At 45.5% G+C, this 238,325-nt stretch overlaps 2 protein-coding genes across 4 annotated transcripts; both read right to left on the bottom strand.

Annotated features, from left to right (window-relative positions):
* Positions 1 to 5,220: 5,220 nt before the first annotated feature.
* Positions 5,221 to 34,860, bottom strand: SMPD2 (sphingomyelin phosphodiesterase 2). Its single transcript, XM_030221861.1, has 11 exons — positions 34,228 to 34,860; positions 32,212 to 32,335; positions 29,968 to 30,064; positions 26,631 to 26,707; positions 23,621 to 23,714; positions 22,747 to 22,836; positions 15,182 to 15,264; positions 12,804 to 12,936; positions 9,462 to 9,566; positions 8,670 to 8,826; positions 5,221 to 6,736 (listed from the first exon to the last, which is right to left on the bottom strand). The coding sequence occupies exons 2-11, from the start codon at positions 32,259 to 32,261 to the stop codon at positions 6,387 to 6,389; spliced, it is 1,236 nt and encodes a 411-aa protein (XP_030077721.1). The 5' UTR covers positions 32,262 to 32,335; positions 34,228 to 34,860; the 3' UTR covers positions 5,221 to 6,386.
* Positions 34,861 to 44,353: 9,493 nt separating this feature from the next.
* Positions 44,354 to 225,796, bottom strand: TEAD3 (TEA domain transcription factor 3). Of its 3 annotated transcripts, XM_030220895.1 has the most exons (15): positions 225,746 to 225,796; positions 160,970 to 161,099; positions 141,768 to 142,022; positions 79,234 to 79,298; positions 77,983 to 78,045; positions 77,792 to 77,854; positions 67,481 to 67,492; positions 66,114 to 66,257; positions 65,271 to 65,314; positions 58,584 to 58,645; positions 55,757 to 55,890; positions 49,852 to 50,025; positions 49,012 to 49,152; positions 48,730 to 48,882; positions 44,354 to 47,324 (listed from the first exon to the last, which is right to left on the bottom strand). In XM_030220895.1, exons 2-15 carry the CDS (start codon positions 161,013 to 161,015, stop codon positions 47,211 to 47,213), a joined length of 1,470 nt encoding a protein of 489 aa, XP_030076755.1. In that variant the 5' UTR covers positions 161,016 to 161,099; positions 225,746 to 225,796; the 3' UTR covers positions 44,354 to 47,210. The 3 variants fall into 3 exon arrangements, with proteins under 3 accessions (XP_030076755.1, XP_030076756.1, XP_030076757.1); XM_030220896.1 differs by lacking the exon at positions 77,792 to 77,854; XM_030220897.1 differs by lacking the exon at positions 77,983 to 78,045.
* Between the last annotated feature and the right edge of the window lie 12,529 nt (positions 225,797 to 238,325).

Here is a 238,325-nt window from a genome sequence, read left to right as displayed (position 1 = left end):
AATTCAGAAAATCATTAAAGACTCATCTATTCGGAAAGGCATACCCGACTGACCCCACTTAAATGCCTCAACTCTGCAACCTTTCACTACCAAAGAATCGTATTGGACATTATCAAACCCTCCTTACCTTTAACCCCACATGTCTGAATCTTATCCTCCCTATTCCACCATAACATCTTTCGTACTTGTCCCCTAACCGACTTGGCAAATGCCTTTACGGTACTATGTAAGCCACATTGAGGCTGCAAATAGGTGGGAAAATGTGGGATACAAATGTAATAAATAAACAAACAAACAAACAAACAGGTAGACTCTACCATCACAGGCTCCCCAATACTAACCTATTTGGAGAAACTGCCCTCCTGAGAAACCCTTGAATACAGACTCCAAATTAGAATTAGCAGCACTGCAGTTCTGCTAAGCACTAGAGGAAGATTTTCTCCTTCAGCTTTGAGGAATGTGTATCTCTTAGATCTTTGCAGTATGAACTGTACCGGAACAAATGTAATAAGCAGACCCTACACTACTAATCATTTCTATAGCGCTACTAGAGCTATGCAGCGCTGTACATATTATACGCAGGTACCTCCCCAAATAGTCTTAGTAAAGCGAGGAAAAGACCATAGAACCCGTCCGTAAAATAAGAAAAAGCATAGCTAGGGGTATGCACAAGCCCACCCAGCGGCAGCACCACACTGCTCTCCCCCCCCCCCCCCCCCCCCGTGGCATCCCAGTATCTGCTCTCCTGTCTCTGAACCCCATCCTTCCCCGGTGTCATCAGTGCCTGCAATTCATTCCCGCTGCTTGCGCTGGCCCCGCAATCAGCTGCCGCGTTCTGCCAGACGGGAAACGGGCAGTGACGTCAGCAAGGGTGGGATGCAGCAGATGGAATCCTGCGGATCTGGTGCAGGCAGCGAGAATGAATCACCGCAGGCGCTGAAGAGGCCTGTATGGTACACCTGGGAGGGACGGGGTTCAGCGACAGAAGTGCAGATGCCGGGACGCTGCGGAGGAGAGGGAGATGTGGGGTAGGTGAAAAAAAAAATCTGTGGTGTTAAAAAATATCTCCTGGAAGATATTTGTTGTGTGGTGGTGGGGTGGCACATGCGTGTGGAAGGGGCCCATCCAAAATACTGCGTCTGGCTATGCCTATGATGAAGCCTGGTAACAACCAAGCTCCAGGCCCTCAATAAAAAAAAAAAATGTAAAAGGTGGCTCACCTCATATGTATATATGAGCAGTGCTGCAGACGACGTGGTAGAACTATAGAAATAACTAGCAGTAGGAGCAGAACAGGTGAAAATCCAAGCTAAAGTCATGAGAGACCCAACCTATGCTGCAGGCTTACAAAGCACGGCAACCGCTGGGACAAATACTTTGTCTGAAACTGAAGCACTGCTTGCTAACAACTTCTAGAACATACAGAAGGGATTTAAATTAAAAGAGAAATCTATTGTGTAACATTCTGCCACACTAGAAACTAAACGTACTGGAATGAGGGAGCAAGTATCAGATACCACATCAGTACACGCATACCTTCTCCTAAATGCCCAGTTACCTAATTCTAGGACAGTCCTGGATTTCTGACCACCCGTTCCTGGTGCACTATGGGACTTGCACCACTGATTTTAATGCACTACAAATCCCACAATGCTTTGGGGGGTAGGACTAGGAACTGGGTAACACGGCATCCCTGCCTTCTGCTACTTAAATCCACACGTGCACAAGGAGAGGCACAACACAACAGACACTGCTGTATTTGAGCAAATTCAGGAACTGAGCACGAGTCTGTATGCCTGTCACTTCTCTGAGACATAGGACTAAGTCTGGGGCTACCTCAGAAAGAGCAGTAGGGACAAATTTCAAATCATGTTACGCAAGGAACTGGACTAGCTGAAAACTGTCCACGCCGTGCATTCTCCGTCTGCAGGGTGCTTTACTGGTTACCCAATTAGCGAAGCACCGATTCTAATGCACTAAGGAAATGAGAGGTTCACATACAGTTCAAAAAATAAATTCTATTCCAGGGCTGGTGCAAGTGTGTTTAGTGACCCTTCAGCCTTCTTCCTCACCCCCTCTCACCACAAAGACTTTGATGAATGAACTCAATCATGATCTCCCTGCAACAAGTCAAGAATACAGAGCTGTACATCATACTTTTAAATACTACACCTCCCCTCCTTTCAAGGGCATTTCTAAGGTCATTTACCCAGCTAAAGGGGCTATTTGAAAATATTCTCCCTTCCTACAGGGAGGCTGTGACTGTAACAAGTGTTGTGCTTTGAGTGCAGCAGCTCCTTGATGAGCCCCCCCCCCCCCCCCCCCCCAAGCTGCACTTTAGGCAACTCTGGTCCTCAAGAACCCCAGGCCGGTCAGGTCATCAGCATGTGCACAATGAACATGCATGAGATACATTTGCATACCCAGGAGGCACTGCACATTCGTTGTGGATATCCCTGGCCTGCCTGGGGCTCTCCAGGCAACTGCCTAATCTTGCCTGATTAGGCCAACCCTACTGTATCCTTTTTTTGTTGGAATTATTTCATGTTCTGCGTATAACTTAAGCTAAAATATAGACCATCCTTGGCAGAGCCTAGTGGTTAAAGCACTAGGCTGACAAGCAAGGAAGCCCAGCTCAAATCCTGCTGCTGTTCCTTATGATCTGGGATAAGTCACTCAACCCTCTAGATTGTGAGCCCTCCAGGGGTAGGGCAATACCTAGTGTACCTGAATGTAACTCACCTTGAGCTATTACTGAAAGAGGTTTGAGCTAAATCTAAATAAATACAATTCTGGGTGTCCGTTGAGATAACAGTTCTGTGCTAACGCCCGGGTCCTACACGGCAGTCTTATCCATACAAATATTACAACTCCCACTGGGATCTGTGAAGGTTCACATTAGAAATAAGCGGAACCCTTGAGACACTAAGGGGTTAATTCTCTAAAGCAGGCATGAATATTTACATACAACTATTATACCTTAGCTCAAATACAATAATCCACACACACCCTGGAGACAAATAGTCACTGCTACAAGTCCCAGCCTACACTAGGATAAACCCAGGACCGGATCAACCCTGTCCTGCGAATCTGGATCCAGTTGGCAGCCTTAGAGTAGGGGGCTTACTTTCCTTTCTACTACTGTTATGCAAACAGACTATGTCACTTTTATCATACATGCAACCCACAGACCCTCAACTACAGGATACAATTACAGCCAGAATCTGGCAAACGGAACTGCAAAGCCAAAGGAGCCAGCCTCTGGAGAAAGAGAAATGCACATTGCCCAAGGCTGCCAGAAAAGAAGACAACTTATCACTAAAGAACGATTGGGGAAAATCTGCAAAAGCTGACCAAAATGTTGGCCAGAAATAAAAGCAGAGGCATTACTGACCACCACCAGAATCTGCAAGACCTCTCTCAGGGCCCTCTGCAAATCTTTCCTTATCAGTCTGGAATGTATTACTTTGGTAACGCACGCACAAATTGCCATTCAAGCCAAAAAGAGAACGTGAGTGAAGACCACCACCGACTGAACATGCCCTGCACTGTGAACTTGGTTACGGCTTTCATTTGCTGTCTAAGTCTGGTGATCACACAACGCAGATTTTACCTACCATTAGCGATACTATCGGAAGGGTTTTTTTTTTTTTTAAAAGACCAATCTTTAATGTCACAAGGCAAGACATCACAGATTTTGTTCATTTATTTACTGAAAAGACTCCTGAGGCAGGCCGTTTGGCCGAAACACAGGTCCTGTGTCGAGTCCATTATCAATAAATCTTCTTGAAGTACTGACCTTGTTTCCTTTGTTTCTGGAGTCCGTGGTCTATTTCCCACTTCGTTCACTTCTGCTACACACTGTGGGATCTTTGAGTTCTTCACCCAGGTGGATTTCTTCTGCGTCGTGAAGACACACACTGCCCAAAATTCAGCCCGCGGCATTTGAGCCACCCACAGCCACGGGTGAATTGATCCCAGATATTCAATGCCAGGGCAGAGGCAGCTCCCGGCACTGAAGAGCCGGAGATCAGCTGTCACCTAGAAGTTAACTGGGCACCAGCCAATATTCAGATCGGTGCCTTGTTAACTTTAACGCGTAAGTTATGTGGTTACTTATCCAGTTAGCCGACTGAAAATTAACGCTACCCATTTAAGTAGGTGCTCTGCTCCCAGCCTGCCACTATTCTAACCGGCCAGTTAGCAGTGGTATTTGATGGCAGTAACCAGTTAAATGTTGCTACATATCATGTGCTGGGTCGCTTATGGGCTCATTTTCAAAAGGACACCCATCTTTCGACATAAATCCTCCCACCCTGTCAGACTGTCATAGTAATGCTTGAATGTTTTCACTTATATACACTGTCAGCTAGCACATTTGCTTATTTCCAATCTGACGAAGAAGGGCAACCTTCGAAAGCTAATCAAGAAATGTATTGTTATGTCCAATAAAAAAGGTATCATCTTATTTTCTTTTCCATGTTTTATTTTGTTTGATTTCTATTGATAACCTTAAGAGTGGACTAACACGGCTACCACACTCCTCGACATAAATCGGAAGATGGGAGTCCTTCTCACGGGGTCGTCCAAATCGGTATAATCGAAAGCCGATTTTGGATGTCCCCAACTGCACTCCGTCGCAGGGATGACCAAAGTTCAAGGGGGCATATCGGAGGCGTAGTGAAGGCGGGACTTGGGCATGCCTAACAGGACGTCCTCAACCCATAATCGAAAGGAACAAGGTCGTCCCTGCCGAACACTTGGACGACTTTACCTGGTCGTGTTTTTCTTACAACCAAGGCACAAAAAGGTGCCCAAAATGACCAGATGACCACCGAAGAGAATTGGGGATGACCTCCCCTTACTCCCCCAGTGGTCATTAACCCCCTCCCACCCTCAAAAAAACATCTTTAAAACTATTGATTGCCAGCCTCTATGCCAGCCTCAGATGTCATACTCAGGTCCATCACAGCAGTATGCAGGTACCTGGTGCAATTTTAGTGGGTGCAGTGCACTTCAGGAAGGCAGACTCAGGCCCATCCCCTCCTACCTGTTACATTTGTGGAGGAAACAGCGAGCCCTCCAAAACCCACCAGAAACCCACTGTACCCACATCTAGGTGCCCTCCTTCACCCATAAGGGCTATGGTAGTGGTGTACAGTTGTGGGTAGTGGGTTTTGGGGGGGTGTTTTGGGTAACTCAGCACACAAGGTAAGGGAGCTATGTATGAAGTCCACTGCAGTGCCCCCTAGGGTGCCCGGTTGGTGTCCTGGCATGTCAGGGGGACCAAGGCACTACAAATGCTCGCTCCTCCTTATCGTTTTCTTGATAATGTGATGGCTGATGAGGAAAATCCATTGAGCTGCTGAGCACTTGGTTTAAAAATAAAATAAAAATATATTTTTTTAAAAACCTTGCATTTGAGGATTGGTTGAAATTAAACAGGAGAAAATATTTTTTTTTTCACTTAACACATAATTTGTTGCTGGAGGATGTGGTGAATGCAGTTAGCCTAGCTAGGTTTAAAAAAAAAGTTCGGCCAAATTCCTAGAGGAAAAGGCCATATATTAGTAAGGTAGACTCAGGGGAAACCATTGCTTATCCAGCACACAATCTCTATATTCACCACTGCTGGAAGCAGGATACCGGGCTTGATGGACCTTTGGTCTGACCCAACATGGCAATTCTTATGTTCTTATATAAAAATAAACCAGTAGACAGTGTGACTTCTAAACAGCCCTCGGTTCAGCCCCCACCCCATACATTTTCTATGAGAAAACTGACAAGTTTACTCCCCCCACCTTCCTGACAAAGGCTTACCACCATATAAGTCTTAGTTCACCTAAGGTCCAGTAATTTAGAAGTAACGAAAAGGAGAGACACACATACTTGACGATCCTGTAAGTCTTTTCTGTGAACTGAGGCTAAAAGCAGGTGACGTCCATTTTCAGCCTTGATCTAATTCTCAACAGTCCAAAGAATAGACAGAAGGGTCTCCCCCCCATCAATGACCTTGTAACCCAATGCCACTCACTGTCTGCCTGAGCAAGGAAAAAGGGTTGTTAGCTCACTCCCTCTTCACTCCCATCCTACCCCCTCTACCTCTGATGTTACTGGGATTTGGGAGGGCTAAAGTGAGAGCAGAACCTACATTGGCCTAGTGATCATTTTCTGTAATGTTAGAATAAAAGCAAAAAGTGACAAGCTATACCCCTCCCCCCTCCAAAAAAATAAAAAATACAGGATAAGGAAAACAGACAATACTGAAAAGAAGTCTGGAAGAAGTTGCGAGTTGGAGGGTAAGATGAACATGTGGTCCCATGCTAGCACTCCTACAGGCAAGTCCAGAAGGTTGGTGGGTTCTGCTGACACCCAAGCTTGATGCTTCAGCCGCAGCTCAGTTTCTCCTGAAGGACCTGCACTGCCAGCCTCATCTGCGCCTCTGTGCCCTGCAGCAACCGGACCTCAATGGTGTGAAACACGTAGACAATGGTGGAGACCAGCAGCACTGCAAAAGCCAGGAAAGCCAACACGTAGAAGGAGAACTTGGGGAAGGTATGTCCCACCTCCGACCCCAGGAAGGAAAGCAGACTCATGCCTCCCTGCAGGAGCAGCAGAAGCAGGCCCAGTACGGCCATGCGGCCTGAAGAATAGCGCTGACTTTCTGCTGTGTGAAGGCCCACCCTCATCTCGGTGCGGGCTTCGTTCACAGTGTCCACCAGCTGCGGGTTAAGCTCTGAAAGAGAAGAACAGGGCAGCCGTGATTACCAGTACCTGCTTCTGTAGGTGGCATCCCTGGTATCTGAACGGATGATAGAATTATTGGGGCCCGATATTCAGCTGCCGGTGACTCGCTGGTGTTATCCCTGGAAATTCATATCCAGCCTCTGGCACTGAATTTCCCGGTATATGGATTTGACGAGAACATAGCGTTTTAAGTGCAATATTCAGCATTTATAACCTGCTATGGCGAACCACATATAGATAGGACTGACTTTTATGTGGTTACCTTGTCCAATTAATGGACCGATGATCAGAAACAAACACAGGCGCTAGAGGCCAATAGAGGTGTATAAAATAATGAGTGGAGTGGAACGGATAGACGTGAAGTGCCTGTTTACACTTTCCAAAAATACTAGGACTAGGGGGCATGCGATGAATTATTTAAAACAAATCGGGGAAAATGTTTCTTCACTCAACATGTAATTCAACTCTGGAATTCGTTGCCAGAATATGTGGTAAAGGCAGTTTAGATTAGCAAAGTTTAAAAAAGGTTTGGACGGCTTCCTAAAAGAAAAGTCCATAGACCGTTATCAAATTGGACTTGGGGAAAATATTTCTGGAACAAGCAGCATAAAATGTTTTGTACTTTTTGGGGGGACCTTGCCAGGTATTTGTGACCTGGATTGGCCACTGTTGGAAACAGGATGCTGGGCTTGATGGACCTTTGGTCTGTCCCAGTATGGCAACACTTATGTACTTAGGATTCTGAATGGAATCTTGCTACTCTTTAGGGTTCTAAATGGAATGTTGCTATTGTTTGGGTTCCTGCCAGGTACTTGTGACCTGAATTGGCCACTGTTGGAAACAGGATGCTGGGTTTGATGGACCTTTGCTCTGTCCCAGTATGGCAATTCTTATGTACTAGTGCCATATTAGCGCCTGTGTTTGCTCCGCCTGATGATCAGAGCCCATGAGCGTAGGTAATAAACGCGCTTGCCGGCTCTGAATGCTAATTGCATGCAAACAAGGGGATCCCACATTCCTACCTCATGATCAGAGCCAAACAAGGGCGTTGCTACTGCTGCAAACCCTACGCCAGCTCGGAGTTGGCGTTAGGGTTTGCAAGGAAGGGAGGGAGGAATGAGGGAGACCCACTGAAGAGGTTTGACAGGTCCTAGCATTTTTGAAAACAATAAAACAAGTGATTCACATCTATCCGTTCCACTCCACTCATTATTTTATAGACCTCTTATCATATCTTCCCTCAGCCGTCTCTTATCTATGCTGAAGAGCCCTAGCCGCTTTAACCTTTCCTCATAGGGAAGTCACGTCATCCCTTTTATCATTTTTGTCATCCTTCTCTAATTCCGCTGTATCTCTTTTGAGATGTGGTAACCAGAACTGCACACAGTTTTCAAGATGCAGTTGCAAAGACATTATAAACAGTCTCATTTTTTTCTTTTCCATTCCTGGACAAAGAATGGGGAGCCCCATGTCTCATAATTTAACTTAAAAATATACATTTCACTAATACGACATACATAATATAACAAAGGGATGATGCAACGAAAATGATTGGGCAGACCCAGAGCAAACTGAGGAACCTCCTTTGGCCACTGCACAGTTAGTCTGTGGATGTTGCAAAAGTCACTAAGCCAGCCAGACAGCAGTTAGGGGGTGCCACCCTGGTTGCAGCACATCCCCAAACCATGATTTCCAAGGGTATGGCAGGGGGGACTAGACTCTTAAGAACCAGGGAGAATGCAGAGCCAGGATGCTGGGCCAGGTGAGTTTTTGGTCCGAGTGGCTATGAGGGTGTTTACGGTCTGTATGTGAGAGACACAGATACGACATCACATCAAACCCTCTGGACCTTTCATGTGAACTAAGCAACAGCAGCTGAATGGCCAGCATGCAGGAGGTCGAGGGATGGTTTGTAGACTTACCTTCTGCCTTGACCGGTGGACCCTCTGCCTGTCCTTGCTTCTCCACAACCAGTGTTGCCATCACTGCCTCATGGTCAGAGTAGGGAATGGTCTTCCCTGGTGCCGTCCCTTTGGTGGTCGTCAGATATTTGCATCTCACCCTGAACTTAGACAAACCCTGGAAACAGAACTCGGGATGTAGATCAAAGTTCTCTAAACCCCCTTGCACCTCCATGTCCACTCATTCAAATAGAAGACCCCAACCGAAACATCTAGAGCACATGGAGACCCAGATAAAAACCCTGGAAACTCCTTCTAAATCTCCCATGGGTTCCCCTAGGCTTAAGGGATGATTCAAACAGCCAAACCAGGAGCAGTTCACAGGTTACGTAACATTTTGCAGTTACACAGCAAACCAAGGCAGATAAAGACCTCCTATGCCTTCCCTTGCTCTTGCAATTGACCATCGCCATTCACCCAGTACAGACCAGAATAGAGTTCTTGAAACCAGGTTCAATAATGATTCACAGATGATCTGGAGTAACTTGGGTCAATGGCACACCATGTGGCCAAGCAAGAGAATTACAACTGTCCTCCCTTTATGTAGTTACCTTGGCCAGTTAAGTGCTGAACCTTAGGAATTAACCGGTCAAGTGCTGAATATTGGGAATTAACCGGTCAAGTGCTGACTCCGCCCCCAGAACACCCTCAAAGTAGCCGGTTTCACGTTGGCTCCTATAGGGAGTTATCTAGAACAGCTGTTCCAAGGGAGGAGAGCCACCAGTTCTGTGGCACTGTTCAGAAATCCTTTACCTTGTACAGGATATAGTCGATGCGAATTCCATGAGGAAATGGCTCCAGCTCCTTTTGGCTGGAGTAGCAGTTATTGGGCAGCAAGGTACATCCATCCTGGGAGCCCTGAGAAGAAAGACACCACCAATTTCAGATTAGGGGTTCTCAACCCCAGTCCTCAGGACACACCCAACTAGTCAGGTTTTCATAATACTCACAATGAATATGCATGAAATAAGGAAAGGAAAGGGGAGAAAGGGGATGGGATTTGATATATTGCCTTTCTGTGGTTACAATCAAAGTGGTTTACATATTATATACAGATACTTATTTTGTACCTTGCCCAGAGTCACAAGGAGCTGCAGTTCCCCAGGATCAAAGTCTGCTGCACTAACCACCAGGCTACTCCTTCACTAGCAACATTCCATGTAGAATCTCATACAGTAGCAACATTCCAGAATCTTGTTAATGGGACTTGATATACCGCCTTTCTGAGGTTTTTGCAACTACATTCAAAGCGGTTTACATATATTCAGGTACTTATTTTATACCAGGGGCAATGGAGGGTTAAGTGACTTGCCCAGAGTCACAAGGAACTGCAGTGGGAATTGAACTCAGTTCCCCAGGATCAAAGTCCACTGCACTAACCACTAGGCTACTCCTCCACTAGCAACATTCCATGTAGAATCTCAAATAGGGAAATGGAAATGGGACTTGATATATCACCTTTCTGTGGTTTTTGCAACTACATTCAAAGCACTTTACATATTATGCACAGGTTCATGTTTTGTACCTGGGGCAATGGAAGGTTAAGTGACCTGCCCAGAATCAAGGTGCTGCAGTGGGAATCGAACCCAGTTCCCCAGCTTCAGGCAGCTGCACTAACCACAAGGCTACTTCTCCACTCCAAATAGATTTGCACACAACGGAGCCAGTGCATTCATTGTGGATATCTCAAAAACCAGACTGGCGTGGTGTGTTTTAAGGAATGGGTTGAGAACCCATTGTCTAGAGCAGTGGGTCTCTCAACCCAGTCCTCGGGGTACACCCAGCCCCGTCAGGTTTTCAGAATATCCACAATGAATATGCATGAAAGATTTGCACACTGAGGAGGCAGTGCATGCAAATTTCTCTCGTGTGTATTCCCTGTGGATATGCCATGATGAATATACATGAGATCAATATGCAAACAACTAAAGCAGTACATGCATATCGATTGTGTAAACCCTGATAACCCGACTGGGTTGTGGCTGTTGACAATGGTTGACCACCCCTGTTCTAAACATTTACCTACAGCAGCTCCTGCTGGTAAAGAAACTTAAAAGGACTACTTGGTATAAAGAAATCAGCTGGAAGAGGTCTGGATGGGAAGGGTGGTAAGCTCCCACATTAATACAGCTGGAAAAGTTCTGAGCAGAGTGTAGCTACCACCGAGCGATCCTGGCAACATGCCCAGAGCTGTCCAATGATAGGGGCCACCTGTAGTTGAACTCCTATCCCCTTAACAGTTTCAGCATCCCTCCCATCCTCTGTGCTCTCCCCCCTCCAGCTGCGAAAGGGTCTATCATCTCCCTGTCCCGCCAACGCAAGTGGGCTGCCAGTAGAGGCGGCAATAAAAACTGGCTGCCTCCAGTCCGGCTCCATCAGGGCCTTTCCTGGGCAGTATTCCACCTCTCTGATGCAGCTTTCTGTGCATGGGATGTAGCACGGGAAAAGCCCTGGTGGGGCCAAGATGGAAGTAGCCAGTTTTCAGTGCTGCCTCTACCAGCGACCCACTTGAGTTGGGAGGACTGGTGGTGGTGGTGAGGGGATGATGGAAAGATGCCAGATATGGGGGGGGGGGGGGGGGGGGGGGAGGGGGAGGGGAGAGAGTGAGACTGCTTTCTGAGACCTGGAGCAACGAGGACTAGGGAAGAGAGTGAGACTGCTCTCTGAGACCTGGAGCAAAATACAGGGGGAGAGAGAGGGGGGGGAGGGGGGGAAGAAAGAGAGAGGAGGGGGAAGAGAGAGAGAGAGAGAGAGAAGGGGGAGAGAGTGAGAGATGTTGGACCGGGGGGAGGGGGAGAGTGACACTGGACCAATGGAGGGAGGGGAGGATAAAGGAGATGCCGGAGGATGGGAAGAGAACAAACAGAAGTAGGAAAAGATAGGGACACAGTCTGTGCATTGAGAAAGCATAGGAACAAGGATGCAGAGAGGTGATGCTGGACAGAATAAAAAAAAGGAGTACAGAGGAAAGATGCTGACTATGGAGGGAGGATAGGGCCAGGACGAACAGAGACGAAGAGAAACATGAATGTTGGACACAGAGATGTCAAAAAGGACAGGAGATCCTTGGACAAGAGTTAAGGAAAAAGAGAAAAGCAGAAAAGAGACACTGGGACGAAACCAATACACAGACAACAAAAGGTAGGAAAAAATGTTTTGTTTTTTTTATCTGACTTAATTGTAATATATCAGCTTTGGAAAACGTGCATCTCTGATATCTTGCATTTCAGTTTCTATTTCTATCACTGTGACAGGTTTTCTATGTAGGTCTGGAATGTGTTTAAGTTTCTTCTCCCCCCTCCCCTGCTCCTGGTCCCCACTATCTTGGAGGACATAGTGTTACAGGGGGGGCCTATCTTAATTTTTCCACCCAGGGAACATTCAGTCCCAGCTATGCCCCTGAGCCTCTGAGCTCCCACGTTAATACAGCTGGAAGAGATCTGGATGGGAAGATCAGTGCGCTCCTGTTTTAACAACAATACTAACTCCTGCCAAAACAGGCCAAGTACAGAAGATAAGCAAGGTTTATCTCCCCTCTCTGAACAATGAGGGAAAGCAGGGGCGGACTGACCATTCAGGCAACCGAGCAGTGCCCGAGGGCTCACCGTACACTACAGCCCTCCCCGGTCCTACCTTTAAAAGACACGCTGCTGGTGATCTAGTGGCCTGTGCGGGAGGGGGGGGGGGGGGTGGACGGACATGTTCTTTCCTGCCCGGCACCGCTGTATTTTAAAAATGGTGGCCAAGACTCCCTGTGGAAGTCTCGCAAGACTGTTGAGACTACCACGGGAAGTCTCAGCTGCCATTTTGAAAACATGGCGGTGCTGGCAGGCAGGGGAATAGCGGCAGCGCAGCGGGCAGGAAAGAACATCCCCCCATCCCCCCCACAGACACCACCAGACCACTTCAGGTAGGATCGGGGCAGCAGCAAGGCGGTGGGGAGGGTGTCGTTCGGGGGGGGGGGGGGGGGGCCCAGACCACCCTCAGTCCGCCCCTGAGGGAAAAGCATGTGAAACCTTTAGTGTGTGGAGGGGAGAGCGGACTGAGGGGTACATTTAAAAGCGATAAAAAAAACATGACTGCTCATTCGTTCACCTCAAACCGTTCCGTCTCTACAAAGGCATCATGAAGCCCTGTCCACTCACGCAGCAGTCTCATGCCCAGGTCTCCAGGATGCATGTTCATATCTCCAGCTATTATCAACACATCTGCTCCCTTTGAAGTGTGTCTGAAAGAAAGGCCCAGAGTCACATTGCTGGAGACAAAAATACAAAAACTCACACTGTACTCTGAGCCCAATCTCTGATTAGGGACCTGAAGCGTTTCATTGCAGCCAGAATATCGGAGAATTGTGCACCAGCATCACTCTTTACCGCAGGGGTTCTCAACCCAAACCCACAATGAATACACATGAGACAGATTATTAGCATACAACGGAAGCATGGCATGCAAATCTCTCTCATGCATATTCCTTGTGGATCCTTCAAAAACCACAACGACGAGAACTGGAAATGGCCCAAAGAGCAACGTGCAGCCAAAAAAACCCCTTCAAAAAGGTCCTTTATTAACAACAGTTCACAAAACATTTCGAAGACCTTTCTGGCCGCACGCTGCTCTTCTGGCCACCTCCACTGTTTCTTGCTGTGCTTCAAGGCGTGAGATTGAGATACGAAAAAAACGAAGAGGGAACAAAAACTAGACGGAGCTGAGTGTGCTCCAAGGACTGGGTCGAGAACCCCTGCTTTAGAGCGTCTGCCACTGGGACAAGGAAACACAAGTCCCTCACTCCTTTTCTGTCCCTTATATTTATCTTACTATTTATAAACTTTTATATAAAATTCATCAATTCATTCTAAGGTTTATCGATTTTTATTCAGGATCAAAGAACCCAACATCTAACAACTGAACAACAAGTCTAGCAAAAAAACTGGGTAACATATGATCCCATTTTATGAAAAACCTCCCACTACCACCCTTCCCCCACAACCCTATTTTCCCATTCGAGTTTTAACGGTTTTATTCAGGTTTCATCGACTCATTCTAAACAATTAACCACAAAACCTAGACTATCTTCAAAACAAACAGCATCAATTTAACTGTAAACAATTTTTATTGAACAAATGAATAAAGTACAGAAATTCAAACAGAAACATGTGTTGGTCAATATTTTTACAATTTTCATTTCTAACTGAAACCCCCCACCTCCCACCCCATCCTGTCCTGTTTAACAATTTTATTCCGGATCAAACAAATCCAACATCAAACAATTAATCAACAAGGCAACAAAAAAAATCATACAGCAAAAGTCGGATAACCCGTGAGCCCAGTTTTGTTTGTGAGAAACTCCCGCACCCTCCCCCCTTATTACCTAACTTCCTGTCAAATATGACAGGTACACACAAGATCACCCCTCTCTCCCTCCAACCCTGCAAGACCCGTGACTTAAACATAAGCTGAGATGACCCGGAACCTGAACTCTTATGACCCTAGGACATCTGTAAAAGGAAGTATCCAGTAGTCCCAAACCACCCTCACCCACCCAAGCAGAGAAGCACAAAAGTACCCCCAATAGAACAGTACCAACTTAGGAAACACTCTGAAACCTGTTCAATACTGCACTTCTTGCTTTATGGGAGATGTTGAAAATGACAATTCCAAATAGACATAAAAGCCCTTCTTCCCCTTGGGGAATTCCTAACAGCCCTTGTCTCCCATAACATAAAGGACAGCATCAATTTAAAACTATCTCACCGTAGCTATAGACACCATCTGCTATATCCAACTTTGCATATCGACCCCATACTTTCATCACACCCTGTGCTAGATTCATACTAAACTTCTCAGAAGATACGATGAATACCAGGGGCGTAGCCAGCCTTCCGTGGGGGAGGGGTCCAGAGCCCGGGGGGAGGGGGCACATTTTAGCCCTCCCCCCGGCGCTGCCCCCCCCCTCCCGTCGCAAACCCGCCGCCGCTGCAGCCTACCTTTACTTTTGCTGGCGGGGGATCCCACTCCCCGCCAGCCGACGTCTTCTTCTCAGTCGCTTCCTGCTCTTCAATTTGTTTGCTGACGTCCTGCACGTTCAGGACGTCAGCAAACAAATTGAAGAGCAGGGAGGACTGAGAAGACGTCAGCTGGCGGGAGTGGGATCCCCCGCCAGCAAAAGTAAAGGTAGGCGGCGGCGGGGGCGGGTTCGCCGGGAGGGGGGTCCTGGGGTGAATCTGCGGGGGCCCCGGCCCCCTCAGGCCCCATGTAGCTACGCCACTGATAAATACGCCTCCTCACTTGTGTCTTAAGTTGCTTTTGAAAACCCTTTATATCCATCACAAACCTAAGAAACTGAAGCAACAAATTCCAAAGACAAAGCCCCATGGCAGAGCACAATCTAGCGCTCACACACCGTGCTCCATGACTAACATCCTGCTAAGGGAGAAGAAGATACAGCAGAGCAGATCCTGGACCTCCCAACTCACCGAATGAACTGGCCAAGTTCCCAAGCCTGCAGCACTCGATGCGGGAGATACCTGTCCTTCTCTCGGGAATACTCGGCATGGAGCTGGAAGAAAAACGCACAGAAGGTTGGGGGGGGCTGAACAAGTTATGAATTCTGATTAGTTGCACGTGGTAAGCATTGCTCCCTCTAAGCTGTGTGGGAGTCCTCCACCTACAGTCCTGCCAGCAGGTGGTGCTGTTTCACTATCACACTTTCAATAGTGAGGGACAGGCCAGCTCTGCAGGATTCCAGGGAGCCTGCTTGCCCCAAGCAATTGAAAGCACAATATTGAAGTACTACCCCCTACTGGCAGTAATACAGGTGGAGAACTCCCACATAGCTTGCAAAGGTTTTCAACCCAGTCCTCGGGGCACACCCAGTCAGTCGGGGTTTTCAGGATCTGTCTCAATGGGGATATCCTGAAAACCCCGACTGGCTGGGTGTGCACCGAGGACTGGGTTGAAAACCCCTGGAGAGGAAACAGTGGTGGTGAGAAGAGAAAACATTTCAGAAGTGAACTAAAGAGAGAGGAAGTTACAAATCCTGGTTTACATCTATGCACGGCCAGACTTTCACAAGCCCTTATCTGTACAGCAGCTGCCACTCTATGGACAAGTGACCCCTCCGCTAATTTTCAGTGGTACTATTACGATAGTTCTTCATAGCCACCTTGGGCATGTTTTCTTTAAGTAGCAAATACATTTTATAAATGAACACGTGTTTTTGAAGGGGGAAAGAAGTGACTATGGCAACAACTGACCAGGACGGTTCGAAGCTTGCTATGTCAAAGTCCTCCTTCACTTGCTCTTTTATCCTTTGACTCTGCTTATGAGCTGTCCAACCTCAACAAAGAAGCACATTTTCACACCCAGGTTATAAACTAGGGCCAGTTACATTCGTAAGTTAACTGGCAAATTATCTAACTGGCAGCAAGAACCAATAATCGTCAATGACTGGTGCTAACCACTGACCAATTTTGTAGCCGCCCTCAAAACTGGTAAGTGGTCTCTGTCATAAAGCATATGGGGACAGATTTAAGGCTATCAAACATTGGAAGAAAGGCGGAAGAGAGGAGATACGAGATGCTTAAATACCTCTGTGGCATTAATGTACAGGAGATGAGTCTCTTTCAAATGAGGGAAAACTCTGGAATGAAAGGGCACAGGATGGTTACAGGCTCAGGAGTAATCTAAGGAAATATTTTTCACAGAACGGGTGGTGGATGCATAGAATCGCCTCCCGGTGGAGGTGGTGGAGACGAGGCCAATAGCCCCGTTCACTAAAATCCTAGAAATCAACGTCAGCAGACAATCTACTGCATATATAGAAACATTTTCAACACTACATCAATCACAAATTCGGTTTCAGAACCGCGCACAGCATGGAAACCTTACTGCTCGCCATGACCACATATATCAAACTAGGAGACTGGGATGTTTGACCACAGAAACCAAACTCTGGAAAGGTGGATTCTTCAAGAAACAAATGTTTATTAAATCAAAAGACTTGACACAAACGTTGTGTTTCGGCCGCTAGGCCTGCATCAGGAGTTGCCAAACGCCGAAATTTTACTCATCGCTCACTGTGTTTTTTTGCGAAGGTCTTTTTAATGACCAACTTTATTCAATATTTCACTACATCCGTGCATCAGATGCTCTCCACTAACTGAGACTCCTGATGCAGGCCTAGCGGCCGAAACACAACGTTTGTGTCGAGTCTTTTGATTTAATAAACGTTTGTTTCTTGAAGAATCCACCTTTCCAGTGTTTGGTTTCTGTGGTCAAATATCCCACTCTCTCTTCTATTTTGTGTTTCTCCGTGGGACGTTCGAGTTCTCCGCCTTCGGCGGATTATCCTGAACACATATATCAAACAACATCTCTGCAGGGGCGATCAAGTGGTCCTACTCCAGTTTGACATATCTGCAGCTTTCGACGCTGTAGATCACACTGTATTGCTTAAGCGGCTTGATCGAATAGGCATATCCGGCCCCTGTCTTCAACTGGTTCGAGTTCCTAACAGGATCTACTCAGTCAAGCAAAACCAACATATCTCACACTCCTGGCTCCTGGGATGTGGTGTGCCTCAAGTCTCCCCTCTCTCACCCATCCTCTTCAATTTAAGGCCTCACTGGGATCTTTACACCTAGGCCTAGGCGAACTCCTACTGTCCTATGCCGATGACATCCTGCTTCTAATATTGCGAGATCAAAATCAAGATCCCACTCAATCCATCACAAAGGGTCTGAATGACACTCAGAAGTGGGCCCTGACAAGTAAACTGAAACCAAGTCCGCAAAAAAAACAAAATCCTTCGGTTCCAAAATCCAGGTACCTACTTCAATTATCAGTAGACAAAGACACAGCACTCGCTGTCCACTCCAACTCCTCCCTGACAATCTCCTCCCACATTAACCATCTCTGGAAAGCTACCCTGTTCAAAATGAGAAAGCTTCAACTAATAAGGTCACAGTTCAACCAGAACGCCTTCACACTCCTGGCCCAAATGCTAACCCCGCCACGTGTCAGGGGAGATTTTTCCATTCATGTAAGACTCTTTGATTATTGATGAACAAGAGACTCAAGGTGGTCACATTGGCGGCTTCATATGCCGGCTGAAGAGCTATCCAACCCCTCGTTCAGGTAAGTGGATTTTATTTTATTATTTTAGTATTTCGGATTATCAAAACTATTACTGGTGCAATGATTGAATGAGGGGTCAAGAGCTTCAATAGTGCCAATAGCTATATCAGCTGACACCACCACTGATTACTGAGCACTTATTATCCATATTCTCTATATTTTATTGTTAAGTATTTGACAATTGCATGATTGAGTTTATTTATTTATTACATTTGTATCTCGCGCTTTCCCACTCAAAGCAGGCTCAATGCGGCCTACATAGTAATAGTAGTAGTAATATTACAGAGTATTGATGGAGAAGATGTAAGTGAAGTATGGCAGAATAATAAAAGAAATAGGGTAGGTAGAGATGGGTGAGGGAGAAAGGAATGAGCATGGGATAGGTGAACATGGGAGGAGGGGTAATGGAGTCAGGAGGGATGGGTAGATGGGTTCATAAGATTAGTTTGGGTTAATTGGACAGGCTTGTTTGAATAGGGTTTTTAGTGATTTCCGGAAGGATAGTCACTGATAGATCGGATGGGTCTGGGGAGGGCATTCCATAGTTGGCTGCCTAAGAAGAGTTTATCATTAAAACTTACTCTTCACTGGATATTAAAACACTAGTAAAAAAGGCCCGTTTCCTAAACCAATGAAACAGGCGCTAGCAAGTGGTTTTTTTTGTGTGTGTGTGTATGTGTCACAGAGTTATTTTGTGTGTGTGTGAGTGTGTAAGGGTGCGGTGTGTGTGCAGGTTGTTGATGTATGTCTTTTTTTGTTTTGTTTTGTTTTTTTGGTTGGGGGTTGGGGGATGTGCTATGCTGTGCTGGCAAAGTGGGTTGGATTGGTGTGTGGCTTTGAGGGTGTGTTTCTGTTGTATTGTGTGTGTGTGGTTTTGTCTGTCAAGGAGGTTTGTGGAGGGGGTCTTTCTGTTGGTGAAATGTAAATGTGGTTGTAGGGGGGTCAGCCTTTGTTGAGTGTTGTTTTTTTTTCCATGGGTTTTTTTTTGTGTTGTGCTGAGGCAGCAGTGTTGTTTTAGATGGGCGGAAGGTAGAGGAGCACGTTCTTTGTCTGTCGGTATTTTTTGGCCGTTTCAGGGCTGCTGTAGGGGAATGCTGGAAGAGAAATGTGCTGTTGGAAGCAGCGCCATCTTTTTCCATTGGGCTGGGGTTCTGGGCATCCTGGAGGTGGGTGACGGCTTGCCTGAGGACGGGGATGGTTGTTTTAAGTTGGCGGAAGGGAGAAGAGCACGGTCTCCGGCCGTCGGGGGGTGATCCGGTATGTTTGGTCCATTTCAGGCCGGTTGCAGGGGAATGCTGGAACATTTATGCGCTGCAGGAATCAGCGCCGTCTTTTTCCGGGTGCTCGGAGAATCCCCGAGGTGGGAGACAGCTTGCCTGAGGCTGAGGATGGTTGGGCACGTCCTTGGCTGCTTCGGCAAAAGGGGACGAGGAAGGGGGTGGGGAGTTACCTGCAGCCGCCTGAGAAACCATGTATTCTTTGTTTGTTTTGTATTATTAGTTTGCATTTCTGTTGAAGAAAGAGTGGATGCCTTTCGAATGATGGAGGTGGTGCGTCGGTGTGCGGTTGTTTCGTTAGTTTGGCAGCCAGTCTCCAGCGATTCCTAGGCAGGGAAGTACTCCTCCTCCCCCTTCCTTGGTCGCTGTTTGCTGCTGGCTGGGTCGCGGGTAATCCTTCCAGCTGGGCCGCAGCTTGTCCTGTTCGCCCACGTCCCAGATGGTGACGGGCACGTTGTTTTCCGGCTCCTCTGACTCCATGTCAAGCGATCCCAAATATAGTCTGTGCTATAGGCCCTCTGGCACTCATCAGTACTGGCATTAGGCATTTAAAAATTTCTCCCCCCTCCTCCCCCAGTCTATTTTTGCACATACCCACAGCAGGAATACTCTTCTCTCGTTCCAGCGGTGGTTCTGTGCTCTCTGTGCTGCACAGATAATGAGCCATTCTGCTGGGGAATGCTCCTCCCTTATTGTCACGTAGTTTCCTCTGATTGGTCCGTCTTACGTTGCCTAGTGTTGCCTGGGAACGGTGTTGTGATGGTCCTTTGTGTTTCAGAATGTTGAGGGTGTTTTTTCTGATTGGTCTGTCATGCGAGGGCGGGGCAGAGAGACATGGTCAGTGTTGTGGCTTCACCACCATGAATCCATGAACCCTTCAGTGAGTGACTGAGTGACTTCAGAACGTTGTCTTCAGAATGTTGAGGGTGAGTTTTATTATAGTAGATATTGACTACTGTAATATTCTGTTCCTCGGCATCAGATCACACTATCTAAGAAAACTTCAAATAATTACAAAACACGGCAGCAAGACTGATCCTCAAACTAAACAGGTATGACGGTGTCTCTGCATATCTAACTAAACTGCACTGGTTCCCTGTAGCTGATCGAATTAAGTTCAAAGCTGCCTGCATCATCTTTCAAATCCTACACAGTATCACCTCCAACTTACTGATCAGCATCACATTACTACACCTGGCCTAGTCCAAGCGACTTAACAGAACAACTGTTCCTACCTTCTTTGTCTTTCAAAGACACTCGATTCCGCAAGACTTTTAACTCGCTCTTCTCGGTAGCCAGAATCTCACTTTGGAATCTCCTACCAATTGCAATCAGAACAGACGAACCCCCTACCTTAGCTTTAGAAGGAAACTAAAAACATCTCTCTTCCCAAAAACTCCTCCCTGACTTTCCATTACACCATCATGCCACGAAGCCTTCCGATAACCCTCCCATTCTTATCTCAGGCTATCGTGTCTCTACCTAATTTGATCCCAACTGTGGTAAACCACACTGAAACCTTAATGGGGATTTTAGCGGTACAGAAGACCAGCCTTGAATCGAATTTGACCGAATTTAAGAAAGCGTGTGACACACGTGGGATCTCGTAGGGATAGGAGGAGAAAGTGGTTGCTGTGGATGGGCAGACTGCCGTCATGTTTCTAACTGCACAAGCAGGCCGAGGCGCAAAACTCCCGCAATAAAGCCAACAGCACAGAACCCACAGCTGCCAATGCTCAAAGGAAACAGTATTCAAATTATATGCGCACTGTAAAAGCAAGGTGGGGGGGGGGGGGGGGGGGGGGAGAACGTGCCTGGCAAGTGGGCAAATGAGCTGTTGTGCGCATGCGGCAGGCAAACCCAAAAGCGAAAGGAAAAAGTCACAGCGAAGGAGACAGAAAAGATGATGGCAAAAAACTTCTACTGGACTCTACAAAGTTCACAGCATAAGTTTAATTCTTAAAACGTGGACTGGACCCGAGTCGTGTTTCGGCCGCTCACGCCTGCCTCAGGAGTCCCTGTATGTTGTTGCTTAAATAATTTCTGGAAGACGTAACAATCTTCTGAAAAAAATGAGCTGGTAGCGAACTCTGTGGTACGCTGTCGCTACTGGACAAGCGCCTTCTCTAAGACGCCTCAAACCCAAAAGCAAAGCACACATTAGCGCCTTTAAGTATCAGCTCTTCAATTTTTTTTTTTTTTTGGAAGGCTTATATTTAAGCGCAGGAAACAGGCGCCAATGTGTACTTTCACTTTTGAGTTTGCTCGGACTCATGCACACTTATTTCTTAACACTGGTGCTTACAGGCTTGCATAGGCTTTCTTCCACTTCCAAAAGAACATCAAAACTGCCAGTGCCGGTGTTATGTTTGAAGATCGGCCCATTGGTCAATATATAGAAACATGGGGGCCCTTTTACTAAAGGGTTCATGAGCGGCAATAGGAACTACTGCCAGGCTACCGCAGGGGCCTGGCGGTATTTTCCATTTCCAGCGCTACAAAAATATTTTTTTATTTTTGCAGCACTGGTGCTTACCCGGAGGTAAGCACAAGAGCCCTGGCTCACATACCGCAAAACCATTTATTTAAAAAAAAAAAAAAAAAAAAGAAGAGAGACAACCTTTTTCAAGTCCAAGCTTAAAGCCCACCTCTTTGACGCCGCTTTTGAGTCCTAACCACTGCTCACTTGCCTGTACCTTTTATCCCCCTCCTCTCTTTAATTCCCCTTACCTCTTAGTTGTTCTGTCTGTCTGTCCTACTTAGATTGTGAGCTCTTTGAGCAGGGACTGTCTTTTCATGTATGGTGTACAGCACTGCATATGCCTTGTAGCGCTATAGAAGTGATAAGTAGTAGTAGTAATGTAGAAGCCTGCCCTTGCAGATCAGCAACGCGGCCGCGCAGGCTTCTGTGCACGTACGTGCAGGATGTCAGACTCACAGAAACAGAAGCCTACGCAGCCGCATTGCTGATCTGCAAGGGCAGGCTTCTACATGGAATGTTGCTAGTGGAGGAGCAGCCTAGTGGTTAGTGCATGGGATGTTGTTACTATTTGAGATTCTGGAATGTTGCTATTACTTGAGATTCTAAATGGAATGTTGCTACTATTTGAGATTCTACATGGAATGTTGCTATTCCACTAGCAACATTCCATATTTAGATTGTGAGCTCTTTGAGCAGGGACTATCTTTTCATGTATGGTGTACAGCGCTGCTTATGCCTTGTAGCGCTATAGAAGTGTTAAGTAGTAGTAGTTAAGAACATGCACTGACGCTAATGCAGGCCCCATTTTACCGCAGCTTAGTAAAAGGACCACTTAGTGCTGAAAATCTACCGTGCGTAACAGCAGGCAGGTGTGGATAGCACGTACACGCTAAGATTCTAGAATAATGTCAGGTACATGCAAAATGGCAACCGGTCATTTACATCAGCGTAAGCAGGCCATGCCTAAACGCTGGTGTGAAAAAGTCCACCTACGCTAGTATTACTATAACAGAAGTTACGTGTGTAATTGCCAATACAGAATTTGAAATGAGCGTAGCATCCTAGCTCCTAGGTTTCGGCAACCTTCTCTGAATTGCGTCCTGAATCTCTTTCCTTCTTTTCCCCCATTTTGCTGCTCACTTACGTGTGTGACGTAAACATTGCAAACCATGTCCCTGATGTTCAAAATGAGCAAACCCACTGATTTGCCGCAGAACCAGTCTCCGTGCTGAATCTGAAAAGAACAACAAGAAGTGGAGATATTCAAATAGCGTTTAAAAAAAAAAAAAAGGACACAGACCAAACAGATACCAAAATCACACAGTACACTACTTTCCCTGTGATCCCACCATCAGCATGACTTTCATTAGCTCCTGCATGAAAATCCTGGATGGAGACACCTCAGTTCTTACCAGTGATGGTACAGGTACTGGTATGGGATGGTTGGTAAGGCCCAGTCCTGGAACACTCACCATCTGGCCAAAATACAAAACTTACCAAGCATGAGTTTTGTTTTTGTTAAAGAAAACAAACCTCCGCAATGGTAAAACCAAGAGAAAGGCACAGCGAAGGTGACAAGGTGGATGGTGCCGCTCGTACTTATGTGCTACAGTGACGTTTCTTCGCCAGAGCGTACTTTGGCTTTACTAAATATTTCAGATTGTCTCTTCAGGGACCAACTGAACATCAATACACAGGGACTCCTGAGGCAGGCCAGAGCGGCCGAAACACGATTCGTGTCGAGTCCGGTCTTTATCAATAAACTCTTGCTGTGAACTTTTTTTTTGAGTCCCGGAGTAGTTTAATCGACATCATCCATCTTGTCACCTTCGCTGTGCCTTTCTTTTGTTTTTGTTAAGCATGGCTACTTGGAGTTCATCTCCAAATTAGCAACACATTCTTGAATTCCTCCCCCAGCACACCACAACGGCTGCTCTTGGTCTCTTTCTCTTTTTGCACCCAGGACCGGGTTTCTGATTTTTGATATTAGACAGTGGATAAGCACGTTTTACACTCACCATATAAGGGTAGCCATTGAGAGAATAACAGTACAGGAAGGTGTCCAGGATCGCGTATCTCGAGAAGGCGCAAAGCCCGCTGCCAATAACACCACTGCAAGACAGGAAGGGAAGTTCATATTGCCTCTCTTTCTTCCCAGAAGGAAAGACAGCCAAGGTAGTTCTGCATTTTTGTTCAAGAATCTCCCTGTAATCCCATTGTAGGAAGCTACGGTTTTGGAAAATAACATCTTTAACAAATCAGTCCTTCCTCTTTTATTATAAGGACAGCTTCTGATATACACAGGAAAGCACCGACTGCCTTCTAAATACTGCACATTTAATTTGGCAGTGCTCTTTCCTGTTTTCCTCACTGTCCGGGGTGCCAGTGTTGCAGGGGCGGCCCAAGGCAACCTGCCGCTGCCCCCGCCCAGTCTGGCATCTCCCCCCTCCCTCCTCAACCTTCTTCCCCCCCGTTTACCTTATTTTATTCTTTTCCAAGAGGCAGAAGCGATTCCTGCAAGCTGCCCTGCCACTGGCACCGGCCTCTGCTGCACTGCGTCCCGCCTCTGAGGAAACAGGAAGTTACATCAAGAGGCGGGCACAGTAGGGAGAAGAGGCCGGAGCCAGTGGCAGGGCAGACTATGGGAATCGCTGCTGCTGCTGCCACTGCCGCCTTTTGGAAAAGAAAAAAAAAACCAAGGTAAACTTGGGGGTTGAGGAGGGAAGGGAAGAGTGCCGCCTGAGCCCCCGCCTCAGCTGGACTAATGGTAGGGCCACCACTGCAGCATTGGCTCCCATCAACCCCAAATGGGCTCCCCGACTCTTTCCCCCAAATACACGCTCTCGCCTTTTTTTGACGGCTTGCAGCTTGCGCTGCCCAGTGGCGTAGCTACGTGGGGCCTGAGGGGGCCGGGGCCCCCGCAGATTCACCCCCGGACCCCCCTCCCGGCGAACCCGCTGCCGCCGCTGCCTACCTTTACTTTTGCTGGCGGGGGATCCCACTACAACGTGCAGGACGTCAGCAAACAAATTGAAGAGCAGGAAGCGACTGAGAAGAAGACGTCGGCTGGCGGGGAGTGGGATCCCCTGCCAGCAAAAGTAAAGGTAGGCTGCAGCGGTGGAGGGTTCGCGGCGGGAGGGGGGGGGGGCGGCAATGTCGGCGGGGGGGCGGCGCCGGGGGGAGGGCTGAAATGTGCCCCCTCCCCGGGCTCTGGACCCCTCCCCCACGGAAGGCTGGCTACGCCCCTGGCGCTGCCTATACAGCATTTCTGTTTTCTGTCAGCAGGTTTGAACCATTTGGTGCCTCAATTCCAAGAGAACAGTGTGAGAATTTGGGAACTGCAGAGCTCGGACCCAATAAGTGCGATGCTTTGTGAGGGTACAAACAGACTGTAAGCCTCCTGGGGCAGGGAAATATACCTACTGAATGTACTTCGCCTGGAGCTCGGGCTTGGAAAGGCAAGTAATCTAATAAAAATAAAGTCCAAACAACTACTGTAAATCTCTCTGAATCATCAGCAGACACACTGTGGGCTGGGGACTGCACGCAGCACCCAAGGGAGAGAGTTTCTATTTTCATACTGTGGCAAAACAGGGAATTTTCCTGCTTGTAATTTGTACAGCTCTTTTTTATGATGCGCATTTCCCTTGTTCGGCCAGCAGATGGTGTCGTTACAGAAGTGACAGTTCTTTCTTCTCGTCTAAGCTCCGAGGAAAAGCAACCTGCACTGCTGTTGGCCAGAGGCCCCTCAGTGTTTATGCTCTGGGTTCTGATCGAATCTGCTGGAAACCTTTAGTCTCAGAGGGGGAGTGTGAAAGGTACAGACCTCTGTTCTGAGACCCTGTTCAAAAACTATGAGCAGTTAATTTTCCTGAATAATGGTCCACCTTGGGGGTCAGCACTCAAGAAAAAGATCTAGGTGTCATGTAGATAATAGGCTGAAATCTTCTGCTCAGTGTGCGGCGGTGGACAAAAATAGCAAACAGGATGCTAGGAATTATTAACAAATGGATAAGACCAAAAATGCTATAATGCCTCTGTATCGCACCATGGTGCGACCGCATCTTGAGTACTGAGTTCAGTTCTGGTTGCCGTATCTCAAAAAAGATACAGGGGAATTAGGTTCAAAGAATAATAAAGGGGATGGAACTCCTCTCGTATGATGAAAGGCTAAAGAGGTTAGGGCTCTTCAGCTTGGAAAAGAGACAGATGAGGGGAGACATGACTGAGGTCTACAAAATCCTGAGTGGTGTACAACGAGTAGAAGTAAATCAATTTTGTACTCGTTCCAAATGTACAAAGACTAGGGGACACTCAACAAAGTTACAAATAGGAGAAAATATATTTTCACTCAATAAATAGTTAAGCTGTGGATGTGGTAACAGCAGTTAGTATATCTGGCTTTAAAAAAGGTTTGGACAAGTTCCTGCAGAAAAGTCCATAGTCTGCTATCGAGACAGACAGCTGCTTGCCCCGGGATTGATAGCATGGAATGTTGCTAATAATTGGGTTTTTGCCAGGTACTTGTGACCTGGCTTGGCCACTGTTTGGAAATGGGATACTGGGCTAGATGGACCATTGGTCTGACCCAGTATGGCTACTTTTATGTTCTTATGTAGTTAGTTTAATATTGATTCCTGTGTAATTTATCTGTTATCATTTGCTAATTACATCTTATTCATTCGTTCACTGTTCTTAACTTGTTATGATAACAGATCAATTCATTTATTAGCTCTTTTTGTCCTGGACTGACTAAGAATCCTGGTGGTTTGTGTTTTGGTTCTGTGGGTGCTTTCTAAGAACTGTGGGACCCCTGGAAGTGTGGCTCCAGTGTCCTTAGAAACCACTGGGGAATTAAGTTGTGGGTGGGAGACTTGCCCAGAGGCAAGCATAACCCAGCCGGCGGGTGGAAGGGTAAACCAGAGTACAGCACATGCACAGGTGGTAGTGGGCCTGAGCAATGCTGGGACAGACCCTCTAGGTGGTGGCAGGGTTAGCCCCAGGTGGGTGCTAGGTGTTCCAACGTACCTCTTGAAAAGGTGGGAAAAGGGGTGACTGCTGGAAAGCCGCTCTTTCAAACGGAAGTAATCTCTCTCGCTCCATATCTGGAAAAGGGAGAAAGAAAAGCTTTTAAAAAATGACTAAGAGGGATTCCATCTCTCTGAGCTGCAGACTAATTTTAATCAGCAGAAACTAATACAAATTCAAGCAGTTACAGCAAGTATACCAAACTCAATGTTTTTTAAAATGTGGAGCAATTGGGGCACTGAACATATTTTTCAGTAATTTAGTGAACTTCCCCTTTAAACTTAAGCTCCTCCTCTTTGGGCACACCCAGCGATGTGCTACCAATTTCTTAAAGGGGCTCCCCCTTCCCCAAGTTCTGCTCCACCACTTTTTTAATAAAATGCTCGATTTCAAATTGGGGGGGGGGGGAGGGGGGGGGGAGAAATGTAGTCCTCCCTCTGCCTCAGATGTGGGCATGCTATTAACCCCTTTTACCAACTCTTTCTGGCTTTGCCCTAACATACAAAACTTTCTGGATGAAAATTAGATACTATCTCAACTCTGTTCTGGCTGGAGGAGTCTGTGGAACAACTTTCATTGGACAAGTTTGAGATCTACCATAGCAGACACAAGGGTAATATTTTGTTATTTCGCAAAATGTGCCTGCTGGCGAGCAAATGTATTCTTCAATATTGGGTGAAACTGGAGACTCCACATCAGGGGCGTAGCCAGACCTCGGCGGGAGGGGGGCCAGAGCCAGAGGGCACTGTTTAGCCGCCTCCCCCGCCACGTTGGACCCCCCGCAACCGCAACCCCCCCTGCCCCGCATCAGGTACCTTGTTTGCTGGTGGGGGTCCCCAATCCCCGTCAGCCGAAGAGTCTTCTTCAGCGCTGGTCGACTCCGGCGCCTTCTTTGTGTGGTCATCTGTTTCTGACGCCTTACATCCTGCACAGGGGTGATGCACCCAGAAGGAGAAGGGACTAGGACCACCAGGGCTTTAGGTCTTTGGCAGGGACAGAAAGGGGGGAGGTTTTTTTTTTTTTAAATTAAGAGAGAGGGAAGAGGTTGGGGTTAGAGCTGCGGGGGGGATATGACATGGCCTCATTTGCCTACATTTGAATGCAACTGGTGTTGCTGTCCGGCGAGTTTGCTGTTTCCTACGGTAGGGCCTTTTGAGCATTGTGCACTGCTAAACACGAGCAGCGCTAATGGTCTCTAACCCCTGTGTTTACTTCTGCGCATAGGGGCTTTATATCCTCTGTTCCTATCTCCCGCGCGTGTGAATAGACCAGCCCTGGATTTTAACGTTCGCTGCCCTTTGTATTTGTTCTGAAAAAGGAATTCTCTGGGTGATATTCAGCCTCCAGAGGTCAGTGATTTTTAAAGCCACTGACAGCCATTGGCCCTGAATAGTCAGGTCTTTGGTGGACCCAGAAGTTATTATTATTATTTGTTACATTTGTATTCTACATTTTCCCACCTATTTGCAGGCTCAATGTGGCTTACGCAGTACCGTAAGGCATTCGCCATGACGGTAAAGAACAAACACAAAGTGGTATTATGGTAGAATAAGGTTCATGTGTTACAGGTGCCAGCCAGTGTTCAGTGCGAAGAAGATAGGACTGCATTTTATGAGGTCCTGCTTATCTTCTGCTCAGTCTGCGGTGGCGGCCAAAAAAAGCAAACTGGATGCTAGGAATTATTAGGACATGGATGGTGAATAAGACCAAAAATACTATAATGCCTGTATCGCTCCATGGTGCATCCACACCTTGAGTATTGAGTTCATTTCTGGTCACCGTATCTCTGAAAAGATACAGAGGAATTAGAAAAGATTCAAAGAACAGCGACCAAAATGATAGAGGGGATGGAACTCCTCTTGTGTAAGGAAAGGCTAAAGAGGTTAGGGCTCTTCAGCTTGGAAAAGGGACAGATGAGGGGTGATATGATTGAGGTCTACGAAGTCCTGAGTGGTGTAGAACAAGTAGAAGTAAATCGATTTTTTTACTCATTCCAAAAGTACAAAGACTAGGGGACACTCGAGGAAGTTACATGGAAATACTTTTAAAACAAATAGGAGGAAATATTTTTTCACTCAAAGAATAGTTAAGCTCTAGGATTCTTTGCCGGAAGAGGTGGTAACAGAGGTTAGAATATCTGGGTTTAAAAAAGGTTTGGACAAGTTCCTGGAGGAAAAGTCCACAGTCTGCTAGTGAGACAGACATGGGAAGCAATTACTTGCCCTGGGATTTGTAGCATGGAATGTTGCTACTCTTTAGGGTTCCAGAATCTTGCTACTCTTTGAGATTCTTCACGGAATCTTGCTGTTCGTTATGATTCCGGAATCTCATTACTCTTTGGGGTTCTGGAATGTTGCCACGATTTGGGTTTCTGCCAGATACTTGTGACCTGGACTGGTCACTATTGGAAACAGGATACTGGGCTAGATGGACCATTTGTCCGACCCAGTATGGCTACTTTTATGTTCTTATGTGGGCACCAGCGCTGAATTTTGCTGAAGCCCACATATCTTCCAGGTCTGCTGTGTCTCTGGACAGTGCCATAGTGGTCAAAGGTGATATTCAGAGCCACTGCCCAATTAAATGCCACTGAATATTCCCTCCTAGCCCGATGACTGGAGTTTAAGTGGGCATCATCTTCTCCTGCCTGCTTAAACCCCTCTGAGTATATCACCGAGATGTTTCCACTATTCATGATATATTGTAAGCCACATTGAGCCTGCAAAGAGGTGGGAAAATGTGGGATACAAATGCAATCAATCAATCAATCAATCAATCAATAAAATAAATAAATAAAAAAGTGTTAACACCAAAATCCTAAAACCAAAAAGTGCCCAGAAAACAAAAATTAGATATTTGGTGTAGACCAAGATTATAATGTCATACACTGTACTGGATACAGTCTGTTAGAATCTCAAAGCCACAGCTCACCTGCTAACTCAGGGGTGGGCAACCTTTATATACAGAGGGCCACATGAATGTCAAGGATTATCCCTGGCAGGCCGCACCATTATGTAATGGCAGAACCGGAAATGCACAGAGCTCCATAGATCGTCTGTGATAAATAAATAAGTAAACCTTTAGCTAAAAATGATGGGGAAAAACAGCTAGAGTGACTATTTTGAAAACATCTGCAAAATACAGTATTTATAATTGCCAAAACTCTGGTTCATGACATTTTCTGAGTGCACTTCCCGTGCTCTCACAGGTTGCAAAAACATTCAATGGCGGACCACGTTCGGCCCACAGGCCACAGGTTGCTCACCTCTGAACTAATTGAACTTTGAAGACCATCTCACTCAGTCTGACCCCATCTTCTGCCCCTGTAGGTACTTACCTCCTGTAAGAGGACAAGGTCATAGTGTTCCTGGCTCAGGAAATCTCCAATCATCTTAATACGCTCTTCTCGCAGTTTGCTTGCATAACGGATGGCCCTGGTAAGCAGAAATGAAATTTGGCAGTGTTAAAGTAGGACTTCCTTTCTCATTCTATGTGATACCCCAGGAGAAAGGCTGTGTATGGCATTGGGAGGGGGGGGGGGGTATCCTTCCTTCTGTTTCTGTCCATTATGGACTAAATAAAAGAATTTCTGATGCTTCTATTTCACATCTGCTGAGAGAATGAGGGTATCAAGTTACCTCAGAGCCAAGGTCCCCAATGCTCAAAAGTAAACGCAGGTGCTAGAGGCCATTAGTGCCGAATTGGCACCAGCGTTTACCAACGCAGGATGTTCAGAGGTCCGGAGCACGGGAAGGAATAGAGCAACGAGTATGCAAATGCATGCTGATGAGCTCATTTGCTATTGCTCCCCAATGCTCATCGGGCCCAAAGAAGGGCGCTCCTCCCGCTGCAAACCCTACACCAGCACGGAGCTGGTGTAAGCTTGCAGAAGAGGTAGCAGAAGGCAGTTCTGCTTTCATTTATACAGGCTCTTCAGCTTTTGACCAACCACAAATCTCCCTGCAGTCAGCTTCATTTTGCCTGTCATTTTACACAGCTCAAAAAATTGAAAAATGTATACAAATTTTTTACAAGCCAAAAAAAAAAAATCCCCACCAGAAAAACAGAAAAAATATATATGTATTTAACCGTTCTTGAAGCCAGCGACAGTTGCATTTTCTGGACTCCATGTGCAGATCCCAAAGATTGACTCAACCGGCAGCTCTTCCTCCTCCTTCCCTCCGTCATTCTGGGCGTGCGCTTAAGAGCTGTGCTTGACGCATAACTCTTGAATGCATGCACCGCACGCAATCCTCTCCCTAAACTCCCAAATGCTCAACAGTAACAGCGTGCCTAAATTTGCATATAATTAGTATTGAGCATTAGGGGGAGTTCCTTCAACACGCTGATCTGGTGTTGAGCATTGGGGCTCAAATGAGGTAAAAAAAAAAAAAAGACCCCACCTGCCTTCAATGTGGCTCAGAGAGACACTGAACACATCATCTCAAGGTTCAACACTGTCCTGAAAGGTGCTAACACAGCCACCAACTGTTTCACTCCAAGATTCTCAATAGAAATCAAACAAAATAAAACATGGAAAATAAAATAAGATGATACCTTTTTTATTGGACATAACTTAATACATTTCTTGATTAGCTTTCGAAGGTTGCCCTTCTTCGTCAGATTGGAAATGAGCAAATGTGCTAGCTGACAGTGTATATAAGTGAAAACATTCAAGCATTACTATGACAGTCTGACAGGGTGGGAGGATGGGGGTATCAAAGCATATCATTGATATTCTAACAGGATGGGTGTGGATAGGTGAGGGGTGGGGTGATCAACAGAGACATACAGCTTTATGGTTTATAATGGGCTAGGAACCTCAGATCCTTGTTAAGTCCTTTCTGTTGGGTGTTAAAATATTCAATCATTCTGACTTCAAAGGTCTTACGTTCTTGTATGGTTTTAAAGTTACCTTTCAAAAAAGGTATCAACTTATTTTATTTTCCATGTTTTATTTTGTTTGATTTCTATTGATAACCTTAAGAGTGGACTAACACGGCTACCACACTCCTCTACTCCAAGATTCAAATCTACCCTGCCCTGAAAGAGATAAACTCTTGGTCTTCAATCCCAGTCCTCGAGAACTGCCAACAGTGTTCAAGGTATCCTTAATGAATATGCATAAGAGAAAGACACACGCCTACTACCTCCACTACATGCAAACCTCTCATGCGTTATTGGGATGTTCTGAGAACCTAACCCACTGGCAGTTCGCAAGGACTGGGAGTGAAGACCACCGGAGTAAACCCACACTCCCCCCACACGGAAGCTGTGATCTTTTCCTAATGACATTGTTTCAAAAGTACAAAGAACTAGAGCCCACCAGCCCCAGGATCTTATCCCGATGGACTCCACTACTACTCCTCATAATCCACCATCATTCTCCAAAAGCAGGGCAAGGAATCAGGGCTAGCCTGGGACAACTATGTCCTCCATCTGTGACTAGTCTCAATCTTCTTAGAAAGGAGGAAAAACCCAAGAGGAACTGAAGACAGGCCTTCTCACTCTCTGCCTTCCCCCGCCCCCAACCTCTTTTTATGTCATCTTTCGGGAAGCAGAGCCTGAACTCTGAACTCACCAGCAGTTCAAATTAAACACTCGAAGCTGGAGAGCAGGCTTGGTCTCCATAGTGAAAGGGAGTGCCAGCTGCTGTCTACCAACCTCAGCTCGCACAGATGGAAGATGGTTATTTTGCTGCAAACCTGAAGAGATACAGTAGGCAGAGAAATGTCAGTCAGGAGGTACAGAAATTCTCCCCCCTCCCCACCTGCTTCTTAGCATCCTCTGGACCAACTCTTTCCCATGACTGCCTCTGAATGTCCCAAAAATGCCTTTAAATTATCAGGAAGATGCTCGGCCAAACAGATCCCCAGTCTTGCTCTGAGTGGAGGAGTAGCCTAACGGTTAGTGCAGTGGGGTGTGAACCTGGGGGACTGGGTTCAATTCCCACTGTAGGTCCTTGCGACCTTAGGCAACTCATTTAAGACTCCATTGCCCCAGGTGTAAATGCTTAGATTGTGAGCCCACTAGGGACAGAGTATCACAGAAAGGCAATATATCAAAAACACGACCCTTTGGTCACGTTATCTGCTCCCGCTTTCTTCTGCCTCCCCCCCTTCAGTATCCTTTCAGCCAAACAGGATGGCGTATATCCCCAGATTCTATATAGCATGCCTAGAATTCTGCGCCGAAATCCAGGCAGATTCTATAACCATGCGCGTAACTTAATTGTTTTTTAACAAGCTAATTAGCATTGATAACAGCACGTAACATACAATGATGAGCACTAACTAGCAATAATTAGAATTTACATGCACAACTCGCTAAGTGTATTCTGTAATGCACTGCGCTTAACTTCTAACGCGCACAGACAAAAAGGGGCGTGGTTATGGGCGTTCTGAAATGTACACGCGTAGTTATAGAATACAGACCTCTGTGCCTAAATCTACGTGCCGGGATTTACGCCATGTTTTCACTGATGTAAACGGAAGCACGTAGTTTTAGGCGCTGGGATATCAACTAAGCGTGTTCCGTTGTACCGCATCTAAATCTTGGCGCCGCTCACAGAATACACTTAGGCGGAAATGTTTTCCACACGGATTTTTTTTAGGCACCATATACAGAATCCCCCCCTAAGGGCTGCAGGGTCTACCTATGCCTGATACCCCACTACACAGTGCTTTCAAATTCTCCACCTGTTCTGTAGTCTCTTATCTCACTTCCCACCCTGGAAGCAGCAGCTCTGTTCAGTTTAAGGAAGCAGCACAAACCAATATAGCCAGAAGTGATGACAGTGCAAGAAACCTTACAGCAGATAAGGAAGCCTGACAAGCAGCAGCAGTACAAGGGTGAAAAAACCCCAAATTGTAGATCACAGACTCAATGCAAACATTTCTTCTCTTTCTTTTGGATTCTGAAATCTGTTTTCTCAGCTCACACCAATATTTCAAAATATTTATAAGAACAGAAGATGCCCTTGGTAAACCTTGAGCTCGACTCTAGCCCTACTCAGCTGGAGATTTTGTCATTTAGACTCAACAATTATGATTATCCCTATATCATCCTTCCTAGAACAATTCTGCACAAAACAGACGTCGAATTTAGGTCCACTTACATAATGAGGGCAATTTCTAAAGGTTATTAATACTGGTTTATTAATATTGGTAAAATGGCTATTTGAAAACTTACCACCTTCTCTGCGTGCAAAAAGTCTGTGCCGATGATTCTTTGCTTTTGTGTGACTGTCAGAGAACCTATAGCACTACTTTGGCTGCAGCTGCTCCCTGACGCCCCCCCCTCCCCTCCCCCAATGAAGCTGCTACACTAGTCGACTTCCTCCTTGTCTAATGTAATGGGAAAAGTTAAAGTTGGCCCTGGAGGACCCTTATGAACCTATTAGGCTGGGAGAGGAAGAGGACACACACATCCGAATACAGACACAACTGCAACCAGAGACAGAAAATAGTTTGCAAGAGCTCGTCCCTTGCTAAAATACAGTAAGAATATAAAAGTGGTGTTAGAGAAATTATTTAAAAAAAAAAAAAAAAGAACAGAAAGGAACAAATTGAATAAACAGGGCAGGCAAGTGACTTACCTCAGCTTCGTCTCCGGTGGATAATATTATTCTTGCCCTGACTCTTGCACCAGGACACCTGTTGCTTTATTGTTATACAGCGATGACGACGACAATAAATAAGCCAAGCCAGGCAAGTACAATAGCTAAAGGAAACTGATGTCCCCATAAAGCTTATTATAATGTAAGCGGAGAGAAGAAAGAGCCCAGATAACGTGAAAATATGGCATCAGGAAGCATGGACTGATGTCGCTCGATGACCAGACCTTTCGGTATCCGCTGTATGTGTCGGCGACTCGGCTCTAGCTAACTCCTGCACGTCTCTGGCTCTGCACTGCGGAGGAGCACACCGGGATCTGTAGTTCGTGCCCTCTGCAGCAGCAAGTTTCAGAAGAGTCCGTCGGAGCACGTAAAACTACAAGTCCCGGCATGCAGAGCGCCAGCCGGCTGGTGGTGGAGGATCCCTGCTGCAGGAAGCGGTCGGGGCGGCTGGCGGCGGCTATGTACAGTGCGGTGTAGTGGGCCACTACTAGTGCCGCTGTACCGGGAGAGGGGAAACCGCTGGAAGATTCAGCACCCATTGCCCATCCCCCATTGTAGTACTGGAGGTGGATTGAGGAGCGAAACTCCGTGCATCCGCCTTTGGGACGGATTTCCTCTTCTATCACCACCTGAGGCAGGGGGACTGATGCAGAAGAGTTTTCCCGCTTACGTCAGCGCTTTGATGCCAATGCTCAAAAGTTAAAGGCAGTTTATTAAAACTGTCTTGCTATACTGTGTAAACCAGACAAGTGGATCTAAGCAATTTACAATACTATGGGGTCCTTTTTACTAAGGGGCGTAGCCAGATTTTGGGTGGGCCTAGGCAAGAAGTGGGTGGGCACCAAGTGTTCTCCCCCACCCCCACCACAAAAATATCTCAGCTGGTGAGAAAACGCTTTTTTCCACTTTGATTTACCATCAGGAGGAAGTCTTCAGCTGATCGCACTTGGGATCTCCACCAGCTACCACTAAACCTGTGCTATTGTTGGGTGGGCCTGAACCCTAAGTGGGTGGGCTCTGGCCCACCCGTAGCTATGCCACTGCTAAGATAAGCTGAAAAAATGGCCTGCGGTAGTGTAGGCTTGTGTTTTGGGCATGCACATACCTATTTTTCTGCATGCCTGCAAAAAAATGCCCTTTTTTTAGGGTTCCTTTTACTATGATGCGCTGAAAAGTGGCCTGCGGTAGTGTAGGCGCGTGTTTAGGTGTGCGTGCGCAGATCCATTTTTCAGCGCGCCTGCAAAAAAATGCCTTTTTAAACTTTTTGCTGAAAATGGATGTACAGCAAAATCAAAATTGGCGCACATTTGGGTCTGAGACCTTACCGCCAGCCATTGACCAAGCCGTAAAGTCTCATGCGGTAACCGGGTGGTAATGACCTACGCACGTCAAATGTCATTTGGTGCGGGTCCAAAAATAAAAATGATTTTTCAGATGCACGTATCCGACATGCTCCAAAAATGAAATTACCGCAAGAGCCATGCAGTAGCCGGTCAGTAACTCCATTTTGGTGCACGTAGACGCTTACGCAGCTTAGCAAAAGGGCCCCTATAAATCTTGAAAATCCTGCCAGAAAGGTGGTTGTAATAGTCCGTACTAGCTAAAAGGGTAACATAGTAGATGACGGCAGAGAAAGACCTGTACGGTCCATCCAGTCTGCCCAACAAGATAAACTCATATGTGCCGCTTTGTGTGTGTACCTGACTTTGATTTGTATCTGCCATTTTCAGGGCACAGACCGGAGAAGTCTGCCCAGCACTAGCCCCGCCTCCCGCCACCGGCTGTGCCACCCAATCTCCGCTAAGCTTCTGAGGAACCTTTCCTTCGGAACAGGATTTCTTTATGTTTATCCCACACATTTTTGAATTCCGTTACCGTTTTCATCACCACCTACCGTGGGAGGGCATTCCAAGTATCCACCACTCTCTATGAAAAAATACTTCCTGACATTTTTCTTGAGTCTGCCCCCCTTCAATCTCATTTCATGTCCTCTAGTTCTACCGTTTTCCCATCTACGGAAAAGGTTCGTTTGCGGATTAATACCTTTCAAATATTTGAACGTCTGTATCATATCACCCCTGTTTCTCCTTTCCTCCAGGGTATACATGTTCAGGTCAGCAAGTCTCTCCTCATAAGTACATAAGTAGTGCCATACTGGGAAAGACCAAAGGTCCATCTAGCCCAGCATCCTGTCACCGACAGTGGCCAATCCAGGTCAAGGGCACCTGGCATGCTCCCCAAACGTAAAAACATTCCAGACAAGTTATACCTAAAAATGCGGAATTTTTCCAAGTCCATTTAATAGCGGTCTATGGACTTGTCCTTTAGGAATCTATCTAACCCCTTTTTAAACTCCGTCAAGCTAACCGCCCGTACCACGTTCTCCGGCAACGAATTCCAGAGTCTAATTACACGTTGGGTGAAGAAAAATTTTCTCCGATTCGTTTTAAATTTACCACACTGTAGCTTCAACTCATGCCCTCTAGTCCTAGTATTTTTGGATAGCGTGAACAGTCGCTTCACATCCACCCGATCCATTCCACTCATTATTTTATACACTTCTATCATATCTCCCCTCAGCCGTCTCTTCTCCAAGCTGAAAAGCCCTAGCCTTCTCAGCCTCTCTTCGTAGGAAAGTCGTCCCATCCCCACTATCATTTTCGTCGCCCTTCGCTGTACCTTTTCTAATTCTACTATATCTTTTTTGAGATACGGAGACCAGTACTGAACACAATACTCCAGGTGCGGTCGCACCATGGAGCGATACAACGGCATTATAACATCCGCACACCTGGACTCCATACCCTTCCTAATAACACCCAACATTCTATTCGCTTTCCTAGCCGCAGCAGCACACTGAGCAGAAGGTATACGTCTTGTAACGCAAATCCCATACCATTCTTGTAGCTTTTCTTTGCACCACTTCAATTCTTTTTACTAGTGAGCGCATTAGCATGAGACTTTTGGTCACTGCTGCTGTGCACGATCACTGCCTCTGTTTTGTTTAGACTGGCCAAAACAAGTCTAAATGAAACGTTGCAAGCCCAGTTCGAGCATCGACCACTTCTCTCATGTTTACATGTATTAGTAAAACACTGCTGACAATTTTTGAGAATCCATTATGGAACACCTTGGGAGCATTTCAGCATGGAACACATATTTGTTTGGGGAGGGAGTAGTAATGGTGCTAAACCATTTGATCATTGCTCCCTGCTTGATCAGCTCATGTCCCTGATGATGGTCCACCCCATTCCAAAGCGTGCACGCTCCAAAAGATCATGAGAAAGAGGAAAGGATATGAGACATGATGGAGTTGGAAAAAAATAAACATTACAATTAAATATGAAAAAAAATATTGTCAATGGAAAGAAGCATTGAAAATCTATTCAGCAGGTGAAGAAAGCTACACCTGATGAAGTGAACTCTTGCCCTGGAAAGACTGTCCAGCTTACTTTTGAAAGAGATCACCGCCTATCTTCCGACACAAATTGGAAGATGGGCGTCGATCTCCTGAATCCGACCAAATCGGCATAATCGCTTGCTGGTTTTGGGCGGATTCAACTGTGTTGCGTCGTGGAGCCGGCAAAAGTTCAAAGGGGGCGTGTCGGCATGGTAGCGAAGGCGGGGCGGGGGCGTGCGTTGAGATGGCCAGCTTCGCCCGATAATGGAAGGCCCAAGTCCCTAAAAAGGGCCCCAACTGACCAGATGACCACCGGAGGGAATCGGGGATGACCTCCCCTGACTCCCCCAGTGGTCACTAACCCCCTCCCACCCTCAGAACAACTTTAAAAACTTTTTTTGCCAGCCTGTATGCCAGCCTCAAATGTCATACCCAGCTCCCTGACAGCAATATGCAGGTCCCTGGAGCAGTTTGTAGTGGGTACAGTGCACTTCAGGCAGGCGGACCCAGGCCCATCCCCCCCTACCTGTTACACTTGTGGTGGTAAGTGTTGAGCCCTCCGAACCCCCCCCCAAAACCCACTGTACCCACATGTAGGCGCCCCCCTTCAGCCCTTAGGGCTATGGTAATGCTGTAGAGTTGTGGCCAGTAGGTTTTGGGGGGGGGGGGGATTTGGAGGGCTCAGCACTCAAGGGAAGGGTGCTATGCACCTGGAAGCTAATTGTTTTTTTAAATTTTTTAGAAGTGCCCCCTAGGGTGCCCGGTTGGTGTCCTGGCATGTCACGGGGGCCAGTGCACTAGAAATACTGGCTCCTCCCACGCCCAAATGTCTTACATTTCGCCGGGTTTGAGATGGCCGGCTCCGGTTTCCATTATGGCTGAAAATCGGAGTCGGCCATCTCATCTAACCCTGGCGAGCGATTTCGAAAATACGCTTGGTTCCGCCCCTTCGCGGAGCCGGCCCCGAAGATGGCCGCCCATCGATTTGGCTGGCGCCGTTCGATTATGCCCCTCTATGTCTCAAAAAAAATATATGTTAAGTCCACTTCATCAGGTGTAGCTTTCTTCACCTGCTGAACAGATTTTCAATGCTTGTTTCCATTGACAATATTTTTTTTCATATTTAATTGTAATGCTTATTTTTTTCCAGCTCCATCATGTCATATCCCTTCCTCTTTCTCATGGTCTTTTGGAGCGTGCACGCTTTGGAATGGGGTGGACCATCATCAGGGACATGAGCTGATCAAGCAGGGAGCAATGATCGAATGGTTTAGCACCATTACTACTCCCTCCCCAAACAAATGTGTGTTCCATGCTGAAATGCTCCCAAGGTGTTCCATAATGGATTCTCAAAAATTGTCAGCAGTGTTTTACTAATACATGTAAACATGAGAGAAGTGGTCGATGCTCGAACTGGGCTTGCAACGTTTCATTTAGACTTGTTTTGCCCAGTCTAAACAAAACAGAGGCAGTGATCGTGCACAGCAGCAGTGACCAAAAGTCTCATGCTAATGAGCTCACTAGTATTAAGATGAGCTCATTCCCGCAACCCTTCCCAGAACCGAACCCAAGCCTCCCCCCAACCTAAAAAAACTCCCCGGTGGACCCCTCCCGACCCGACTTCCTGATCCCCCCCACTCCGAAAGTACCCTGGTGGTCCAGTGGGCCTTACAGACCCCCTCCCCTAGTGAACACTGGCACTGGTGGTCTACTGAAATCCCACCCCTCCACATACCTTTAGTTGGAGGCAGGAGGGATGCCTACTCCCTCCTGCCTCTGAGCCTGCCCTCATCAAAATGGTGGTGCCCAACTCCTTATATGGTACTTAGGGGCGGGGGAATAACAGATATGCCCAACAAAATTGACCAGAATCTCAGTTTCACAAGTGCAGAAGCAGACTTGATAACGTGTGGTTTTCATATTTAAGAACCTGAGTGATCTGGTTTCGAAAAGAAGTTACATGAGAGGGAGTAATGTTTGGAATATGATCCACAGGCAAGGTCCAAACGCTTTTCAGCGAGTACCTTTCAGGTGACACAAACCACAAATTGACACATTAAGTGTTGAAAAGGCCTTTATTGTGAATCAAACTAGTCTCGACATGGGCCATGTTTTGGTTTATGGCCTTGATCAGGAGTCTAAAAACAAATAAAAAACATATCAAAATCATATATACATATATCATAAATGAAGAAACCTCTCTTAGATTTACATTCACACACAAACACACATCATATTCAAATTAACAGACAGAAATCTAAAACACAAAAACTATCTTCATTTATATGTATATATGATTTTTGATATGTTTTTAGACTCCTGCTGCACCTCAGTGTCAAATGTGTGGTTTGTGTCATCTCTGCTGTTTTTTTTATAATTTTGGTCTGTATCAGGAGGAAACACAGAAATGAATGCAGATACGTGTTTTACAGGTGCATCATTTACATAGTAACATAGTAGATGACGGCAGAAAAAGACCTGCACGGTCTATCCAGTCTGTCCAACAAGATAAACTCGTATGTGCTATTTTTTGTGTATACCTTACCTTGATTTGTATCTGCCATTTTCAGGGCACAGACTGTAGAAGTCTGCCCAGCACTAGCCCCGCCTCCCAACCACTAGCCCCGCCTCCCACCACCGGCTCTGCCACCTGATCTCCGCTAAGCTTCTGAGGATCCATTCCTTCTGAACAGGATTCCTTTATGTTTATCCCACGCATGTTTGAATTCCGTTACTGTTTTCATCTCCACCACCTCCCGCGGGAGGGCATTCCAAGTATCCACCACTCTCTCCCCATTTTTTCTACCAGCTTTATCTTTGTTCCCCAGTTTCCAGGAGTCTCCTCCTTTTATCTTATATTTCCCTTAAATTCCAATACTGCTTTTGCCTGCATCGCTTCCATGAGGGATTATTCCATGTATTCACCCCACTTTCTATGTAGAAAAAAATGTTTCTGGGCTCCCTTGTCATACCCCTTGGCCCTGCCATGTATTTGCCACCAGCAATATTCTTGCCTCTTATGGATTATTTATGCTCCTGAAGTAAGTGAATGTCTCTATCTCCACCTTCTCCATGATATAAACAGTAAATTAGCAGAAATTATCAAAAATAATAAATCCAGACACCTTTCAAGAAATAATTTTAATGTGTTTCAGCAGGCTCAGCTTCTCCGAGCATCCCACGTTTTCCTCTTTGAAGTTTACAGATAATAGTAACACAACAAATATATGATACAACCCCATCACAGCTGGATTTAAAAAATACACAAAATTTATAATACATAAAAAAGTATATTTTCCATCGTGGACTGACACAGTTCTACCAATGATACCTGGCACTCTGGCAGTTTTCCGGAAGTTATTAAAAAAAATACATACATTGAAGAAAAAAAAATGAGATAAAACCCAAGAACAGTACTTCATGTGTGAGTCATAAATACATTGGTTTTCATTAGGTGGGGTCTCTGCGTATGCTCATTTTCATGCATGCAGGGGGTTCCTGCGGCTGGCAGCAGTGGCTGAGGAGCACTGCCGGCGGCCGCCCACGATGTAAGGTCTTTCTGCGAGGAGGAGGTCTTCGGCTGGCAGGGCTTGGAGATCCCCACCAGCCACACTACAGGAGATGGCTTTTTTTGTTGGGCCTGAGCCTAAAGTGGGTGGGCCCCGGCCCACCTGTGGTTACACCACTGTTCCAGAATAGCCCTATGGTTCCTAAACGTGTGCATTTATGTGCACAAAGGGGCGTGCACCCTTCAGTGCCTTGTTCTAGAATCATCCTTCATGTACCTCATCTACACAGCTGAACGATGTAATATGGAGCAGCGAAGCAGACAACAGAATATACCCTATCAATGTCTTAATGCCAAAGAATGAAAAGGAGGTATAAGCCCTCTTAGCAGTACAGTAATACAAGGCATGTTCTTAGATTGTCAGGAGCCCTCAATTTTGCATTGTAGCTTTCCAATGTAAAATACATGTCTTGTTGCTCTTATGATAAAGAATGGGTCACTGGGAGCCTCTGAAACATAAAAAAATAATCTGATTGGACAAAACCGTAGGAAGTAAATCCATTGAAGCCCAATCTAGACTTGAGTGTTAACTCTCTGTGGCTGTGAAGGTGCTGCTTCCGCATTAGCGAATTGGAAACCATAGCAATGAGAAGCAGGAAGCAACCCAAGCTGGGACACCAGATAAGATCCAGAAAGAAAACTGCGTCTATCTGCAGGACCAAGCAAAAGTTGTCAGGGGAAGTTAGCACCAGGTTATTTCCCTTGCCTCCACTCTACACAGGAGCCAGCTCTGTGGGTGCCAGTAGGTGCTGAGCACCCCCAATATTGAGCACGCTCCTTCACTATGTCCAGGGAGGGATAATTTGCATTATTTTTGGCACCCTCAATCATTTTAAAATGATGGCGCCTAGGCCATTCTAAATCAGTCATTTGAATCCAAGCCTGAGGATGGGTCTTTCCAGGCCTTGGTACATTCTAAGGAAAGAAGAAAAGGCATGTGGGAGGACGCCCCGTCTGCCCGTGCTTAACATGGTGGAGACCACTTGCGGAATCGGGCCTGCAACACGCCCTCCTCAGCCAGAAATGAATCAGGCAAGGGTTTAGGGGACTCCCTTCAAACGTCACTGGTGATGCCTAGGGAAGTCATTGGAGGCCGGCCTGCTGGAGGGCGAATCTCCCCTACAATATGCCCCGGGCCTGGCTTAAAGAGCCTGCTTCCATTCCAGGAACTCCCTCATCTCTTCAGACAAGCTGGATTTTTAATGCATGGTTTAACCACTCGGCAACATGGATAGAATAGATAGAGGCTTGTCAGTCAGATCCTCTTCCAAACACTGGAATGGATCAACCCAACTGTTTCCCAATCTCCCTCCCCAACCCCTCCAACTACATTTCCATTGACATTCCAGATCAAATTAAGGTCTCAACCAAATGCGTCCCACCCACTACATTAAATCTCATTTTGGAAAGAAATGCTCATGTACAGGCCAGTTCAACAAAGAGGGAACACCGAGAAATCTGAATACTAGAAATACCAAGAAAATATCATTAAGCGCTGCTTCAATTCACGTGGTGGGTAATTTTTCAACAGGGGGCTTAGTAGGAAGTCCAAATAGATGCTTATTTTGTGGAACCTATTTTTATAAAGACAACAGGTGCCCATTGGGCTAATTTTCAAAGCACTTAGACTTACAAAGTTCCAGAGGTTACTATGTAACTTTGGTAAGTCTAAGTGCTTTGAAAATACGCCTCTATTGTGTCTTTCTAAAATAGTAACATAGTAGATGACGGCAGAAAAAGACCTGCACAGTCCATCCAGTCTGCCCAACAAGACAAACTCATATGTGTATACCTTACCTTGATTTGTATCTGCCTAATTCAGGGCACAGACTGTACAAGTCTGCCCAGCAGTATTTCCTGCCTCCCAACCACCAGTCCCGCCTCCCATCACCGGCTCTGGCACAGACCGTATAAGTCTGCCCTCCACTATCCTCGCCTCCCAACCACCAACCCCTCTTCCCCCCACCTGCTCTGCCACCCAATTTCGGCTAAGCTTCTGAGGATCCTTTCCTTCTGCACAGGATTCCTTTATGCACAACCAACAACTGTGGGTAATGCGCCTGGGTACATTTAGACCTGTTCCAGAGCTGATGTAAATTTACACACATAGGGAGAAATTTTATATAGGGTGCCAAAAAATGCACTATTCTATAAACCATGCTTAATGTTAGGCACAGTTTACAGAAAATAGCACGCCCGGGAATTGTGGCTAACTTTAGGTGCGCACAAGATAGAGGCATAGGGCAGATCTGCATTAATTACTAATGACTGCCAATTAGCACTTGTTAACACCAATAATTGATTGTCATCATCTATTTAGGCAATTAGTTTATGCGCAGATCTGTGCCCAAAATGGCAAACCCAACTCTGGGTGACCTCTACGGAATCTGGTCACTTAAAGTTAAGCGAAGCAAAGGAAACAGTGGATCCAAAAAAGTCCTCTCACAAGTGGTGTCTCCTTAAACAAGTTCTTTATTTCAAATCATCATGTTTTAATGATTTGAAATAAAGAACTTGTTTAAGGAGACACCACTTGTGAGAGGACTTTTTTGGATCCACTGTTTCCTTCGCTTCATTGTTTTTCTGTGGAGAGAACACCTTCTGTGTGTGTTCACTTAAAGTTAAGCACCAGGATGATGCTTTTAAGAAGTGCGAATTCTATATCAGCAATTACTAGCAGAAGTCTGCAGCAGGGGCATAGCCAGACTTCGGCGGGAGGGGGTCCAGAGCCCGAGGTGAGGGGGCACATTTTAGCCCCCCCCCCCCCGGTGCCGCCATCACCCCCAGCATTTTTGACCCACCGCCACCACCAACTTTGACCCCCCCCTGCCGATGACCCTCTCGACCCCCCTCCCGCTGCCAACCCTCCCCTGCTGTCGCCTACCTTTGCTGGCGGGGGACTCCAACCCCCGCCAGCCGAGGTCCTCTTCTTCCGGCGCAAGGCTTCGTTCTGTTTCTGTGAGTCTGACGTCCTATGTGCAGGACGTCGGACTCACAGAAACAGAACGAAGCCTTGAGCCGGAAGATGAGGACATCGCTGGCTGATCTGCAAGGTTTCGTTCTGTTTCTGTGAGTCTAACGTCCTGCACCAGCAAAGGTAGCAGACAGCGACGGCGGCTGGGGGGGGAGGGTCGAGAGGGTCGTTGGTAGGGGGTCCAGGGCCAAATATACAGGGGCCCAGGCCCCCGTGGCCCCACGTAGCTACGCCCATGGTCTGCAGTGAGCACTTATGTTAGGTCAATGACAGGTGTAAATGCTCATGCCTAATGCTGTCAGGTGCATAACTGATCCTGTTCTAGAACCTGACCTGCCCATATCCATCCCAGGTCCACGCCCCTTGCAATTCCATGCTTTGGATTTTGCGCGTAAAGAATACTCACAGAGTAGTTACGCGTGTAACTGCTAATTACTGCCAATTATAGTCAATAATTGGTCATCAAAGCTAATTAGTAGCTAATTACTGAATTAAGTTACACGCATAACTGACACTATTCTCGAACTTGTGTTACTTTGCACGCTAAAGCATAAAATTGTGCACACAAGTTGAGTGAATTAAGGGGATATTGTATTAAATATGCACATACTGTGTGATTCTGCCTATGTTTCATCCAAACTCCTCCCCAAACACGCCCTACAGTCAGATCATGTCAAAGCACGCGTCAGCAATTCTCTGCACCTGCTTTATATCCTCCTAGGGTATTTTTTTAAATAAAAGCCCTTTTCTGTATGTCAATGAGGGTTTAACCACAAAAAAAGTTTATGCAATTACTTCCTATGTGTTTAATGTCTGTTCAAGCACCTTTCAGAAAAAAACAAGTATATAACCAAATGAAAACATAGATTAAGTAAAGGGAAAATAAAGTCTGGCATACCGTGAAACACACAGAGGTTCAAGGGACAGTAAGCAAGTAAAAGGGATTACGAACATGTGAAGATTAGAATTTTTACTGCAAAAAGTCTCCCTTCCTTCCTGGCAGAGACAGCCAGAACCTTTGCCATTTACCTTTACCTCACACACCTTTGTAACTAGGTGCCAGGCTCCCATTTTCCTACTCAGAGTGTGATACTTGGCCCTACCAGGGAAAATCGGGTAACTTAATTGAATAAAGATGTCAGAAGGCTGGGACAGTATTGCTGTGGTCAGTTCCTGATAGATTTAAGGCTTCGGGGAAATGTGGGGGGGGGTTCCCTCCACAGCTATGTGGGGACTCAGAAAAATGTGGCTTGTGGGGTCTGAATCTGAATTTACGCCACTGGCCTTCCACTTTTCTATCCCAAAATAAAATCATGCAAGTGGCCTGCTTACCACTGGGTTATGCTCTTATGGTACGTCACCTCAAAATAAGTCAAGTCCTCCCTACCCCCAACAGTTCAAAGATCAGGCAACAGTTTAGCTATTCCCCATCTAATTTCCGATTCTCCTGCTCATTCCGGCCAAACCCACAGTAAGACGTCCAAAGAAGCCGCTCTCACACAGCAAAACTGCCAGCTCTACCAGACAGCGAGAAGCAAGAAACAATACAACAATGCAGAAGGGAAGCGATGCTACTTCATCACCTTATTAAGAGAGAAAGTACAATCCTAGTCATATCTGAGACCAGGGCTGTAGGAAGGTACGTACAGCCGGTGCAGCCACTCAGGACAAAAGGGAGGTGGGGGTACCAAAACTGTGCCCTATCCATTAACAGCCCTGCTTGCTTAACATCTTCCCATGGGCCCACAGGCCCCCTACATGCACCTTCCTATAGGCCCCCCCAGCCCCACCTGATGTACCGGTGGTCTATGGTAGGGTGGGCAGCAGCAACAGCAAAGCCCACTCACTGCTACCTATGCCAGCTGGTTTCAAAATGGTGGCCATGACCTCTAGTGGTAGTCTTTCGACCCGGGGAGCAGGCCTACGAGGAGATGGGTGCACGCACTGGAGGGGGATGGATGCTCTGGGGGGGAGGGGCAGGGAGCAAATCACACAGGGTGCATTTGTACCTTGCTATGACCATGTCTGCAACATACAAAAAGCCTTTTGGTTTAGCTAACACTGTACCTGTAAGTAAGTACATAAACATTGCCATACTGGGAAAGACCAAAGGTCCATCAAGCCCAGCATCCTGTTTCCAACAGTGGCCAATCCAGGTCACAAATATCTGGCAATCCCTGTTCTCAGTCTCTCAACCGTTTGAGGAGGTTCAGTTGTTCTCTAATTTTATGCAATACAACTCATTTTCTCCTGCCTGCAACAGGCTGTTACAGAAGTAGCAACTACAGTTTTGGAGACACAGAAGACTACAGGCCTCACTACAGCACAAACCAATTGTAATATGCTTCCTATCAGCTCCTAAGGCCTGTAAGAAGGGATAAAACATTGTACATTGTCTTCTACCAGACCAACAGTCAAAATCAGTCAGCAGGCGATGGGGTCCACACCAAGACACAACCATCAACATTGTGCCCTTGTGTGAGGCATCAATATGGCACCAGCTCCCAGCAGTCCACGACATCTGCAAGTGCATCTGAATCTTTAGCAGGGAAAGGCAGGGCTTCTTTGCATTTCTCTAAAATTGATACTGGAAAAGACAGGATCGCAACAGAGTCAACACGGGGTCCCCTCATCCACCACATGTCGAAGGATGGAAGGGTTTATATCTCCTTATATTGCTGAACAGACTCATAAGTATTGCACCTGGGGGGAGGGGGGGAGGGAAGTGCCAGAGAACTCCTGAGGTGTCTACAATGTCTTCCGTGCCGTCTTCCGCTCAGATCCACAGACACATCACTTTTCAGGTGTCAGAAGCGGCTCTTCGTGTCCTTTATTATTTTTTTCTTTGCTTTTTTTTTTCTTTTATTAAAAAAAAATGTTCTAAACAGAACATGTTTGTGAGTGAGAAACAGTTTTTTGGCATTGCATTAAAAAAAAAAAATATATATATACATACATATACATATATATATATTTTTTTGTGTCAGGCACTCCTTGTGGACAGATCTTCAGAGGTCCTTCTAGTCCTTGACTAGCTTGTACACATGATGCTGAGCTCCGTGCTCACTGGTGGACACCTCAAAGACAAAGGCGATGCACAACAACGTTTCCTGTGTGTCCCTGTTTGTAACAACCTGCAGGGTAGACACAGAAAGAAAGGGACAATCATTACAGGTGGGGAAGAGGCAAGAAACAGTTAGACAGATGTCTTCTATGGTGAAGGGGAAAGAGGGCTTTTGGTCTCTATTGGCCAGATATGTAAAGAGACACGCAGCTGGCACTGATGCCAGTTGTGTAAGTCTTCCTTTTTAACATATTCGGCTGGGTTACGCGCATAACAGCTGTATGTTAACGGAGAGATGAGGCTGGGGCGGGCCAGAGTCAGGCTGAAAAGTTATATGGGGAACGTCAAAATTCTGTCACCTTTCACATAACTTCACTGTATAGGTCAGAAAAAATAACACTGACGTGGCCGTCCTATAAATATATATTTAGAGGTGCTACTTAAATGCATAATATCAATGAATATAAGAATACATGAATAACATAACATAGTTAATGATGGCAGATAAAGACCTGTACGGTCCATCCAGTCTGCCCAACAAGATAAACTCATTTTACATGGTATGTGATACTTTATATGTATACCCCAGTTTGATTTGTCCTTGCCTTTCTCAGGGCACAGACCATAGAAGTCTGCCCAGCACTGTTCTTGTACTAAAATTTCTGAAGATTCTGGAATCCTAAAGAGTTACAAGATTCCGGAATCCCAATTAGTAGTAACATTCCATGCAGAACTCCAAAGAGTAACATAGTAAATGACGACAGATAAAGACCTGAAAGGTCCAGCCAGTCTGCCCAACAAGATAAACTCATTTTACATGGTATGTGATACTTTATATCCAAGTTTGATTTGTCCTTGCCATTCTCAGGGCATAGACCGTAGAAGTCTGCCCAACACTCTTCCTGTACTAAGCTCTGAAGCTAACGTTGAAGCCCCTTAAAATTTACACTCCAGCCCATCCTTATCCATTCAGTCACGATCAAGGCACAGACCATAGAAGTCTGCCCAGCACTGTTCTTGTACTAAATGTTCTGAAGATTCTAGAATCCTAAAGAGTTACAAGATTCTGGAATCCCAGTTAGTAGCAACATTCCATGTAGAACTCCAAAGAGTAACATAGTAAATGACGGCAGATAAAGACCTGAACGGTCCATCCAGTCTGCCCAACAAGATAAACTCATTTTATATGGCATGCGATACTTTCTATGTATACTTTTATCTGGCAGCCACTGTGGTTGAAAATCAGGCCTTATATGTAGTACAATAAATTCACCCCAAGTACTGTCCACCCAAATGGGAGGGAATGTGGGACACAGGGAGGCTGCAAGGAAAACAAGAGTGAGGTGTGATGTCAGATATTCTCCATCATTGATCTATTACTCTGGAAGGTAGAGAAAGTGGACTTGGGTGTTGATAGATGAGGTTGGAGGTGGAGGTGCAGTAGTGTGCGTTTCATACCCTCATGTCTTCGTTACCTGTAGTATGGTGAAGTTCTCCAGTACGCTATTCATCATGTACTTCTCCGGGAGGTGCTTTAACTTGTGGATAAAATTGATCATGTATTCACACATGGGTGACCGGTGAATCCGATACACGAAGCGTCCGTTCTCTAGCCGTGCATATTCCGTCTATAAGAACAAACACCCATTAAAACAAAGTAAGGAAGCACCGAGATCCAGCCAGTTCCTTGGCTCTTCCGAGTCCTTTTCTTCCTCTACTTCTCTTCAATCTACCTCACCCTGAGCTTCAAGACTTACCTCCACCTTCTCGACAACTTGTTTCCCAAAAGAGCAGACTTTGGTTGAGACAGTGATGGTCATGTTTTCAGTACTGCTGTACTGGCTGCTCACACCATAGAAAGCACCAGGGCCATCTTGAATTGTGCTGTTTAAATCCGCCTGCAGAGAGACAGGAGGAGGCTTATGAAATCAGACCCTAACATGAGTCACCATGAAAGTGGAGTGGGGGAAAAGCTGGAAGGCAAACAAGTCAGGGATTGAAAGTGAGGTGAGAAAGAGATAAGGAATAGAAAAGGGGGGGGGGGACAAGAAAGAGAAAGAATATGGAAGTTAAGCCCTTTAAATAAACAATAATCCCCCCCCCCCCCCCCCGATATTCAGCAGCATTCGACCAGCCAAGATCAGCACCTGGCCAGTTAAATGCCAGAAGACCGGCTATCTGCCGATACTCAGTGGTACATGGCCAGAATGATAATTCTCCATGAAAGTACAGAGGGAGTTTATTCCAAAGACTGGGAGCCAAAAAGAAAAAGGCAGAGTGCCGAGTGGACTCGTAATGTGTCACCATTCGGTGAGAATCCAATGATTTAAGAGCTCAAACCACTATCCGGATACAGTTAGCAATTTTTCTGGTCTAGCTTTATCCAGGTAATTATCCGATTAACGGTTTCAATCTCGCCACTCTCTGGATCATTTCTGGCTCCCACACACCACCTTGGCGCTTTCTGAATAAGGCTTTGAATATCGGGCCCTGAGTATTCAGCTATTCAAAAATCAACCGTTTTAAACACACAAATCAAATTCCCAGTTTTCCCTCAGAGACTCCCAATAGGCCATTGTTGTGGAAGTAAATCTTACCCAGAATTTGACCAGGAAGGAGGAGTTTTGGGGTCCTTTCTCGTACAGCTCCTTCAAACCACCTTTCTTCTCAGGAAACTTGTCATAGATCTGCCGGATATCTACTGCCTCGAGCACAGGGTCGCTGTACGAGGGATTCGTCTGGCCGATATGCACAAAAAGATGTTTGCTGTACTGTGGGGAGAAAAGACAAAAGAGATCCTGAATCACAAGACACACACTCTGAAAGCGATCGCAAGTGGTTTGGGACGTCAACACTGCACCCCAGAAATCCCTCTCACCAGTCACTAGAAAGAGACTTCCTGCTTTTTTGGCCTGCTCCTGCCCATATGGAGCACCTGACATGCAACGATTCACAACCACATAGAAAATTGGTAACATGGGGCAGTTCCGATTCGGTTTGACTTTTTTTGAGAAGCACAAAGATTGTGGTCAAAATGGACACGTGATAAGAATGTTTTTTTTCCACCCTTGTATTTTAGTGATCACAGTTAGTTATTTTGCTCACTTTTTGATTGACAAAAATTTTGTTTTGTTTTGAAAATTCATAATTTTTCCTATGTTAGTGACATGCTATAAAAAGATTTTTCTGGGAGCGGTGATGATTTTTGTCAGTCACTGTTAACTGGTAGTTTAAGTGACTGATATTTTTTGAGCACAAGGTTTTTTCCTTCTTCAATTTATATTTGTTATGGTATTGATTTATTTAATAATAAATATATGTACAAGTAAGTCCCAGTGCTATTATATATGTTTGTCATTTGACTGGGTCTGATTTTTTTTTAACAATTTTATGAGGTGTTCCTGTAGTTTCTTTAAGAAACACATAGCTGGAGGAGCTTGTGGTGGTGGGGGGGGGGGGGGGGGGGCTCTTGAGGGAAACTTTCAAAGAGTACACATAGGTGTAAAATACCCAGGCACTTTACCACATGTACCTGCAGCTAACCTTTGAACAGAAACTAGCCAGCATATAGAGTGGAGGCCAAAAGCGCCTACAAACTTTCCGTCCGGTATTCAATGCTGTTTAACCAGCCAGGAACAGCTCCTGCTCCCTCATGATCAAAAGCAAACGCCGGTGCTAGAGGCTGTTAGCGCCATACTAGTGCCGGCGTTTGCTACCGCCCCATGAAACAACGCACTCGAGGGCTCTTTGCGCAAGTAGCATGTAAATACATGCTAAACAGGGCTCAGCGCATTCATCCCCAATGATCAGCGACCAGCGCGCCAAAATTTGGGTCGCTGGCTGCAGCAAACCCTACGCCAGCTCCGAGCTGGCATTAGGGTTTGCAGATCATTGGGGAGGAATGGTGAGCCCTGTCCAGCATGCAGTTGCATGCTGGCAGGCCCCCGTTCCCCCCCCCCCCAAAGCAAACCTGCCAACAGGTCTCCAGCCCCCCCAAACCCCCAACTAAGGTAGGGGGGCCGGGAGGGGGTTGTCCTTTACGCTGGACCACCAGGGATTGGTCGGACAATGCTGGGGGTGGGGAGTTGGGGTGGGTTGGAGGTCGCTGGGTGGGAGGGGGTTTGGCCAGCGGCCACTAGACCACCAAGGACCATTTTCTGGGGGTTTGGGGGGGGGGGGCTGGAGACGCACCGGATCTCCAGCCCTCCCTGAACCTGGGGGGGGGGGGTGGGATCGTCAGGGGGACCGGAGGTCTGCTGGACCTCCAGCCCCTGTTGCTCGGGGCAGGGGTAGTCAGGGCCTGGTGGTCCCATGGACCTCTAGCCCTGTGTTTCACAGGTTTGGGCTTTTGACAGCCCAGACCTGTCAAACAAGTGCGGGAGGATTGTGTTGAGCGCGTGCTCTGGCACAATTTCCCCGCACTTCTACCCCATGATCAGAGATAATTGCGTGCTTAAATTTGCATGCAATTATCTCTGATCATCGGTGCGGTAAAGCCCCGCGCTGTTCCAGCTCTATTTTAGAGCACCGTTTGGAACAGCGCAGGGCTTTTGATCATCTGCCTGCTGGCCAGTTAAATAGTGCTTAACCAGCTATCTGTGAACATTCAGCAAGAGATAGCCGGTTATCTCTTGCTAAATATTTGCAGTTAGCACTCAGTGGCTAACTGGTGATATCGCGTGATTGGATATAGCCAGCTATCCACTAACATTCAGCAGATCACCGGCTAAGTTTGGCAACCAAATCAGGCCGCTGAAATAGCAGGCCTACCTTTGGCTTCTATAAACTTAACTGGCCAGCACTGAATACTGGCTTGGCCGGTTAAGTTTAAACTGGCCCAAAATAAACTGGATATCCGATTCTGGTCACTGGAAATAGCCCCGCACTGAATATCCGGGCTCACCGCTGATCGTGGGAGTTAGCTGGGCTCTCCTCCCGCAGTAAGAATATCGATCCCTTTGTGCCGGCTATTTGTTTGGATACCAGGAGATGGGGGAGGGTGTGAAACTGCAGATCTACTTTTGGAAAACTCATGTGCGTTAGTCTGCATAACCAAAATCGCTGCTGGAAATGCAGTTTTAGCTAGGCAGAGAAGCACAATTTTCAAACAGGCCAATTAACCTGAATAAATGGCTTTGATAATTGCCCAAAGCAAAAACAAAAAAGGAGGTGAAAACCCTCACGAAACCGTGGGATATAAAACAAAAAGTGAGGAGAATGGATGAGGATACTAACACTTGTATATTTATTCACTTAAAAATTAAAAAATAACAATGTACATGAAGATGACCCGACACGGCCGTGTTTCGGCCAAAAGGCCTGCCTCAGGGGTCTTTGCAACCTTGGTAGATGTAACTCGGAATGTGTACTCCAAGGGAACTGTCGAGACACAATCCTCTTAGGTCTCCTCTCTTCAAAAAGGTATATATAAAATATATAATTGCCCTCCACTGAATGACGGTCACTCATCCTGGCCTGCCCTGGCCCCCAGAAGCACTGGTGAATTTATTCAGGTTGATGCCCAAAGGCAGCGAACTGTAAACCAAAAAAACCCCCCAAAAAACAACAAAATCGGTGTCACAAGCACGATGACAGAAGGACCTTCTGTGGTCTTGAAAGCTCAAAAACATCATTTTTAGATAATTCTTAGATCACAATCTAATAGCCTGGTAGCAAATTATCATCACAGCGAGTTAATAGTAAAAAAAAATCAACACTCCGTGGGATGGTGACCACATAAAAATACATGGATAAGTTATCTGTATAAATCCATGTGCAAGCATTCAGCCATGTATTTCTATAAGTCAGACTGCTGAATATGGGGTCCTAACTTTATACAGAGAAGTTTATGTTTACATCATTTTTATTACTGAATTATATCAAACAAATGCAGATCTTCCAGGTCAAATACATAACAACCAGTGAATCACAAATCCTCTAACACACTCCCTTCCCCCCAATAACCTCCCCCCCTCCCCGTACACAATGGCTCCCACCAGTCCACCTACTACAGGTATTACAAGTTTAACATAGCTGCGTCCTCGAACTAGAGAAGTTTATTTATTGGCATTTATTAAACCACCTTTATGAAGTGATTCACCCAACATAAAACTTACAAAGACCAAATATAAACATAAATACAGTCAATGAGGTAAACTTAGAGATGGCTGACTAAATCCTAGTAATAGGACTAATATGAAACAGTATCAGAAACCTACACATTAAACAGCACTGTAATACGATCATATAACAGAAATACGATAAAAGTCAGGACTGTTATTTCAGTTAAAAGGAAGTGGGAAGTGGACCAATGACTCCAGGGAGACAGGATACTGATGTATAAAGTACCACTTTATTCACAGACTCGACACAGCACCGTGTTTCGGCCACAGGCCTGCCTCAGGAGTCTTAAATGATTCTGGTACTAGGAATCGTCTGAAAGTTAGGTTCAAGACCTTTGAATGATTGAAACAGATACTTTAAAGTCTCTGTGTAGTCTGTCAAAAGTAAAACAGCTGTTTTACTTTTGACATTCCCTCACAAGCAGTCATACGCTGTTTTACTTTTGCCCATGACCCTCCACAGTCATGAAGCAGAATGGGGAAAGCATTATGTGAGCATTGGTATAAAGGAGCAGAGAGAAGGGCACATGCTTAACCTACATGGGTATCCCTACTTTGGGAGTAAAGCTTGTTCACATTTGCTGTCTTGTTGTATTCTAATGACTGGGAAGTCTATATCACAACACTAGAGAGGACAGGGGATTTGGCTAGAGGATGAGGGAGAGAGGGGAGGGCAGGGGCGGGGGAGGATTTTGGCTCTATGCTTGGGGATACCTGATTATTCGGTTATTTCATTTCTACTCTTCTAAATATTCGTATAGTTTTAAGAGTTGGAGGTGGAATGTTAATTCTATAGGAACATGGGGGGAGGGGGGCTAGGCATTTTTGGGTGGGGTATTCAGGGGGAGTTTTTATAAGTGTTATAAAAAAAAAGACGATCTGAAGCTGATTGATTTGTGTATTCATTGTGTTTGTTCTTAGAGCTGGTTATGTTTGTATTTGTGATTCCTAACTTGTACATTTTCATTTTGATCACTAATTAAATTGTTTGAAAGCAACCTGCACAGTGCCTCTCCCCTAACGTTTCATGTGGATGTGCTCCCCAGGCTGTGAGGGCTGGTGTTTGGGTGGTGGGGCTAGTTCTGGGCAAGACTTCTACGGTCTGTGTCCTGAAAATGGCAGATACAAATCAAGGTAAGGTATACACAAGAAGAAGCACATATGAGTTTATCTTGTTGGGCAGACTGGATGGACCGTGCAGGTCTTTTTCTGCCGTCATCTACTATGTTACTATCCTGCTTATAATCGAAAGAGAAAAACGCCTATATTGCGACCCAAATCGGGAGATAGACGTTTATCTCCCAAAAACGAATAAATCGGTATAAGCGAAAGCCGATTTTGGACGTTTTCAACTGCACTCCGTCGCGGATGCGGACAAAGTTGATGGGGGCGTGTCAGAGGTGTGGCGAAGGCGGAACTGGGGCGTGGTTATCGGCTGAACAGAAATGGGCGCATTTCACCGATAATGGAACAAAAGTATGTGTTTGTAGCTAGAATTTAGGGCACTTTTCCTGGACCCTGTTTTTTCACGAATAAGGCCCCCAAGAGTGCCCTAAATGACCAGATTACCCCCAGAGGGAATTGGGGATGACCTCCCCTGACTCCCCCAGTGGTCACTAACCCCCTCCCACCACAAAAAATGATGTTTCACAACTTTTTATTTTCACCCTCAAATGTCATACCCACCTCCCTGGCAGCAGTATGCAGGTCCCTGGAGCAGTTGTTAGGGGGTGCAGTGGACTTCAGGCAGGTGGACCCAGGCCCATCCCCCCCTACCTGTTCCAATTGTGCTGCTTAATGCTTAGTCATCCAACCCCTCCAAACCCACTGTACCCACATGTAGGTGCCCCCCTTCACCCCTTAGGGCTATAGTAATGGTGTAGACTTGTGGGCAGTGGGTTTTGAGGGAGATTTGGGGGGCTCAACACACAAGGGAAGGGTGCTATGCACCTGGGAGCTGTTTTACCTTTTTTTTTGTTTTTGTAAAAGTGCCCCCTAGGGTGCCCGGTTGGTGTCCTGGCATGTGAGGGGGACCAGTGCACTACAAATCCTGGCCTCTCCCACGAACAAATGCCTTGGATTTATTCGTTTTTGAGCTGGGCACTTTCATTTTCCATTATCACTGAAAAACAAAAACGCCCAGCTCACAAATTGTCGAATAAAACATGGACGTCTATTTTCTTCGAAAATACGGTTCAGTCCGCCCCTTCACGGACCCGTTCTCGGAGATAAACGCCCATGGAGATAGACGTTTTCGTTCAATTATGCCCCTCTATATGTTACTATGTTGAAAGCAACCTACACGGGCATCCTTAATGGAAGCTATGGGCCTACGCACACTGTGTGCAAAACTTGAGTAGAGCATGTGAAGGATATTTACCGTGTCAGGATCCCGCTGTACTTCCATGAACGCGGAATACTCCAGGAGGCGCAACTTGGCTGAGGCAATCGTACGATCTTGCCAGGCTGGAACGGCAGATGCAGATGGTGGGAGAGGTGCCAGGGGCTCAAAATCTGAAGGAGGCAGAAAGAATTCAGACTTTCAACGTTCTCAAAAACATTTGCTACATCTGTCTTACAGAAGCAAGAATATCAGCATTCAACACTAATTAACTGGGCAGGAGAGGCTCTTGACTATTCGGGTCTGACAGAGGCCAGCACTCAAAGAAGTACTGACCCTTGCTGGCTAAATACTGCCCTCCTCAATTCTATAAGTTAGTCTTGCTGGAGGCACAGCTGTTGATAAAGGATCAATAAACTTTATTTATAACACTCAGGGCAAGGTTCAGTAAATGGTGCCCAGAATTAGGTGCTATTATGACCAACGTTAATAGCAGTGGCGGCCCTAACCTTTAGGCCAACTGAGGTGGGGGCCTCAGGTGGCACTCTCCCCTTTCTTCCTCAGCCCTTTTCTCCACGTTTACCTTATTTTTTTCATTTCCAAAAGGCGGCAAACAGCGGCAGCGATTCTCATACTCTTCTTCCTACTGCGGCCCGCCTCTTGATGTAACTTCCTGTTTCATCAGAGGCGGGATGCAGTAGAGCGAAGAGGCCGGTGCTGGCAGCAGGGCAGCCTATGGGAATCGCTACCGCTGCCGCCTAATGGGAAAGAATAAAATAAGGTAAACGCAGGAAAGAGGGTTGAGGAGGGAAGCGGGGAGATGCCAGACTGGGCGGGGGCAGCATCTCATCTCTGCCTCAGGCGGCAGATGGCTTTAAGCCGCCCATGGCTGATAGTATTTTGTAAAGGGCATTCCGCGCAGAGCGCCCTTTATGGAATAGTAGCTTGGGGCACTTCCTGCGCCTAACTTTGGGTGCAAACACTTATGCCTGCTAAAGGTGGTGTAAATGCTCAAGCCTAACTGATGGCAGTTGGATGCATAAACCCAAGTATTCCATAACATCGTACCTAATTTCTGGGAACACTCCCACCTGCCCATGCCCCTCCCGTGGCCGCGCCCCCTTTCGAGTACCACACTATGAAATTTAGGCACATATGTTATAGAATAGGGCGTAGCCCAGATCTGTGTGTAACTCCTAATTACTGTCAATTAACTCCAATAATTGTGACTGCATACTTCACTAATTAGTTTACGCATGAATCTGCAATCTGGGCAACCTACACAGAACCTGAGGGTTAATCTACAACATACATCTGGATTTCCGGCTATTAACCTTCCTAGTTATTGAAGGGCAGGGTCTTCCTAAATATATTTAACGTTCTCTGATACGTAGTCATAGGCAGAGTTTTGTAAACACTTACCCCCCCCCCCCCCCCCCCCACTGGTTATGCATCTGCAATAGAGGACCTGTGAGCTCCTCAGGATATATCACTTTAGGGCACATATTTACAGTTGAATTCTGCTGCTTTTTTCTGTTTCAGGACAGATATTTGAGGCCAGGTGACCTGAGAAGATGGATCCTACTATGCACCACGAGTCAAGCAGCTGCCCTGCACTTCTGCATATTGAGGGGAGGGGGCTCTCTGGAGCCTTCTCACATAGGAACCTGTTAGATGGAGCTAGTTTATTGCCATTAAGTAGGCGGGGTCTTTGGCAGAGGGACCAAAGCCTCGTGCAAAGGTCAGAACCCCAAGCTAGCAAGGCTTACTGGGGACCCCAATACTTTTGCACTTCTTACTCATATCAGCTCTGCAGTAGCTTCCTTCTGTAAACTGTTAGCAATGTTTGGTGAGATTAATTAACTCCTCGAGATGCTTCTACGTCACCTGCAGTTTGAGAAGGAATGTCATATGCCACTGGTTCTCAAACCGGTCCTGGGGGACCGCCAGCCAGTTGGGTTTTCAGGATATCCCTCGTGAATATGCATGAGAGAGATTTCCCTATAATGGAAGCAGTAGGCATGCAAATCTCTCTCATACATATTCATGAGGGATATCCTGAAAACCTGACTGGCTGGTGGTCCCCTAGGACAGGTTTGAGAACCACTGCTATATTCCACTTCATATTAGACAACCTGTAATTGGCAAACGTTTGAGCTCTGCAAGTATGTCCAACAGGGGTTTATATTTATTAATTTACTTTGTGGAAATTTGTAGTCTTCTAATCCAGGAGAAGTTTCCTTCTCTTGGCAGTGGCAATAAGTTGTGTTTGTGTACACACCAGGATGAGTGTGTTACTCATATGACCTTATTTTCATCTGCAAGCACGCAGCTGTGCACCTTGACTCTGCTGAGTGCATTCGTGTTTGTTCATGCCAATCTCTGAGGGCACAGGTGAGTTTCTGAAAATATGTGCCTTTCAGTTTAGACTTGGTATTCTAACAGGATGGGTGTGGATAGGTGAGGGGAGGGGTGATCAACAGAGAAATACAGCTTTATGGTTTATAATGGGCTAGGAACCCCAGATCCTTGTTAAGTCCTGTCAGACTGTCATAGTAATGCTTGAATGTTTTCACTTATATACACTGTCAGCTAGCACATTTGCTTATTTCCGATCTGAGGAAGAAGGGCAACCTTCGAAAGCTAATCAAGAAATGTATTAAGTTATGTCCAATAAAAAAAGGTATCATCTTATTTTCTTTTCCATGTTTTATTTTGTTTGATTTCTATTGATAACCTTAAGAGTGGACTAACACGGCTACCACACTCCTCTACTTAAGTTTAGACTTGGAAAAGGGAGAGGATACGAATCATGCTGCTATCCTTCCAGAAATGACCAGGGTCACTGTGGGAACAATTTACTTACTGGCGAGGGATGGAGGCATGGGTGCCTGGATGGGGTAGTGTGGTTGTGCAAATGGTTTAATGCTGGAAAAAAATACAAAAAGAAACACGTTAATACCGAATGTGGAACTCTCACAACCTCCATAAACTATTATCCTATCATGTTGACCTGTTATTCCCCATAAAGACCTTGTCCATCTCATCCCACACACTAAGGGCTAGATTCTATATATGGTGCCAAAAAGAATCTGCACAACAAAAAAGTGCTATTCTATATCCCGTGCTTAAATTTAGGCCCGGTTTATAGAATAACGCTTAAGCCCAGGAATCGTGCCTAACTTTAGGCCTGGCCATTTTTACCAATTGAAATGTGGCGCAAACGTACATGTCTACATTAGGCGTGTAGCCCCGTTATTCAGTAACAACACATGTTCATTTTAGGAATGTCCCCATTTTGCCCATGACCCTCCCATGCGCTCCCTTTATCAGATTGCACATAATTTATGCATGTAAACGCCAATTAAATCTAATTAGTGCCAATAATTGCTTGTTTACAAAAAAACAATTATTGGTGCTAATTAGCTCATTGTTCAATTAAACTGCGCATGCAATTTTTGGCAACTTTTATAGAATTAGGGGTTAAGCCTCCTTTTTTTTCAGTCTTAGTATTTTTATTGAGTTAATTTACAGAAGAACAGCATAGAACAAATCAGTGTTATAATAAAAATGTACAGACGCAAAGAACGTTAAAAAAAAAAAGGGGGGGGGGAATTTATGTTTAACACTTCTCAGCATGCATCTTTAAAATAAGTTAGCAACAAAGACCACTTCTCCTTGTACGAGGCAAAACAAAGTGATTTTTTAGCAAGGAATGTTTCATATATATAAGTTTGAAACACTAGATTCCACCAGTCTTGATGTGTGGCTTGGTTCAAAGTCTTCCAGTGCATGAAAACGACCTTCAAGGCTAAAGTGAACAAGGTATTTTTATTTATTCATTTATATCCCACATTATCCCACCTCTTTGCAGGCTCAATGTGGCTTACAATACATCATGGATAGTGCAAATGAGAAGAGAATTGACATTTGGTGTTACAGAAGGATTTTGGGTTACATGGTAATAATGGAATACATGATAGTGATATAACAAAAGGCATTCTTAACATTTCTGGATATATGTGGGAGTTTCATTTGGGTTTAACGTAGATCCTTTTCTTTATTCCAGCCTACATTCTTTTTTGATCTCTATGGGGCCCTTTTACTAAGTCGCCCAGCTACTACAAATCAAGGTAAGGTATACACAAAAAGTAGCACATATGAGTTTATCTTGTTGGGCAGACTGGATGGACCATATAGGTCTTTTTCTGCCGTCATCTACTATGTTACTATGTTACTGCATGCCCCGGGCGGTAATTCTAATTTTTACATGCATCCAAAACGCATGTCAGAAAATAATTTCTATTCTCTACCGCGTGGCACTAACCAGGCGGTAATTGGCAGTGTAAACACTGACAATTACCACTCGGTTAACGCATGAGACCTTACCACCAAGTCAATGGGTGGCGGTAAGTACAAAGTAGTGCTAAATAAGGGTCATTAATATCAATTAAAGCCAATTAGCACTCACTTGACCAATTAAGTTAGGTGCTGTTATATAATTTGCATGAGCAATCTGACACACTAGGTTGCAAAATTGTGCACTCAGGTTTACAGAATTAGGGGATAGGCGTCACTTAACGGCCTTTTTACTAAGCAGAGGTAAAATGTGGCCTGCAGTAGTAGGCGTATGCATTGGCCGTGTGCCGGACCAGTTTTTACCGCATCTACAAAAAAGGGCTTTTTTTTTTTTTTAATGGGACGGGAAAAGAGCCTGTGGTAAAAATGAAACCACCATGTGCCCAAAACTGGCCTGAGCCCTTAACGCTGCCCACTGATCTAGCGGTAAAGGCTCATGCGCTACACGCGCGGTGACCGGTTGGCGAGCGGCAAGTGACGATTACCACCAGAACTGGTGTGCATAGGAGGAAATAAATAATTCATCTACGCGTTTTGGGCGCGTGCCAAATCTGAAGTTACCACCAGGAGGGCGCACTGGCCTGGCAGTAGTCTCATTTGGGTGCACGCGGCATGTGCGTAGAACCTACCGCAGCTTAGTAAAAGGGTCCCCTAGTTTTCGCCTTCACAGCAAGCTGAGCTTTACACAACCCCGTTCACATTTTATTTTTTTTCAATGTTAATATTCAAAGTCACATGTTATAGGCATGTTTTGCTATAGCGAAGGAGGGGCTTATGAGGAAGTATACGCCCATTTGTTCACATGTGTGTGCGTAGGACACAGCAAGTTAGTGAGAGGAGTTGGGACCAAAAAGAGCAGCAGTGGAAGTCTGTGTCTTTGATGCCCCTGTACAGGGCCGGTCAAACCCAGTAAGTGGGGTAAGCACCCCGGGGGGGGGCGCCTGCCTTCAAGGGTGCCGCTGCAGCGCTGCACCGCCATACCGTGCCACCCTTGGGGGGTTTAAATCTTTTATTTACCTCTGTCCCAGCGGCCACGTCATTTCAAAGCCTTGCCCGTCTCTAGCCTTTCCTCCCTTCGTGAGTTCGTTCCCTCAGAGTCCTGCCTTCTGACATCATTTCCTCTTTCCTCGAGGGCGGAACTCTGAGAGAACAAACTCACGGAGGGAGGGAAGGCTAGAGACGGGCAAGGCTTTGAAATGACGTGGCCGCTGGGACAGAGGTAAATTAAAAAAGACTTAAACCATGCAGGGTGGCAGGAAGAAAAAGGGGGATGTTGGGGGGAGAAGAGGGCGGAGATGCTAGACGGGGCGGGCAGGGGGGGCACCAGAGACCCTAGGACCGGCCCTGCCCCTGTACAGCAAATCCGCTCTCCCTGCTGCTTCAGAGAGTTGGGGACGTGGCTGCTGTAAATTTCTAGTGATGCCATTGAGCTTTTTGATGGTGGCCGAGTTGGTGGGCCAGATGGTTAACTGAGGTGAAATACTATTGCATGTCACAATGGTGGTTTAGCACTTTTTAACTTGAACATTACTAAGGTTCTTGATTAAGTGCAGGTGGAGCAAAGCTGACCCATGGCAATTTTCACAGGTATGGAAGCTGGAGATTGAAAATAGAGAGCTGCAGGGGAACGGGGTCCGAGGCAGTTCCTGCGGGGTTCCCGCGAGGATGGAAGCAGTTCTGCGGTCTTCTCGTAGAAGTGTAAGCTGCACCTGCACCAGCCTCTCATCTACCGAATACCAATTTCTTTGAGTGCTGTCTTCTCCTCTTCTTCTTCCTTGCTTTAACAGCACAAATGTGGAAAGTCTTCCATTAAGGTGGTAGAGTCACAAATGATGACGGAATTCAAAAAGGCGTGGGATGAACACATAGGATCTCTAATTAGAAAATGGAAGTTATATAAAAGCTAACCTTAAATGGCTGCATGTGTGTGGATGTGTCAAGTGACGCTTAGATGGCGACTCTGGCTGTGATGAACTAGGGCTGATACCTGACAGACTTGTATGGTCTGTGTCTCATACTTGGCAATCTGGTTTAGGATGGGCTGGAAAGGGCTTAGACAGCAACTTCAGTGGCTGGAACATGAGGACAGTGCTGGACAGACTTTTACGGTCTGTGTCCCACAAAAGAGAAGATGAATAGACTGGAGTGGGCTTCAACGGCAACTCCAGTAGTTGGAACATAAGGATAGGGCCAGATAGACTTCTGTGGTCTTTGTTCCAGAAACACGAAAGAAAGACCATAATCAAGTATATAATATCACACTCGTTGATTTAATGATGATTTGATCATGAGTGTGACTATTGGCAGAGTGGATGGACCGTTCAGGTCTATTTGCTGTCACTTACTATGTTACTATTAATCCTCTTTGCTACCAGGCTGGTGCACAGACCTCAGCTCTGACACAGGCACGAGAATCAGATGTCACCTGACCTACTGGCACGTGCATGTGACGACCTCTCAGCACACAGTGCAAGTGAATCGGAGACAAGTCTTACATGTGTGCACCAGAGTGTTCCAACTTCCGTTCCTTCCTTGCCTACAGTGCTGTGGCTCAAATCCAGAGAGAGACTGAGGGAGCTGACTGGAATTTTCTTTTATGTACCATTAAATTCTTACGGGGATGGGTGGGGATGGGTTAAATTCTTGCGGGGACGGGTTCAGATGGGTGGGGATGGGTAAGATTCCAGCAGGGACGGATGGGGACGGGTAAGATTCCAGCGGGAACGGGCGGGGATGGGTAAGATTTCTGTCCCCGTGCAACTCTCTAATTGAAAACTAATCTCCTTCTACTTCAAAGCATAAGCCAGCTCCAAGCTCAATTCTCCCTCTCAGGCACCTTGAGAATCTTTATTCCCATCACATAGTCCCTCCTTCTCTTCTCTCAATGGATCAGTATTTATTTATTTATTTATTTATTGCATTTGTACCCCACATTTTCCCACCTTTTTGCGGGTTCAGTGTGGCTTACAGTAAGTTATGAAGACTGGAAGTACATTTTGTTACAGCTCAGTTATGGATTACATTATGAAGTGTTATGAGACAAGTTTTGTAACAAGGAATATAATAATGGAAAAGATCATTGAGACATTGGAAGGAAAGAACGGGAAACTAAGTGGGGCGATACATTGGAGGGAACCCGCGGGAAACAGGTATGATTGAGGTAAGTTTGCGGGAGATGAGAAGGTGAGGTAGGGGAAGGGAATTCAGAGTGGCTGTAGTGATGCATCGTTGGACAGTGAGTGCGGTTTTATGTGTTATGGTTCTTTCCGTAAATTTCCTCAAAGAGGTGGGTCTTCAGTAGTTTGCGGAAGGTTTTTTGCTCTTGAATCGTTTTCAGGTTGCGTGGCAATGAATTCCAGTACTGCGTGCTCATGTAGGAAAAGGTTGACGCGTGCAGTGTTTTGTATTTCAAGCCTTTGCAATTAGGGAAGTGGAGGTTGAGGAAAGTTCTGGATGATCTTTTGGCGTTTCTTGGTGGTAAGTCTATTAAATCCGACATGTAGGCTGGGGCTTCACCGTGAATGATTTTATGGACTAATGTGCATACTTTAAAGGTAATGCGTTCTTTAAGTGGGAGCCAGTGTAGCTTCTCTCGTAAGGGTTTTGCACTTTCATATTTTGGTTTTCCTAAGATGAGTCTGGCTGCTGTATTCTGGGCTGTTTGGAGTTTTCTCAGTATTTGCTTTTTGCAACCTGCGTATAGTGAGTTGCAGTAGTCCAGATGGCTGAGAACGAGGGATTGCACCAGGCTACGAAAGACGGATCTTGGGAAGAATTGTCTTATTCTTTTCAGTTTCCACATGCAGTAGAACATCTTTTTGGTTGTGTTGTTTGCCTGAGTTTCGAGTGTTAGGTGGCGGTCGATAGTGACTCCAAGGATTTTTAGCGTCTCTGAGATTGGAAGGTTTAGTGTTGGTGTGTTTAAAGCGGTGAATTCTTTCGTGTTGTATTGGGACGTGAGTATCAGGCATTGAGTTTTTTCTGCATTTAGTTTCAAGCGAAAAGCATCTGACCAGGTGTTCATGATGTGTAGACTTAAGTTGATTTCACTGGAGATTTCTTTAATGTCTTTTTTGAAAGGGATGTATATAGTTACATCATCGGCGTAAATATATGGGTTGAGGTTGTGGTTCGATAGGAGTTTCGCCAGGGGGATCATCATTAGGTTGAAAATGGTTGGTGAAAGGGGAGATCCTTGTGGTACTCCACATTCGGGTGTCCAGGCAGCAGACGTGGTTGAATTTGATGTGACTTGGTATGATCGTTGAGTTAGGAACCCCTTGAACCAGTTTAGGACATTTCCTCCAATACCAAAGTATTCAAGTATGTGTAGTAGGATTCCGTGGTCGACCATGTCGAAGGCACTTGACATGTCGAATTGTAGGAGGAGTATATTGTTGCCGGTTGCAATCATTTGTTTAAATTTAGTCATGAGGGTAATCAGTACTGTTTCTGTGCTGTGATTCGACCGGAATCCTGATTGGGCATCATGCAGTATTGAGTGTTTGTTTAGATAATCTGTGAGTTGTTTAGTTACCATTCCTTCGGTTATTTTGGTTGTTAGTGGTATGGATGCTACTGGTCTGTAGTTGGTTAATTCGCTTGCGTTTTTCTTTGTGTCTTTAGGTATTGGGGTGAGTAAAATTTTTCCTTTTTCTTTAGGGAAAAGTCCGTTTTGTAGCATAAAGTTTACGTGGTTCGTTAGGTCTGTTATGAATTGTAGAGGAGCTGATTTCATAAGGTTGTTTGGGCATATGTCTAGTTTGCAGTGAGATTTGGCGTATCTTTTTAGAGTTTTCGAGATGAGATCTTCTGATATTAACTCGAAGTCGGTCCAGGTTCTGTCTGCTGGGTATGTTCCGGCTTCTGGGTCTAGGCATTCTAGAAGTGTGACGTATTCGATAGGGCTGGTGGGTATTTTAAGTCGTAGTTGTATGATTTTCTCTTTGAAGTATTTCGCAAGGTTGTCAACATCTGGTATGTCTTTGCTGTTGTTTGTAACTGGTGTGGTGTCTAGAAGTTTGTTCACAAGGTAGAAGAGTTTATGTGTGTCATTGTAGTTTGGTCCTATTATTGTTTTGTAGTGTGATCTTTTAGTCTGTCTTATGGTGTATTTGTATTTCCTCCGGAGTAGTAAAAGTCAAAAGGAACAAAGGAAGGAGAGAGAATATTATTCAATGAATTATTTACTCACTCCTGAGACGGTCCAGGTTGCCCTGGGATTGGGCTGCTCCAAAACTGTGTAGAGAAAAAGACATTAAACGTTAAGAACAAGTCCTCCCTATGGTGACAGCTGACAGAATAAAGTAAGACAAGGTGAGTAGGGGGCTCCTCTCACCCTCCCAAAACAGCACTCTTACCCCATGCCTACAATAATTCCTACTAAGTATGGATGACATTAGTAAAAGGACTCACAGAAACAGAAGCCTGCGCAGCCTTCTACATGGAATGTTGCTAGTGGAATAGCAACATTCCATGTAGAATCTCCAATAGTAGCAACATTCCATGTAGAATCTCCAATAGTATCTATTTTATTTTTGTTACATTTGTACCCAGCGCTTTCCCACTCATGGCAGGCTCAATGCGGCTTACATGGGGCAATGGAGGGTTAAGTGACTTGCCTGTGCCTGAAGTGGGAATCGAACTCAGTTCCCCAGGACCAAAGTTCACCACCCTAACCACTAGGCCACTCCTCCTTTACATCTTGTGATATACTGTGAAAATTCAATAAATAAATTTTTAAAAAATTGTGTGGGGGGGGGGGGGGGGGGGCTGGCCCCCAAGATCCCCGTGGCTACGCCACTCTGTCCCATGCAGTAATCAGCTGGAAAAGACTATGAGTGACTTTGGTGGTGCGGAAGGGGCTGGGACTGGGAGTAGCTGCAAAATGACGCAAAAGGGCAGGGAGTGGGACTGGGGATGCCACCTTGTCTGCCCGGCACTTGTGATACCTGAAGAGACTGGAACTTAGTACGAAAGGCTAGAAATAATGGAAAGATGCAGTGGTTCATGGAGATCTTCAGTATCTGACTCTTACCCTCGAGGCAGCAGAAAACACAGCTTGCGGGAGAGGAGGTGGAGGGGGTGCATTGAGTTTGCTCTGCAGAACGCTGGCCGATACTATCTGAGCGGATGACATGGAAGCCATACTCTGTAGAGCCTTGTCTTTTGATAACTGATCCTATCACGACAAAAAAAAAAAAACGTCAGCCGTAATCTGGATTTAGCTTCCACCTTTTCTCAATAATTCAAGGCAAGTTTATTTATTTATTGTTCACTTGTATCCCACCTTTTCCCACTCATGCAGGCACAATGTGGCTCACAAAAAATTAAGAACATTTACAATGTAAGGGGATAGTGCAAGAGGACAAAGAATAGACAGAGGTAGCAGCATCTAACAATGGGAAACTAAGGAGGGTAGAGATCAAGAAGGGCACATCAATTAGTTACTTGCATGTTGACGACCTCATGGCAAAAGAATATTAAAGCAAAGGAGACACAAAGGACAAAAGACAAGGAGAATGACAGAACAAGGAGTTAACGGAGAGAAAGAAAAAGACAAAATCAGGTTATAGATATAAGTGAGTTTTGTCAGGTGTAATGTCAGAGACATAGGATGAGAAAAAGACCCAAGGAAGAAACAAGAAAAAAAGTTCAAACCAACAATTTTGCACAGATTTTCTAGCACTTCTGAGCTTTGACTGTTAGGAACAACCTCACAGGGTCATTTTCAATAGAGTGGGTGCCAGGCCCAAGCTCTGCCTCCTTCCCAAAGTTTAGACTCTATTGCTAAATTTTCACGGCGGTTATTGTACCAGTATCATTAGCTGAAAAGCAGGAAAACTGACGTAAAAAAGATTGAGGGACAGAGGAAAAGATGGGAAACTGCAGAGAAGTACCGAGAATGAGAAAGAGTTCAGCGAAGTGAAAAAGGAAATAAAATTAAGGGCCCATTTTACAAAGCTGCGGCAAGAGGGGGGGGGGGGACCCTGCACTGGCGTTGGCGTGCGCTTTCGACACGCGCCGAGGCCTCCTTTTACCATAGTGGGTAAAAGGCAAGTCTTTGTTTTTCTCAGGAAATGGCTATGCGGCAAGTGACGCACTTGTGCGGCCATTTCGGGGGGGGGGGGGGGGGGAGCACTTACCGCCACCCATCGAGGTTGCGGCATGGTCTTCCATGCTAAACATGATTATACACCAGATATGACGAACGCTGGGGACAGGAACTTCCGCCAGGCTGCTGCAGTAGCCCGGCAGTACTTCCCTTTTAGCGAGCGGTAAGCCCGCGTTGGGCTTACTACCGCTTTGTAAAAGGACCCCTCAGAGAAACAGTAGAAGAGACAGTTAATAAAGGTGGAGGAAACAAGGAGAGGGCATGTGACACAATAATACAATCATACTTACCAAATTCATAGCCTGTGCAAAACAGAAAAAAAAAGAGCCATTTTAGTCACTGATCTCTGAGCCATTCCATTATTTGCCTGTTCTTTTAATTTTTTTTTCAGAGAAGTAGTCGCCTTTAGTTTAGCCACCCGTTTTTATTTATCCCAACTGACTTTGTATCACGCATCTTGACCCTTCTGTATATCTGCACTTGGCCCCTCAGCTGTATTTATTTATCTCATTTACAGTGGCGTTCCTGGCCTGGATGGCACCCGGGGCGGAGCGCCGATGTGTCCCCCCCCGGGTGCAGCGCGTCCCCCCCGCTAGATGACACCTCCCCCCCTCCGGTGAAATGACACCGCCCCCCCGGGTGCATGCCGCTGGGGGGGGTGCCGTGGCGCGCGCCTGCTCCTCCGAGTTCACTAAACTTCGTTCGCTGCAGCTCCCTCTGCCCCGGAACAGGTTACTTCCTGTTCCGGGGCAGAGGGAGCTGCAGCGAACGAATGAAGTTTAGCGAACTCGGAGGAGCAGGCGTGCGCTGCGGCACTCCCCAGCGACGTGCACCCGGGCCGGACCGCCCCCCCTTGGTACGCCACTGCTCATTTATACCACACATTTTCCCAACTGTGTCAGGCCCAATGTGGCTTACATCACACTGCAAAGGCGGATGCCAATACAGTAAATTAAGCTAATACATCATGAAACCTACATAAGACATAAAGGAGAGGATGGGGAAGAAACGAAAGGAACAGGGAAATCAGGGGAGAGAAGGGATGGGTGGATGTGTCCAAAAATTGTCATGATATTGTTATGAATCAAGTAGTGGAGACACATGTTGAGTCCTTGGGATAAGCTTTTCCAAATAACAAAGTCTTTAGAGATTTTCTGAAATTTAAATTGTGGTGAATGTTTTTTTTATAGCTTTTGGCAAGGAACTCCATAATTGTGAGCTGATGAAGGAGAAGGATGAAGCATATGTGGATTTATACTTAAGCCCGTTGCAGGTTGGATAATGAAGGTTAAGGTATGAACGGAATAGTCTTAATGCATTCGTCAGTGGCAGGCTGATTAGGTCAATCATGTAGTCAGGGACTTCACCATTGTAGAAAAGCATTGGTATCATATCTATATTATCTATATATATAAAAGGCAACCCCAACGTTCTGAAGCCTCCACGGAAGTTGAGGCGCCCGAGATATCCGGTGTGCCCTGGAGTGTCTGCACCGCCCTCGCGTCAAAACATCATGACGCGTCAAAACGTCATGACGTCGAGGGCGGAGCTATTTACACTCGACGGCCGAAACGGCCCACAGCGAACAAGGCAAGTAGCTTCCAGGGACGGAGGGAGGGGGCCCCTTGCTAGCGCCCGTTTCATTCTGCTCAGAAACGGGCATTTTTTCCTAGTTTAACATATAACGTAGCAACATAGTAAATGACGGCAGATAAAGACCTGAACGGTCCATCCAGTTGCCCAACAAGATAAACTCATTTTACATGGTATGCGATACTTTATATGTATACCTTTGAATGTTCTAATTGTGTGCTTATTTAATGTTTCATTAGTATTATGCTTGCATCGTATTATATCTCTGTTACTTGAATTCCAGTGCTGTTAAATGTGTATATTTTTGATCTTGTTTCATGGTAGTCCTATTTCTCTAGATTTTGCGTGCACTAAAAATGCTAGCGCGCCTTAGTAAAGGCCCCCTCAATTTGCTGTTTTCAAGTTTACCTCATCTATTGCATTTATGTTTATACTTGTCCATTTTACTATTGTTATGCTGTTAACAAAATTGTAAGTTTGATGTTAAACTGTACCCTGCCCTGGGCCTGCCCTGTTCACGTATGTAACTAAATTAGCTAACTGGCACTAAACTGGGATTAAGTACCCATGATTGGCATCAACAATTACTAATTAGCACTAATTCATAGTTACATGTGTAAATGACTTGTCTCTGTATTCTATAAACTTACCCCCCCCCCCCCCGATATCCAGAGCTATTTAACTGGACACAGCTGCTGACTGCTTAAATAGCAAATTGGTACCTAAACGCTAATATTGAGCGGGAGATAATATTAGCGGGTAGCACCTACTGCATAACGGGCTATAACACATGATTTATCCAGTTAGGCGCCAATATTTAGCTCCTAACCAGATAAGTTTAGCAATCAACTAGGACCACATGAAGGTGAAAGGGGATAGACTCGGAAGTAACCTGAGGAAATACTTCTTTATGGAAAGGGTGGTGAATTTATGGTACAGCCTCCAGGTGGAGACAAAAACACAGAAACAGAGAAATGTAGGTAGATAAAGACCATATGGCAGAGGATTCACTCCTGCCCATGTTGGTTCAAATCGCAAAATGGCTTCTGAGATTACTGCGGGAAATCTCAGCAGCCATTTGGATTGGAGCAGCACACAGGACAGGAATAAATGGAATTTGTTCCTGCTCTCTGAAAAGGGCACTAAACCACCAGGGCCACTTCGAGGGAGCAGTGCACGGGGCAGGAACAAGTGGGGTTCGTTCCTGCCCTCAAAGAGACAACTACACCACCAGGGCATCACTAAGGTAGGCCTGAGGAGGGCCTACAGGTAGTCGGAAGGGAAGGGGGGGCATGGGAGAGAGAGGGTCACAGTGGGGGAGAGAGAGGGTCAGTTTCAGCTGAAAATGCACAGGCATTTTCGGCCAAAACCTGAACCTGGATTTCAGGTCGTTTTCCATGCCGAATCTGAAACTAAAATTCTGTCAGCTTCTAATTGAATATCTGGTTCTAATTCACCTGCTTCAAATAGCCCATGAATCTGCTAACAGTTTTAATACTAATCTTTAACCTACCATTAAAAATAGCCATAAAATCTGAGGACTGGAGTGTGGCCAGTTTTTAAAAAGAGTTCCAGTAATGAACCCAGAAACTATAGCTGGGCGAGCCTGACGTTGTACCAGGCAAAATGGTAAAGGTTATTCTGGCCATATAAAAAGACATGGCCTAATGAGATAAGTCAGCATGGGTTTCGCAAAAACAAGTCTTGCCTTACCAATACATTAGATTATCTTTGAAGCTGTAAACAAACATGTGGATAAAGGTGAGTCAGTTGGTATAGTGTATTTTTATTTTCACAAGGGGTTTGACAAGATTCCTCACGAGAGATTCCTCATGAAACTAAAAAAGTCATGGGATAGGAGGGAATGACCTATTGGTGAAAGAATAGGAAACAGAGAGTAGAACCAAATGGTCAATTTTTGAAATGAAAAAGGGTAAACAGTGGAGTGCCTCAAGAGTCTTGAGAGTGGCACCTGTGCTGTTTAACATATTCAGAAATGATCTGAAGAAAGGCGAGAAGAGCTCCCCCCCCCCCACCCCCCCCCCCCCCCCCAGAAGCTTTTCCCCCTCTAACTAGTGCTATACATCTCTGGGGCTGGAATTGGAAATTTACAACCTCCTCAATCCGATCTGAATTTGACACAGTTCTTGGAAAGCTCAATGGACGTTATTACGGAGAGGACTACACTGTTGGTGTCGTTTGCATTAGAACTAGACCGTAATAACATATTCAGACTATTTTTTCGTCATATCTCCACACCTTTTCTTGGTTCAAAAATTCAAGTTTTCCCTGATCTCTCTCGAGAGACGCAGAGAAGAAGAAAAGCTTTTTTATTATTGAAAGTAAGGGTCCTACAATTAGGTGGGACCTTTATACTTAAATTTCCTTGTAAATGCTATATTTCGTTGGAATCTACTAATTATATTTTCTTTGATCCAGATAAACTTGCAGAATTTATTGTCAGTAAAGAGTAATGCACTGTTTGTTTGGATTGTATGCTTTATCGGCTGCCCCGACTTGATTTCTTGCCCTTCCTGTTTGCAAAATGTTTTCTGCATTTGAGTAGACTGAAGCGGGAAGCCGCTTCAGCTATACCATTTTAGTTTGAGTTCCTAGTTCTTGGATCATTTAAATGTGGACTAACAACATTTATATTTTGCCTGATTGTTTTGTTCAATCTTGTACATTTCTTTAAGTCTATATTATGTTTGAGACATAAATGTAATGATTAAATTGAATTTAAAAAAAAAAAAAAAAGGAGAGAAGAGTAATGACACCAAATTATTCACAGTCATCAAATGGCAGAGAATTAGAAGAAATTACAGAAGGATCTTTTGAGGCCAGGAAATCGGGCATCTATAGAGCAGATGGAATATGGACAAACAGAAAATGATGCACGAAGGGGAAAATAATCTTAACGATGGGTTCGATATGCTGTGTACCAGGCTGAGTCACGGTCAACACCCAAGAAGGAATGACTGCTGACAATATGTTTAAATGTTCAGCCTAATGTGCTGAACCTGCCAAACAAACAATTACAACATTAAGGATTGTTATAAAAGAATGCAGAACAAAATGGGGAATATCCTTATGTCTCTGCAGAGGTCCATGGGTGCAACTGCACCTTGAGTATTGCGTCTGTTCTGGGCAAAGGAAAATGGGACTTGATATACTGCCTTTCCGGGGGGGTTTGCAACTATATTCAAAGCAGTTTACATTGTATATACCAGGGGCGTAGCCAGACTTTGGCAGGAGGGGGGTCCAGAGCCCGAGGTGAGGGGGCACATTTTACCCCCACGGCACCTTTGACCACCCCCCCCCCCCATTTTTGACCTCCCTGCCACCGCCGCCACCACCACCACCTTTGACCCCCCCCCCCCGGCATCAACCCTTTCGACCCCACCTTCCCACTGTCGGGTACCTTTGCTGGTGGGGGTCTCCAACCCCCGTCATCTGAAGTCCTCTTCTCCAGCGCGGCCGCGTTGCTGATCTGCAAGGGCAGGCTTCTGTTTCTGTGAGTCTGACGTCCTGAACGTACAACGTGCAGGACGTCAGACTCACAGAAACAGAAGCCTGCCCTTGCAGATCAGCAACGCGGTCAGACTCACAGAAACCTGCCCTTGCAGATCAGCAACGCGGCCGCGCCGGAGAAGAGGACTTCGGATGGTGGGGGTTGGGGACCCCCGCCAGCAAAGGTACCCGACGACGGTGGGGGAGGGTTGGTGGCGGGAGGGGGGGCTAGAGCCAAATCTACGGGGGCCCATGCCCTTGTGGCCCCACGTAGCTACGTCCCTGGTATATACAGGTACTTATTTATACCTGGGGCAATGGAGCTGCAAGTGGGAATTGTACCCAGTTCCCCAGGATCAAAGTCTGCTGCACTAACCACTAGGCTACTCCTCCACTCTAGATATAGTGCAACTGGAAAAGGTTTGGAGAAAGGTGACATAAATGATACAGGAGATAGAACACCTCCCCATGAAACAAGGCTACACAGGTTAGGGCTCTTCGGTTGGGAAGAGTGACAGCTGAGAAGGAATATGACAGAAGTTTATAAAAAGATCAGTGGGGTCAAAGGGTTCTACAGGGAACAGTTGTTTATCCTTTCAAACAGGGTTGCAGAGAGGGTGGGGTGGGGGGGAGAAATTCCCTGGGCTCACCTCCAAGGGGGGAGGGGCCTGGTGCCAGGGTCTGTCTCTCTCCTGCTCCTGTGTGTCAGGACCTGGGTGATTGCATTAACACAATAACCCAGGTCCCGGTACACAGGAGCAGGAGAGAGACAGACCAAAGGAGGAGCAGACACAGGAAGGTAAGGGGGTGGGGGGGGGGCAGCCTTGCCCTGGGCCAGGCTCTGTCTCTCGGCAGCCCAACAGTAAAACAAGAGGACACGCCACGAAACTCATGAGCAGCACATTGAAACCAAATTGTAGAAATTGCAGGATCCGATGACCGAGGAAGCGTTCACAGCGACTAACATAGTGGGGCTCAAAAAAACCTTTTGGACAAGTTCCTGGGGGAAAGTCCATAAAATATTATTGGGTGGGTAGACTTGGGACACCATTGCTCATTCCACACAGATATGGAATGCACTACCTATGGCCCTGAAAACGCACGGACAACTTAACTAGTTTTCGCAAATCCTTGAAGACATACCTCTTCAACAAGGCCTACAAAAGACATCCCTAATGAATCAAATCACTCCTTAAAACACCCAAGTGCTCTAAAACACCTCTCACGCGACCTTAACTAACATCTTTCTATCTAAACCCTCATTTACCCTCAGCTTATTACCGACTGTATCTAAGATTATGTAATGACTATATCATACTAACACCCTGTAAGCCACATTGAGCCTGCAAAAAGGTGGGATAATGTGGAGGTACAAATGCAATGAATAAAATAAAATACAAAATCTACTTTTTGGGACCTGGACACAGGATGCTGGGCTCTGGACAGATCTCAGTCTGACTCAGCGTGACTTTTCTGATGTTCTTAGGATCTGAACGTCAGCTTCCCATTCTGTAACTAATGAAGCCCGTTGGAGGAGGCCACTTCCGAACACTAAGGAGCTCTAGTGAGGCTAGAAGTGAAATCCACAAGGCATTAATACTTAGGAAAGAAACTCTTGCTGCATATTCTGCGTCTTTTTTTTCAGATCCACTTTCAAGGAGATCTTACTGGGTAACTAAGGACTTATCCAGCTGGAATCCTTTAATCCAGCTCAAGGCAGACACAAGCACTTTTACCTAGATTAAAATGAGGAATTCCTGGTGTAGGGGGAGGGGAACGCAGCTGGGTTGGGAGAGTAAATTCCAGGCGTAGATTGAATTTTGCCTCTGTTCCTCCACCTGCAGAAATGGCAGGGCAAAGTACATGGGGACTTTTGTAATTTTTTTTTGTTTTGTTACATTTGTACCCCGCACTTTCCCACTCATGGCAGGCTCAATGCGGCTTACGTGGGGCAATGGAGGGTTAAGTAACTTGCCCAGAGTCACAAGGAGCTGCCTGTGCCTGAAGTGGGAATCGAACTCAGTTCCTCAGGACCAAAGTCCACCACCCTAACCACTAGGCCACTCCTCCACTAGCAACATTCCATGTAGAAGTCGGCCCTTGCAGATCACCAATGTGGCCGCGCAGGCTTCTGCTTCTGCTTCTGTGAGTCTGACGTCCTGCACGTACGTGCAGGACGTCAGACTCACAGAAACAGAAGCCTGCGCAGCCTTCTACATGGAATGTTGCTAGTGGAATAGCAACATTCCATGTAGAATCTCCAATAGTAGCAACATTCCATGTAGAATCTCCAATAGTATCTATTTTATTTTTTGTTACATTTGTACCCCACGCTTTCCCACTCATGGCAGGCTCAATGCGGCTTACATGGGGCAATGGAGGGTTAAGTGACTTGCCCAGAGTCACAAAAAGCTGCCTGTGCCTGAAGTGGGAATCGAACTCAGTTCCTCAGGACCAAAGTCCACCACCCTAACCACTAGGCCACTCCTCCACACAGGTAATGGCTTAAACAGGTAATTTCCCTAGGGAAATTCATTTATACATCTGTGATTCTTCTTATTCTGATCTCCATTTTGTTTCAGAAGACCAAACCATGTTTGACAGGCACTGCCAACTTTATGAGGCAATGCAAATCAAAGGACGCTGCTGCTCTCTTCGTCACTAGAAAGTCTCCCTACCCCATGCAGGAGTCATACTGAGACATTATAGCACGGATATCGCATTATAGCATGAATAAGGATGGATGGACTCAGGGAAAGATGTTTTTAAAATTGTTTTTTGGCCATAACAAAATGTGAACACTCTGAATGAAAAGGGTAAAAATGGAAGAGAAGCACATATAACAGGACAAAGAAATAGAAGAGGCACATAAGATCAGAAAGATGATATTTTGACTGGTTTTACCAGTACTTTCACTGTCACAATGGCTTTATGTGTAGCTAATTGCCCAATTAAACATTTTGATCACAGTTAATTGCATTTTTAATCATTGCCTGGATGGTGCTGATAGAATTTCCTCTCGGACTGCCGCTGCACTATTCAGGCAAGTTAACTGGTCAGTGGCAATATTCAGCCCTCTATCTAGATAGCTAACCAGGTAGTGGGCTGAATATTGGAGGGGGGGGGGAGTTTTGCCAAGTCTCCCCTCAAAGCCCCTCCCCCAAAGATTATTCCCCCTCCCAAAGCCCCAACCCAAGAGCATCCACCCCCCGTCAAAGCTTCCTCAGAGTTCCTCAACCCTCTCCCACAGCCCCTCCAAGAGCATGCCACCTCCCAAACACCCCCCCCCAAAAAAAACCTTCCCAATCCCAAAGACCCCCCCAGAGTATCACCCCTCCTGAGGCCCACCTGTCAGGAGCATCAACCCCCTTCCAGACCTCCCTGGGCCTACCTTAACAATGCCCTGGTTGTGTGGGTAGATGATTAGGCCATCTCTAGGTTCAAAATGGTGGCTGCAACCTTTAGAGGTAGCCTTGCAGTAATACCGTGAGGAGTGTTCAGGAGAACTCTTTGGAAGGGCTGTGAGAGGAGGGTAAATGTGGAGGCTGCGGTAGTCAGTGTTAATGGCTTTAATAATTTTAATCGCCGTTAGCATTCGTGCATTAATCGTAAACATTAACGGTGATTAATCAACAGCACGACCTCACTGACCGCTCTCATCATTCATGCCCAACGGCCCAGATTTATAGAGAAGGCAATTCGAGCCCCTGGGTAGGGCTGAGATTTGAGGAGGTCTCAGGAGTGGCTTGCACAGGGTCATGCAGTCGCACCTCTGGAGCCCTCTCAGCAGAAGCTTTGAAGGGGGCTGTGCTGACGCTGACCCGATGCCACCTAGTAACACCACATCAACAGATGTGTGAGCAGCGTGGATTCAAGAGGGCGCAAATCAGGAGGGGTGAAAATATTGCTCCCAGACCACTATCTCCTTGCAGTGGCGATGCAGACGGGGTGGGGGGAGGGGTCACACAGGGCGCAACTACAGCTCAGTACGTTCCTGCCACACTTCCCCTGAACCCAAAATTGAACATGCAACTTTAGAGTCAGCGTGGTGATTTGAAATGATTTTTTTTCAATACATCCGTTGTATAACTGTAGTGAGATATATCACAGCTCTGACTGTAGCATAATTACATAAAATTACACGCTTTTAACTGCACCTGGCTTACAGTCTATACCTAGCTACCTGCACACGTGTAATTACACTATAGCTCACATCCTGTCATGCCCTGCTTAAATGTTTTGTTAAAGAATTTGCTCTTTCTTACTAAGAACATCTTGTCTTTCATTCTGTTTCTGTCAGATTTACCTGTACCTTCAAGGTACCCTCTGATCATCACAGACAAGGTGAAGACATTTTACAGTACACTCTATCCCCAGCAGAGAACCCCTGGGGGTACCTCTGCATATAAGCCGCCCCCCCCCCCCCAGAAGAGACAAGGCACAAGTATGTCAAGCTATAAGAAGTGAGGGAGGGTTAAGCAGAGAGACAAGCCTCAGCAGAGCCCACAGGGACAGATCTCCGGCTCCATCTGTGTCCCGTCAAAGGGACGGCCTACTTCCCCAGATACCATTACCCTCCTTTGGGGAGTTAAAGCTTCACCATACCACACGGGCTCCCCTTTCTCCCTGCAGACATGTCCTTTTCTCACCTCTTGTCATTGGCATTCCTTGGTCGGCTGCCACCCGGGGCAGATCGCCGCTGCGCACCCCCCTTCCCCTGTGCAGCGTCATCCGTCCCCCCCCGGGTGCAGCACGACACCCCCCCAGCACATCACCTCCAAGCCCCTCCCCCCTCCGGGTGCATTCTTCTTACCTGCTGGGGTGCTTGGAGCAGCCACATGGCTGTTGACTCCGCTGGTACCCTGGGCAGAGAGAGCAGAGAACCAGTGGAGCCGACAGCTGTGCAGCTGCTCCCTGCACCCCTCCCGCAGCGTGCACCCGGGGCGGACCACCCCCACCGCTCCACCCTCGGTATACCACTGCCTCTTGTCAAACCTTCCTGGGGGCAATCTTTAACACAGAAAACATTAAAAAATAAACGAGAGGAGGAGGGGAGGTGTGTCGTAGCAGTAGGTAAATAAGGGAATGGGGCGTACACAGGAAATGGAGACCCCAGAAGGTGGTAAGGGTCAACGTCCTTCCCCCCCTCTATTGGGATCAGCCCAGATCCTAGTCTTACAGCTTTTGGATGGGGTGAAGTGTGGCTCCTGTCTTCCCACTTTAGCTGAATGGTTCCCCCTTGTAAAGGGCTATTTAAGAAGGGCTTCGGAACTATGTGAGATCCAGCATTAGCTAAGACACCCATGCTGTATCCCAGCACTGTGCCACATCCGGACCCTCTGTCTCTCCGAGGCTCGCTGGAAGCCAGAATCTGTTTCAGGAGCAAAGAGGAAGGGAAGATGTAAGGCAGCACAGCTGAAGCAGAGCCCAGCCCACAGACAAGCGTGTTAGTTCTCAATACAGCCAAAAGCTGGTGGGGATTGCGGGGAGGCCCATACCTTCAGCTTGGACTGAATCTCACGAGACTTCCGTCTTGCTAGAACCTGCAAGTGGCTAGAGACCTGCAGAAAGAAAAGCAGAGGGAAAAGGAAAACAGCAGGGCCGTAAACCAGAGGAGAAAAAGAGGCGGAAAGGAGGGGCTGCCCATGCTCACACGCTAAGGGGCCCATGGGCAGGGTCGCCAACGTACCTTGATGCCAACCTGGTACTCGCGCACCTTCTTCCGTGCTAGGACCTGTATGTGGCTGGACACCTAGGATCCGCCAATGCGTTCAAAGGAAAACACAAACAAAATGAAGACATTAACCCACACGACTGACACACTGGCTAGCATCCTCGCTTACGGTGTTCACTTGATCTCTTCCTCTCACTTCGTTCTTCTCCTAGGCTTTCTGAGTCCACCTACGGTTAAAGACTGATGACTGCTGCTGGAACCAGACAGAGCATAAGCCATTTGCATAGCTCTTTAGATTCACTCTAACCATAAACTTCAGCACGTCCTAATGATATTCTAATATTCACCTTTTGTACCTCTTAACCAATGACTCTCAGTCCTCTACCTTGGTGTGCTCTTCCTCTGACTGTCTTGCCGGTGAGGTTCCATTGCTTGCTGGCATATGCACTTAACTGCAATAAAACAAGGAGAGACCCCCTCCGTACCAGTGCCTGTCTACCCCTCATCTGCATTCCTTGCTAGTCCAGATTTAGGTTTGTGCGTGGTAGAGAGAGACACAGCTTTGCCAATGCATTTCTGTCCTGATCTGCTCCTCTGATACGGAGACCAGGACCCACATAAAGCTCTGCCAAAGCACCTCAATCCTGCCCACTAGGACCTCCTGCTACCTCTGTATGGAAACCATGACCCCATCCACAGCTCTGCCAGTGCAGCTAACTCTTCCTGGCAGCACCTCCTGCTGCTCCAATGTGGAGAGAACATGAATCTATAATACAGCTCCGCCAATGTACCTCCAGCGCTGCAGCACTTCCTGGTACTCCGGTATAAAGACCATTTCCCCACAGATAGCTCTATCAATGCACCTCAGTCCTGACCTGCAGCACCTCTGCTACATACCCACATCAATGCATCTCAGGCCTAGCTTCAGAACTCCCTTTTTTTCCAGTACTGAGATCCACAACCAGCTGTACCAGTCCCGACCGGTATCATCTTAGCAATTCACATGCCTGGAGTCTGCATGGCCTATGACTGTCTGTGCTATGCCAGTATTTCTGTAAGCATGAGGTGGGCCTAGACATCTCCTGAAAAAGGAGTTGATGTGGCCATGAAGGGAACAGAGAAATCCCAGAATCCCTCAGCACTCAACACAGGCTAAGGGGGCCTGGAGATGGCTCTATTCTTCTCCATAGGCCTGGATCATCCAGCAGGTGAAATCTTGGAATTAAACGAACACAGAAGCAGATGCGAAAGCAGCTGGAGATTTACCTGTTTTCTCGTCCGTGTCTTCCCTGTTCGTAATTTGATGTACCTTGCAATCAGTTCATTACGACCTGTAAGAAGCAGAAGATAATAAGGAAATGCCTTCAGCCCCTTTTCCCTCACTTATACTCATAGTTAACATAGTAAATGATGACAGATAAAGACCCGCATTGTTCATCCGGCCTGCCCAACATGGCAGCCAGAGCCACACCCGCCAATCCGTGCAGGTTACTGGAGCAGTCGGCAATTTACCACCATACCAGCCACATATACGATGCACTTTTGGAACACAATACCCCCAAATAGCATGCCAATAGTCCAAAGAGTGGTTTTATTATGGCTGCAACCAAGGGCGTAGCTACGGGGGGGCCACGGGGGCCTGGGCCCCCGCAAATTATGTCTGGGCCCCTGGTTTGGCTGGCAGGGGTCCCCAACCCCCGCCAGCCAAAGCCTTCTTCAGCGCCGTCTCCGGCGCAGCCATGTTCCTGCCCTGCTCTTCTTGCTCCTCCTGTCCTGTGCACGCTGACGCTCCTCAGTTTCACGTAAAGGAGCGCCAGTGTGCACAGGACAGGAGGAGCAAGAAGAGCAGGGCAGGAACGTGGCTGTGCCGGAGACGGCGCTGAAGAAGGCTTCGGCTGGTGGGGGTTAGGGACCCCCGCCAGCAAAGGTATTTGCGAGGCGAGGGGGCGTGCGAGAAGGCGTGAGGTGAGGCGGTGGCGGGGGGGGGGGGGGGGAGAGACGAAGTGCGGTGGTGAGGGCGGGGTGGCACTCAAAATGTGCCCCCAACCTCAGGCTCTGGCCCCCTCCCACCATAAGGTCTAGCTACAACATTATCAATACATGATCATTAAACCAGCAATCAACAATATTGCTAACAACATTTTACTAGTAGGATTCCACCTCTGAGAAGCTTTTTAGCTTCTTATGGAGTTAGAGGAATGGAAGGGGAGGGAAAGAGTCACATTTGCCAAACTTCCCTATGTAGAAACATCTTTTGTGTCAAAAATAAAACTTGAATTAACCTCTCTCCAAAGCTGCCCCGTCTTTGCTTGGAATACATTTCCCTTTCTTCACGTGGAGGGGGCTCTAACAGTATAGCCTTTGCCTGTTATTCTGTATATCCTAATTCTTACAGATTCTCTGCACTGGATTTACATTCTTTCCAAATTGTTATGATCCTATCATGCCCTGCCCCTTCATGTTGAGTTGAACACATCCAAACGGTTTCTCTCTTGGTCAGAAGGTGGCGCTTTTGCACAGGAACTTAAAGTGGAGTGCATGGAAGGTGTTGTGGAGTACTGTTAAGCATGTATTTTTATTTGTTACATTTGTACCCCGCGCTTTCCCACTCATGGCAGGCTCTATGCGGTGGGCAATGGAGGGTTAAGTGACTTGCCCAGAGTCACAAGGAGCTGCCTGTGCTGGGAATCAAACTCAGTTCCTCAGTTCCCCAGGACCAAAGTCCACCACCCTAACCACTAGGCCACTCCTCCACTCCTCTTGAGGCAGTGGACAAAGAAATTATATATATAAGAAGTGATATTAACTGTTAAAATCTGGGGTTTAAAAGTGGTGTTTGAATTCCTATTTCAAAATCAGCTTTTTACTTTGCAACTGAAGTGAAGGTATGCCAGATGTTTCATATTATTTCAATGTCTAGCTGCCGAGCTAAGGTTAGGAAAGGTCAGTGAGAAATGCAACTCTGTCCCTTGTGAATTGCCAATGCTAGCTGGCACAGCTGTAAACTATTATGACTGAACAAAGGAATGAGCTAGATATATTGTAGTTTACAAGATAGAAAATACTATTTAGAGAGAGGCAATAGATTAGTATTTAGAAGTTCTGTTTATATTTAGGATATGTCTTATAAGAATGCTTATTTTAGAATATGTTTTATTCTCTGTAATTTCTATGTAGGATGTTTGTTCAACTCTGTGTTACTTTTAAAATGATCCTTTGTCTGCTGTTTAAGGCTGCAGTGAGGAGATCAACATGTGTTTTGAGTTTTCTGTGGTCTTAGCTAGTTCTGTGTATGGAGCTGAGAGGTGAAAAAGGTCAGAACTAGTCAGCTCTCTTCTCCTTGATTAATTATAGGTAAAATGCAGGAATGGTCTTGGAAGTAATAACCTGATATGTATGCTATTAATTAAGATTGGCTTTTGACCTCTTTAATGAATGCCAGAGTTTAGTTAGCAGTTAGTACTAGGAATATGAGAAATCAATCATAATAACATGTAAGAGACTGGAGACCAAATGTCTGGCTTAAGGGGCCCCAGGTCACAGGTCAGTTTAGGATGTCTGGAACCTATGTAACTGATATTTCAAAAGTAATGATTGGTTGAGGCAAGGTAGCCAATCAGTTTCTTAACCAATTGGGAGTAAAGGGGGCTAGGCTAGGAGGAGGGCTTAGGACCCTATTTAAGTGGGAGCAGAAGCAGTTTACGTCAGAAGGAGCTCAGAAGAAAGAGAAGGACAGAAGGAACAGACAGAAGAAGGAGACAAAGACACAGAGAGCTGAGAGAAAGACCCAGAGAGCTGAGAGAAAGACATAAAGAGCTAAGAGAAGAGAAGAGAGCTAGAACTGATGTCCTGCTTTGTTTGCTGGCAAATAAAGAAGATTACTCTCTCATTCTGGTGTGTGCTGTCTGACTCCTGAAGCATCACAAATTCCTATCTCAATTCCTGCAACAATTCTTGGTGGCAGCGGTGGGATCATGAATCCTGCATTAATCCCAGCACCCAACTGACTGGAGAACATTCGCCGGGTATGTATTTTGTATTCTGTATTTTGTATTGTAATCCTAGCTAGGAAATTGTAAACCAGCCCCTCAAGAAGGAGGGAAGGAGAATCTGATCAATTCTCAGCAAAGGCCCTAGTACCTTCTAGTCGCGGGGACTAGAAGCGAAAACGCTTGAGCTTATCTGTATCTGAGAAATCTGAAATTGTTGGGTGGGATTTTCTGTATGGAATGTGTGATGCGTGAATGATTAACTGAGTGCGGACTTCTTATAGCTGCATTTCCAATTAACGCGAGTTCAATTGGTCAGCAACGGAAGGAAGCGATTGTTGTCTGTCTACCTAGTGTCTCGAGAGTGCAGACCCCTTACTGCATTCTCAAAAATTCCCTCCCTTTTGTGTGTTGTAATTGTAAGCATTATGGGTGGGACATCATCTAGACAAATTGTTACCCCCCTAGATTGTATGCTTAGAAATTTTAAAAAAGGTTTTTTAATTAATGACTATGGACAGACTTTAAGCTCAGGTACTTTAAGAACCTTGTGTGAAGTTGAGTGGCCATCTATGGGAGTGGGGTGGCCCCCTAGTGGCAGCTTAGATATTGAAGTAATCCGGAAGGTCTACAGCATAGTTGTAGGAGAACCAGAATATTCTGAACAACTCCCTTATATAGATTCCTGGGACAGCCTTGTGACTGACCCTCCCTCGTGGTTGAAAACTTATATGGGATCCCCAGTAAAATTCATGTTAGGTCGTGTTCAAAGAAAGATTAGAAAATCTAAACTAGAAGAGGGAAAGAGCCCCAGGAAGCTTACCACCCAATCGGTGGCTTCCGCCCCTACCCTGTCTGAGAAACCCATACTCTCTGATGACCCCTCAGACCTTGAGCCACCACCTTATGGCCCATTGTTGGGGTTCCGTGCCACCCCTAGAGATCCACGCCGCCCAGCCCAAGCCTCTCCAGCACAGGCTTCTCCGGATAGTTCTTCCCCTCCTGTGCCAAACCTGCCACACCCTAGGTTGGACTTTTCACCTGGCCTCTACCCTTCTGTGCCACATCCTCCCCTGTTAACCTCCGAAGACCCACTTTGGGCTCCACTCCCTGACTCCTCAACTCCTGACAGCCCAGCCTCTCCCTCTAGTACCCCTACCCACTCATTAGGGGCCCGGCATCCCTTTCAATGGACTGAATCACCTGTGACCACCTCTCAGTCTATGAGTACCCCTCCCCATCCCTCAGGGGTTCAACACACCTCCATTGAATGGGTTAGACCCGCTGCAATTACCTTTGAGCATGATAGGAGGGTAGCTCCTAGCTCTACCTCAGATTCCATTCCCACCTCCTCGAGAGTTCTGCCACTTCGTCAGGTAACTACCACTCGACCGGATCCTAATAATCAGGGTCAGGTTATACAGGCACAGGCCTATCAGTATGTACCCTTCACAACCACTGATCTCCTGAATTGGAAGACGCATTACCCCTCTTATACTGAAAAGCCTCAGGCAGTGGTGGACCTAGTGACTAGCATTATGGCCACCCATAACCCAACCTGGACTGATTGTCAACAACTTCTCCTGACCCTCTTCACAACTGAGGAGAGGCGGAAGATTTTGCAAAATGCTGAGGCCATCACGCGAGAGCGTGTTCCCGACGGGACACAGGATCCAGAGGGATGGGTTAGAGCTCGGTTTCCTCGCGCAGCTCCAGCTTGGGATCCAAATGATGGGCAGCACTATGAACTGTTGTCTGGCTATTGCCGGGACTTACTGGAAGGTATGAGGAAAGGCATAAAGAGGCCCATTAATCTGGCAAAGGTCTCTGAAATTCTCCAAGGGGCAACTGAATCCCCTGGGGCCTTTCTAGAGCGACTAATTGAAGCCTACAGAACATACACCCCATTTGACCCTGAAGCCCAAGAAAACCAGAGAATGGTGAATAGCGCATTGGTGGCCCAGAGTATGCCAGATATCCGGAAGAAGTTGCAGCGTCAGGAGGGATTCGCAGGGATGAATACCACCCAGCTAATTGAGATCGCAACCAAGGTTTTCATTAATAGAGATCAGGAGGTGCGCCGAGAGGCTGACCGGAAGATGCAGAAGAAGGCCGACCTTTTAGCGGCAGCCATTACTAATTCCACCCTTAACCGAGGTCGACCTCTAGCTAATGGGAAGCCAAAGTGGGACCCCGGACCACCAGCCAGGCCCCGAGATTCCTTCAATCAATCCCGGCCAAGGGGGGAGAATCCCAGACCAAGATTGGAGAGGGATCAGTGTGCCTATTGTAAGGAAAGAGGGCACTGGAAAGATGAATGCCCCCAGAGGCGCCAGGGACTGAGAAGGGGACCAGGAGATCGAGGAAGCCGAGGCCGAGTTCGAGAGGGAAGATATGAGCCTCCTGAATCTGACATCATCGGGATAGCCGAGATGGCAGAATGGGACGAATAGGACAGACCGGGTTCCTACAAACTGGGCTCCCAGGAACCTATGGTCAAGCTAACTATAGGGAGCCGCTCAATTCCATTCATGATTGATACAGGAGCTGAACATTCTGTTGTGACGGAGCGATTAGCGCCTGTGTCTGGAAAAACTGTCCGAGTGGTGGGAGCCACGGGGGTGCAGAACCGGAGGCCCTTTCTGACAACCCGTAGATGCCAATTAGGCTCACACATAGTCACTCATGAATTCTTGTATATGCCAGACTGTCCAATCCCTTTGTTAGGTCGAGACCTGCTGTCCAAGCTTAGGGCCCAAATTTCTTTTGACTCTGATGGCCAGACTTCAGTCTCCTTTCGGCCCCCAACATCCAGCCCTAAGGGTATATTGAGTTTCTGCTGCCCTCTTGAAGAAGAATGGCGGCTGCATCAGTCGCATGGCCAAGTTGACCTACCCCTGGCAGACAGCTTTCAGGTCAGTGGGGTATGGGCAGAAGATAATCCCCCAGGGTTGGCCCGAAATATTCCTCCTGTACATGTAGATTTACTTCCAAGTGCCCGGCCAATCCATCTTCGCCAATACCCAATTCCCAGAAAGGCTCTGGAAGGGATTCAAGCACATTTGAATCGTCTGTTATCCCATGGAATTATTCGACCTTGCCAGTCTCCATGGAATACGCCACTATTGCCAGTTCAGAAGCCAGGGACTGAGGACTACCGGCCAGTCCAAGACTTACGAGTGGTCAACAAATCCACTATCTCATTACACCCTGTAGTGCCTAATCCATATGTCCTGCTAGGATTGATACCTTCTGGAGCTACCCATTTCACGACACTAGACCTAAAAGATGCCTTCTTTTGTATTCGGGTGGCCCCCGCCAGTCAATTGCTTTTTGCCTTTCAATGGGAAAACCCAGTAACAGGAAGGAAGCTTCAGTATACATGGACCCGCCTGCCACAGGGGTTCAAGAATTCCCCCACCATTTTTGGGACAGCCCTAGGACAAGACCTTAAGACTTTTAAATCTGAGCCTTCCAGGCGAGTTTTACTCCAGTATGTAGATGACCTCCTGATTGCAGCAGTGACCCAGGAAGAGTGTTTTGAGGCTACTAGAGAATTGCTGGAGCTACTCTTGGATGCAGGCTATAAGGTCTCACGCTCAAAGGCCCAACTCTGTCAGTCAGAAGTGAAGTATCTGGGCTTCTGTATTTCCCAGGGAAGTCGGAGACTGGATGCTAGTAGGAAGCAAGCGGTAGCTGCAATCCCCCAACCCAAGTCCAGAAGAGAAGTTAGGGAATTTCTGGGAGCAGCTGGATTCTGCAGAATTTGGATTCCAAATTTTGCATTGATGGCGAAACCCCTTTACCAAGCCACAAAGGGGGGTGAAAAGGAACCATTTGAATGGGGACCTACTGCTCAACAATCCTTCATTGCCATAAAGAAAGCCCTACTCCAAGCCCCTGCGTTAGGCCTTCCTGATGTGGAGAAACCTTTCTCACTGTATGTCCATGAGCGACAGGGGGTTGCTCTGGGTGTGCTGACCCAGATGATGGGATCCTGGCAGAGGCCTGTTGCATACCTGTCTAAACAGCTGGATGGAGTGGCTAAAGGATGGCCAGCCTGCATGAGGGCCATTGCAGCAACAGCCTTACTGGTCCAGGAAGCTGATAAGTTGACCTTGGGGCAAGAACTGGTTGTTAAAGTCCCCCACGCAGTTCTTACCCTCATGGAGTATAAGGGCAACCACTGGTTTACAAATAACCGCATGGTTAAGTACCAAGCTAGCTTGTGTGAGAATCCACGGATACACCTGGAAACAGTGGCTACATTCAATCCCGCCACTCTTTTGCCAGCATCTGAGGGACCACCGGATCATGACTGTATCCAAACTATGGATGAAGTGTACTCCAGTCGACCAGATCTTAAAGATGTTCCGTGGAGGGACCCAGATGTAATTTATTTCACAGATGGAAGCAGTTATGTGGAGAACTCCAAGCGATTGGCAGGCTATGCTGTGGTGACAGAGGACAAGGTGATAGAAGCAAGAGCCCTGCCCCAAGGAACTTCAGCCCAGAAAGCAGAACTTGTGGCCCTCATACGAGCTCTGGAGCTAGCAGCAGGACTGGTGACCAACATTTATACTGATTCTAAGTATGCTTTCACAACCCTACATGCTCATGGAGCTTTGTATAAGGAAAAGGGACTCATAAATGCTGCAGGCCAACCTGTTAAGTATGGACCCGAAATACTTCAGCTGCTAGAGGCTGTGTGGGCCCCTAAGAAGGTAGCTGTCATTCATTGCAGGGGACACCAAAGAATAGATACTCCAGTGGCCCGAGGGAATCGCCATGCTGATCGGGTGGCCAAGGAAGCTGCTCGAGGACCCCCAGCAAGTATTGTGACCCCCCTGTTCCAAATTCGATTGCAAGAATGGACACCTATGTATACCCAAGTGGAAGAGAAATGGGCTCAAGAAGAAGGTGCAGTAAGGAGACCTGATGGCTGGTTACATCTCCCTGATACCAGAGTTCTGGTGCCACGCCACCTAGCTTGGCCTGTAGTGTCTCAAGCTCATGACCTATCACACTTAGGGAAAACAGCACTAGCCCGTCTACTCAGTCGAGTAGTGGTGCTGGAAGGATTGGATAGTCTGGTTGCCACTGCCTCTGCCCGATGTACTCTCTGTGCCCAGAATAATGCTCGTCAGGGACCCCGTATTCCACCAGGAGTTCAGTCTAGAGGTCTAACACCCTTTGAGTCCCTAGTTATAGACTTCACAGAAATGCCCAGGAGTGGTAGGTTCCGATACCTCTTAGTCATGGTCTGTACCTTTTCTGGGTGGGTGGAAGCATATCCTACAGTCACTGAGAAAGCCACAGAAGTAGCTCGAGCTCTCCTTAGGGATGTCATCCCCAGGTATGGACTGCCCCTTGCCATAGGTTCAGATAATGGTCCCGCCTTTGTTGAAGCTACACTTCAGGCCCTGTCCCGCGCATTGCGCATTACCTGGAAATTGCATTGTGCCTATCGTCCCCAGAGTTCAGGGCAGGTTGAGCGAGCAAACAGAACCTTGAAAAATAGCCTAGCAAAGATTTGTCAGGAAACCCAACTGAAATGGCCACAGGCACTGCCACTAGCCCTCTTCCGCCTCCGATGTACCCCAACTAAAGGAACAGCCCTCTCTCCCTTTGAAATTGTGTATGGGAAGCCCCCAGCCATTTTACAGGGAATTAAGGGAGACATAGGGATTTTAGGGTCTGCCCAGGTGCAGGAGCAGGTAGCCCTCTTGGGGAAGATAATTTCTGAGCTTCAGTCTTATGTGAGAGAAATAAACCCTGTCCCCTTCCAGGCTCAGGTACATTCCTTCCTGCCTGGGGATAGAGTTTGGGTGAAAGACTGGAAGCTCCAGCCTTTGGGGCCCCGATGGAAAGGACCTTTTACTGTTTTGCTTTCTACCCCTACAGCTGTGAAGGTCGCAGGGATTACTCCATGGGTCCATTGGTCTCGAATTAAGTCTGCTGATCAGACTGAGCCCAGCACGGATCAGACGGAGCCTAAACAGTGGAGAGCAGAAAGTGATCCAGCGGAGCCATTGAAGTTGCGCCTGACCCGAACCAAAGAATCTACTAGCTGAAAAGAAGGGTCAACTGCATACTGCAGGAGCGGCTGAACTTCGGCTTCACACTGAGACTCTTTCTTGCCTGATTCTGGCTTTCTTGGAATTTGAAAGCTTGATCCTTGTCAGTTGAGGGTCTATCCCAACTGGTATAAGAACTCAAAGACTGAGAACACTATATTAGAGTAATCTGTGATTAGCACAGACTGTTGAAATATTATTGCTTAATTAGTTTGCTGTATTTGTTTTAGATTAGGAAGAAAGAAAATGTTAGTAGTTTGGATGCTTTTGTTGTTTTCTACTCCTTGCCTCCTTGTTCCTAATACCCCAACTCGCTCCAACCTTTGGTTACACTCAGTCCAGGAACTAATTAGCCAGGCAAAGATTACTTCCCCTTGTATTGTGTGTTCCCGATTTTCTCCTTATACCACAGATGTCCCAGCTGTTCCTGTCCCTGTGCAACTCCCAGCTCTTATACCTCCCTACTTTTCGAGTTCAGGCCCTTGGAGCCAGGATTATACTTGGTGGTCCTTTTATAATGCTACTTCCCCCTCTGACTCTTCTCTAAGGCCAGTTTTTACGTCTCCCTATCCAGCTTCTGGAGTGTTTTGTTTAACAAGAAGCATCTCAACTGTTCTTCCCATTCCCTGTAACTATACTAATGTTCTCCTAGAGAAGGAGGAACCTGTGTGGGTAGTTTCTCCAGGTACTCCTATGTGCCCTACTACCATACCTGTAGATTATGACCAAGATGATTATCTGGCTCCTAACTATACTACTGAGAAGACTATAGTGTCCCATCCTATTTTCTACTTTCATAAGTCCCCGGGGGATGAAGGGGTTGCATCATATGAGCGGTCTGTTACAATTGGGGATTGGCACCTATGGTGTGCAAAGTCTCCATTTCTTCTTCGTTCCCCCTGGGATAGGGGCTCGCATTATGGGCATCCTAATCTCCATCCTGTGCCTACATTTATTGGGAACTTTCGTCGCCCTCTCCTTGGTCATTACTGGCTCTGTGATAATGTCCTCCACATGATTCTTCCCTCCACATATGATTTTTGTGTATTGGTAACCTTGAATTATTTTCCTAAAGTTATTCCTCTTAAGCCGCTATCCCCGCACCGCTCTAAGCGAGAGGCTTTGTCCTTACCCTCCTCCGTTGCCACAGAGGATGAGGCGATTGAATTAGCCCTCCAGTATATTAATTCTACTTATCCTCTGACTAAAAAGAGACTTGTAGCCCTTTCTGCCACGGCCTGGATTCCAATTGGGGGCCCGGTAGCGGGTATTACTGAACTAGGTATGGCTACCCGGAGACTTCAATCCCTACTCCATGTTTTAGTTCATGAGCTGAACGTGGTAGTCAATGCATTGCAGGATCAAATTAATGAATTAAGTATAGTTTCTCGGTATAATCGTATGGGCCTTGACTATCTCTTTGCAGCCCAGGGTGGTCTCTGCACAGTGCTAAATTCTTCAGAGTGCTGTACTATTGTCATAAATAGGACGCATGTAGTTAGGCATGCCATGGATAAAGTCCTACAGTTGGCTAGCCTTAATGTGGAGGATTACCGAGGAGGGTTAGATCTTACCTCCTGGTGGTGGTCATTGACCTCCTGGATACGTCCCTTGTTCATTTCCCTAATAGTCTTAGTTTTAGCAGGGTTTTTGTTTTGTTTCTTGGCCTCATGTGCTTCGGCAGTATGCCGTCGGACCTTAACAAGTAGGGTAATGGTAATTCACAAGTCTATTCCTAGTTAGGATCACTATAGTCTCCAGAATTTGAGATGTGAGACTTATCTCTGCATAAGCTGATTTTAGTCTCAAAGGGGGGAATGAGGCAGTGGACAAAGAAATTATATATATAAGAAGTGATATTAACTGTTAAAATCTGGGGTTTAAAAGTGGTGTTTGAATTCCTATTTCAAAATCAGCTTTTTACTTTGCAACTGAAGTGAAGGTATGCCAGATGTTTCATATTATTTCAATGTCTAGCTGCCGAGCTAAGGTTAGGAAAGGTCAGTGAGAAATGCAACTCTGTCCCTTGTGAATTGCCAATGCTAGCTGGCACAGCTGTAAACTATTATGACTGAACAAAGGAATGAGCTAGATATATTGTAGTTTACAAGATAGAAAATACTATTTAGAGAGAGGCAATAGATTAGTATTTAGAAGTTCTGTTTATATTTAGGATATGTCTTATAAGAATGCTTATTTTAGAATATGTTTTATTCTCTGTAATTTCTATGTAGGATGTTTGTTCAACTCTGTGTTACTTTTAAAATGATCCTTTGTCTGCTGTTTAAGGCTGCAGTGAGGAGATCAACATGTGTTTTGAGTTTTCTGTGGTCTTAGCTAGTTCTGTGTATGGAGCTGAGAGGTGAAAAAGGTCAGAACTAGTCAGCTCTCTTCTCCTTGATTAATTATAGGTAAAATGCAGGAATGGTCTTGGAAGTAATAACCTGATATGTATGCTATTAATTAAGATTGGCTTTTGACCTCTTTAATGAATGCCAGAGTTTAGTTAGCAGTTAGTACTAGGAATATGAGAAATCAATCATAATAACATGTAAGAGACTGGAGACCAAATGTCTGGCTTAAGGGGCCCCAGGTCACAGGTCAGTTTAGGATGTCTGGAACCTATGTAACTGATATTTCAAAAGTAATGATTGGTTGAGGCAAGGTAGCCAATCAGTTTCTTAACCAATTGGGAGTAAAGGGGGCTAGGCTAGGAGGAGGGCTTAGGACCCTATTTAAGTGGGAGCAGAAGCAGTTTACGTCAGAAGGAGCTCAGAAGAAAGAGAAGGACAGAAGGAACAGACAGAAGAAGGAGACAAAGACACAGAGAGCTGAGAGAAAGACCCAGAGAGCTGAGAGAAAGACATAAAGAGCTAAGAGAAGAGAAGAGAGCTAGAACTGATGTCCTGCTTTGTTTGCTGGCAAATAAAGAAGATTACTCTCTCATTCTGGTGTGTGCTGTCTGACTCCTGAAGCATCACAAATTCCTATCTCAATTCCTGCAACACTCTGACCCACAAAAAGGGGGGAGGGGTGGGAATAAATTAGCACAAGTATGAAACTTGCCTTTTTCTGTTGAGGGGCACAGAACCTCACCATCCCAAAACTCAAATGGAACTGCATACAGGTCTGTCATCTCACTTCCAGTCAACCAGAACAGGCTGATCCAGAGCTGGGTTTGTCCCATTACATGCATGGATTTTTGGCTCGGAATTTCTTGATAAACTCAACGAGAAAGTCAAAACAGCACATCCATACAAGGAATGGGATAAAGCAAGACCTAGATCACCATGTTTGGATGACTCAATACAATTACAAGGAAATACTTTTAAAACAAATAGAAGGAAATATTTTTTCACTCGAAGAATAGTTACGCTCTGAAACTCACTGCCGGAGGATGTGGTAATGGCGGTTAGTGTATCTGGGTTTTAAAAAAAAGGTTTGGACAAGTTCCTGGAGGAAAAGTACATAGTCTGTTATTGAGATGGACATGGGGAAAGCCACTGCTTGCCCCAGGGTTGGTAGCATGGAATATTGCTATTAATTGGGTTTCTGCCAGGTACTTGTGACCTGGATTGGCCACTGTTGGAAGCAGGATACTGGGCTAGCTGAATCATTCGTCTGACCCAGTATGGCTATTCTTATGTGTCTGTCACCATAAATCTGTCTGGGTGGGTCCTTTAGGTCTGTGTAGATAGGGTATGAAGGAGGACAATAAAAATGAGAGGTATATTTTCCATGTTGGACAGCACAATCAGTTCCATTATTGCTTGGGCTTAATGAAGACCAGTCAACCATTGAACCTTATCTTGCTCTGTAATCCTGAGCCACCAAATACACCTTATCAAAGGAATAAAAATGATTCTTGGAACTGTCGAATATTCATCCATTTTTAAACACAATTATATACACACAAGCATATAAACATACAAGGGACATTCTGAGGAGGGAGAAGCAGATGGAGAGGAGGATGTGAGCAAAGCAAAGAGAATGGCATCTTCGAATTTGAAGGCGTATTTTCCCTCCCCTTTCTCCAATCATAGAAAAAGGAGGACCAAAGTCTGCAAGGTCTTTCGTGCCCACATGAGCAAATTCTCCAAGATAATTACGTTGGTAGTTTCCCTTTACTACTACTACTACTACTATTTAACATTTCTATAGCGCTACAAGGCGTACGCAGCGCTGCACAAACATAGAAGAAAGACAGTCCCTGCTCAAAGAGCTTACAATCTAATAGACAAAAAATAAATAAATAAAGTAAGCAAATCAAATCAATTAATGTGAACGGGAAGGAAGAGAGGAGGGTAGGTGGAGGCGAGTGGTTACAAGTGGTTACGAGTCAAAAGCAATGTTAAAGAGGTGGGCTTTCAGTCTAGATTTAAAGGTGGCCAAGGATGGGGCAAGACGTAGGGGCTCAGGAAGTTTATTCCAGGCGTAGGGTGCAGCGAGAAAGAAGGCGCGAAGTCTGGAGTTGGCAGTAGTGGAGAAGGGAACAGATAAGAAGGATTTATCCATGGAGCGGAGTGCACGGGAAGGGGTGTAGGGATGGACGAGTGTGGAGAGATACTGGGGAGCAGCAGAGTGAGTACATTTATAGGTTAGTAGAAGAAGTTTGAACAGGATGCGAAAACGGATAGGGAGCCAGTGAAGGGTCTTGAGGAGAGGGGTAGTATGAGTAAAGCGACCCTGGCGGAAGATGAGACGGGCAGCAGAGTTTTGAACCGACTGGAGAGGGGAGAGGTGACTAAGTGGGAGGCCAGCAAGAAGCAGATTGCAGTAGTCTAAACGAGAGGTGACAAGGGTGTGGATGAGGGTTTTGGTAGAGTGCTCGGAAAGAAAGGGGCGGATTTTACGGATGTTGTAAAGAAAGAAACGACAGGTCTTGGCAATCTGCTGGATATGAGCAGAGAAGGAGAGAGAAGAGTCAAAGATGACCCCAAGGTTTCGAGCTGAGGAGACAGGGAGAATGAGAGAGCCATCAACAGAAATAGAAAACGGGGGGAGCGGGGAGGTGGGTTTGGGGGGGAGGGCCAGAAAACTGGCCCTTTGAAAACTGCCTTCCAGATTCTTGGGTGCACCTATCCGTAGGCTTTACATAATAGGCGGGCTACTGAAAAATAAGGGTTCTCAACCTAGTCAGGTTGCCAGAATACCCACAATGAATATGCATGAGAGAGACCAGCAGACAATGGAGCAGGCTTGTCCAACCTAAGGCCCGAGGGCCAGAACCCGGCCCACCAAATGCTTTTTTCTGGCCCTCAGAAGTTTGGTAATTCCTTGTGGTGCTTACAACAGGATTCTTCATTTGACTCGGCTCTCTGTAGCTGAAACTTATGGACAGCAAAGTCATGGTGGGGAAGGAAAATAGCAAGGCCAAATCAAGGTCAGGTATACATATGAAGTATCACATCATACCTTAAGTAATGAGTTTAAATTGCTGGGCAGTCTGGATAGACCGTATGGTTCTTTATCTGCCATTGTCTACTATGTTACTATGATAGAAAAAGGTTGGACAAGCCAGCAATGGAGGTAGTGCATGTAACTTTATCTCCTGCATATTCATTTGTGGATATCTTGAAAACCAGACTGGCTTGGTGTGTCCCGAGGACTGGACTGAGAACCCCTGGCATAGAGTGGCAAGCTGAGCAATGTGCTATGACCCACAACATACTATAAGAGTTATAGTCGTATAGGAATTATCCAAACAGCTTATGTAGTGTGGATGAAAGAAAAAGCAGCCAGAAGAAAGGATAAATCATGAGACATTTCCTGGGTATTTTTGTACAATCTGTGTGTTGTAGAAATTTTGTCCGGTCAGTCTCTTTTCTGTAGTTTTGCTGAAGGCTCTTCTATAGCTGCAGGTTATCTATGAAGTCTGTTTTTAAAGGTGCTGGTTGCTTTAAGAAGAAAAGGGGATTGTCAGGTCTGAAATTCAATATCTTAAGGGGCATCTAAACGTTTCCAGTGCTCCTTACATGCTTAGAAAGGCGACTTCTCAATGTCCCTTTTCTGCTTTTTGTTCTGGTTTAATCCCTAGTCTTTTAGGTTAGATTTTATAAGGGATTTAGAAAAAACCCACCAATATTGCTATGGTATTTTTATTTATTATGACTTATTTTCATAGTCTGCAAATGGCGTACCTACCTTAGTTACCACTTGGGCGGAGCACCCCCTCCTCTGAGCAAGGGGGGGGGGGCATCGAGCAGGCAAGCAGCTGTTAGCTAGGCCTGTCCCCGCCTCCTCTGGTCAACTTCATGTTCCGGGGCAGGGGCCTGGCAGAGCCGTCAGCTGCTCACCTAATTGGCACCCCCCTTGCTGTTTGCACTTGGAGCAGACCCCCCACCACCACCCTGCCCTTGGTACACTAGAGGCAACGTGATCTACAAGGCTGTTCATGGTGGATCACGACATAAGCACACCTGATCATCAGACTAACAAAACACAAAAGGGTCAATAGTTGAACCCCACAGCTACCCCTAATTCTATATAGTGCATCACCAGCTAGGCTCCGAACTTGAGGAGCTGAAATGGAAGTTTGGCGCCCGAACAGGGATAACTGCACTTAAGCACTAATCTGTAAGTAAGCACCCAAGTGGTTTAGCAGATAACCGTAAAAGGGAATGAGTGTGGGCGGGGCACAGGCAGGTCACACACTTAGGCGCCAACTTCCGGATTCTATATAGTGCGCCTAGAGATCTGCGCCGAAATCCAGACGTATTCTATAACAATATGCATAACTTACTTGGCTTAGCAAGCTAATCAGCGCTGATAACAGCTTTTAACAAGCAATAATGAGACTAATTGGCAATAAGTAGAATTTACGGGCACAACTCACTTATAAGTATATTCTGTCATGAATGCACACAGTTCAAAAGGGGTGTGGAATTGGGCATTTCGTGGATGTTCCAAAATTTATGTATGTAGTTACAGAATATGGCCCACTGAGCATAGTAACATAGTAACACAGTAAATGACAGCAGATAAAGACAATCAGGGGATTTATGCCATGTTTTCATTGGTATAGATGGAGGCAGGGCTTTTTTTGAGGGGGTACTTGGGGGTACTAAGTACCGGCACCTTTTTCATTGTCTGCTAAAATTGACCCATGGATCCCAAGTTTTAATGAAAGAGCTCAGGCTCCACACACCAATTCTGCCTTGTCATAGATTCTGTGACTGGTTGCAGGGGACCTGGCTATTGTGGGGTGGGTCCTTCAGTGATCACCCCACCCCTGAAGGGTGGCCTAGCATTTGAGTACCGGCACCTTTTTTGCTAGAGAAAATGCACTGGATGGAGGTGTGTAGTTTTAGGCACTGGGATATCAACTAAGCGTATTATACATACCCCGCCTAAATTTAGGCGCCATTTATAGAAAGTCGGAAATGTTTACTGTGCGGAGTTTTTAGGCACCTTATATAGAATCTGGCTCTAAATTTATAGAACATTGTATGTCGCATACCTAGGTGCCAACATTTAGGCACTACAGGGTTGGTATTCAAAGCGACTTAAACAGTCAGGCGAGGCTCCTGGCCATTTAAATCATTTGTCCGGGGCTATGTGGATAGTGCCACTGAATATATCTGATTAGCACCTAAGCCAACACTGGCTATTTGTGGGCACCGCGGGGGTGGAGTCAACACTTATCCAGTTAAATGCCGATATTAGCACTTAACCAGATAAACAGGACCACATAAAAACACAGGCCCCAATATTTAGACTGCAGGAGATAGTTGGATATTCAATGCCGAGCTGTTTCTGGTGACCGGCAATGAATATCCGGGGTTTATCCAGCCTGTTTGAAGAAAACTGGCAATGTTGATATTCATAAGAAACAAGATGGCAAGCGATCCGCAAAATCCAACGTGGAGACAAACAAAGCAGATCAATCAGTGATATGGTTCAAAACTTTATTTTCAGAGATTCGCCTGACACAGACTGTGTTTCGCCCACAAGGGCTGCGTCAGGGGCTAATAGTCCAAGCAGGACATGAGATTGAAACGTGAAAAACCAGCAGGGTGCTTTCCTCAATCAAGGTGAGGACATCAGCTCAATACACAGGGTAAGTCTGGTCGCATCTCTCAGCTGCTGAAAATAAAGTTTTGAACCATATTACTGATTGATCTGCTTTGTTTGTCTCAATGTTGATATTCAGACATAGCTGGTTATCTTTAAACCAGTCAAAGATATACCAGGGTTTGAAGCGGCCAACTATGACCACCAAACCTGGTTTAAAAATCAGCAGATAGCCAGTGATATCGTGTGATACAATCAGTTATCCACCAGCTGCTAACCGTGGATAATCAGCAGAGGATAGCCAGTTATCCCCAGTGGCAATCCACTATTCACCCTCCGGCATTGAAAGAAGTGGCCATTTAACCCTACCTTCTTTTTTCAGTCCAATAACCAATTCCTAATCCACAACAGAACATGGCCTCCTATCCCATGACTTTTTCGTTTTCTCAGAGGCCTCTCACGAGGAACTTTATCAAAAAGTTTTCTGAAAATCTTGATACACTACATCAACGGGTTCACCTTTATCGAAGTGTTTATTCACGCCTTCAAAGAAATAACGCAAATTGGTGAGGCAATTTACCCTCTGGAATTCTAGAATGTTGTGTACCCAAATATATGACTAGTGCGCAAATTTGTGTGCACACCTTAATGAATTAATTAGCTGCCAATTGGTCTTAGCAATCAATTCTTGGCTATAATTGGTGTTAATTGGCACACATTGGCACTGAATGGCAGTCACATGCCTAACTCTCCCTTAGTTGGTATTCTATAAACTGTGTGTTCAAATTCCAGTGTGCAGAGCTCTAAGGGGACATGAACCTGGGCGGAGCATGGGTAGGTTGGGGGCGTGTCAGGCAGTTACGTGCGTAGGGTATAGAGCATTATGTGCCTAACTGCCAACCGTTAGGCATGAAGATTTATGCCAACCAATGAGTTAGCATACAAGCTTGCTGCTAAAGTTAGATATGTAAACGCGGAATTATGTTAATGTTCACAAAGAAAAATCCCACTGTCTTTGGTAAAAAAGGCAAATATATTGTACAATAACCAAGACTGAAAATAGCTAGCGATGATTTAAACCAGGGGCGTAGCCAGACTTCGACGTGAGGGGGGGGGGGGGGGTCCAGAGCCCGAGGTGAGGGGGCACATTTTAGCCCCCCCATCCGGCGACGCCACCTCTCCCCTGTCCCTTTTGACCCCACCGCCGCCACCACCAGCTATCTTTGCTGGCGGGGGTCCCCAACCCCTGCCAGCCGAAATCCCCTTCAGTGCCGGTCTCCGAGTCCGGCACGTTTGCTGATCTGGATTCTGTTACGTGCAGGACGTCAGGACTCACAGAAACAGAATCCAGAACAGCAACGCACCGGAGACCGGCGCTGAAGAGGACTTTAGCTGGCGGGGGTTGGGGATCCCCGCCAGCAAAGGTACCTGATGGCGGCGGGGGGAGGTTTGGCGGCGGCGGGAGGGGGGGGGTCGAATGTGGCGGGGGAGAGTCGGCAGGGGGGGGGGGTGAAAGCATGAAGGCCAAGGCTAAATCTATGGGGGTCCATGCCCCTATGGCCCCACCTAGCTACGGCCCTGATTTAAACCCACACTGTTAAACAGTACACTGAAGTGATACTGCTACAAAATGGGACTAAATCAAAAAACATGAACTTATCTTTAACGTTTTGTCGGCACTCTGTGAATGAATCCTTATTTTGATTGCTCGAGGTACCGAAACCACTATTGAGTCTCCGACTGCCTTCCCCTGAAAACGTCCGACACAGCGGGTTTCAAAAGCTCTTTCCTCAGGGACTCGGGTTAAAGCCAATATAGAATTTGCACTTAGCGCAGATCATCCTGGTATCTAACTTTAGGTGATCCATAGGGAATTACCTCCATAGGGACCAATTTTGTATAGGGTACTAAAATGCAGCTGAAAAGCTGGGGCGCTAATCTCTAGATTTTATATAGCGCGATTTAAGTTGTACAAGCAAATCTGGTTGTACTCTGGATTTGCACACGCAACTTAACTGTTAACCATTTGCTCAGTGCCAATAATTGCCTCTGAACAAGCAATAATTGACACTAATTGGCATTAATGAAAATGTACGCGTACAACTAAGCGTATTCTATAGCATGATGTGCCTAAATTCAAAGTTGCACAGTTGAAAAGGGGGCATGGCCATGGGCATGGAATGGGTGAGTTGTGGGCATTTCTAAAATCTATGCGCATTTTTATAGAATACGCTCGGCTCGTATCTAATTTATGCATCAGCATTTACACCCAAGTTTTACTTGGCGTTAACTACCCTCAACTAAATTTAGTCACGTGAAGGGGTGCTTGGCGTATTCTATAATCTGTGTAGAAATGTAGGTGTACTTTAGAGAATATGACTAGCCAGCTCATTTTCGAAAGTGATCGTCGGTCATCTTCCGACACAAATCGGGAGATGGCCAGCGATCTCCTGAAACCGGTCAAATCGGTATAACTGAAAGCCGATTTTGGCCGGCGTCAACTGCTTTCCGTTGCGGAGCCGGCGAAACATCAAGGGAGCGTGTCGGTAGGGTAGTGAAGGCAGGACGGGGGCGGGACGGGGGCATGCTCACGAGATGGCCGGCTTCGCCCGATAATGGAAAAAAAAAGCCAGGCTTGACGAGCATTTCGCCGGCTTTTTTTTCACGCCCAAGCATCAAAAAGGAGCCCCAACTGACCAAATGACTACCGGAGGGAATCGGGGATGACCTCCCCTTATTCCCCCAGTGGTCACCAACCCCCTCCCACCCAAAAAAAAAACAACAAAAAAATTTTTGACAGCCTCTATGCCACCCTCAAATGTCATACCCAGCTCCCTGATAGCAGTATGCAAGTCCCTGGAGCAGTTCTTAGTGGGTGCAGTGCACTTCAGACAGGTGGACCTAGGCCCATCCCGCCCCCACCTGTTCCACTTGTGGTGGTAAATGGGAGCCCTCCAAAACCCACCCAAAACCCACTGTACCCGCATGTAGGTGCCCCCCTTCACCCTTAGGGCTATGGTAAGGGTGCAGAGTTGTGGGGAGTGAGTTTTGGGGGGATTGGGGGGGGGGGCTAAATAACCAAGGGAAGGGAGCTATCCATCTGGGAGCTATTTTTATTTTTAGAAGTGTCCCCTAGGGTGGTGTCCTGGCATGTCAGGGGGGCCAGTGCACTACAAATGCTGGCTCCTCCCACGACCAAATGCCTTGCATTTCGCAGGGTTTGAGATCGCCGGCATTATTTTCCATTATGGCCGAAAACCGATGCCGGCCATCTCAAACCCAAAAGGCTCTGACATTTGGCCGGGCCCAACCGTATTAGCGAAGAAAAAGATGGCCGGTCATCTTTTTCGAAAATACGGTTGGCTCCACCCACTTATGGTGCCGATCTCGGAGATGGCACAATTCTCCCGCACTTCTACCCCATGATCAGAGATAATTGTGCTGCTTAAATTTGCATGCATTATCTCTGATCATAGGTCTAATAGCACCCTGCGCTGTTTCAGCGCTATTTTAGAGCACTGTTTGGAACAGCGCGGGGCTTTTGATCATCTGCCTGTCAGAGACTTCCATTCAGAAATTTAAAATAGCTATTAAGACATGGCTATTTAGGCAAGCTTTTCATTTCAATTAATTCTAGGTAATTATGCCTGGATCCTATATATGGTGCCCAAAGCTGGGCGCCGATATTTGGGCACTGATCCAAGATGTGCGTCCAACTAAACTGGCTGAGTCAATAATTGGGTGCTAATTGGTACCAATATGAATTTGTGCACACAACTTGCTACACACTATAACAATGTTTGCCCAAATCCCATAGCACGCAACTGAAAAGTGGGCGTGGCCATTGGAGGTGCAAGGCAGTAGCGTAGCCAGACCTCAGTGGGCCAGCAAGTGAACCGGGTAGGCATGACCCGCATTTCCTCTCTGGCTGCTACTCGTCCCCGCAGCATTAAAATTCAATACCTTGGCTGGCGGGGATTCCCGGACCCTGTCCGCTGAAGAATCCCTAGCAGTCTCATCCTCGCGGCTGGCTGTTAGCAGTCCATTTACAGCTGCCGACACCAGCACTGCACCACTCCAGGCTCCCATGCATGCTCAGTTCAACCAGCATGTCCCATGCACACATGCACGGGGGTGGCAACTGAACTGAGCATACACTCATCTTTGAGTGCCCATTACAGAATATCATTGAGTACAGTAATACCTCGGTTTTCGTTGACTTCGGTTATTGTCGGTTTCGGTTTTCGCCGATTTTTTCCGCGAAAAATGTGTCTTGGATTTCGTCGGCGTGCCCACGCAACCTTGCTGCTAATTTTGCGAAAACAAAGGGCGACCCACGCGTTCCCCTGCTCAGTGTGGCGTTGTTTCTCGTTGTGTGAGCATCACCCCGCGCGTCTAGCCAAACAATTCTATTGCTTTCCAGTGTTGATTCATATGGAAATAATTGCCTCGATTTTCGTCGGTTTCAGATTTTGCTGATTTTTTTTGGGACGGATTATCGATGAAAACCGAGGTATCACTGTACCAGTTTCATACGTCCAAACTATTGAAGGCCACTTTTCACTGCAGCTCAGCAAAAGGGCCTCACAATTTGCACATCTCTGGCATTTAGGTGTGAGAACCGGCTGGCATTTGTGTTCTAACTGGTTATACTAGTGTTCTACAATGGAAAGTAGGCACCACATTGATTTGGGTGTCTACCTATAGGCACACCGTTATAGAATTGCCCCCTTAGGGTCAGGTTCTATATATGGCGCCTAAAAAATCTGTGCAAAAAAAACATTTCAGCCTAAGCGTATTCTATAAGTGATGCCTAGATTTAGGCGTGGTATATAGAATACGCTTAGTTGGTATCCTAGCACCTAAAACTATGCACCTCCATTTACACCAATAAAAACGGGGCTTAAATCCTGGCGTGTGGATTTAGGCGCAGAGGGCCATATTCTATAACACACACAAATTTTGGAATGCCCAAGAAACACCCATTTCCCCGCTCATAACCAAGCCCCTTTTCACCTGTGCACATTAAAATTTAGGCACAGCGCGTTACAGAATATGCTTAGGGAGTTGTGCGCGTAACTTCTAATTAGTGCCAATTAGCGATCATTATTGCTTGTTAAGTGCTGTTAATAACACTGATTGGAGCCAATTAAGTTATACGCGCTGTTATAGAATACACTTGGATTTCGGCGCAGAACATTATAGAGAATCCAGGGGTTAGCGGCTGCCTGTAAACTTAGAAACCACTTTGAATATTGGGTCATTAGGTTGAAAGCATTTGAGACAGGGAAATAAATACTCAGTTCCCCTCGAACTAATACTGAAAATCTGTCAGCTAAATCCAAAGTATAAGACTGGATCAGAAAACAATGACGTAGACCAGAGAAGAAAAGAAAAAGAACCACTAATCTTTCTCCATCTTTTGCCTCTGCGTAACTTTAGTGCGTTTGGCATTTTCCACTCGGTTCATCCTAATGCGAAGCAGAAGAGTGCTTTCTGCAAAAGACTTTTTTTTTTTCAGGCCAGCTGTAGTCAATCAAACTTTCTACGTCACAGCAGCTGTGGGGTCTTGGGGTGGGGGTGGAAGACGAGGCAGTGTGGGAAACTTTCCAGTTTTATGTTAACAGCGGAGATCGAGACTGGTTGCAGAGGATCGTTTTCAGTCCCATGACCAGGGCTTCTACAACTAAAAGATGAAACTTTTCATATGAGGAGGTGGAAGAAATCGATGGGAGGGGGGAGGAGACAGGCAGCAGTGGGGGGCCAAAAAGGAAAGGGAAATCCATGAAACTCTGCATGTGAAGTTACAACTCCTGCCTTCTCCTCATGTTATTCAGAATTCTTAAGCAGCAGATTTCAGAGGTCTTCTGTAATTCATTGCAGCTCAAACAACATGGGACACCTAAAGAATTATCATGCTGGGTGTTTATACACCCTCTAAATGAGATCCCACTTCTAGCAAGGCAAAGGCTTAATTAACCCTTTGTCAGGACCAAGTGGGAATTCACTTCTTGCAGCAGTACATTAAATGGTGACCACAGAATGCTGGACTGGGCAGCTATGGTAGCCATAGGAGCAGACTCTGGGTGCTTGAGCACCCCCAACATTGAGAAAATTCCTTGTATGTGTCCAGGGAGGGGTTATTTCCACTGGGCTTAGCATAGGAGCCGGCTCTGTGGGTGCTTGAGCACCCCCAACATTGAGAAAATTCCTTGTATGTGTCCAGGGACGGGTTATTTCCACTGGGCTTAGCACCCCCAATAATTTTGAAAAGTTGGCTCCTATGACGGTAGCAACACTATGGCATGAGGTTCTCAGGTTGCTCACCCCCCAGGGAGCTTGAGAAAAGAGAATATAAGGACCTGAACAATCCTGTTTTAATTGATAACACTTCTAACCTCCCCCAGTGGCTCAACCAAAACAATAATGAGAGGCTGGCTTTGTCTGGTTGGTAAGCGCCAAGATAAGAGTCTAAGACCTTCTGAGATTGCAGTCAAAAATAATGTGCCCTGGGCAAGGCAGACAGTTTTTTTTCTCATGTGATCTTACATGTCCTCACACACCCCTTCCTTCTCCCATTCCCTACAAAGAAAAAGCGGAAATATGACACAGATGTGGTATTGCATCTCAGCCAATGTACCAGATTTTTATGCCGCGCTTATTTTTAAAATGGATTCAATCCAGTTGTGGTTTCTTTTTCTTTCCGAAGGAAGCATGGGGATTTTTTTTTTGGGGGGGGGGGGGGGATTATTTCTTGTACTGAGCTCTAGCAGTCGAACTGGTCCTGGGGGTAACTGGAGTCTTGCAGGATGTGAAATCTGATATTCAGTTTTGTGTGATATTGAGTTACTGTAGTTAGTTATGAAGTAGTTGACTACTTATTCACTATCCCAGTAACTGTAATTAATTACTTTTGAAGAGTAACTACCATATGACATGACATGACAGAAGATGTGGTTGGTATGAGTTGGTCAAACCTCCTTGAAATAAGGATCAAGAGATGAAGTTATGCAATATTCACACTGGGGTTGTGTATAAGATGGCTATTTACCTCTTCGAGTACCATAAGGTTTTTACCATAAGTATCCTTGAATGTGGTATCGGTAAAGGAAAAGCAATTCGTTACTCTAAGCAGGTAACTGTAATCAGTAATCAATTACTTTCCTAAGGGGTCCTTTTACTAAGGTGCACCGAAAAATGGGCTACGCTAGTGTAGGCATGTGTTTTTGGCGAGCGCAGATCCATTTTTCAGCGCACCTAAACAAAAGGCCTTTTTAAAATTTTTGCCGAAAATGGATGTGCGGCAAAATAAAAATTGGCGCGTATCCATTTTGGGTCTGACACCTTACCGCCAGCCATTGACTTAGCAGTAAGGTCTCACATGGTAACCATGAGGTAATCGTCTACGTGCGTACAATGACTATTACTGCCCGGTTTCTGCCACGCGCAGGAAAATAAAAATGATTTTCTGTTATGTGTAGCGGACGCGCGTAAAAAATGAAATTTCCGCCCGGGCCTCACGGTAGTCGGGTGGTCACGCCAATTTGACGCATGTTGGGCGCATGTAGGTGCCTATGCGGCTTAGTAAAAGGGCCCCTAAATTAGTAATTTAAGTACTGTAACCAATTACTTTAAGCCGAGAAGTAACTAGTAACTGTAATTACTTTTGAAGAGTAACTAGCACAACACTGCTGATACTGGACTACTCATGTGAGGTTTCAAGACCATGCAAGGTCCCTTTTCCACCCACCTAAGATGTCAGACCCTGCAGAGAAACTAGTCTGCATTGTATCTTCCAAATTTACATCCCTTACCATTTAAAGAAAAGAAATTTCACTGGGGCACTTTTTTACTACTGTTAAAAAAAAAAAATCTTCTGATTTCAAAATTGCACTTTCGTTTCATTTACTTTATTGCAGTAAAAACGTAGCCAATCCTTAGTGATAAGACGACTCTATACCGAGTTTATACGCAGAATGAGGCCTGCTCAGTAAGGATTTTCCCCGGTGTCACAAATCAAAATGTGAATATGCAGTGTAACACTGTGTGATGATAAGATTGCAATTTATTTTGCCAAATGTAATAAATTATAATTTTCTGGTGCCTCCAGATAACAGCAGCTCCCTTCAACTAAATTTACTTATGGGTCCATTGGGTGATGCAGGTGAAAAAGACTTGCAGTTAATGAGTTTATGGTCTTTCTTTTCTAAGTCCTTTTTCCTTTACATTATATTTGCTTGGTTTCCAGCCATGTAACAAAGGTACCTTCATCTGACCCTGTCCAAAGTTGTGTCCTTCCAACCAGTGTGGTGTACCTAACCTTGCAGATTTTAAGTGTGTTTGACAGGATCCTGTAATCTGAGGAATGGTTGTTCCTGTAATCTGTGGCCATTTCTTAGTTGGCCATAGACCACAAAATTTGGGAATACATGTGCTCTTCATCCTTAATGAGTGAAGGAGTAGCCTAGTGTGGTTAGTGCAGCGGACTCTGATCCTGGGGAACATGGGTCGATTCCCACTGCAGCTCCTTGTGACTCTGGCCAAGTCACTTAACCCTCCATTGCCCCTGGTACAAAATAAGTACTTGAATATATGTAAACCGCTTTGAATGTAGTTGCAAAAACCTCAGAAAGGCAGTAGATCAAGTCCCACTTCCCTTTCCCTATTTGAGATTCTAGATGGAATGTTGCTACTATTGGAGATTCTACAAGGAATGTTGCTATTCCACTAGCAACATTCCATGTAGAAGCCTGCCCTTGCAGATCAGCAACGCGGCCCGCGCAGGCTTCTGTTTCTATGAGTCTGACGTCCTGCACGTATGTGCAGGACGTCAGACTCACAGAAATAGAAGCCTGCGCGGCTGCATTGGTGATCTGCAAGGGCAGGCTTCTTCATGGAATGTTGCTAGTGGAGGAGTAGCCTAGTGGTTAGTGCAGCAGACTCTGATTCTGGGGAACTGGGGTCGATTCCCACTGCAGCTCCTTGTGACTCTGGGCAAGTCACTTAACCCTCCATTGCCCCTGGTACAAAATAAGTACCTGAATATATGTAAACCGCTTTGAATGTAGTTGCAAAAACCTCAGAAAGGCAGTATATCAAGTCCCATTTCCCTTTCCCTATTTGAGATTCTAGATGGAATGTTGCTACTATTGGAGATTCTACATGGAATGTTGCTACTATTGGAGATTCTGTTTCTACTATTTGAGATTTTACATGTAATGATGCTATTCCACTAGCAACATTCCATGTAGAAGCCTGCCCTTGCAGATCAGCAACGCGGCCGCGCAGGCTTCTGTTTCTGTGAGTCTGACGTCCTGCATGTACGTACGTGCAGGACGTCAGACTCACAGAAACAGAAGCCTATGCGGCCGCATTGCTGATCTGCAAGGGCAGGCTTCTACATGGAATGTTGCTAGTGGAGGAGTAGCCTAGTGGTTAGTGCAGCAGACTCTGATCCTGGGGAACTGGGTTCGATTCCCACTGCAGCTCCTTGTGACTCTGAGTAAGTCACTTAACCCTCCATTGTCCCAGGTACAAATAAGTACCTGTATAAAATATGTAAACCGCTTTGAATGTATTTGGAAAAAAAACACAGAAAGGCAGTATATAAGTCCCATCCCCTTTCCCTAATGCTTGACCTGCCACTGATGCTGAGTAGAAATTCCTCCAGACTAGAAATCTGAAACTTTTTAACAAATCTCCACTGGATGAAATGTGTAGACTCTCTGCTTTCTTTTCAGGCAGTTAGGTCGGGTGAAGACGTTTCTCCTTCGATATTGCAGGTGCAGGAGTGTTTAGAGTTTAGACGTCGACTTGTTTCAAAAATTGGTGGGGATTTAATTGTATTCAATTTTTTTATGACTGTATTCTTTTATGATTAAGATTTTTGATATATTGTAAATCCTGGTTTGTCCCTGTTTTTATTCTGTAATCTGCATCGAACTGTAAGGTTTTGCGGAATAAAAATAAACTTATGTTATGCGAGATCTTGTCGGGCCAACGTTTAAGAAATGCTGACCGCTGCTGGATGAATATTGCTCCCTAATATTTTATTATGAATAATAATAACATAAATGGCTTCCATTTCCTTGGTCCTTTTGGAGTTGGGAAAAAAGAAGAAAACACAAAAGTACCCCTATTAATTACAGCAGTATTTAAGAAACTAAAATACAAGATTGCAGTCAGATTTTCAACAAATCAAAGGATGGGTTTGGGCTAGAAAAGTATTAGCAATGTGCACACTTCCAAGCAGATAACATGTTTTAATGCTGGTACTGCCACTTTAAGAAATATGTGAGGCCTTTTTATACATCTGTCTTAATCTAGGGACAGCCCCGGCCCCCTACATATAAGAGATAATCTGCTATCTTGTGCAGTTGTGTCTGTCTCTTCTTACGGTGTCAATATATGTGCCCTATTTACCCTCCCTCACCAAAGTGTTTTTGTGTCTGCCTGTCACTATGGAGTAAGGGTAAATAATTCTTCCACCTGTCTGTCTCATTATCTGCAGCCTACTCGTACTTTTCTCTCTATAAGGACTATATGAAATTGTCTCTCTCTATAACCTAACAGCTGTACTGCCTGTCCTTACAGAGTGCCTGTGACTGTTTCATACCCGCTTATTTTTTTGGCTCTGGAACCTGTAGGTAGGTATTTTTGTCTGCACATAATTCCTGAAGGTGGCGCTGTAACTTTTCTGTGCACTTGGCCGGAAGGTCTTGCTTCCTTACTTCCCTACACCCATCACTTCCAGGCAAAACTGTTTTCTTGGGTCCTATGATTCACCAGAAGCTGTGCTGTTCCTTCTGGGAGGGCCATGTCCTCCTCCAAATTACCACATTCTCCAAATTCCACTCCCCTGACACCATAAAGTCAACCAGTTGGATGGCTCTGTTAAAAATAACCTAGTGGGACGGCTTCCTATCCAATCAGCATGGAGCAACAGCAGCATACCAACCCATGGTTTAGTGGAACTCAAGTTACACCTGCTGCCTGGAGTTCAGCCCAAAACCTCCGTGTTACTGCACGCTCCCCCATCACAAGAGGAATGCCCTTCCTGTCTCTTCGCACACTTGGGCCATGAGCTGCTGTTTTTTATTCGCCAGTGCAAGGCACCTTCTTCAGCACTCATAGGCTAAAAGACAGGTTATCACAGGTCAAGGTTCTCCCTACTGTCAGCCTCGAATCAGGGAGTCCTTTGCCTGTGGTATTCTGAGTCATGCTCCATATATTTTGTCTTGTTCTAATTTTGCAGTCACATAGGAAATATCTGAGTTACATGTCCAGTCGCTTTGCTCTTTCAGGGCTTAGATTCTTTGAAATTCTGTGCACTTAGGCACAATGGGAGTAAACATATATAAAGCATCATCCCCATATAAAGCCAGATTTACATGTGGAAAATGGATCTGATAAAATTGTGCAGCCCAATAAGCATGTATAAGCATGAATGCCGACATGATCAAGGGTGCCTGTATGTGTACTGCACGGAGGCATATGCGGAAGTGTATTTTAGGTGGAGCTTGGGCTGAGCTGGGTGAATTTCTTCAACAAGGCGTTAAATAAATCCTAATAAATGTACATTCCATAGAGCACACTCATGCATTTATATCAACTTTAGAGAAAGTGTAAATTTGTGCATGGGAATGTCTGTGCTGCTGGTACTGGCTTACTATTTTAGAGCGGAGCATAGGCATCTATGTCCATTTTTTCAATTATTCCTTGAAGCAGTGGCTTAGTTATGTGGGGCCACGGGGGCCTGGACCCCCCTGCCAACAACCCTTTCGACACCCCCTCCCACCGCCAATCCTCCTCCCCGCCGCCGTCATCTTGGGCTACCTTTGCTGGTGGGGGACCCCAACCCCCACCAGCCGAGGTCCTCTTCTTCCGGCGCAAGGCTTCGTTCTGTTTCTGAGTCTGACGTCCTGGTCAGACTCAGAAACAGAACGAAGCCTTGCGCCGGAAGAACAGGACCTCGGCTGGCGGGGATTGGGGTTCCCTGCCAGCAAAGGTAAGCGACGGCGGCGGCGGGTTGGCGGCGGGAGGGTCGGGTCGAGAGGGTCATCGGCGGTGGGGGGGGTCAAAGTTGGTGGCGGCGGCGGGTCGGCGCCGCCGGGGGGGGGGGCTAAAATGTGCCCCCTCACCTCGGGCTCTGGACCCCCCTCCTGCCGAAGTCTGGCTACGCCCCTGCCTTGAAGGCTATAATTTAGGGCCCCTTTTACCAAGCTGAGGAGCTTTTACCGCAGCTGGTAAAAAGGCTCACTTTCCTAAAGGAAATGGCCGTGCGGCAAGTAAAGCATTTGCCGCGCAGCCATTTCGGGGGGGGGGGGGGGGAGCCCTTACTGCCACCCATTGAGGTGGCAATAAGGGCTCCCGTGTTAACCCGGCGGTAACTGGGCAGTGATTACTGCTGGGTACACTCCGGCGCTACAAAAATAAATACATTTTTGTAACGTAGGAAATGATAGCGTGCTAAGTGTGGGAAGTACCTCCGGCTGCTGCAGTAACCCAGAGGTACTTCCTGTATAGCAAGCAGTAAGCCGGTGTTGGGCTCACCGCTGCTTAGTAAAAGGAGCCCTTAGTTGCTTGTATGACTTTTTGATTTTTTTACGAGTTGAGTATGCCTAAGTTGGACAGTTTTGTGATAGCTTTTATAAATTACACATAAACCCCTGGATTCTATATATCACTCCCAAAGTTGCTCACTATTTTTTAAAGGCCTTTCGAGAAGAATGACGTGCATTTAAATGCTTGTTTTACAGCTAATTGGGTTGATGTATTGATTGTTGCTGGTTTTTGCTGTTTGTTACGTTTTATGTTTTTATTGATACTATGTATGGGTTGTTTTGTTACCCGCTTTGGGTAAAGGCAGGATACCACTAAAATAAATAAATAAAAAATAAAACTGCACGCTGAATGCAGTTAACTGGCTTTGATTAGAGGTTGCGCATGCATCTGGCTAAGCACTATTCTATAAGGATCGGTGCTCGACTTTTCTAGCGTGTATCTGAAAAGGGGGCGTGGTCAGGACATTCTAAAATGTTGCAAGTGGAATTACATAATTTGGCCTAAGTGAGCCTAACTTGGGTGCTGGCATTTACACCTGGTTTCTGCTGGCGTAAATCCGACATCTAAAGTTTAGGAGCGGAATCCATGCCTAAGCGCTATTCTATATCACGGCATGCACCCTTTATAGAATAGCACTTAGCACAGTGGCATCTAAGTTTTGGCACTGTTTACTGAGTTCTCTCCAAAATGGGTGATTCCGTAACACTGTGCGCACGCACACACGCACACATATAGGGGCTCAGAGGGTGCCTATCTGGTGCTTATTCTGTAAAAGAAAATTGATGTCTACTTTCCTTTATAGAGTACAAGCAAAAACGCACGTTTCGGTACAAATGAAATGGGCCCTAGGAAGGCTGTCGTCTAAGTGTTTTCTCGTCTCTTTCCCCTCCCCTCCATGTCTACTACTATTACTTATCATTTCTATAGCGCTACTGGACGTACGCAGCGCTGTACACTTGAACATGAAGAGTCAGTCCCTGCTCGACACAGCTTACAATCTAATTAGGACAGACAAACAGGATAAACAAGAGATAAGGGAATATTAAAGTGAGGTTGATAAAATAAGGGTTCTGAACAAGTGAATAAGGGTTAGGCGTTAAAAGCAGCATCAAAAAGGTGGGCTTTTAGCTTAGATTTGAAGATGGCCAGAGATGGAGCTTGACGTACTGGCTCAGGAAGTCTATTCCAGGCATATGGTGCAGCAAGATAAAAGGAACGGAGTCTGGAGTTAGCGGTGGAGGAGAAGGGTGCAGATAAGAGAGATTTACTCAGTGAACAGAGTTCCCTCGGAGGAATGTAGGGAGAGATGAGAGTGGAGAGGTACTGAGGAGCTGCAGAGTGAATGCACTTATAGGTCAATAAGAGGTAAAAAGGGGTCTCGGCATACATCAAAAATAAGCATTGATGCCAGCGCAGGCCCCCTTTTGCTGCAGCTTGGTAAAAGGGGCTCATACTTCTTTAACATAAATTTCACATCATTTTTAAAATGATATTTCATTTTTCTAAAACAGTACACCTATCATCTTTTTATATTTCTTTTTTACTTTAACACCTAGGTTCTAGGAAACCTTTCTTTGGCACGGACTGCAGTTTGTAAGCAGTTATTGTAATATGCAGTGGGATCTTGCTCCTGAAGAAGCTTTCATTGAGCGAAACGGGCGGCTCTGTTGAGCTCTATGAAGACAAGTTCCACTTGAAGTTTGGCTTAGTGTGCATTGTGCCATAGTTGCTGAAAGGTGTTCAAGAAAAAAACCAAAATATATAAAACGATGATAGGTGTATTGCTACAGATATTTCAAAAAAATGAAATACAATTTATGTTAAAGAAGTATATGCATTGGTAATAGATGTGAAATTAATTGATTTGTGTATAATAATTACCAAGACTGTAGCTTGGAGGTTTTTTGACTGATGACTGTACCTTGTACGGTGTGTGTCAGGCTCTTCCTCGTGAGAACCTTGACCGAGGTCTTTTTCCGCCTTTAAATAACGGGTCATCTTTTTATTAACCGTTTGACTCACTTCAGAGTTGCAGTTATTTTGAAAATTGTGCTCATTATTTGTGTTAATTACGTTGGGGGAAGGGGCATAAGGCTGAAGGTTCGCTCAGGGTGTCCAATGCCCTTGCAGTAGCTCTGCACAAACGGATTCAGGATCTTCAACATTTTGTTGAAGATTTCATCTGTACTGCATCTGTTTCCTGCTTCTTTGTTGGTCAAAAATGAAACTCTCTTGAACTTAGCTCAATGTGCAAAAAAAAAAAAAAAAAAAAGAGCAGTGAGGCAATATTCAGGTGCGCTGAAAAATGGACTGCGCTAGTGTAGGTGTGTGTTTTGGGTGCGCACAGATCCATTTTTCAGCGTGCCTGTAAAAAAAAGGCCTTTTTAAAAATTTTTGCCAAAAATGGACGTGCGGCAAAATAAAAATTGGCGCACGTCCATTTTGGGTCTGAGATCTCACCGCCACCCACTGACTTAGCAGTAATCGTCTACACGAGTAGAATGTCGATTGCCGCCTGGTTTCCACCGCATGCAGGAAAATAAAAATTATTTTCCGGCACGCGTTGAAAATGAAATTACCACCCCTGCCGCGTGGTAGCTGGGCGGAAACTCCAAATTGATGCACGAAGGATGCACGTACGCACCTAGGCGGCTTAGTAAAAGGCCCCCTCAATGGTGGCTCATCCACTAACTCTGTTTTCAGCCGATTTATCTGCAAAAGTCAGATCACTGGACACGAGATCCTAAATTTATCCAGGTAAGGACAGCTATTTATGTGGTCCTCCTACCTATCCAAAAAAAGTGTGAATTTGATTGCATTTGAGTATCAGGCCATCCAGCTAACTCTCGGCCCTGCCTCTGATTTGCTCAATTTATGAATCACCCCATTTTCAAGCAACTCGGAACAATATACAACGAAGTAAAACAAAATACACTAAGAAGTGAGCATGGGAAGATGGGAGCACGGAGATGGGAAGGCGGTAGAATGAGAGGGCATGACATGAGATTGAAGGGGGGCAGACTAAAGAAAAACGTCAGGAAGTATTTTTTCACGGAGAGGGTGGTGGATGCTTGGAACGCCCTCCCGCGGGAGGTGGTGGAGATGAAAACGGTAACGGAATTCAAACATGCGTGGGATAAACATAAAGGAATCCCGTTCAGAAGGAAGGGATCCTCAGGAGCTTAGCCTAGAATGGGTTGCAGAGCCGGTGGTTGGGAGGCGGGGCTAGTGCTGGGCAGACTTATATGGTCTGTGCCGGGGCTGGTGGTTGGGAGGCGGGGATAGTGCTGGGCAGACTTACACGGTCTGTGCCCTGAAAAAGACAGGTACAAATCAAAGTAGGGTATACACAAAAAGTAGCACATATGAGTTTATCTTGTTGGGCAGACTGGATGGACCGTGCAGATCTTTTTCTGCCGTCATCTACTATGTTACTAAGAAGTGAGCAGAGATACGGTACAGCTACAGTTTATTGATTCTGCTACTATTCTTCTCTGGTGGGGTGGGGGGTTCTTTCTAATGTTAGTGCCAGCCTACTTTATATGTCTGTATTATGTATTTCTATTTCCTTGGTGCCTGCATATTCTCTTCAGTCCCTGTTTCTCGCTTCCATTTCAATGCCAGTATGGCTCTGGTTTCTGGTTTTCCCCTTGCAACACCTCTGAAATCTCTTTTCACTGCCGCCGCTGTGCCTTCTCTCAGGCAGTCTGTTGGTCCTGAAGGGCTGGGCTGGGATTTCAGATGTTCTGGGGACTGAAACCTGACAGAAAGCGAGTCTGGACTGGCCCTGACAGACCGCTTTTCAAAGCAGACACACCTGAGCCTGGGGAGAGAGGGAGAAGGAGCAGACAGAGAGAAAAACCACCGCAGAGAGAAGAACAAAGGAAAATAAAGAGCAGCACAGAAAAAACGATATAAAGCAGCCTAAGATCAGGAGAAGACCACCACCATTTTAGTTGGGGAGAGGGTCAAACAATCCTCTCTCTGTCCCTGCCCTCCCCCTGCCAACAAGTTGCCCAAGTTGCTGATGCTCTGAGGAGCAAAAAGGTGACAGGATCACAGCCCCAGTGGTCCATGCCATTCTGCTGCCTACAGAAATGGCACTTTCTGAAAACTAACTTACACACCCACTTTCTAGACTACAAGTGTCCTTCCCTCAGGCCATGTTCTAGAACAGCATTCTAGAAAGCCAGAAGAGGACCACCCGCCTTCTCTATTTGCAGCAATATAACCATATTAGATTTTCAGCCGCTTTTGATGTGCTTTTCTGGCCTGAACAATATTGCTACAAGTGACCACAAAAGCACAACACAATTAGGGGTGTAGTTATCAATATGGGGTGTTATTTTCACACAGGACCCATTTTATGCAACGAGACCTAGTTATTAATAACATCTTAGCAGGTGCCCACGTTGATAACTTTCTCCCCTTAAAGAAAAAAAGAAATGTCTCTAGAAATCAAAATCACTGCTATGTGTAATAAACGTGAGTCAAATACAGGGCAATCAAGCCATTGTGACATCACTGATGAGGTCGGTTCTTAGGTATTGGTGGAATGAGGCATTATGACATCACAATATCAGCGTTACCAGAGACTGAAACTCTTCCCATTGCTTGAAGGGTGGTCCAGTAAATTCTTAGGAAAAAATATATAATTTTCCTATATATATATATATATATATATATATATATATATAATATTAGGAGGGAAATTATATATAGTATTATCTGTCTTTTGAATCAACATTTTGGAATGTGTTGACTGAACATGATAAACCATAGAAAGTATCCACTGTGAACTTCTGCTCTGAGTATGAGAAGGCTGGCCACCATACACTGATTTTCTCTCTGAGAGTGTAGTTATCCAGTTATCAAAGTGGGCTACTGTCAAGATGGGCTATTTTACCACTAACTCAGGCTACTTTAGCATAGCTCCCATTTTTTGCAATGATACCAAAGTACTAATAATCCGGGTAAACAGCAAAATAACACGTCTTAACGGTCAACCACATTGATACTACACCCTCAGAGAGAAAATCCGTGTCTAAAATGGTGGCCAGCCTTCTCATACTCAGAGCACAAGTTCACAGTGGACATTTTCTTTGGTTTATCATGTTCAGTCAACACACTCCAAAATGTTGAATCACGAGACAGATTATATATATATATATATATATATATATATATATATATATATATATATATATATATATATATATATATATAATTCCCCACCCCCCTAAGAATTCACTGGACCACCCTTCAGGCAGCTCAAGTCAATCAAGGCAGTTTGCATTCTAATATATAATGAAAGAACAGAAAAACAAACACAACAAAGAAAAAGTCCAATTCCTGTATCTACCGAGAATTAGACCACTATGGGGGAACTTTTAAAACTGTTTTACCACAGAGGCTTATGAACAGAAATAGCCTCTTAAAAATTGTCTAACAACATGCAGGTGAGGGTATGCATACAACCTACTTGTGCATAGGTTTACCTAAATTAAGGGGAGGAAGCAGCATTTATATCCCTATTTTACAAACCACACATGTATGTGTATAAGATAACCCGGAAAATGTGTGCGTGTACTTTCTGTGTAAGGACTGAAAAATTTACTGTGCAGTATATCAATTTAACCAATGAATTAACGCACATTAAGTCAATTAACAAGTGTTAAAAAGTTTTTAACGCACATTTTAAAATGTTATTACAGGCAGAAGAGAGGTTTTCAAAGGGTTCTTACGTTAGATCACCCTTCTGGCTGGGTGGTGAACTCTGATGATGTGATTAATCAGACTTACTATAAACATCTTTATACGCCTAATGTGACTCAAACTTTAGACCCTGAAGCGTAACAAGGGAGCATGGATTTACTCTGAGGCATATTTTCAAAGCACTTAGCCTTCCAAAGTTCCATTTTGTCTCTCAAACTCGCAATCAGCTAGGCTGAATAGATCAATAGAGCCAGATGAAATTCATTGGGCAGTCGCGAACAGTGCACTTTATAAAGCTCCAGGACCTGATGGATATAGGGCCAAATTTTATAAGTTATTATTGGCAGATATACGACGGCCTTTAGCAACCAGATGTTACCTCCTTCCCTACGAATGGTGGAGATAATTGTTTCCCCAAAATTGGCAGGGATTTCACTTATCCCAAGTCCTATCGCCCTAAATCATTGAGTTACGATGAGTAAAATCCCAAGGCTTTAATTTAGAAGATCAAGCAGGGAAAGAAAATAAATCAGAGATTTTCAAAAACTATAGACAACCTTCAATAATTTTGATATATTTATATATTATATTATATTTATTGCATTTGTATCCCACATTTTCCCACCTATTTGCGGGCTCAGTGTGGCTTACAATACATTGTGAATGATGGAAATACAGTTTGTTACAATGCGATTATAGGTTACATTGTGAAGAGTTATGGAAGACAAAGTCAAGTCAAAACATCTTTGGGGCATGGAAATTATTGAATGTGACATTGGGGAGATGATAGGATGATCGAATAATAGCAAGAGGGCGTTAGGGTATGACAACTTTATTTGTGGGTAGATTTTAGGTGTGGAGAGAATACAGGGGAAGAGAATTCAGAAGAGAGTGTATTGATGCATTTCTATTAGTGTGTATGGAGTTCATGTGTTTTGGTCCTTGCAGTAAGTTTTTTCAAAGAGATAAGTGTATTGATGCATTTCTATTGTATATATATTGTAGCATAAGAAAGCAAAGATTAGCAGCACAAAAGCCTCTAGGTGCAAGCAGATCAAAGCAATAAGACATGTATTCAATGTATATCTAGCCAGAAAAGAATTAAGCTATATAAGAAATATATATAGCATTAAGATGATGAAACAGGTAAACATAAGAAGCATGAAGTTTAAAAGTAAGCTCTGATTCCTCTATGTTACTTCCAAAATCCGTTCTTATCAGCCACTCCCCTGGATAAAGAAGCCTTTCTAATTACGAGCCAGGTAAAATACAGCAAATAAAAATTTAGAGTCAGCAATCCAACACCTATCCAGCTTGGTCTGGAAGAAGTATGCATGTAATAATAATAAACAGAAAACACAGACCAGGAAGTAATCAAGAGACAAATTCAAATTCTCTCCACTTCTCCCACCAATTTTCTCTCCTCCTGTTCTTCTCAACCATCTCATAGTGACCTCTGGGGATTTGAATCTTGGTCAAAGACACTGCTCTCCCAGGGTCAGATTTAAGATTTTGGTTCTCATAAGTAGATAGGTAGGATTGGACAGCAGGAAAAAAGGGTCACCCTGGAGATCTGGGAATGGGGGCTCAAAGTGGCACTGCTGTAGTGTAGAGGATGGGACAGGGAACCACAGTAACCGCAGGGATGGAGACAGAGCTCGAAGGGACAGATCCCACGGGGACGAGGTGGGGACAGATCCCACAGGGACGGGGAAAGAGCCTACAGGGCTCTAATTGGAAGGGTAGAGGGTGGTGGTGGGAAGGAGGGTTATTATAGCTGCTCACTGGTATTATTGTTTTCTATTTGTAATTTATAAACAACAGTTGCACAGCATATTATTCCTTTTTATACTTTAATAAAAAGATTTAAATATAAAATCATAAGTGTTCAAGGCTTCTGTAGATGAGGACAGAGCCCACGGGGATGGGGCGGGGATGGAGACAGGGCCTGTGGGGATGGGGCGGGGACGGAGTGCGCAGCGGACAGCGGATGGAGACAGAACCCACGGGGACGGGGACAAACTTTGTCCCCATGTCATTCTCTAGCACAGTGCTACAGCAAAGAGGAAAAAGGTTTTTCTTTGGCCTGAATGTTTGATGCCTTCAGAATTTATCATCTTAGGCAGCTCACTATGCTTAAATTTGGGCCTTCTCCTTTCTCTCCCTCTCCTGGAAACCCCAATCAAAGCTACAGATGCCTCTTTTCCTTCTCAGTGGCGTACAATGGGTCTTCAGCACCAAGGCCAATGTTGCACCTCCTCAACTTACACTACATCACCATACTTTTGATTTTTTAACTTCCAGCTCCTGCAGTACCCTCTCAGGCTGACGCCAGGGGCCATAGCCCCTCACAACTCCCTGTTGATACATCAATATTCATCTCTCTCTCCCTTTCCCTGGGCCCCAATCCCCTGAAGATGATTCTGCTGCCTCACCCCTATTCCTAGGCCTGCTGTCTAAGAAAACACACAAGCCCCAGGTGAGTGGCAAGAGTATTTTCAAAAGTCTGCAAATTTTAATATTACATTTATGTCGGTAAAAACAAACAAAATCAGATATTAACAGAATTAAGCTCCTGCCTCAGGCTCAACAATTTCTTCCTTTTAATCTGTTTAGATCTTGCAGTATCTGGGTCAGGGTGAAATTTAACACCAGGAATAAATTTCCAGCTTTTAATGATGAAAGTTTCCACACCCTTAACCTGATTTCATCAACAGCCTCAGACAAATATGGACTAGCAAAAATGTAACATACAAGGGATACGGTTGAGAGAACCTGAGTAAATTTAACGTTGTGCCAATTAACTAAGTAAGAGTTATTACCCGTCTTTATGAAATGTACGATTGGTTTAATATCTTTGGTCTAACATCTATCTAAAAAGTACAGTACAGGTTTTTAGATAATGATTTTATGCCCTGAATTTGGTCAAGCTTGGAACTACAATTTGTTTTGGAAAATCAATTGTTAAAATGAGGGTGTCCAATTTGTAATGAATCGATATGAGAAAATATTTGGAGTGTGAGGGGAAGTGTGGTGGGAGGCTCGTTGTTGGTATCTGGTGGATTTAAGTGGAGGTGGGGCTCAGTTGTGCACTGAGGCAGGCTTGTAGGTAATAGGCATTGGTTGCGAGAAGATAGGGAAGGGATGAAGTAAGTTATGATACTGAAGAAGTGAAGCGGCACAAAAGGTAGGGGATTTAAGTTGTGGTAAGGGTCGGTGGCTGAGGGAGATTCTCAGATATTGGTGAATGTTTCTACGGTTAAACAGCAGCTTCTAGAGCAGATGTGGTCTAGAGATCTACCTATAAGACTGTTTAATGCTTGTTCCGTTCAGACTAGAACTGAAGCGATTGTTAGTTTGGCACAGTACGTAAAGCTGGACATTTTGGGAATTTCTGAAACTTGGCTGTTGTATTATGATGTTATATTATTGAATTAGTTGTGCCCATTGGGTTTTGTGCGTGTTCATCAGCCTAGGAAGGAAAAAAAGAGCAAGGTTGATGTCTTGCTGATGTACCAGTTCTGAAGCCTTTGTGAGGGGAGGAAAGGAGGGGTGCACTTTTCAGTTAGTACCCCCAACAAGATACATCCACATTACTCTCACACACAGCAAACTCATCCATTGGGACCTTGGACTAGCTGTCTTAGAGATTCCTCACAGTTACAAATCGCCTCATACTTCCTCTTGGCCATAACGTCAAGGAAGGCACTTGAAAAAAGTACATAGCAAACAGAGGCTGAATAGACATATAGAGCTAAGATCTGGGCTAGCTATTTGGACACCGTTCTTGCCCCACTTCCCCAAATGGTTACCATGGAACCGTAGACAGCAGCAATAACCAAGCCACCAAATCAATTTGTGGCACTGCCCTAAGGGAAGAGATTTTATGTCACAGATATGTATACCAGAGTAGGTAGAAAGAGGGAAGACAATAGACATTTAAATACTGCAGCAATACAAATAATACTGGGCGTAAGACGTACAAGAGGATCAAAGGGAACAGACTAGGGAGTATCCCAGAAAGCCAGGAACAGGCACAGCTGATCCGAAGCTGTGAAGCAAGGAGAGGAAAACCATAGATCAAATAGGCCATCAGGTACTGTGCTAGACAGTAAACTGGGCAGACTAGATTCTCCTTACGATTCATATTTGTCCTAATATTGTGTTTTGCTCTTTTATGTTCCGCAGGTGATAAAGTCATTTTACAGATATGTTTACTGCTCAAAACAAAACACTTTCCAAATGAAATATAATTTCAGTACCGTGCTACAAAGAAACAAGAGATAGGCAATTAGTGGGCTCAACGTTTAAAAAGATGAATCCAGGTGGCAGCTCCAAGGTACATTGTAATCCCAGATCAATCATGGATTTTCAGCCGTACAATGCGGATGCCACTGAAAATCACTACAAACTGCCCTGGTGCTGTCCGGATAACGGTCTGTGGGCGGAGCATGGAGTTATCCAGATACTGGTGATATTCAGGGGTCAGATCAGGTTCAGTTTATTTATTATCTACCATAATAAAACTCACCCTCAACGTTCTGAGGACACTGACGTCAGTGAAGCCAAGCCCTGACTTCCTTCAAAAAGGTTCGAAGGTTCGTGGTGGTGAAGCCACCAAAATCCCTCCGGGCCCCGCCCTCGAGGGCGGAGCAATGGCAGAACAACGAAGGGGTTGGCAGGGAGGGAGGCAGGGAGGGGGGAAATCGCTCCGGGCCCCGCCCTCGCGTCAAATGTCATGACGGTGGGGCCCGGAGCAATGGCAGAACAACGAAGGGGTTGGCCCCAGGGAGGGGGGGGGGTTGTTGGCGACGAAAACCTTGCTAGCGCCCGTTTCATTTGCTCTGAAACGGGCCTCTTTTACTAGTAGTAACATAAATGTTGGCAGTCTATCCATTCTGGTCTACAAGGTGGCCAGAGTTGCATCTTCATGATTAAAAACTGGTCTACTTAAGCTCTCTCTCTCCCTGCCAATTTTGGGGCACAGACTGTGGAAGTCTGCCCGGCCCTGGTCCTACTTCCCGACTACTGGAGTCAAAGCTGAAGCTCGCTTCAGCCTTGATCCTGACCTGTTTTATGCCATTTATGGGACTCAGACTGTATACATCTGCCTGGCATTGGTCTAGCTTCCCAACCTCTGATGCCTGCCACCAAAACTCACTCCAGTTATGAGGTCATTTAAAGTTTAGCTTTAATTGGATTCCATCCTTTTTCTATATAGTGATCCTCTATGTTAATACTACCTATATAATGAACATCTAAATGGTTTGCAAATTTCTTAAAATCATGGGCAAGAGAATAAAAATAAAATAAAACATAAAAACTCTTTTACATTCTTAAGGTTTGAATCACAAGACAGGAATGGAAGGGAGGAGGGGGGAGAAGTTACAATGTTATTTAAGGTATGAGGGAGGAAGGTGAGACAATAGGGCAAAAACAGGTCTTGTCTGTTGTAGGCCAGGAGCTGAGTGAAAATTAAATCATACTTAATAAGCTGAAGGGAGCAGAGATATCACAAAGTCGGGGACGGGGAAAGTGAGGGAGATAAAAGAAAGGGAATGGGGGATCAGGTGAAGGGAGATGAGAAAGCAAAAAGGTTGTCCTAAGTTATCCACTTAATTAGCCAGACACCAGCCCTAAATATTGCCATTATCCAGTTAAGAACGGTGATAGCTGGTTCACCCACGGGGTCTTTTGCTAAGCGGTGGTAAGCCCAATGCGGGCTTACCGCTCGCTAAACAGGAAGAACCACCAGGCTACCACAGCAGCCTGGTGGTAGTTCCCACCACCCCCCCCCCACCCCCCAGCGTGCGCTATTACAGTGGTGGTAATTGAGCATTGCGCGTTCACTTGCCGCACAGCCATTTCTTTAAAAAAAAACCCAACAACATCTTTTTACCCACTGCGGTAAAAGGGGCCTCAGCGCGTGCCAGAAACACACATTGACACCAGCGCAGGCCCCCTTTTGCTGCAACTTAGTAAAAGGGACCCCCCCCCCCCCCAGTTATTCAGTGCTGATCAGCTAACAGTGTACTGTATATTCAAGTATAACTTCAAATGCTGCGGCCAGTGTTTAAATGAGCAGAGTCTGAATATTGACCCGAATATTTTTGATGACAATTTTCACTGTCTTTTCCTCCCCCCACCCCCACCCACAATGGGCCACAAAACTTTCCTCTGCCAGTTGAATGGTCCCTGAAAGCTTTCACTTAATTCTAGTTGCTGTAAATTTGAGTCAGGAGCCATCGAGAACAGACGCTCTCATAACCCCACCTTCTCCTCCTTCCCCTCCCCCTTCTACCAAAGAAACCGGGTGAGGAGTGGACTGAATTCTGCCAGAAGGGAGGGAATCTGAACTGAAAGTAGCTATTAAAAAAAAAAAAAAAAAAAGAGAGGGAAACTGAGCTGCTGTGGCTTTAAGCTCCTGCCAGATGTCTCCAAGAGGCTGGAAAAACCAGTTTGCACACTCAGTTTATTGAAATGAGGCCAAATTTCTCTTGGCACTCAAACTATTCCTGGAGAAATCCAAAAAAATGTGCCATTTTAGGAATCCCAGGACTGTGAAGAGCCTTCTATCATCATTCCATGATGAGGGAGGGAGGGAGGTAGAGAGAGGGGAAAAGTTTCTAATCAGGACAGGGTGGGTAGCCAAGCATGTAGGGAGACAGAATGTGTGCACAGAGCTAACAGGAAAGAGAAAGTACGGGACAACAGATCTTTTCTGTGTGAAACTCTGACTGATCTTGGGCGCTTTTTTTTTTTTTTGGAAGGGGAGGAGTTTTCATAGAGGAAGGGAATACTGTACTCCTAAATTCCTTTCTCTGAGACTGGGCCATGGCTCTAGCGATGAATGCAAAAATGCTAGTAAAATCATGACACACAGCTGCAACAGATTTGAAGCGCAAGAACCACAACCAAAGGCAACAAGGAGTGGGTCATGGATAACGGAGATCAACCACAGGAAATCACAATGTAGAATTTAGTGAACAACCCAACAGTTTCAACCCAAGAATACAATCTAACTTAGAGCTGGAAAACACACTGGCAGCACGCACAAGTAGGGTGCGTGCCACCAGTGGAATTTTTACAGCTATAAGGAAGATTTGATTTGAACTGGGGGTTTTTTGCCAAAATTTGGCACCTCTTTCACTTGTGATTTTTTTGCACACATCACCTATGTTCTGTGATCATCCAACTTTGTCCCCAGAAGCAGGCGAAGGTCAAAACACAGTCCATGTCGGGTCGCTCAATAAACTCCGCTTGGCGACGGATTGACAAATTTCCTCTGGTTGATATCTATTATCCATGGCCCACTTCTTATCTGTCGGTTGCGGTTCTTGCTCAAAGTAATAATAAAACCAGAAATTTCTATGGCAAAAATACCTAAAATTATTTCTCCTCTTGGGCTTCTCTTTTCCCTGTCTTTAAAACCCCTCAGCCCAGACAGTTCTCAATGTGACACGGACCTGCACTGGCCAGATCCGAGAACCCGAAGAATGTCTCCTTCAAGATGATCCCTCAGTGTCCTTCTTTGTTCTCAGCAGTGTCTTCCTTCCAGAGGATGGAATGCCGTCAGTTCTGTGGAATACCTGCCTCCAGCTGGATCTGACGTACAGTAGACTTCAGCAAGAGTCTGCTGAACTGTAGGGCCGCATCAAAATGACATCTTTTATTTTTTTTTCTCTCTCTCCTCATAAAGCAGCATACTTAGGTGGCTTTGGAGAACTGTCACCAACCAGACAACAAGGGGTGCCACCTCCGAGGCATGCCCTTGACATTGTTTTAATGAGCAAGGGCTGCTGAAGCAGTAGCAGCCTATCTTCCCAACCTCCCCAGATCTAAGCGCACTGCATACCTAGGCCTGATTAGCCATGACAGGTGAGGGATTTGTACTCAGATTCGCACAGCGTTCAAGTATACAGAAAAGCTCTGCAAGGTTGGTTTAATATAAACTACCAATTCCTTCAGGCTGTTATCGTTTAATATAAACTACCAATTCCTTCAGGCTGTTATCAACTTTTCTCCATTAATAAGAGACACTCCATTTTCATAAGCTAAATTTAAAGCATTCCTGAGAAAATGCAGACGCCTCCCCCCCCCACCAAGCATATTATTTATTTGGATTTATTTACAGACTTTTTGAAGGCATTCACTCAAGGCGGTGTACAGTAAGGATAAATCAAACATAAGCAATAGACAATTAGAGCAGTAAAATTATTCAAATAACAATACAAAGTATGGCATAGTATACTACGTACAATGTCAACACAATACGTAATAAAACATTTTAATAGACAGCGTAGGGTATAAGCAAAGATTAGCGATTGGCTGCCAAAATTAAGTCTTTTGACTAAAGCTGCCTACAGGCGGTGGGACCCTGTTCAGACAAGTATTAAAGCTTCAGAACCTGAGAAGCATGACATTTGGAGAGGTCACAATACAAGAGGAGGGAAATTTTATAAGCAGAAAAGGCACATGGGCAGGCTATGCTGTGCCTCTTTGATAAAGGTGTTCATCTCTCGTCTTAAAGGAAGTGAAGGCTTTAATATCACAAAAACCTCTAACACTCCAGCCATACAATAATTCCAAATAAACTACACTGTTCAAAATAAACTTATAATAATGATGAGTCTTATAAATGCTTTTTCATCTTTCTTTTATCTTGTTTTTACTGTGATGGGGCCCATCATGCCCAATAAATGCAGCAACTTCACTTCCTCTCCTCCCCTCCCCCCCTCCTTTTACAAATCCAATGCTAGTGGCTGCTGGTGCAGTAATGCCAACACAGCCCGTTGTGCGTGCAAATCTGGTCGTATTCTGGATTTGCATGCACAAGTTATTTAGCAAGCCAATCAGGGCTAATTGCCACTTAACAAGCAATTATTGACACTAATTGGCATTAATTAGGATTTACACACAACTGTTTAAGCGTATTCTGCAAAGTAATGGGTGTAAATTCTAAGGCACATAGTTGAGAAATGGGCGTGGCATGGCCAGGTCATGGACATTTAAAAACTATGTGCATTGTTATAGACTATACCCGGTCTGCACCTAATTTATGTGTAGGTATTTCACCTCTTAAATGTCGCCTTCGGCACCTAATCACTACACCTCTTCTCAGGAAATCTTAACTACCCCAACTTGACATTTCGTCTGAGCAGGGACCGTCCTTAGTTATTAATTTGTACAGTGCTGCGTAACCCTAGTAGCGCTCTAGAAATGTTAAGTAGTAGTAGTAGTAGTAGTATGTATTTACACCAAGTTTTACTTGGCATAACTACCCACGACTACATTTAGTCACACGAATGGGCGCTGGGCATATTCTGTAAACTGCGCATTACACCTAGGCGTATTCTTTTCAGCACCGATTTTTAAGGTGCCATATATAGAATCTAGCCCCATATGTTCCCATTTCCTACTTCCGTGCACATATACCTCCAGGGCAGTTTTATAAATGTATAACATGATGCCCAAATTGCTTATAAGGAAAAGGGGAAAGAGGATGGGACTTGATATACTGAAGTTACAATCAAAGTAGTTATATAAATATATATATATATATACCCCAGTACTTATTCATAAGATTACCCCTATAATGAAAAGGCATGAAAGAAATATAGAAGATATCAGGAGAAAAGGACCATTTGTTCAACCTGCCTATTGTGTGATCAAAGATCCTACTTGATCCTGTGGTCTTCTCCCTCCCCCTGCCATTAAGGTCCCTGTATGTGTGTGTGTGTGTCCCCTGGAGTGGGGGAATTGAATCTCCTGGACCTACGTCAGAACAGTGGCATAGCTATGGGTGGGCTTGGGTGGACCCAGGCCCATCCACTTTGGGCTCAGGCCCACCCAGTAGTAGCAAACCTATGATGTGGATGGCAGGGATCCCCAAGCTCCACCAGCCAAAAACTCTCTACAACTGTCCCTCCGGCATACCTTGTAAATAGCAGATCTTCACCTGCAGTGAGCGGCGACTGATACATACTGCTTCTACCAGCCCCACAGCCTTCCCTCTGATGTATGCGGAAACAGGAAGTTGCATCAGGGGGAAGGCTATGGGGTCAAGATGAGCAGTGTGTATTAGTTACTGCTCGCTGCTAGTGAAAATTTGCTATTTAAAAGGTATGCAGGGGAAGGGGGGATGTTTGAGGGGCCATACGGCATGCAGGTGAGAGAAGGAGAGACCAAATCACTTGTGGGACAAGGTGGAGTTCTTCTGCCCACCCATCTTGGGCCCAGGCCCACCCAAAATTGGGTGTCTGGCTACGCCTCTGTGTCAGAAATCACATCTTTGGAGAGCTTCAGGATTTAGTGTTTTTTGATAGCTAGACTCTGACGTGGTTTGTTTATTTTTAACTCTAGATGGAATAAATGTATTCCAAAGGAAGGTACATGACAGTTCAAACCAATGGAGATTTTCAGTCACACGCCTTTTGCATGATGCTTTGGTAACCAGGTAATCTATGTGGTAAAAATAACAACCAAACCAGCAAATCCAGTCAGGCATGGAGACACTTAAGAGAAAGAGAATGAGATAATGATGAAGCCAAACACAGGTGGGGGTGACAGAGAGAAAAGGCTGAACAGAAAGACAGTGAGAAAGGAACATACAAGGAAAGAGACAGGCACACTTTGAAAATAAAGATCACACCCAACAGGAAGACTGACAAGAGAATGTCATGAAGATAAAATGAACAGAAAAATGAGGAGACAGAGACAAAGGAGAAAAGACATCCATAGGAAAGGACTAATATAGGGGGTGGTGGAAATGAAAACGGTAACGGAATTCAAACATGCGTGGGATAAGCATATAGGAATCCTGTGCTGAAGGAATGGATCCTCAGGAGCTTAGTCAAGATCGGGAGGCGGGGCTGGTGGTAGGTAGGCGGGGATAGTGCTGGGCAGACTTATACGGTCTGTGCCAGAGCCGGTGGTGGGAGGCGGGGATAGTGCTGGGCAGACTTATACGGTCTGTGCCAGAGCTGGTGGTGGGAAGCGGGACTGGTGGTTGGGAGGCAGGGATAGTGCTGGGCAGACTTATACGGTCTGTGCCAGAGCCGGTGGTGGGAGGCAGGGCTGGTGGTTGGGAGGCGGGGATAGTGCTGGGCAGACTTATATGGTCTGTGCCCTGGAGAGCACAGGTACAAATCAAAGTAGGATATACACAAAAAGTAGCACATATGAGTTATCTTGTTGGGCAGACTGGATGGACCGTGCAGGTCTTTTTCTGCCGTCATCTACTATGTTACTATGTATGTTAGATGAGAGAGAGAGAGAAAGATCACCCTTAGGGGTCTGTGGTGATTCAGTAGGTGAGGAAGAGACCAGATGAACCTGTAGGTTTTCATCTACCACAGGGTGGTGGGTGGGCCAATTTTTGGTGCAGTGCGCACAAAAGCACCCTACAGACTTTGAACCTCCCACACCAGAAAGTAGTTATGGTGATGGGGCTGGCATGGTGGCTCAGGTGGTCAGTGCTGTACGCCTTCACGTGAAAGGTTTCAAGTTTTCTCCCTGGTCTGGCCAGCGCCAGGGCTCATATAAAGGCCGAGATCACAGTCCCAGGCATTAGAGGGTGCTCTGGCCATTGTGTGGAATGCATTTTCTCATGCCTCCTTCGCTCTGGGTACTTTAGTCTCAGGGTTTTAATTAAAATACATGTTCTTAAATAAACACATCACTATCGTAACCGATTCAAACATTTCCCATGGGCTATTCTGTGAAGTGATGCATTCTGTGGTATTACTATGGGGCCCTTTTGCCACCCAGAACTACCACCGGCCCAACATGGCCACCGGCGGTAGTTCCGTCTCGAGCATGCACCACTTATGGCGCTACAGAAAATAATTCCATAATTTCTACTGCGGCGCTAACCCGACAGTAATCAGGAAGTCAGGCAGCACCGGGTTACCGCTGGGTTACCGCCACATCAGTGGGAGGCGGTAAGTATTCTCCCCTCCCCCCATGGCCACGCGGTAAGAATAATCTTACTGCATAGCTATGTCTTTTTTAGGGGATTTTTACCTGCTGCAGTAAAAAGGGCCCTGGCGTGCGGCAAAAATGACCCCCACCATTACCTCAGGGCCCTTTTTACTGCACCTTGGTAAAAAAAAAAGACCCCAATGTCATTTGTTATCTACTCGGCAGGTTTTGAAGCTTCTAGTACAGAGAGGTTTGACGCTTCTTTTCACGGAGAGGGTGGTGGATGCTTGGAATGCCCTCCCGTGGGAGGTGGTGGAAATGAAAACGGTAACGGAATTCAAGCATGCGTGGGATAAACATAAAGGAATCCTGTTCAGAAGGAATGGATCCTCAGAAGCTTAGCCGAGATTGGGTGGCAGAGCTGGTGGTGGGAGGCGGGACTAGTGGTTGGGGGCGGGGCTAGTGCTGGGCAGACTTATATGGTCTGTGCCCTGAAAATGGCAGATACAAATCAAGGTAAGGTATACACAAGAAGCAGCATATATGAGTTTATCTTGTTGGGCAGACTGGATGGACCGTGCAGGTCTTTTTCTGCCGTCATCTACTATGTTACAGCTCTTGCTGAGAAGTTTGTCAGTCACCATGACCTCCTTTTACAAAGCTGCGCTACCAATCAGCAGAGCGCTGAATGGAAAGAAGCCCATGGGAACAGAATGGGCTTCTTTGCATTCAGAGTGCCGCTAATCGGTAGCGCAGCTTTGTAAAAAGAGCCCCATGACAGGGAAAAGCAGAACAAGTCTTTCAGGGATTATTTTTTATTTACTATCCTAGTACTTATTTCTACAGGATTTCAGAGGAATTAGTTCAATGTTTTGCCTGTATCAAAATTAGAGGTGGGCAAAAGGAAAACCAGGAAATACAAAAGCCCTCAAAATCCTTTATTAACTCACTCCAAGGTTTCTTAGAAGAAACAATCAAATCTAGACATATATGTAAAGTCTCAATAAAGAACATAAGAGTTGCCATGCTGGGTTAGACCAGTGGTCCATCTAGCCCAGTATCCTGTTTCCCAAACAGTGGCCAAGCCAGGTCACAAGTGCCTGGCAGAAACCCAGTTAGCAGCAACATTCCATGCTACCAAACCCGGGACTAGCAGCTGCTTCCCCATGTCTGTCTGAATAGCAGACTATGGACTTTTCCTCCAGGAATTTGTCCAAACTTTTTTTTAAAAACCCAGATATGCTAACCGCTGTTACCACCTCCTCCGGCAAAGAGTTCCAGAGCTTAACTATTTGTTGAGTGAAAAAAAAATTTCCTCCTATTTGTTTTAAAAGTATTTCCAAGTAACTTCCTCGAGTGTCCCCTAGTCTTTGTACTTTTGGAACAATTTCTGCAAACAAACCACAGCTCTGCTACAGAATGAGCTGCCAGAGGATTCTGAACATGGCTGTGCGGTCTCTAAATTACAAAGAGCCATACCCACACATCCCAACATGAACATCCTGCTAGACTTCCCTAGGAGTATACAGGCCAGTCTGGAGTTCTGCACCAAGACAGCAGAGGGTCTTAGTCGTTCCCGTTTTGACTTTTGGTTAGTTCCCCCACAAATGCCTTTTTCTCCCTGCCCTCACCAAACCTCCTAAAGAGCCATGGGAAGGAATCTATAAAGGATGACTTCAGTCCCCACAGAGAATTTTAGCATACAAGAGTTAACAAAACTCACTAGAAAAGCCAAAGGATTATTAATATACATTTCATATACACTTCCACCCCCGAGATTTCAGGTTTTCCACCAGTTTCATCTACCTTATACGGAAACATGACCCCTAGCAATAGTAGCGTGAGATTACTCTTAAGGGTGTCATTTTGGAGATGGTACTCACAGGGCAGAAGCGAGTTGGGATTGCTCCTGCCCTAGAACCACTGGACCATCAGGTACAGGGGCACAGGTCCTGGGTGATAATGGGGGGGGGGTCCTTTGGGGGGAGGTAATGTGAATCAGGGGGGGTCTTTTGGGGGGGGGGGTAATGTGATCATTGGGGGGATAGCAATGGCCCCTTTAAGCTCCAGCCCAGGAGCATCGGGCTGTGGTTTCGAGGCCCAACGTTTCCTGTATTTATCATCATCTTATGGCCATAATATGACTTGTGGTGTACACAGTGTTCTAAACATAAGAACAGCCATACTGGGTCAGACCAATGGTCATCTAGCCTAATATTTTGCTTCTAACAGTGGCCAATTCAGGTCACAAGTTCCTGACAGAATCCCAAATAGTAGCAACATTCCATGTTACCAATCACAGGACAGTCTATCCCATGTCTATATCAATTACAGATTATGGACTTTTCCTCCAGGAACTTACCATTTTTAAACTATGATATGCTAACCACTGTTACCACATCTTCTGGCAATGAGTTCCAGAGCTTAACTATTCTTGGAGTAAAAAATATTTCCCCCTATTTGTTTTAAAACTAGTACCGTTTAATTTCACTGGTTTTTACATAGTAATGAGCTGCTTTACATGCATTTGTATGCAGGGCCACCCCTGCCCCCCCTTGGGCTGCTGCTGCCACCCCCGCTCCTTCCTGCGTTTGCTCCTCCCTCGGTCTGTCACTCTCCTGCTCCTGTGTGCCCGGACCCAGGTTGTCCTGTTAATGCAATCACCCGGGTCCAAACACACAGGAGCAGGAGAGAGAGACAGACCGAGGGAGCATAACCTTCTGCCTACCTCCAGAAGCCTTGCTAGCGCCAGACCCGGGGAATCTTGCCCCCCTCTCTCGGCAGCCCTGTTTGTATGTTTTGCATCTCATTACCATGTGACCTAAATATCTCTGGTTTAGGGCAAGACAACCTGCCTTAGAGCTCTTTAAGTCACATTAAGGGGCTAATAACGCAGATTATTGCCCTAACACAGCTTTCTAACCTTCCCTAAATCATGTTTACAGAGACATTTGCATTCCAAGTTATTTCTTGTAGCCCCTCCCTTTCCCCCCCCCCCCCCCCCCCCACCAAAAAAAAAAAAGATTGTATCAGGTCCATCCATACTACTAACATCAATGCACCTTTGATCTTGCCTCACACTCCTGCTGGTTTAGACCTGCTCTGAAGTTATTTATTTGGATTTTGCTCACACCTTTTTCAGTAGTAGCTCAAGGTGAGTTTCATTCAGGTACTCTGGATATTTCTCTGTCCCAGGAGGGCTGACAATCTAAGTTTGCACCTGAGGCAATGGAGGGTTAAGTGACTTGCCCAAGATCACAAGGAGCAGCAGTGGGATTTGAACTGACCACCTTTGGATTTCAAGATCAGTGCTCTAACCACTAGGCCACTCCTCCACTAGCAACATTCCATCTAGAATCTCAAATAGTAGCAACATTCCGGAATCTCAAAAAGTGGCAACATTCCATGTAGAATCTTCAATAGTAGCAACATTCCATATTTTTATTTATTTAGATTTTGCTCACACCTTTTTCAGTAGTAGCTCAAGGTGAGTTACATTCAGGTACACTGGGTATTTCTCTGTCCCAGGAGGGCTCACAATCTAAGTTTGTACCTGAGGCAATGGAGGGTTAAGTGACTTGCCCAAGATCACATGGAACAGTAGTGGGATTTGAACTGGCCACCTCTAGATTGCAAGACTGGTGCTCCAACCACTAGGCCACTCCTCCACTCAGGGGGTTTGGCTAATATCACCCAAGCAAAAATTGCAGGAAACAAGATGACAAAAAGCTGATTTCCTAAACATAAACTAGCATCCTACTAGGGTTGAGATTTCCAAATATTCCAGTACCTATCCTCACCTATGATAAAGAGTAATGGGCTTAGGCCGAGCAATGTCAATCTGTTAACGACACAGACGGAAGTGCTGGAATTTGATTTACAGGGTAAGACAAGGGAGTTATCACCACTGCAATTTCCCCCAACTTTTCCTGTACTACCTAGATAGCTAAGGCAAACAGAAAAGGCCAAGGTTAATGTGCTATTAATAGACTCACACTGACTGAGAGGGTTATATTACACCCCTCCAATAAACACACTCCTCAAGCTTCTTTCGATTAACTAGAAGCCCTTGAACGAGAGGTCTTGCTACTCAGGAGTGATCAAAGAACATTTTTTTTTGTTACATTTGTACCCCGCGCTTTCCCACTCATGGCAGGCTCAATGCGGCTTACATGGGGCAATGGAGGGTTAAGTGACTTGCCCAGAGTCACAAGGAGCTGCCTGTGCCTGAAGTGGGAATCCAACTCAGTTCCTCAGTTCCCCAGCACCAAAGTCCACCACCCCAACCACTAGGCCACTCCTCCACTGTTGCTACTATTTGAGATTCTAATTCCACTGGCAACATTCCATGTAGAGGTCGGCCCTTGCAGATCACCAATGTGGCCGCGCAGGCTTCTGCTTCTGTGAGTCTGACGTCCTGCACGTACGTGCAGGACGTCAGACTCACAGAAACAGAAGCCTGCGCAGCCTTCTACATGGAATGTTGCTAGTGGAATAGCAACATTCCATGTAGAATCTCCCATAGTAGCAACATTCCATGTAGAATCTCCAATAGTATCTATTTTATTTTTGTTACATTTGTACCCTGCACTTTCCCACTCATGGCAGGCTCAATGCAGCTTACATGGGGCAATGGAGGGTTAAGTGACTTGCCCAGAGTCACGAGGAGCTGCCTGTGCCTGAAGTGGGAATTGAACTCAGTTCCTCAGTTCCCCAGGACCAAAGTCCACCACCCTAACCACTAGGCCACTCCTCCAAAGGTAGTAAATTTGTGGCTGGTGGAGACAAAGACTGTACAGAAAGTACGGGACAAGAATAGAGAGAATCTATGATAGAGAGGAAGAGATTGAAGAGCTTAGCCGTTGGTGAGAATGGACAGAGTGGATAGAATGAACTATCATCATTTTTATCTGTCTGCCTCTATTGTTCTTTGCCCTTTAGAGAGATCATTGGTTTTTGGGTCCAATATAGGGAAAGGGAAATGGGACTTGATATACCACCTTTCTGTGGTTTTTTGCAACTACATTCAAAGCAGTTTACATAGTATATCCAGGTACTTATTTGTACCTGGGGCAATGGAGGGTTAAGTCCAGAGTCACAAAGAGCTGAGTAGGAATAAATAGAATCTCCCCCATAGTGCCACTGGCTGAATATCGACCATCTCTTAATTTTTCAAAGAAGCCAATTTAGGAACATATCTCTTAAAAGTTAAGAGCGTAAATCTTTTGAATGTTGGGCATATACACACAACATTATTATTTACGTTTTATATATTTTTTTGTGTTTAGTCATATGACTATTTTTTGTTTTGATTTCTGTCTGTTAAGAAATGTTATTTTGGTTTGGATGATTTGACTATTGTAGTTTTGTCTCTACGTCAATATATGGCTTTGTTATGATATTGTTGTAGGAAATTTTAATTTCTTAGTGTTTTTTTTATTATTTATTTATTGGCATTTATTAACCACCTTTATGAAGAGACTCACCCAATGTGATGTACAGCATGTACAGTTTAACATAAAACTTATAATTTTGTTAACAGCATAACAATAGTAAAATAACCAAATATAAACATAAATACAATAAAGGAGGTAAACTTGAGAACAGTAAATTCAAACCTTATAATAGAACTACAGCGAAACAGTATCAAAAATATACACATTTAACAGCACATGAATTCAAATCCATATAATTACGTAGGTTCATTTTGTAAGCCACTTGGGCATTTGCAAGGTATAAATTTACATAAGTACATAAGTAAGTAATGCCATACTGGGAAAAGACCAAGGGTCCATCGAGCCCAGCATCCTGTCCACGACAGCGGCCAATCCAGGCCAAGGGCCCCTGGCAAGCTTCCCAAACGTACAAACATTCTATACATGTTATTCCTGGAATTGTGGATTTTTCCCAAGTCCATTTAGTAGCGGTTTATGGACTTGTCCTTTAGGAAACCGTCCAACCTCTTTTTAAACTCTGCTAAGCTAACCGCCTTCACCACTTTCTTCAGCAACGAATTCCAGAGTTTAATTATACGTTGGGTGAAGTAGTAGGAAGAATCCATGTGAATACAATCACAAACTTTTGCTCCAATGCCAAAATCTTCCCAGATTTGTGACTCAAGATACTTCTGGTTTAGGGGTGGGCAACCTTTATACACAGAGAGTGGCACGAATGTCAGTACTGTCCCCGTGGGGGCCGCAACATTATGTAATGTCGGAAATGGAAATGCACAGAGCTCCTCCATAGACCTTTGATAAATAAATATGTAGAAATTTAGCTAAAATCTACGGAAACAAACTGCTAGAGTGACAATTCTGAAAATATTTGTGGAATACAGTATTTATCATTGCTAAAACTCTACTTAATGGCATTTTCTGTATATACTTCCTATCAGTGGTGTAGCCACGGGGGACCTGAATAGAATAATATATGCTAAGATTTTACCACAATATGATGTTTATGAGCTACTACTACTACTATTAAACATTTCTATAGCGCTACTAGATTTACGCAGCGCTGTACAAATGAACATGAAAAGACAGTCCCTGCTCAACAGAGCTTACAATCTAAATTGGACAGACGAGCAGACAGCTAGGGGTGGGGAAATTGCAGTGGTAGGGGTGATAAGTGAGGGTGTTGAGTAAGAGAGTCATGGTTAGGAGTCGAAAGCAGTAGCAAAGAGGTGGGCTTTAAGCCTTGACTTGAAGACAGCCAGAGACTGAGCCTGACGTACTGGCTCAGGGAGTCTATTCCAGGCATAGGGAGCAGCGAGATAGAAGGAACGGAGCCGGGAGTTAGCAGTGGGGGAGAAGGGGGATGACAGGAGACATTTACCCAGCGAACGGAGTTCACGGGGAGGAGTGTAGGGAGAGATGAGAGCGGAAAGGTACTGAGGAGCTGCGGTGATTTAACCAGAGCTGACATTGTGATGTCATAATGCCTCAGTCCACCAATGCCTAAGAGCCAACCTCATCAGTGATGTCACAATGGCTTGACTGTCCTATACTTAGCTCATACTACTATTAAACATTTCTATAGCGCTACTAGACTTACGCAGCGCTGTACAAATGAACATGAAAAGACAGTCCCTGCTCAACAGAGCTTACAATCTAAATTGGACAGATGAACAGACAGCTAGGGGTGGGGAAATTGCAGTGGTAGGGGTGATAAGTGAGGGTGTTGAGTAAGAGAGTCATGGTTAGGAGTCGAAAGCAGTAGCAAAGAGGTGGGCTTTAAGCCTAGACTTGAAGACAGCCAGAGACTGAGCCTGACGTACTGGCTCAGGGAGTCTATTCCAGGCATAGGGAGCAGCGAGATACAAGGAACGGAGCCAGTACGTGGGGGAGAAGGGGGACGACAGGAGACATTTACCCAGCGAACGGAGTTCACGGGGAGGAGTGTAGGGAGAGATGAGAGCGGAAAGGTACTGAGGAGCTGCGGTGATTTAACCAGAGCTGACATTGTGATGTCATAATGCCTCAGTCCACCAATGCCTAAGAGCCAACCTCATCAGTGATGTCACAATGGCTTGACTGTCCTATACTTGGCTCATAGCAGTGATTTAACCAGAGCTGACATTGTGATGTCATAATGCCTCAGTCCACCAATGCCTAAGAGCCAACCTCATCAGTGATGTCACAATGGCTTGACTGACCTATACTTGGCTCATACTACTACTACTACTACTATTAAACATTTCTATAGCGCTACTAGACTTACGCAGCGCTGTACAAATGAACATGAAAAGACAGTCCCTGCTCAACAGAGCTTACAATCTAAATTGGACAGAGGAACAGACAGCTAGGGGTGGGGAAATTGCAGTGGTAGGGGTGATAAGTGAGGGTGTTGAGTAAGAGAGTCATGGTTAGGAGTCGAAAGCAGTAGCAAAGAGGTGGGCTTTAAGCCTAGACTTGAAGACAGCCAGAGACTGAGCCTGACGTACTGGCTCAGGGAGTCTATTCCATGCCGCTTTACTGCTATGACTGGAATAGTATGGATGCAAGATGCCACGTCATGGTACGTGATTTAGTTCACCCAAATGAGTCAGTCTCATATTTTATTGGAAATAACTGATAAGTTCTTTCAGAGTCAAGTGTCCACCCAAACCCTTGGAATCCCATGAAAGTCATTACATCACCAATAGGTCAAGAGACTGACACCAGCATTTTTCCAAGGAGATAAAGTATTTCAAGGAAGACTGATCAAAATCAAAAGCTTGTTAGCAACTTCTACAGTTTCCATATGGGATGCGTCAGAAGCAAAGGGGGAAGAAACAAGTCCTGAGATGGAAGTGGTGGAGACCAGCATTGTAGTGGAATCCAAATCAACACGAACGTACCTAAATCTGCAGTACCCAAGCTGCAAAGGACTCAAATACAAATCAACTTACGCATCCAGTTTTTCCTACATAAGCACACAACTGTGGAACGCATTACCAAAAGCCTTGAAAGCTACGAACGACCACCTAAACTTCCGGAAAACACTAAAAACTAACCTGTTTAAAAAGGCATACCCTACCGATCCAACATAAATGCCTGATCTCTGCAACACAACAAAACTAAAGAACGTAATGGACAGAACACAACTCTTCCGTTGTACGATTCCCTAGTGTGGCTGTGACGCATGAACTTTATCTTACCATAACATCACTTTGTATTCCGGAGTCTGTAACGCCTCTCCGGTACTATGTAAGCCACATTGAGCCTACAAATAGGTGGGAAAATGTGGGATATAAATGTTAACAAATAAATAAATAAATGCCTGACACAGATATAGAAGGCAATGGTAGGAAAGGTTTGAGGGGGGGGGGGCAAAAGACAAAGGGGAGAGGGGAGAACAACCAACACTTGCACAAGAATGGTAGTTTATCATTGACTGCTGCTAGTATGTGACGGTAGATAAATACCCGAATGGTCTATCCAGTCTGTCCTACACTCACTACCAATTCATGATTAAATCAACAATGAGCGTGATATTATATACTTGATCATGGTCTTTGTTTGGCATTTCTGGGCCACAGACCGTAGAAATCCATTCATCGCTGTCTTTTATGTTCCAACTACCCATCTTGCCATTTACGGGACCCAGACCATAAACGTTTGCCCAGCGCTGTCCTCAGTTCCAGCTACTGAAGTTGCCGTTGAAGCCCTTTTCACCCATCCTAAACTGGACTGCCATATACAGAACACTGACCTACAAAGTCTGGCCGGCACTGGCCTTAGTTCGCCATAGCCAGAGTCGCCATAAGTACATAAGTATTACCATACTGGGACAGATCAAAGGTCCATCAAGCCCAGCATCCTGTTTCCAACAGTGGCCATCTAAGAGTCACTCGACATATCCACACACACACACAGCCATTTAAGGGTTTTTTTTCATACCATCCATTTTCTAAATAAAGATCCTCTGTGTTCATCCCATGCCTTTTTGAATTCAGTCACCATTTTTGTCTCTACCACTTCCATCAGGAGAGAATTCCAGGCATCGACCACCCTCTTTGTGAAAAAAAATTTCCTGACATTACTTCTATGTTTACCACCCCACAACCTCAGCTCATGTCCTCTAATTTTACCGTTTCCCCTTCTCTGGAAAAGATTTCTTTCTATATTAATACTTTGCAAGTATTTAACCGTCTGTATCATATCTCCCCTGTCCCTTCTTTCCTCTAGGCTATACATATTCAGATCTTACAATCTCTTCTCATATGTCTTCTGGCACAAACCCCATATCATTTTTGTTGCCTTCCTCTGCGCATTGCTTCTAGTCTTTTTACATCCTTAGCAAAATATGCCCTCCAAAACTGAATGTAATACTCCAGATGGGACCTCATCAGTGACTTGCACAGGGGCATCAAAACCACCTTTCTTCTGCTGGTTATGACTCTCTCGAAGTAGCCTAGCATCCTTCTGGCTATGGCCACTGCCTTGTCACATTGTTTTGTCACTTTAAGATCCTCGGACACAATCACCCCAAGGTCCCTCTTCCTCTCTGTGCATATCAGCATCTTCTAGGGCATTCAGCTCTCTTGGATTTCTACTCCCCAAATGCATTACTTTGCACGTCTTTGCATTAAATTTTAACTGCCAAACATTAGACCATTCTTCTAACTTTTGCAGATCCCTTTTCATGTTTTCCATTCCCTCCGGAGTGCAATCAAACAATTCAATCAATCAAATTTATTTTGCAGCACATGGTAAGAGTGTGATTATACATCTCTCCTCATAGAGCGTATAAAGCTACACTGAATGATCACAGCTTAAAATGCGCACAACCTGGAGCGACATTGGGACATATGTTTTGGCTATGCCCTATGGTACTTAATTTCTGGAAGACTATTGGCACTCATGTTTCAAGCTTGTGGAAGTCATGATGGACCCTAAGGTCACTTCTACTGTTTGATAAACGTAACCTCATTACCCCCACTCCAAAAGGCTTCGAAAGTTTGGTGAAACGATCTGTACCAATGGAGAAAAACTGTAGCTTTCAATGTTGGCTGCTCCCAGAACCGCCTTCTTTATCCTAATGGTGTATACCAATGATCGTGCAAGCGTCTTTGGAACATCACGAAGTTTCAAACTTAGATCCACCACTGGGAAAACGAGGGAAGGGACCCGGGAACCCCTGAGTTTACCATCCTAGAAGCTGGAGAAGAAAAGGCCTTTATCTCCTAGCCTCTCAACAAGATTCCCCAGGTACAGAAGGTAACAATCCCTTTTTTTTTCCAAGTAAAGAAAGAGAGAGAAAGACTAATGGGCTCACCTCCTACCAGCTGGAGACTGAGCAAATACTGAGGCTAGGGTCACATGGCCAGGGCTCTTATTGGCTCTCTAGAGTCAGAAGTTTCTCAGTCTCCACCTGCTGGAAGGCGTGCACAACCCATCAGTCCAATCCTGGGCCAGTCTGGAGGGACGCTAAGAAAACGATTTTGCTCTATCTGGGAACCTTTTTGGAGCTCGCTCATCTCAACTGCCTGGTGTTCCGGCTGCACCAGAATGAGGCTTGGAACGTACGAAGAAAGGCAGTTGGTGCACCAGAATGAGGCTTGACATGCCCAGAGAGGCCTCTTTCAGTGAATTCCAAGCCTCATTCTGGAGATACCACAGATTCTGACTACACTCCTGTGGGAATCCCACGGCAACTTCTTTCATCCCCATGGAACTTCTTTCATACCCATAGGAACCCGTGGGTTCTGCGGGATTCCCGCAATCCCCATTCCTGTGCAGCTCTCTACCTACCACGCCCTTATCACGCAGTAAAAGAGCGCTGAGGCATTCCGTGGCAGTGTTCTGCTTAGAACGCACGTCTGGGGGCAGAGAGTAGGCATGCCTGCACAAATCACGTAGCACAGGTACATTACCGCATGCTACCTGATTAGCGGAGTAGCACGGAAGTCCTTACCGCCTCCTAAATAGGTGGCAGTAAGGGCTTCCGGTGGTAATGGCCATGCGCTACACGTGGCCATTACAAAAAAAACCCCAAATGCATCCATTTTACTGCCACGCTAAAAATGGCCACAGCGTGGGAAACCCAAGCGCTGAGACCAGTGCTGGCCACTTTTTAGCACCAACCCCTACATTTGTAAACTGTGTACCCTGACTTATGTTTTGGATAGGCTGTACCTTTGTTGTTTTTCTTATCTACTTATGTTTAGCTAATAAAAATTAGTATTCTAGTCATTTCCACGCGTATTTGGACTATGTTCAGACTATGCGCTATTCTATAAACATGCTCCAATATTTTTTTTTAATAATTCATGTTTATTGGCATACCAATTAACACAGTGATATACATAGTCAACATGTGGTTATCACAACAGAAATTCCAGTTAACATTTAAGAAAGTTGTGCCCTTTTTTTAATTTCCTCCCAACTCTCCCCCTTTACCTAACAGCCTAACCCTCGCCACCCAAACCCCTCCCCCTCTCCTCCCCCCCCCCCCTCATTCTTAACAGTTCTGTCATGTACTTCACAGGTAGGCTGCACAGACAGCACACATACATGCAGAGAGTATTTATTTATTTATTGCATTTGTATCCGACATTTTCCCACCTATTTGCAGGCTCAATGTGGCTTACAGAGTCTTGTTATGGCATTGTCATTACAGGATATCAGATACAGTTAGTGATGTGCTAAGATTAAGTAGGGGAAAAGAAAATAAAGTACTGTACTCATCATTTATACCACAGTAACATTAATAACGTGATAATGTACTCCTCGAGACCTCACAAGACCAGCACCAAATCAGACCACGTTATACAAAGCATCAAAACATTTTCCATATTCATTCCTGAGAGTTCTCTGCTACCGTCGAGAGGAACGCAGAGAAACTCAACTAGCAGGCAAGCAAGCTGTTCCCCACAATAGCACAGTCCTACGGATAGATGCAAAGTGGAAGATCTATAGTTTTCCACTGTTTTGAAGATTTGACGTGTAGTGTTGTAGATCACGTTCCGGCTACATTACATGGAGGATACAGTGAGCAGGGGTTTTTTTTACAGTTAGAGCAAAAATAGATGTTTACTTTCAATTTTACTGTACCTGCTGGCTTAATGCTGCTATTAATCGGAAGGTATTTTATTGACGGACTTACTGCTATCTGAGTTTCCTGATTCTGGATAGGTATTTTGGATTTGTAGATTGTCAGGCTGACTGACATCAACGCTTCACCAAAGACCGATTGGCCGAGGTGGATATCGGAAATACTAGCCAGAAGCAAAACATGGCAAGTAAAGCTGGTTAATGAATGCTTCTCCCTGACGCAGTTACAGCGAAACAGGGGCTCCGATGGGTGGACAGATAAGTGCTCGACTAAGATAAGATTATATTGAGTATTACAGAATTAAATTATATGCCAAAAAAGGAAGGAGGTTTTGAGTCAATGATTGAATAATGCAGCTCAAAGGATTCTGTTAGAGCTGATCTTTTCTAAGATCCTTTCTCCTCATTAAAACAATCCTCATTGAATGCAATTTTCCTTGGTATCTGATAAGAATATAGTCACAAAATACTTCACTGGATTTAATCATTTAAAGTTATGTTTTTAGGGAGAAAAGTTTAAAACTCCATGAAGTGTGATAATTTCAGCTGGGAAAGCAGTACAGCGAAGGTGAAGTGAACGCTGAGCTCATCCTTCTGAAAGACGTTTTGTCTCTGCTTGTGGTCAGTTGTGTAATATGGAGGAAATCTGAGATACTGGAAAATATTTGTGAAAATGACCTGCAGTGCTTCTCAGCTCAGTCCTGAGGGCACACCAAGCCATTTGAGTTTTCAGGATATCCACAATGAATTTGCATGAGATTAATTTGCATACACTGGAGACCCATGATATGCAAATTTGTTTCATGCATATTCAATGTGGTAATCATGAAAACCCAAGTGACTAGGTGCACCTCCAGAAGAGGGTTGAAAAGCACTGATCTAGGGTAGCTAACCCTTAAAAGACTACCGTCAAACCAACTCCACATTTCAATAGCTGCTTTGCATGATTATGGATACTTTTCTCATACATATGTGCTTATATCAGCAGTTCCCAAACTGTGCTCCGCGGTGAACTCTCAGGGGTGCCACAGCAAATCCCGCCTCCCTCCCATTCGAACCGTTACTGCTCCCCCCCAGTCCAGAGTCTGCCTCCTCTCTGTCCCCACTCCCTCCCCCCCCCCCCCCCCCCCCACATACACCCATCCCTGTCACTGCTGCTTTACATGATCAGCAGCAACGGTGCCAGAACAAGCTACAGCCACGGTGGCCAGACTCTTCATACACGCGGTTGACAATCCTGCCCCCTCGAACATGACTTCCTGCTCCGGTGCACAGCCGGCAGCCGCAGGTATGGGAAGTCCAGTCCCCTGTGGCTGCAACTTGTTTTACCGCTGCTGCTGCTCATCTAGAGAAGCAGCAGCAGCGGCAAGGATGGGTGGGTGTGGGGGGAGCGGAGGCGGAGAGGAGGCAGACGCTGGACTGGGGGAAGAAACAGAGAGGGGGCTTAGACTGGATGGAAGGGGGAGTGCAAGTAAGGGCAGAGGCAGAGGCTGGATGAAAGTGGCAGAGAGGGAGGGATGGACGGAAGAAAGCAGGAGTGCAGACATTTGATGAAAGGGGGAGAGAAGGAGGGCAGATATTAGATGGAAGGGGACAGAGGAGGGCATGCATGGGAATGCAGGTGTTGGTGGCTGAAGCATGCCACCGATTTGCTTGCTGCACAAGCAGCATGGAGCTCTGGCCTCAAGCAGCTGGTGGGGCTTAAGCATCCCTGCCAGCAAAGGTAGGACTCAATGCTGGTGGGGTGGGGTAGGCTGGGGGGAGACTTGAGAGGAAATTTGTAGCCTAGGGGCGCTATGATCCGAGAAATTTTGGGAAACACTAGCTTATATCATAGCTGATAAAGAAAAGCAAAGGGTGACATTCACAGCTTCCGTAATTAGATGATCCATATGCAGAATTAGAAGCTGACTGAAACCAGAGGTTTTGGTCCTGTCTGAAACCGAATCTGCGGTCGAAATCTGCAACTCATTTTCGGCCAGAACTGGATTCACTCCTGCTCATGCCATTCCCAATTCCAAAAAGGTGGCTGTGACCTCCTGTGGCAGTCTCACGAGGCTGCTACCATTTTCACAATGCAGCCAGCGGGGGCTATTGCCTCAAACAGGCCACTAGACCACTGGGGATTTTAAAAGGTAGGCTCGGGGAGGGACTATGAAGGGGGGGAGAGGGGGGGGTTCTATCGGTGGGGGAGGGGAGCGCTGGCTCGGGTGAAGGATGGGTTTGTGGTGGGGGAGGGGGCAGGGCTCGGTCTTGTTTTCCGCTGAAAACGCACAGGCGTTTTTGGCCGAAACCCAAACCAAAACTGAAATTCATTGGCCTCTAATCAGAAGACGGTATGACATGTCAGGGCCATTTAGTAAAGGGGGCGATTCTATAACCGAGTGCCACAAGTGAGGTGCCTAGAACCCCCTCCCTACTCATCTTCAAATCTTTGCTCAAAGCCCACCTCTTCAATGTTGCTTTCGGCACCTAACCTTTATACCTTTCAGGAAATCTAGACTGCCCCTATTTGACTGACTGTACATTTGTCCTTTAGATTGTAAGCTCCTTTGAGCAGGGACTGTCCTTCTATGTTAAATTGTACAGCGCTGCGTAACCCTAGTAGCGCTTTAGAAATGTCAAGTAGTAGTAGTATACGGTGACTTGAGCACTAACCCTACAACAGCATCTTGACACCAAGATTCCGTTATGAATCCCTCCCCCATGAATGCCCCCTTGCATTTATTGGTTGCCTACATTATAGAATAGCAATGAGAATGCCGCCTGCCATTTACATGTGCAAGTGTACTTTTACTCGTAGTAATGGCGCTTACCTAAAAGTAGACGCACAAATGACGCCTACATTTAGGTGATCAGTTCTAGAATGAGGGGGCTGTATGACTAAATATGGATTATTAAACACATTGGAAAGCATTCAAAATCCTTTGAGAAGCCCAATCACCACAACAGCTCTGATGTACTGACTAAACAATTTCACTCACCGTACATCTTCCCCTCATCGGATAGGATGATTTTGCGCCTTCCACAGGGGGGGTAGATCGCCAGTGCCTCCTGGAAGCTCTGCTCGATATCTGGACTCCACACCCCTTCGGCATCATTGTCCAAACCCTTCTCCATGCCATCCTGTCCGTCTTCCCGCCCCTCTCCGGGGCTGCCATTGGCATTCCAGCTGTTGGAAGCTATTGTGATGGCTACTCTGGGCTCCAACCCTGAGCCCCGAATGGCAACTCCAGAATCTGTTGAGAAACACATGGAAAGAATGGATTAATATATACTTTGAAACCGTAAAAAACTGAAAACCCTACTCTCTGACAAGTTTTAGCTATTTATGATCTATACGAAGTCATGCAGAATTGAATTCTTAACACCCACACTCCCTGGCTTCCTCCTTTTCTTCCTGCTTGGTGCAGCCTCTTACACTGTAAACCACTTTTTTTTTTGTTACATTTGTACCCCGCGCTTTCCCACTCATGGCAGGCTCAATACGGCTTACATGGGGCAATGGAGGGTTAAGTGACTTGCCCAGAGTCACAAGGAGCTGCCTGTGCCTGAAGTGGGAATCGAACTCAGTTGCTCAGTTCCCCGCACATTCCATATAGAAGTCAGCCCTTGCAGATCACCAATGTGGCCGCGCAGGCTTCTGCTTCTGTGAGTACGTGCAGGACGTCAGATTCACAGAAACAGAAGCCTGCGCAGGCTTCTACATGGAATGTTGCTAGTGGAATAGCAACAATCCATGTAGAATCTCCAATAGTAGCAACATTCCATGTAGAATCTCCAATAGTATCTATTTTATTTTTGTTACATTTGTATCCCGCGCTTTCCCACTCATGGCAGGCTCAATGCGGCTTACATGGGGCAATGGAGGGTTAAGTGACTTGCCCAGAGTCACAAGGGGCTGCCTGTGCCTGAAGTGGGAATCGAACTCAGTTGCTCAGTTCCCCGCACATTCCATGTAGAAGTCAGCCCTTGCAGATCACCAATGTGGCCGCGCAGGCTTCTGCTTCTGTGAGTCTGACGTCCTGCACGTACGTGCAGGACGTCAGGCTCACAGAAACAGAAGCCTGCGCAGCCTTCTACATGGAATGTTGCTAGTGGAATAGCAACATTCCATGTAGAATCTCCAATAGTAGCAACATTCCATGTAGAATCTCCAACAGTATCTATTTTATTTTTGTTACATTTGTACCCTGTGCTTTCCCACTCATGGCAGGCTCAATGCGGCTTACATGGGGCAATGGAGGGTTAAGTGACTTGCCCAGAGTCACAAGGAGCTGCCTGTGCCTGAAGTGGGAATCGAACTCAGTTGCTCAGTTCCCCGCACATTCCATGTAGAAGTCAGCCCTTGCAGATCACCAATGTGGCCGCGCAGGCTTCTGCTTCTGTGAGTCTGACGTCCTGCAGCCTGCGCAGCCTTCTACATGGAATGTTGCTAGTGGAATAGCAACATTCCATGTAGAATCTCCAATAGTAGCAACATTCCATGTAGAATCTCCAATAGTATCTATTTTATTTTTGTTACATTTGTATCCCGCGCTTTCCCTCTCATGGCAGGCTCAATGCGGCTTACATGGGGCAATGGAGGGTTAAGTGACTTGCCCAGAGTCACAAGGAGCTGCCTGCGCCTGAAGTGGGAATCAAACTCAGTTCCTCGAACCTCAAACTGGGATATGTGCGGTATATAAACTGTAGACTAGATGAGAGATAAGTGGGTAGGAACTTCTCCTACCCAGTCATCTCCCACTGAATATCGGTCCCACTATATTTTCATAAACTAATTAAACAAATGTCTAAGGGCCTGCAGAAGCCCCTTCTTGCTCACCCCGGACTGGCTCCCATCAATTTTCCTTGCAAGGTGCCTGCTGAGGGTCCCATCACACTATGGCCTACAATCGCTCTCATCATTTACACTGCTTAGCATCATACGATCTTAGGGTGGTCAAACAGATCAAAAGGGCGACAGTTAAAACCAGAAGGAGAGAAATGGAGAGAAGAATCTTGACGTAAGGAGTGAAAGGAGATGGGAAGGAAGGAGATGAAGTTAAGTCTAAGATGACAAGTGCTGTGCACTGCCATGCAATAAAGTGCCGGATTCAGTTCCTAGGTTGCAACCTCTACTCCCTGGGTCAGTTGGGGTTAAGGATAATGTGCGAGTGGGGGAAATCAAAGCCCATGGCTACAAGGTTCTGAAGGGAGCCAAGCTACATGGCCCCGGGTCCAGAATGATCACAGTAATGACCCAACTGAGTATTCTGGAAAAGGAGGGGGAATTATCAAAGAGGGGAAAATCCCCAGGTAGCGTAAATAGCACCTGATCTCAGCCTGATTCTGATTGATCTAGATAGTAAAAGAGCATAAGGTACAAAAAAAAGGGGGTGGGATGGGGGGGGGGGCTTGCCTCCCCTAGAAGTAATACCATTACTATGGATGAGGCGGTGTGATTTTAGAAACTGGTACTGTTTTGGGGCAGGAGTGACTACGGGTTGTTCCTGCCCCATGCTGGACCACCAGGGATGCCCTGTCGTATGTTGGGAGAAAGTGAAAAGTTTTCCTAAACGCATTTTGAGACCCTCACAACTACACCACCAGAGATTTCAGTTGGCGAGAGTTATTTTTATGGTGCATTTAAGCTGCTCCCTCGGGGACACTAGTTCATGAATTACCATCCGATTCTTTGGGAGGATGTTACTACCACCTATGGAACATAAGAATAGCCATACTGAATCGGACTAATGGTCCATCTAGCCCAGTATCCTGCTTCCAATAGTGGCCAGTCCAGGTCACAAGTACTGGCAAAAACCCAATTGGTAGCAACATTCCATGCCACCAGTCCTAGTGATAGCAGCGGCTTCCCCCATGTCCATCTCACTAACAGACTGTGGACTTTTCCTCCAGGAACCTTTCCAAACTTTTTTTTTTAAACTCAGAAACGTTAACCACTGTTACCACATGCATCCTCTGGCAGCAAGTTCCAGAGCAGAACTATTCTCCGAGTGAAAAAAATATCTCCTCCTACTTGTTCTAAAAGTATTTCCATCTAATTTTATTGAGTATCCCTTGGTCTTTGTACTTTTTCAAAGAGTAAAAAAGTCGATTCAGTTCTACCTGTTCGACACCACTTTATACACCTCAATCGTATCCCACTCAGCCATCTCTTTTCCAAGCTGTAGAGCCTTAACCTCTTCAGCCTTTTCTCATATGGAAGGCGTTCCATCCCCTATCATTTTGGTCGCTCTTCTTTTAACCCTTTCTAATTCCGCTATATCTTTTTTGAGATATGGTGACCAGAATTGAATGCAATACTCATGGTGAGGTCACACCATCGAGTGATAGAGAAGCATTATAATATTCTTGGTCTTATTTACCATCCCTTTCCTAATAATTCCTAGCATCCCGTTTGCTTTTTTGGCCGCTGCAGCACACTGGGCAGAAGATTTCAGCGTATTGTCTACAATGACACCTAGATCTTTTTCTTGACTTCTAACTCCTAAGGTGGACCCTAGCATCAGGTAACTATGATTTGGATTATCCTTCCCAATGTGCATCACTTTGCATTTACCACATTCAATTTCATCTGCCATTTGGATACCCAGTCTTCCAGTTTCCTATGGTCTTCCTGCAATTTTTCCACAATCCGATGTGTTTTGACAAACTCTAAATAGTTTTGTGCCATCTGCAAATTTAAATCACCTCATTTGTCATTCTGTTTTCCAGATCATTTATAAATCTGTTAAACAGCACCAGTCCCAGTACAGATCCCTGCGGCACTCCACTATTCACCCTCCGCCACTGAGAAAAATGGCCATTTAACTCTACCCTCTATTTTCTGTCCAATAACCAATTCCTAATCCAGAGAAGAACACTGCCTCCCTATCCCACGACTCCTTAATTTTCTCAGGAGTCTCGCCCGAGGACCTTTTGTCAAATGCTTTTTGAAAATCTAGATACAGTACATCAACCGGCTCACCTTTATCCACATGTTTATTTACGCACTCAAAGAAACGAAGCAAATTGGTGAGGCAAAACGTCCCTTGGCTGAACCCATGTGGACTCCGTCCCATTAAACCACGTTAGCCTATGCTTTCCGTTATTTTAGATGGTGTTACATTTCCTGAAATAACGCAACTTGCAAAGTTTAACACAAGTTGCATTATTCCATTTACATAATGATAAATTGCTTTGCCTGAATGGGACACAGCTTATTATTTTACAGCATAAGTTGGAGCAGATCTTTTGGGTGCTCAAACTGTGTTACTGGCATGTTATTGCTATAATGCAACTTAATAAATAGGCCCATTAGACTGTAAGTTCTTTAGAGACAAGGAAATAACCTACGGTACTTTGAACTACAACGCAAAAGCAGGCGCAACACCCCCCCCCCCAATTTTATTTTTTTAAACATCTCTGAAATAGAGCAAAAAAAAATCAAACAATATTGGTGAGGAAAAGAAAGTTTAGAAAAGAAAACGGGTGTTTAGGGGGAGGAGCAATGGGGGACACTATCTGCATTGCCCTTTTTTTTTACAATCCCAGACCTGCTCATGCCAGAGGCGTAGCCAGACTTCGGTGGGAGGGGAGTCCAGAGCCCGAGGTGAGGGGGCACATTTTAGCCCCCCCCCTGTGCCGCCGACTGGTCCCAGCCATTATCGACCCCCCCCCCAACTTTGACAACCCCTGCCGACGACCCTCTCCCGCCGTTGCCTACCTTTGCTGGTGGGGGACCCCAATCCTCGCCAGCCGAGGAGGTCCGCTTCGTCCCGCGAAGGCTTCGTTCTGTTTCTGACGTCCTGCACGTTGTACGTGCAGGACGTCAGAAACAGAACGAAGCCTTCACGGGCCAAAGAGGACCTCCTCGGCTGGCGGGGATTGGGGTCCCCCGCCAGCAAAGGTAGCCCACAGCGACGGCGGGGGAGGGTTGGTGGCAGGAGGGGGGGGTCGAGAGGGTCGTCGGCAGGGGTCCAGGGACAAATCTACGGGGGCCCAGGCCCCCCCAGGCCCCACGTAGCTACGCCACTGGCTCATGCACATTGGAGGAGATTCTATATATGGTGCTGAAATCAGTGCTGACTAAGCATATTCTATAATCGGCACCTAGATTTAGGCACAGATTATAGAATAAGCTTAGTTGATATTTCAGCGCCTAAATCTGCGCGCATCCATTTACACCAAGTAAAACATGGCGTAAATCCCAGCGCATAGATTTAGGCGAACTGGGTCAGATTCTATAACTAGGCACCTAAATTTCATAATGCCCAAGAAACGCCCATTTCCCCACCCATAACCATGCCCCCTTTTTGCCTGCGCGCATTAGAAGTTCAGCACACATCTTTACAGAATACGCTTAGCGAGTTGTGCACCTAAACCGTAATCAGTGCCAATAGGTGCTCATTAGCTTGTTAAGTTTAAAGTTACGTGCGGTGTTACAGAACCCACGCTGATTTCGCTGCCTAAATCTAAGCACACTGTATAGAATCCGCAGGATTGTGTATGAAAATCAGAGTAACTTCTCTTTCCTCATGTATGTCCAGATGATCTAAACAGGATAATTGCGCATCCTGCTCTTACTGAAGCAGGACATAGAAACATTTCTTTAAAATCAGGGCTGCTCTGTATAAAGCAGGACATCAATGAGATTGAAGGGGGGCAGACTCAGGAAAGATGTCAGGAAGTATTTTTTCACGGAGAGGGTGGTGGACGCTTGGAATGCCCTCCCGCGGGAGGTGGTGGAGATGAAAACGGTAACGGAGTTCAAACATGCGTGGGATATGCATAGAGGAATCCTGTGTAGAAGGAATGGATCCTCAGAAGCTTAGCTGAAATTGGGTGGCGGAGCAGGTGGGGGGAAGAGGGGGTGGTGGTTGGGAAGCAAGGATAGGGGAGGGCGGACTTATACGGTCTGTACCAGAGCCGGTGATGGGAGGCAGGACTGGTGGTTGGGAGGCGGGAAATACTGCTGGGCAGACTTATACGGTCTGTACCAGAGCCGGTGATGGGAGGCGGGACTGGTGGTTGGGAGGCGGGAAATACTGCTGGGCAGACTTATACGGTCTGTACCAGAGCCGATGATGGGAGGCGGGACTGGTGGTTGGGAGGCGGGAAATACTGCTGGGCAGACTTATATGGTCTGTGCCCTGAAAAGGACAGGTACAAATTCAAGGTAAGGTATACACATATGAGTTTGTCTTAGGCAGACTGGATGGACCATGCAGGTCTTTTTCTGCCGTCAACTACTATGTTACTATGTTACTATCTGTTCACCTTAGAACATCAGCCTGAAAAGTCAGAAATAGGGGGAGCCGGTGGCTCTCCTGCCTCACTGCTGAGGACTGTCGTTCTGTTAGTCACAGGACCCCCAGCACAGAAGGAGGAGGAAAGGCAAAGGTTAAACACAAGAACCGAGGTCCATCCAGCCCAGCATCCGGTCTTCAACGGTGGCCAGTCCAGGTCAGTAGCACCTGGCACAGCCCCAAAAATACAGTTCTTTTCCAGAGATGGACAATGGCTCTCCCAAATCTGGGTAATCATTTTTTTTGTGGACTTTTCCTCCAGAAAGTTGCCCAATTCTCTTTTCAATCCCCTTAATGTTGGTCCCTTTGACCACATCCTCTAGAAACACATTCCACAGAAACTTTCTACGATTTGATTTCAATCTGCTGGTCCCTAGTTTCTTGGAGTGTCCTTTTGTGTTTTTTGTGTTGTTTAATCGCTCCATCTCACTCATGATTTTATAAACTTCTCTCATTTCTCCTCTGTCATATTTTCTCCAAGCTGAAAAGCCCTAAGCTTTTTAGCCTCTATTCATGTGTCCCATCATTTTTATTTCCCTCCTCTGAGCCTTTCTAGTTGCACTATATCCTTCTCGAGATGCAGTGACCAGAGCTGCACACGGTCTTTCAAGGTGTGGATCGGGAACGTACCAAGTCAGGATTGGGGCCCGTCCCACCCACTGCACCGCAGCCATGAAGAGCAATGGACGGAGAAGCGATTTTGGCGTTCCACCTTCTTTGAGACCTGTGCAGCCACACCACTCTCACAGCGCTTGGTATGACTCTGGTGTGGACACACCAGGGACCTAATACAGAGGTCAAATGATATTCTCAGTTTTGTTTTCCATCTCATTTTAGATAATCTCTTACATTCTATTTGTTTTATTAGCAGCCGTAGCACACTAGAAGCAAGGAAAGTGTGAAACAGACTGAAGGAAGTAGAAAGGGAGTCGGATGAAAGACCGGGGGAGACTCAGGAAACAGAGGTAGGGGACTGATGCCCAGATGATTGAAAGCCATGTGCTGTTCCAAACAGCACTCTAAAAATAGCGCTGGAACAGCATGGCCCTGGTGGTCTACTGCTCCCACCAAACCCCCACCCTGAGCCGTGACACGGGCCTGGAGGTCCAGCGGACCTTCAGGCCCCCCAACTCAAGTTTGGGAGGGCTGGAGATCTGGTGGGTCTTCAGCCCCCTTAACCCCTCAAGCATCCCCCCAAGAAAAGACCCGGTGGCCCAGTGGGCCACGAATCAAGCCCCCCCCCCCAACTTGGTGGTCTAGTGGCCCTCTTCCCTGCCCTCCCCCCTGTACCTTTGTTGGAGGAGTGAGGTAGACGCCTTCCTTTTCCAGCAGCACCGCTAGACCAACTGATCAGGGAGGGCTTGATTCACGGCCCACTGGGCCACCATGGCTTTTCTTGGGGGGAAGCTAGGGGGATTAGGAGCCCCCATGTCGCTAGCTAGGGGGATTAGGAGCCCCCATGTCACTAGCTTGGGATGCGGGGGTCAGGGTTCCTGCTCCTGTGGGGGGGGGGCTGCATTGGGGGGCTTGCTAGCATGCAAAAGCATGATGGACAGGGCTCACCATTCCTCCCCAATGGTCTGCAAACCTTAATGCCAGCTCCGAGCTGGCACAGGGTTTGCCACGCACAGCGTGCCAATGTTTGGGGAGGAATATGTTTAGAATGAATCTGCATGCTGCTTGCACTAACAGCCCCGTTTTGCGTGCATTTGGCATGCTAGTTGCATTCAGAGCCCGCAAGTGCGTTGTTTCACGCGCTCGGGGGCTCTGATAATGGGGCGGTAGCAAACGCAGGTGCTAGTACGGCACTAATAGCCTCTAGCGCCTGCTTCTGATCATCGGCCCACGAGTGAGTGACAGAGGGTGTGGGTGAGGGACCGAGCCATAGAGGTTGGGCAAGAGTACGGCTGAATAAGGCAATAAAGAAGCAGGCAATAAAACACGAGGGAGATCCAGCTAGAGGTTACTGTGCTAGACAAGCGCCATTACATGTATGTTCACTGATATGTGAATCATTCCAAACACTGGGGAAATATTGGAGGGAATACTGTAATACGCAGTAAATCCAGATGCACAGTTGGATATTATGACTCAGCTGCATCATTGTAACCAAATGTTTTCTGAACTCTTCACTTTTCTCTCTTTCATTGTTACTTTGTTCTCCGTTTCCACCTTCTACTGCATATTTGAGCTTGACAATCTACCACCTAAATAAACCCTTCTAGGGAAGGCAAACACACAAAAATACTTTCTTTCCCTCATAAGCGCAAATGAAATCTTTAATAGGCAGCCCTAATTTATCTGTTTACTGCCGTGGTCTTCACCATTTTTAAGGCGGGGGCCGCAAAATGGCAGAAGGACTTCAAAGTGAGAGCCAGGACCAGTGCTGGATAAAATGGATGGTGCCTAGACCCAGGGTGATCGGGGGGAGGGGATGGGGGCTCCCTCTCCAAAAACATAGCCTGTCTAGCTGTTGAGGCGCACACAGAGCAATATCCTATATATCCTATATAATAAAAAGCACCTCCAACATTCTGAAGCTGACTCTGTGGCACTGTGGCAGTGTAGGGTTCGTAAGTCTGAAGTTCAGCGTTTCATTGGCTCTCACTGTCAACGAAGAACCAATCAGACAGAATGGAACTTGGAGGAGGGAAGTGGAGTGGATTGAATCTCTAATAAAGAATCATATACAGGGAGGTACGAACATCAGTGGAGGCAAGTGCACAGAATGGAAGGGAAGACAAACATTTAATCACTTTGTCACTCACACACATCACATACACACACACAGACATCACACACTCACGCTCAATCACTCTGTGTATCTCTCTCTTACACTGTCACTCTCAGTCTCTCACATGGGCAACTGTATGTTGCATTCTCACGAGTAAGGAGCTCTTCTGATGTGATTGTTAAACTGATTGAAGGGCCTGAACAAGGAAAACTTTTACCACATTGTAACCCAGTTTACACAAAAAATATTGTATATAAAGAAATCTTACACATGTAAACAACAATTATATTCAGAATACAACTGTGGAAACATTAATGGCAGGAACTCATTACATTGCTAGCGCCCGTTTCATTGCGTTAAGAAACGGGCCTTTTTTACTAGTGTGTAAATAAAATGAGGTTTAATTCTGCTCCAACCCTGATTGCAGCCGCCAACACTCTCTTCTCCCAATAACACGCTCTCCCCCAACCCAGTCCCAATCAGTCTCATCTCCCACTAGCCTCTCCTCCCCATCCACTGTCATCATCCTGCCCATGGTTTCTCCAAACTGTGCCTCCCCTTGGGTTTGCTAATGCCTCTTAACCTTTTCCAGAGTCTTGCCGCAGGGACTGCCTCTGGACAGCTGTTCTGTGTTCTTCTAGAATCACGTGGCTCTTGGTAAGTTTGATCCATTTGGTGTCCAAACTTCTTCACTGTTTGCACAGTCTCACAAGAATAGTGTGGGCGTTTGTACATTGCATAATCAAACCCACAGTCCTGAAGGAAAACAGAGCAGTTGCTGTGGAGACGGTGCCAGCAGAAAGCCTTAGGACAATGTGGGGAGGGGGGGGGGGAGTGTTACTGGTGATGAGGGCTAGGGAGCCACAGTTAAGGTCAGTGTAAATTGCCACTGCCCCAGGTCTTGCAACGAACACTAGTTTATTCATATCTCAAGTAAATGTCAAATGGTGAATGTTAAATGGTGATCGATGCCTAGAACAGCCTATCAACTGAGGTCTAGAAACATTCTCCATCGGCTGCAAGACGCATGGTCTTTGGCTCACGTGAGACCTCTTTTCTTCCAGAGTGATCAGGTGTGGCTCAGTGCTCATCAGTATTGAAGCTAGCGGGTCAGGCAGGACACCATTCTTAGTATATTCTGTACGAACATAAGCATGCTTAGCACAAATACAGAACACTGGCAAAGCAAGGATCGAGGTGGGAAGCAGAGTAAAAGAGGACCTGGGTGCTGGTTTAGATTTAAAACGAATCGGAGAACATTTTTCTTCACTCAACGTGTAATTAAACTCTAGAATTCATTGCCAGAGAATGTGGTAAAGGCAGTTAGCTTGGCGGGTTTAAAAAAGGTTTAGATGGCTTCCTGAAGGAAAAATCCATAGACCATTATTAAAATGGGGAAATCCACTGCTTATTTCTGGGATAAGCAGCATAACACGTTTTGTACTTTTTTGGGACCTTGCCAGGTATTTGTGACCTGGATTGGCCACTGTTGGAAACAGGATGCTGGGCTTGATGGACCTTTGGTCTGTCCCAGTACGGCAATACTTATGTACATATCTATATGGAATGGTTGATGGACCAAAAAGGAGAAAATAATAAAGTGACTGCATTGAGCTCCCAGAGTCAGGTGGAATCAAGGGGGTGGTGGGACTTAAATTCTCAGATTGTAAGCTCCTTTGAGCAGGGACTGTCCTTCCTTGTTAAACTGTACAGCGCTGCATAACCCTAGTAGCGCTCTAGAAATGTTAAGTAGTAGTAGAAATAATGAACAGAGAGGGAAGCATGGGAGGGAAAGAGATGATCAGCCTCCCAGAATGGGCAGGAGGCGAATTTGACTAAACTTCCCAGGAGAGAAAGAGAGATGGAGCAACTTCCTGCAGGCAGCCTTGCTTGTCTGCCTCACAGCTGGGAGCTCTGTTTGGACAATGGGTGACAGAAAGGAAAAGAAAGGTCAGAGGCCAAAATAAAAGCTGTGTAGGTAGTGAAGTTTATAAAGATGGGAATATCTTTAGCAAGAACAGGGTAAGGTGGGGACAATTGCATGGAGTGCCAGACAAAAGAGCTCCTAACTGTTGACACTATGTTTCTTCCTTCTCACTTTTCTGTTGATATTTCTGATTGTTTTAGGAACTTTTCACTGCCTTTGTGATGTCACTGTTTGTTTTGTTTTACAAGGCAACCTGCTTACCCTGTGCATTTCACATGCATTCTATTGGCCTCTGGCCTCCTGTCTCATAGCAAGACTTACATTTGTTAAAATTCAAGAAAAGCTACAGTAAACAAATTAAAGACCTGCACATGCCACTGTTCCTATAGGCTTCTCTAGAACCAAGACTACCACTACCTAGACAAAACAGCTAGCACTCACTAAAACATACATGTTTACTTTTACTTTTCTTTCTTTTTTAATAAAGTTTTTTTCAAAAGAATTTTTTGTATGAGTACCCTCAGTAAATTCCACTGTTTACAGGCAATTAGGTTTCTATTGCCCAGTGGCATAGCACTTTTTCATTTTTGTGTGTGTGCTATTCATATCATATAGTGATACAACTACGAAGTTTTAAATGGACTAAACTAGCCTAATCGATCAAACGATCGTAAGCATGAACTTATCTTAATCGTTTTGTCGGCGTTCTCACTGAGTCCTAGCTTCGCTGACTCAAGGAACAGGAACCGTAAACCTCCAACTGCCTTCCCTTGAAAGCGCCCGACACCGCGGGTTTCAAATGTCTTTCCTCGGGGACTCGGGTTAAAGCCGTCTTCTCTTAATGAAACAACGATAAAGATAAGTTCATGCTTACGTTCGTCTGATCAATTAGGCTAGTTTAATCCATTTAAAACTTTGTAGCTGTTTCACTATATGATATGGAATTTACTGAGGGTACTCTTATACAAATAATTCTTTTGAAAAAAACTTTATTAAAAAAGAAGTAAAAGTAAACACATTGATGTATGTTTCAGTGGGTGCTAGCTATTTTGTCTAGGTAGTGGTAGTCTTGGTTCTAGAGAAGCAGATTCGATTTTTTTACCAAAGACTGGGGGGATTTTTTCTTGTGTATATTCGACTGTTCCTATATGTTCAGTTAATATAGCCTGAAACTTTAATATTGATTTCTCAAATAGCTTTACATAAAATGGCCATTGAGCACCTGGCACCTGCTTTTTAAATATATGTTTGCATGCCTACAAGATCATGCATACTTATGTACACCTTGGGGTAAGTTCTATAAGTGGCGATCGATGCTGAAAGTTTTACACGCTGAGCGCTATTCTATAATGGGTACATGTCCTTTATAGAACAGCACTTAGAGAATAAACTGCACCTAACTTTAGGTGCTGCTAAAAGCTGGTGTAAATTAGGCACAGTTCCGCTGAATTCTGCATCTCTGTGCGTAAAATTCTGGAACGCTACTACCATTACTACTACTTATCATTTCTGTCGCGCTACTAGACGTACGCAGCGCTGTACACTTGAACATGAAGAGACAGTCCCTGCTCGACAGAGGTTACAATCTAATTAGGACAGACAAACAGGACAAACAAGAGATAAGGGAATATTAAAGTGAGGATGATAAAATAAGGGTTCTGAACAAGTGAATAAGGGTTAGGAGTTAAAAGCAGCATCAAAAAGGTGGGCTTTTAGCTTAGATTTGAAGACGGCCAGAGATGGAGCTTGACGTACCAGTTCAGGAAGTCTATTCCAGGCATATGGAGCAGCAAGATAAAAGGAACGTGGAGGAGAAGGGTGCAGATAAGAGAGATTTACCCAGTGAATGGAGTTCCCGGGGAAGAATGTAGGGAGAGATGAGGGTGGAGAGCTACTGAGGAGCTGCAGAGTGAATGCACTTATAGGTCAATAAGAGGAGTTTGAACTGTATGTGGAAACGGATAGGAAGGCAGTGAAGTGACTTGAGAAGAGGGCTAATATGAGCATAATGACCCTGGCGGAATATTAGTCGTGCAGCAGAATTTTGAACAGATTGAAGAGGAGAGAGATGGCTAAGTGGGAGACCTGTGAGAAGCAAGTTGCAATAGTCTAAGCGAGACGTGATAAGAGTGTGGATGAGGGTTCTGGTAGTGTGCTCAGAAAGGAAAGGGCGAATTTTGGTGATATTATAGAGAAAGAAACAACAGGTTTTAGCAGTCTGCTGAATATGTGCAGAGAAGGATCATTATAGAATATGACATGCATGTAAATCCTAGTTAAGGACAATTAAAGCCAATAATTGGTTATTAGCAGCCAATTATTGGCACTGATTGGATTGTTTCAGCAATTAAGTTGCACAGGCAAATCGGCTACATGCACTGATGTGAGCATGCGACTTTAGCCACCATTTATAGAATGCGGGGAATTGCGTGTAAGTGTTCCCAGGGTCCTACTATCGTCTGGATGGAGTTGTGTAGACTCACATTTTATATAATACACAAGTAAATGAATAGCATACACACACACACGTTTCCACCAGCTTTGGAGCAGATCCAAGCATGTGCATCGTTGAAGGTGGTTCTGGGAATCTATTTTATAGACGAATACAGGCATTTATGTTGCCTTTATGAACCAGGCTTAAAGTGGGCGTCTTTGGGGAATTCTCATGAAGGTTCCCGGTTATAAAATGACTCCCCCCATGCATTGGTTATGTTTTTATTTATTTATTTGTTGGGATTTATTAACCACCTTTATGAAGAGATTCACCCAAGGCGGTGTACAGCAGGTACAGTTTAACATAAAACTTACAATTTTGTTAACACAACAATAGTAAATATTGCCAAATATAAACATTAATACAATAAATGAGGTAAACTTAAGAGCAGCAAATTAAAACCTAAGAATAGGACTACCATGAAACAGCACTGAAATTCAAATTGTTTTTCAAGTTTTTCATACTTAAGCGCACAACTGTGGAACGCACTGCCAAAAGCAGTAAAAACTACGCTCGACCACCTAAATTTCCGGAAAGCACTAAAGACAGAACTGTTCAGAAGAGCATACCCCACCGACCCAACATGAAATACCTGGACACCTGCGACACAATGTAACCAAAGACCGTAACGGACATTACCTGACTCTTCCTCCCCTCTCCCTATCTAAGCTCCCCTCAATTGTACCTACCATAGATGTACCTCATTCTACCACAATATCGCTTTGAATTAATCCAAACCATGTTATTTGTTCAGACCGGAATCGGCTAACGCCGTTAACGGTAATATGTAAGCCACATTGAGCCTGCAAAAAGGTGGGAAAATGTGGGATGCCAATGCAACAAATAAATAAATAACAGAGATATAATAAGATGTCAGCATATTAATGAAACATCTAATAACATAGTAACATAGTACATGATGGCAGAAAAAGACCCGCACGGTCCATCCAGTCTGCCCAACAAGATAACTCATATGTGCTACTTTTTGTGTATACCCTACTTTGATTTGTACCTGTGCTCTTCAGGGCACAGACCGTATAAGTCTGCCCAGCACTATCCCCGCCTCCCAACCACCGGCTCTGGCACAGACCGTTCAAGTCTGCCCAGCACTATCCCCGCCTCCCAACCACCAGCCCCGCCTCCGGCACAGACCGTTCAAGTCTGCCCAGCACTATCCCCGCCTCCCAACCACCAGCCCCGCCTCCCACCACCGGCTCTGGCACAGAATAAGCATGCATTAGAAGATTTAAATAACACTGATATGACCTTAATGCATGTACATGTATTATTACCTACCTTAATCCCTCCAGAATCCTTAAGAATGGGGATAAAGTGAGACCCAGTCATATATATATATATATATATATAAATTCTCTTCTATGCTGCCTGTTATGTATGATTAATATGCTGGTGACATTTATCATATTTGTTACATGATTGCTCTACAGTACTGCTAACTGTATATTTCTGATACTGTTTCGTGTTAGTCCTATTACTAGAATTCAATTTGCCATCTCTATATTTACCTCATTCACTGTATTTAGGCTTATATTTGGTAATTTCACTATTGTTATGATGTTAACAAAATTGTAAGCCACCATGTCGAGCTGTAGACCACCTTGAGTGAATCTCTCCATAAACGCGGTTAATAAACCTCAATCCATTCAAAGGGTTCAAAGAAAACACTGCAAAGTTTCATCTGCTAGAAGCCATCACAATATATGTCCTCATAATCACTGCCATACAAAGGATGCACTTTCTACCTCTCTTTGGGCCCAGAATAAAGAGAAAGTGAAGCACACTGATAAAAACATCCGTAACCATCGCAACACAGTTCTGTCAGGATATAAATGAGACCAAAAAACAATGAAAACGGCTCTCTCGTTACTTGTACAACTGGAAGATAATACCATGTTTAATTCTACTTGGTATAACACAGAAACTCAAAAAAAGGTCAAGGCCATGTACAGAATTAAATGAAGAAAATGGACTCCAACACTGGGACAAGAAAGACACAAAACATTTCAGGCCATCGCTCAATGTAATATAAGGACAAAGTCTTAAAAAATCTTAGTCAACAGGTGAAGTCCCAGTCCTAAAAGAACCACTCTCTAGAACAGGATTGTCCAACGTCGGCCCTCGCCAGGTCAGGTTTTATTAGGAAAGGAATGGAAAACAAAAATGAGGATGTTATAATGCCTTTGTATCGCTCCATGGTGCGACCGCACCTCGAACATTGTGTTCAATTCTGGTCGCCGTATCTCAAAAAAGATATAGTGGAATTAGAAAAGGTGCAGAGAAGGGCGACGAAAATGATAAAGGGGATGGGATGACTTCCCTATGAAGAAAGGCTAAAGCGGCTAGGGTTCTTCAGCTTGGAGAAAAGGCGGCTGAGGGGAGATAAGATAGAGGTCTATAAAATAATGAGTGGAGTTGTTGAACGGGTAGATGTGAAGCGTCTATTCACGCTTTCCAAAAATACTAAGACTAGGGGGCATGCGATGAAGCTACAATGTAGTAAATTTAAAATGAATTGGAGAAACTTTTTCTTCACTCAACGTGTAATTAAACTCTGGAATTCGTTGCCAGAGAATGTGGTAAAGGCGGTTAGCTTAGCAGAGTTTAAAAAAGGTTTGGACGGCTTCCTGAAGGAAAAGTCCATAGACCGTTATTAAATGGACTTGGGGAAAATCCACTATTTCTGGGATAAGCAGTATAAAATGTTTTGTACTTTTTGGGATCTTGCCAGGTATTTGCGATCTAGATTGGCCACTGTTGGAAACAGGATGCTGGGCTTGATGGACCTTTGGTCTTTCCCAGTATGGCAATACTTATGTACTATGTACTTATGTAGGTTTTCCACAATGAATATGCATGAGATCTACAACGGAGGCCGTGAATGCAAATAAATTTCATGCATATCCATTGGGGAAAGTCCTGAAAACCCGACTGGATTGCGGCCCTTGAGGACCGAGGTTGGACAACCCTGATCTAGAACATCAAATACGGTCAAAAATAAATGAGTCGTCAATAACTTTTTTAACTTTTTAAAAGAACGCTCCTCCCAGACAGACAGTGGGAGTTGACTCCAGAACATAGGGGCCTTGCAAAAAACTGCACATTTCCTTGTGGACGCCGGACCTCTAAATTCTATAAAAGTTGCCAAAAATTGCATGCACAAATTCGGGTGCATACAATTTAACTGAATAATGAGCTAATTAATTCTTGGCACTAATTTGATTTAATTAGAACTTATACACATAAGTTTAGGTGCGGGATTCGTGCTTAAATTTTATGCGCGAGTAAAAAAAAATTAAAATTAAAAAAGATACACAGAAATGGGAGGGTCATGGGTGGAACGGGGGTGTTCCTAGCATTTACAGGTGGTTATAGAATACGGAGGGATACATGCCCACTTTCGGCACATACATTTGCGCCACGTTTCAGCTGGTGCAAATGGCTGTGCCTAAAGTTAGGCTTGATCCCCAGGCATAAGTGCTAGTCTATAAACTGCGCCTAACTTTAAGCACGGCTTATAGAACAGTGCTTTTTTTCAGTGCCATATACAGAATTCACCCCCAGATGCGCAAGAGCGACAGATGGGACAAAACACAAAGATCTGGTTGGCAAGTTAGGCACAATGAGCAAGGCCAGGTAAAAGGGAGTCTTGTCCTAGAACTGCTCTATAAGTCAACCTAAGATCCTTAAACTCAATACGCTGACACACTGGTAGCCAGCGGCAAGTTACTAATCATGCTGCACATGGTCACAGGGCTGAACCTTACTATGCAAAAACATGGCAACATTTTGTAGGGTTTGTAAATGATGCAAATTAGTGTGCCCTGTCTCCGCATAAATCATATTGCAGTAATCTAATCTAGAAACTAACAAAACCTTTACACGTTACCTGTCTCACCTGTTCCTCAAAAGGATAACTGAGAATCAACCCTCACCCCCCCAAGTTGGGCAAAATCCACCACCTGGACCGGTGCACCAAAAAGTGATGGGACTAAAGCCGGACGCTCATGGCGACCTGTGATCCAGTAGGCTTTAGTTTTTACATTATTCAAAGCCAACCTATTAACTGATAACCATTGGTCAACTGCAGACACATAATGCTTCATTCACCTATCACTGTTTGTCTTGATTCTAACTCCAAAATATATTTAAAGGGAGGAAAAAAACACTTCAGACGCTCGCTTAACCTGACTGCATATTTTGTGGCAGGTATCGTGCTGCTCAGTGTTTACTTTGAAAATGAGTTCTCTTTATGTAAACTACCTGGCAAGCATCCTCATGAGTCTTCAAAAAAACCTCTCTAAACTCTATGTTATTTTACTTTATTTTTGATTTTCAACAATTTTTTTGCACGTATCTTTTGCGTTTCGGGCTAAATTGTTGAAAATGAAAAATAAAGTAAAATAACACAGAGTTTAGAGAGGTTTTTTTGAAGACTCATGAGGATGCTCGCCAGGTAGTTTACGTAAAGTAAACTCATTTTCAAAGTAAACACTGAGCAGCACGATACCTGCCACAAAATATGCAGTCAGGTTAAGCGAGCATCTGAAGTGTTTTTTTCCTCCCTTTAAATATATTTTGGAGTTAGAATCAAGATAAACAGTGATAGGTGAATGAAACTTCTAAGTGGCCTAGTGGTTAGGGTGGTGGACTTTGGTCCTGAGGAACTGAGTTCGATTCCCACTTCAGGCACAGGCAGCTCCTTGTGACTCTGGGCAAGTCACTTAACCCTCCATTGCCCCATGTAAGCCGCATTGAGCCTGCCATGAGTGGGAAAGCGCAGGGTACAAATGGAACAAAAATAAAATAGATACTATTGGAGATTCTACATGGAATGTTGCTATTCCACTAGCAACATTCCATGTAGAAGGCTGCGCAGGCTTCTGTTTCTGTGAGTCTGACGTCCTGCACGTACGTGCAGGATGTCAGACTCACAGAAGCAGAAGCCTGCGCAGCCACATTGGTGATCTGCAAGGGCCGACTTCTACATGGAATGTTGCTAGTGGAATAGCAACATTCCATGTAGAATCTCAAATAGTAGCAACAGTGGAGGAGTGGCCTAGTGGTTAGGGTGGTGGACTTTGGTTCTGAGGAACTGAGTTTGATTCCCACTTCAGGCACAGGCAGCTCCTTGTGACTCTGGGCAAGTCACTTAACCCTCCATTGCTCCAGGTACAAATAAGTACCTGTAAACAATATGTAAGCCGCATTGAGCCTGTCATGAGTGGGAAAGCGCGGGGTACAAATGTAACAAAAGAAAAAATATTTAATGCCACAGCGGTGTTTAAAAGACAAACAATGCTGCAATAACCCAAGAACAGGGGAAACAGTAAAAGAATATCATCTGTATACAGATGATAACTAATACCAAACCCCTCAATAACCAACACAAAAGGGCTTTCAATAGATGGGGAAAAGGGCAGAACCCTGGGCCACATTCCAACGCATACGCCAAAAATACTGAATCACTGGCAGCTACAGAAAAAGATCTACCTGTCAAAAACAATCTAAACCAAGAGAAAGTTTCCACCCGTGTGGCCTATTTTCACACCCACCAGCACTGGTGCAAAGTCTGTGGGTACTTCTTTGGCCCAGGAACTTTGTGCAAATTCTCAAAGGGAATAGTTTCCCTTCGGAAAACTGACCCAGACTTTGCACACTCTTTGATGCGGGCACTTTTCCTGCAAAGAATGTGTGTAGTTTTGAAAATGCAAAAAACTCACACAATGTTGCTTCCTTTGTCCCCCTCCTCTGCGTCTCCAAGCTCATCTGCTTTTCCCTCTGGTCAAAATGTATGCGCTGGTAATTCTCTTGGGCAATTTTCGGACAATTTACCCTGCTAGATTCCGAAAACTGCTTTCAAGGGGAGAAATTTTCAAAGAAAGAAAGCGTGTGTGAATCGGGTGGAGCACTTTTTCCCTGCAGACTTGATATCAATTTTCACAAGGGAAAAAATATATATTTCCCTTTCAAAATTAGTATTTGTGCAGATACTTTTCCCATCAAACGGTATGCATTCAAGTGCATTCTCTACACCAGTCCCACCCCTGAAAATACCCAACATATCCATACAGTTTTGTGCATATATTTTGCGCAGTTTAAAAAAAAACACCTTTTCTGAACATAAAGCCCTACTTTACGTTTGGAAATGCCTTTGAAAATTTCCCTCATAATGTTTAATAATAGAGATGTCATCAAAGTAAATGTATTTAACAATTTTGCATTTTGAAACTCTTCCATCGCTTTTCTCTTACCCCAACTAACTCCATCTCTATAAACTTTAATGAGGAACAGTAGAACCTTAAACTGGAAGGGACGAAATATAGAACACAGGAGCGGATAAACATCTCCAGCCTCGTCTGCCCATTTCCCCTACCTGCAACAGTACTGCAGATCCTATCTGACTGCTCCTCACTTTCTCACACTAAATGCCTCGTCTGCTTGTCAAATGAGTTCAAGACAATAAGGTTTTGCCCTCACTAGCTGAACAAGTGAGGGACTGCTGTTTGCTAGCAAGTGTGCATTTCTCCTTCCTTCTGTCTGAAGGAGACGGGATATGGGTGAATGACTGCATGCCCAGGAATGAGACAGCTGGACGTTGAATCACAGGGCTTGTATTCCTCGCCACCTGTTTGACAGTAAAAACAATAACTGGCACAGCACCGGGGCTACTGCAGCTGGAGGCCTTCTGGAAACACCCCGAAGGTCAAAGTTGATTTAGGAACAACTGACACAGTTTCAGGCAAGGGAAGACCTGTCAAACCATCCCTCATCCATGTCTCTGACAACAGGGCAATCATCCTACATACAGGAAACAAAGCAGGCATAATAAGCCGGATCCTATATAATAATTCTCACCATCAACGTTCTAATGTGGACTGCCTGTGTCCGTGGCTCCTGAGCTAGTCTCCGAAGCAAGGATGACGTCACTCACAGCGGATTCCAAAGCAAGGGGAATCAGCTGTCAGTGCGCCGCTCCCTGCCACTTCGGAGCAAGTGGCAGGGAGTGGCGCAACAAAAAACTACAAGCACGGCACCACAGACCCCCCCCCCTCGGGACATCAGACGCACGCACAGAAACTTGATCCGATGATTCAGCAAGCAAGCAACGCCAGCGCAGACGAGAAGAGGACTTCGGCTGTCGGGGGTTGGGGTCCCCCGTCAGCAAAGGTACGTGACCGCGGCAGGGGAGGGTTTTCGGTGGAAAGGGGGGTTAGAGGGTCGCAGCAGGGGGGTGTTGAAATTGGAGGGAGGGGGGAGTTTGGAACTCGGTGGGAGGGGCGTGAGGAGGCCTTGAACTGGGAGGGAGGAGGGTCTAAAATTTGGTCGGGAGGGAGGGGGGCGTGGGTCTCGGAGGGGACAGAGCAAGACAGCGAGAGAGGGTGGGGGATTACCTTGCTAGCGCCAATTTCATTGCCTACCGAAACGGGCCTTTTTTACTAGTTTTATATAAGGCGCCAGAAAAATTCACGCAGTAAACATTTTCGTTAAGCGTATTCAAGAAGCGGTGCCTAGATTTAGGTGCAGTATATAGAATACGCTTAGTTGATATCCCAGCGCCTAAAACTATGCACCTCCATTTACACCAACAAAAACATGGCTGGCCTTAGCAATTGCAGGGCCCTGTGTGGACCAGTTTGGCGCTGCTGCTGCCGCCTCCCTCTCCCCCTCCCCCCTCCCACACACACATGTGAAATGCACATCACATGATGTACTGGGCTGCAAAATCAAAACCCTTGAACAGCTGGCACACCGCCCTCTCCCAGAATGACTTACTGTACTTGGTACCATTACAACACACCCCAACGTCTAGCACATTCAACTGATCCTGAAACCAGTTTGGCACTGAATGTTCCGATCCATCACCAGGGATACATATTTGTCTCCCAGCACACAAGACTACTTCCAGACTAGGTGGGGAAAGGCTTGCACTGGTAGGTAACATGGCAAAAACAGGACTGCAATACATAGGGAGGGTCATTTTTAAAAGTGCTCTGCATGGGCAAATACATCTGCTGACATAGGGTATAGGGAGAAGTGCAGTAGCATCTCTGTCTATTTGTTACATTGTATTCTTCGCATTGCTACTTTATGTATGTTTTTGTGGAAGCTGCTAAGGTTTGAAGCAGATTGTAAGTTTTTAAATTTGAATAAACAAACATAAAACTGGGCTTTTGAAAACTGACCAGTCTCTGTGCAGGTAAAAGGACACGGACAATCATTCACAGTTATACACACTTCCACCTGCAGGGGGAGCTCAGGGGAGTAGAAGCACAAGGAGAAATTTTGTTCTCAAATTTGCATATTTTTGTTTCCCTATAGACACAACTTGCATAAATAGGTACAATTTAAAAGGCATAAAAGAGGAGCCTATCGGTTAGAAAACTGGCTGACAACCAGGGCAGCCCAGTTCAAAGCTCACTGCTGCTCCTTGGGATCTTGGGTAAATCACTAAACCCTTCATTACCTCAGGTACAAATTTAGGGCCCCCTCTTCAGTGTTACTTAACTGGGTAAGAGAGATTCCTATTTGGCAAGTTGCAACGACCAGGTCAAACCTAGAATTTCAGCAGCACATAATTAAATAGTGTCACTGAAAATCTGAATAGTGCTGGGGTAGAGTCTGGGCAGCTGGTTTGTGCCTGGATATTCAGTGGCTGCCATCTGATGTGATACCACTGAACAACCTCACTTTAATATTCCCTTATCTCTTGTTTGTCCTGTTTGTCTGTCCTAATTAGATTGTAAACTCTGTCGAGCAGGGACTGTCTCTTCATGTTCAAGTGTACAGCGCTGCCTACGTCTAGTAGTGCTATAGAAATGATAAGTAATCTTTGGGATTCCGGAATCTTGCAACACTTTGGGATTCTGGAATCTTGCAACACTTTGTCCTTATCCCTCATATGTCCTGTTTGTCTGTCCTGATTACAAGCAGAGACTGTCTCTTCATGTTCAAGTATACAGCGCTGTGTACGTCTAGTAGCACTATAGAAACGATAAGTAGTAGTAGTAGTCTTTGGGATTCCGGAATCTTGCTACTCTTTGTCCTTATCCCTGTTTGTCCTGATTAGATTGTAGCTCTGTCGAGCAGGGACTGTCTCTTCATGTTCAAGTGTACAGCGCTGCGTACGTCTAGTAGCGCTTTAGAAATGATAAGTAGTAGTAGTAGTAGTAGTCTTTGGGATTCCAGAATCTTGCTAATCACTGGAATTCCGGAATCTTGCTACTCTTTGGGATTCCAGAATCTTGCTGATCACTGGAATTCCGGAATCTTGCTACTCTTTGTCCTTATCCCTGTTTGTCCTGATGATTGTAGCTCTGTCGAGCAGGGACTGTCTCTTCATGTTCAAGTGTACAGCGCTGTGTACGTCTAGTTGCGCTTTAGAAATGATAAGTAGTAAGTAGTAGAAAATCGGGGCACAATTCTGCCACTATCCAGTGTATAACAAAATGCAGACCTCCACCAACTGCATATTACTTCCTTATATTGTAAACCTGGAGATATGGAAATATCTAAATAGCTGAATATAACTTGCTTTAAACTACTCTTAATAATACAGTAACATAGTAAATGATGGAAGATAAAGACCTGTATGGTCCATTAGTCTGCCTAACAAGATAAAGTCATTTTACATGGTATGCAATACTTTATATGCATAGTAGAGTTTGATTTGTCCTTAAAAAGATGTGAATTAAATCCAAAGTCCATAGGTACTTTTCTACCCACAGATCTTACAGGTCATATTTTCAAAAAGAAAGAACTTGCAAGCAGATAGGTGTAAAGCAGGTGCAGGTCTACAAGCTCCCTGGAAATGCTGAAAATTGCTCCCAAGATGAGGTAAGTCCCTGGGCACCCTGGAACCTCATCAGTTGTAGCCTTTAGCATGGAGAGTATTTCATCAGAGAACTTTTATCGTGCAGGTCTTTCTCTGCCGTCATCTACTATGTTACTGTGTTCATAGTCTTACGCATGCTACACCAGAGGTGGGCAACCTGCAGCCTCTGGGCCAAATCTTGGCTGCCATGAATTTTATGCAGCCCCTGAGACTAGGGTTACCATATGTCCGGTTTTACGTCTAATAGCGCTTTAGAAATGATAAGTAGTAGTAGTAGACATGTCCTCTTTCTATGGATGAATGGGCAGGCTGGCAGGCGGACAAGCAGGCGGGCGTCCTATCCTCCCCTCTTTTACCTTAGTGTGGTGCCTTGGTAATCTAGTGACCTCTTTGGGGAAGGAAAGAGCCCCCTCTTTCCTGCCCGGTGTGTCTGCAGACTGTCTTGCTCTCGGCGCTGCTTCAAAATGGCTGCCAAGAGTTCATGCGGCGGCCTCGCGAGACCTGTAGAAGTCTTGCAAGGTCACTGCTTGAACTCTCGGCAGCCATTTTGAATCGGTGCTGGGAGTAAGAAAGGTCTACAGCCGCATCAGGCAGGAAATAGGGGGCTCTTTCCTGCCCCAAAGAGTCTACTAGACCACCAGGGAACTACAATAAGGTACAGGAGGGGAGGGAAGGGGCAGTGGTGTAGCCACAGGTGGGCCTGAGCCCTGGCCCACCGACTTAGGGCTCAGGCCCACCCAACAGTAGCACATATTTAATGGTAGCTGGTGGGGATCCCAAGTCCTGCCAGCTGAAGGCTTCCCCCTGATGGTAACGAAAACGCTACTCTCCACAATACCGGTACCTGCACATGGTGGAAAGAAGCATTTTCCCGCCAGCTGAGATTTTATTTTGGTGGTGGGGGTGGGGGAGAACACTTGGTGCCCACCTAGTTCTTGCCTAGGCCCACCCAAAATCTGTTTTCTGGCTACACCCCTGGGAAGGGTTAGTAAATGGAGTAATGTGGGTGGAGGGAGGCTGGAAAATTAGGGAGGGGATATACAAAGGGGGGAATCTGGCTTTCTTTAGGGGGGGGTCAAAGTGACAGGGGGCAGGGTGGGGGCGTGACAGGGGGCACATATGGTAACCCTACATGAGACCATGGGAATTTTAACACAGTAAATGACTGCAGATAAAGATCCGCACAATCCATTCAGTCTACCCAACAAGGTGGCTAGGGCCGTGGCCACTACTCAGTGCAGGCCCCAGCCACCCATGCTTAAACACTAGTTGTCAAGTCTCCACCATGCCAATCACATAGGAAGAACATGATGGGAGTCTTGGTGATAACCACGTTTCATCCCCAAGTGCTGCTAACAGGATTCAAGTTATTTATTTATTTATTGCATTTGTATCCCACATTTTCCCCACATATTTGCAGGTTCAATGTGGCTTACATTGTTCCGTAATGGCGATCGCTTAGCAGTCAAGATGTCTTTCCCTCCTCCCTAAGCTGCACAGCACCCTCACTCACAGCATGTGACAACAAAGTGATGTCGACAACACTGCAATTCAACTGTCTTTTGCCATCTGTCCGGCATCATCGGCCTTAGTTCAAACTTCTCTTGCCCAACAACACCTCAACAGCCATGTTATGCTTCTATCCTCTTCCTATTTAACCATCTCCTGTACCTATCCAATGCAGTTTTGAATTTGCTCACCATTTTTGACTCTACCACCTGTCCTGGAAGGGAATTCCAGGCGTCCAGTACCCTTTCTGTGAAAAAGTATTTCCTGACATTACTCCTAAGTCTTCCTCCCTGCAACCTCTATGCACGTCCTCTAGTTCTACTGCCTGTACGTCTCTGGAAGAGGTTTGTTTGTATATTAATACTTTTTCAAGTACTTAAATGTCTGTATCATATCGCCTCTCTCTCTCTCTCTCCTTTTCTGTAGCGAATACATATTCAAGTCCTCCAGTCTCATAAGTCTACACAGAAAATAGTCTTACCTCGCGTTTTGGAGATTTTAAATACTTTATTTGGCAAATTTTTTTGCAGAATAGCCACTCCAGCAATTTGTTTCCATGATTTTTGGTTAAAATGTTTTACATATTTATTTATTTATAATAAAAGATCTATGGAGCTCTGTAAATTTCTGGTTGCAACATTACATAATGTTGCAGCCCCCCCAGGGACAGTACTGACATTCGTGCGACTCTCTCAGGCCAATGATCAATTTCCCCACGCTGTTCACAACTGCACTTTAAAATGAGCGCCGGAAACAGCAGGGGGGAAATAAAATCCTGATGATCAATGCTAATAGAATGCAAATTTATGCACATTATTAGCTTTGATCATTGGGGCACTTCTGCAGGAGGATTGTGTCTGCCCAAGGCACAGTCCTCCCGCAGAAGTTGTTTGACTGGTCTGGGCTGTCAAAATTTAAAAAAAAAAAAAATAAATAAAGCCAGAACTGTCAAACAAATGGAGGGTCCACTGGACCTCTAAACTCCCTCCCCCAGACACAAGGGGGTGAGAGGTCCAGTGAACCTCATCCCTCCCTCCACAAAAAGGTTTCATTTGTGGCCTAGTGCTCCCCCAAGCACCTTCAAGCAGAAGGAGGGAGATGAACTCCCTCCTCCTGCAAGCGCCACCGTCATAATGGTGACACCCTGCCTTTCTTCTATGTTTGTGCAGCGCTGCGTATGCCTTGTAGCGCTATAGAAATGCTAAATAGTAGTAGTAGTAGTAGCTTCCAGCAATCAATGATGCCACCCCAGCTACGTTGCCTCTGCCGTACCATTGCTCAGTCACCAAGACAATGAACTGTTACCTACAATTATAGCACATCACCCCAGAGCTCCTCACTACGGGCAAGCAGCCACAATATCTGGGATCCTCCAGTACTGAATTGGGAAGCTATTATTCCTTCTACACTAAAAGCTACACTAAAAACATTATTATCGATGTACTGCAGCCTCCTGTATCGCAGCACTGTCTTCAGGACCATCCTGCACTCAAATACACTGTTTGCATTTTCGGTCCAGTGCTGTATTTGAATGCCTCCTTCAGAGTTGCCAAATTTTAAGCTGGAAATTTTGGTCCTGCCCCATTCTGTCCATATCCCACCCCCACTCTATCCCTTCTCAAACACTTTCTTTGCCAGCACTTAACATCTTCAAACCTGGCTCCCACACTTCCTGCCCGCTAATCTCACAACAGGCTGTGTGATTTGAAGCTGATAGTGGTCGTGTACAGGCAGAGAAAACAGCTTCCGGTTGGTCCAAAGTCTCCCGCATTCTGCAAGTTTCCTGATTTTGGGTGGGTTATGATGACCCTCTAAAGCATGTCTCCCACTCAATGCGGAAGACTGAGCAGATCTAACTCCACGTATTAGTTTTGCTTTATTACATTATGGTGCTTGGAAACCTCCAACACTGGCCAATGAAATAACAAAACTTGGAACCTTTACATGCTACGGGAGTAACTCCTGCAGTGCTACAGCACAGTGGGGTATATGAACCTCCATTAGTACGATGTTTTTGCTCCCATTTCATCTGCAGCAGTGGCGTACCAAGGGCGGGGCAGTGGGGGCGGCTGATGGCTCCGCTGGTTCCCTGCTCCCTCTGCCCCGGAACAGGTTACTTCCTGTTCCGGGGCAGAGGGTGCAGGGAACCAGCGGAACCGACAGCCGTGCAGCTGCTCCCAGCAGGTAAGAATGCACCCGGGGGGTGTCATGCTGTACCTGGTGGTGGTGGGGGGTGCACAGCGGCGATCCACCCCGGGTGGCAGCCGACCAAGGATCGCCACTGATCTGCAGTTCAACCCAACTACACACATTCTGCAAACAGCACTCAGGATCCATCAGCACACGGTTCTGTACCTAAGAATAGCCAAGCAGAGGGACGGGGGTTCCATTACTTCCAGGACTGAGAGACACGACATCCACTGCATTAACAAAGTAACATTTAGTAACATAGTAGACGGCGGCAGAGAAAGACCTGCACGGTCCATCTAGTCTGCCCAACAAGATAACTCATATGTTCTACTTTTTGTGTACACTTGACCTTGATTAGTATCTGCCATTTTCATGGCACAGACCATAGAAGTCTGCCCAGCACTAGCCCCGCCTCCCAACCATTACCCCCGCCTCCCACCACCGGCTCTGCCACCCAATCTCCGCTAAGCTTCTGAGGATCCCTGCCTTCTGAACAGGATTCCTTTATGTTTATCCCACGCATTTTTGAATTCCGTTACCGTTTTCATCTCCACCACCAAAATGTGAAGGAAGAAAGGAGCACAATGGAAATATTCAAATACCAAGTAGAATACAATACAATGCTTCTATTCTGCAAACACCTTAACAGTTTGATGTGGATTACGAAAAAGAAAAGTGGAACATAATTTCCAGGAAATACACCCTTACTAAATAAAAAATAACCAAATTAAATTCCATAAAATTTCTCAAACAACCAAGTTTTCCAAAATTTGCAAGAAAGCAGATAGTTTCTCTATGGAGAACTGCAAGGACACGGGGCCATGATGAAACGGAGGAGCTCACAGGAAATATTTCCTTGTAAACAGGGGCAGCGGACTCTGTGAATTGCAGAAGTGATAGGAATCATACCTAGGTACTTAGGTATGTTTTGCAATGGATAGAGAATGGAGATGAAAAGAGATTGAGCGCTGGTCCCCCAGCAGGTATTGGTAACCTGGCAAAAAAATTCCCGGATTTATACAAATTTTACAATGTAATTTTTAATGAATATCACCCAATTTTGAAACACATCAGCACCTGAAAGATGCTTAAACCAACTGCTGACCGAGGTGTTAGGACTCACGAGAATGTTGCAAATTACAGCCAGAATTCGGAGGGTTTCCTCAGCGGTGCATCGTCTCGCAGCTGTATCGCTTTTACAGAAGCTACAAGCATTAAGCAGGACGTTTCAGCAGTAAAAAGTCAAAAGTGTAAGCAGGCATTACACTGCAGCAGCCCATCAATAAATTAAAATTTAGATAATGGGAGGGCAAGTTTCACTACACTGCCAAGAGGCAAACGGTTCAGGTACATAAGTGTATAAGTATTGCCATACTGGGAAAGACCAAAGGTCCATCGAGCCCAGCATCCTGTTTCCAACAGTGGCCAATCCAGGTCACAAGATCCTAAAAAAGTACAAAACATTTTATACTGCTTATCCCAGAAATAGTGGATTTTCCCCATTTAATAACGGTCTATGGACTTGTCCTTTAGGAAGCCGTCCAAACCTTTTTTAAACTCCGCTAAGCTAACCGCCTTTACCACATTCTCTGGCAACGAATTCCAGAGTTTAATTATACGTTGAGTGAAGAAAAAGTTTCTTCGATTTGTTTTAAATTTACTACATTGTAGCTTCATCACATGCCCCCTAGTCCTAGTATATTTGGAAAGCGTGAACAGACGCTTCACATCTACCCGTTCAACTCCACTCATTATTTTATAGACCTCTATCATATCTTTCTTTGAATTTTCAAATTCTAACATAGGGGTCCTTTTACTAAGCCGTGGAAAAACGTGGCCTTAGCAAACCCTACAAACTGCTTGCAAAAAAAGCATAAACAAACAAAAAAGCAGGATGAGGTTAAAAAGGTTTAACTGGAACAATGTCCGACGTGGCCACGTTTCGCCCTCAGGCTGCGTCAGGGGTAAAACTACCAAGAGCGTATATAACTAAATTATACACACTTGTAGTAGAGTCCAAAAAATTGCAGAAACCAAGTTCCAATCAACGCTGAGTATTTCAGTTCTGTTACAGTAACAGGAAGGTAACGATTGGAACTTGGCCTTAGCAAACCCTTACACGGGTCATTCCTGTGCGCTAATGCAATTTTTACCACAACAATAAAATAGACAATTTCCTCTTTTTTTGTATTAATGGCCATGTGCTTGCCGTCAGCACACAGCCATTTTTAAAAATTCCTACCACCCATTGTGTAAGTGGCAAGGGCCACACGGTATCCCTGCAGTAACCAGTTAGCACAGGAACACCCACTGTCCCCCCATGACACACCTCCTTAAAAAAATGAGACATTTTTTAGCACGCGCACATTTCAGAGTTACTGCCGGACCCCTGAGCATGTCCCATGTTACTCCGTTTTTAGCTACGTTAAGCAAACATTAGCACCTAGCCGTGCTTAGCAAAAGAGCCCCATAGTAACGCAGGAGCCAGGGGCAGCCCAAGGCATGAGGTAGGCCTGAGATGCTGCTCCCCCCCCCCCAGCCCCCCAGGCCAAGTTCTGGCATCTCCCCCTTTCCTTCCTACACCCCGTTCCCCAATTTTACCTTCTTTTTAAAAGCCCATACGCTGCCGTGCCATCACCACCGGCCTCTTTTCTACTGCAGCCGACTCTGAGGAAACAGGAAGTTACACCAGAGAGGCGGGCCACAGTAAAAGGAAGAGGCGGGTGCCGGCGGAAGGGCAGTGTATGGGAACTGCTGTCACTGTCAGCTTTTAAAAAAAACGTAAAAAGGTAAAAGCAGGGAGCAGAGTGGAGAAAGGAAGGGGGGAGATGCTGCTCCTCAAGGAGTGCTGCTTAACGCAGGATTTTACCGTGTGGCAGCTGCATTTTTTTAATGTGGGGGTGTTCCCACTCTTTTCTATTGCGGGTCATGCGTTAACTGCCACCGGTTCATGCAGAAGCATTTAGCACCTCCATATTAGGTAGTTAGAACGCAGTAAGCGCAAATGCATTAACTGTCAAATGCCGCCATGGACTCCATCCGGCCGATATTCAGCGCTATTTAACCAGCCAGGAAAGGCTCCTAACCGGCTAAATAGCACTTAACTGACTAAATGATAATATTTAGTGCGAGGTGAATGGTTATTAGCACATAGCTGCTAACACACGATATAACCAGCTAGCCGTGAATATTCAGCGCTTCACCGGCTAAGTTTAGCAGCCAAATTGGGCCACCTAAATAGCCGTCCAATCTTTGGCCGCTATAAACTTAACCAGCCAGTGCTGAATATTAACTTGGCTGGTTAAGCCGACCGAAAACAAAAATGGGTTTTCAATGCCAGTCACTGGAAATGGCCCGGCATTACATATCCGGACTCCCCGCTGATCGCGGCACCTAGCCGGCCTGCCTCCCACGGACTGAATATGGGCCGACATGTGTCCAATGCCAGCCCTGTGTACAGGGTCATGAAATCTGGTAACATCAATAGTCTACTGTATACAGAATCACATGCCAGACTTGCACGTGTGACCAGCAAGGACATACTCTACTGTGACTCACGGGACAATGTGGCAGTATTAATACTGCGGACATTCACTCAGCTTGGTGAACATAAACCTTGATTTAGAGACGATTATAACTTTCAGCAAGCTTTTATTACAGGATTTACAATGGAAGTTTATATCATGAGGCCAAGATCCAGCCGCCAATGGGGTCTGGTTGACTGTAGCCATCTATAGGGCCCTGTAGGGTGGGAAGCCCACCACGGTACTGCTTTAATGGATCCTGCTCAGACAGACTCCTCCAGACGCAAGCTGGTGGGCTTCTGACTAAGGTTTCAGATTCACATCCTCTCTCTTTTCCTGCTTGGCTCCCGGAGTAGGGTTGGCGTTTTGCAATAATGTGTTTTGCAGCTTCGACAGCAGGGCGAAGGAGCAAAATCTCTTCCTTCTGTGGGACGGGCACAGGGATAGACTCTGGGAGAATAACAAAGCTCTCTGGAGCAGATACATCTCCTTTTAAAGAAACTCTCCAACTTGGCTCAAGTCTTTTTTTTTTTTTTTTTGTATCTTTTCTTCCCCCCTCTGAGCTCTGTGAGGTCACCAGTCTCCCTTTCTCCCCCTCCCCTCTCTTTTGGATGACTGTGGCCAAATAAGGAGAACAGAGTTGGAACAGTGAGCTGGAGACAGGGGGAAGGGTGCAGGGGGAGGCAGCCAACACTCGAAGCCCTGGAGCTCCTACAGCAGTGAGTGTGTACACGCCTGTGCAGCAAGCGCTGTGAAGATTCATGACATGTGTACTGAACAAAGCAAGCACACGTGTAATAGAACACGCAGACCATGCAGATGAAAGACCGTAAAGCTCATCTAGGCTGCTCCAGTGGGTTGTTAGAGACTCCAGCTGAACTGTGCGCTAAGGCCGGGGGGGGGGGGGGCAAGGGCAATGTGCCGCCTGAGGCAGAGATGAGATGGCACCCCGCCTCCCCCTCCAGTCCAACATCGGTCCACACTTTCTCTGCCAACCCCCTCCCCCCCCCAGCGGTCTGGCATCTCTCCCCCCCCCCTTTCTTCCTCCCTCAACCCCCCTCCCCGATTTAACCTTCTTTTTTTGCTTTTCAAAAGTCAGTGGCGACAGTGATCCCCATACGCTGCCCTGATACCGGCGCCAGCGTCTCCTCTATACTGCGGCCCGCCTCCAAGGAAACAGGAAGCTACGTCCGTCAGAGAAACGGCCCCCGGAACAGAGGAAACGGTGCCGGTGGCAGGGCAGTGTATGGGAATCGCTGCCACCACCGACTATTGAAAAACAAAAAAAAGAAGGTAGGCTGGGGAGGGGAGTTGCGGAAGGAAGGGGGGAAAGATGCCGCCCCACCTATATAAATACTGTTGCCCTTAACTGTAGCCCAGCCTTTTGTAGGTTAGGCCACATCTTGGCGCTTGGGCCCCAGGCAACTTCCCCATCTACCCCCTCCCACCCATCACTGACTCAATTCAGAAAAAATGGGGACAGAAACGTCTTTTGCCTTTCACCCGTCCCCGACACACTAAATTCAATCATCCTTCAGATATATAAACCCATATATTGGGTGATTGCATCATACATAGAGAGGACAGTATTGGATCTAAAGATAACAAAACCGTATGATAAGGGGATGGCCAATGACAGAGGGACGCTAGGAAAAAAAGCCAGTAATAATGCCTCTGTAGTTAGCATTTATGAGAGATCAACTAGAATGTTGTATCCTGTTCCGAAGGCCATATTGGTGAGAACAGATGACGGCTGGAGGTGGTCCAGATCAGGGCTACTAAAATGGTGGAATCTGCTGCAAAAGCCATATCTGATGAGACTCATAAGAAAATAAGAGCAGCCATACTGGGTCAGACCAATGGTCCATCTAGCCCAGTATCCTGTTTCCCAAACAGTGGCCAAGCCAGGTCACAAGTACCTGGCAGCAGGGGTGTAGCCAGACACCTAATTTTAGGTGGGCCTGGGCCCAAGATGGGTGGGCAGAAGAACTTCGCCTTGTCCCACAAGTGATTTGGTCTCTCCCTCTCTCGCCTGCATGCCATATGGTCTCTCAAACATCCCCCCTTCCCTGCATACCTTTTAAATAGCAGATTTTCATCAGCAGCGAGCATCAACTAATACACACTGCTCATGTTGGCCCCACAGTCTTCCCTCTGATGCAACTTCCTGTTTCCGCATAAGTGGGTATACATCAGAGGGAAGGCTGTGGGGCCAGTGTGAGCAGTATGTATCAGTCACTGCTCACTGCAGGTGAAGATCTGCTATTTACAAGGTACGTAGGAGGGACAGTTATTGAGAGTTTTCGGCTGGTGGGGCTTGGGGATCCCTGCCAGCCACATCATAGGTGTACTGCTACTGGGTGGGCCCGAGCCCAAGGTGGGTGGGCTCGGGCCCACCCTTGGCTACGCCACTGTCTGGCAAAAACCCAATTAGCAGCACCAAACCCAGGGCAAGCAGTGGCTTCCCCCACGTCTGTCTAGCAGACTATGGACTTTTCCTCCAGGAATTTGTCCAAACCTTTTTTAAACCCAGATATGCTAATTACGATTACTACATCCTCTGGCTTAAGCATTTGTTGAGTGAAAAAATATTTCCTCCTATTTGTTTTAAAGGCATTTCCATGTAATTTCCTCGAGTGTTCCCTAGTCTTTGTACTTTTGGAACGAGTAAAAAAAAAAAAAAATCGATGCACTTCTACTCATTCTACACCACTCCGGATTTTGTACACCTCAATCGTATCTCCCTCATCCGTCCCTTTTCCAAGCTGAAGCGCCCTAACCTCTTTAGCCTTTCTTTATACAAGAGGAATCCCACCCTCTTTATCGAATCTTTTCTAATTCCGCTATATCTTTTTTCAGATACAGCGACCAGAACTGAACACAATACTCAAGGTGCGGTCGCACCATGGAGCGATACAGAGGCATTATAGTATTTTCGGTCTTATTCACCATCACTTTGCAAGGTGCATTTAAGGACACTCACTTATGCCACCCCCCTATATATAGTCAAGTCTACATTTTTATTTATTTGTTGCATTTGTATCCCACATTTTCCTACCTATTTGCAGGCTCAATGTGGCTTACATTATTCCATAATGGCGATCGCCATTTCCGGAATGAGGAAATACAAGTTGGTAATGAATTAAATGTTCGTAAGAGGAAAGCAAATTATAAAGAGTTCATTATCAGGATCAGAGATTTGGTGTTGATATAGTATCAATTCAGGTTTAGGCTAACGTTCCAGAACAGCATCTTGGCCCACAGGAGCTGGTGTAGAATTGGCGCTCAGCACATGGCATCAGTGCACCTAGCTAGAGGCATCAAGTTATAGAACCGTCCCCTTAGTTTGTACCTAATTTAAGTGACTTGCATTGATGATCACAGCCTATTCCTTGATACGCTATCCTCACTTGGATTTCAGGGCTCTGTTCTTTCCTGGTCTTCTTCTCATCTCTCCCAGCGTACCTTTAGTGTATACTCTACTTCTATCCCACTGTCAGTTGGTGTACCTCCAGGATCTGTCCTGGGATCTCTTCTTTTCTCCATCTATACTTCTTCCCTTGGTACTCTGATCTCATCCCATGGTTTTCAGTATCATCTTTACGCTGTTCAAAATTCTGCTGCACGACTAACATTCCGCCAGTGTCGTTATGCTCATATTGGCCCTCTCCTCAAGTCACTTCACTGGCTTCCTATCCATTTCCACATACAGTTCAAACTCCTCTTATTGACCTATAAGTGCATTCACTCTGCAGCTCCTCAGTACCTGTCCACTCTCATCTCTCCCTACATTCCTCCGAGGGAACTCCGTTCACTGGGTAAATCTCTCTTATCTGCACCCTTCTCCTCCACTGCTAACTCCAGACTCCGTTCCTTTTATCTTGCTGCACCATATGCCTGGAATAGACTTCCTGAGCCGGTACCTCTATCTCTGGCCGTCTTCAAATCTAAGCTAAAAGCCCACCTTTTAGATGCTGCTTTTAACTCCTAACCCTTATTCACTTGTTCAGAACCCTTATTTTATCATCCTCACTTTAATATTCCCTTAGCTCTTGTTTGTCCTGTTTGACTGTCCTAATTAGATTGTAAGCTCTGTCGAGCAGGGACTGTCTCTTCATGTTCAAGTGTACAGCGCTGCGTACGTCTAGTAGCGCTATAGAAATGATAAGTAGTAGTAGTCTTTGGGATTCCGGAATCTTGCTACTCTTTGGGATTCCAGAATCTTGCTAATCACTGGGATTCCGGAATCTTGCTACTCTTTGGGATTCCAGAATCTTGCTACTCTTTGGGATTCCGGAATCTTGCTACTCTTTGTCCTTATCCCTGTTTGTCCTGATTAGATTGTAAGCTCTGTCGAGCAGGAACTGTCTCTTCATGTTCAAGTGTACAGCGCTGCGTACGTCTAGTAGCGCTATAGAAATGATAAGGAGTAGTAGTAAGGAGCAGCTGCAGATTTGTTGGCCATCAGCCTGGTACTCTAACTGCTAGGCCTGTGGTTCTCAACCCAGTCCTTGGGGCACAGTCAGCCAGTCAGGTTTTTTTAGGATGTACAACAAATATGCCTGAGACTGACTTGCATGCACTGCCACCTTGCTAAGGCCAAGGACTGGGTTGAGAACCATCATGTTAGGCTACTCCTGTGGGGCCCCAATCAGCAGCGCTAGTTATCTGAGTAGGACCCTCTGCTACCCATTTAACTAGCTCTGAATATCAACCTCAGGGATTTCTGATTTTAGGAGATGGGAAGGCGGTAGAACGAGAGGACATGAAATGAGATTGAAGGGGGGCAGACTCAGGAAAGATGTCAGGAAGTATTTCTTCACGGAGAGGGTGGTGAACGCTTGGAATGCCCTCCCGCGGGAGGTGGTGGACATGAAAACAGTAACAGAATTCAAACATGCGTGGGATAGGCATAAAGGAATCCTGTGCAGAAGGAATGGATCCACAGAAGCTTAGCTGAAATTGGGTGGTGGGGGGAAGAGGGGTTGGTGGTTGAGAGGCTAGGAGGGCAGACTTATACGGGGTCTGTGCCAGAGCCGGTGATGGGAGGCGGGACTGGTGGTTGGGAGGCGTGAAATACTGCTGGGCAGACTTATACGGTCTGTGCCCTGAAAAAGACAGGTACAAATCAAGGTAAGGTATACACATATGAGTTTATCGTGGGCAGACTAGATGGACCGTGCAGGTCTTTTTCTGCCGTCATCTACTATGTTACTATGTAAACATATCCCCTCCCCCCCCCCCCCAATTCAAAAATAAATAAATAAGTGTTCATTAGATAAACATCACTTCCCCTAATACTCTCTTGGCCCTTCCTCTGCTTCTGTGCTGGCGACTGCTAAATTCCACCAGAAAAGATTCCCAGCAATACTACCTGTGTCGAGATAACACCGATAAAGCGTAAAGAATTTTTAATTGGCAAAAAAAACATATTTACAAATATTCACAACCCACATGATCTAATATCAATCTCAGAACAACAAAAGCATTAGCAACATAAAAGTTAAAATAATAACAATACTAAAAAAAAAAAAAAAAAAAACCCCTCTCTCTCACTCACCCCTAGTTAAAACAACAGACTACATAAATACGCTTTCAATTTCTTCTCATCCATAGCAGCGGAGGTTATGATTACTCACTTCTTCAGAAACGTTCAAAGCGAGGTCCAAGAAAATCACTTCTAATTTACAAACATCTATGAATAGAAGCCCTAATTATGATGATTAGCATTAAAAGTGGAAAGAAATCATTTTACAAAATAGAAACAATAAAGTAAATTACAGGGTACAGTCAGGGACAGTAAGAGGCACGGGTTAGCTTTTCATACACCATAGCCCAGGAGATGCCTGAGGAATTAGCATATTGGCCTCATTTAAGTGTCTGCTTCTGTAGTTAGAGTATGTTTAGATGAAACAAAGAAAAAAAAAGAAACTCACACACACACAAACAAATATAACACACCTTACATAGCCTCTGTCACCCTAATGCTTTTACCATGTCTTTTTACACCAGATACCGCATTCAATTCAAGCTTCTCCTTCTTACCTACAAATGCATTCAGTCTGCTGCCCCTCACTATCTCTCCTCCCTCATCTCCCCCTATGTTCCCGCCCGTAACCTCCGTTCACAGGACAAATCCTTCCTCTCTGTACCCTTCTCCAACACCGCCAACTCCAGGCTCCGCTCATTCTGCCTCGCCTCACCCTATGCTTGGAACAACCTTCCTGAGCCCTTACGCCAAGCCCCCTCCATGCCCATCTTCAAGTCTTTGCTTAAAACCCACCTCTTCAATGCTGCGTTCGGCACCTAACTCTTACCGTTCAGTATATCCAGACGGCCCCAATTTGACCGCCCCTATCGAACTGTCCATTCACTTGTCTCTTAGATTGTGAGCTCCTTGAGCAGGGACCATCCCTCTATGTTAAATTGCACAGAGCTGCGTAACCCTGGTAGCGCTTTAGAAATGTTAAACAGTAGTAGTAGTAGTAAGTCCCTGAACAGACATGCATGAGTTTGAAAGTCAAGGATGAGGAAATGTGTTTTTTCTTTGTCACAATATAAGTGTGAACTTTTCAACATGTATTTTTTTCTTGTTTGTATTTGTTAACCTTTATTCCTTCTGACAGAACTGTTGTAATAATAACGGTACTGTTATGAGCGCCACAATTGCCCTTCCTGGTCAGATTTATCCCTTTGGTTCACCTACTCTCCACAGCTGCTATGGCAGCCCTCCCAGATGGGGCTGAAATCATGCAAGAAGTACATTCGCACACTGGATTCTTCTGTGTGGAAGCAGACATTTGTCAAAGGCAGGGGTGGACTGCCAGTGGTCGGGTCCCCCAGGCAGTAAGGGGTCATTGGGCCCCCCCGGCCACTGCCCCCCTCCCGCATACATAAGTATTGCCATACTGGGGAAGACCAAAGGTCCATCAAGTCCAGCATCCTGTTTCCAACAGTGGCCAATCCAGGTCACAAATACCTGGCAAGATCCAAAAAAAGTACAAAACATTTTATACTGCTTATCCCAGAAATAGTGGATTTTCCCAAGTCCATTTAATAATGGTCTATGGACTTTTCCTTTAGGAAGTCGTCCAAACCTTTTTTAAACTCCGCTAAGCTAACTGCCCCTACCACATTCTCTGGCAACGAATTCCAGAGCCCAATTGCACGCTGAGTGAAGAAACATTTTCTCAGATTCGTTTTAAAAATTTACCACATTGTAGCTTCGTCATATGCCCCCTAGTCCTAGTACTTTTAGAAAGCGTAAACAGACGCTTCACATCTACCTGTTCAACTCCACTCATTATTTTATAGACCTCTATCATATCTCCCCTCAGCTGCCTTTTCTCCAAGCTGAAGAGCCCTAGCTGCTTTAGCCTTTCCTTATAGGGGAATTCATCCTATCCCCTTTATCATTTTCGTCGCCCTTCTCTGCACCTTTTCTAATTCCACTATATCTTTTTTGAGATGCGGCGACCAAAATTGCACACAATATTTGAGGTGCAGTCGCACCATGGAACGATACAAAGGCATTATAATAACATCCTCATTTTTGTTTTCCATTCCTTTCCTAATAAATATCTAATATTCTATTTGCTTTCTTAGCCGCAGCAGCACACTGAGCAGAAGGTTTCAACGTATCATCAACGACCCCAGCAAGCAGTTCCTACCTTGAAGGACCCTGGTGGCCTTGTGGCTTCTTTGGGGGCAGAAAAGAATCCAATTCTTTCCTGCCCTCTGCTGCTACTCTGCCTGTGCCCAGCGCTTCAGCCATGTTTTCAAAATGGCTGCCGAGACTTCCCGCGGTAATGTTGTGGGTCTCGGCAGTCTCAGCAGCCATTTTTAAAAGACGGCGGCGCCAGGCATAGCAGAGTCTAGAGGCAGCGGGCAGAAAAGAGTGGGATTCTTTCCTGCCCCTGTAGAAGCCACTAGACCACCAGGGCCTTTCAAGGCAGGACCACCAGGGAGGGCTGTAGTATGCGGCGGTGGCGGGCAACCAGGCAGAGCCTCTTGGCCCACTAGAGCCTCTGAATGTATGTTATGTCTGTGTATACTAAACTGCTATTTATTCATTTCACTTATACTGCCTTACTAAGGGATCCTTTTATTACCGTGCGCATTATATTCCTATGGGCATCTTATCAGTTGGTGTGCGTTAAGGGGCCCTTTTACTAAGCAGCGGAAATCCAGAACTACCGTTGGCACGATGCGGGCGCCGGCGGTAATTCCACTCCCAGCATGCGGAATTTCTGGTGCTGCCCGGTTACCGCCAGGTTAGCAAGGGAGCCCTTACCACCACCTCAATTGATGGCGGTAAGTGCCTTCCCTGCATGGCCACGTGGTAAGAGCAATCTTACCGCACGGCCAGGTCTTTTTTCGGCCTTTTTACCCACTGCAATAAAAAATGGCCTCAGCACATGGCAAAAATGGCCTCTGCCGCTAGCAGGGCCCTTTTTACCGCAGCTTAGTACGAGGGCCCCTAAATCTGTTAGTAAAAGGACCCCTAAGTAAGCTATATTTAATGAATTATGAATTTGTACGTTACCTATGCAACCAGCTTTTCCTACCTAAGCGCACAACTATGGAACGCATTGCCAAAAGCAGTAAAAACTACGCTCGACCACCTAAATTTTCGGAAAGCACTAAAGACAGACCTGTTCAGAAGAGCATACCCCACCGACCCAACATAAAAATGCCTGTTCACCTGCGACACAATGCAACCAAAGACCCTAACGAACATTACCTGACTCTTCTTCCCCCTTTTCCTCTATAAGTTCCCCCAGCTGTACCTACCATACATGTACCGCATGCTACTACAATATCACTTTGTATTCATTCATACCATGTATTTGTTCAGACCGTAATCGGTAACACCGTTAACGGTTGTATGTAAGCCACATTGAGCCTGCAAAAGGTGGGAAAATGTGGGATACAAATGTAACAAGTAATAATAATAATTATCTTCTATTAATTTGACAGTCATGCCCAAAACTAAGATCTGAATCAATTAGAAGCTCATCAGCCCCTCCATGGCACGCTCAAGCCCCATTGGCTTTGTTAGACAGGGGACTCCGACCAGAGTCTCCTGTACCACAACACACTGCTCTACAGCCCAAACCGTGGAGCTAACCCACAGTCCGGGTGATTTTCCGCAACTATTTGGAATTTCTGATAGGGAAATCTACCCTACACTCCCCCAAAAATGCAAAGGCCTTGCATGTCTTATTATTTGTACGCTACATGGGGTGCTAGGATGGAAATTCTCAACTCTCAGTGGCTGCTCCGATTCATTATTGATAAAAGCATTATTATAAACACTTGTTATTTCAGAGGACATTGCTATGATTTTGCTGTATGATAAAGCTTCTGTTTGGATGGAAAGAATATTCCAGCTTCATCCCGCCAGGACTTTGCAAGCTGTGCTACGCTACACGGATCTTTTATTCAGCAAATACCATTACTGGTTCAGAGCGGATCACAAAAACCGAAACTAGACAGCAAAGCAGGAGATACAGAATTAATCATATTAAATCATAGATATTGTATCACACATATCCCTTAAACAAATAGGTTTTAAGGGCTCGTTGAAAACTAGATAATCTGTCATTGTACGGATTTGCAACAGAAGCTGGTTCCACACAAAAGCAGCTTGATAGTAAAGAGAGGAATCAAATATTCAGCGCTTTATGATCCGTCTTACCGATGGCAAATCAAAAAGCATTTGGCTGTGAGGTTTACTTATAGAACCTTTGTGGAACAATGTAACCCAATCACCTAACATTTCCATACATGATCTTCAGCCACACTTACTGTCCACTGTTCATAACAACTGAAAGTGTTTTTTAGATTCAAAACTGCCTGAGGAATGGATCCAGAGCACTGGCGGTGAGAGAATGCTGAATCAGAACCCTCCAAAGCAAGGCAGAAGACTGCAAACTAATTCTTCTAGATCAGGATTCTGGTCGCATGGAGCCCATAAAAGTCCCAACTCTTGGATCTGTAGATTCATTTTTAATAAAGTCCTAAAACTGTGCACCATGTACTTTATCTTTTAGGACAGGGGTCCTCAAATCCAGTCCTCAGGGTCCACAGCCTGGCTTGCTTTCCAGGATTTCCACAATGAATAGGAGATCTATTTATTTGTAGCATTTATACCCCATTCTTTCCCGCTCGATAGCAGGTTCAGTGCGGCTTACAATGTATGTATATAAAAAGTATTACAGAGATAACACAGTGTATGGTTACAAAGTATCCCAGAGGTAACAATGTATATAACATAATGTATGGGTACAGAGTATCGCATAGATAACACAGTTGCATAGGAGGGATAAGAGGAAGAGATATAAGGGGAAAGAATAAGTTATGGTTAATATAAATGGTGTGGATCAGGTTCGTGAATTAAGTTGAGTCATTTGGGTAGGCTTGTTTGAAGAGGTATGTTTTCAGCAGCTTTCGGAAGGGTAGAGATGTTCATTGGTTGTCCAGATGTGTCTTGGTATGGTGTTCCAGAGTTGGCTGCCGATAACGGAGAAGTTGGAAGCGTACTAGGTTTTGTATTTGAGATCTTTGCAATTGGGAAGGTGAAGGTTGAGATATGTTCGAGAAGATTTGGACCCGTCCCTGGCTGGCAGGTCGATTAGATTGGTCATGTAACTTGGAGATTCTCCGTGGAGGATCTTGTGGATCAGTGTGTGGACTCTGAAGTTTATTCACTCTTTGATAGGGAGCCAGTGGAGTTTTTCACGGAGTGGTGTTGCGCTTTCAAATCGTGATTTACCAAAAAATGAGTCTGGCAGCCATGTTTTGGGCGGTTTGAAGTTTTTTCAGGATGTGGGCTTTGCAGCCGATGAAGATGCTGTTGCAGTAGTCAGCGTGGGTGAGTACTGTGGGTTGTACCAGATTACGGAAAGTTGTTTGGGGGAGGAATGCAAATAGGTCTCATACATATTCATTATGGAGATCCTGAAAACCAAGCTGTGTTGTTGTTTTGTTGGTTGTTGTTATATTTATATATTTTATGTATATTTACATGCATCTCTATATTATATTTTTGATGAATAGTTGATGTCTATTATTATTTTACTAGTAAAAAAGGCCCGTTTCTTAAACCAATGAAACGGGCGCTAGCAATGTAATGAGTTCCTGCCATTAATGTTTCCACAGTTGTATTCTGAATAAAATTGTTGTTTACATGTGTAAGATTTCTTTATATACAATATTTTTTGTGTAAACTGTGTTACAATGTGGTAAAAGTTTTCCTTGTTCAGGCCCTTCAATCAGTTTAACAATCACATCAGAAGAGCTCCTTACTCGTGAGAATGCAACATACAGTTGCCCATGTGAGAGACAGAGTGACGGTGTGATGTATGTGTGTGAGTGACAAAGTGATTAAATGTTTGTCTTCCCTTCCGTTCTGTGCACTTGCCTCCACTGATGTTCATTTTCAGTGTTGCCATATAAAAAAAAAATTCCCACCCAAAACCCGCCCACACCCCACCCCCGACGTCATCACCTCTGCCCCTTCCGTCATCACCCCCACCCCCGCCGTCATCAGTCCCACCCCTTCCGTCATCACCCCGCCCCCGCCGTCATCGCCCTGCCCAATACGTCACCTCGCCCCGCCCAATACGTCACCAAACCCCGCCTCTGTCGCCATTAGCCCCACCCCCCGCCGGCTGAAAAACCGCCCAAAACCCGCACGAAAAAAAAAACAAGCCCAAAAAACCGCAACCCGCCGCGGGCAAAAGTTTCCCGCGGTGGGTTGCGGAAAACCACCCAATTGGGCGGGAAAACCGCCCATCTGGCAACCCTGTTCATTTTATAGATTCAATCCACTCCACTTCCCTCCTCCAAGTTCCGTTCTGTCTGATTGGTTCTTCATTCCTGTGACGTCACGTTTGTTTGCTTGGCAACTATGCAGCATTCCGTTTCCTCGACGTGAGGGCGGGGACAGTGAGAGCCAATGAAACGCTGAACTACAGACTTACGAACCCTACACTGCCACAGTGCCACGGAGTCAGCTTCAGAATGTTAGAGGTGCTTTTTATTATATAGGAGATGTCTACTGTATATATTTTAATTTTTGAATCAAAAGGGGCTCTCCATGTTTATAATTCATGTCTATGGTTTACATGTACATTATAATTTATATATTTTAGATACACATATATATATTTTTTAATGAAATTTTCATGTTTTATAATTTGACATGTTTTATAATTTAATATGTTTATTGTTCATTATAGCCCCTGACGCAGCCCTATTGTTGGGCGAAACACGGCCTGTGTCGGGCATTTGTCTCATACACGGTATCTTCAATAAAGTTTTTTTTTTTAAAATATTATACTGATCTGCTAGTTTGTTTTCCACGATCCTGAAAACCAGGTTGAGTTGTGGACCTTGAGCACCCCTGTCCTAAAAGATAAAGTACATGGTACACACTTTGACCCACATAAACCAACCTGACTTTCAAAGCCAAACGACTCAGGCAGGGGTCATTTGCTAACGGTTAACGGCGTGCTATTAATGAAGGATGCACTGCAGAAAATTAGAGCCTGTAGCAAATAATGCACATGAGCTGTTAGTAAAAGATGTCCAGAATTATTACATTAGAAAACTGGGCAGCTATGCAGATGAAAAAGCATCCACCCATGTTGATTCCCTGAAATAAGAACTTCACGTATGTAGGTTAACCACATGCAAACGTGTGATTTTCTCCTCTCCCCAAGACCACCTCTTCTTACTGCACCTCAAAGCACAAGTGCATTTATAAAACTTTCATACTGCATTCCTGTAGAAAACATCCAGGAATGCAATCCATACGACCTTTGCAACCTTCTGCCCTAGCCAAGCTGCACAGTAACAGATGGAAGAACTTACCTACCTATCTGGAAATAGAAAAGTATTCAGTTGTGGCAAAAGGGGGCCTGCGCTGGCATCGGCGTGTGTTTTTCACATGCGCCGAGGCCCCCTTTGACCACAACGGGTAAAAGGGAAGTCTTTCTTTTCTGCAGGAAATAGCCGTGCGGCAAGTACACACTCACTATTCCAGAAATACACCAATACATTCTTTTCTGAACTCTCATCCCCCGTAATCTCATCACACTTAAACCTTCACTCACAGAAAATGTTATACCGAATGTTCTTTTGCTAAGGTTTTATCACCCTACCAATTTCCCGTTGTCTCTTTCCATTGTTCTTTTCCTTGTCCTATTCCCTAACGACACCTTGACTTTGTCTCCCTTAACTTCTCACAATGTAATCCATAACTGATTGTAACAAATTGCATTTCCATCATTTACAATGTATTGTAAGCCACACTGAGCCCACAAATAGGTGGGAAAATGTGGGATACAAATGCAATAAATAAATAAATAAAAGCACTCGGGCGGCCCTTAATGCCACCCACCGAGGTGGTGATAAGGGCTTCCGTGCTAACCCGGCGCTAACCGGGCAGCTTGCGGCACTGCCCAATTACTGCCAGGTACACCCCGGCGCTGCAAAAATGTGCGCTCAGCACAATCCTCCCACACTTGTTTGACAGGTCTGGGCTGGAGACCAATGAAAAGAGAAGAAATCGGAAGATGGACGTCCTCAACTGCCCTGTTGCAGGGACGGCCAAATTTCAAGGGGGTGTCGGAGGTATAGAGATGGGGCAGTTGAGGACGTCCATATTTTGGACGTTTCTGCAATGGGCAGTTAAAGACGTCCAAAATTGGACGTTTCTATGAGAAAGACGTCTTTCTCATATAAACATCCAATTTTGGATGTCTTTAACTGCCCATTGCAGAAACGTCCAAAATTTGGACGTCCTCAACTGCCCCGGCACAGAACCGTCCAAATTTTGGACGTCCTCAACTGCCCTCGCTGGCAGGTTTGCTGTAGGGGAGAATGCGGGCCTGCCAGCATGCAAATGCATGCTGGACAGGGCTCACCATTCCTCCCCAATAATCTGCAAATCCTAACGCCAGCTCCGAGCCTGCATAGGGTTTGTCGCGGCCAGCGACCCAATCTTTGGCGCGCTGGTCACTGATCATTGGGGATGAATGCGTTTAAGCGCTGATTAGCATGCATTTGCAAGCTACTTGCGCTAAGAGACCTGTTTAGCATGCATTTGCATGCTACTTGCGCTAAGAGCCCTCGAGCGCGTTGTTTCACACGCTCGAGGGCTCTGATCATGGGGCGGTAGTATGGCGCTAACAGCCTCTAGCGCCGGCATTTGCTTTTGATCATCTGCCTGTTAGACACTTTATAAAGAGCAACACCTTCCTCTCCAACTGCTCCCTAGTGGGTAAGCATTGTAACCCTGCAGGGCATATGATGAACACTCGCCCTCTCTCTCAACCCCACTGCATTACGGCTACTTGCCTCACACACTAATTTGAAAAGTTCTATGTAGACCAGACTTTTAGGGTTCATTTTACAAAGGCGCGCTGAAAAACGGCTTGCGGCAGTGTAGGCGTGGGTTTTGGGCACGCGCCGATCCATTTTTTTGCGCAACTGTAAAAAAGGCCTTTTTTTTGCCGAACGTGAACGTGCGGCAAAATCAGAATTGCTACGCGCCCATTTTGGGTCTGAGACCTTACTGCCAGCCACTGACCTAGCGGTAAAGACTCTGGGTGGTAATGACCTACGTGCGTCAAATGCCACTTGGCGCGCGGCCGAAAATAAAAAAATATTTTTCAGACGCGTGCCAAAAATGAAATTGCCGCAAGAGCCACACGGTAACTCCATTTTGGCGCTCGTAGACGCTTACACGGCTTAGTAAAAGGTCCCCTTAATTGGCTGAAAACTCCCTTAAGCAGATTCGGCTATTCTACCTAACCCTGTTTTAATCTGCAATGGACCGAATCAAGCCTCCCTCTACACACCTGAGTACAAAGCCTCACACCCCACTGCCAGAAACATTTTTCTGAACAATTCTGAGAAAACCAGCATGAACTGTAGTGGGAGACAGTTGACAACACTACATTTCGGTTTCAGAAATGGGGAGCAAGAAGGAGACGAACAGAATTACAGCAAGATGAGAACTAAAGCTACATCGAGAAATGGAGGAGTGGCCTAGTGGTTAGGGTGGTGGACTCTGGTCCTGGGGAACTGAGGAACTGAGTTTGATTCCCACTTCAGGCACAGGCAGCTCCTTGTGACTCTGGGCAAGTCACTTAACCCTCCATTGCCCCATGTAAGCTGCATTGAGCCTGCCATGAGTGGGAAAGCGCAGGGTACAAATGTAACAAAAATAAAATAGATACTATTGGAGATTCTACATGGAATGTTGCTACAATTGGAGGTTCTACATGGAATGTTGCTATTCCACTAGCAACATTCCATGTAGAAGGCTGCGCAGGCTTCTGTTTCTGTGAGTCTGACGTCCTGCATGTACGTGCAGGACGTCAGACTCACAGAAGCAGAAGCCTGCGCGGCCACATTGGTGATCTGCAAGGGCCGACTTCTACATGGAATGTTGCTAGTGGAATAGCAACATTCCATGTAGAATCTCCAATAGTAGCAACAGTGGAAGAGTGGCCTAGTGGTTAGGGTGGTGGACTCTGGTCCTGGGGAACTGAGTTCAATTCCCACTTCAGGCACAGGCAGCTCCTTGTGACTCTGGGCACGTCACTTAACCCTCCATTGCCCCATGTAAGCCACACTGAGCCTGCCATGAGTGGGAAAGCGCGGGGTACAAATGTAACAAAAAAAAAATGTAATTACATGCACCCAGGGTATAACATCAGTTTCTGCAGGGACAGCCAACATGTGGCTCAACTTAGATTTTTATCAATTTTTTTTTTTTTTTAACCTAAGCACACGTGATTTTAAAGAACTATTTGGCAGAATATCACAGATTCTCCTGAGTATGAATCACGGGTATAATGGACTAAAATGTAAAGCCGCAAAACACATATGAACGTCTGATCATGTGGCCCACCACTGAAAAATAAAACGTGGATTCCCCTGCTATGGGGAGTTTGAAAGCATCTACCAATTTTAAATGATGCAAAGATTAAACATGAGCTGAACCCTCCACCTAACATTACAGCTAAATATTAAGCATCGTCACGAAAGATTGGAGGGGGGGCTGGGGTGAGGGAAGATACAGGCTAGCACCCTTTTTTTTCAGCAGCGCAGTCTGCACCCATATATTACAGAATTGATCACTGTAAGCTCTCGAGCAGCGACTGTCTCTTCTTCATGTTCAATTGTAAAGCACTGCGTACGACTGGTAGCGCTATAAAAATGATTTGTAGTAGTAGTCGTATCCCTGCAACCATCGTGGCCACAATTTCCCTTCTGGTATGGAAGTGCATTATGGTGCTGCTCTTTTCCTCAGATCCCAGTGGGCCATTTATGTGAATACTTTTTATTGATGACTAGGTAGCAACAACACTTGCCATACAATACTATGTGTAACATAGTAACATAGTAGATGACAGCAGAAAAAGACCTGCACGGTCCATCCAGTCTGCCCAACAAGATAAACTCATATGTGCTACTTTTTGTGTATACCCTACCTTGATTTGTACCTGTCCTCTTCAGGGCACAGACCGTATAAGTCTGCCCAGCACTATCCCCGCCTCCCAACCACCAGCCCCGGCACAGACCGTATAAGTTTGCCCAGCACTATCCCCGCCTCCCAACCACCAGTCCCGCTTCCCACCACCGGCTCTGGCACAGACCGTATAAGTTTGCCCAGCACTATCCCCGCCTCCCAACCACCAGCCCTGCCTCCCACCACCAGCTCTGGCACAGACATTATAAGTCTGCCCAGCACTATCCCCGCCTCCCAACCACCAGCCTCGCCTCCCACCACCGGCTCTGGCACAGATCGTATAAGTCTGCCCAGCACTATCCCCGCCTTCCAACCACCAGCCCCGCCTCCTACCTCCGGCTCTGGCACAGACCGTATAAGCTTGGTCTTTCTTTGCCATTTTTGGGATGTAGACCGTAGAAGTCTGCCCGGCACTGTACTTATGTTTCGATTACTGGAGTTGCCATTGAAGCCCCTCCAGCTCATCCTGCCATTTACAGGATGACCACGGAAGTCTGCCTGGCACTGGCCTTAGTTCCTCACAACCATCCTCACAGCCAGAGTCGCAATCTAAGCATCACTCAACAGATCGACACAAGTGCACCCATTTAAGTTTTGTTTTTACTTAAAGTTTATCAATTTCATATACCGCTTCTTTCGAAGCACAAATTAAGGCGGCTTACATAGAACTATTCAAGTACTTGCATTGTCCCTGATGGGCTCACAAAAATCTAAGTATATTGTACTTGGGGGGCAATGGAGGGCTAAGTGACTTGCCCAGAGTCACATGGAGCTGCAGTGGGAATCGAACCTGGATCCCCAGGATCTTAACCCATTGCTGACCGCTGGGCAGCAGTGCAGCGGGAATCGAACCTGGACCCCGGGATTTACCCATTGCTGACTGTTAGGCAGCAGCGGGAATCAAACCTGGATCCCCAGATCTTAACCCATTGCTGACCGTTAGGCAGCAGCAGGAATCGAACCTGGACCCCCGGGATCTTAACCCATTGCTGACCGTTAGGCAGCAGCAGGAATCGAACCTGGATCCCCGGGATCTTAACCCATTGCTGACCGTTAGGCAGCAGCGGGAATCAAACTTGGATCCCCAGATCTTAACCCATTGCTCACCGTTCGGCAGCAGCGGGAATTGAACCTGGATCCCCAGATCTTAACCCATTGCTCACCGTTCGGCAGCAGCAGGAATCGAAACTGGATCCCCGGGATTTTAACCCATTGCTGACCGGTAGGCAGCAGCGGGAATTGAACCTGGATCCCCGGGATCTTAACTCTTTGCTGATCGTTAAGCAGCAGTGGGAATTGAACCTGGATCCCCAGGATCTTAACCCATTGCTGACCATAAGGCAGCAGCGGCAATCAAACCTGGATCCCCAGATCCGCAACCCTTACCATTAGGCCACTGTCTCTTATTCTTATTTTGCTTTGTTTTATTGCTATTATTGTGCGGGCATTTAAATGATACTCCTTTTATTATATAAAATGATTCAATAACAAGCAAAGCCTACGCAGACCCACGGAGAGGCCTTACCTTTTCCAAACTAGCTGCTATCATGCTTAGCGAGGGATGTGGTATGAGTACAAAGATTGTTATTTTGCTCCCAGTTTCACTTTTCCTCTGCCCTTCTTAGGGAGCTCAGAACTACAAACGCAGGCAGGCACTGGGATAAAACCAGGACCGGATGACCCTGTCCTGAACAAATGGAGCCAGCTGGCAGTCCTAAAGCCTCTCTGGCCTTCCAAGGTTTGGGAACATACATTCGCCTCCTCCTGGTGTTGGGTTTCCCCGGGAGGCTGTTCCCTCTTAACTGTTCTGCACCAGCCAAGAAACTGAGTTGCTTTTTTTCCTTTCTAAATGTCAAGAGGCCAGACAGCAGCTATCAAAGCACGGCTGGTACTTCCCAGCAGTAGCCAAGATCAAGCTGGAACCAGGAGGCCTCTTGCGGACAGGCAGAACTGAAGTATTTTGTTTCAAGGATAGGACTTTATGAGCAAGCTGTAACACGCTTTTGACCGCTGGCTAGAAAGACTTGGAGTAAGCTGCTTCTTTACCTAGGAAAGACAAAAAAGTTTCAGCTTACAGCTCGGGCGTGGCCTTCTCTTAGCTCTCACCATTCTCCTCTGGACATAAAATTGTTAAAAAGAGAAAAAAAAAAACAGAGAATGACATTTTGTTTCCCAAACTCCCCACACCAGGGTTTGCCCACAAAGCAGCAAATAGCAACACACAACATAAAACCGAAATCCCTGAATTTCCTTCTCTCTGAACTTAACGCATGAGGATCAGGTCGGTATACGGATGCCGCAGATCAGCGACATGGTTCAAATACAGCCCAAGGCTTGAATTACAAGTACAACAAGTCTGATTGGTGTCAGCTCTGTTTCCCAGAGCAACTGAAAGTACGGCCCAGTTAGGGTTCAGCACCAAGACCCACTGAATGATACATTTATTGACAAGAATACACAGATTGATGCCATCGTGACTGAACAGCAGTAGTAACTGTGCTTTCCCCACAGGCAGGCACATAGGTGGTAAATCTATAAAGCCAGCCTGGAGCTTGCCAGGAAAAAGGGCTTAGGGGGAGCTACAGTTAATATGCAACTCTTAGAAAGGTTTAGAAGAGTCTGGTTCTTGCATTGTATCACCCCCACCACCATCCTAGCCTCCATAGGATCACCTTTTTTTTAATTTGTACCCCGCGCTTTCCCACTCATGGCAGGGGCAATGTGGCTTAGGTACTTGTCTGTACCTGGGGCAATGGAGGGTTAAGTGACTTGCCCAGAGTCACAAGGAGCTGCCTGTGCCGGGAATCGAACTCAATTCCTCAGGACCAAAGTCCACCACCATAACCACTAGGCCACTCCTCCACTAAGTATGTATTGACATTGACATTCTCAGGGAGCCCCATCAGAGGCAACTAGCCAGAAACAGACAAATCTATTGGTTAAGAAAACACCCAAACTCACTTTTCAAGTTATTTTCCCCACAGACCTAACTTGCTTCTCCCCCCACATATACAGATACACTTAGAGCCCACCGCCTCCCTGAACAGGACAAACGTAAACACTGTCTTATGGTCTGGTCACGTTTAGGTACTAGTTGTGTGTTTTGTTACTATCCGTTTGGAGGTACCTGCAGGGTCCGCATTTGGTGTGTGGGACCTGTAGTTGCAAAGGGTGCCATTATGATGAACCCCTCCCCCTACAGAATACTCTTCCACATCATGAGGAGGTGGGGGGAGGGGGAGAATGAAGAGGGTTGATGGAAAATGTGGCTGGGCACAGGGTGGTAGGGAGCGAAAGGGGATATTGTGCAGAGGAGCCAGTGCCAATTCCTGAGAGAGAGGGACATCACCAGCAAAGGAGAGGCACTGAGTGTACAGTTATCCAGGACACCGGTTAACCTACAGCTGGCCTGGGCAACTCTAAACTTAGAAATGTTTTAGCGGCCCTGTGATATAAGCAGGAAGACCTGGCTTTTTTCTTTTAATTATAGAGGTTACAAAGAAAGAAAAATCCATTCAGATCTGGATGCTGCATAAGGACATCCACTTAGAACGTAAGAGTAGCCACAATGGGTCAGACCAGTGGTCCATCTAGCCCAGTATCCTGTTTTCCAAACAGTGGCCAAGCCAGGTCACAAGTACCTGGCAGAAACCCACATCGTGGCAACATTCCAGAACCCCAAAGAGTAACAAGATTCCGGAATCAAAACGAACAGCAAGATTCCGTGAAGAATCTCAAAGAGTAGCAAAATTCTGGAACCCTAAAGAGTAGCAACATTCCATGCTACAAATCCCCGGGCAAGCAGTTGCTTCCCAAGTGTCTCAATAGCAGACTATGGACTTTTCCTCCAGGAATTTGTCCAAACCTTTTTTAAACCCAGATACGCTAACCGCTGTTACCACATCCTCCGGCAAAGAGTTCCACTTCCACTCGTATGGCTGTTAACAGTGTATGTTTAGAAGGCCAGGACTCTCCACTCAAAAATCAACTTCCTCCGGCCTATGCATAAATTTTAGCACAGTCATCTCACAGTTGAGATATATGTGGGTGGGTGGGTGTGCTAAAAAAAAATCCCCCTTTAGACACTGTCCCAGTGAAACAGCTGTAAAACATTCCATAACTCCACACAATCTCTCTGAGCTTCAGTTTTCCTCCCCTCCCCCTCTTCTTTACCCACCCCTTATGCGTCAAAGGGTTTAACTAGACAGAAAACAGCCCTAAAACCAGGTTTTGGATTCAGACAGAAGGAAACAATCTGAAGCTTCACAAATAATGCCTCTCCGATTTCCGGCTAGCCCCCTCTGGATGCCGTCTCCCACCAGCTCAATCTTTTCACTTCTGCTTTTCAGCTCCTTTGTACTCTCAAGCCTCAGACCAGAAGTCAGGATGCAAAGACTAAAGCACACGAAATGCGAGAACAATGTTTCTAGATAGCAACACGGTGTGTGTGGTATCACAATTAATTCACAATTCTTGTACAGAGACTGTTATGTTTTATTTGTTTTACACGGAACACCAGCATTTACCATTGGTTTCTGCCATTTTCCGAGTGTCCTACACTGGTCAATGGTTTCAGCAGCTGTGGAAATTAAGACCTGTAAAACTATAGCTCATTTGCAAGACACCTCAATTAGGATATTGTGGAGCATTTATGACCTGGACCTCAGTCATATTTTCCTTGACATTTAAGGGATTTGATTCTCAAATAGCTGTCTTCTGTTTCTCTCTGTCTTCAATAGTTCTTCAAGTACATCGAGACAGGGCCCTCTTAAATAACTCTCATCTGGTAATATTGATTTGGAATTCATGCCAAGTCTCAGGAGAGTGCCACGGATGTGCCGTGCAAACTAATTTCAGACTCTTACCCATAACATGGGACCTCAACAATATTTGGATGGAGGTCAGGCTGTGTACAACATAGTAAATGAGGGAAGATAAAGACCTGTACGGTCCAACCAGTCTGCCCAACAAGATAAACTCATTTTACATGGTATGTGATACTTTATATGTATACCCCAGTTTGATTTGTCCTTGCCTTTCTCAGGGCACAGACCGTAGAAGTCTGCCCATGACTCTTCTTGTACTAAAAGTTCTGAAGATTCTAGAATCCTAAAGAGTTACAAGATTCTGGAATCCCAATTAGTAGCAACATTCCATGTAGAACCCCAAAGAGTAACATAGTAAATGACGGCAGATAAAGATCTGAACGGTCCATCCAGTCTGCCCAACAAGATAAACTCATTTTACATGGTATGTGATACTTTATACCCGAGTTTGATTTGTCCTTTCCATTCTCAGGACACAGACCGTAGAAGTCTGCCCAGCACTGTTCTTATACTAAAAGTTCTGAAGCTAATGTCGAAGCCCCTTAAAATTTACACTCAAGCCCATCCATATCTATTCAGTCACGATCAGGGCGCAGACCATAGAAGTCTGCCCAGCACACTGGTTTTGCTTCCCAATTACCGGCGTTGCCACCCAATCTCCGCTAAGATTCTGTGGATCCATTCCTTCTAAACAGGATTCCTTTGTGTTTATCCCAAGCATGTTTGAATTTCATTACCGTATTCATCTCCACCACCTGCCGCGGGAGGACATTCCATGTATCCACTACCCGCTCGGTGAAAAAATACTTCCTGACACTACTTCTGAGTCTGCCCCCTTTCAACCGCAATTCATGTCCTCTAGTTCTGCCACCTTCCCGTCTCCGGAAAAAATTTGTTTGTGGATAAATACCTTTCAAATATTTGAACGTCTGTATCATGTCACCCCTGTTTTTCCTTTCCTCCTACATGCGGAAGACCCTATGTGTGTTCCATGCCCTTAACCAGAGAACTGTTATTGTGATGGCCAGGGAGTTAGAAACAAGAGGAAAAGGTTTGCAAGGAAATCAGTGGCGTAGCCACAGGTGGGCCTGGGTGGGCCGGGGCCCACCCATTTAGTGTTGAAGCCCACCCAACAGTAGCACACATTTAGCGGTAGCTGATGGGGATCTCAAGTTCGGCCAGCTGAAGACGTCCCCCTGATGGTAACAACAATGCTATTCTCCACGATACTGGCTCCTGCACACGCTCTGATTTCAGCGCATGCCTGCTGCATATTGACAAGGTGGAAAGAAACATTTTCCCGCCAGCTGAAATATTTTTTTTGCTGGTGGTTGGAAGGGGGGAGAACACTTGGTGCCCGCCCACTTCTTGCCTAGGCCCACCCAAAATTTGTTGTCTGGCTACGCCCCTGAAGGAAATAAGGAACACTGGTTACAACATCTCAAAAATGATATAGCAGAATTAGAAAAGGTGCAGAGAAGGGCGACAAAAATGATAAAGGGGATGGGACGACTTCCCTATGAGGAAAGGCTAAAGTGGCTAGGGCTCTACAGCTTGGAGAAAAGGCGGCTGAGGGGAGATATGATAGAGGTCTATAAAATAATGAGTGGAGTGGAACGGATAGATGTGAAGCGTCTGTTTACGCTTTCCAAAAATACTAGGACTACAGGGCACACAATGAAGCTGCTAAGTAGTAAATTTAAAACAAACCAGAGAAAATATTTCTTTACTCAACTTGTAATTAAACTCTTGAATTCGTTGCTAGAGAATGTGGTAAAAGCAGGTAGCTAAACAGGGTTTAAAAAAGGTTTGGATAATTTCCTAAAAGAAAAGTCCATAAGCCACTATTAAAATGGTCTTGGGAAAATCCACTGCTTATTTCTAGGATAAGCAGTATAAAATCTATTTTACTGTTTTGGGATCTTCCCAGGTACCTGTGACCTGGATTGGCCTCTGTTGGAAACAGGACACTGGGCCTGATGGACCTTCGGTCTGTCCCAGTATGGTAATGCTTATGTTATGTTCTGCAAAGGAGGGGTGGGGGAAGAATAATTGCCTGGAAGGGAGGGGTTTATCCGACCTCAGTATCATGATGCTGTTCGGAGGCTCTATAAGAACACATGCCCTCTCTGACTTTCGATAGATTTAATTGCTACTTAAAAGGTAAGGCTTGGGAAACGGAGGACAGTAGAATTAGTAGGGGAGGGAGAAGTGGGGGAGGGTCGGTATAATGATAATTGGGGGGTTCTTTGGGAAGATTGGTTGGGGGAGGGAAGGGGAAATAGGGATAGGATTGGAATACAAAAAACAAATTTCAATCACTACCTCCTCCCTCTTCTCTCTTGATATGTTTGGTTCTATCCTATCGAATTATGGCGTTCCTTTCTTTTGTACACCGCTGTGATTATTGTTGTTGCAACAGTGTATTTAAAATTTGGAATAAACTATAATTTGTTGATTTTACTGTATCTCTATTGTGTTGTTCAATAAACAATGTTAAAAACCATAAAACAAAGGAGAATCCCAGAATAGCTATGCATTAAGGCTGATGTGCTGATGGCTTAGTAAGCCGATTCCGACCAAGCAAGAATTTCAAATAGGGGAAGCAGCTGATTCAAGAAAGAAATTAACTTCACAGATAGATCTTCTCTAGAGAAATGTGTCAAATATCAAGGACAAATGAGCCCTCTTTTCTAACAATTTGCTGGCCTAAAATCAGACTAAGAAAACCCCGTCAAAGACCAAGGCCTGTTGGGTTTGACTGGTTGGTCACTGCTTTCCCACTTCCTCCATCTTAACTGTCCACAGCCTATGATGTATTTGCAGATAGAACGACATGAATTGTATTACTGGAAATTTCAGGGTGAACGCACAACACACAATTGTATAAAGTGGAAACCAACAATCGCATACTGAATACCCACATAAATAATTAAAATAACAGCATATACGTATACATGAGTGCTTTAAAATCTTTGCAAGTGGCTCAGAACTCAGCAGCTCATCTAATAACTCAAACCTCGAGATTTCACCCTGTCGCTCCAGTTTTGGCTTCTCTTCATTGGTTGCCAATCTACAACAGTGGAGTGGGGGAGTAGCCTAGTGGTTAGTGCAGTGGACTTTGATCCTGGGGAACTGAGTTCGATTCCCACTGCAGCTCCCCCTGTGACTCTGGGCAAGTCACTTAACCCGCCATTGCCCCTGGTACAAAATAAGTACCTGATATGTAAACCGCTTTGATTGTAGTTGCAAAATACCACAGAAAGGTGGTATATCGTCCCATTTCCCTTTCCCTATTTGAGATTCTACATGGAATGTTGAGATTCTGCTGCTACTATTTGAGATTCTACATGGAATGTTAATGTTGCTATTCCACTAGCAACATTCCATGTAGAAGCCTGCCCTTGCAGATCAGCAACACGGCCGCGCAGCTGATCTGCAAGGGCAGGCTTCTACATAGACTGCTGCTAGTGGAGGAGTAGCCTAGTGGTTAGTGCAGTGGACTTTGATCCTGGGGAACTGAGTTCGATTCCCATTGCAGCTCCTTGTGACTCTGGGCAGTCACTTAACCCTCCATTGCCCCTGGTACAAAATAAGTACCTGGATATGTATAAACCACTTTGAATGTAGTTGCAAAAACCTCAGAAAGGCAGTATATCAAGTCCCATTTTCCTTTCCCTATTTGAGATTCTACATGGAATGTTGCTACTATTGGAGATTCTGTTGCTACTATTTGAGATGAGATTCTACATGGAATGTTACTATTGAGTACCGTCACCTTTTTTGCTAGAAAAAATGCACTGATCATATCTCCCCTCAATAGTCTCTTTTCCAAGCTGAAGAACCCTAACCTGTTTAGCCTTTCCTCAGACGAGAGGAGTTGCTTAGGTCTTCTACATTTCAAATAATGGGTCCTACTTTATGGATCTCACTGCCTGTTGATTTACGGAAAACTGATTTACATCTTTCCTTTAGGAAGCAGCTTAAAGCTTACTTATTTCAGAAGGCATTTTCATAAGTGCTGGGTAAAGGCTGGGACTTGCTCTCGATTGTTATTTGTGACCTGACGTGGAATTTGTGTTGTACAATTTATTAATTAGTTTTATTATTTCTATTAAGTATTAATGCGTTATCGGCACGTTAGTGTTTTTAACTGTGTAAGTGCCTACAATCTCCCTATAGGCACACGCACGGTTAGCGCTTGCGCTAATTATAGGTGTGTTAAAAACGCTAACGTGCCTTAGTAAACAGGGCCCTTGGTTACTTTGATTATGTATGTTATTGTGATTCGTTAGGAACTGTGGACTGTGGAATATAAATATCAAACATATAAATGGCAAGTGACTGACTCACCTGCAAATGCGCAGTAGAGACTTCCCTCTCTGTCCCGCCCTCGCGTCAAGACGTGATGACATCAGAGGGCAGAACAGAGAGGGAAACAGAATTGGACTGTCGGACGCTGCTGCTGGAGCCTGGAAACGAACATCTCGCGCACCAACCTCCACCCTCCCCCCCCCCCCATCCCCGCTGCCGCTCCCCTCCGTATCAGGCCCCCTGCACTGACCTGACAGCGCCTCTCCACTCCGTGCGCCAATCCAGAACTACCGCCGGGCTACCACAGGAGCCCGCCAGTAGTTTCCACCCCCCCCATGCGCCATTTCCGGCACTACAAAAATATGTGCTATTTTTGTAGCACCAGAACTTAACCGCTGGGTTAGCATGGGAGCCCTTACCACCATCTCAAAGGGTGGCAATAAGGGCTCCCCACCAAAATGGCCACGCGGTAAGAGGTTCACTTACCGCACGATCATTTCTTTTTCCCTAAAATGGACAGCCTTTTACCCTCTGCAGGAAAAGGGGGCTCCAGCGCACGTCAAAACACACACACTGACACCAGCGTGGGCCCCCATTCACTGAAGCTTAAGGACCCCTTAGGGCCAAACACTTACACCAGCTCAATGACTAGCACTCAGTCCTAAATTATAGGCACGTACTTCACCCCTTATGCTAGTATTCTATAAAGGTAAGAAGTTGCCCACTCTCCTTTATAGAATGGGCACCTATATGGACCATACTGGTCTCTAAACTGCCATCTGTTACTATATTATGTAATATAGAGATGCACTGTGGTCGCGGAAGGTGGTGGAGATGAAAACGGTAACGGAATTCAAACATGCGTGGGATAAACATAAAGGAATCCTGTTCAGAAGGAATGGATCCTCAGGAGCTTAGCCGAGATTGGGTGGCAGAGCCGGTGGTGGGAGGCGGGGCTGGTGGTTGGGAGGCGGGGCTAGTGCTGGGCAGACTTATACGGTCTGTGCTAGAGCCAGTGGTGGGAGGCGGGGCTGGTGGTTGGGGGCGGGGATAGTGCTGGGCAGACTTATACGGTCTGTGCCAGAGATGGTGGTAGGAGGCGGTGCTGGTGGTTGGGGGGACGGGGATAGTGCTGGGAATACTTATACAGTCTGTGCCCTGAAAAAGACAGGTACAAATCAAGGTAAGGTATACACAAAATGTGGCACATATGAGTTATCTTGTTGGGCAAACTGGATGGACCGTGCAGGTCTTTTTCTGCCGTCATCTACTATGTTACAACTGTCCTCTAACGGTCTGGCTCAATCTTGCAGTTTGCCCAGTGCGTGCAATCAACTCTCGATAAAAGTTCTGAATTTTACTGTCCAAGAGCTCTCTCTCCACCCAGGACACTTGCGGGGATCAGGCATCCAGTATAAACTACAGAAGTCTTTCTTCCAGACTCCCCAGGACTACCAGCCACCTGCCTGCTACAGATCTACCATTATTACCTTCTACAATATGAGAACAAAGTATAGACCTAAGGACGAATACTGCTTAAAATGTGTTTTCCTAGTAATAGGGTGAATGAAAACCCCTTATGGACTCATAGAAAAACTGGACAGGAAATCGAGTGGTTTATTAGTTTACCTCCAGTGGAGATTCCCTGGGTCTAAACCACCACAGACATCTGTGTGTTTGACCTGCTCTTAAGAACCATCAACGACAGAGATTCTACCATCTTAGTCAGAACATTTTCCCTAATCTTTCAACTAAATTTCCTCCCTTGCAGTTAAAGACCATGGCTTCTGGTCATGGTTTTTATAAACGGAAAATACAACCTACCCTTACCCTTATTAAATAGTATTGTACGGCAGTGTTTAATTATTTATTTATTTATTTGTAGAACTAGAGGACATGAAATGAGACTGAAGGGGGGCAGACTCAAGAAAAATGTCAGGAAGTATTTTTTCACGGAGAGAGTGGTGGATGCTTGGAATGCCCTCCCGTGGGAGGTGGTGGAGAGGAAAACGGTAACGGAATTCAAACATACGTGGAATAAACATAAAGGAATCCTGCTCAGAAGGAAGGGATCCCCAGAAGCTTAGCCGGTGGTGGGAGGCGGGGCTGGTGGTTGGGAGGCGGGGCAGGTGGTTGGGAGGTGGGGATAGTGCTGGGCAGACTTATACGGTCTGTGCCAGAGCTGGTGGTGGGAGGCGGGGCAGGTGGTTGGGAGGTGGGGATAGTGCTGGGCAGACTTATACGGTCTGTGCCAGAGCCGGTGGTGGGAGGCGGGGCAGGTGGTTGGGGGGCGGGGATAATGCTGGGCAGACTTATACAGTCTTTGCCCTGAAAAAGACAGGTACAAATCAAGGTAAGGTATACACAAAAAATGGCACATGTGAGTTTATCTTGTTGGGCAGACTGGATGGACCGTGCAGGTCTTTTTCTGCCGTCATCTACTATGTTACTATTTATATCCCACATTTTCCCACCCATTAGCAGGCTCAATGTGGCTTACATAATACCGTAAAGGCGATCGCCAAGTCCGGTAGATGTTAAACAAATACAATTTAAAATAAGGGTTAGATAAGGTTAGAGTAAACAGGTACAAAAAGGGACAAGGAAATAAAGAGAATATACAATGTCCAATGCGATGTAAGGTATTGATGCACTGCAGAGTTGAGGCATTTAAGTAGGGCTGGTAGGGTCCCAAGTCCAGTCCTGGAATACCCCTTTTCACTCAGGTTTTCAGGACATCCACAATGAATATGCATGAAACTGATTTGCATATACTGCCTCCATTACCTCTTTCCTATATACTCATTGTGGATATCCTGAAAACCCTTACTGGCAAGGGGTATTCCAGGACTGGACTTGAGAAACACTTGTAGGAATTACCCACTTAACGCTGCAGAGCAGTGCAATCAAGGTTTAGACGCTGCTGTTCATTCTTTCTTGTATTCAGTCATTATCAGGATCAGAACACCATGTTCCTATCCAGATGTTTCCATGTGATGTCTCTATCCTGACCAAACAGAGAACGCACAGACTTTGGCGCTAGGTGATTTCTTTCTACCTATCTAAGCGTCTCTATTCTAACTAGAGGCCATTTCTACTCAAATGGGGTTTTTTAAAATATCTTAAAGAAATACAGAAACGGAAATAGGTGCTTTCTATTTCGTTGGGTCTCAGAATCTGTATTCAGATTTGGGACATGGAAAGAAATATTTGACAGAATTTACACTTTTTTTTTTGGGGGGGGGGGGGGGGGTTTGCTACAGGGTTCCACAACTGTAATGGGGAATATGAAAGTGTGTGATGCTGTATCACTATGGGGTAACATTCAGGGGGTTCTGCCTGGGGTATTTTACATTCAGGGAAATCAGAAAAGTTCTTATAATCCTCAGCTTAATAAGGTCTGTTTTCCCGTATCACCGCTGCTGAGCACACCACCCGAACTCTCGTCCACTCTCTCATTATCTCTCGCCTTGACTACTGCAACCTACTCCTCACTGGCCTCCCACTTAACCATCTATCCCCCCTTCAATCCGTTCAGAACTCTGCCGCACGTCTTATCTTCCGCCTGGACCAGTAAACTCATATCACCCCTCTCCTCAAGTCACTTCACTGGCTTCAGATCAGGTACCGCATACAGTTCAAGCTTCTCCTATTAACCTCAATCTGCAGCCCCTCACTACCTCTCTACCCTCATCTCCCCTTACGCTCCTACCCGTAACCTCCGCTCACAGGACAAATCCCTCCTCTCAGGACCCTTCTCCACCACCGCCAACTCCAGACTCCGCCCTTTCTGCCGCGCCTCACCCTATGCTTGGAATAAACTCCCTGAGCCCATACGCCAAGCCCCCTCCCTACCCATCTTCAAATCCTTGCTCAAAGCCCACCTCTTCAATGTCGCTTTCGGCACCTAACCATTGGACCTCTATCCAGGAAATCTAGACTGCCTCAATCTTGATTGACTGCACTTTTTGTCCTTTAGATTGTAAGCTCCTTTGAGCAGGGACTGTCCTTCTTTGTTAACTGTACAGCGCTGCGCAACCCTGGTAGCGCTTTAGAAATGTTAAATAGTAGTAGTAGTAGTATCTCTTGTTTGTCCTGTTTGTCTGTCCTAATTAGATTGTAAGCTCTGTGGAGCAGGGACTGTCTATTCATGTTCAAGTGTACAGCGCTGCGTACGTCTAGTAGCGCTTTAGAAATGATAAGTAGTAGTAGTAGTATTTATTTATACTGAGCACTTGTTACAGCGCCAAGTGATCCAGAGATATCAAGGCGGTTTACAATAGCAGATAAACTGAACAGGCCAAAAAAAACACCCAAATATAAAAGACAGAGATTGAGAATACACAATACAGGAGTGGATATTGCATAGCACAACTGAAGGTGAAACAGAACCACCACGATTGCCAGCATGGGCATCCTAACACAGTTGATAGCAGCAGATAAAGACCAAACTGGTCCAACCAGACTGCCCAGTAAGCATTTGGGGTTGTAACTGCTGTTTCATGCAGATTACTTATGCCTTTCAGGTTCAGCCCTAACAGCAGCACCATTAGCGAAATCCAGTCCAGGAAAGGTCCCTGAACCAACAGTTGATGGATCTGGACAGGAAGCACTTGAGAACAATATTAAGACTTGAATACGTTTTATTTGAATCAGACTCAGTTCCTTGTCAAGTATGGCTACTTCCATTCCAGAAGAAGGTGTGAGAAAAAGGGACCCCCCCCCCCCCCCCCCCACACACACACACACACACACACACACACTTCAAAGCCGGAGGCAAGAGGAGCTCCAGAAAGACGCAATGCACTTATTTCTCTAATGCCTCTCTCCAGCTGCAGCGCATAGCTGTGAGACAGCTTAACTAAATTTCCACTTTTCTATCACTTCCTGTGTTTTCCGGCCTGGCACGGGGCTCAGGAAGCAATCAGACTAGAAACCACAAGAGTTCCGTGGCAGCGAGGCCATGAAACAGCATCACGCTGCTTCTGGCCTGCCAGTTGGGGAGGGGGCATCCTGAACAAGCCAAACAGCATCAACAATCTTTGAGGAACAGGGTCTGGGTCTCCCAGAGGAGCACTCGAGCTTAAGAAATATGAAAGGTAGCATTTGTACTTGCTTTGCTGTGTCCGTATTAAGAACCTTAACACCGTCTGGCAGCCTGCAAAGAACTCATTCCCAAATACTTGTCTTCAACAATCAAAGGAAAAAGTGACATGATATTTAGCACCTGCAATTCTTCCGGAGCATGGGCATGGATTGGCCAGGGCAGTATCAGAAGCGACCCTGGCTTAGAAGATTTGGCAGTGGTGAATTCCTTTCTCTGTGTGCTCATAAATATAAATTATTCAAGAAACAGATAGGAACTTTTTTACAGGGAATCTATCCTTGTGATAAAAAGCACTAAGGAATTGAATGCTGCAGCCTCAGGACTGGCCCAATGGGATCTACCTGGATGGGACACGGAACAGATTTTGACAGTAGGGAACTATTCTTCTGAGCCAGAATCTAAAGAAACTAGCTTATAAAAAAGGAAGAAGAGGTGATAAAGAGAAAGACACAGGAGCAGTGTTGCCAATTACTCAGTCCCCAAACCCGCCCAAAAAGTTCACACCCCCGCCCCCGCCGTCATCAACCCCGCCGTCAGCAACCCCACCCCGCCGTCATCAGCTCCACTCCCGCCGTCATCAGCTCCGCCTCCTCTGTCATCAACCCCGCCCAAAACGTAATCAAACCCCGCCCAAAACGTCATCAAACTCCGCCCCCGCGGCCCGAAAAACTGCACAAAAACCCGAAAAATAGCCCAAAAAACCGCAACCCGCAGCAGATAAAAATTTCCCGCAGCGAGTCACGGAAAACCGCCCAATTGGGCGGGAAAACCGCCCACCTGGCAACCTTGCACAGGAGCCCAGAAAATGGAGGTCATAGTCATTGCACAGTGGCGACCCCTAGAGAGTCATTCTAGAAAGTGGTCTCCGATGCTTAGATCAAGATAATTCGCAAAAAGGCAGAGAACTCGAGCGTCCCACGGACAGACACGGAGTAGAAGAAAAAGTAGGATGTTTGACCACGGAAACCAAACACTGGAAAGATGGATTCTTCAAGACACAAACACTTATTAAATCGAAAGACTGGACACAAACGCGTTTGTGTTGAGTCTTTTGATTTAGTAAACGTTTGTGTCTTGAAGATTCCATCTTTCCAGTGTTTGCTTTCTGTGGTCAAATATCCCACTTTTTCTTCTACTCCGATGCTTGGATCCCACATATGTGTGTAAAAGACTAGATTAATGGTAAGGAGGATATGCACATACACACAAGATACACTCAAATTCCACCTGAGCACTATTCTGTATCTTACACTGTGTATTTTACAGGTAGGTGCACACATGGTCGAAGCCCACATGTGTGTAACTTACACGCATATCTCTGACATTTAGATGCGAGCATTTAAACCAGCTGTAGCTCTCTGGCTGGTGTGAGTGTTCCCACCTAAATGATAGGCGTCTATCTCACCTGCCATGCTAGTATTCTATAAAGGAAAGTAGGCATCCACATATAGATTCACCGTTACAGAATTACCCTCCCTGCGGCCACATTTAAGGCCATGATCGCAAGGTTCTAGAAGATGCCCCGGTAAATGGCCCTGGCGAAGGACCGTCTCTGCTGTGACAGGACTAAGGTACCTTGGGCAGGAATATAGAGTAGAAGAAAAAGGTGGTTTTGAAGGTTGGACCATGGTGCCAGACCCCAGCCCTGGTTCTGAAAGACCAAAAGAGCAGAAAACTGTCCAAATAAAAACGAGCAGAATGCCAATGACAGAGAACTAAACGACCACCGGATTGCTACCTGGTACAGTTATTCCTTGATCACTTTCATTCCTGCATTGGTTTTATGTCTACATTTTGTTTTTAAGACCAGTCGGACAATATGGGGCCATTCGATAACTGGCCATCACGACGTTTCTCTCTGGAAACTAAAACGTATAAAACCTTATTTTCCTAGAGAAGTCTTGCGCAATTTAGTTCAATCACTGGTCATTAGCCGCCTTGATTACTGCAATGGAGTATATGCAGAGTGCAAAGATATGCTTCTAAAAAAAAAACCTACGAACTGCCCAGAATACAGCTGCTAGGCTAGTTTATGGTACATCGAGATTCAAAAGTTCAAGACCGCTGCGTGAGAAACTGCACTGGCTTCCTGTCAAGGACCGAATCACTTTTAAAATTTGCACTCTGGTGCATGAAATCATCTACGGTGAAGCCCCAGCATATATGGACACCCTAATCAACTTGCCACCTAGGAACTCTCACAGATCAGCCCGTTCGTACCTAAATCTCCATTACCCAGTATATAGTGGCGTCAAGCACAAGACCACCTATGCATCCACCTTCTCCTATATTAGCGCTCATTTGTGGAATGGTCTACTTAAATTGGTGAAACTTACTGCTGATCACCCGACCTTCAAAAAACGCCTCAAGACCTTTTTATTTGGGAAAGCTTACGCTCAAATCCCGCCTAGCATCTCTAACTTCTGACCTGTCTCTGTCACGGCGTCATATTGATCACCACTCCTCTTTCTCTTTTTCCCTTCTTTGCTTTTACCCTTTCTCTGTTATACTTCTAAGCAATTGATTGTTTGTTTGCTGACTTGATGTATGTTTTTACAGACTGTTGTAAGCCACATTGAGCCTGCCCGTGGGTGGGAAATTGTGGGATATAAATGCTATAAATAAATAAATAAATAAATAGACGTAGGTGTCTAGATGCAGCTAATTCTATAATGCAATCTGGATACCAAGATTCCCTTATTGAATACTTGTACATATTGACATTAACGTGCCTGCATTCAGACACAGCCACTTACTCCATACTAGGAGCAGACCTAAGCATGCGTACCTAACTTAGGGAAAACAACAAGGAGGAGGAAAAAACCTCACGAAACCGTGAGACACAGAAACAAACCAGTGAGGTAGGTCCAAAGAGGACACTTTATTGAAATTGAAAAACGACCCGACACGGCCGTGTTTCGGCCCAAAGGCCTGCCTCAGGGGTCTTGTAAAATCTCTGAAGTCGTGGAAGATAATGGATGTCGAAATGAATTGTAGAAGTAATCTGGTAATGAGATCCCTCAGCAATCTTCTATCTTGCAAAAGCGCTATGAAAAAGGAGTAATGGCCGTGCGTGCGGCCAGCGTGAACAGTTGCAATATTCACACTGGCCGCACACAGATTGCTGAAGGATCTCATTACCAGATTACTTCTACAATTCCTTTCGACGACATCTTTCACGACATCAGAGATTTTACAAGACCCCTGAGGCAGGCCTTTGGGCTGAAACACGGCCGTGTCGGGTCATTTTCCAATTTCAATAAAGTTTCCTCTTTGGAGCTACCTCACTGGTTTGTTTCTGTACCTAACTTAGGGGCAATTTTACTAAAGCTTAGCACACGCTAATAGAATCAGTGTGTGCTTGCTGCATTCCCTATTTTATGGGCCACGAGGCATCATTAACACACACTAAGCTTTAGTAAAAGGGCCTCTTACGGTATTCTGTTATGTGTGAAAATATTGGTCCTGCCCATCCCCCCCCCCCCACACACACACTTATATGCTACAAAAGTAGTGTGTGCCATTTACAGAATACAATGGTCTAACTAAAGCACATGTGCATGGGGAGGGGAGATACAGAATAAGAGAAAAAAAAATCCCCATATGGCATGAATGAAGATTTATGGCATCAGATTCCAGCCTGGTTCCAACTAATAGGGTAGATGAACTAGGAGGAGCAATCAATGTAGTAATATTATTTAAAAATGCAAATGTCTCACACAAATAGCTAATTGACATAATAACATTCAATCAAAAAAATACATATAACGCCAATCTAATAACAATGTCACAAAAGGACCCTACCCCTCTACCCACCCACCCCTAGAGTGACATGTCTTATATAACCTATCAACCCACTCATTACTTTTACCTCACCCATTTCTATTCTTCTATCACCTTCTCCCACTACTCCAACCAGAGTGACACCTAATCACACTGACCACCCTTCAACATCTTCAGTCCTTCTGTGACTGTTCTCTTGTGCTTGACTGCTTAAATATTTTAAATTTAAATGCTTTACTTTTTGTCTATTAGATTGTAAGCTCTTTGAGCAGGGACTGTCTTTCTTCTGTGTTTGTACAGTGCTGCGTACACTTTGTAGCGCTCTAGAAATGTTAAATAGTAGTAGTAGTAGTAAAATATACATAAACAACTAGCACCGATGATCGATCTCCTCAGCGTAATACTAATAATCCTAAAAGATAAACCGCTAAAAAGACAACCACGAAGTCCAACAATGTTGTTATCACGTTAAAACAAGGAGAGACAGACTAACCAACCCGGAAAAGGCTGGACGAGGACGTTAAGAGATAAACAGGTGGTCACCCAGTGGTGTGTAATAAATACCAAAACACCGATCCACATGAGAAAAAAAAAAGTTTATTTCCTTATTACTTATTTGTTTGAACCTAAGAAATTATAAGGGTTTGTGGAAACAGATGAAGAATCCTCTGCAGCAACTTCCTTCAGTTACCACTGTACCGGCTGCAATAACCGATTAACCTTCCTCCCTCAGAAAATGTGAAGTGTAAGATTAACCATTTTGAGTTTTTCTTATTTTCTTTAGGTTATCAATAGAAATCAAACAAAATAAAACATGGAAAAGAAAATAAGATGATACCTTTTTTATTGGACATAACTTAATACGTTTCTTGATTAGCTTTCGAAGGTTGCCCTTCTTCGTCAGATCGAAAATAAGCAAATGTGCTAGCTGACAGTGTATATAAGTGAAAACATTCAAGCATTACTATGACAGTAAAATAGATACCATTGGAGATTCTACATGGAATGTTGCTACTATTGGAGATTCTACATGGAATGTTGCTACTATTGGAGATTCTACATGGAATGTTGCTATTCCACTAGCAACATTCCATGTAGAAGGCTGCGCAGGCTTCTGTTTCTGTGAGTCTGACGTCCTGCACGTATGTGCAGGACGTCAGACTCACAGAAGCACAAGCCTGCGCGGCCACACTGGTGATCTGCAAGGGCCTACTTCTACATGGAATGTTGCTAGTGGAATAGCAACATTCCATGTAGAATCTATAGAAATCAAACAAAATAAAACATGGAAAAGAAAATAAGATGATACCTTTTTTTATTGGACATAACTTAATACATTTCTTGATTAGCTTTCGAAGGTTGCCCTTCTTCGTCAGATCGGAAATAAGCAAATGTGCTAGCTGACAGTGTATGTAAGTGAAAACATTCAAGCATTACTATGACAGTAAAATAGATACCATTGGAGATTCTACATGGAATGTTGCTACTGTTGGAGATTCTACATGGAATGTTGCTACTATAGCAACATTCCATGTAGAAGGCTGCGCAGGCTTCTGTTTCTGTGAGTCTGACGTCCTGCACATATGTGCAGGACGTCAGACTCACAGAAGCACAAGCCTGCGCGGCCACACTGGTGATCTGCAAGGGCCGACTTCTACATGGAATGTTGCTAGTGGAATAGCAACATTCCATGTAGAATCTATAGAAATCAAACAAAATAAAACATGGAAAAGAAAATAAGATGATACCTTTTTTTATTGGACATAACTTAATACATTTCTTGATTAGCTTTCGAAGGTTGCCCTTCTTCGTCAGATCGGAAATAAGCAAATGTGCTAGCTGACAGTGTATATAAGTGAAAACATTCAAGCATTACTATGACAGTAAAATAGATACTATTGGAGATTCTACATGGAATGTTGCTACTATTGGAGATTCTACATGGAATGTTGCTATTCCACTAGCAACATTTCATGTAGAAGGCTGCGCAGGCTTCTGTTTCTGTGAGTCTGACGTCCTGCACATACGTGCAGGACGTCAGACTCACAGAAGCAGAAGTCTGCACGGCCACATTGGTGATCTGCAAGGGCCTACTTCTACATGGAATGTTGCTAGTGGAATAGCAACATTCCATGTAGAATCTATAGAAATCAAACAAAATAAAACATGGAAAAGAAAATAAGATGATACCTTTTTTATTGGACATAACTTAATACATTTCTTGATTAGCTTTCGAAGGTTGCCCTTCTTCGTCAGATCGGAAATAAGCAAATGTGCTAGCTGACAGTGTATGTAAGTGAAAACATTCAAGCATTACTATGACAGTCTGACAGGGTGGGAGGATGGGGGTGAGTCGGAGGTATGCATGGGGACATCAAAGCATCATTTACAAAATATTTCACAGGACCCCACAGTTATCCACAAAGGAAAGATATTCAAAATAAAGGGATCTTTCACTTGCTCATCTTCCAATGTGGTATATATCATTCAGTGTAAAAAATGTAGCGAAGGATGCTATATTGGAGAAACAGGCCAGATGCTTAAGACAAGATTCAATTTACATAGACATCACATGAACAATACAGCCAGTAGGGCCCCCACCCCGGTGGGACAGCACTTCACAGAACCAGGACACTGTACCAGTGATTTCACAGTGAGAATCCTGAAAGGTAACTTTAAAACCATACAAGAACGTAAGACCTTTGAAGTCAGAATGATTGAATATTTTAACACCCAACAGAAAGGACTTAACAAGGATCTGGGGTTCCTAGCCCATTATAAACCATAAAGCTGTATTTCTCTGTTGATCACCCCACCCCTCACCTAGCCACACCCATCCTGTTAGAATATCAATGATATGCTTTGATGTCCCCATGCATACCTCCGACCCACCCCCATCCTCCCACCCTGTCAGACTGTCATAGTAATGCTTGAATGTTTTCACTTATATACACTGTCAGCTAGCACATTTGCTTATTTCCGATCTGAGGAAGAAGGGCAACCTTCAAAAGCTAATCAAGAAATGTATTAAGTTATGTCCAATAAAAAAGGTATCATCTTATTTTCTTTTCCATGTTTTATTTTGTTTGATTTCTATTGATAACCTTAAGAGTGGACTAACACGGCTACCACACTCCTCTTATTTTCGTTAAGATTGTTTTCCTGATCTTGGATCTTCCAATTGTGGACAATTATGTAAATATATATTGTTGAGAGAAAATGTTTTCTTTTTTATATTAATTTCTGTATTTCCTTACATTTATGTGATAAATGTGAATGTAATTAAGTAAAATGATAAATAAAATAAAAAGGAAAAAAAAAAGTACAAACGTCTTGGTAGTCAAGTCTTGAGTTTGCCGCTGCCCTTCCTCTATTTTCCAGTGAGTGGGGGAAAATGTAAAAGCAGACAGGATTTTACAGTAAAGAAAGGGCCTCTGGCAGACCTACAGTGAAGGGCAGGAAGCAGGTTGCTTGCTCTCCTTTTCTCAACTCCTTGTGTCTAGCACAAGCACGTCACTAGTACGAGAGCAGCTCAGCTGGTATAACCAGGGATAATAAAGGTAAGCACACACCAGACTGGTCTGACATGGAAACAGTCCCAATTATCTTGGGTGCCGCTGGCCTGATTAAAAAGAATTTCCAAGAACACCTCGATATATTGACTGTACCTATTAGACCAGGGGTGGGCAATCAGGGTCCCCGAGAGCCACAACCCAGTTGGGTTTTCAAGATTTCCACAATGAATATGCCTAAGATTGGTCAGCATGTACTGCTTCCACTGTTTGGAAATAGATCTCCTGCCAGGGGCGTAGCCAGACAGCAGATTTTGGGTGGGCCTAGGCAAGAAGTGGGTGGGGCCCCAAATGTTCTCTCCCCCACCCCCACATCAAAAAAATCTCTCAGCTGGTGGGAAAATGCTTCTCTCCAGTCTCCGCCTTGGTAGTCTGCAGCAGGCGTGCGCTGAAAACTGAGCATGCGAAGGTGCCAGTTTTGTGGAGAGCAGCGTTTTCATTACCATGTGCTACTGTTGGATGGGCCTGAGCCCTAAGTGGGTGGGCCCCGGCCCACCTGTAGCTACGCCACTGTCTCCTGCATAGCCATTGTGGAAATCTTGAAAACCCAACTGAGTTGTGGCCCTCGAGAATCACGGCTGCCCACCCCTGTATTAGAGACCTTATAAGCACCAGGTGGCAGCTCTCTTTAGCCAAGGCCATCCTTGGAGTGAGGGATCAGAGGAACTCTCACAGGCTCCATGGTTTTGTGGGGATTTTTTTTTGGGGGGGGGGGAGGGGAATCCTGTGCCATCACATTGACCCAACCCCCAACTTCACTTCATGCTTCTGAGCACCGCCAGGCCAGCAGTGCAGAGACCTCAGGTATATAGTGACAGATGGTTTCGGAGAGGGCCTGAACACCCAGCCCCCCCCTCCCCAAATCAATCTTGGATGCAAATTCCCCCAGGTTCTGGATCCCTCTAGAATCAGTTCTGTCATTTGCATAATGCAAATATTAAGAAACACACTGGCTGTTAACCAGAGGTTCAAGATTAAACCACAGCTTAAACATAAGGCTTGATCTTCTCATGATGTGCCCAAAACAAACTCATTTGGGGACACTGAATTATTCTGCACAAGGAAACGTCATCAGCTGCCCTATCTATGTTTGGGACACTATATATTACTACTTGATTACAAGTCCCCACATACTTTATAATACACGGTTCTTCTATTGGAAACTCTCTAAGTTCACAGCTTTAATCACCTGCAAACCCATCCTGTTTTGTGTGTCAAACTGGACTAGCTTGGTTAACCTTGACATCATGTTTTAATTTTATGACTAATTAATGTTCCTTAGGAAATGAGTCTCTGACCTGTTTTCTGATTCGTAGCACTGGCTTTATTTTCCAACATGCTGCCGGAGTCCTAGGCCGGTCCCTCATCCTCACACCTGACTCAGGTACCTCACTACAGGAAGTGAAATCTGATTCCAGTCAAAATGAAACAAAGAAAAACTTGATTGAACACAAACATTGCAAGCATGCCAATGGCACCTTTCATGAGCTGCTGGCAGGTTGAAAGCAATCAGTGGATTGTAATTTCTGGGATCGCTTCAGATGGAATCACATCCTGAACAATAATTTGGATTTACACAACATCATTGACCAAAGTGGGATCTAACACCTACGAACGTAAGAACAAAAGCCTAGTCAATCAAGCCCAGTATCCTGTTTCCAATAGTGGCCAATCCAGGTCACACATACCTAGCAATACACCAAAACAGTAAAACAGATTTTATGCTGCTTATCCTAGAAATGAGTTTATCTTGTTGGGCAGACTGGATGGACCGTACAGGTCTTTATCTGCCGTCATTTACTATGTTAAATAAGCAGTGGATTTTCCGAAGTCCATCTTAAAAATGGTTTATGGACTTTTCTTTTAGGAAATTAGCCAAGCCTTTTTTTAAACCCTGCTAAGCTAACTACTTCTACCGCATTCTCTGGCAACAAATTCCAGAGTTTAATTACATAACTAGCTGAACACCTCAGAAACACACATGCAGCTACTTTTGAGACGGGTGGCCTGGTCACACATCTCTGGTGCGTGAACTGCAAAACGGCTTCCAAAGTGGGCAAGTGAAATGAGACACTGGGAGAGAAAGCGATGCAGCCAAGGCCACAGTGTGCTGAATTTAGGTCCTACGATCGCTTGATTTTCAGTTCAGTACACTATGTGTTCGACTCTATGATACATGATTAATGTTGCATTTCCAAAAGTACAAAGTGACAAAACTCTTTTCTGCTAATCTTACAATCTTCCCCAGAAAGACAGAAATCAGGAAATGTATTAACAAGGGTTAATTCTATTAAGTAGGTGCTAACACTGTGCATAAATGCTTAGAATACCAGCACATATGTACGTAAATGCCAAAAATCCACCTAAGCACTAATCTGCAAATATAAGACATAAGCATCGCCACACTGGGACAGACCAAAGGTCCATCTAGTCCAGCTCCCTGTCTCCGACAGTGGCCAATCCAGGTCACAATCACCCGACAAGATCCACGGAGCAAAGCATTTTGGACTGCTCGTCCCAGGAATAGTGGATTTTTTCCCTACGTCCATTTAATAACATTCTATGGCCTTTTCCTTCAGGAAGCCATCCAAACCTTTCTTAAACTCTGCTAAGCTAACCGCCTTAACCACATTCTCCGGCAACGAATTCCAGAGTCGAATTACGCGCTGAGTAAAGAAAAATTTTCTCTTATTTGTTTTAAACTTACATTCACTTATGCACATAACTTCCAGAATAATACAAATTGCAAAGTCGATATTCAAAGTGATTTAACTGGCCAGTTAAATCGCCTGTTTGGCGCTAACCGCTAATTTTCAGTTGCGCTTAACTGGCTGGTGCCACTGTAAATGAGCGGTTAGCGCTGAACTGCAAACTGGCTATCTTGGGGATGTTCCACAGGGGCGGTGTTGGCACATGGCCAGTTAAATGCCGAGATTCAGTACTTAACCATAGTAACATAGTAGATGACGGCAGAAAAAGACCCGCACGGTCCATCCAGTCTGCCCAACAAGATAAATTCATAACTGCAGTTAACCAGTCAAGTTAACTGCATAAATATGACCTTAAGTGCTGAATATCGCATTTAACAGCTATGCGTTAACCAGCTCCAGAAAACGGGATATTCAGTACCCAAGCCTGGACATGGCCTGGCACTGAATATCCAACCACCGCGGCGTCAGCAAAACATTGATCGCTGCTAGCTGAATATTACCCCCTACGCAGGGGTGTGCTGGTAAATTTTTAACAATGGGCTCTCTCTCCGGGCATAGCCAGCCCTACAATTTGGGGGGGGGGGGGCGCCAAGGTGGACTGGGGGGGGCAACGCAAGCCTAGACATGGCCTGGCACTGAATATTCAACCACCACGGCGTCAGCAAAACATTGATCGCTGCTAGCTGAGTATTACCCCCTACGCAGGGGTGTGCTGGTAAATTTTTAACAAAGGGGCTCTCTCTCCGGGCATAGCCAACCCTGCAATTTGTGTGGGGGGTGGACAGGGGGGGGGGACATCGCAAGGCTCTCTCTCCTCCTCCTCGTGCGGGCACACTAGGCATACCTTTGCTGGAAGGGCTGCCGAGATCCACCAGCCAGTAAATGGACTGCCACCGCTCTCCGCAGCATGCTGGGACTTCTTGCGCATGCACCACGGGGGGGGGGGGGGGGCTATTACAACAACTGGCTCCCAAAATTCTTTAAAAAAATTTAAAATGGCTCTCATGAGCCCGTGACAGCCTGCTCCAGCACACCATTGCCCCTACGTATGTATCTTGAATTTTAGGTATGAAGACTTACATCAGCTCTACGGCTGGCATAAGTGCTGGCACCCAACCACTTAGGCACCTATAGATCCGCTTATGTTAGTCACTGTTACAGAATTACTCTCTGAATGTGCTGGACCTTCAGAAACAGTGAAACCCACAGACCCAACCAAACCAATAACAGATTAGAATTTACACCAGGCTACGTTACACCAGAAGCTTAGCCGAGATTGGGTGGCTGAGCCGGTGGGGTGGAGGCGGGGCTGGTGGTTGGGAGGCGGGGCTAGTGCTGGGCAAGACTTCTACGGTCTGTGCCCTGAAAATGGCAGATACAAATCAAGGTAAGGTATACACAAAAAGTAGCACATATGAGTTCATCTTGTTGGGCAGACTGGATGGACCGTGCAGGTCTTTTTCTGCCGTCATCTACTATGTTACTGCATGTCTCAGACAGCATTTGTCCTCATTAGTTTAGATCAACATGGAAGTGAATAATTTAACTATGTGGGAGAATTTCTGCTTTTCATTATTACTTCAGGGCTACACATTTACATCGTGTTTTCCTTACATCCCACACTGCACTGTACCTTATTATCTTCTGTGAACTTAAATGCTTGGGAAACCGCTGGCCCTGGACCATTTTGCCACCATTTGCAAAGCAACCAGGTTCTCAATTACAGCAGTATCAGAGCACAAAGTAACGGTTCCATATCTACTTGGCATCCTTAAGACACAAGATCCCTTGAAAATGCACCTCAGAGTTTTCAAATAGCTCCATCCATTCTGCATCATGTTAAAAGGTATAAATGCTTAAACTGTAAACCTTTGTTATGTCATTATTAAATTCCAAATCACAACAGCAAAACCACAAACCAGCACATGAATCAGAGAAGTCAATTTAGAAAGGCTTTTACATACTACACTGGGGCTTTTCTAAATCAAATGGCTGTAGCAGGGGCGTAGCTACGTGGGGCCACGGGGGCATGGGCCCCCGTAGATTTGGTCCTGGCCCCCCAGCCGCCAACCCTCCCCCGCCGCCGTTGGGTACCTTTGCTGGCGGGGGGGGGGGGGTCTGTTTCTGTGAGTCTGACGTCCTGCATGTATGTGCAGGACGCCAGGCTCACAGAAACAGAAGCCTGCCCTTGCAGATCAGCAACGTGGCCGCGCCGGAGAAGACGACTTCAGCTGGCAGGGGTTGGGGACCCCCGCCAGCAAAGGTACCGGACAGCGGCGGCGGGGGAGGGTTGGCGGCGGCGGGAAGAGGGGGTTGAAAGGGTTGGCGCCGGGAGGGGGGGTGTCAAAGGTGGTGGTGGTGGCGGCGGGGGTCGGCGGTGCCGGGGGGACTAAAATGTGCCCCCTCCCGCCAAACGCCCCTGGGCTGTAGACATGTGCATTAGTATATGCGCAGACAATAACATTACATGTGGGGGAGGGACTATGATGTGCACACAGAGCACACACACACACCTGCCTCAGAGAACATATAACTGTGCGCACAATTTTAAAAAATATCAGAAAGCTCAAATAAATCATTGAAAGAGCAGTAAAAAAATATATAAATATTTAAACATAAGCCAACATCTAAATAAAAATATAGATAGCGTGAGGACCTTCACAAAAGCAGGAATCAATGAAAAACAAATGCTACTTATAACAGCAACGCTTCCGAGGACGTAAGAACAAGCGCTGCCATATTGGGTCAGACCGAAGATCCATCAAGCCAAGTATTCTGTTTCCAACAGTGGCCAATCCAGGTCACAAACACCTGGCAAGATCCCAGGTCTTCACACTCTCTCTTCGTGGTCCTTTTACTAAGTCACGCTAGAAAGCGGCCGGCGCTATGATTAGCGCGTGGGTTTGCCGCACACTCTGACCACTTTCTAGCGCGGCTGAAAAATGGCTGTGGTCAGCTTTTCTTTAAAAAAAAAATGGCCACGCGCTAATTTCACCATTAGTGCGTGGCCATTACTACTGGGAGCCCTTACCGCCATCTATTAGCGCAGGCAACGCTCTCCGCCCCTAGACACACCTCCCCCAGCTAAAAATAAAAAATAGTTTTTACCACGAGAGTAGTGCGTGCTGCTGCCCAAATTACCGTAGGACGCCTCAGCACGTCCCACAGTAGCGCCCTTTACCACGTGGCAGGCCCGCATCAGGCCTACCCCGCCTTCGTAAAAGGGCCTCTATATATTTTTATGTAGATTTTGACTTACGCTTAAATATATTTTTTTACTGCTACTCCAATGATTTTTTGATATTTGAATGTATGTGAAAGTATTGCTCACTAGTGCCTATAGATCTTTTTTGACTTATTATCACTTGCTTTAAAAAAAAAAAAAAAAAAGTAATGGCCCCTTTTTTCAAACATTTTTTTAGGCAGCCTGGTATAAAGCTTCCCTCAAAACATATTTAAATAATTATGGATGGAGAATGTACACAAAAACCTTGGGCCCCTTTTACGAAACGGTGGTAAAAGAAGCCCTGTGGTGGTATCGGTGCACGGGTTTGCCGTGCGTCAAGGCCCCCTTTTACCACCTCCGGTAAAAGGCATTTTTTTTTCTTTCAAGGAAGGAAATGGCTGCAGTAAGTTAAACACTTGTCACATGGCCATTTCCTGGGGGCAGCCCTTACCGATTCCTATTTAGGATGTGGTAGTGCCTTAGCGGTAGCCCGGCAGTTACCAGGCAGCTCGAGGTGCTAGAAATTTTTAAAATATGTTCTAGCACCAGAATTGGCATATGGCAGGAGCTGGAACTACCGCTGGGCTCTCTTGGGAGCCTGGTGGTAGGGCCGAATCACCACACGCTAAGCCGGCACTAACCCTACCATCCTTTGGTAAAAGGGCTCCATAATGAAGCAAATAAAATAAACAAATATATTCAGGAATTTACTATATCTTTAAAAAAAAAAAAAAAAGGGAGGCACGGGGGAGCTCATACTCCAATCTGAGGGGCCCTTTTACTAAAGGGTTGGCGTGCGACAACAGGCTTGTCGCGCCAACCTGGAACTGCCGCAGGTTCCCAGCAGTAGCTACCACCTCCAGCGCATGCCATTTCCGGTGCTTCAAAAGGTTTTCTATTTTTGTAGAGCCGCTGCTTACCCAACACTAAATGGGCGGCGGTTACCACCGGATTAGCGTGAGAGCCCTTATCGCCACCTCAAAGGGCTCCCCTCAAAATGGCCGCGTGATAAACGGTTCACTTACCGCACGGCCATTTCTTTTCCAGAAAAAAAAAAAAAAAGACAGCCTTTTATCCGCTGTGGTAAAAGGGGCCTCTTCGCGTGTCAAAAACACGAGCCAAACGCTAGCACAGACTCCCTTTTTCCGCAGCTTAGTAAAACGGCCCCTGAGTAACCAAACTCAGATAGAAAACTGAAGGTCTCTATCAAGTACTACATGATCCAGTCACTTCACCCTCATGAATAAAACCATGTATTTCTCAGGTGATAATTTTAAATTCTGTGCAAAATCCCATTCACGCTTAAAAAAAAAAAATCAAGCAAGCTGCACAGAACCACACTAAAACACCTTACTTATAACCAGCGCATTTTTTCTAGCGAAAAAGGTGCCGGTACTCAAATGCCAGGGCACCCTTCAGGGGTGGGATGATCATTGAGGGACCCACCCCACAACAGCCAGGCTCCCTGCAAACAGTCACAGAATCTATGACAAGGCAGAATTGGTGTGTAGAGCCTGAGCTCTTTCATTAAAATATGAGGACCGTGGGTCAATTTTAGCAGACAAAGAAAAAGGTGCCAGTATTCAGTACCCCCTCAAAAAAGCCCTGCTTCTATTTGTCCCACCAAAGAAACATTACTACCTAATTGACTGGTTTCAGCCAACCAGTTAAAATCCCTCCCGTACGTGTGTCTGCCAGACAATCGGCAAAAATATTCATGAAAATATAAATATAGGACGAAATTCTATAAATGGTGCCTACAAAATCTGTGCTGATAAAAACCGCGCTTAGCGCTACTCTATAATCCTCGCCTAAAGTTAGGCGTGGTTTATAGAATACATGTATCACCTGTCCCCGCAACTAAACTTTTAGGTGCAACCATTTACACCAACTAAAACCTGATGTAAATGTATGTGCCGATTGCACATATTCTATAAGTGTGTGTGTGTAATGTTTAGGAATGCTCATGATCTGCCCATGCCCCTCCCATGGCCACGCCCCTTTTGAGATCCAAGCATTAGAATGTTCGTGCACCACTTTACAGAATACACTTAGAAAGTTGCACATGTAAATTCTAATTAGTGCCGATCAATGCTTCTTAATGGCCAATGATTGACGATTAGCTTGTTAAGCAATTAAATTGCACACACAAATCAGCCACAAAATCTGGGGGATAAAGCATTCACAAATCACTGTCAAACTGCCAGTGAGGCTGCCTCAAAACCTCTGAAAACGTTCTAAGCTGCCCAATTTCTATTTTCTGCTTTGTGTACTACTTGTTTTTGCCAATGCCAAGATCAATCAGCACATAAATTATTATCAGCTAGCAACCCTCCTTATTAAAGCGACATCACGCATCTGCCCCCAGAAATACAGCACAGAGTAGCCGTCACCTGAGCTTTTTACAGTACTGGAATAAACTGGGGATTAAGAATTCTTGGCAAACAGTGTGGCCAAGAAGCCTAACTGTTGGTGCGGAGGGCTGAGAATCTTGGAAACTGGGTTCAAGTCCCACTGCAGCCCCTTGTGACTCTGGGAAAGTCACCTAACCCTCTGTTGCCCCAGCTACAAAATCTTAGATTGTGAGCCCAGTAGGGGCAGAGAAAGCAGTAGAGTAGCCAGACAGCCAATTTAGGGTGAGCCAGAGATCAAAGTGGGTGGGCCAAAAATTTCATGTCTGCTGCTGCTGCCTCCACTCTCCCAAAGTAAATCCCAGATTTAACTTCCGCCTCCCCTCCCAGTGCCCTCTCTCTCTCCCTCCCAAAGCAAATGGAATACCTGAGCTGACGGGTATCCCCAAGCCCCGCCAGTTGAAGACCTCCTTCCCACCGAACGAGCTTACTTCTTGGGCAGCCGACAGCACTGTTCCTGAACCGCTGCTGCTAGACACTGGAGCGGATGGAGCGCAGCGAGAGCGAGCCCGCCGCCGCACACAGCCACGTCATACGGTCATACCGCGTAGGATGGAACGAGCTGCGCGACGCGACCTGCATTTCAGTGCCGACTGCCGAGTCTGCCTCTGCAAGCCCGAAGGGTAGGTGGGCTGGAGCCTGGAGATCAGCTGAGCGGGTGCCGTCTGCCTTGGTACGCTACGCGATGACTCGCTCAGTAGAAAACGCGAAAAAAGGCTGCTGCAGTGTGCGCGCTTGGGTGGGCGGGCTTGAGCCGAAATTGGATGGGCCTGGGCCCACCCGTAGCTACGCCCCTGAGAGAAAGTACCTGTATATAATATATGTAAACCACTTCGGATGTAAAAGAGAAAGATGATATATCAAATCACATCCATGAAACTATCTGGAATTCATTGGCTCAGTGAACCACATTAGGCCTGTTTGAGGTAGCCTGTAAATGGAACATCTTCAGTTACAGATAAAAGTAGATGGCATTCTTTATAAAGGTGTAGATAGTTGAATGAGCTACTTAACCTACTAATTTGCATCTCCAAACTCTTAATTTTTTTTTTTGCTATTGCTAGTTTACTGATCCCTCTCCTTGCTGTAGGAAACACACAGGCCCCAGCAGAGTCACCACTTTCATTGGAGATCTCCATATGGTACATCCAGGTATCCCTGGCTTCTGTGACAGTGAAAGGACAGTGATGCTGCAGGGCCGGGTCAAAGAACCATGGCACCCTGAGCCAACTTTTGGCTTGGCATGCCCCTCCCTCAGGCAATCCTCTCCCCGGCCTACCTTTAAAGGCAGTTTCGAATACCAACAACATTTCACCTGCTACCCACATTGGCCCCTGCGTCTTCTCTCTGCCGTGCCCGGGACCCTCCGATGACATAACTTCCTTTTTCCACAAGGGCGCAGCGGAAGGAAGACACTGGGTAGCGTTAGGTGAAAGGCTGTCTGTGTTTTGGAAGAGAAAACTACCTTTAAAGGTAAACAGAGGAAGACGGCCCGAGACAGAAAGAGAACGAGGGTTGCCAGCTCTTCTTTTTTCCCTGTACACGCAACGCCGCCAGGTAAGCCTTGGGCCAGCTCACGTATAGGGCCGGTGACATCACCGGCTCAGGCGTCTGGCGTCCTTTTATCTCCGGCACCCTGGGCCAGAGCCTCACATGATCCATAGGTTAAGCCGGCCCTGTGGTGCTGTGCACATGGAACAGATGCAGTAGGAAGACAGTATGTGCACTACGACTGAGTTAAGTTTCTTACAACCAAAGAGAGAGAGAGAGAGTGATGTGTGATCATCAATGCAGAGCTATTTACACAGCATTTGACACAGCTGACGCGATATGCCAAAAGACTCTTTTTGATTGTCATATTTTGTTCATAATTTTGTTCTTATAGTTTTTTCTTCCTTGTGTGCATTTTGTATTTTTCAATTTTTTAATTTCCTTTTTTCTACTATTTTTTATTTGCTTTTTGTTTTTATCTTTTGTTTGTTTTTCTTTTCCTTTTTTCCGTTTTTTTGCGTCATCTTCGCTGTTTTTGATTATTGTGATATGCCAAAACGCATAAAGAATAACAGTACATACATTTCCATTAAAATAGTTTACGATGATTTATGTACTTTTGCTGTAAACCACTTTGAGTTAAACTTTATTCATGGAAGATGGTATATAGATCGTACGTAACATAACTTGTACTCAGATGAGAAGCAGAGCAGGACACTGGTGTCCCTGAGAAAGAGAGAAAAAAAAAGTACAGGAAGGGCAATTTTCTGTTTTATGATGTTAAACATTAGCAAATGGGTATGAGGAGGCTGTATCCAGAAGCAAGTGGAAGCACAGAAGATTGGACAGAGGTGAGCAGACAGTTTAAAAGATTTGATCCTGTTTTCATAACACTAGTTATCCAAATGCATGTTCAGCAAATCAACAGGTAAAGTTTTTACATCTAGGGAAAGGGGAAAAGCTTCCCTTAACATTCACATGTTTTCAGTCAACGCATAGATAAGCTCTATAACTCGTTGTCAGAGGATGTGGTAAAAGCCGTTAATGTAGCTGGGTTTGGGCAAATTCCTGGAATCGGGCCCTATGTGGCATGTCCCCTGGTGCCCCCACCCCAACAATCAAGAAGAGGAGGCAATGGAAGCAATTTTTGCCCCACCCCCCTTCACCCTGGGTGGCCGCAGCATTCGCACAGCCCTTGATACAGTACTGTTCCTGGAGGTAAAGTCCACAAAAGATTATTAAGGTAGACCTAGGGGAAGCCACTGCTTATCCCTGGGGATAAGTAGCAAAGAATCTTGCCAATTTTTGGGATCCTGCCAGGTACTTGTGACCTGGACTGGCCTTCACTGGAAACAGAATACTGGGCTAGATGGACCCTTGGTCTGACCCAGTAGGGCAACTCTTATGTTCTTATCACCTAATTGTACTGAACAATAAGTAGCCAGAAGCACATTAAAAGTAAATAATGATTTTAAAAGTACTGTTTGGATCTAATTATACTATTTACACAGGACACTGAATTCATCCAACAAAAGTCTGAGAAATTTACCAAGTTTGATCTCAACAATCACTCACAACATAAGTACATAAGTAATGCCACACTAGGAAAAGACCAAGGGTCCATTGAGCCCTGCATCCTGTCCACGACAGCGGCCAATCCAGGCCAAGGGCACCTGGCAAGCTTCCCAAACGTACAAACATTCTATACGTGTTATTCCTGGAATTGTGGATTTTTCCCAAGTCCATTTAGTAGTGGTTTATGGACTTGTCCTTTAGGAAACTGTCTAACCCCTTTTTAGATTCTGTCAAGCTAACCGCCTTCACCACGTTCTCCGGCAACGAATTCCAGAGTTTAATTATGCGTTGGCTGAAGAAACATTTTCTCCAATTTGTTTTAAATTTACTACCCTGTAGTTTCATCGCATGCCCCCTAGTCCTAGTATTTTTGGAAAGCGTGAACAGACGCTTCACATCCACCTGTTCCACTCCACTCAATATTTTATATACCTCTATCATGTCTCCCCTCAGCCGTCTCTTCTCCAAGCTTGAGGGCAATTTAGGGCTGGGGTATGCTAGCGGTGTAAACAAATTATGATGGTGAATGCAGCCTGGGCTGGGTCCACCAATTCATGGCACCAGTACCTGCAGAAACCGCTGCTCCACTGGCAAGTTCAACTTACACACAGCATCACAGGGCAGTGCAATTACTGCTGTGCAGAACCCTACTCAGCCTACAATGGGTTCATTTGGATCAATAGCTAATATGACCTCTGAACAAAAGATCTCAGTTGGAGATACTGAATTTCTCCCTAAAAATCACCACTATTTAACATCCTCTGTAACAGATCACATAACATGAAAAAAAAAAAAAACAGATTCACACGTTTCTATTGGCTGAATGTCATCACTGCAAAAGTTTCAATCTACCAATCCGATTGAACCTTTTCCAGTGATGACATCCAGCCAATATAAATGTGTGAATCAATCTACCAATCAGATTATCCAGTGCAGCCTTTTCCAGCAAATAAACCCTAAACGTGCAACTGCATGAGAAGGTGGAACACTGTTGCACCCTGTCCATGTCCTCCTTAAATATAAAGTACATAAAGGAAATAAGTTATTGGGGTGACAGGTGTACCTCATCTTTTCTAGAGGTCAAGACTTAAAGTCACATTAAGCATATTCAGTGTGACTGGCAATTTTTTTTCTTTACATACTTATTATAAATGTTGGTGCTTTAGCATTGATATGTTATGGCATCAGGCTTTAAATGTTATTAAACTCTCACCAATAAGATTTTGCTTTCTCTCAGTTTTCTGAGTCCCTGGATCTCTTCCAACCCCCCCCCCCCCCCCCATCAATTTGCTGGTTGCCATATTAAAAAAAAAAAAAAAACTAACTCTCATGAAGCACAAAATCCACCACATACATAAATTTGCATCCAACTAGCCCCCCCCCCCCCCCCCCCCCCCCAGTCTATGACTGGCTTTAGTTTCCTGCCTCATAAAATTTGCTTTGCCTTTCTAGTTTCATAGTTTTCTTCACAAAGAAGCACCACTTCCTTCAGAAATATGTAGCTGCCGAGAACCACACGCCAGAGGTAAGACACCCAAAAGCCACAATACATTCTTCTCACCTCGCACTTTTACGATAACCTCAACATGTGAATTTGCTACTTATCCATAAAATACTTTGGCTATCTTCCACCAATTACAGAATGTGTTTAGCAACAACTGGAAAAATTAACTACCTCTGGATTTCTAACAAAATGATACGGAAGAAAAATTGGGCCCATGTTAGATACTTTTGGTGCCCAGGGCAGAAACACAGGAATGGACTCTGTCAATGCCAGGCATCCCTTAGTTTCAACAAGGGAGGCCCTAGTGATGCAGGGGCCTCCCCCTCTCTCTCTCTGCAATTTGGGTCCTGGAGGTCCTTAAGGGAGCTATCTAACCAGGGAACGTGAAGGAAGAACGTTATTAAAGGAGTTTCAGTACTTAAATGACTTTCTAACCTTAACAGATAATACAGAATGTGAGACTCCAGACTCCTTACCTGAACTACAAAAATAACTATATCTGAACGGCATTCACTTTTATCTATGGCAAATTGATCAAGTTTAGTTTTAAGTTTTAAAAAAAAAAAAATTTGTTTTTTTTAAAATTCATTTTGGCATAATCACATCCATACTGCCCAGGGTCGACCGCCAAAGGCAAGCTTTTGAGTGTCAAGGGGAAGATGCAGATATCGTGGGTTAACTAAGAGTGGACAAGGCAGGTGCTTTTCAGGCCCACAAAATATCCTTCTGCACCCACATGATTTGATAAATATTTTGGGGTGTAATTCATCACTGTGTTACATATGAAGAGTAACCTGACACAGAGCATCCTTGCCACCTTACCGGGCAGCACAAATGGGTCATTTCAATCTTTCATTGCTGTCATCCACTATGTAACTGTGCACACGCTCTCCATTACGCCAGTGACAAAGCGCAACACTGCCAATAACACTTGCTTACAAAATGATCTTATTACAATTGTCACCTGTGAAATGCCCATTACACCCACCCAGACTGCAAGACGAGGGTATTGCTTTTACACTGACTGCATCACCTGTTGAATTACTCTATGTGTTTTCATAACCGTAGGATGCTGAGAGATGGGGAGGGGGTTCGGCGAGGGGAAACAGCTGCCAGTCAGCTTTTAGGTCATCCCCTAGGAGTGAAAATAGTGTGCTCTGACATTGTGAATTCTATTTATACCACTTAAGGTGCCAATGTCAAATACATTACTGAAAGATTTCATTTCAGACTGTTGGTTGAGCTTCGGTTTTGAGTTTATCTGCCTGAAGGTTTAAATAACCGGGAAAGGGGCAAGGGAAAAAATGTGGCTATTTATAAGAAAGATTTTTAAAAATAAACAACAAATATACATACCCACACACACACACATATATATATTTCCATTGTCACAATGAGTCATTTCACCTCCTTTTGACAGTTAGTAACTGACAGGGGCCACTCTGAAGTGCACAGAGTGGCCCCTGTAAGTTACTGACTGACAAAAGGAGGTGAAATGACTCATTCAGTGTAGGCAAAAAATAAATAAATAAATAAAGCAGACATTTTGTCCCTAATGTAAAGGTGATCTTAATAGATGGCGTTCAGGTTGCTGAGAAAGAGGCTCGTTTTCAAAGCACAGAGACGTACAAAGAAAGTTACACGGGTTACTAATATAACTTTGCACGTCTCTGTGCTTTGAAAATGCGCACCTAAAAAAGCAACTTGTCAAGTACGGAAATCACGGTATGTAAAAAAACATTTTATCTGAACTGGTGGTAGATTATATTTACAGATTACTTTTTCTGCTTCTTTGTAAGACTACACCTCTTTCCCCCCCCCCCCCCCTCAAACTACATAATGGCTTATCTTCCAATCTGAACCATCCTTTTGTGAAGTGGGATCCTTTTACTCTGGGTCTAGATAAGACATGTTTCACTGCTCCGGATCAGCTGTCCCAACACACGCCAGAACTGACATTTCTCTTTCATAAAGCGTCTTGGACCTGAACCAGAAAGTTTTGGGGAAGGGGACTAGGAGACAATGTCGTTCGCGTTAGTGTTTTGTTTAAGGGAGGAGGGGGGGGGGGAGATTGCAAAAGGGGATCGTGTCTCTCTCCAGCCCCCTAGTTCCCGGGATCCCCCAGAAACAGACAGGACTCAGCAGCACCCCAGATATTTAGGGGGTACAAACTCCGAGCTCCGATGAGTCAAGCGAAGGAAAAGTTTGCCCAAGCCCCAAATCCGGCTGCGAATCAGTCGGGGAAACTGTCTTGGGCCCAGGGGAGGGAAGGCGGACGGTCCCCGGGACTCACCCCCCGACCCATCAACGCTTAGTCTCCCCCTCCCCCACTCTCCAAGCCCCCCCCCCCCCCTTCCCGGGAAGCCGCTTACCTGCTGACCGGAGCTGGGAACCGCCGAGCGCGGACAGGCAGAGAAAGGAAAGTTTGGAGCAGCGGCGACGAGGGAGGAGCGGAGGAGAGCCCGAGTGGAGCAGGCAGGCAGGGCCGAGCCGACCGGGCACCGTCTCCTCCCCTTCCTCCTCCCAGAGCCCCGGCAGCCGCTGCCCTCCACTCCTCCCCCTTCCATCAGACTCCAGTTCTCTCTCCCCACTCCCTGAAAACGCATCACCACCAGCTCTCCCTACCCCAACCCAAACGCTCCCCCCCTACCCACCCAAACACAAAACAGAACCCTTCGATTTCCCTCTCCCAAATGACTACCCCCTTCTCCCCCAAACACTCTCCTTTCCTTCTAAAAAAAAAAATAGTGACTCCCTCCCCACAGAAAAAAAACTAGCCTTTCACTGGCTCCAGAAATACTGACCCCTTCCCCCAAAGCAATTCCTCCACCCCATAAAAATACTACTCTTTTACTGTTCCTTCAAACACTATCTCGTCTCCCATAAATACTAACCTTCCCCTGACCCCCAAATCAATAGTCCCCTCTCCATGTTCCTGCTCCCCAAAATACTAACCCTATCCATCCAAAACATCTCTTTGTGCTTAGCCCTTCTCCTGTCCACCCCCCCCCCCAATCACTGCCTTCTTCCTTACAAAATACGGCCCCTCCCTCCGAAAAATTGTATGAAAGGTATATTAGTTTCTCTTTCCTATTTTAAATGGAGTTCTTTTCGTAATCTTATGTTATAATTTCTGTGAACCGTTCTGATTTGCTGTGCAATAAGATATGGTTTGGTAAAATGATAAACAATAACCCATGCCCCCCCCCCCCCCCCCAGAACGTCACCTTCTTTCAATCAGCCTTCTGGAAGCCTTAACCTTATAATATTGCCCCTATCCAACCCTCTCCATCAGAAGCCAATTCCTTGATGCGTTAGCTCTCTCCTGCACCTTCCCCAGTCCAGACCTACTAGTACATAAGTAATGCCATACTGGGAAAAGACCAAGGGTCCATCGAGCCCAGCATCCTATCCACGACAGCGGCCAATCCAGACCAAGGGCACCTGGCGAGCTTCCCAAACGTACAAACATTCTATACATGTTATTCCTGGAATTGTGGATTTTTCCCAAGTCCATTTAGTAGCGGTTTATGGACTTGTCCTTTAGGAAACCGTCCAACCCCTTTTTAAACTCTGCTAAGCTAACCGCCTTCACCACTTTCTTCAGCAACGAATTCCAGAGTTTAATTATACGTTGGGTGAAGTAGTAGGAAGAATCCATGTGAATACAATCACAAACTTTTGCTCCAATGCCAAAATCTTCCCAGATTTGTGACTCAAGATACTTCTGGTTTAGGGGTGGGCAACCTTTATACACAGAGAGTGGCACGAATGTCAGTACTGTCCCCGTGGGGGCCGCAACATTATGTAATGTCGGAAATGGAAATGCACAGAGCTCCTCCATAGACCTTTGATAAATAAATATGTAGAAATTTAGCTAAAATCTACGGAAACAAACTGCTAGAGTGACAATTCTGAAAATATTTGTGGAATACAGTATTTATCATTGCTAAAACTCTACTTAATGGCATTTTCTGTATATACTTCCTATCAGTGGTGTAGCCACAGGTGGGCCAGCCCACCCAGTTAGGGCTCAGGCCCACCCAACAGTAGCATATGTTTAGCAGTACCTTTGGGGATCCCAAGCTCCGCCAACTGAAGACTTCCCTCTGCTGGTAACAAAAATGCTGCTCTCCATAATACTGGCACCTGCGCATGCTCAGTTTTCAGCACATGCCCTGCTGCAGACTGCCAAGGTGGAAAGAAGCATTTTCCCACCAGCTGAGATATTTTTTTGGTATATGGGGGAGGGGGGAGAACACTTGGAGGGGTATTTTCGAAAGGGACGTCCAGGTTTCGATTTGAACGTCCTCGCAAAACATTCCAATCCAGGGGTAGGGAAACCCGTATTTTCGAAACAAGATGGACGTCCATCTTTCGTTTATAAAATACCATCAGCGATGTCCAAATCCTTAAATTTGGTCGTTCTTAGAGATGGACGGCCGTAGACATGGTTGTCTCTGATTTTCAGTGATTTTCGAAACCAAGGATGTCCATCTCAGAAATGACCAAATGCAAGCCATTTGATCGTGGGAGGAGCCAGCATTTGTAGTGCACTGGTCCTCCTGACATGCCAGGACACCAACCGGGCACCCTAGAGGGCACTGCAGTGGACTTCATAAATTGCTCCCAGGTACATAGCTCCCTTACATTGTGTGCTGAGCCCCTCAAACCCCCCCCCCCCTCAAAACCCACCACCCACAACTGTACACCACTACCATAGCCCTTACGGGTGAAGGGGGGCACCTAGATGTGGGAATAGTGGGTTTCTGGTGGGTTTTGGAGGGCTTGCTGTTTCCTCCACAAATGTAACAGGTAAGGGGGGTGGGGCTGGGTCCGCCTATCTGAAGTGCACTACACCCACTAAAACTGCATACTGCCATCATGGACCTGAGTATGACATCTGAGGCTGACATAGAGGCTGGCACGAAATATTTTTAAAGATGTTTTTTGAGGGTGGGAGGGGGTTAGTGACCACTGGGGGAGTAATGGCAGGTCATCCCCGATTCTCTCTGGTGGTCATCTGGGCAGTTCGGGCACCTTTTTGTGCCTTATTCATAATAAAAACAGGTCCAGGTGAAAACGCCCGTCAGAGACTTCCTTGTTTTTTTCCATTATGGGTCAAGGATGTCCAAGTGTTAGGCACGCCCACCTTCGTTACGCCTCTGACACACCCCCTTGAACTTTGGCCATTCCTGCAATGGAATGCAGTTGGGGACGTCCAAAATCGGCTTTCGATTATACCGATTTGGACGACCCTGTGAGAAGGACGTCCATCTTCTGATTTATGTCGAAAGATGAGCGTCCTTCTCTTTCGAAAATGATCCCATTAGTGCCCACCTAATTCTTGTCTAGGCCCACCCCAAAATCTGCTGTCTGGCTATGCCCCTTCTTCCTATGGTCTTTTGAGCTGCATGAAATTCATGGCAGGCCTCATTTAGCCTGTGGGTCGCAAGTTGCCCACTCCTATTCTAATATGTTTAGTTAAGATTAAAACCCAAGGCAAAGCTGAAGAAAATCATATATGTGTCTGCCCATCTGCTTGTTTGTTTTTTTCTATTGTCATATAGTTGGTTGATCTAGATCAGGTTTTTCCAACCTCGGTCCTTGAGGGCCACAATCCATTTGGGTTTTAAGGGGTTTCCCCAATGAATATGCATGAGATCTACATCCATGCACCACCTCCATTTTTTGCAAATAAATCTCAAGCATATTCATTGGGAAAATCCTGAAAACCCGACCTGGCGAGGGCCGAGGTTGGACACCCCTGATCTAGATTGATTCTGGATAGCTCTTGGCTGATATGGTGGCTATTCAAATGACCAGTTGTCTTCATCATAAAACATTTGGGGACAGACAACATCTCACTGGACCCGATATTCAGACTGCAGGAGTTAGTCGAGCTGACTCCCACGGTCATCACTGAGCCCAGATAACCGGCAATGAATATCCAGGTCTGGTGATGCACTTTGGGGAGAGGTGATGTGCCTGGGGGGGGGGGGGGGGGGGGGGTGGGTGCAGTGATGACCTGGGTGGCAAACAGGCTAGGAACACCACTGCCAAAATCCTAACATTTTTGGATCTTTGCTGTGTGTACCTGGCTTCAATTTAAGCAGGGATCTTGTGAAATAAAGGCTTTGAATAACTTAGGAGTCCATCTACTAAATTAGTTCATGCTAACAGAATGACCCTACTGTTTATTAAGCTGCGTTAGTGACTGCTGATGCGCTAATGCCGACACAGCCCATTCACATTGCCGTGCGGCTTGGTAAACAGATCTCATCAGCTCGTAACCTTGGGGTCATCTTCGACTCCTCCCTCTCCTTCTCTGCACATATTCAGCAGACTGCTAAAACCTGCCGTTTCTTTCTCTATAATATCACCAAAATTTGCCCTTTCCTTTCTGAGCCCACTACCAGAACCCTCATCCACACTCTTATCACTTCTCGCTTAGACTATTGCAACTTGCTTCTCACAGGTCTCCCACTTAGCCATCTCTCTCCTCTTCGATCTGTTCAAAATTCTGCTGCACGACTAATATTCCGCCAGTGTCGTTATGCTCATATTAGCCCTCTCCTCAAGTCACTTCACTGGCTTCCTATCCATTTCCGCATACAGGTCAAACTCCTCTTATTGACCTATAAGTGCATTCACTCTGCAGCTCCTCAGTACCTCTCCACTCTCATCTCTCCCTACATTCCTCCGAGGGAACTCCGTTCACTGGGTAAATCTCTCTTATCTGCACCCTTCTCCTCCACTGCTAACTCCAGACTCCGTTCCTTTTATCTTGCTGCACCATATGCCTGGAATAGACTTCCTGAGCCGGTACCTCTATCTCTGGCCGTCTTCAAATCTAAGCTAAAAGCCCACCTTTTAGATGCTGCTTTTAACTCCTAACCCTTATTCACTTGTTCAGAACCCTTATTTTATCATCCTCACTTTAATATTCCCTTAGCTCTTGTTTGTCCTGTTTGACTGTCCTAATTAGATTGTAAGCTCTGTGGAGCAGGGACTGTCTCTTCATGTTCAAGTGTACAGCGCTGCCTACGTCTAGTAGTGCTATAGAAATGATAAGTAATCTTTGGGATTCCGGAATCTTGCAACACTTTGGGATTCTGGAATCTTGCTACTCTTTGTCCTTATCCCTCATATGTCCTGTTTGTCTGTCCTGATTACAAGCAGAGACTGTCTCTTCATGTTCAAGTTTACAGCGCTGCGTACATCTAGTAGCGCTATAGAAATGATAAGTAGTATTAGAGTTAGTGTGTGCTCAGTGTGAAGATGCCCAGTTTATACCTATGAACTTCTTAGCATTTAGTGCGTAGTAATCCTGTAGGCACGTGCTAACCCTTTTTTAAGGCCCCTTTCACCAAGCTATGGCAAAAGGAGGCCTGTGCTGGCATCAGCACGTCTTTTCACGTGCGCTGAGGCCCCCTTTTAATGCAGCAGGTAAAAGGGAAGTCAGTCTCTCTTTCCTGCAGGAAATGGCTGTGCGGCAAGTAAAGCACTTGCCACGTGACCATTTCAGGGAGGAGCCCTTACCCCCACCCATTGAAGTGGCAATAAGGGCTCACATGCTAACCCAGTGGTAACCAGGCAGCACATGGCACTGCCCGATTACCGCCGGATACACTCTGGTGCTACAAAAATAAAGATATTTTTGTAGCGCCGGATATGACAGCGCACTAGGGGTGGGAAGTACTGCTGGGCTGCTGCCTGTTTAGCGAGTGGTAAGCCCGCATTGGGCTTACTGCCGCTTAGTAAAAGGGGCCCTTAATTAATCAGTTTATTTAAAACATGCATTAATGGCTTCCACTGTAGCAACTGCCCAAGGCAATATACAATAAAATATATATCACACGAAATAATAAATAAATAATACAGTCAAGAACCACATACTAATAAAAACAGCCAGTAGATCACCAGAAATAAGTACTAATCTAATAGCAAATGATTTAGCCAACCACAACCCTTCTCTCATCCACCCATCCATCCATCCCCAAATGACAAACAACCTCTCCTACCCTCAAAATCCCAACACTACCCTCGAAGCCGCCAGTCATCCAAGATAACCCCTGATCTCAGCTGCAAATTTCCTTCAAAGTCCTACACATGAGGAAATAATTTCCCCAACAGACTTTCCTCACAAAACATAGGGTGGTTTCCACCATATACATCTTAAGTCAAGGATCTAATGTCTGTTACAATCTAGTTTATTACTCAGGAACCTTCTTGCACTACCATAATGTATTCTTTACCACGTATGTATGTACAGGACATATATATATATATATATATATATATATATATATATACCATGATCTGTTTCATATGAACTATGTTCCATATATGTTACCATGTATGTATGCACCTTAATGCAATAACATTGTAATTCTGTTACCCGGAAATGGCAATCGCCATTACGGCAAATGTAAGCCACATTGAGCCTGCAAATAGGTGGGAAAATGTGGGATACAAATGCTACAAATAAATAAATAAATAAAAACCCCATTCCACCATAACACACATATAGAAGTAAACACCATCTGACCCCTAACTTCTCAATCTTACTGGATTTTGCTTTATTCCTAACAGATAATTCCAATAAAATGCCCAATGAAAGGTCAGATCAGAAGTACACATGTAGATAAGCTCCCTGGCTAGATTCTAAGGACCCAATAATGAAAGGACTTAAGCTCATTCCTTTGAGTTATGCTTCTAAACTGGCCTCTTTGAAAATGTACTAGTGCTGAGTGTCTAAATTTATACTCAAAATTTCACTAAACTGCAAGGAGTTAAGCAATGTTGGTTCCTGAGGTGTGAGAGAGCATAACTCTCCCGTCTCGCCTCGTTTTCTCATTTGTGCTGCTGCCACCTACCTGCCTAATCCAGTCTGACTATGCAGTTTGTTCTCTGAGTGACATCGGGCAGTGAGAGGACCGGCAATTGCTGATTACATCACTCGCTGGGGTTTAAGCGATGCTGGTTCCTGAGACGCGTTCAGGCATCACACCAAAGGGGTGTGCCAAAGGGGCATGTTTTGCCCCTTTTTATGCAACTTCAGCTGCAAGACTAAGGAGGCTTGTCCTTTAGGAAGCCGTCTAACCCCTTTTAAAACTCTGCCAAGCTAACCGCCTTCACCACGTTCTCCGGCAACGAATTCCAGAGTTGAATTACACGTTGGGTGAAGAAAAATTTTCTCTGATTTGTTTTACATTTACTACACTGTAGTTTCATCGCATGCCCCCTAGTCCTAGTATTTTTGGAAAGCGTGGACAGACGCTTCACATCCACCTGTCCCACTCCACTCATTATTTTATATACCTCTATCATGTCTTCCCTCAGCTGTCTCTTCTCCAAGCTGTATAGCCATAGCCTCCTTAGTCTTTCTTCATAGGGAAGTCGTCCCATCCCCGCTATCATTTTAGTCGCCCTTCACTGCACCTTTTCCAATTCTACTGGAGCGACGCAAGGGCAGTAACGTAAGAGACGGGAGGAGCCTGCGAGCCAGCAGCCAATGCCTCAAGGCTGCCTAGACAGTGCCTGCCTGTGCCGCGCTTTTTTTAAAAAACATTTTTTCGTCCTTAGCGCCGTTAGCGCTTCTTCTTTTTGTAGCGCCGGCCCTGCTGCTCAACAGGAAAAAGCAGCAGTGGCCGGCAATGGGGGCTGGCGCTGGCATGCAGGGCAGGCCTCGTCGAGGAAAAGAGGGAAAACATGGAAGGATGGGGAGAAAAGAGGGAAAACAGATGGAAGGATGGGGAGAAAAAGAGGGAAAACAGATGGGAGGATGGCAAGAGAAGAGGGAAACAGATGGAAGGAGGGCAGAGAAAGAGGGAAAACATGGAAGGATGGGGAGAAAGAGGGAAAACATGGAAGGATGGCAGAGAATGAGGGAAAACATGGAAGGATGGGGAGAAAGAGGGAAAACAGATGGAAGGATGGGGAGAAAAGATAGAAAACAGATGGACGGATGGCAGAGAAAGAGGGAAAACATGGAAGGATGGCAGAGAATGAGGGAAACATGGAAGGATGGGGAGAGAAAGAGGGAAAATGGATGGATGGGGAGAGAGACTCTGGATGGAAGGATGGGGAGAGAAAGGGGAGAGACTGGAAGGATGCAGAGAAAGGGGAGAGACTGGAAGGATGTGGAGAGAGAAGGGACACTGAACAGAAAAGGGTAGAGTGATACAGAGACACTGGTTAGAAAGAGGGAGAGAGACATTAGATGGAAGGATCAGGAGAGAGGTTAGATGGATGGAAGGATGGGGAGAGAAAGAGGGAAGACGCTGGATGGAAGGGTAGGGAGAAAGGTGACACTGGACAGAAGGATGCAGAAAGAAAGAGGGGAGACTACTGGAAGGATGGGGAGAGAGAGGGGAGACTGGAAGGATGGGGAGAGAAAGAAGAGAGCTGCTGGATGGAAAAGGAGAGTAGTGAAAGACTGGAGAATAAGAGGAAGGGGCATGGGGAGAACAAGGTGAGAAAAAGATGAAAAGCCATAAGTAGATGAAGGAAATTAAAGAATGGATAGTAAGATGAATTTAATCAGGACAGAGAGAGAGGCAGAAAAATATTGAAGAAAGCAAAGAAAAAGGAGAGAAAAATGAGAAATGGCCAGGAAACCCTGGCAGAAGAGTTAAGCGAAAACGAAGGAAAGCAGACTCTAGAGACTGGGAGCGACACAATGAGAAAAAGTAAATGGCCATACAAGAAGGTAAAGAAAATAATTTTATTTTTAATTTAGGATAAAGTAATATGGTACCTGTGTTAATGAAGTTTCAGAGACCAATACTTCCTTCCTTAGGTCAGGTGAGGATACCGTAACAGCATTACACTGACCTGAGGCAGGAGGTTTGGCCTCTGAAAGCTCACTGAAAAGGGTGTTAGGCTATTAAATAAATTGTCTGAATCTGATGCACTGAAAAGCAGCACTTTACCCTGTGTGACAAATGCATCTGATTAGCGTGACTAAATTTTGCTGGGGGAGGGGGGTAGAGAGAAAATTTTGTGCCCACCCACTTTGGGTTCAGGCCCATCCAAAATTGGCAGTCTGGCTACGCCACTGCTACAGCCTTCCCACCGCTGCAACTTCCTGTTTCCGCATAGGCGTGAATACGTCAGAGAAAAGGCTATGGGGCCGGTGTGATCAGTATGTATCGGTCGCTGCTTGCTGCAGGTGAAGATCTGCTATTTACAAGGTATGCAGGAGGGACAGTTGTTGGGAGTTTTCAGCTAGTTGGGGCTTCGGAATCCCTGCCAACCACATCATAGATGTGCTGCTACTGGGTGGGCCTGAGTCCAAAGTGGGTGGGCCTAGGCCCACCCTTGGCTACGCCACTGAAGTGCAAACTCAGAGTTGTATTATACTGACAGGATTGACCCGGTGAGATGACAGCTCTAGCTGCCTTGTGTTTCTACCTCCCAAAAGCCTTTCAGCTGCACAAATTCCTCCACCTCTTCAGTAGCTAGGCTTTTGCCAAGTCATATTGCCCCCCCCCCCCCCCACACACACACACACACACACACCTCTCCTTCAAAGGGCTAAATCTAGGAAGCAACAGGAGAACATGCAAAATAACTCCTTGGTTGACTAATTCAGCCATATCCTCAAAGCCCTTTATCTGGCTCTTCCATGCTTCAGAATCTTTAAACACAGCAGTGAGACAAGTGGAGTTACACCATGAATATCCTTCATAAAGGATGGTGCCTGATCACATAATCAGAGCCGATTTTTGTTAAACACTAGCTTTTATTCTGAAATGTTTAAATAAATTAGGAGACCCTAGGTTCTTAGCCAGTGCAGTCAACATGATTAGGTATGATTAAATATCTCAATGGCATTTATGTACAGGAAGAGAGCCTTTTTCAAATGAAGGAGAGCTCTGGAATGAGGGGGCATACGACAAAGTTAAGAGGGAATAGACTTAGGAGTAACCTAAGGAAGTATTATTTCACAGAAAGGGTGGTGGAGGCGTGGAATGGCTTCCTGGTGGAGGTGGTGGAGTCGAGGACTGTTCCAGAATTTAAAAAGGCATGGGATAAGCATGTGGGATCGCTTAGGAACAGGAAGAATTAGGGGTTACAGAGGATGGGCAGACTGGATGGGTCATATGGCCTTTATCTGCCATCATGTTTCTATGTTTCTAGGTAAAGTTATTGTGAATTACAGCAATAAGTCGACTGCAGACACTGGTCTCTGCTCTTTTTAAAATATTTGAGAATAAAAACTGGTGCATATTTAAAAAATAACACATTTATTCTTGTCTTAACTCAGATGGAGCTAACACTTAGTCCTGAAGTTTCAAAAGGAGGGGACACCTGAAGGAATCTCTGAGTCTTGGTAGATGCTGAAGGACGAAATCCACTCTTCTACCCAGTGACTCAACTTGATCTGAACCATAAATCAGCCGGTGTACCCCAGGCTTTTGCTGACCTGTACCTATGTTCTTTAGTTGGAATTGGCGTGGCCTGCTATTTAATTTGGAATTATAACATCAGCTTTCCAAGGCTCATCAAATCAGTGGTTCCGAGACCTGGGCTCGGGACCCAGCAGTCAGTCAAGTTTTCAGCGTTACCATAAGCTAAGTTTCCAAAGGGTGCACATGTCTCTCATCCATATTTTTTGTGTATATCCTGAAAACCTGATTGGCTGTGGGGATCCTGAGGACAGGTTTAAGAACCATTGCAATAGGTGCTACGTATATCGTTTACATATTCATTTTGGATATCCTGAAAACCCAATTAACTCCCATAGGGGGCACCATAACAGCTTTGGAAAGCCCCGTGATATATTCCTATTCATTATACAAAGGTTCTTCTATCATGCATAGGGGGTGGAGGCAGAGGAAGAGCAGGATGCCATCTGCTTGGGGCCTGACGATTTAATGAGTGGCAGGAAACAGAGGATGAGGTTACTCTCCTGCTCTAAAGTCTGATGCAGTGGTGGAGTGTGCTAACTACAGACAGCTGGAGCACATCTGCACGGCATGATAGAATATCACAGCCACGCAGACTGCCCAGGGTTGTGAGCAGCAGCTGCTTCATATAGGATGTTGAGCCTCTGCCCATACAGGCCCAACAGGGTTCTTATTCAGCCTAGTGATCGCCCAATTCTATTCCGTGTGACAAAATTTGCTTCAGTCATTTAAAATAGGGGAGTCTTTTAGAATAATATACAAAATGTGCAATAATCCAAGCTTGATGATCACAAACATCTCGTTTATTCATCTTCAGAAATATACATTATTGATTTAAAAATTTTCTAGACCGTCCTATCCAACAGCTCTAGGCAGGTAACAATTACGATATACATAATGCAATCAATGACATACAACATAAAATAAACAAAAGTACACGACCATAATCAAAACATAAAATAACCCAGATTACATGACAATAAGGAAAGCAATGTCTCAGCTGGTCTCAGAAGCAGGAAAAATCTATCCTCTTCTTTTGTCCTCAAAGGATGTGTTCAAGTCCTTGAGGCGCACCTAGTCCCAACAGGTTTTCAGGATATCCGTAATGAATATGCATGAGATAGATGTAAATACCAAGGAGACAGTGCATGCACATCTATCTCATGCATATTCATTACAGATATCCTGAAAACCTGTTGGGACTAGGGTGTACCTCAAGGACTAGGTTGAGAAGCCCTGTTCTAGAGGACTTAGACTAACAATGATAGCACTCTTATTCTCCTATGGTAGGCGAAGAGAAGACATGGCCTAGCATAACAAGTTCAGGTCCTACAGCTTCCACTTGCTGTGACTTTTGGTGAAGTCACTTCATTTCCCCTTGCCTCAGACACTCCACTTTACAATGTCTCATTAGCTATATGCAACATTACATGGGACACATTACAAATTCATCCATACCACAGACCTCTTTTCCACAATGCAGTGACCTAGAGCCCCCCATGACGGAGGACAGAGGAAGCACAACCTATAAGAAAAATAAGTTATTCAACTGCAGCCTTTTTGCAACCAAGCTACGGTTTCTAAATACTAATTCAAATATGTGCACAGGTAACATGTGGACCACAAATCCAGATGTGATCGGAGTGGCCTAGTGGTTAGGGTGGTGGACTTTGGTCCTGGGGAACTGAGGAACTGAGTTCGATTCCCACTTCAGGCACAGGCAGCTCCTTGTGACTCTGGGCAAGTCACTTCAATAAATACCCTCCATTGCCCCATGTAAGCTGCATTGAGCCTGCCATGAGTGGGAAAGTGCAGGGTACAAATGTAACAAAAATAAAATAGATACTATTGGAGATTCTACATGGAATGTTGCTATTCCACTAGCAACATTCCATGTAGAAGGCTGCGCAGGCTTCTGTTTCTGTGAGTCTGACGTCCTGCATGTGCAGGACGTCAGACTCGCAGAAGCCTGCGCGGCCACATTGGTGATCCGCAAGGGCTGACTTCTACATGGAATGTTGCTAGTGGAATAGCAACATTCCATGTAGAATCTCAAATAGTGGTTAGGGTGGTGGACTTTGGTCCTGAGGAACTGAGTTCGATTCCCACTTCAGGCACAGGCAGCTCCTTGTGACTCTGGGCAAGTCACTTAACCCTCCATTGCCCCATGTAAGCCACATTGAGCCTGCCATGAGTGGGAAAGCGCGGGGTACAAATGTAACAAAAAAAAAATCCATAGCCATAGAATAATTTATACAGCTCATCTTATCCGATCTAGATATTCATCTTCTCTGCAGTCTTAACATGCTGGAAACAAATAAGTACTTTTATGAATGCCTGTTTTCTTCTTACTCTACAGGTCTGCATTAAAAGAAAAAAAAAAAAACTTCAATTAATAAAAAAAAAAATATGAATGGGCATTGTGTCTAATTGTACTCTTAGCAATACTTCACGAAAGCTTCTGAACCGGGAAGTGTAATGTTATCATTTTCCACCTCCACATGGGTAGGCTGAGACAGAGGAAGATAAAGCAGCT

The sequence above is a fragment of the Microcaecilia unicolor genome, chromosome 12, assembly GCF_901765095.1.
Source record: "Microcaecilia unicolor chromosome 12, aMicUni1.1, whole genome shotgun sequence".
In the NCBI taxonomy this organism is placed as follows: Eukaryota; Metazoa; Chordata; class Amphibia; order Gymnophiona; family Siphonopidae; genus Microcaecilia; species Microcaecilia unicolor.
Note: the sequence above shows the minus strand (reverse complement) of the source record. Positions and strands in the feature narration are given on the sequence as shown.

Coding starts and splice junctions, on each gene's coding strand:
- SMPD2 (XM_030221861.1), bottom strand. CDS start 32,261: ATGGAGACCAAGCCTGCTCTCCAGCTTCGAGTGTTTAATTTGAACTGC. Junction 9,567..12,803: donor TAGAGACGGAACGGTTTGAG/GTGAACGAATGA, acceptor CTTTCTTCTCAG/GGCTCCCAGGATGGATGTAC. Junction 6,737..8,669: donor TCCACCGGTCAAGGCAGAAG/GTAAGTCTACAA, acceptor CTTCTCTTTCAG/AGCTTAACCCGCAGCTGGTG.
- TEAD3 (XM_030220895.1), bottom strand. CDS start 161,015: ATGAGCTTGGAGACGCAGAGGAGGGGGACAAAGGAAGCAACATTGT. Junction 142,023..160,969: donor GACAAAGGAAGCAACATTGT/GTGAGTTTTTTG, acceptor GTTTCTCAACAG/ATTCTGGAGTTGCCATTCGG. Junction 48,883..49,011: donor AAGTTGTCGAGAAGGTGGAG/GTAAGTCTTGAA, acceptor TTGTTCTTATAG/ACGGAATATGCACGGCTAGA.